At 42.8% G+C, this 281,088-nt stretch overlaps 2 protein-coding genes and 1 non-coding gene across 7 annotated transcripts; all 3 read left to right on the top strand.

Annotated features, from left to right (window-relative positions):
• Window positions 1-17,408: 17,408 nt before the first annotated feature.
• KDSR (3-ketodihydrosphingosine reductase) lies at window positions 17,409-54,845 on the top strand. Its single transcript, NM_001280319.1, is given in 10 exon segments — window positions 17,409-17,602; window positions 21,305-21,394; window positions 24,380-24,436; window positions 28,617-28,682; window positions 28,881-28,976; window positions 34,567-34,758; window positions 41,133-41,216; window positions 46,750-46,833; window positions 50,303-50,404; window positions 53,761-54,845. Coding segments are annotated over 10 exon segments (999 nt in total). The 5' UTR covers window positions 17,409-17,494; the 3' UTR covers window positions 53,881-54,845.
• A 10,751-nt stretch (window positions 54,846-65,596) lies between these two features.
• Window positions 65,597-265,118, top strand: BCL2 (BCL2 apoptosis regulator). 5 transcript variants are annotated; one of them, XM_001145537.6, is made up of 3 exons: window positions 65,597-66,552; window positions 66,774-67,644; window positions 259,723-265,118. In XM_001145537.6, exons 2-3 carry the CDS (start codon window positions 67,060-67,062, stop codon window positions 259,855-259,857), a joined length of 720 nt encoding a protein of 239 aa, XP_001145537.1. In that variant the 5' UTR covers window positions 65,597-66,552; window positions 66,774-67,059; the 3' UTR covers window positions 259,858-265,118. The 5 variants fall into 5 exon arrangements, with proteins under 5 accessions (XP_001145537.1, XP_063651883.1, XP_063651885.1 ...); XM_063795813.1 differs by lacking the exon at window positions 259,723-265,118 and adding an exon at window positions 239,816-240,067; XM_063795815.1 differs by lacking the exon at window positions 259,723-265,118 and adding an exon at window positions 190,889-191,560.
• Window positions 193,815-193,914, top strand: LOC112206316 (small nucleolar RNA U13). The gene has a single exon (XR_002940545.1). It is a non-coding gene; the product is annotated as a small nucleolar RNA U13 (small nucleolar RNA).
• Window positions 265,119-281,088: the final 15,970 nt, after the last annotated feature.

Raw genomic sequence — 281,088 nt, 5'->3', positions numbered from 1 at the left:
CTTTCTAATGTGCTTTTCTTGTCATCTGATTGCACTGGGGCCAGAATGCAATCCACTTGGGTTGCAGAAGCCCAGCAGTGGCACCGGGGCTAGCACAAGCCAAATGGACTTTGGTACCATGTCAGGCTAGTGTGATCATCAGAAAGGTCTTTCCCACAGAGTCTTAAGCAACAATTCATGGGCGATGGGATCCCTGCAACAAAAACAAATGCCTGTTCAGCTAACTAAGGGGCTACTCATTAGCCTAACCAAAACCTCCCAAGTCTGGTGGATACCTGACCAGAACCATCATGATAATAGGCAAAGCATGAAGCACAGCGTTGATTTTGTACCACTTGAAACAAGCGTAGGCTTGGTATTGTTGAGGAAGGATCCTGCAATAATACCACAAGTACCTTCCTTTTGGCCTTCCCCGAAGGGATGGGAGGCTACTTACCAAAGCTGCTAGGAAATAGTGAAACAGAAATATGAAGACTTTAGAGGACTGTGGGACACTGGCTCTGAGCTAATAATCTTAACTGGAGAATCAGAAAGTCACATGGTCCACTGGTCAAGAGGGGACTTATGGGGGTTTAGTGATAAATGAGGTGGAGTTTTAACCAAAGTGTGCATTGGTTAAGCTGAATGAATATCTCCGGGAATGATCAGTCACCAGAGCAGTTCTCTGACATGTGGGGTGAAGGTTAATGTAAAAAGAAGGGTCTAGGAGAACCCCCTGGAACTTTCCCCTCTTACAGAAACAGTAAATAATAAACAATTGTTACAACACTAGAGGAAATCACAGAAATACTGCCACCATCCCGAATATGAAAAGTGTAGGTATGGTCTTATGTACCAGGGCCCCGTTTAACTCTGCAGGATGGACAGTATAGAAAATAAATGAATTTTAGAGAATAACAGTCAATACATACTTTACATGTTCTTCCACTGGCCTGGTATTTCACAATTAAGAAAATAATGAAGATATATCTAAGGTAAGTTGAGAATTGAAATAGATGTAGAAGAAAGAATAGATATTATATAAACTTAATCTTACAAATGGATAGTAATATGAGATTCCAAAAGTTGGTGGAGCAAGAAATGGAAGTTTAAAAACAGTTTCAAAGGTAGGTGATAAAATTCTAAACTATTAAAAAATTGGAAGGGGCAAGTGAGGGGTTAATGCAAGTGAGCTAAAGTCTCATCTCCCAAAGTAGGAAGCAATCATGTATAAGGTCAGTAAATTGAGATGTAGTACAATAAGCAGACAGGGAGGTAACTCAGAAAAATTATCTGTTTGGAATTGCTGCTTTAGAAGTCACCCCCAAACTTCATGGTTTCAATTATTTTCTCTTGGTTCCTGTGGGTCAGGAATTCAGGAAGGGCTTGGCCAGGTGCTTCTGGCTAGGAGAGCTCTGCACAGGTGCAGTCCCACAGCTGCTGGACAGCTGATGCAACTGGGCGCTGGCTGGATAGCCCTCTTCATGGAGACCTGGGGTTGCTCCAAGTGGCTGCTCTGCGTAGGATGTTTGGGCTTCCACACAGCATGGCTGCCACAGGGCAGTCTGACTGCTGACATGGTGACTGATGACTGCAACTTCAGGAGCAAGTATTCCAGGACCAAAACGGAAGCTGTACCACCTTTAGCAATCTAGCCTCTGAAGTCACATAGTGTCTCTCCTGCCATATTCCATGGATCACAATATTCACAGAAGCCAACCCAATTTTGAGGGGAGGGGACATGGATTCCCCCATCCCTGGAAGGAATGTCAAGGTGACATTGTAAGAGGAGCGGTTGAGTTGGCAGATGTTGTTGTGGCCACTTTTGGAAAATAAAATCATCCACAGGAATCAAACCTAAAAAAAGACTGGAAGTCATTGCCCCTGGGGAGTGGAATCAGGGCTGAGGAGGGTTTGAGGGTAGGGAACTGTGAAGTTAGATCTTAGCCCACTGTACTGTTACTTTTTTGTCCACACACAGCTATTCTTTTGATTAAAAAATCAAATGGGCCAGGCACGTGGCTCACGCCTGTAATCCTAACACTTTGGGAGGCCGAGGCGGGCAGATCACGAGGTCAGGAGTTCGAGATCAGCCTGGCCAACATGGTGAAACCCCATCTCTACTAAAGATACAAAAAAATTGGCCAGGTGTGGTGGCAGGCACCTGTAATCCCAGCTACTCAGGAGGCTGAGGCAGGAGAATAGCTAGAACCCAGGAGGCGGAGGCTGCAGTGAGCTGAGATGGTGCCATTGCACTCTAGCCTGGGTGACAGGGTGAGGCTCTGTCTCAAAAAATAAAGATGAAATAAAGTAAAATAAAATAAAAACTAAAGTATCAAGATCACCTCTAAAAAATAATTGCAGGATTTAAAAAATTGTAAGTATTATCTAAGCTATGTAAAATGTATGTCCAAAATAAAACTAAAAGAAGTACGGTAGAAATCTAGTACCATCTATCTAGATGTCAGAACTTTATATATACTGGCCTTGAGCCTATAATGTCCCTGCCCTCAAGAAACTTACAGTCCAGTTAAAAGGACAGTCAAGTGAATCAATGATTATAGTGCAACACTTTGAGATCAAGGACAGATGTGCAAAGCACACCGCAAAGCCATTGAAGAGGAACAGCTAAAGACTAGGGGAAAAAGTGGAGGGGGAGAGCTTCATTTGCCACCACTGGTGGTGAATATCACACAACTTCTTAGTCTGAAAGCTAGGAATTATGGGAGACATTGAACGTTTGCTCTTCCTCTTTAAGAGGAATAGCAGTTGATACCTAGATGAGGGAAAGCTCTCTCTCTCTCTCTTTCTCTCCAGAAGAATGCCAGCTAATAAATGTGAAGGGAACAGCGGAATTTAAAATACCCTTTGCCAAGCCCGATGAAATGATTCAGGCAAAGATCATTGATGGATGTTAAAATTATTGAGTGAGATGATATTTACATGGCCTATGAGTGTATAATAAACCACTAAAAATCTTAACGGCTTAAAATGGCCATTTATTATTTTTCACAAGTCTGCAATTCAGGCAGAACTCCATGGAGAGGGCTTGCCTCTGCTCCACATGGTGTTGGCTGGGGTGAGGAATCCAAGATGGCTCCATCACATGTCTGGTGTCTCAAGTTGGGCTGGCTGGACTGTTCTCTTTGATGTGATCTCTCATCATGCAGTAGTCCAGCCTGAGTTTCTTTCCATGGCAGGTTACTCCCAATCCCGGAAGCCTCAATGCCTCTTAAGGCCCAGACCAAGAAATAAACAAGTTAGAAGACCAGTCAAGATTTACGGCATGAAAAATAAATTCTACTTCTTCATGGGAGGACCAGCATATGCAGATAGGAAAGGGAGGAACTGTTGGTGATGACCCACCCACATTCAGAAGTGTCCTCTCAGATTACTTGCTCACTGCCAAGGAGAACACTGGCTTTACAATGGAGAGCTATGGCTGTCACCACCTTGCCAAGGAAATCAAATTGATTATCACTAACAATGGCAACCAGACATCATGTGCCACCTGGTAGGATGCAACATGAAAACCACTTACAAAGTATTCTTATAAAAAAATGTGTAGTCTGAATCTAATCGAGCCATAGACCTAATGCCAGGTTACAGAAAATTCACTGGAGAGAGAAATAACACCACAAGAAATCAATCAGTCAGAAGAGAATGCAGGGTCTTCTACAAGACAACTGACCCAGTCTCTTCAAAAAAGTTAATGTCATTTTTCTAAAAAGGTTGGAAGATTCTTCTAGTCTTCTAGATTAAAAAAAGTTGGAGATGTATAACTCAATGCAATATGTGAACCTTGCTCGGATCCTAGTTTGGAAAAAAAAAGCTATAAAAGACAATTTGGGCTGGACGCAGTGGCTCACGCCTGCAATCCCAGCATTTTGAGTGGTCAGGGCAGGTGGATCACTTGAGGCTAGGAGTTCAAGACCAGCCTGCCCAACATAGTGAAACCCCATCTAGAAAAAAAAATGGGGGGCAATTGAAGAAATATGAATATGGGCTGGATTGTAGGTAATATTATGGAATTGTTATTGCCTTAGGTGTGATAATGGTATTGTAGGTAATGTTAGTGTGCATTGTACCCTTCACTTTAGAAGACATATGCTTAAGTGTGCTCATACAGGGATGCAGAGGAAGTGCCATGATGTCTATAAATTACTTTGAAATGGTTCAGGGAAAAAAAACCCACACATGCACTTAAACACCTACATGAAGCAAACATGTCTAAATAAATAACACTGAAGGATAAAGAATCGTTTCTGCAGTTTAAAAAATATCTAGCGATAGAATCTATAACTAACTGCCGGGCATGGTGGTTCACGCCTGTAATCCCAGCACTTTGGGAGGCTGAGGCGGGCGGATCACTTGAGGTCAGGAGTTTGAGACCATCCCAGCCAACATGGTGAAATCCCGTCTCTACTAAAAGTATAAAAATTAGCCGAGTGAGGTGGTGGGAGCCTGTAATCCCAGCTACTCGGGAGGCTAAAGCATGAGAATCACTTGAACCCGGGAGGTGGAGGTTGCAGTGAGCGGAGATCGTGCTACTGCACTCCAGCCAGGGCGACACAGTGAGACTCCGTCTCAAAAAAAAAAAAGAAAAAAGAAAAAAAAAAGAATCAATGACTAACTGATCTTCAATGCTTCCCATACATCTTTCACGTTTTTCTCCTTCCTCTCCCAAAATTTGCCCTTTGTATTATTTTTGCATATAATATGTACATACATATTATTCTTTACCCTACATCTCACATTTTGGTGTACTGTTAAATAGATTCAATTTTCAAAAGATTGCTCTTTTACTATGCTTTTCCCAGTCAGCTATTGGCTGGCTGAGTCATCCTGTAGTCTTAATAATTTCCTCAAGAACTGCTTATGGGAAAAAGATTTCCTTGGTTATTAGATGTTCAAAATTATTTGTCTGAAACTTTTATGGGTGAAATATAGATTCGCTGAACGTGAAACCTTGACACAACATTCCTTCCTTGAGGATCTGACAGATGTTGCATCGTTCTCTCATGTTGAATGTCACTCTGGAGAAACCTGAAACTAGCCTGATCTCTTTTTAAAACAACTGACCTGATGATTTTGTCTAACTGACCAAAGTCTTCACTCTTTTAAAATCCAATACTTACTAGAGAATGACTCAATGTTGATTATTTTCAGTCAGTTTTCCCCGGTGTAAAATATCATATCATATCTATCTATCTATCTATCTACCTATCTATCTATCTATCTATCTATCTATTTATGTGTATGTGTGTACACACACATATAAATGCTCAAATGCTTTAGTATTTTAGGAAAGTGTATTTGAAATTTTAAAAAATATTTCTAATGTCTTGTTTTTTTTTCCTTCAGGTATTCCTATTATACATATGTCGACTCAAATCCTTTGTCTGTTTTCTTATCTTTTTTTCTGTCTTTTAAATTCTTTGTTTTCATTTCATTTTGTTTGCTTTACTCATTATTTCCTTTCTATTCCTTACTGTGTTTTTCACTCTATTCTCCTACTGCGTTCACTTTCATTTTCATTTCTGTGATGATTTTTACTTTTACTTCTTTCCTGATTTCTGCCAGTGTAACTTTTATCTCCTCTTGTTGTTTCATCATTCTTCCCTGAGTCCTTGCATCTGTAGTCTTCCTTCATAAAATAACTGCTTCACCAAATGTTTTAAATCATGGTGAAATATTTAAGTATCCAAATAAAAGATTTTTTGTTTTGTTTTGTTTTTTCCCTGAGTGTAGATCTATTGAGGAGTCTTTCTGCTCTTCACTGCTCTTCCCCCTCTTTTTTTTTTTCTCATAATACCTCTGTATCAGGATTGTGCCAGTTCCTTTCAAAAGAAATTATTTACCTTTCAGGTCGAGCACGGTGGCTCACACCTGTAATCCCAGTACTTTAGAAGGCCAAGGCAGGCAGATCACCTGAGGTCAGGAGTTCGAGACCAGCCTGGCCAACATGGTGAAACCTCATCTCTACTAAAAACACAAAAATTACCCAGGCATGGTGGCAGGTGCCTGTAATCCCAGCTATTCAGGAGGCTGAGGCAGGAGAATCACTTGAACCCAGGAGGCAGAGGTTGCAGCGAGCCAAGATTGCACCATTGCACTCCAGACTGGGTGACAAGAGCAAAACTCTGTCTCAAAAAAAAAGAAGAAGAAGAAGAAGAAAGAAACTATGTATCTTTCAGGCCGGGCACAGTGGCTCACGCCTGTAATGCTAGCACTTTGGGAAACTGAGGCAGGCAGATCCCCTGAGGTCAGGAGTTCAAGACCAGCCTGGCCAACATGGTGAAACCCATCTCTACTAAAAATACAAAAATTAGCCAGGCATGGGGGCACATGCTTGTAATCCCAGCTACTCGGGAGGCTGAGGCAGGAGAGTCGCTTGAACCCAGGAGGCGGAGGTTACAGTGAGCTGAGATCATGCCACACCCTAGCCTGGGTGACAGATAGAGACTCCATCTCAAAAAAAATTGTTTTTAATTTAATTTTCTATATTTTGTTCATTTTTAAGAATGTAAGAAGAGTGAGAATGCCAATATTGCTATTCTAAGGTAATCCAAAATATCTTTTTAATGGTTTCAATAAGATACAAAAAATATTTTTAAAAAATTATCAGATAAGATTAGAAATTAGCTTAATGGTTCTTATTATTTCCTGCTTTCAACTTTTTCATGTCAACCAAAAGAGTCAAATTCTAAAACATTTGAAGAGATTTATACTGAGCCAAATATGAGTGAACAATGGCCCATGACACAGCCCCGGGAGATCCTGAGAACATATGCCCATGGTGGTTGGGCTGCAGCTTGGTTTATACATCTTAGGGAGACATGAGACATCAATCAATACGTGTAAGATGTACATTGGTTTGGTCCAGAAAGGTGGAACAACTGGAAGCTGGGAGGTCATAGGCAGATTCCAAGATTTTCTGATAGGCAATTGGTTGAAAGAGTTATTATCTAAAGACCTGGAATGAACAGAAGGAAGGAAGGAAGGAAGGGGGGAAGGAGGGAGGGAGGGAGGGAAGGAGGGAGGGAGGGAGGGAGGGAGGGAGGGAGGGAGGAAGGAAGGAAGGAAGGAAGGAAGGAAGGGAGTTATTTAGATTTCTGCTTTGTCATAACCCATGCATTTATTTAACCCCAAGTTTCCTGAGGACCAAATCATCAGTCAATTTAACAATAAATTATTGGACACCTACTTAGGTGTCCAGAATTCAGCAAGGCACTGTGGAAGAATCTTCTGAGTCAAAGAGTTATAAGTCATGTGATTACTTTATAATACAATGTGATAAATGTTATAATTAAAATGTGGAAAATGTGGATTAGAGAAAAAATACTCTTCTTAGGTTGCTTGGGAAAACCTCACTGAGCCACTGACACATTTGAAATCAATCTTGATAAATAAACCAGCTCACAAGGCAGAAGGTAGAGTGAGGAACTTTTAGAAAAAAAGACATTGCTGATGAACTGCATCAGGTTGACCAATACAGGAAAATTTGGGTATAATGCCATAGAGACCAAAAAAATTCTTTCTGTAAGACACAGTATCACCAGGATGATAAAAATATCAAGAAGAACCTGCATTGTCAGCTGGGTTCTGAGGGGCTGAGAGCCAGTCACCCAATATAGTGCTTCTGAGTTTGTATTTTGCAGGGTTTTCATGGATGGCGAGTAGGTAGTGGCCAGAATTTAGGTTATATGCATTCTGTGTTTTTGGTATGTGTGAATCTGAATAGCCAAGAAGAACTTGTATTAGTTTCGTAATACTGTTGTAACAAATTACCACAAAGTTAGTGGCTTAAACCAATGCAGATGCATTATCTTACAGTTCTGTCAGTAAGAAGTCCAGTACAGGTCTCACTGGGCTAAAATCAGGACGTCAGCCAGACATAGTGTTGCAAGCCTGTAGTCCCAGCTACTCAGGAAACTGAGGTGGGAGGATTGCTTGAGACCAGGAGTTTGAGGCTGCAGTGAGCTGTAATCACACCACTGCATTCCAGCCTGGGTTATGATTGCACCACTGTACTCCAGCCTAGGGAGAATTAGTTTCCTTGGTCATTCAGGTTGTGGGCAGAATTCAATTCCTTGTGGTTGTAGGACTGAGGTCCCCTGTTCTTGCTGGCTGTCAGCTGAGAGGTGTTCCCACTTTCTCGAGGCCACCTACACTCCTTGGCTTGTGGCCCCCTCCTCCACTTTCAAAGCCAGCAATGGTGGGTTGAGTCCTAGTTGTGCTTAAGATCTCTCCTGCCTCTTCTTGCATTGCTGCATCTCACCCACCCACTCTCCTGCTGTCCTCTTTCACTTTAATTTTCTCTGTTTTTATTAAACTTGTTACTTTAAGATAATTGTAGATGCACATGTAGTTGTAAGGAACAAAACAGAGATCCCCTGTACCCACTTTCCCCCAGTGGTAACATCCTGCAAAATTATACCACTATATCACAACCAGGATATTGACATAGATATAGTCAAGATACAGAACATTCTTATTATCACATGCTCCCATTTTTATAGCCACATCTACTTCCCTCCTGTTCCACTTCCTCCTTAACCCCTAGAAATGATGTTAGTTTTTGATTTTTTGTTTTGTTTTGTTTGAGATGGAGTTTCACTCTTGTTGCCCAGGCTGGAGTGCAATGGCACAATCTTGGCTCACTACAACCTCTGCCTCCTGGGTTCAAGCAAGTCTCCTGCCTCAGCCTCCCAAGTAGCTGGGATTACAGGCATGCACCACCACTCCCAGCTAATTTTGTATTTTTAGTAGAGACAGGGTTTCACCATGGTTAGGCTGGTCTCGAACTCCTGACCTCAGGTGATCCATCCACCTCGGCCTCCCAAAGTGCTGGAATTACAGGTGTGAGCCACCGTGCCCAGCCAATGATGTTAGTTTTTTTAAAAAATTTTTTTAATTTTTTGAGATAATCTTGCTCTGTCACCCAGGCTGGAGTGCAGTGGTGCAATCTCAGCTCACTGTAACTTCTACCTCCCATTCCCCTGCCCACCCCCAAGCAATTATCCCACCTCCAGCCTTCCAAGTAGCTAGGACTACAAATGCAGGACACCATGCCTGGCTAAGTTTTTGTACCTTTGGTAGAAGGAGGGTTTCACCACGTTGCCCAGGTTGGTCTTGAACTCCTGAGCTCAAGTGATCTGTTCGCCTCAGCCTCCCAAAGTGTTGGGATTACAGGTGTGAGCCACCACTCCAGCCTGTTATTTATTTATGATATTGCCATTTCAAGAATGTTAAATAAATGGAATCACATAGCATGTACTGTGGGATTGACTTTTTGTCAACTTTTTGGGATTGACTTTTTTCCCTTAGCATAATTCATCCTGGTTGCTGTGTGTATCAATAATCCTTTTTTTTTTTTTTTTGAGACAGGGTTTTGCTCTGTTGCCCAGGCTGGAGTGCGGTGGCACAATCTTGGCTCCCTGCAGCCTCCACCTCCCGGGTTCAAGCTATTCTCATGCCTCAGCCTCCTGAGTAGCTGGGACTACAGGCACATGCCACCACGTCCAGCTAATTTTTGTATTTTTGTAGAGACGGTGTTTTGCCATGTTGCCCAGGTTGGTCTCAAACTCCTGGACTCAAGTGATCTGCCTGACTTGGCCCCCCAAAGTGCTGGGATTACAGGCATGAGCCACTGTACTCTGCCATCCATTCTTTTTTATTGTCAAGTAGCATGGTACTGTTGAGTATTGTTGAGTTCCGCGGTACATATGTACCACAGTTTGTTTAACCATTCACTTGTTGAAGGACGTCTGAATTGCTTCCAGTTTTTTACTATTTTGGATGAAGTTGCTATAAACATTTATATACATGTTTTTGTGTGAACATAAGTCTTCATTTCTCTGGGATAAATGCCCAGGAATGTGATTGCTGGGTCACATAGTAGTTGCAGGCTCAGTTTTTGCTTTTCTTTTTTTCAACAAACTGCCAGACTGTTTTCCAGAAAGGCTGTGCAATTTTTTACATTCCCATCAGCAATGTATGAGTAATCTAGTTTCTCCACATCCTCACCAACATTTGGTGTTGTCACTATTTTTTGTTTTAGCCATTTTTATCAACATATACTGATATATCATTGTGGTTTTATTTTATATATATTTTTTGAGATAAGGTCTCACTCTGTCACCCAGGATGAAGTGCAGTGGCGTGATCTCAGCTCACTGCAACCTCTGCCTCCTGGGTTCAAGTGATTCTTCTGCCTCACCCTTCTGAGTTGCTGGGATTACAAGGGCATGCCACCATGCCCGGCTAATTTTTGTATTTTTAGTAGAGACGGGTTTTCACCATGTTGGCCAGGCTGGTCTCAAACTCTTGATTTCAGGTGATTCACGTGCCTTGGCCTCCCAAAGTGCTGGGATTATAAGCGTGAGGCACTGCACCCAGACCACTGTGGTTTTAGTTTGTATTTCTCTAATGGCAGATGATGTTGGACATATTTCTTCATGTGTTTATTTCCTATCTGTGTATCTTCCTCATGGAAATATCTCATGTAAATTTCCCATGTTATAATTGGTTTTATTATTATTATTATTATTATTGAGATGGAGTTTCACTCTTGTTGCCCAGGCTGGAGTGCAATGGTGTGATTCTCAGCTCACTGCAACCTCTAGATTCTCCTGCCTCAGCCTCCTGAGGAGCTGGCATTACAGGCACCCACCACCATGCCCGGCTAGTTTTTTGTGTATCTCTAGTAGAGATGGGGTTTCACCATGTTGGCCAGGCTGGTCTCGAACTCCTGACTTCATGTGGTCCACCGCCTCTGCCTCTCAAAGTGCTGGGATTACAGGCATGAGCCTTTGCACCTGACAGTTTCAATTTTTTTATTGTTGAGTTTTGAGAATTATTTGCATATCCTGGATACTAGTCCTTTGTCAGATATGTGGTTTGCAAATATTTTCTCCCAATCTGCAGCTTACCTTTTTTTCCTTTTGTCAGGGTATTTTGCAGAGTCAAAATGTTAAATTTTGATGAAGCCCAATTTATCAATGTTTTCTTTTAGGGACTGTGCTTTTGGTGCCAAATCTAGGAAGTCTTTATCTAATCCTAGCTCTCAAAGTGTGTTTTTCCTAACATTTTATAGTTTTAGATTTAAGTCCATGATCCTCTCTGTATTATTTAGGGTACTCCTGAGAAATAGAATGAATAGGATGTATACATAAGCAAAGAGATTTATTATAAGAAATTGGCTTATGCAATTATAGAGGCTGGAAAATCCCAAGATTTGCAGGGCGAGTTGGCAAGCTAGAGACCCAGGAGAGCTAATGTTTCAGTTCAAGCCAAAGGCAGAGGAAAAAGCCAATGTCCTAGTCTAAAGATCATCAGGCAGGAAGAATTCTCTCTTATGAAAGGAAGGATCTGCCTTTTTGTTCTATTCAGGCCTTCAACTGACTGGATGAGGTCCACCCACAGTAGGAGGTACAATCTGCTTTACTCAGTCTTCTAGGTTAAATGATAAATCTCATCCAAAATACCCTCACAGAAACACCCAGAATAATGTTTGACTGAATATCAGGGCACCACATGGCTCAATGAAGTTGACACACAAAATTAGCCATCACCCTTTCTTAAGTTTTGCAGATGGTATAAACTTTTGGTTGAGGTATTTTTTTTCTATTTGTTTGTTTTTCTTTGTCTATGGACATCCAGTTGTGGCAGTCCCATTTCTTTTTTTCTTTTCTTTTCTTTTTTTTTTTTTTGAGACAGAGTTTCGCTCTTTTTGCCCAGGCTGGAGTGTGATGGTGTGATGATGTTGGCTCACTGCAACCTCCACCTCCTGGGTTCAAGTGTTTCTCATGCCTTGGCTTCCCGAGTAGCTGGGATTACAGGCTCTCACAACCATGCCCAGCTAATTTTTGTATTTTTAGTAGATATGGGGTTTCACCATGTTGGCCAGGCTGGTCTCGAACTCCTGACCTCAGGTGATCTACCCACCTTGGCCTCCCAAAGAGCTGGGATTACAGGCATGAACCACCACGCCTAGCCTGGCAGTCCCATTTCTTGAAAAGGGTATCTTTCCTCCATTAAATTGCTTTTGCACTTTTGTCAAAAATCAGTTAGGTGTATTTTTGTGGGTTTATTTTTGGGGCCTGTTGATCTATGTGTCTGCCTTTCTGCCAATACCACACAGTTTTCATTGCTGTAGCTATATAATCAGTCATGAAATCAGGTAGATTGATTACTTCTGCTTTATTCTGCTTTTAAAAAATGTTTTCACTATTTTAATTTTTTTGCCTTTACATATAAATTTTATAGTAATCTTGTCTGTGTTTACAAAAATATTGCTATAGTTTGAATAGGCAGTGCATTAAAATAATATATCAGTTTGGAAAAAAATTGACATCTTTATTACACAGAGTCTTCTAATTCATGAACATAGTATGTCGGTTTATTTAGATCTTTGATTTCTTTCATCAGCATTGCACAGTTTTCAACATGCAAGTCCTGTACATGTTTTGTTAGATTACACCTATTTCATTTCTTTCAGAAATTATAAATGAAATCATATTTTTAATTGTAGTGTCCACAAGTTCATGGCTAGTATATAAAAATGCATTTTATTTTTGTATATTCTTTTATTTTTGTATTATGCAAATTTTCTGGAGATGCTTAAATTCTACTAGGTGTTTTTCTTTTTTCAAGATTCTTAGGGATTTTCTGCATAATCAATCATGCCATCTGCAAGTAGGAGTCATTTTACTTATTACTTTCTGATCTGTATGATGTTTACTTCCTTTTCTAGCCTTATTATTTCTTGCCTTATTGATCTAGAACTTCTAGGACTGTTGAATGAGAATGATGAGAGCAAGTTTCTTAGCTTTGTCCTTGATCTTATGGAGGAAGCGTTCAGTATTTCACCATTAGCTGTAGGTTTTTCTACAGATGTTCTTCATAAAGTTGAGGAAGTTCCTCTATATTCTTATATTTCTGAGAATTTTAATTATGGATGGGTGTCAAATTTTGTCAAATGCCTTTTCTACATTGATTGATATATGATCATGTGATTTTCCTTCTTTCACCTGTTAATATGATAGATTATACTGATTGAATTTGAAATATTGAAACAGTCTTGCATCCTTGAAATAAATCCCAGGTAGTCATAGGGTTTACTTATCTTACTTGAAGTAAATTTACCAATGGAATTTAGATATCATGGGATCTCATTCATAGAGAATTGGCTCACTGGAGGCCAAAATAAATGCAAAGGAACAACAACATCAGAAAGCTGAACATGGAATCTCTTGATTGTTATTATCTGTAATTGCTAAATTATAGGGATAGTGTTGGGGCAGAACCTGATGCTGGGCCAAGCTGGAATTCTAGCCATTGAGCCATAGCTGCTAGTTCAGGGCCACCTCCAAAGGGAAAAGTTATGCTAAAACAACAGAGAGCAGACTTATTCCAAGAGACTAAGGAAAGAGAAAAGGGAGAGAGAATGGATAGAAATTTAAAAATAGTTATTAAGAGATATCATAAATAAAGTGGGCATTGGTGGTGTTGAAACAAAAGTCTTAATGCAGCACTCTCAGAAGTTGGATGGACAAATGGAAACCCTTACTAGTCCCCCAACATTGAAGGGCGCTAAACAAATCCACTTTATTCAACCTAGTTTGGATAAATTTTAAAAGCTGCAAAGCAAAGATGACTGTAAGAAACCTGACTTCCAATCACCTGGGGTGAAGATATGCAAAGTAGTCAAGGTAAGAACTGAAGAAAGGCCGGGCAGGTAGCTTATGCCTGTAATCCCAGCACTTTGGGAGGCCGAGGTGGGTGGATCACCTGAGGTCAGGAGTTTGAGACCAGCCTGGCCAACATGGTGAAACCCCATCTCTACTGAAATACAAAAATTAGCCAGGCATGGTGGTGCATGCTTATAATCCCAGCTTCTCAGGAGGCTGAGGCAGGAGAATTGCCTGAACCCAGGAGGCAGAGGTTGCAGTGAGCCGAGATCATGCCACTGCACTCCAGCCTGGGCAACAGAGCGAGACTCTGTCACACACACACACACAAACAAAACAAAACAAACAAAAACTGAAGAAAGAACCTAGGCCCATTGGCCTAATCTCTGGCTGGGGTCCAAGACCAAATGTACGTGAATGGGTAAATTGTCAGGGGTGGAAAAGAAACATTTCTAAAATTCTTTGACATGGGAGCCCCATGCACTGTTTTTCTGTTAGTGAAATTCTAACCAAGGCAACAGATTGGAAAGATATGAAAATACATTTGATGGGATTAAAATGAAAGTTTGGATAGAAACTGGAATGTCTGAAGAGACTCTATTTGGAGTGGTTGCATCCCCTTTACATGAATGTACTATGGGGATGGATATTGCCTGAGGAAAATTTCCTTTACCTAGTAATGTAAAACACAAGACAGGTGGCTCTGCCCTTCAGACAATATTGATTGGACATGCTAAATGGGAACCAGTAAGATTGCTGAGCCCACACAAGTTGTTAATATTAAAAACTATAGGATACTTGGTGGACAAAACATGTTAAAAAGACAGTCTGGTACCTGAAAGGGTAAAGGCCACTTCTGTTTTTGGAAACTGATAGCATCAGATGGGAACCTTCAAGCCTGAGTGGCATTTCTCTGGGAGACATTTTGGTCATACAATATGATGATGAACTGGACCAGTTGTTGATGGCAGAGTGGAAGTCTTATATCTATCTGCCACTATCTTTTGACTCTAATTTTTCAAATTATGTTTACTACCATATCATAATACAGTGTAACTCTGGGATTGTAAGTGAGGTTTTAATGTTCACACTGATGGCCAATGTATTGAGAAATTGAGTTAAAAGCCTCCTACTCTACACTGGCTCCTCCAAATGTCAGATATATGTTCATTTTACTGTAAGAGAGCTTTGGCCAAAGGCCAGGTGGCAGCCGTGTTGTAAAGGATTCAGTCTTGCCCAAAGAGAAGGTTTGACTTTTGCCCTTGGCTTATGGGAGGTTATCTACATCATACCTGATAGGAGTACCTCTGTTTAGATGGGGACTGGGCAAACTGGATTTTAGGGTGGAGACTGGCCATTCCAGAGAGACCGAGTATGTGAATTAGGGGGCTTTTGTCATGCACTATCAGTCTAGTTGGAGTCTCAGTCCAACCAAGTGGACAATTGATCAAGCCTATGTGCTGGAGTCCCAGTAAAAACTCTGGACACAGAAGCTCAGGCAAGTGTCCCTGGTTGGCAATACTCCAAGCATACTGTCACATACCAATGCTGGGAAGGTAAAACAGCCTGACTCCGTGGGAGATGACAACAGGAGCTTTGCATTTGGAGCCCTCCAGACTCTGCCTTAGGCATTTCTTTCCTTAGCTGACTTTGATCTGTATTCTTTCCCCATAATAAACCATAACTATGAGCATAATGGCTTTCAGTGAGTTCTGTGAGTCCTTCTAGTGAATTATCAAACCTGAGGGTGGTTCAGGAACCTCTAAACTTGCATTGATATCAGAAGTCTTGGACATTGTGCCCTCAAATTTTGCAGTTTGGCTAACTGCTGTAAGTCAAGAAAAAAAGGAAAAGAAAAACTTTTTTTTCTTCTTCGCTCCCTAGTATTTCTAGAAACAACAACAAAAATGAAAAGCAAGTAAGCAAACAAAAATATGTGCCTCTATGCAAATTAAAATCACAATGAGACTTCACACCAACTAAAAAAGCTATAATCAGAAAGACGGATGATAACAAGTGTTAGTGAAGAGGTAGAGAAATTGGAACCCACATACACTGCTGGTGGGAACACAAAATGTTGTACTCACTTTGGAAAACTTCTGGCAATTCCTCAAATAGTTAAACATAGAGTTGCCATAAGATGTAGCAACTCCCCTACTAGGCATGTACCCAAGAGAAATGAAACATAATGCCCACACAAAAACCGGTAAATGAATATTTACACTTAGCATAATTCTAATAGTCAAAAAGTGGAAACAACCTAAATATTCCTCAATTGATGAATGGAAAATTAAAATGTCGTATACTCATACAATGGGATATTATTTGGCAATAAAAATAAATGAAGTATTAACATGTAGTACTTCATATCATGGATGAACCTTGAAAACATTACAGTAAGTGAAAGATAGGATGAAAAAGGCTACATATTATATGATTCCATTTATGTGAAATATCCCGAACAGGCAAGTTTATAGGGACAGAAACATGAGGGATTGCTTAGGCTTGGGCGGGGCTTGGGAGGAAATGGGTCGTGACTGCCAATGAGTATAGGATTTTGGGGGGTTGTGACAAAAATGTTCTAAAATTTATGGTAGTGATGGGTCTACAACTGTGACTATATTAAAAACAATTTATTATAAGCTTTATTTATTTATTTTTGAGACGGAGTCTTGATCTGTCGCCCAGGCTGGAGTGCAGTGGCGCGATCTCACCGCAATCTCTGCCTCCCGGGTTCAAGCGATTCTCCTGCCTCAGCCTCCAGGGTAGCTGGGATTACAAGCATACGCCACCATGCCCAGGTGATTTTTGTATTTTTAGTAGAGACGGGGGTTTCACCATCATGGCCAGGCTGGTCTCGAACTCCAGACCTGAAGAGATCCGCCCGCCTCAGCCTCCCAAAGGTCGGGGATTACAGGCGCGAGCTACCTCGCCCGGCCTATTACGCACGTTAAATCGGGAATTGTATGGTATAGTACGTGAATGAAACCTTAATAAAGCTGAGTTGTTTGCGTTTTTTATTTATTTGTTTTGAACCTGCTTGGTAAAGATGAACTCTGAACTCAATGAAATTGAATTACCTTAGTGATTTCTCAAAACTCCCTGTTAAGGCTTTCTGGTCCTCTGAAAAGCGAAAGTGGGCCGTGACCATCTTCTAAAAACGCCAAAAAATATGGAATGGAGCCCGGGATTTCAGAGCGTAGTCGCCGGGCTCCCAGGCTGAGCCCGCTCCGGGAGCCTCCAGCCGCCCTTTCCGATGCTCCGGGGCCTCCGAGCAACCCGGCGGGCGGTCCCAAGCCGAGGGCTGAACTCCAGGGAGGAGGGCTCGTCACGCCCACACCGGAGGCCGTGGCAGGCCTGGAAACCCGCCCTGCGGGGTCCTAAGAAGCCACTCGAGCTCCCGAAGAGCGAGTCTTCTCAGCCCTTCCCGGCGCGCTCGCATCTGGCGCTGGCCGGAGCCCGCTCGCGACGCACAGGGACGGGAGGCCCGGTTTCCACGGGAGAGGCTGCGGACTGCGGGCCCCGTCCCGAGGCCGGGGGAGTGGGAGACACCCGGCGACCCCCGAGAGGCGATTCTGGCACTGGTGGCGGTGGCGGTGGCGGTGGCGGCCTACTCGCCCCCTGGAAGCACCGCCCCGCCTGGGAGTTGCGCGCGCCGGCTCCTCCTCTTCCCCTCCGCCGCGGCCCGCCCCGGCCCGCAAACCCAAACACTCCAGGCGCCCGCCCGCCGCGCGTGATTCTCGCCTCGCCGCCGCCCAGCCCTGCGCGCCTTGCCCGGCGGCCCCCGCCCGGCCGCTCTGGGCCCCTGGCCCCGCGGAGCGATGCTGCTGCTGGCTGCCGCCTTCCTCGTGGCCTTCGTGCTGCTGCTGTACATGGTGTCTCCGCTCATCAGCCCCAAGCCCCTCGCCCTGCCCGGGGCGCATGTGGTGGTGAGTGGCCTCCTGTTGCTGCCCCCCGACTTACCGGCCCGCGCGGCCTTTCCGCCGCCGAGGCCGCGCAGCCTACGTCCCTTTTTCCAGGCCGCGGTCCCCAGGAAGGCATGGCCAAATGGGGAAGGTCACCTGCCGCCGTCCGCCCCGGCGCTTTTCCCCCGGCCCCGGCACCCGGCCTCGCGGACCCGCCCTCCGCAGCCTCGGGCTCCTCCTAGGGCCGGAGAGCGTGCGACTGGGGACCCCGCCGGCCGCAGGGTTCCCGGGGCCCCAGGGGTTCGGTGGCTGCTCGTGAATCCATGCAATATCCCTGGGATGTGGATGTTTTGTCCTCAGTTTTTCCGATGAGTCAACTGAGGCACAGAGAGGCTGAGAAACTTTGCCAAGGACACAGCGGTCGGTGGTGTGCAGGGTGCGGCGCGCGGTCCCGGGCGGGGGCAGACAGCGGGGAAGTGGGGTCCCAGCCGCCGGGACCCGCCGAGGCAGCTCGGAACTGGAAGATGGCCTGTGCGAGTGACGGGAAGAGCCGCTGCCAGAGGATTCCAGGAAGTGACTCACCTGGGGAAACTGCTCAGAACCCAGCGGGCTGGCGGTGGTGGCTTAGCGGTATTGGGACGCCTGTCCCGTCTACACTGCTTGTCTCTGAGCTCAGCGTGGCATCTGCTGATTGCTGCTCCAATGCAATCCTTTGCTGTTTTCTAGTGGGAAGGATGAGCTAAACGACAAGGCTTGTGTGCGAGGAATGAAGGAGAGGTGGATAGGTGTGATTTATTTCTTGGCGGAAGCTCGCATATTCAGCGATCCCTGTTCTGCAAATGTGGCACCTTTCTTAAACAGAGAGAATGCCTCCTTGCCTGCGCCCAGCACTTTCCCGTTTGCAGTGGCTTTCTCACCAGCATTCTTGTTTGGATCTCCCAAACCCGAGGCACAGTGAGGCGGGGAGTTAGGAGTAAGGAGGGTTGGTTACAAAATTGGCCGCACACCTCTTCCTGTCCTATCTCTGCACCGGAGATCCGAGCCTCCCCGCTGAGCTGGTATAAAATAAGATGGTCATTTTTTCTTAGTATGCTTTAAATCTGTACAAGGGTTTGTGAATGAGAAAATGTATCTGTTTAATTTCTCCTTTGTAAAGCTATTAGCTTTTTCCAACACCTCCTGTTCCTAATGGGGAAATAGTGTGGATTCATTACAAAAAATAAATAAGAGAAAGGCAAAACTTGACACGCTAAATTCTGAAAGTTTTACATCCGCAAGAGAACTGCTGCCTCAAAAGCGTGGCTTTAAACCTTGGATCCTTTCAGAGCTTGAGTTTATAGAGCATAACTTTGCAAAAACTAAAGCTAAACGCAGAATGAAAATTGGAATTCCTTATTTGTAAGACAGTTTCACTGAGCCTTGACTCCAGTCCTTCCAGCCCCATCCCGCGGCAGGTCATAGGTGAGATAATAAATGCTGTGTCTGTTCAGGTGGACCAAGAAGAATTTATTTTTACCATCCCGCTTTAATACGCAGGATTATTATTTCACACTCTAAATAATGTGAGAATGACATGAATAATTCACATGGTGTCACCATCTGTCTTCTTTTTTAATGTCATAAGAAGAGTGAAAAGTGTAATTATTGTTCTTGAGATTTGTTAGGAGTTGACTGTGTGGTATTGTTGGGAGAGGGAGCTGATGGTTAAACTGTCTGCCCGTACATAATTAAGAACAAACTTATAACAATTGTTTCATTTTTAAAACAATTTTATATACTAGTGTTTTCTATCTAGTTACGGTAGTAAAATTGCAGGAAAAAAGCAGAAAATCACCCACCTCAGCCTCCCAAAGTGCTGGGATTACAGGCGTGAGCCATCGCGCCCGGCCAACAACAGCTATATTTTTACAGTAATCTGCTGATAACTGGCTGATTACCCACCAAATAAATCTCTTCAGTGGTGGCAGGTTGAAGCTAAAAAGAAGTAAGGGATGCCTATGAGTCCCATAGAGGTAGGTGCATTTGCGTAGGAGACACTTCCCAATGATGTTAAAATCCTAACATGGAGTCAGAGATCTTCCTCCCAGCATGATTTATGTATAACAGTGAATATTAGGAATAATCTAAATGTCTGGTTAAAGGGAAACGTTGAAGTTTTGATGCAGCTATTTGATGAAGTATTGTGAAACCTTTTCGTTTTTTGACATAAGACATTACAATATAATTTTTTAAAAACAGGAGACAATACTATGCAATATTATGTAATTTGCATAGGGACAGTGACTAGAACGATATGGCCGGGTACGGTGGCTCACTCCTATAATCCCAGCACTTTGGGAGGTCAAGGAGAGTGGATAACTTGAGGTCAGGAGTTCGAGACCAGCCTGGCCAACATGGTGAAACCCCATCTCTACTAAAAATACAAAAATTAGTTGGGCGTGCTGGCGCACGCCTGTAATCCCCACTACTTGGGTGTCTGAGACAAGAGAATCGCTTGAACCTGGGAGGCGGAGGTTGCAGTGAGCTGAGATCGTGCCACTGCACTCCAGCCTGGGTGACTGAGCAAGACTGTCTCAAAAAAAAAAAAAGAAAAATAATGTTGCATTGTTCACTTATTCAGTGAAATATATAATATATATTGAGCCCTCCCCATACTAAGTGCTAGGAATATAGTGGAGAACAGAAAAATAATTGGTATTTTTAATGGAGTTTATGGGTGGGTGATAGGAGAGGTGGTTGTGAATCAGATAATCACACAAATAAATCTAGAGCTGTTTATTATGTGCATGTCATAAAGAAGAAATACAGTGCTGAAAAGTGTGTCAGTGTGGGGGCAGGGGAGACAGTGAAGGCTTTCCTGAGGAAGTGGTATTTGAGCTGAGATTTGATGGGCGAGTAGGTGTCAGATGAAGTGGGGAGAAGAGCATTTGTTGCAAGGGAAGTAGGATGTGCAAAGGTACTGTGGTTGGAGGGTTTTTACAGTAATCTTCTGCTGATAACTGGCTGATTACCCACCAAATAAATCTCTTCAGTGGTGGCAGGTTGAAGCTAAAAAGAAGTAAGGGATGCCTATGAGTCCCATAGAGATAGGTGCATTTGCGTAGGAGACACTTCCCAATGATGTTAAAATCCTAACATGGAGTCAGAGATCTTCCTCCCAGCATGATTTATGTATAACAGTGAATATTAGGAATAATTCCATAATTGAAAGACAGCCAGTATAGCTGAACTGTAGATAGGGGTAGAATAGTGCAAGAAGAGCTTTACTTTTCAGGATTTCCTTGTGATTGTATATTACTTTTATACTAAGCAGTCATTTCAAATAAATATGCAGGTGGCCATTCTTTTCATCTGTTGTAGAGCTAATCTTGCATAAATGTGCATTAAGAAAATAAGATTCATTTGGATTTGGAATCAGAGGCAGACTAATGTATTATTTATGAGCTAGATTTATAGGGCACTTTTCCACCAGTGAACTCAGAAAAATATTATAGGTGTGCAATTTATGGTTCCATAAGAAAACAGTCAAAGCAGCAGGCCTTGCTGATAGTATCTTTCATGCTTACACTTACTCCAGTCATTAAGTTTGGGATGAAGAAGTTAACAACAGCTAACCATTTAGTTCTTGTAGATTCATTTTAAGAGCCTGTCATAGTTGTTTTTTATAAAAACTTCCTACAGAGGGGAGATTTCAAGTGCTAAGAATATTTTATGATTTTGTTTTAGGTTACAGGAGGTTCCAGTGGCATCGGGAAGTGCATTGCTATCGAGTGCTATAAACAAGGAGCTTTTATAACTCTGGTTGCACGAAATGAGGTAAGGCTTCTAGGTTCATTATTACTGACTTGCTTCTTCGACTTGAAATGAGTCAAAGAGGCTGTGCTAAACATCTTAGCATTCACACCTAGAAAGCGCTTCTTCCTTGATGTGAGATGTGTTTCCTGAACTACTGATTCTCTCTTGTATTTAGGCCAAACACTTCTCTGTTGAAATCAGGTCGGCCCCACAAGTATTTATTTAGTACCATTGGCATATTAGGCAACATCATCATAGATACTGCAGATCCTGAGATGGGAGAGGCCAAGGTCTAGTTTAAGGAGCACACCTGGCCATAGGAAGCCAGGGAGGGCCCTTGGCCAGGTCAGAAGTGCTAGAAGCAGTGATTCTGGAGCTGATACCTGAAGGTGTGTAGGTGTTTCTCTATAATTTTTCACTACGATTTGCTTAGGACGTGATATATATCTCTAGTGAAATCTATACACCATAGAGGAACCTCGTCCCTCCTTAGAAGTTTAGCAAAATGTGTTTTTCTGTATCAAGTCAACACAGAATCTGTTTTTATTTTTTGTCAGGGTTTGTTTTTGTCTTGCCAAAGTTGTTTTTAGAGCACAAAGCAGTGACACTGTGCATGTGAACTGTCATGACATCCTCTTGCTCCCCATATGGGGACTGGAGGAAAGTGACCACACAGCTGGCTCGTCCGCTGCTGCAATTCTAGTGCTTGGCACGTAGTACATGCTCAGACATGTTTGTTGAATGAAGAAATGAAGGGAGGAATGATGGAGTGCCTGGGAATGTCAGCATGGCATACTTCCATGGGGATCTTGGATTCACCCATGTGCAAGGAGGGTGATAGTATGGTAACTCCTCAAATGGGTGGAGGGCTGGACAGGACCCATTAGGAATGGCAGGCCAGGAAGGGCCTTGGGGGAAAATTTAAATAATGTGGCAGACTTAGTCTTGGACCTCTATAATTTCTTTTATTTTTTTCTTTTTTCTTGAGACAGCATCTCACTCTGTTGCCCAGGCTGGAGTGCAGTGGCATGATCTCGGCTCACTGCAACCTCTGCCTCCTGGGTTCAAGTGATTCTCCTGCCTCAGCTTCCTGAGTAGCTGGGACTACAGGCGCCCACCACCACGCCTGGCTAATTTTTGTATTTTTAGTAGAGACAGGGTTTCACCATATTGGTCAGGCTGGTCTGGAACTCCTGACCTTGTGATCCGCCCGCCTTGGCCTCCCAAAGTACTGGGATTACAGGCGTGAGCCACCACACCTGGCCTGGACGTCTATAATTTCTTTTGCAAACCAAGAAAGACAAAATTAGCTACCTTTTATTTATAGCTTGACTTTTCTAACAATGAATTTGCTTTGGCATTGAAGCCACCTTACATAAATGAAAACACAAATTTAATGAAATGGCATTTTGTGAGTTTTAAACACCAGTTTTGATGCAAGTAAATAAAAGTGGAGGCAGAGAAGGCCAGCATTTCAGGCCCCCAGGAGCTCACATGGGGCCCTTGCATTGCTAGAAATGAATGAACTGAATGAAGAACCTGTGGTGTTGAGTAATTCATTCTTTTTTTTTTTTTTTTGAGACGGAGTTTTGTTCTGTAACCCAGGCTGGAGTGCAGTGGCGCTGTCTTGGCTCACTGCAACCTCCACCTCCGGAATACCTGGGATTACAGGTGTGTGTGACCACACCTGGCTGATTTGTGTGTGTGTGTGTATATATATTTATATATATATAATATATATTTTTATTATATATAATATATATATTTTATTATATATATTATATATATATATATTTTTTTTTTTTAGTAGAGACAGGGTTTTACTATGTTGGCCAGGCTGGTCTCAAACTCCTGACCTCAAGTGATCCACCCACCTCGGCCTCCCAAAGTGCTGGGCTTACAGGCGTGAGCCACTGCGCCCGGCCTCACTGTGTCACCCAGGCTGGAGTGCTGTGACACAATCTCGGCTCACTGCAACCTCCGCCTCCCAGGCTCAACCAATCCTCTCACTTCAGCCTCTTGAGTATCTGGGACCACAGGTGCTCGCCACCATGCTTGGCTAAGTTTTTGTATTTTTGGTAGAGACGGGGCTTCACCATGTTGCCCAGGCTGGTCTCAAACTCCTGAGCTTGGGTGATCCACTCACCTTGGCCTCCCAAAGTGCTGGGATTACAGGGGTGAGCCACCATGCCTGGCTGAGAAATTCTTTCTTTTCTAATGTAATTTTTAATTCCAGTCTTTGCAAAGTCAAGCTGTATGTATCTTTAGTCATAGGACAATATTATTTCATTATAGACATATTCAGGTTTAGAAACTCTGCATGCCTTTTGGAAGAATTCGCCTCTCCTTTGGTTCCTCTCTATTGCATGATATTATTTAAGTTACTTTTTACAGCAAATTAAGATAATCTGATATCTGTTTTCTTGAGACTAAGTAAAACAAACAAAATTAGGACCTTGGAAGAATTACATAATTACACGGGTAACCTTGCTTAAGAGTATTTTATAGTAGCCAGGCCTAGTTTACCCAGTCTATCCAGAAAGTGATTCTTACTATGTTTGGGTTTATAGTAGAAGAAGAAAATATTGGGCAAAAAGCAGTATTGACAGGGAGTCACACATACCCTCAACTTTGGGGAGCAGTGCATATTAATAGAGTTGTTCTTGTCTTATATCACAACTACATAATAAGACATTTATTAGAACTGTAGAGTCAGCCTCAGCAATTAGTACTGTTAACTGGGATTTTGAGGTTTATCTGTTTTTCTATTATCTTTCTCTAATTAATTTTCAAACTTTTATCACTTATTCATAGCTTAACATACTTCACAACTTCTTTCTTTCATAGGCTGTGGCCCAGTCTGTCTATGCAATGTAGATACTGTTTTGTGTGTTTTCTGGAATTTAATACATACATATAGAAATAATTGCTTTTTTTCTCTCCTTTGCAATAAACGGACATGCATATAGACAATCATCACGACTAATTATTCTGTATTGCTTCCAGGATAAGCTGCTGCAGGCAAAGAAAGAAATTGAAATGCACTCTATTAATGACAAACAGGTAAATCTCTGTCTTCAGAATGCATTTTCTGTATAACTCAGCACAGCTGTATAAAGGAAAAACAGAGTTACTTCACCTGTGAATAGTTAATTGAAAGCATATATGTACTGTTTTTTAAAAGGTGGAATTGTTTGAATGGTCTAGTAACTCAGAATATCACACACACGCAAAATGAATAGACTCCCACACACATTCATATCTACAAATGGTCAAATAACAGAATGTTTTACTGGCAAATAATTTCATTTTAATTATTTATTTAAATGAACTTTATACAAATGCTTAAGAGGAAAGGAATATTTAAAATTTGGTTATGGAATTTTTGATGAATAAAATGCTATTTATATTTCAGTATAAAACATAATAACAAATTAATAATCACACACCCATCACCCAGCCTAAGAAGTAGAAATGATCAGGGTCTCTGAAGCCCCCACAGCAGCCTTGTCCCTCTTTTCTTACTCCTAGAGGGGCAAATGCCAACCCGATTTTTGGTGTTAATCCTTTCTTTGTTTTTCTTTTCTTTTTTCTTTCTTTTTTTTTTTTTTTTGAGGCAGTGTCTCAATCTGTCATCCAGGCTGGAGTGCAGGGGTGCAATCTCAGCTCACTGCAGCCTCGACCTCCTGGGCTCAAGCAATCCTCCCACCTCAGCCTCCCTAGTAGCTGAGATGATAGACACGTGCCATCATGCATGGCTAATTTTTGTATTTTTGGTAGAGATGGGGTTTCGCCATGTTGCCCAGGCTGGTCTTCAACTCCTGGGCTCAAGCAATCCGCCTACCTCTGCCTCCCAAAGTGCTGGTATTATAGGAGTGAGCCACTGTGCCCTGCCTCTTTTTCTTTTTAATTTTACCATATATGCACATAACTCTAAATAATAATATATTGTTTAGTTCTTTTTTTTTTTTTCTTTTTGAGACGGAGTCTCTCTCTGTCACCCAGGCTGGAGTGCAGTGGTGCCATCTTGGCTCACTGTAACCTCCACCTCTCGGGTTCAAGCGATTCTCCTGCCTCAGCCTCCTGAGTAGCTGGGATTACAGGTGTGTGCCACCACACCCGGCTAATTTTTTTTGTATTTTTAGTAGAGACAGGGTTTTACCATGTTTGTCAGGCTAGTCTCAAACTCCTGACCTCAGGTGATCTGCCTGCCTTGGCCTCCCAAAGTCCTGTGATTATGGGCGTGAGCCATCATGCCTGGCCAATATACTTAGTTCTACTTCTTTTATTATATCATTCTTATTTTTTAACAGCTTTATGAGATATAATTTATATACCATACAGTTGACCCATTTAAAATATATAATTCAATGATTTTTAATGTATTCATAGAGTTGTGCAACTGTCATCAGAATCAATTTTAGAATGTTTTCCTCACCCCATGAAGAATCTCCATGTGTATTAGCAGTCACTTGCCATTTCCTCCCAGCCTCTTCTCAGCTAGGCAGTCACTCATCTACTTTCTTTCTCTATAGGTTTGTATAACTTCCTTCTTTATGCTTCTTATGCAACTTGATTTCTTCACTCAATATTATTATTATTTATTTCTTATTTATTTATTTATTTTTGAGATGGAGTCTCGCTCTGTCGCCCAGTCTGGAGTGCAGTGGCACAATCTCAGCTCACTGCAACCTCTGCCTCCTGGGTTCAAGCCTCAGCTTCCTGAGTAGCTGGGATTACAGGCGCGCGTCACTACGCCCAGCTAATTTTTGTATTTTTAGTAGAGACAGGGTTTCACCATGTTGGTAAGGCTGGTGTCGATCTCCCAACCTCGTGATCCGCCCACCTCAGCCTCTGAAAGTGCTGGGATTACAGGTGTGAGCCACCATGCCCAGACCACTCAATATTATTTTTTAGGCCAGGTGTGGTGACTCATGCCTGTAATCCCTACATTTTGAGAGGCTGAGACGGGCAAATCAGTTGAAGTTAGGTGTTTGAGATCAGCCTGGACAAAGTGGTGAAACCCTGTCTCTACTAAAAATATAAAAAGTTAGCTGTGCCTGTAATCCCAGCTACTCAGGAGGGAGGCTGAGGCAGGAGAATCGCTTGGATCTGGGAGGCAAAGCTTGAGGTGAGCAGAGATTGCACCGCTGTACTCCAGCCTGGGTAACAGAGGGAGACTCCATCTCAAAAAAAAAAAAAAAAAAAAAAATATATATATATATATATATATATATATATGTATGTATGTATATATATGTGTATATATATAATTTTAAAAATTCATTTATGTTGCTGCATAAAGTTGGAGTAAATTTTTTTTTTTTTACTGCTGCGTGGTATTCTATTGTATGTATAGACTACATTTTGTTCATCAGTTCAGCAATTGGTGGATATTTAGGTTGTTCCCAGTATTTTTGTTAGTTTGTTTTGTTTTTTACTATTAGAAAAGCTTTCAGTATTCTCTTTGTGCACGTGTGCAAGAATGGTACATACCCAGAAATGGAATTGCAGAGCTGTAGTGTATGCAGTTCTTCAACCTCACCAAAGTGGTTAAGCTCCCACAAGTAGGAATGCGGTTTCTATTGTGCCACATCCCTGCCAATACTTGGTTTTGACAGACTTTTTACTTTTTGCCTTTCTGATGAGTTTTGAATAGTATTTCACTGTGGTATTCATTGACTTTTTCCCTTCTAGAATGTTAGAGATCTTTCCATGTGCATTAAGTAAATTTGCCTTAAATTGCTGCAGCCTAGGATTGAAGTACACCAGAGCTTATTCCATCAGGTCCCTGCTATTGAGCTGTTTCCATTCTTTTTATTTTATTTTGTATTTTTATTTTTGCAATTGCAGTCTGTGCTGCAAGTAAAAATCCTTGTGTACATCTTCTGCACATGTGAGTTTTTCTCTAGGACTGTGGTCTTTACCCCCTTCTCTGAAGCCCACAAGCACTGGAAAAACACCAGCTCTGTAAATTGCCCCGTTTTTTCCCGTATTCCTGTAATATCTGATAGAGGAAGGAGTATGGTGTGAAGTCATGGAGTCAGTGTTCAGGGCCAAGGCCAGTCTTGCCTGCTGCCAACATTGTCTCTGCTCTGGGCTTCCTCATCATGACACCTTCTACCTCTTCATCTACCAAAGGACTTTAGGTCAGGTGGAAAACTTATCTTTCACATCAAGGAAGGGAGATAGGGCTGGGGCAGCGAGAATGAGCTTGATCCTTCTTCTGCCCTGCCAGGCTTCTAGGGACCTTTTGTGTGTGTGTGTGTGACTTGTTAACATTTTTTTTGTTTTGAGATTTCACTTGTCTGTGGCATAGATTTTATTAGTAGTAACTGATCTAATACTGCATAAAAAGGCTTGTTTTAAAATTAATCATATGATTACTACTGCCTTTTTTTTTTTTTTTTTTGAGACGGAGTCTCACTCTGTTGCCCACGCTGGTGTGCAGTGGGCATGATCTCAGCTGACTGCAGCCTCTATCTCCCAGGTTCAAGCAATTCTTCTGCCTCAGTCTCCTGAGTAGCTGGGATTATAAGTGCCCACCACCACGCCAGGCTAATTTTTTGTACTTTTAGTAGAGGCAGGGTTTCACCATGTTGGCCAGGCTGGTCTCAAACTCCTGACCTCAAATGATCTACCTGCCTCGGCCTCCCAAAGTGCTGGGATTATAGGCGTGAGCCACTGCGTCTGGCTGATTACTACTACCTTTAAAACAATGTTTTCTATCTGAGGATGTTGGGATAAAATCCACTCTAGGTATACATTACAACCAAGGGCAACCCCTCTAGACTAGAATGCTGCAGGTTATATTTGCAAAGAGGGCTGTTTCCTTTTCTTAGGAATTTTGATCATTTGGACAGGATTCCTTCTTGAATCAGCACTGAGGCCCTTATATGGAATATTTCCATCACTCCCTAGGGTTGGCCTGTGCCCTTTCACAGTTCCTTCCATCCTCCATGCCTGGCTGTGGGCAACCCCTGATCTGCCTTCTGTCACTATAGATTAGTGGCATTTCAAGAGGAGCATTTACATATTTTTAAAAAGATTCCTCAGAGTTTTAACTCCAAAAGCTGCCAAGAAAATTAGATTCTGCTAATTGCATCATCAGCAAACACTGAAATCTGTTCATTCAATATTGGCTTCCTTTTGTATTCAATGAATTGTCTTTTCTTTAAAAAATATCTTTAAGAAATAGTTTGGTACCTGCAAAACTTTGATCACTTTTTTTCTTTTTTAACAGGTGGTGCTTTGCATATCAGTTGATGTATCTCAAGACTATAACCAAGTAGAGAATGTCATAAAACAAGTAAGAGGTTGGGCTAATTGGAATTCACCAATGTGCTTGACTTTTGATTTGTTCTTGCCATTTTGCTATGTGGCTTGGAATGGACACAACTTCTCTATAGGTTTAATAGTTTTGTAAATTTTATTTATGAGCATGGATTTGCTGCTGAGTGGTTTTTCTTCTCTGTTTCTTAATGCCTGCTCTGCTACATTTTTCTAGGCACAGGAGAAACTGGGTCCAGTGGACATGCTGGTAAATTGTGCAGGAATGGCAGTGTCAGGAAAATTTGAAGATCTTGAAGTTAGTACCTTTGAAGTAAGTAAAAATGTTTGCTCACTGCAGTAGCACGTATACTAAAAGCAGAGCAAGCCACGGGTAAAAGCTTTAAGAATCAATTAGATGAATGCATTCAGATGTCCATGGAAGCTTTAGAAGACTCTAGAGGAAGGCTGAACAAGGTGAAGCTGAACAAGGTTTTCATCCCAGTGTCAGGACCATTGAAGCTTAAGAGTTTAGACATTTTACAGCTGAGAAAACCAGCTAAAATGGGAATGGACCTTCTAATCTGACACAGATTACTGTAGCAGTTCACTGAGGTCATATTTTCAAGAGAACACTTTGTAACCTAAGAGATGCCGGATGTTCCTATCAAACATCAGTATTATTAACAAGGAGAAACCAAAAAAGTTGAAGGACAGACTCACTAGAGTTCTCAAATCAAGATAAAAAGATACTGCATCTTATTGATGTTTCTATTTTTAATCAGGTTTACCAAGGAACTTCTCTTGGTAATTTATTTCAGCACCAAAGAAATGAACACTACATTTGAAATTTTTATTTTTTCTTTTTTTGAGATGGAATCTCACTCTGTCGCCCAGGCTGGAGTGCAGTGGCGTGATCTCAGCTCACTGCAACCTCCACCTCTCAAGTTCAAGTGATTCTCCTGCTTCAGCCTCCCTAGTAGCTGGGATTACAGGCACATGTCACCACACCCAGCTAATTTTTTTAATTTTAGTAGAGATGGGTTTCGCCACGTTGGCCCGGCTGGTCTCAAACTCCTGACCTCAGGTGATTGGCCCACCTCTACCTCCCAAAGTGCTGGGAGTATAGGCATGAGCCACCAGGCCCGGCCTGAAATGTTTTTAAAATGGAAAACGTTTTTTAGTTGCCATCGCATCAACAATCTTTTTCTTCCTTTTTTTTGAGACAGAGTCTTGCTCTGTCGCTGAGGCTGGAGTACAGTGGCACGATCTCGGCTCACTGCAACCTCTGCCTCCCGGGCTCAAGCGATTCTCGTGCCTCGGCCTCCCGAGTAGCTGGGACTACAAGCGCCCACCACTACGCTCAGCTAATTTTTGTATTTTTAGTAGAGACGGGGTTTCACCATGTTAGCCAGGCCGGTCTGGAACTCCTGACCTTGTGATCCATCTGCCTTGGCCTCCCAAAGTGCTGGGATTACAGGTGTGAGCCACCGCGCCCAGCTTAAAATCTGAAACTGAGTACCAACATAATGCTCAAAGGAAATGCCTCTTAGAGCATTTTGGATTTCAGATTTTCAGATTAGGGCTGCTGAACCAGTAAGTACAATACAATATTCCAAAATCCAAAAAAACCCCAAATCCAAAACACTTCTTGTTCCAAGCATTTTGGATAAGGGACACTCAACCTGTACCACAGTTGATGCATTTTCTAATGATAGGAAATGATTTTTATTTAAAATGAATTCTATCTCAGTTATATGTTTGCTTTATTATTTTCAGTTTTTATTGAAGTTGACATGCAAGTAAAATGCCTGTACACAGGCTGGGCGCGGAGGCTCATGCCTATAATCCCAGCACTTTGGGTGGCCAAGGTGGGTGGATCATTTGAGGTCAGGAGTTCAAGACCAGCCTGGCCAGCATGGTGACACCCCGTGTCTACTAAAAATACAAAAATTAGCCGGATGTGGTGGCAGGCACCTGTAGTCCTAGCTACTTGGGAGGCTGAGGCAGGAGAATTTCTTGAACCTGGGAGGCAGAGGTTGCAGTGAGCTGAGATCACGCCCCTGCCCTCCAGCCTGTGCAACAGAGCGAGACTTCATCTCAAAAAAAAAAAAACTAAAATAAAATGAAATGCCTGTACACAGTACTTTGGCATGAGTGAGAATTAAGCACGTCCTGTGTGACTCCACCAGGCAAGGACTGTTGGAACTTGCACCTGGTTTCTTCTGGACTTTTCTCCCTGTGTCTTTTCCCTTTGCTGATTTTGCTTTGCATCCTTTCCCTGTAATAAGTCTTAGTCCTGCGTAGGACCATCTGCTGAGAACTTAGACCTTTTAGTGAATCATCAGCCTGGGCGTGGTCTTGGGGAATCCCAATACTTTTCCTTTAATTTTCCTTTTCAGTGGTTTTCTTTGTGGTTTCTTGGTGCTGTCTCCCTCTTATCTCCCTGTAGATGTTAAGGAGAATTCTTTTTAGGTATTCTTTTGTCCTTCATTGTCTCTGCTTTGTATGTGTGTTTACTTTCTCTTAGAGGCCAGTGGCTCTGTCTTTGGTGTGAGAGACTTCACTAGAAGTCTGGAGGCCCTTGGCTGTGTTTTCACATTTCAGAATCAGGCACTAACAAGGTGATTAGGACTTCTGCGCTTGTTTGTGGACCTATTTGACAATGGATCCTTTGGAAGGGCGATTGTGTGGTCATATCTGTGGGCGTAGTTTCAATGTCATTATCTGTAAATCTTTTCTCTTGGGTTGGTCAGAAGCCCTGAGGAGTGTCCTCCAGCCTCCTGTGAGGATGAAGCTGGGGAGTGTGTTGGTGTCTTCGTGTGTGCCGTCTAGACAGACTTTCCCTTAAACCTCTCTCTTTATCTAGACTTACTGTCCCTAGAAACAGAACCTCCAGTCTCCTGCCAGGCTGGAAGAGGGGTACAGATCTACCCTGTGGAGAGGGGAAAAACATCTAAGATCTAACTGCCTTTTTTTTTTCATTGTCCTACATTATTTTTTTAATTTGAAGTGAAATTCATATAACATAAAATTAACTGTTTTTAAAGTGAGCCATGCAGAGGGATTTAGCCTATTCACAATGAGGTGCAGCCACCCCCTCCGCCTAGTTCTAAAGCATATGCATCACCCGTAGGGCAGCCCTCACCTGGTAAGCAGTTGCTCCCCATCCCTGCTCACCCCCACACCCAATCTCTGACAACCACCAATCTGTATTCTGTCTCTGGTCATTTTGTATGATTGGAATCATGATATGTGCACTTCTGTGTCTGACCTCTTTCTCTTAGCATCAGTTTTTGAGGCTCATCCACATGTAGCATATATGGGTGCCTCATTCCTTTTTATAGGGTGGTGATATTTCTTTGTATGGATCGACCACATTCTGTTTAGCTATTCATCATCGATGGCCATTTGGGCTGTGTCTAGCTGACTGCTTATTAAATAGACTCTTAGTCCCTACTCCTGTCTCAGCCCCATGCCAGCCCACCCTTCCCTCCACCCCAGAGACTCTTACAGCTGGAGCCTTTTGGGGTTCTGTGGTAGAATCTGGCTTTTTAGTTTCTCCACTCCCCGCTTAGCATTTAGTTTTTTGTGGTCTGCTAAGTTAGTTATCCCTCCTCAATCTGTTCTTCAGCTTCCAAAAGGTTATTGCTGTTATTTTTATTCTTATTTTCTTTGTTCTTGTGCGTTCTTGCCTTAAAAAAAATCTCTTTACGGAGATTTTAGTAAGGTTTCTAAAGGGAGCCGAAGTAAACACAGGCGTTCAGTGTGCCGTCTTTTTTCAGATATTCTTTTAGAACTTTCTTTTTTTTTTTGGAGACGGAGTCTCACTCTGTCACCCAGGCTGGAGTGCAGTGGCTCAATCTCGGGTCACTGCAGCCTCCACTTCCCAGGCTCAAGCAATTCTCCTGCCTCAGCCTCCCGAGTAGCTGGGATTACAGGTGCCCAACACTACGCCTGGCTAATTTTTTTTTATTATTATTTTTTTTATTTTTAGTAGAGTCGGGTTTTCACCATGTTGGTCAGGCTGGTCTCGAACTCCTGACCTCAGGTAATCCACCTACCTTGGCCTCCCAAAGTGCTGGGATTACAGGCATGAGCCACCGTGCCCAGCTTAGAACATTTTTATTATCAAAACAATATTATGTTATGAAAACACACTTTTGGAAAAAAAAGAGAATCCCAGCATCCTAACTCAGTCACTTATGATCTTCTGTATTTCCTTGGTCTTCCCTCTGAGCATGTGTACTTTTACTTAACCTTTGAAGTAATTACAGTTACAGCATATATACAGTCTAGCTTCTGCTTTTTAAACTTAAATAGCATAGATATTTTTCCCTGTCACTCCCAGTGTTTCTGGTCATCATTTAAAACAATTATCTAGGCCAGGTACAGTGGCTCACACCTGTAATCCCAACACTTTGGGAGGCCGAGGCAGGCAGATCACTTGAGGTCAGGAGTTCGAGACCAGCCTGCCCAACATGGCGAAACCCTATCTCTACTAAAAATACAAAAAATTAGCTAGGTGTGGTGGCTGGCGCCTGTAATCCCAGCTACTCGGGAGGCTGAGGCAGGAGAATCGCTTGAACCCAGGAGGCAGAGGTTACAGTGAGCCAAGATCACGCCACTGTACTCCAGCCTGGGTGACAACAGCGAAACTCCATTTCAAACAAATACAAACAAACAACAATAAAAAAATCTAATATTCTCTTGAATTAAGATATTATGATTGTATGTTCATGTTCTGTTCATAATATGAAAAAAAATTATGATTGATCTCAAGTTCCACAATTGAGGTATTTAGTTAGTTACATGATGATCTAATACTTTTACAAATATTTGAATATTTGAAACATTTTAATGCAAGTATTATTAAATTTTTGAGTTAAAATTTAAGGTTTTTAAGAGCTCAGGCTAGGCGCAGTGGCTCATGCCTGTAATCCCATCACTTTGGGAGGTCAAGGCAGGAGTATTGCTGGAGCCCAGGAGTTCAAGACCAGCCTAGGCAAAATAAAAGGACCCTGTTACTACAAAAAATACAAAAATTAGCTGGGCGTGGTGGCATGTGCCTGTAGTCCCAGGTCCTCAAGAGGCTGAGGCAGGAGGATTGCTTGAGCCCAGGAGATTGAGACTGCAGTAAGCCAAGGTTGCACCATTGCACTTCAGCCTGGGTGACAGAGTGAGACCCCGTCTCTAAAAAAAATGATAATAGTAAAAAAGCAAAAAATAAATAAATAAAAATTAAAAGCTTCCAAGACAAAGAGAAAATACACTATTAGTACTCTTACCCATCATAAGGGTGGGAGAGCCACTGGTTCTTGAGGTCCAGGGCTGTGCTAGCGCTTAACTTGTGTTTTCTCTTTTAATCTTTGCAACAGCCCTATGTGGTCATACCCATGTTGACCTTGTTTACAGCCAAGAAAATAAGTAGAATGTCTGACTTTCTTATTCATCATCAAATAGGCAATAAATGGGAGACCCAAGGCTTGAAACCAAAACTTTTAATCACCCTCCTACTCTGTGTTTTTTTTATAGCTTAGAACTAATAGGGCTACAAATACTTGGAACCTCTTTCCTAAAACTGTCTTTCAGAAAGTACTACCCGCAAACATGCAGTATACTTTTTATAAGGAGAAAACTAACTTTGACCAGTTTTCAGGAAAAACAGTAACTGCTGTCATGGTCAGAATGCAAGACTAGACTGAAACAGTCTTCACATGGTAGGTCCTGAGTCTTCAAATGCTAGGTCTCAAATCACATTTCATTTATATCATCATGTCATCATTCATTCATTCAGCAAGCCTGTTGAGCTTCCCAGTCACTTGAGCTTGCATTGAAGAACTGAAATCCAGAAAGCAGACTAAATTCTCCATGTGCACAGCCTTGAGGCTTTTGACCTCATGTGGCCTCTTTGTTCCCTGCAGAGGTTAATGAGCATCAATTACCTGGGCAGCGTGTACCCCAGCCGGGCCGTGATCACCACCATGAAGGAGCGCCGGGTGGGCAGGATCGTGTTTGTGTCCTCCCAGGCAGGACAGTTGGGATTATTCGGTTTCACAGCCTACTCTGCATCCAAGTTTGCCATAAGGGGATTGGCAGAAGCTTTGCAGATGGAGGTAAAAGTTATATTCATTTTTGTATTTATTCCTCTCCGCTCGGCAATATACATTCCGCTTTAGTTTTATAGCTTCTTTACATGTGTTGTTGTATTAAATTAGAGATTTTTAGGTTTGACATTGGTGAAAGAGAATTGGCTCAACCCTGAGTTTTGCAGTTAACATTTTTTCATTGCATGAAGACTATAGTTAACGACAGATGCAAAATGGTAATGGGATTTTTGCTTGTTTAACTTAATACACAAAATATTAGTAATATCTTCATAGTGTTATTAGTCTAATACTGTGTGAATGTGAGTAAGGTTAACCAGATATTTTATTTTATAGAGACTTTTCTTTAACAAGAAGTTTGTCCTTATGACTGAATAATACATGAAATTAGGACATGTTTGAGGGAAGAGCTTGAATCAGCTGCTGATTTTTAGCTTTTAGACAAGTCATTTAACTTGCTCTCAGTTTCCTCATCTGTAAAATGGGAGGGTTGGAATAAAGCAATAATTTGACTCTCCCAATATTTATATTTTTATATCTTAAAGAATTGTTGGGAAAATGAATGCTTTTTATTTACATAGTTAATGGAACATTTTGTGGAAGAAGGATGTAGTTAGGATTTGCATCAAAATAGCGTTTGTCATGATGAGCACAACTTTACACCTCAGCTGCTTGAAGCCGACTTCCACATTATTGTCACACAGGAATGCTTAGAGAGCATCACATATGTATCTACCCAAAAATCACATGCTGAAAAAGGCAAGGGAGAGTTCTTTCTATTGCTCTGTACAGTCGTCCCCTCTTATCCGCAAGGGATGTGAGCTAAGACCCCCAGTGGATGCCTAAAATGTTAAGAGCCCAGAAGAGTATTCACTGTGGCCAACCCTCTTATAGTAAGAGTGTGCTTTTGGGAATCCTGGTTGATGATTTAGATCAGGGGTTGACAGAACTTTCACCAAAGGGCAGACAGTATATATGTTAGGTTTTAAAGGCTGAATGGTGCCTAATACAGCTACTTAAGTCGGCTATGATAGCAGGAAAGCAGCCTTACTAGACAATGTGTAAATGAACAATTGTCACTGTGGTCCAATAAAACTTTACTTATAAAAAACAGGCAGAGGGCCAGATCTGGCTCATAGGCCATAATTTGCTGACCCCTGTTTAGATGACGCCCATAAGAGACCTTGATGGTGTGTGATAGAGCACCACATTGGTGAGATATGGGACGAGTGTTGCAGTACAGATGAGCTGCTGGGACAGCGACAGTCCTGATGTGCCGCGTAGGGACTGATAGACCATGCCATTCTCATACCATAGGAACCAGCCACAGATTTTATTGTTATCAACTGGCCTAATACTCTTAATAATATATCGTGATAATATGCTTAGCCAATAGGACACTGATGGCTGTGAAATTTCAAACAAGAATACTGGTGTTTCTTTTGAAGTTTTTAACTTTGAAAAGTCCTTTTGTGAATAACTGTTTTATTTATTTTTATTTTATTATTTTTTTTTACAGACAGCGTCTCTCTTTGTTGCCCAGGCTGGAGCGCAGTGGCACAATCATAGCTCACTGCAGCCCTGAGCTCCTTGGCTCAAGTGATCCTCCTGTCTCAGCCTCCCAAGTAGCTAAGACCACAGGTGCACACCACCATGCCTGGCTAATTTTTAAAATTTTTTGTAGAGAAAGGGTCTCACTGTGTTGCCAAAGCTGGTCTCAAACGCCTAAGCTCAAACAATCTTCTGGCTTTAGCCTCCCAAAGTGCTGGGATTACAGGTGTGAGCCAGCACACCCAGCCACCATTTTATAAAGTTTTGTAAAGTATGTGAGGGAGATGTTGTGATGCCACCTTATGAGAGGAAAACCCAGTTTTCAGTAAATTCAGTGTGTTGCTCAAAGTCACATAGTTACTTAGTGACAGAAATCATAACACGATCCAAGCCTTGACCCCAGGTCTGCTGCCCTTTTGCAGCAGATGATGCGTCCAGCTAGTTGCTTCGCCTGGCTAGTCGCCCCGGCCCTTTACTTTGGTTTTAGAATCCTTGTAGGTGAAGGGGTGGTTGCGGGATGAAGAATCTGCCCATTAGGGCTTTTTGCAGAGCTGTGTCAGCATTCACTAATTTAGAGCGAAGTATATAATCTGGGTGGCCTGGTTTCACTTCAAGTAGAACAGAGATGCTAAAAAAGAGGAAAAAGAAAGTGGATTGCTGGTACAGACAGAGCCCCCCAACCTCTGTGACAAGTGTGATTTGCATACTGCGAGTAGCCGGCCTGCACGCTCAAGTCTGTATGACTTCTGTCCTTATTTGGACTCTATTAAAAATATCCTCACTTAAAAAAAAGAAAATAAAATGAACTTATCCCATGAAAAATAGGTTCTGGGGAAAACGAACGCAGTCATCAAAATGTAGTTTGTTCGTAGTAGAACTTGCATCAAACCAATTATTGTGTCCCTACAGTAATTATAGTAGCATTTTTTTTGAAACCTGGATAATTTGGTCAAGGTAGGTGTGTTTTCTGTCAATGAAATCTTATGTAATTGCTCAAACTCCAAATACTTTTTTTTTTTTTTTTTTTTTTTTTTATTTTCTGAAGACAGAGTCTTGCTTTGTTGCCGAGGCTGGAGTGCAGTGGTTTGATCTTGGCTCACTGTAGCTTCCACTTCCTGGGCCCAAGCAGTCCTCCCACCTCAGCCTCCCAAGTAGCTGGGACTACAAGTGTGTACTACCATGCCTCACTGTTTTTTTGTTTATTTTTTATTTATTTATTTTTTGTAGACATGGGGTCTCGCTCGCTATGTTGCCTGGGCTGGTCTTGACCTCCTGGACTCAGGTGATCCACCTGCCTTGGCCTCCCAAAGTTCTGGGATTACAGGAGGTGTGAGCCACTGTGTCTGGCCTGTAAATATTTTTGACAATTCTTTGGTTTAATTAACTTTGAAGTCTCCCTGTCCACCTCCCTTTGCCCCCAAACTAAGGTAGGACCCTGGCATTGTTAAGGGTACTATGAGTAATTTTAAAAGAATGCTTTGTTGGCATTTTTTAGTCTTTTTTTTTTTTTACTTAGTCTTTTAGGAAGAAAGGTAAAGATTTTAAAAGTTACTCTTCTGGAAAGCAGACTTCTGAGGTGTGTTATAGCTAAAGATGTGGTAGCAGAGACCAAGCCCAAAAAAAACAAACTGATGCTCCCTTTTCTGCTTTTCTTACCCTGATCATGCCCCTCTCCTCCCATCTCTTCCTTCTGTGGTCTGAAAGTAAGCTAAAGCTTGAATTCTGGAGTTTCATGTAAACAGCTGTGATCTTCTTTCCAGCATCCCCTGTCTTTGTTTTGGTGGAATGGGGAACAGCACATCCTATGTGGATTATTTTAATAACAAATCTGTTCTTTTTTTTTTTTTTTTTGAGATGGAGTCTCACTCTGTTGCCCAGGCTGGAGTGCAGTTGTGTGATCTCGGTTCACTGAAACCTCTGCCTCCCTGGTTCAAGCGATTCTCCTGGCTCAGCCTCCCAAGTGGGTGGGATTACAGATGCCCACCACCATGCCCGGCTAATTTTTGTATTTTTAGTAGAGATGGGGTTTCACCATGTTGGCCAGGCTGGTCTTGAACTCAGGTGATCGGCCTGCCTCGGCCTCCCAAAGTGCTGGGATTACATATGTGAGCCACTGCACCCGGCCCACAAATCAGTTCTTGAACAAGTGGTCAGTTGTCTTTCTGTTTGAGGTTGAGGCCAGGGAGAAGGGAAGAAGTAATAGTAGGATGGGTGTGGGGCAGAGTCGGGGGCACAGAGAATGGTCAGGCAACAGGGATGAGGAGAAGCAGTGGCCGGGCAGCAGGGGACTCAGTCAGTGAGGACCTGGCTCATCCATTCTTAGAAAGAGTGGTGATCTCAGGGAGCTAGCATTGTCTTATAAGAACAAGTAAAGCCAGCCTACCCTCATTTTTGTTTATGACAGGGTTATGAGATCGGTAGATTAAAAGAAGATGTAGATGTGGTTTAGTATATTCATATTTTAGCAAATTATTTGACCAAGAGTTTCAGGAAACTAGAATCTTTGTTCTTAGAACGATACTGGCATGTAGAAGTAATTCAGTAAGTGCTCGTTGTTGCATGAATAAGTAAAATAATATGTAAATGATGAGGTGACTAGCCACTGGAGGTATCCAGCCAGAGACTGGGAGAGTCATTTGGTTGGATGGCATAGCGAGAATACCAATCTAGGAAGCGATTGGACTGGTTTCTCCCAACCCCAGCAATCTGTGTTGCTACCTCATGAGGAAGCTGTTCTGAAAAGCTCTGTCTTAACCTTTGGCAATGCAGCCGTAACCTTGAGTTTGAGAAGCACTGCTCTGAAATCCTGTCTTCCATTAGCTTTGGAGCCAGCATCCTTCTTTACCATGAGAGAGAAGGCAGAGGGGCAGCACAGACGTGAGTTTCTGGGCAGTCGGTGTCAGTCTTTATGTGGGCTGCCTAATGACCACTCGTTGGATTTTTTGTGGTGTTTTTCTCTGGTCTATGCACAGCAGAGGGCAAGGCTGGGGGAGACAAGGTTTTTATAAGTCACTATCTCAAAAACAAGTGGAAGCGAGTTTCTGGCTCATCTGCCTTACTACCTGGCCCCGATCCAGAGCTATTTATGAGCATGGCTGGGCCGTGAAGCTGCATGCCCTGGCAATGCCCGGTGGATGGGCTGTCCCACACCCTAATTGTGCTGGAATGGAACCCACAAAGACATCTCACTTTCACGACTGCACTTTCCAGGATGGCTGGCCTGGATCTTCTGCTTGCAGGCCTGTGGGTGCTTCTCCTTCCCCTTGAAGCTCCCCTTAAAGCCCTCAAAACTGTGCTTCACTGAAGGAACCAGGGCGAAAAAGGGCTGCATAAGATGAGACTCTGGGCTACTGTTTTTATTTTTTTGTTTTTATTTTTTTGAGATGGAGTCTCCCTCTTGTCGCCCAGGCTGGAGTACAGTGGCACGATCTCAACTCACTGCAACCTCCGCCTCCCGGGCTCAAGCAATTCTCCTGCCTCAGCCTCCCAAGTAGTTGGGATTACAGGCACCCACCACCACACCCAGCTAATTTTTGCATGTTTTCTAAAGACAGGGTTTCACCATGTTAGCCAGACTGGTCTCGAACTCCTGACCTCAGGTGATCCACCCCCTCCCCTCGGCCTCCCAAAATGTTGGGATTACAGGTGTGAGCCACTGCCCCCGGCCCCTGGGCTACTCTTAAAGGCCGTCACATTAGGCAGTGGTGTTGATTTTTAGCCTAGGGTACCCTTCTGAAGATGTGCAGTGGCTGATCTATCAGCTGCCTCTCCACTTCCAGATCCCTTAGGTGTTTCCTAGGGACAAAAAAGTGAGCCAATACCAAATAAAAATCATGGCAAAGAGATTTTCATGGTAGGAATCATTGCTCTTAGAGTTGCTAATTAGCAGGGCAAGATAAGCATGTGCAGCAGGGCTGTGGCTGAGCAGTCTGTGGGAGGGTGTGTCCTGGCCAACAGCAGAAGAATCTGCTGGAATTGTTGGGGGTGTGTGTATGAGTGGGGTCGTGAAGCGCGAAGTGTGCAGGCATGGTGGTGAGGCACACAAGTGTAACAACCTGCTCCAAGTGTCAGATTTAGAGGAGCCACATGGAGTTTCAGATAAGGCAGAGGGCTTTCCCTATGTGAATGCAGGTTGAGGTTGTCCACAGGGGAGGTACTTGGCTGGTCTGACTTGGAGGTTCTACCCAGTGGTTCTTCCTGTTGGTTCAGTGGAGGAGGAAGTGACTCTTGACCTCCTAATGTGCAGAGGCCGGTTATACAGGGAGCTCTGGAATAAGCAGACTTCTCAGGGACAGTTCTGGACTGGGTTTGGAGTAGGGCACAAGAAAGGGATAGGGCAGCAGATTTTAATGACCCCAATGTATTTTGTGGATGAAATCAACACAAGAGTATCAGAAGCAGTCTGAAGGAAAAACAGATGTACAGTCTGGTGAAGAAAGGAGGGGCAGACTGGTCCCATTGCCTTGATAAAGGGCTTGGATGCTGTGCAGTGCGTGTGGGAACTGGACTGTTTTTAAAACACTGCCCTCATTGGACGGCTCCCAGGGCCTCTGCCTGGGCAGCAGGAGTGGAAGACACCGCAAAGGAGGTGACTTGCCATACTTTAGGGCCAGCTGTTTTCTGGGGTCCGGGTTAGGGTGAGCTTTTTGCCTTCATTCTGGAATCATCATGGAGAGGGGTTTCTCAATGCAATTGGTGTAGTTCCCCGCTTAACAGAATCACCCCATTGTTCTCACCGCTTTTTGGGAATCAGGGCAGCCAGTGCAGGCTGGCAGTGTAGGACCTCAGTGTGTCTTGTTTACTGAAGGTACACGTGTTGTTTTGAAATGCAGGTGAAGCCATATAATGTCTACATCACAGTTGCTTACCCACCAGACACAGACACACCTGGCTTTGCCGAAGAAAACAGAACAAAGGTCAGTATCCTACATGTCCCAATTTGAACCTCTAATGTTTACTGCTTTTCTGATTTTCTTTCTACTCTTCAGCTCACACTCGTTTTCACCAATCAACAGTGTTTGTTGGGTAGAGTGCCTAGCTGGTTTCTGATGACCTTGAGATTCTCCAGGCAAATATTCCTTCTTTCCTTCCTCTTTTCCCTCACTTTCTTTTCTTAAAGTTTAAATTTCTACCAGATTTTTTCTCTATAGAGACAGGGCCTCACTCTGCCATCCAGGCTGGAGTGCAGTGGTACAATCATGGCTAACTGCATCCTCAAACTCTCAGGCTCAAGCAATCCTCCTGCCTCAGCCACCTGAGTAGCTGGGCCTACAGGCATGTGCCACCACACCTAGCTAATTTTTAATTTTTTTGTAGAGATGGAGTCTCACTATGTCGCCGAGGCTGGTGTCAAACTCCTGGCCTCAAGTGATCCTCCCTCCTCAGCCTCCTAGGTGCTGAGATTATAGGCATGAGCCATTGTACCCAGCCATTTCCAGCACATTTTTATCAAAGAAGTATGTCACACAGTTTTAGAGTCCAATATCAATCCTTTGCCTCATCTCTCCCATTCCCAATTCCTACTCCCTAGAGGTAGCCATTTATTTTAACTAACATGTTTATACTGCTTTTTTTTTTTTTTTAAGATTTAGAAATTATTTATTGACTTTCTACCATGGAAGATAAAATTTAAGACCAGGCCAGGCACAGTGTGGCTCATGCCTGTAATCCCAGCACTTTGGGAGGCCTAGGCAAGAAGATCACTTGAGGCCAGGAGTTCAAGACCAGCCTGGGCAACATAACGAAACCCTGTCTCTACAAAAAATTTAAAAATTAGCCAGGCATGGTGGCACATGCTTGTAGTTCCAGCTACTCAGGAGGCTGAGGTGGGAGGATCATTTGAGCCAGGGAGGTTGAGGCTGCAGTGAGCCATGATTGTAGTACTGCATTTTGACCTGGGTGACAGAGCGAGAACCAATATCTAAAAAAAAAATAAAATTAAATTAAAAATAAAAAAATAAAAATTTAAGGCCAGCCATGGTGGCTCACACCTGTAATCCCAGTACTTTGGGAGGCCATGGCAGGAGGATTGATTGAGCCCAGGAGTTCGAGACCAGCCTGGGCAACATAGCAAGACCCTTTCCCTACAAAAAAATAAGCAAAATTAGAATTGTTCCAGCTACTCAGGAGGCTAAGGTGGAAGGATAGTGTATTAGTCTGTTCTTGCATTACTATAATAAATACCTGAGATTGGGTAATTTACACGTAAAAGAGGTTTAATTTGCTCACAGTTCCACAGGCTGTACGGTCTGCTGCTTCTGGGGAGGCCTCAGGAAACTTACAGTCTTAGGTAAAGGGAAAGCAGGTACGTCTTAAGTGGTCGGAGCAGGAGGAAGAGAGAGAGGGGAGGTGCCACACACTTTTAAACAACCAGAGCTCGTGAGAACTCACTCAGTATCACGAGAATAGCAAGAGGGAACTCCACCCCCATGATCCAGTGACCTCCCACCAGGTCCCTCCTCCAACATTGGGGATTGCAGCTGGACCTGAGATTTGCATGGGGACACAGATCCGAACCATATCAGATAGTTTGAGCCTAGGACGTTGAGGCTGCAGTGAGCCAAGATTGCACCACTGCACTCCAGCCTGGGCAACAGAGTAAGACCTTGTTTCAAAACAAAAACATTAAGACTCATATCTGTTCCCCATTCCCTGTGTACTCCTCTCATCTCTTTAGTTAAATCAGGTTTAGTGCTCATATTAATATTATGCACACATGGACCATTCTATAGTGACATTTCCTTTCTTGCCTTTTCATTTGCTTAGCTTTGTAATTATCTATAACTAATTCAGTCCCAAATTCAAACAGAACTGAGATTCTCCTTTTGATCCATGTGAGCACATTGGATATTCTATTAGTTTCATTCTTTTTTCCTCAGACATTTCTCCTGGGGTCGTCCCCGTTCCTGGTCTGTTCTAGTTCTGCCACCCAGCGGTGGTCTCAGGACTTGTCTTCACCTCACACTGCACGTTCCCTTCTCCCCTCCCTTTGACGGAGCCCATGACTCTCACTTTTTTGGTTTATCTACTCATTTTGGCGGAGCTATAATATTTTCCACCAATTTTCTGAGAGAGGGCACATCAGAGGTAATATTGTTTTAGAAACGACATGTCTGAAAATGCCTTTATTTTTATTTTAATCTTTTTTGTTTTGAGATGGAGTCTTGCTCTGTCACCCAGGCTGGAGTGCAATGGTGCAATGTTGGCTCACTGCAACCTCTGCCTCCTGGGTTCAAGAGATTCTCGTGCCTCAGCCTCCTGAGTAGCTGGGATTACAGGTGCGTGCCACCAAGCCCGGCTGATTTTTTGTATTTTTTTTAGTAGAGACGGGGTTTCATCATGTTGGCCAGGCTGGTCTCCAACTCCTGGCCCACTCTGGCCTCCCAAAGTGCTGGGATTACAGGCATGAGCCACCGTGCCTGGCCATTTTTCTTTATTCTTATGTATTGTTTTGTTAAGTACAGATTTCTAGTTTGGAAATAATGTTTCCTCAGATTTCTGTGAGCATTTATTGATTTCCAGCTTCCAGAATTTCTGTGGAATCCAATGCTATTTTGATTCCCAACCTTTTGTATAGAACCTGTTTTTCCATTTATTTTTGGAAACCTTGTGTCCCTTTTTATCCTTATTTAATGGATTTTGGCATGGAATCTTCTCATTTCATATGCTAGACACTCAAATGAGCCCTTTTATTTTATCAACTTTTGTTCTGGGACATTTTATTATATTACTCCTTTTATCACTTCTTTCTTCCCAAAGTATTTCAAGTGTTCATTCTCTCTGGAGCATTTATTATTCAGATTTTTGAACTTTCTGGACTGATCCTCTAATTTCCTTCTATTTTCTCTCTCTCTTTTTTTTTTTTTAATCTCTTGGGCCTTTTGTTCTCCCTTCTGGTTTTTTATTCGCTTTATCCTTAAACCTTTTTGTTGAAATCTTTATTTCTACTGGGTTACATAAAAATTACTTTAGATCTCTTTTCTCTGAATATTTAAAACAGTTTTTAAAAATAGCTTCTTGCCTTATTTCATGGATTTCATATTTTCTCTTATGTCTAAGGATATTCACTCTGGATGTTTAGCCTTGTTTTTTTGTTGCTGTTGTTTTGTTTGAAAATTTCTTGTACATCTTGTATTATTTATTTCCTCCTACTTTCTTTTTCTCTGTTGTTGTTTTTTCCGGCTTCCTGAAATGTCTGTTGATCCTTGATTGTCCATATTTAAGAGTGACGCACTAAAATGCCAATTGTAAATCTGTAGCTTCTCAGCTGTTTACTATAGGATGATCAGGAGGGGATGCAGCCACTTCATTAGAAGATTCTCATATGCCAGCATCTGCTCACTTTTCTCATGGTTTGATCAGTTTCCCTACTGAGGAATCATGTCTTCTTCTGCCTCTGGGAGAGTAAGACTTGCTGTCTGTGTTGTGGGAGCCAAGCAGGGCAGGAGGGCTGGGGAGCTCACCACCTACGTGCCAACTTTTGCTTAATTTTTCTGTTTCTACAAAGTGCCTTATAACTACTCTTAGTGGTGAGAATTAAGAATCTGGTTAGTAAATTGCTAATCTTTTGCCATCGTAGAGGAGATGACTTGGGGTCTGATGATTTGAGTCTCCATTGCACTTATCACAGCTTATAACAGAAGCTTCTCATAGCACTTAAAACAGACATATCTTTTATATAAAATGACTGCCAGTCGTCCTGAGCTGAATATAAGCTTTACACTTTTTCAATGGAATATTCCCTTTGCCTTGACACATAGTAGTTGCTTTTTTGAGCAAATGAATAGGTGAAGCGGGAAGAAAGGAATTAATCAGAACTTACCACCTTGAACTGTGGCCAATTTTAGTTTTATATATTTTTTTCTCTTTTATACCAATACTTTGTAAATGTGAATCTCTGCAGCATAAAAATTGGCACTTAAACTCCCTAGACTGTATATTTGTAGAAAGATGTTTGTGATTTAGGTTTTTTCCCCCTATTCTTTTCTCTTTGGCTCTGCCTTTTTAAAAATTACTGCTATTTCAAAGAAGTAAATTTAAGCCAAATGTCCTGTCTTAGAATAAGCAGAGATCTGCTAAGCAGCTTTGCAACATTTGGTATGCAGTCTTTTAGTTTGAAGCCAAAGCTGACAAAGGGTGGTGATTTCCCTGTTAAGGTTTGATTCTGATGTTGATTAAGTTGGGGTTTTTTCTGTAAAATTTTGGGCAGACTTGTTGGGTGTAAATACAATTCTACATTGATGTGTGGGCCCTTTAGGGGGCGCCATAGTACTTTAGAATCTTATGTGTATTTAGTGTGGTTATGCCAGCCTGGGGGTCTGGAAGAATGAATCGTGGCTCCTTCAAAACAGCCTTTCTCTTAAGAAAGGTTCATAAGAAATACTTGATCTTTATGAAATACTTTACTTTCCTATTTTAAGAAAATATAATCTGGTTTTTATTTTCTTTAATTCCTTCAAGCTTACGTGGTAAAGTTTACAGTCTCATGCAGTTTAAGGCTTTCGTTTGACACTTCTAATTGAAATTATTTGACACTTCTAATTGAAACTAACTGAAATAACTTTTGAGCACACATATGCAAGGCATCGCAAAGAAAAGCCAAAGATAAATAATTTCTTACAAAAAAGGCCCTGCCCACAAGAAACTTAGGAGGTAAAATGCAAATGCACAAGTAGCTATAATGTGTATTAAAGCAGAAATGTTCACAGAAGAAAGAGGGAGGTTACTGCCAGTTAGGTATTTAGGGAAGGCTTTTTGAGTTAGGTAAGAGTTGAGATGGACCTTTTGAGGAAGAAAAGGCTAAGATTTGGGGTCTGCAGCTCCCTGGTAACTAGCATGCAGCCCATCTAGGGACCACTCAGGGTTGTCTCCTAAGTGGCTCCTTCTCTTTCAGTGTCCTGTGCTTTTGCCTCCTCGGCAAGTCCTTTAAGAAGCATCTGCAGTTGTTGAATGGGGGCTGGGTTGCGACTGTCCCTGCCTTGGGCGCCAGGTTCATCCCCAGGGATCAGCCCTCTGCTGACCTGGGAATATGGTCAGAATGGAGTTGCTGGTCTTGGGAGCAGGCTTGCTCTGGACACAGGTCTAGCCTCTACAGAAAAGCACCATCATTCAGGTGTCCGGCCAGCACTGAGGAGTCAAAGAGGGGGTCTTTCTGAACTTGTATCCAGTGATGTGTTCTCACTCTAGCTTTGACGGTCCTCAGTGGAGCCAAGACCCCGTATGTTCTAAGAGAATGGCAAAGGCCTCCTTGTCTTGTGTTAGCTACTGGGTAGAATTTTACGTAGTAACTAGGTAGACACTGATTTAGAATCCAGATGGACCTTATTCTAGAAATAGGAATCTGCCCAAAGGTAGAAAATTGGAATTATTTGTAAATCAGGAGGCTGTAAGAATATTTTTAATGTAATGGGCAATCATGATATTGTTATGTACATGTTTTTCCACTTTTAGCCTTTGGAGACTCGACTTATTTCAGAGACCACATCTGTGTGCAAACCAGAACAGGTGGCCAAACAAATTGTTAAAGATGCCATAGTAAGTAAAATCCTTGTTTTCTGTACTATTTGTGTTTGTAGTACTATATTTCTGAAAAGATATTTGTCCAAGGACTTACTTCAAAACATCAATTATTAGAATTTTTTAGTCTGTCAGATTTGTCATATCTAATATTGGACTCAACTTTTCTTCTTTTAGACGCTTTATTGACTCCATATTAGTGAGTAGGCTCCTGAAAACTGATTGTATACCTTAACCTTAGGAACAGGTTTACTAGAAGGATGTCTGGAAACACCAGTTCTTTAAAAAGAAAATGAGACTTTCCTATGAGTGTAAACGATATATACTATGTCCCATATACACCTGGCTGCTTTCTCTCCCATTCCTGCTTCCCAGTATCATTTTCCCAAAAGTTAGCTAACGAGAAAGTGCCACCGGCCCCGTGGGCCTGTCCTCCCGTCTTCCCTGTTGATATGTTTTTTAATTCAGAATCAAAAATGGTATTTTAAGAAATGATGTGCTGTTTTGTAGAAGAACAACATATGTGCCTCATGCTTTTTGACAACATTTCTGTTAATGCGGAAAAATACACATTTATGAGGGATGTCTGTAAACCACAGACCCACACTGAATTTGGAAAATCTATAGGACCATTGGAATGAGAGGTGTCAGCACATGGTGGACAGCCTTGAAGTGGCCTAAATGCTGTCACATTAGACTGAACTGAGCAGAATGAGAATAGTGAATTCTGTTGAAATATATACACGTGTGAAGAACTTTGTCCTGAGTGCATTAAAAGGCTCAGGAAGATGGCACAAGTGAGACTTTATTTTTCCTGCTTATCTCGGGTCAAAGCAAATGCATTTGGTGTTTTTTGTTGTTGTTGTTGTTTTGTTTGTTTGTTTTGAGACGGAGTTTTGCTCTTGTTGCCCAGGCTGGAGTGCAGTGGCACGATCTCGGCTCACTGCAACCTCTGCCTCCTGGGTTTAAGTGATTCTCCTGCCTCGGCCTTCTGAGTAGCTGGGATTACAGGTGCTCACAACCACACCTGGCTAATTTTTTGTATTTGTAGTAGAAATGGGGCTTCACCATGTTGGCCAGGCTGGTCTCGAACTCCTGATTTCGGGTAATCCGCACGCCTCAGCCTCTTGGCCAAAGTGCTGGGATTACAGGCGTGAGCTCCATGCCCAGCCCATTCAGTGTTTCTAATGATGCTAAATAGCTCTTAGTATTTTGGCAGTATTCATTTAGTTTAGTGGTTTTCAAACTTTTCTTCTCTTGACCACTTTACATTCTTACAAATTGTCAACAACCCCAGAGAACTTTCGTTTATTTACATGGCTATATTTATTGATACTTGCCATATTTGAAATGGAAGCTGTTTGTAATATTTATTGATTCATTAAAAATAACAAAAATGGCTGGGCACAGTGACTCGTGCCTGTAATCCCAGCACTTTGGGAGGCCAAGGCGGGTGGATCACCTGAAGTCAGGAGTTCAAGACCAGCCTGACCAATATGATGAAACCCTGTCTCTACTAAAAATACAAAAATTAGTCGGGTGTGGTGACATGCACCTGTAATCCCAGCTACTTGGGAGGCTGAGACAGGATAATCGCTTGAACCCAGGAGGTGGAGACTGCAGTGAGCTGAGATTGAGCCATTGTGCTCCAGCCTGGGCAACAAGAGCAAAACTCCGTCTCAAAAAAAAAAAAAAAAAAAAAAAGAAAATATATATATATCTCAAGAGCAAAACTCCATATATATATATAAAGTCACATATATATATATATAAAGTCACATATATATAAAGTGACTTTTTTTAAACAAAATTTACTACTTTTCAAAACAAAAGTTCAGTGAGGACAGTGGCATTGGTTCACATTTTCACCAGTTGCTTTAAGGTCTGCATTAACAGCTGGATTCAAATAGCTGCTTCTGCATTCCATCTGTTGTAATAATGCTGTTTTGATGGAAGGATATACAGAAAATCTGGCCTGAGACAGATACGGAGTTGGGAAAGGGAAGACTATTTTACTAGGCTTTTCAGATAATTATGGACATTCTTTTTTGATATCAAACCGAAACTCAACAAATGGTAGTTTCTTAAAGGTTAGTTGCAGTATAGAATTGGAAACTACATCAATGAATGTTTTGTTCTCTGTTACATTAAATTCCATTGGTCCGTCTTGTACTTTGAATGGATCTTTTAACCATTCATGATTTCGTAACATTATGCATTAGTCATTTGGAAAATATGGGTTGACTCAGTGATCAGAAAAATCTCTTTCATCAATATTACTGCTGATCTTATCATAAAAGTATGCAGCTGACAGTCTCGTGATGGTGGATGCTAGTTTTTCCAAATCTTAATTTTTTCTTGAAGGCTCAGATTTCACATTGATGACACGTGGCCAGTTGTTTTTCCTGAAGTGACACGCTTGCTTGCTTCGCTTTCTGCACATCTGCCACATACCTAAGTCTGAATTACTATAGATTTCCTGTCAATGGTCTTTTATATAAAAATTATGCTCTCCAGCCAGGCACGGTGGCTCAAGCCTGTAATCCCAGCACTTTTGGAGGCCGAGGTGGCTGGATCGCTTGAGCTCAGGGGTTTGAGACCAGCCTGGCCAACATGGTGAAACCTCATCTCTACTAAAAATACAAAAATTACCCGGGCGTGGTGGTGCATGCCTGTAATCCCAGCTACTTGGGAGTCTGAGGCAGGAGAATCGCTTGAACCTGGGAGGCAGAGGTTGCAGTGAGCAGAGATCACACCACTGCATTCCAGCCTGGGCCACAGAGTGAGATTCTGTCAAAAATAAATAAATAAACAATACAAATGATGCTCCATGAAAGAAGTGGCAGTTTAGCCCTCGACTTCAGCAGCTGCACAAGGACTTTTGTTCCAGGCAGTTGTCCCGCCCTGGAATGCAGTGCCGCGGAAGCGTGTTGGGCGCATTCTCATTTGTCACACAGAGTATTAAGAAGACATGTCCTCGAGGGTTGCATTGAACAAAATGATGAATTTTCCTGCTTTATCAAGAGGATTTTAAAGCAAAACTGACACTTTTTGATTTTTAAAAGAATTTTAGAACTTGTATTTTCTTTGTGTATTATTTATTACTGCGAGTGCGTGTGGTAGTAGAGGTGACAATGACTCCTAGTACAGTTTGGCAAGAACCCCGTGGTTCTTGCCCATGTCTCTGCAGTTTTGCAGAGGCAAAACTGTATTTTCCATACAACACACTGTGGAAAAGACAATGAATGTCTTAGTGTTATTAGGACAATCATTTGTCCTTGGGGGCCCGCAGGGGTCCGTGGACTCACTTGTTGAGAACTGCCATCTGCCAAGGCTGTGCGTCCATTTCTGAGTGGTGATCAATGCTTTGTGACCATTTTATCTCACTTAAAGTGAACGAGCACACTCCACTGTTTCTGATGTGTCCGACTGATTTCTGTCCACATTACTAGGATTCCCTCTTTCTCTTCTTTTTCTTCTCTTTTAGCAAGGAAATTTCAACAGTTCCCTTGGCTCAGATGGGTACATGCTCTCGGCCCTGACCTGTGGGATGGCTCCAGTAACTTCTATTACTGAGGGGCTCCAGCAGGTAAGCTCTGCCTAGGCTAGCAATCAGACAGGCCGATGGACAAGAGAAAAACTGCCTTTCATCAAACCTTGATGAGAAGAGGTTAAGGGAAAACTAAGTAACTTTATTTGAGAATGTATTTTTATGGAGCTATCAACTTTTCCTCTTCCTCCACCAGGAATGAGTAAATAGGTTAAAGATATAACTTCAGGAATTTAGAATCGCAAGAAGTCTTCAGTGCCGGGCCTTGCAGATAGAGAAATAAAACACCGTCTCTGCTGTTGAGGTGTTAACCTGGATTTTCACCTAAGAACCACTGCTCCAATGTGTTTTGAAAATGGAATACTCCTCTAGAGTAAGGGGTGGCCTTGCTTAAAAAGTACTGGGATATTAGACTAGAAAACCTTTTCTAGGTGAATCAGGTCACACACAGCTAAATTTAGTGAGACACAAATCATGGATTAAACAGTTGCTTTGCTTATAGAATGTATTATTTTGTCCAAGATACACAGTGTTTCATTGGTGTGCTAGGCACTGTACTTGCTCATGGGGAATCAGATGGAACGCGACCTCTCCAGCTTCAGGGGCTTACAGTCAAGTGGAATGCACTGACCAAAAAGGTGATAGTAGTCCGGGCGCGGTGGCTCATGCCTGTAATCCCAGCACTTTGAGAGGCTGAGGTGGGTAGATCACTTGAGATCAGGAGTTCGAGACCAGCCTGGCCAAGATGGTGAAACTCTTTCTACTAAAAACACAAAAATTAGCTGGGCATGGTGGCGGACGCCTGTAATCCCAGCTACTCGGGAGGTTGAGGTAGGAGAATTACTTGAACCCGGGAGGTGGAGGTTGCAGTGAGCCGAGATCAAGCCACTGCACTCCAGCCTAGGCTACAAGGGCAAAACTCTGTCTCAAAAAAAAAAAAAAGATAGTAGTGCAGTGTAATGAAGTAGGGGTTACAATAGAGGGAATGCTCTGGAAAGACAAAGCCATGGGATAGTTGTTAAGAAGTACTAAATTCTGTGCAGTCAACCACATTCAGACTTATATAAATGACTTAGTTGTTGGTTTTCTTCAGGGTCTTTCCCAAGCCCTCTTTTCTTTTCACTCTGTAATGTACCTACTGTCTTGCCATTCTCTTAGAGGTTGACACTGTGTTAGATGTAAGCTCTTTGAGGACCAGGCCCAAGCCTCTTGTTTGCTGTTGTACCCCTAACAGCCAGCGCCTGGCACTTAGTAGGAACTCCAGAATCCCTGAGCTGAACAAATGCATGAATTCTTTTATGTTTTAATTTTTGGGCTGGCATGGTGGCTCACACCTGGCGTGTTGTCCTGGACTCCCCTGCTTCTGTCCCTCACGTCAGAGATCATTGTCATCCTTGTCACTCTGTTCTTCAAATTCTTCCATTCTCTGCAATTCTGGCAGTGCTTCTGGAGCCCAGGCCTGGGTTGCCGCAGCAGGCCCCCTGCTTGAGTTACACACTTTTTGAGCCAGAGGTTGTAAACTATTCCCATGGGCCTGTAAAGCAGTTTTGTTTGGTCCATGTGGTGTGAGTGTGTGTGTTTAAGATTTTAAAATCGTTTTAAAATTAGGTTTTATATAAAAGGTCCAGATTTCAGACTTTTCTTGGAAAATCAGAAGGTTTAGCTGCACAGAGTCTGCATTCTTACCTGGCAGTCATCAGCAAGCACAGGTGGCAGCTGCTCCTGAGGGAGGAGCACAGTCCCTGCAACCACTATGGTCTGCAACCCCCTGCTCAGGCCCCCTGGATGCGTTTGAGTGTACCCTCACATTTTCCACACCAGTTGTTTCTAAACTGCAACTATACATTGCATGAAAACATTCAATGACTCCTTGATACCATCAGGATAAAGCTTTAAAAATTCCATTGCACCTGAGTATGGTGGCTCATGCCTATAATCTCAGCACTTTGGGAGGCCGAGTCGGGAGGATCGCTTGAGCTCAGGAGTTTGAGATCAGCCTGGGCAACATAGTGAGACCCTGTCTCTACAAAAAAATGTAAAAGAAAAGAAAGCCAGGCGTGGTGGTGTGTACCTGTATTCCTAGCAACTGGGAGACTTCTGCTTGAGTCCAGAAGTCTGAAGCTACAGTGAGCTGTGATCATACTCCTGCACTCCAGCCTGGGTGACAGAGCAAGACCCTGTCTCTAAAAAGGATTTAAAAATTTAAAAAATTTCCATCACATGCCATAAACCACCTGATCTCCTACCCAACGTACCTTTCCAGGCTCTTTTTTTTCTTTCTTTCTTTACCCATCTTCTTCTTTTCGGAATCTTCTCTGTGTCCTGCCAACTTCTAATCCTTTAGGTCTCACCTTAAATATTGTTTTTTCCGGAAGATCCAAGGACTGGCTTCAGTGCTCTGAGGGTGTAGGGAAAAAAACAAAGGGATTTTTCTATTCTCTTTTTTTTTTTTTTTTTTTTTTTTTGAGACGGAGTCTTGCACTGTCACCCAGGCTGAAGTGCAGTGGCACGATCTCAGCTCACTGCACGCTCTGCCTCCTGGTTTCACACCATTCTCCTGCCTCAGCCTCCCCAGCAGCTTGGACTACAGGCGCACGCCGCCACACGTGGCTAATTTTTTTGTATTTTTAGTAGAGACGGGGTTTCACCGTGTTAGCCAGGATGGTCTCAATCTCCTGACCTCGTGATCCACCCGCCTCGGCCTCCCAAAGTGCTGGGATTACAGGCGTGAGCCACCGCGCCCGGCCTGATTTTTCCATTCTCTTATGCACAGGGACTCATGCCTATGGTCCCAGCTGCTTGGGAGGATGAGGCAGGAGAATCCTTTGAGTTTGGGAGGTCAAAGCTATAGTGAGCCGCGTTCATGCCACTGCACTCCATCCTGAGCAACAGGATATCAGTAATCACGGGTCTCAACCCTGAGGCAGTAGTTTCAATTTTACTTGTCTTTCCAGCCTGAGAATAAGCTCATTGAGGGCAGGGACTGTGTCTCTCACCACAGTGTTCACAGCACCTAGTATAGGGTCTCGCTTTCATGCTCCGAACATAAATTGCAAACCAAAAAAGCCTTGATTGTAGTTTGGCTATTTGAGATGCTGCAGTGGGTCTTTTTAAAGCTATTATAACCCTAAGACTGCAAGCAATATATATTTTGTTCTGCTTATGGTTTGAATTTATTAATTGGACAAATATTTTGTTATGTATCGGGGCTGTCCAGCGGTGCAGAGCACACACATTCTGTTCTCACAGCTTACTGACATTTACAGAGTTTTCATTATATTCATCCTTAGAGCAGACTAGAAGATTTGTCTTAGAAACTGTTTGTTAGAGACCTAGGTACCTTGAAATAGTCTTGTACCGTTGGATGCACTAAAAGCTCTCTCTTTATCTTGCAGGTGGTCACCATGGGCCTTTTCCGCACTATTGCTTTGTTTTACCTTGGAAGTTTTGACAGCATAGTTCGTCGCTGCATGATGCAGAGAGAAAAATCTGAAAATGCAGACAAAACTGCCTAATCTTCTTACCCCTTGGAAGAAGACTGTTTCCAAATAATTTGAACAGCTTGCTGCTAAATGGGACCCAATTTTTGGCCTATAGACACTTATATATTGTTTTCAAATATGTCAGATTGGACCAGTGCTCTTCAGAAATGTGGCTGCAAGCAAGGGGCTAGAAGTTCACCTCCTGACAATATTATTAATACTATGCAAATATGGAATAGGAGACCATTTGATGTTCTAGGCTTTGTGGTAGAGAGGTGAAGGTATGAGAATTAATAGCATGTGAACAAGGTAAAGAACACGATTCCAGAATGATCATTAAATTTTTTTCTATTTATTCTTTTTTTGCCCCCCTAGAGATTAAGTCCAGAAATGTACTTTCTGGCACATAAAGAAATCTTGAGGACTTTGTTTAAACCTTCCATAAAAAAACAATTTTCGGTTTCTAGGGTTCTCTCTCTCTCTCTCTCTCTCTGTCTCTCTGTCTCTCTGTCTCTCTGTCTCTCTCTCTTTCTTTCTTTCTTTCTTTCTTTGTGTATTTTATTCAAGATGAGTTGGACCCATTGCCAGTGAGTCTGAATGTCACTGACAGCCCTGTGTTGTGCTCAGGACTCACTCTGCTGCTGGTGGAAACTCATGGCTTCTCTCTCTCTTTGATCCCATAAAGCTACGAGGGGGACGGGAGAGGGCAGTGCAATGGGAGGTAAAGAGATATTTTCCAGTAGGAAAAGCAATGCTTTCTTGTCTTTAGACTCAAATGCTTAGGGAACGTTTCATTTCTCATTCATGGGGAAAGGCAGCCTCCTTAAATGTTTTCTGAAGAGCAGTAAAATCTAGAAGCTTAAGAATTTACAGTTCCTTCAATAACCATGATGACCTGAAGTTCACCTATCCCATTTTAGCATCTACTTGTTTTTCCCATCTCTTCCTTTCCAATTTTGCTTATACTGCTGTAATATTTTTGTAAAAAAAAAAAAAAAGGAAAAAAAAGACCAGCTAAAATTTTCGACTTGACTTTTTAACTTAACTCATGAATTAATTAAAGCAAATGAAAAAATTAAAAAGTGTGACTTTTTCTCGGAGCATATATGTAGCTTTTAGGAAAGGCTGATGATGGTATAAAGTTTGCTCATTAAGAAAAAAGACAAGGCTGATTTTGAAGAGAGTTGCTTTAGAAATAAAATGATCACCTGTTCTTTATGTGACTCTCCCACTGAACCTGCAGACATTATTTTTATACCACATGCTAAGGAAGCCCACTCATCTAACTCTGTAGCCCTGGAAACCCTCTTGGCCCCTGAATGTTGTTTCCAGGTTATAGGATCTGTGTTCATTAGTGGATTTTGACAGCAAGTGCCTCTGATGAGTTTTAGCCAACATTCCCCGTTGCATCCTGCTCATTGTTCACACTCCTCTGACTTGAGAGCTGCCTTCACCTTGATCTTGTAACCTGTCTTCCTTGCATATACGGTAGCACATTCCAGATCACTTCGGTGAGAAAAGACCTCTGTTTTTGAAGAGGAAACTTTCTTAAATTGTAAAATAAAACTTAAAAAACATAAAAACTCTATACAAAAATTGAAGACCTAAAAATTATAGCATACCTTTTTTTTGCTCTTGAGTTTTTGAAGCTCTTGACTTTAAATGACTTAACTTTTTAAAAAATAAGATGTTTTATGGCTTTAACCCATGTTTTTATTAAGATCTGAGAATAGCATATTTTAAACACTGATAGATACAGAAGAAATTATTATTTAATATATAAATTGCTTGGAATGATTTCATTGCAGCTTGTAAGGATGGGTTGATGCCAGAATGGTTTCATAAATCTTTCAGTCTTACAGAGCCAAAGTTTGCAGATTATATTGAGTTGCGTTGTGCAGCTGCTAAAATGGAATCATAGCTTTTTATAATTTGCAGAAAACAATTGCATTAATGTCTGGATGTTTCTCAGTTTTATTCTTTTCTCATAAATGTTCCTCGAATGTTGGCACCTTCTACTGCTGATCTATATTAGAATCTAGTCCAAGAAAGTGTCTGATTTAATAACATTAAATAGTTATTTCAATATATTTTTTCAAATTATCCTCATAGAACCTGTTGCCTCCAGTGAGATGGTAATCTACTACCCGAATAAATTTAAGAGCACCTGTTGAGAGCCCCTGTTTTGTGGTAGAAGACAATTGTCCCTATCCCAATTTCCACTGAAATATGAGAGCAGATTTGTAGAGGCCATCATGTCAGAGAAGAAATTTCCTTGTCAGAGATGTTAAAGGGCTACAGTCCCTTAGCAAAGAAACTTTGAAATCTAAGTTGGTTTGTGTTTTTCTAAATTTGATACCGTAATTCATTTGGCAGCAAAATCTGACTTGAACTGATGTGAGAGTATTTTACTTTATATTTATGCTACTTCATTGTGACTTAATTTTCCCTGAAGAAATATCCATGGATTTGATTATAGGTTTTCCCTTAGATGCTGTGGAGGTGTTTTGTAATATTCAAAATATGCCCATATTGCCTTTTTAAAACCGCAAAGATTATGAATTCTGAAACACATCCAGCCCAACGGGTTTTGGATAAGGGGTTGTAGGCATTTAAGCAGCCTCACATAATGGGCTGACTTCATCCAAAACATGAAAATATTACAAGGCAAATTCTATTTTTTATATTTTTTGGTTCAATGCTTGAAAAACTTGTTTTTCTGCTGGGGGAAGAAAAAAAGAACCAACCCTGAGTGTGATTGTTACGGAAACTAATGACTTTGTTTTTAAAGGATCACATTGATTCAACACCTTCTATTGGACCCAGAAGTGCATAAATATTACCTATGGCAGTAAACGTTTAATTATCATTCAGTTTAAATGTTGGCCTTCTGTATGTAGCCAAGAACAGCTCATTTTGTGAATTTGAGTTTTTAAGTGGCTGCTTTTTGATTTGGTTGTATTATTTTATTATAATGTATTTGTAAGTATATTAAAAAATTAACATTGAGCCATAAAAATCCCCAAATATGTTCAAGGACTTCATAATTGAAAAATATATAGAAAACAATCCTTCTTTTTACAAAAACAAAATCATGGGAATTATTCTTTTCTATATATTTAGTTATAAATCTTTCTCTGGGCCGGGCGCGGTGGCTCACGCCAGTAATCCCAGCACTTTGGGAGGCTGAGACGGGCAAATCACGAGGTCAGGAGTTCGAGACCAGCCTGGCCAACATGGTGAAACCCCGTCTCTACTGAAAATACAAAAAATTAGCTGGACACGGTGGCAGGCGCCTGTGTGTGGCAGGCGCCAGCTACTCAGGAGGCTGAGGCAGGAGAATCGCTTGAACCCAGGAGGCAGAGGTTGCAGTGAGCCAAGATTGCGCCACTGCACTCCAGCCTAGGTGACAGTGCGAGACTCTGTCTCAAAAAAAAAAAAAAAAAAAAAAAAAAAAAAAAAAAAAAAAAAAAAAACTTTATCTGGATCTGTTAAACCATATATTGTTGATCATTGCAAGTGAAATTTTGAGAGATTGTTTCTAGTATTTAGGTGATGAAAACATTTGGTAATATTGCTTCGGTTCAAAGAATTTTATGTCTTTATCTTTCTAGAAGAAAGCAATTATATATATTTTTTTTGCTAAATTACATAAACATTTAATTACATCATGTTCTAATTTAAACATGTATTACTCACTTGAGGCCACTTTTAAATATTCATACTCTTTGACATAAGATGCTTTGTATATTTCTCATTTCTTTTAGTTCTTAGTAAGTCAGCTTTAAAAAGTACCTGCCAACCAGAACCTTCCATATTCTGGACTAAATCTTGCTCTTCGGATTATACTTCAGTGCAGTAACTGTGGATTTGCAATTTTGAAGGGGAGATAGTAGCTATTATATTTTACACTTGCTTGATGTGATAACTCTAAAGACTTTTTAATTGATAAAAGCGCACATGGCTATTTTGATACACAAAGTTGTGTTTGCTACTTTAGAAGCTTTTGTGGCAGAATTGTAATCTAATTTTCATACCTTGTATTTCTGAATCACAACAAAAAAATAAATGGGGAACAAGACTTACAGATTTGCAAACTTATTTATCTAGAAATTTGTGTTTTTTAAGAGACCATTTGGGCAAAACATAAATGTTTTCTATAATGTTATCCTGACTTTGCATCCTAAGCATTTCACCAGGCCTGATTTTTATCATTTTTTAGGAAGTAATATTTGTGGAGTAAATACTTGGTATTCTGAGCTCTTGTGTCAAGTAGGTTCTGTTCGTATCACTATGATGTGGGATATACGAGTAAAAGTTTAAGAAATGTGAATTTAGCAAAATTTCTTAAACAAGTACGTTTTCTATACAAATATATTTCTCATACTTTAAACGAAAACCTGATATTCCAACCATGTAATATCTCCCAGATCCTGATGGGCAGCAAATTATACAAGACTGATATGGAAAAGAACATGCCTCGATATTTATCAGTTCGTAAACAGAAAGGTTTTGGAACATTGAGAAGAGATTTCTTGGACATCGTGGTTTGCAAGCTTAATCTTTCTTTACATCTGAGCAATTTATATACATAAATGGCATGTGATATTATATCTGTAATTTTTGTTTGGATATTTAAAGGACAAAATTATGTGTTTTGTTTGTTTGTTTGTGATGGAGTCTTGCCCTGTCGCCAGGCTGGAGCGTAGTGGCATGATCTTGGCTCACTGCAACCTCCGACTCCCTGGTTCAAGCAATTGTCCTGCCTCAGCCTCCTGAGTAGCTGGGATTACAGGCACGCGCCCCCACGCCCAGCTAATTTTTGTGTTTTTAGTAGAGACGGGGTTTCACCACGTTGGCCAGGCTGGTCTTGAACTCCTGACCTGGTGATCTGCCCGCCTTGGCCTCTCAAAGTGCTGGGATTACAGGCGTGAGCCACCACGCCCAACCCCAAATTATGTTTTGATTTCTGTTACACTCCTGATTTTATAACCTCCATTTTGCCTCATCCATCATATATTTGTTGGGTACCAATGATGAGCTTGGTATCAGGTGCTGGGGATACAATTCTATATCAACAACTTGTTCCTTCCTCATGGCAATTACTTTTCTTGTTTCTTCACCTTCTCCCATCCTTCATCCCTCAGATGGCTCTGCTATATCCTTACAAGTCTCTTAGACAAAGAGGAACCATTCCCCATTTTCTTCTTTGGCTTGGAGCCTCTGAATTTTAGGCTTCAAATCTTTGTATGCTAAGCACTGTTCTAAGCTGGAAAGACTCCAAGGAAAAATAGGATCCCTGCCCTCGAATAGTTTATAATCTAGTGAGAAGGATATATGCCAGAGATTACACTGATCTGAGAATAGCGGTGATTAAGATACCATAACCAACACTGAAAACAGGTACCAGTCACTTGTGAGTGCTTTACATGTATTAACTCAATGAAATCACAAGCTAACCCCAAGAATAGTACTACTTATATTTCCATGTTATAAATGAGGGAACAGGCACTGAAAGCTTAAATACTTGGCTCAAGGTCACAGCTACTCAATGGTGAAGCCAGGATGAGAATCTTGATTCTGATTTTTAGGCATCTAGCCCTGTACTAAATGTCTTCTAGCAGCACAGAAGGAATGTTAAGACGGCCCAGAAACAGCAGGGATGGCTTTACAGAGGAGGAAATTCTTCAGCCAAAACTAAAGAAATGAATTTGTCAGGTGAAAAAGCTGGGTACCATTCAGGGAGACCGGCAGATGTGCAAAAGCGAAAGACATGAGAGACCTTGGCATATTCCAGAAACCACAAAAAGTGGATATAGTTGCAAGAAGGGAAAAGGAAGAGATGAGGGGTAGGGAGGGGGGTGGCAAAGGATTGGGCCAGATCACGCCATGTGAAGAGTTAAGATTTTTAGGTTTTCAAGAACTTTGAGTGGAAATATGAAATAGCCAGATTTTAGCTTTAGAGAGGTCGCGGTAGCCCTTGAAACTCAGTTCTAATATTGCTGAGTCTTTAGGCCTTGGGGTCAATGATCCTCATTAGTTTTAAAAATGTCATATTAGATACATATTGTGATGGATTGAATTGTGTCACCCCAAAAGATATTTAAATTCAGTCCCCGGTACCTGTGAATATGACCTTATTTGGAAATAAGGTCTGTACAGATGCGATCAAGTTAAGATGAGGTGACTGTGATGGGCCTGAATCCAGTATTATGACTGGTGACCTCAGAAGAATGGGAGAAAACAGAACCCCACAGGTCATGGCGGAAGCAGAGACTGGAGTGATGAGGCTGCAAGGCAAGGAACATTAAGGATTGCCGGCCACCACCAGAAGCTAGGGAGAGGCAAGAACAGACTGTACCCGAGCTTCAGAGAAAGCGTGGGCCTGCTTTCGCCTTGCTTTTTGACTTCCAGCCCACAGAGCTGTGAGAGAATAAATTTCTGTTGTTTTACGCTACCTAATTTGTGGTATTTTGGCATGGCAGTTCTAGGAAACATATTAACCTTAAAGTTTAGAATTGTGTTCATTATCAATTAATACCTTGGAGACGTGCTGTGTGCTAAATAGCATAAGAGAATAAAAGTTAGTTATTACACGTAAGAATGTAAATTATTCACCTAGCCCTCCCGGTACTACGGTATTATACCTTGTTTGGTTCTATCACTGCAGTTTCAGTCCAACGAGAGCAGTAGGCATCTGAAAAATTGACAAGTTCCTACCCTTAGCTTATTTCACTTTAAACACCAAGTTATTGATTAGAAATGGAAAAAAATCACAAGTTAATTTGCTATGCTTTCCATTGTAAACCAAAAGTAAATATTATTTGCCCACTATTAAACTTGTACAGCAGAATGATTTATTTGTAGCTCATTGCCTAGCTTCAAAGATTATTGCTTAATTATTCCGATTTTTTTTGTCTTGTTTTTAGGTTTAGGTTCCACTTAAGTTAGGTGAGTTAAGTTAGGTGGATTTCTAAGTTAAACCAAGGCTTAACTTAGAAATCAAGAGAGTTTCCTGGTTATGACAAGAATGACTTTCAGGCACAGAGTGGATGACTTGGATGTGATCACTTACGGCAGAAGACAGGCTCTGAAGCAAAAATGATTGCATGACTGGGGCTTATATAATGCTTGCTGGCAATGTATGCAAACCATTTGAAAGAGCATGGCACTACTTACCACACAAATTTATAATGTATAAGATTCTTGAAATTGGAAACTGGCATTTTGGATTGCTAATCTAAGCCTATGAGAAGTTATTATTATTATTATTTTTGTGAGACAGAGTCTTGCTCTGTTTCCAGGCTGGAGTGCAGTGGCGTGATCTTGGCTCCCTGCAACCTCTGACTTCCTGGTTCAAGTGATTCTCCTGCCTAGCCTCTCGAGTAGCTGGGATTACAGGCACTTGCCACCATGCCCAGCTAATTTTTGTAGTTTTAGTAAAGACAGGGTTTCACCATGTTGGCCAGGATGGTCTCGATCTCCTGACCTCGTGATCCATCCACCTCGGCCTCCCAAAGTGCTGGGATTACAGGCATGAGCCACTGCACCCGGCTGAGAAGTTATTTTTTAAGCAGTTTATTTTTCTTTCTTTCTTTCTTTTTTTTTTTTTTTTTTTGAGATGGAGTCTCACTCTCTCACCCATGCTGGAGTGCAGTGGCATGATCTTGGCTCACTGCAATCTCTGCCTCCCGGGTTCAAGCAATTCTCCTGTTTCAGCCTCCTGAGTAGCTGGGACTACAGGTCCCCGCCACCATGCCTGGCTAATTTTTGTATTTTTAGTAGAGACAGGGTTCCACCATATTGGTCAGCCTGGTCTTGAATTCCTGACCTCAGGTGATCTGCCCACCTCTGCCTCCCAAAGTGCTGGGATTACAGCCGTGAGCCACTGCGCTCGGCCTCATTTTTCTTTTATGCAAACTATATGGACTACTTGTTTTTATTCTCTCTAGTCAGCTCATTTTATTTATGGATTAATTTCCATTTCAGGTTGGGGCCATGGTTTACTCTTCCATCTGACCTATTAGTTATCAACATCCTCAGTTAATAGTCTCCTTCTACCCACATTTTCAATAAAAAGTTTACTAGCTGGGAAGATTTGATACACACACATGATTTTTTTTTCTTTTCTTTTCTTTTCTTTTTTTTGAGACAGGGTATCAGTCTGTCACCCAGGCTGCAGTGCAGTGGTGTGATCACAGCTCACTACAGCCTCCACCTCCTGGGCTCAAGTGATCCTCCTATCTCAGCCTTCAGAGTAGATGGGACTACAGGCACACACCACCATGCCCCGCTAATTTTTGTATTTTTTGTGGAGATAGGGTTTTGTCATGTTGTGCGGGCTGGTCTCAAACTCTTAGCCTCAAGCAATCCACCCACCGCAGCCTCCCAAAGTGCTGAGATTACAGGCATGAGCCACCACACCTGGCCGATACATACCTATATTAAACATTAGTATGTTCATGTTAGAATAATGTACCTTTTGAATTTCATAAACTTGGAGAACATTTATATTGATGATGGATGAAAGAACTTTCTTGGATGGATGAAGAGAGTAACGCTGTGAAACAACCAGCAGGTGGCGAAAACTGGCAATCAAAAGCTTTTTGTTTGGTGGCCTGGGGAATGAAGACGGAAAGAAAACACAGGCCATTCAGACTCTTGATATAATCTCCATTCCCTGCATCTTGTTTTTTTTCTCTTCCTGGTGCCACGCTACTTGTAGAATCCAACCAGGCAAAGCTGCCAAAAGGGTCATCCATTGGCTCTTACAAGTAGAAAACATCTTGGAAAGTGAAAAGTCCACTGTGCATATGTTTGTAAGGTTGTTGGAAGGTCTCAGGCATAGATCTAGGATTCAAATCCAGTTACTCCTGCCTCAGGCTAGTGTTCCCTCCCCCACCTCAGCATTGCCCAAAGACGAGTAGTCAATGTCACATACTTCCTGGGAATACTTGCCCTTATGCTTTAAAATGGAATCTAATAAACATGGAATCTGAACGCAGGAATGGTTTCACTCTTTCATTTGAAAGAGTATCTAGAACATTCCCAGGGAAAATATAACCCCTAGCCAAAGACTGCAATACAGACCTGTCTCAAGACTGATTATAGCCAAGATGCCACATAAGGAATCAGTCTGGGAAAATCCATAGAGTGAGGCTCTGTGGGAGCAAAGGAAGACGAAAATCAGTCAGCTTTTCTTTCTCTGGGAGTAGGGGATCCGTTTCCTTCTGGCTGGCCCCTTTGCAGAAGTACAGTTTCTTTTGCAGGTCTGTCCTATCATTTCCTCACTCATATGCTGAGTATTAGGAGCTTGAAGCCTTTCAATTCCTCTTAGGTAATTTTGGGGCTTTAAAATACGCTTTCAAGATTTCTAAACCATACTGTTGTGCAATTGGTATGAATTTATGTGAGAACATTTATTCTAGGTCAATCTATACCCAGTGTCTATCCAGACCAAAACACCTCCCATGCGCATAAAAGGGACTCTGTCCCAACCATCAGAAGGGCAAGAAGGAGGATCTCCTTTCATCCCCTCTTGCCTGGATAAGAAATTTGTACCCAGGCCCCCATTCCTATGTGAGAGAAGTTGGCTTGTTGGGCTGATGGGATACAATAAATGAAGAAATAAAATAAAAACACCCAAGAGAGATGGCAGTGTGTATAGTCCCAGCTATTCATGAGGCTGAGGTGGGAGAATCCTTCGAGCCCAGAAGTTCGAGTCCAGCCTGGGCAATATAGCAAAAGCCATCTCTTAAAAAAAAAAAAAAAGGCCAACTAAGTAAAAATAAAAAAAATCATAATCTGGTGTGCTTTTCTGGCTTTTTAAAGAATGTTTTGATTTTAGAGTAGGAATGAGACAAAATAAAGATGTCAGGCAGGGCACAGTGGCTCATGTCTGTAATCCCAGCACTTTGGGAGGCTGAGGCAGGCGGATAATGAGGTCAGGAGTTCGAGACCAGCCTGGCCAGTATGGCGAAACCCCGTCTCTACTAAAAATACAAAAATTAGCAGAGCGTGGTGGCGTGCACGTGTAATCCCAGCTACTCAGGAGGCTGAGGCAGAATTGCTTGACCCTGGGAGGCAGAGGTTGCAGCAAGCTGAGATCGCACCACTGCACACCAGCCTCCAAGATATAACAGAGCAAGACTCTGTCTCAAAAAAAAAAAAAAGTCATAGCATATCTGTACACATTGTAGTACTCATTTGTCATCTTTCTTGACCCCAATAATCCAGTGTCCCTATATATTTGCACTCGAGCCCTATTAAGTAAGCCGCTGTGCTTCTAGAAGACCTTTTTTTTTTCTTGGTGCTTTATTTGTCAAAGACTCTTGGAGATAAAAATACACACGTGCAACTTGTTTGTCCTCTTGTCCTTTTTTGCTAGGGGCTATTCATGCTGATTAATTTAAAACTGTCTGCTTGCGCGTACACACGTCTGCGAGTGTGAATGTGTATGTGTGTATCTATGCACCTCGTCTGAGAAAGTGCGGCCACCTAGGATTGGCTACGAGGCAAAGGTGGAGACCTTTAGGAGCCCACCCACCCCAGCGTTAGGACGGTGGGCCTGAAAGTTACTATATGGAACTCCTCATCGTGTAGCACTAAACCAGTGTAAAAGGTGTTAGGGACAGAGGGAAAACACTGACTTAAACTGTCGTAAAGCCCTTGATAAACCCCTTCCCTGGAGCGCTGAGTTCTGCATGGCCTGGGCCACGGACTAGGTGTTCAGGTGGACACGGGCGGGGATGCGCGTGCGTGTGTAGTGCGCGGACACCTAGGAAGCTACTTGAAAGTAAACACCACGCTCCGGGCGTCCCTAGACATTGCTTAAAACGTGCAGAGTCGCCTCTCTTCACAGCAGGGCAGCGCTGAGGTCCCACTGCTGGGGGCGGTGGGGGGCGGCATTGGCCTGGGTCTTCCCCCGGCGGCCGAGCGCCGGTAACACAACGTGTGTGTGTGTGTAGGCGCGTGTACACACTCTCATACACGGCTAGAAAGGGTCCAGGCGACACACACTCCCACATACACGGCTAGAAAAGGTCCAGGCGAGACACATCCCACATACACGGCTAGAAAAGGTCCAGGCGAGACACATCCCACATACACGGCTAGAAAAGGTCCAGGCGAGACACACACACACACACACACACACACACACACACACACACACACACACTCACACGGCCAGAAAGGGTCCAGGCGGTTCCCGGCGCTTTTCCAGCCCTTGTTTTCATGGCGCACCCTCCCGCCAGCCGCCCCCCTCCGCGCTCCGTCGCCTGCCCGGCCCGGCCGCGTGCGGTTCCCCGGGAGCCCCCACCCCGTCGCGGACCCCAGCGACCACCAAGTCCGCACTCGGCCTGCCGCAGGCCTGAGCAGAAGGCCCCGCGCACACCCACCGCGCCGCGGCCGCGCGGGAGGCCTGTGCCGCCCGCGCCACCCACTGGCCGGGCCCCGCGGGCGCAGCGGAGCGGGCGGGTGGCCGGCCCGGGCGCGCCCTCCCCGGCCGCGGCCCCGCGCGCCATGTGCCCCCGGCGGGACGCGCCACTCCCGGGCCTGCCGCGGCGCCTTTAACCCGGGCCAGGGAGCGGGGCGGAGGGGGCGGTCGGGTGGCTCAGAGGAGGGCTCTTTCTTTCTTCTTTTTTTGAATGAACCGTGTGACGTTACGCACAGGAAACCGGTCGGGCTGTGCAGAGAATGAAGTAAGAGGACAGGCACCCCCGCCCCGCTCCCGCCCCCTTCCTCCCGCGCCCGCCCCTCCGCGCCGCCTGCCCGCCCGCCCGCCGCGCTCCCGCCCGCCGCTCTCCGTGGCCCCGCCGCGCTGCCGCCGCCGCCGCTGGAGCGAAGGTGCCGGGGCGCCGGGCCCTCCCTGCGGGCGGCCGTCAGCGCTCGGAGCGGGCTGCGCGGCGGGAGCTCCGGGAGGCGGCCGTCGCCAGCGTCGCCGCGCAGGACCAGGAGGAGGAGAAAGGGTGCGCAGCCCGGAGGCGGGGTGCGCCGGTGGGGTGCAGCGGAAGAGGGGGTCCAGGGGGGAGAACTTCGTAGCAGTCATCCTTTTTAGGAAAAGAGGGAAAAAATAAAACCCTCCCCCACCACCTCCTTCTCCCCACCCCTCGCCGCACCACACACAGCGCGGGCTTCTAGCGCTCGGCACCGGCGGGCCAGGCGCGTCCTGCCTTCATTTATCCAGCAGCTTTTCGGAAAATGCATTTGCTGTTCGGAGTTTAATCAGAAGAGGATTCCTGCCTCCGTCCCCGGCTCCTTCATCGTCCCCTCTCCCCTGTCTCTCTCCCGGGGAGGCGTGAAGCGGTCCCGTGGATAGAGATTCATGCCTGTGCCCGCGCGCGTGTGCGCGCGTGTAAATTGCCGAGAAGGGGAAAACATCACAGGACTTCTGCGAATACCGGACTGAAAATTGTAATTCATCTGCCGCCGCCGCTGCCTTTTTTTTTTTTTTCTCGAGCTCTTGAGATCTCCGGTTGGGATTCCTGCGGATTGACATTTCTGTGAAGCAGAAGTCTGGGAATCGATCTGGAAATCCTCCTAATTTTTACTCCCTCTCCCCCCGACTCCTGATTCATTGGGAAGTTTCAAAGCAGCTATAACCGGAGAGTGCTGAAGATTGATGGGATCGTTGCCTTATGCATTTGTTTTGGTTTTACAAAAAGGAAACTTGACAGAGGATCATGCTGTACTTAAAAAATACAAGTAAGTTCTCTGCACAGGAAATTGGTTTAATGTAACTTTCAATGGAAACCTTTGAGATTTTTTACTTAAAGTGCATTCGAGTAAATTTAATTTCCAGGCAGCTTAATACATTCTTTTTAGCCGTGTTACTTGTAGTGTGTATGCCCTGCTTTCACTCAGTGTGTACAGGGAAACGCACCTGATTTTTTACTTATTAGTTTGTTTTTTCTTTAACCTTTCAGCATCACGGAGGAAGTAGACTGATATTAACAATACTTACTAATAATAACGTGCCTCATGAAATAAAGATCCGAAAGGAATTGGAATAAAAATTTCCTGCATCTCATGCCAAGGGGGAAACACCAGAATCAAGTGTTCCGCGTGATTGAAGACACCCCCTCGTCCAAGAATGCAAAGCACATCCAATAAAATAGCTGGATTATAACTCCTCTTCTTTCTCTGGGGGCCGTGGGGTGGGAGCTGGGGCGAGAGGTGCCGTTGGCCCCCGCTGCTTTTCCTCTGGGAAGGATGGCGCACGCTGGGAGAACAGGGTACGATAACCGGGAGATAGTGATGAAGTACATCCATTATAAGCTGTCGCAGAGGGGCTACGAGTGGGATGCGGGAGATGTGGGCGCCGCGCCCCCGGGGGCCGCCCCCGCACCGGGCATCTTCTCCTCCCAGCCCGGGCACACGCCCCATCCAGCCGCATCCCGGGACCCGGTCGCCAGGACCTCGCCGCTGCAGACCCCGGCTGCCCCCGGCGCCGCCGCGGGGCCTGCGCTCAGCCCGGTGCCACCTGTGGTCCACCTGACCCTCCGCCAGGCCGGCGACGACTTCTCCCGCCGCTACCGCCGCGACTTCGCCGAGATGTCCAGCCAGCTGCACCTGACGCCCTTCACCGCGCGGGGACGCTTTGCCACGGTGGTGGAGGAGCTCTTCAGGGACGGGGTGAACTGGGGGAGGATTGTGGCCTTCTTTGAGTTCGGTGGGGTCATGTGTGTGGAGAGCGTCAACCGGGAGATGTCGCCCCTGGTGGACAACATCGCCCTGTGGATGACTGAGTACCTGAACCGGCACCTGCACACCTGGATCCAGGATAACGGAGGCTGGGTAGGTGCACTTGGTGATGTGAGTCTGGGCTGAGGCCACAGGTCCGAGATGCGGGGGTTGGAGTGCGGGTGGGCTCCTGGGGCAATGGGAGGCTGTGGAGCCGGCGAAATAAAATCAGAGTTGTTGCTTCCCGGCGTCCCTACCTCCTCCTCTGGACAAAGCGTTCACTCCCAACCTGACAGATAACGCCTGCCATCTAAAAGTCTTTAACTTGCTTGCTAGTGGTGGAGATCCAAAGATCTAGCGTTTGTAATCCAGTAGGATGTGGTGGTAAATGGTACCCCTTCAGTGTTTCTCAAGCTGAAGGTCCAGGAGTCCCCAGGACCACCGTTTCCCGGCTTGAGCAGCTTGTTGGAACCGGAGGGAGGTTTCAGGGACTGCTTATGAACCAGATACCAGGTTGGGTCTTGACAGTCTGCATCCCAAACAAGCTCCCCTGAAACAAGCCCGTTGTACACTAAAATTGGAGAACAACCCGATTAGAAGAATAGACTCCACAGAAGACCAAGGGCATCATCAATCGGTAAAATTTTCCAAAAGAGGAAAACCAATGTAAGTCTTTTTCCCTGAAAAACTTAGTTGTGTTTGTAAAGAGCTAAACTGACATTCCAAAGTCCTTGGACTGGTATCTCCAGTGTGTGCCATGTTCCCAGTGGGCGTGATGAGGTGTCCTGAGGAGTATTAGGCTATGGCTTTGCTACCTTGTCAGTGACAGAATTTGCATCGGCTGCATTCTTTGTATTCTATAATTTGTGTATGGTTTACCAGTTTGCTAGAATGTTAGAATCTTTTGTTTTTCACCACTCAGAATCGACCTAATTTTGTGGTCGCCTGAAAAAAATTTGCATCTAGGTATCTATGTAAAGTGTAGAAGAATTGATTCTTAGCTGTGGATTCTCTTACCCTTACTTCAGTTGAAGTGATTGATACCTGTGGCTTTGAAGAACATTTGTGAGATAATCTTTTTCTCGTACTGTGCTAGATAGAGCTTTCATCATTATAACATACAATTGTACTTTTCTGAGATTCTTTGTTGGAGGGGGTTTAGTTCCTAAGAGTCAAGGATTGTAATGGAGATCTATATCTCATATCTAAAATGATGAATTTATGAAAAAGTAATTCTTGTGTGAATTTTTTTTTTACACTTTTTGTTTTAATCTGAAGAGTTATCTTTGAAAAACAGGATGCAATTCAGTGCTTCCTTTTATAGCCTCTTGGGAGAATGACTAATGTCATTATTTTATAGGACCTAACAGGAGCAAAAAGCCTAGAAATTACTGCAAGTGGATTAGATGTCAAGAAGCACACCACATGTTTTTATTACATTTTACAAAGTGTGCTCATACTAAGAGGCCAAATAGAGAAAAGGCCAAGAAAAGTAGATGATTGATGTGAACATCTGATCTTATTTGACCATAGTTGACAAAATATTGATGCCACTGTTTGGTGTTTAAAAGTAAGATTAACTAAAATACCCCAATTTAAATTTCTAAAATTTAAATCCTCTTCTCGAATTGTTTGTTTGTTGAGATCTCACATTATCAGATCTTTAGTAATTCTGGAAGAATTTCCTAAAGGGTGAAAAGAATATTTTTGTTAAATATTTGGTTAAGTAGGTGGTTTGATTTTTAATCACTATAGCCAAAGGGGTTGGGACTTCCAGATTCCAAAAGGATCCTTTTAAACCAAAGTAAAACTGATTTAATAGTTTTACTATTTCACATTTTTATGAAAAATTCACACTTACAAATTTTCTTTCTACTTGAAATAAATCCAAGGTGGTAACTGGTATCTGTCTATCAAATAAGTTAATAAAAATGTGGGAAACAGAGACACATGTTTATGACAGAAATTAAGATACAACCTTGATATTTGTTGCTGAATTTCAGTGTGTTACCCTCTCATGTAACTGAAGTTTCTTTTTAAGTAAAGGCTCACTTTTTTCTTTTTGTAAAACAGAGTTTTCATAGTAGACCTATCTTTGTGGTCAACAGGTATCTGAGGTTGATAAATGTAGAGGCTCCATTTTATGATGCCAAACCACAATGACATACCATAGAATATGATAAAAATTTTTTGACAAAACTGCTTCTAGTAAAAATAAATCATGTAGAAGCACAGATGGTTGATGGTAAAATATGTAATAGCTTTCAGAACAATGCATAGATGGTGACTATATAGGAAAACAAAGGAATTTAGAGAAAAAATATATATATATACCAGGAAATGCACTCATAGGACACTTTGGAATAAAAGTGGTAGTGTTTGAGAATGATGAATGATTTGCCTATCATTTCAAATGTGCATTATTAATCTAAAAGTCATTTTAGGCATTTGGCATACAGACAGATTTTCTTCAAATTTACACCAATTGAGGTTACATCTCTAATAATATGTTGTATTTTATAGTGTAAGGTAGTCTTAATGGTAAAGCTTCAGAAGAGAGCTAGCATATTTTCTTGGCATGTGACAATAATCTGCACTGTCCCCAGGGCTCAGTGGATTAGCCCATCTCCTGAATACTACACTGAATACTCCAGGCTTTAGACTGCAAGTCATTTCTTTTTCTTTGCTGCTGCTCCTAGAAAGTTGGAACCTTGTGAGGCTGAGGAAATCTGTTTGACTTTTGTGTTCCATAACATGGAGAAATCAGGTCCTTGGAATGATCAGCCTCTGATAGATTGTCCCAGAAGACTGCAAATTAAATAAAGACTAAAGAAGTAATTGGCTGTAGAGTGGAGTGTGGATTTATTCCTAGGTCTGAATAAGGCACTGTGTGGCATCCAGAGAGAGGCAGGACAGAGGAAGCAGTGAGAGAGAAGCAATTCTAGAAAATGTGGATACCTTGCTGCTCAGTGTGGCTTATAGACAGTAGCACATGCATCCCCCGGAGCTTTGTAGAGATGCTAAAGCTCAGCTCCCACCCCAGAGCTACTGAGTCAGAATATGTGGTTTGTGTGCACATTAAAGTTAGCGATGCTGGCTACCATCCTTGGTTCCTGGTGGCATCTTTTAGGAAGAGTTGCTACCTGGGATGGATTCTGCATTGTCCCCTTCCAGTGGCCTTAAAGATCTATAGTGTTACTTGGAATACCGAGTATTTCCCAGGTGTCCACTATTGTGATCTGACTTTAGGAAGACATAAATTGGGATGAAGGAGAGATAGCAAGCAGGTAGATCAACTATAAGCCCAGTCTTCTCGTGAATATTTTTCGTAGTAGTTATACAGTTTATATTGGCATCACTGGTCCCATTAAAAAGTAAGATAGCTTTTCTTCAATTAAAGGCAAGAGAATTAGCTCTTTTAATAGCTGTTAGTTATTATTTTATCCCCTCATAACACAGTTTAAATTCTGTAAATGACTTTAGTGACCTTGCAGCTTCTTTAAGACAAAGGGACTCTTGCAGGCAAGGGATTGAGTTTTGGGCAGGTGATGGAGAGTGACCCTCTAAACTGGGAACTGTGACGACATTCAGCTTCATGTCTTAGGAGAGAGTGAGATAGGAGCCACTAGAAGAATGAGATGATTCAGACAAGAGATTGTAGGAGATTGGCTTTATTCTGTTGACAAGATGGTAATCCGACTTATTTTTTGGTTTTTTGGTGTTGGTGGTTTAGGAAGACAGGAACTTCTCCACACCCGGTAGAGTTCAGCTGCCTTTTCATTAGTCAGCAAGCAGTTTTTCCTTTCTCAAGGCAGTCCACATCCAGCAAAACATTTGATTAACTGGAAAGCAATACCATTCTCATGCCAGTGTACAAATTACATGAAAGAGCATCATTTTTCTAGTGTCTGAGGATTGGCTGCTTATGGCCAATTTTGGCAGCAAAACGATAGGATTAAAAATAGCTTGAAGATGATCTAGTCTTAAATAATATATTTCATGATGAACTTTCCTTGGGAAAGTGCATCTTTCTGCCTGCAAGAATCACATGACCTCTTTCAATAATTTATTTAGTAGAGAAAAACACACTATTTCTCATAGAGTTTTCAGTCATGTGCTGTGGTGTGATTGTTTCTGGACATTCATAAAATTTTATGGTTAACTGAGTTCTCTTTTCTGTTTTGTTGCTATTTAATGTCCATTGAAAACATGGCTTTCTTTTGCGCATTCTGTTACTTTCAGCTGTACTTTCTAATAAGAATGGATTGCCCTGTTTAGCAATCTTTGATTGAACTGGTACATTTCAGATTACTTAAATGTCATCAGGCCACACAGCATACCAGGTAACAGAAAGCCATAAATTAAAAATTAAAAAAAGGCAAGCAAAATTCTTGTTGTTTTTTCTTATCTCTGTTCCCAGTCCTATTGCGCTATTTGGAGGGATGATACGCCCACTCGTGAGCGAGTGTGTGGGTGCTGCATGTTAACAGTGGTTCTTCCCACCCAACATACCTCCGCACCCTTTTCTAAGGTCACTCATTGTGTCTTAGCGGTAGTTTAGCAGAGCAGTATCTCAGCAGAAGTGCATTTGTGCTAGAAAACAACACTGTCTTTGTAGTGTACAAGTAGAACGTTTTCTTTTTCCCCCAGAGATATATTGTATTTGAGATTCAAAGGTTCTGTTCAACCTTTTTAAGGTAATCTAATATCACCTTATTCAGGTATAACAGTAACTTGTCAATCTGGTCATCCTTTCTGTCAACTACATGTAGGAGACCACTCAGTGAATTTACTCCACTGTGAATTTTCTCTTTCATGCCTCTTGGTTTGGCTTAAGCAACCTTAATGTTTGATGTCTAAGCAGGATTAATGATGAAAATCATCCAAGGACTGACAGTTATTCCACAGATGCGATTGCCAGTCTTACATGAGTCCTGCCTTGGGTTAGGTTGGAGGCATGGGAAGGAGAGCTTTGCTTCTGCCCTGGATAAACTCACAGGCTAGTGTTGCAGGCATCTTAATAAACTCGTAGTTATCGTACAGCCTGATAAGCATGATCCTAGACTCAGAGACTTAGAGGAAAAAAGCAAATAACTATAAGTTATTTTGCATGTACTTCAGTCTTGGTCTAAGAACGTTATTTCTGACCATATGGCTGTTCATGTGTGCATTAGGCCTAATTTAAACAGGGCCAAAATGTAGATACTTTAAAAAATACTGTGTAACATAGACATATGCTTAAGAGAACTGAAAGGCAGGGGGAGTTCCCTTGTTAAATATTAACCCACTAAGCACTATTTATGCATACTAAGAAGACTTAATAAACACCAGTCTACAATTTCTAAAGCATTTCATTAATTCTTTTTAAGTAAGAGACAATCAAGGCTCCGATTAGACTGACTGGAACAGGGTAATTTGAAGAACTATCTTTCTTAAATAACTCTTGTATGCCAAAAAATACAAGTAGGTTTTGAACCAGAGCAGGGGCTCTTCCTTTGAGCAGGGGAAAAAAAAGCTTCTGTTTTGTTTTGGTTTGAGGTTATATTACTGTTCTATTTATCAAGACACTTCTACGATGCTAGTTACAGAAATTCACAGTCCATTGTAACACTGGCATTTGCCTTCGGACTTTTTTGGGCTTGTGGTCTGTTCATTTAAATGGAGACTGTAAAACTTTCAAAATGCCAACAAAGCTGTTTTCACTTAAAAACATATTTTTATAGATTGTCACTTGTTGTTCTTATATATGCCCAATTCTATATATGCTATAGCACTATTTCTCTGCCCTCCATTTGCCAGACAAAAGATACACCCATCTGTCCTTCAGTGTGAATAAGGATTGAATGATTATTCCTCTCTCTTCCAAGCCATGGGACTTTCTCATAGGTGCCACCACCCCTGTGACCATCCCCTACCTGCCTTATCATTCCACCGGTGAGGGACCTCTCAGGTGTAGCTCCTTGTTAACTTCCAATTAGTGACGGGTAGGATTTACCTGAAGAAAACCGTAATGCGCTTAGATACTAGCAAAAGGGAGCAGAAGTGGGGAGTCTAATCAAAGTGAGAGGATAACCCTCACCCCAAACTTGCTGCAGGCAGCTGGGCAGGTCAAAATTCTGTGACCAGACACTATCCTTTTCCTCTAGAGATTATAAACTTTAACCTATGCAGAGAAAAGATAGTATCTGCTGGCAAAATTTGTACTTGCTTTGATTCCTCTAGTGCAAGATTATAGTGGGGTTATACGTGAGACTTCAATAAATGTTTGACTAACTAAACTAAAATAGCTTAGGGTAAGGACTACTTCCCCAAACGCCCTTTTAAACATGTGAGAAAGGGAATCTCCCTGACATACTGATATGGCCATTTGTAGCAATATACTGAGAGTGACTTGGGTGATTTTCTTGGGCGATCAACCACATTCCATGAGCAGGTTAACTGTGGAAGACACCTGCCCTTGAGCATCGCGTTTGGGCCACATGCGTCAATGGGGAAATTTGTGTTTCCATTCTGCTTCTTGTTTTGCCATCACAACTTCAGGGATAGAACCGTATTCCATTTTTAGTTAATAATCAGCTCTCTGGGGCTTCCATGTAATGAGTCAGAAACTTATGACTGACTCCACTCTGCTCTTTATCATGTCTCCCAAAAACAACCCGAGAACCCACTGTATCAAGTGAAGCTTTAATTTTTCAGGGGAGGTTTTTTCCATTGAGACCAATACATCTTTTCTTGTGACAGATCCAGTTACTATATTTCCTTATTTTTAACTGTCGAAAAGACAGTTAAGCTGCAACAGAGTATGGTGAGTTTACCAATTTTAATACTTGAAGCACCAAACAAAGGATCAGTGTTGCAGGCTGTCTTTTCTTGACTTTTTCCAGCTCTCCTTAGCAGATAACCAGGATGATATTTTTTCTGCTTTACAACATGATGAATGCTATATCTCTATATTAACTCTGAAATTGAATTGCAGCTAAATATTCCTCTCAGCTGCATTAGAATTTTCTAAAAGAACATGAGACACATACTTAGTCTTCTTAGTTCAATGCTATATCTCAGATATATTGATATCTGATTTACAATTAAAATAGGAATAAAATTAAGTACAAATTATATCATCAGCTTTAAATATTGATTTATCTTCTTGAAAAAAAAAAGCGAGTCCATAAAGGATGGCAGCATTGGCATTTCTGGATGTAAAATTTCAGGGCTATCTCCTAGCCATATCCTTTATGGATTCCTGCCAGCATCTTTAAAAACACACACACATACACACACTGAAGACACACAGAGAGGTTTTGAGGTATTTTATAACAAAATTATAAGAACAGGGAGACAAAGCCACTTACTAAACATTAAAGTGATAGTATAAGAAGAAAATGATTTGAAGAAGTCCTAATTGAGGGAAATGAGCAATTGTCCACAAAACTTAACCCTGGGTTCCCAGGAACCAGGGTAGGGATGGTCATGGAGAGGGGTTTTAGAATCTGGTTATATAGGAAAACATGCACACTAACTTGTTTCATTGAAAAAACATTTATTGAGGCCCTACACCTTGCAAAGCTCTATGCTAGGTGTTTCAGTTAAGCGAAAAAAAGTCTAAGATAACTTTTGCCTTCAAGGAACTTACCAATCAGTAGGGGACCAAGACAAGGATACAAATCACTGTAATCCTGGACAATGTGTAGTAGACAGAGAGGCCCAGCCCAGCTACAGTGGTATCTGAAGAGTTTCATGCCGGAGATAATGTTGAGACAAGTTTTAGAGAACAGGCAGGCAATACGGGGAGAGGGTCTTTTGGGTAGTGGAAACTGGAGGCGTCAAAGCAGGCATGAATGCGTGAGGTGTGTTTGGGGAATTGTGGAGAGTCTGATTTGACTGGGGCATGGAGAACTCTCCTGAGATAAATCCATAGTTTTGAGAACTTAACCACTGCATACTAAGTTGTGAAACTTGTATAGACAGCCCTCCCTATCTTTGGGTTCCACATCCATGGATTCAACCAACTTTGGATCAAAAATATATGGGGTAGGGCAGGCACAGTGGCTTAGGCCTGTAATCCCAGCACTGTGGGAGCCCAAGGTGGGTGGATCACTTGAAGTCAGGAGTTCAAGTCCAGCCTGGCCAACATGGTGAAACCCTGTCTCCACTAAAAATAGAAAAATTAGCCAGGTGTGGTGGTGGGCGCCTGTAATCCCAGCTACTCGGGAGGCTGAGGCAGGAGAATTGCTTGAACCCAGGAGGCGGAGGTTGCAGTGAGCCGAGATCGTGTCACTGCACTCCAGCCTAGGGGACAGAGCGAGACTCTGTCTCAAAAAAAAAAAAAAAATAAACAAATAAATAAATAAAATAAAGTATATAGGAGGATGTGCATATGCAAGTACTACTCATTTAATATCAGGGACTTGAGCATCTTCAGATTTTGGTATCCACTGGGGGTTCCTAGAGCCAATCCCCTGAGGTTACTGAAGGATGGCTGTGTTTAACTGTACCAGGGATGTTGAAAGGATGTTGCAAAGGTTCTCAGACAAGGCAGGATGTGTGCGTTGGAGGAAGATTGACAGTGACTGAGGCTGGACGGGGGAGACCAGGTATGAGGTGTGAAGCACCTGGAACAGAAAGGACAGGACAGATGTGGGCACACTGCACGTGTAGAATCAAAGGACTGACAGCAGGTCGAATGTGAGGAATGAGGGAGGGAAAGAATCAGGACTCAAGTGCCATCCTGGCTGCCTCAAAAAATGATACTGTCTTCCAGAGGGAAAGGAAAGATAACAACAGTTACTGCTTTGTGGCGTACATGTGATGAATTTCATTTTGGACATTCCAGTAGGATATCCAAGTGGAAATGCCCAGTAAGCCTTAGACATAAGGATCTGGATCTCAAGAGAAAAATTGAGGTTGAACCATAATATGTCTTTCCCCTCGAATCATGTAGGTTTCTCTTTTGCCTTCTTTCATTGCCCTAAGTTGTCCTAACTGCTACTGCTGATGCTGTCTTAGTTTGTGACTGTTGTTTGCACCCCACCTTTTCCCAAAGGTAATCTGTGGACTTGCATGGATTGGGTTAAGGTGGTTAACCTGCAGCTTTGCTGTTCAAAGCTTGGCTTCCCACTACCAGTTTGCCAACTTAATGAGTACTTCAACTTGAGTCAAATTAGTATTGTTCCAAATATCCTAATAGTATCCTCTATGTGTGACTCTAGGTCTTACAAAATCAAGGTGTCCTTTCTCATTGAGACTTCCTTATTAATAAAATATTTCTTCTATTAAATTCAACCTGGCACCAAGCATAGTAGGTAATAGGCACACACAATGACTGTTTATTGAATGAATGAATAAAATGATTATGTTAGGACATTCTGAGCAATTCATCCTAAGCAGCTAATTTTCTCCTACTTCTTTTATTATAGTGTGTGTTTGTGTGTGTGTGTGTGTCTGAAATGTCCCATCATACAGGTTCATTAATATTTAATAGAAATGAAAGAAGAAAAATACCTATTAAGTGTTTTGATTTCATCCTTTTCATTGAATTGAAAAAGTATATCACTTATTCCTGAAGAGAAATCTAGATTTTGCTCTATATTAAACATTTGACATTTATTGGTCCTTAATGCTAATATAGATACCAGCCTGCTGGTTGTCACATTCTATCTGTTTATACGAAGGTTGTAGACACACAGTGTATGTACATACGCCTAGTTGCTCTCATTCCTTTTGTTTCACATCTCAAGCCTAACCCAGACTGAAAAGGTTTTGAAGGCTGAGATTATTCATCACCCCATCATTATAGAAAGCAGGGCTGGCCCAAGGTTCTCACAGTGGGAGCAAGGTGGATTTTAACTCTGATCAGTGTTGTAGCTCAAATATAAAAAGAACTGCAGCACAAAAGTCACAAGGATAAATGATCCCCTCGTTCTTCTCCCATAAAAATAAGCAGCCAATTGAAGGTGGAAGTCAGTACAGTGCAGCATTCCCAGAGGCGACAGAACCTAAGATTCCATTTCTAAAGACACTGCTCAACAAGAAGACCACCTGGGATGTCTTACATAAAACCATTGGCCTGGCAGCTTTTGGCTGAGTTCTCTATTCTGGTTCAAGCCAGCATCACAGCCTATCTGTGGTTTTAACAACTGATGGAATTTGTATTTTGAGAACCCTCATCCGTTAGCATGAAGCAAACTCAAAGCATTGTTGCTCATCAGTTGTCATCTGTTTGAGAAAGATTTTGATTTGTTTACTTGTAGTGAAGCTTGACCATACTTCTCCAGGGGCTTTTTAAAAAGATGAATGTGTCAGCTTGTAGATTTGTCCCCATGAATGAAACCACAAGCAAATTCTCTTCTCTCTTCCAGCCTCCCTTCCTCCCTCTTGTTTCTTCAGTGGCCATCTGTGCATTATGTTCCCATTGCCAGGCCCTCTTCAAGCAGCTTATCTATGAGTGAATTCAGAAACTTCAAATTATAAAGGACACCCAGATAATTGGCCTGTTCTCCAAAGTATCTGTCCCCTGTGCTGCTGCCAGATTCCTTCTTAATGAATACATCCAGTGACAGTGGGATTCTTGAGCTTGTCCGTATCTGTGAGAAAATGAGCTCTCCTGCTTTGTAACAGCTTGTGGCTCAGGGAAAAAAATGACAGCCATTGCACAAGTTTCCTTTGAATGTAGTTTTCTTTCCCATAAATGATACTTTGAGAATACAGTTAAGGGGTTATTAGTTTTCTATTTCATGCTTGGCCTGTGTGTGAGAATAACACAAGCTGTCACTGCAAATCAGTAGCTAAAAATGCTTTGTCTGGTTAATGTGAACATTTAATATTTGGCTCAATTAAAAATTAACCGATGAAAGTACATGTCATTGGAATTTGAAAATACCTTTTGTACGGAATACTTAAAGGGCATCACCCATGACTAAACCAGTGCTTTTAAAATATGGAGAATATGGGGAAATTTAATATGAGTTGGGATACTTGACTCTTTTTTAAAACCTCTCTACCTGTTTGGCACGACAGGATATTGATAAAGAGTGGGCTCATTGTTATGGCAAAGGATTCACTTGCATCTCTGTGTTTTTAAGTGGGTAATTTTTTTTTGCACTCAGTCACATGATTAAAGCAGACAGAACAAGAGATCAGTTATTCATTTATACCATACTTTTAAGAAAATATTGAGCCAGGCCCTGGGGAAGTGGGAAGTGAGAGCAAGAGCAGCGTGGCTGATAGTCTAGGGCAGTGGTATCCAATCTTTTGGCTTCCCTGGGCCACATTGGAAGAAGAATTGTCTTGGGCCACACGTAAAATACACTAACACGAATGACAGCTGATGAGCTAAAAAAAAAAAGCACAAAAAAACCTCATAATATTTTAAGAAAGTTTACAAATGTGTGTTGGGCTGTATTCAAAGCCATCCGCCTGCCATGGGTTGGACAAGCTTGGTCTGGGGGAGTGAAGACCATTCAACATCAGCTGCAGGAGAGCATGTTTAAAGCTATGAGAAGAGATGCAGCAATAGTGGCGGCATTTATTGGAGTCAAGGAAGTCTTCCCAGGAAGGGGACTGAAGCCTGAAGGATGAGCAGGAATCAATGTAGTGAAGTGGGTGGGAGGAACCAAGTGTGGCCCCAGGCAGAACTTCAGGAACAAAGGCCAGAGGCAAGCGGCCACATGGTGGACTGCAGGAGCTGAGGAGTTCAGCCTGGCTGGAGTGGAGAGTGCAAGTGGGTGGGTCAGAAAGATGATGCTAGAGGTGGCCCACCCTGGAAGAGTTTGTTTCAGATAGGTCACCCTGACTCCACTCCAGACCGTTAATGAGACGGGGGAGAAATCAGTGACCAGATAGAAGGCTCTTTCAGCAAACGGGCAAGAGATCAAGTGCCTGACCTAGAGGAATGGTAGTGGGAACGGCAAGAAATTGCTAGCTTTGCACAATGATTAGGACTAGAGTGGAGAGATTTTTTGGAAGAGGTAATGATTGACTGAATGCTTTAGAACATGGCTCAGTTCTTCCTCAGCTTTGCTGGTCTTTCTGTATAAGTTGGAAAGAATGTGGTCATTGTTCTGGTTATATATAAATGATTTTTTCTGTTTTTTGTTTGTTTATTTGTTTGTTTTTGGAGATAAGGTCTTGCTCTGTTGCCCAGGCTGGAGTGCAGTGGCACCATATCGGTTCACTGCTGCCTCGAACTCCAGGGCTCAAGTGATCCTCCCACCTCAGTCTCCTGAGTAGCTGGGACTACAGGTGCATGCCACCACACCTAGATAATGTTTGTCTTATCTTTTTTTGCGACAGGATCTCACTTTGTTGCCCAGGCTGGTCACAAACTCCTGGCTTCAAGCAATCCTCCTGCCTCCGCCTCCCAAAGTACTGGGATTACAGGCATGAGTCACCTCACCTGACCTTATATATTTTTTCTTATTTCACTTTAAAACAATTGTCTGGTTAAAAAGTATTTTTGTTAGAATTCACCGTGTGATAAATCTTTATTAGCTATCAGTTAATAAAAGTATATTTGAGGAAAGAATTCAATTATGAAAGGCAGTTTTCATAGAATTTTTTTCCAGGTGAAAGTGACAGTGGTTTCTTGCCTTTACGTAGGATTTTAAAGTTTCTAAAAAAAAATTCCATATCTGTTGGCCCATTTGATCTTCACAACAACCCTAAGCAAGGCAGGTATTGTATTCCAACTTCTCCCTACTTTCCTCCCCACACACACTGTTAGTTATTTGTTTATGCCCATGTAAAGAAGAAAGTTCGGCCAACAAAGGTGTGTACGAGCCAATAAGCACAGGAAGAGCTGATATTCATTCCCTGGGTTGGGAATCCCGTAGATATTTCTTTATCCTGTGCTGCTTCTCTGGATATGTGTTCATAAAGACACAAGATTGCTTAGTAGAGACTGAAATATATTGCATTTTGAAAACTAGTATACTCTACTGCTTTCTGTGTCAAAAATGTTCAGGGAAATTGGAATGCAGTCTTCTGTTTCTAGTTACTTTCCCTTCTTCGATTCAGCCTTTGCAGCGTTTCTCATGCTTGCAGCAGAGGGGGATCTAGCTGCTTCCATTTGGTGCCTACCATCAGCTCAAGACCCTGTGAGGATGCGCTTGTGAGCCAGGCGGGCTTGGACATGAGCTGAAGGGACAATAGTAGGATTGACGTGCGAGGTCTCTAACACTTGAAGGCCCTGTAAAACAGCCCCTTTCAACAGGGGCCAATTGGAATTAGATGAACATGTGTGATTGTTTTTGCTTGTTGACACCTGACTAGCAACGGTGTTATGTTAGCATGCTGTTTGCTGCCTTTATTTCTTTGAATTCCTCAGAGTCCTTATTTATTATTTTCAAAGGTTGTAATTAGCTTTAATCGGAAGTGCCCGTAAGTGTAGTCCTGTAAATGTTGCTCTTCCATCTTTCTTTTTTCTTTTCCCAAGAAAATGCCGCATTGGACCATCAGGAAAAATAACTAATGGGTACTAGGCTTGATACGTGGGTGGATGAAATAATCTGTATAACAACATCCAACAAGTTTACCTATGTGACAAACCTGTACATGTGCCCCTGAACTTAAAATAAAAGTTTAAAAAATGTAAAAAGGATGTAAAACAAAAAAATTAAAAGAACAAACACTAATAAATATGAAAAAGTCCTTCAGAGTCTTTAAATTTGCTCATAGAGCATTGACTGAGACACTATCTCCTTTAGTAACTAAATAAAATTAAAAAAATAACATTGGGCTCCTCTTTTTAGGTGACCAAAAATATTTGGTACATGTTTTTTGAATGTTGAAAATGGTGGAGCCTTCATCAGTAGGGTTGCCGCAGTAGTAAAGGGCATGTTACTGCAAGTTCATTCAATCAACAAATATTTATAAATATTTGTTTACTGTAAAGAGCCTACTCTGGGCCAATCATTGTTCTAGGGGCTGGAGCTATAACAGAAAACATGACAGGTTAAGAACTCTCCTATCTCTTGTGAATCCCACATTGTGAGGAAGTCAGAAAAGTAAACAACTTAAAAATTAACAATATAACATAAGGGCCACAAAGTAATGAAAACAGGGCAATGCAATGCAAGGGTGCTGATGGGACAATATTAACTTCTTCCTTGGTCTTTGAGATTTTTCTAGCAGTACTACAGTTTACACAGAGGAGATTTAATGGGTTTTTCTTCATTAATAGTTGAAAACAGTGTTGTACCTTAAAAATAATAAATGTATTAGTATAATATAGCCCTTGCGTCAGTTTAAAATGAGTTAGCATGAACAATATAAACGTAAAGAGACTTTTATTATTTTTGGCCAAAATGTTTAGCGCAATCTTTTCCTTACCTACTCATCCTTCTCATTTCCCCATTTCCATTTATGACAACATTGGTCATTGGCCTCAGTCACCGAAAGTCAGGAGGAAGGAAGGAAATGAATATTTATTGAACCCCAATATGTGCCAGACCCTGGATTTAACACTTTTAGGGATAGGAGATTATTTAACCTCAATAACCTCTCCTTGAGGGCAGGAAGTGGATTTATAGATGCGGAAACAGAGGTTCTGCAAAGTCAAGTGACTTTGCCTGGTAAGAGGCAAAACCAGCATCCTTTATTTAGGCAATCCAAGTGATGTTCATGTCCTCTGGAACTTAAATTTTTAAAACAAAAATTTAAACAGAAGCATATTACAAAAGAACAACTTTATGCATGTGACCTTTTGGGTTCTTTAGGAAGCCAGTTAGTCATCTTTATTTTAATAACTAGAAGGTGAAATCTTTCCTACAACATGGAATTTTAAGTTCTCTCATAGTTAAAAAATAAATGAAACAACTTTTTTTTCTGTCTCCCTTTTGACTCCTAGAGTCTGTTTAAATAGCTTTGAAAAATAAGTACTAATCACTGGTTCCTACCAAGACCAGACACCTGATTCAGAAGCTCTTACAGGGGTCAGAGTGTGCGTTGGAAAAACAAACCCACAGTGCCTTCCTGGTTCCAGAGAAATGATCTCACTGTCAAATTGTAACTTGCCTAATACCTTAATAAAAAGGTGGGGAAAGTCTGCGGTTTTACCTCTGGTATGATCCTTTTCCCTTCACTCTTTTTATTTTAGGCATGACCTTAGTGTTTTTTTTCTTCTAGAGTCCAGAGGTGGAATGACATGTCACTCAGGTTTACAAGATGAGGATGTATCTGTTTTTATGTTCAGCTGTAAATTTTATTCTACTTAAAAACAAACCCACCTTCAGCAACCAGGGCGTATCAAGGGAGAGTTATTTCCATCCCCCTCAGTTTAATTTGGATACATTTGGCCCAGAACAGCACAGTGTTTCCATAATAACATTTGAACAGGATGCCCTTGTGTTATTTGCAGGGCTAAGGGAGTTTCAGCATGGGCCAGGAAACTACTTTCTTAAAAGAAACTTAAACGCGAAATTCTGACAAGATAGGAAACTCTTACTGCATCCTTACTAAACCTCTTTTTCCCCCCTACTTTCTCATTTATTTATATATCTCTTGTGTTATGAAACACATATAGGTTGAATATTTAACTCACTCTGAATTCATGTGCAGAATAAGTCACTCTTCAGAAGGACAAAAATAATGTTTTAAGTGGTTTGTTTAATAAAGCACATATTAAAAAATTTCAATTCAACATCTTCCCCAGGCACAACGTGTTATGACTTTTTAGAGTAGAGCTTCATGGTATTTCATAAGGAAGCCAAAAAGGAAGGGAAATTATTATTCGGGCAGAGGGACAATAGTGACCTTTCATTAAGCAAGACAGAGTTCACCACCAGGCTCCCCAAACCCCAGGCTCTGTGTTAGTTGAACTGAACAAGCCACCAACTATTTCCTCTCTCTCTTTCTCTCTCTCTCTCTCTTTTTTTTTTTTTTTTTTTTTAGAAGGAGTTTTGCTCTTGTTGCCCAGGCCGGAGTGCAGTGGTGCAGTCCCGGCTCACTGCAACCTCTGCCTCCCGGGTTCAAGCGATTCTCCTGCCTCAGCCTCCCGAGTAGCTGGGATTACAGGCGCCTGCCACCAAGCCTAGCTAATTTTTTGTATGTTTTTTTAGTAGAGACTGTGTTTCATCATGTTGGCCAGGCTGGTCTCGAACTCCTGACCTCAGATGATCCACCTGCCTCGGCCTCCCTCCCAGAGTGCTGGGATTACAGGCGTGAGCCACCACACCTGGCCTCCTCTCTTTTATAGACCAGACTACTTTAAAAATATTCATCCAATATTACCTAAAATATTTCATTTATAAGACATAACCCAACATTGTAATATTTAAAAGACTGCATTATGTAGTTTTTACATATCCTTAAGATCCTAATGAATTCAGATAATCAGTATTTTTGTTCTTTTAACAGCTTTACATGTGACCTCTTAGTTCTAGAGTTTGATCTCAGGAGAAGGGAAGAGTAGATTTGGATTCTGTGCCGTGGACAGGCGCACTGGTTTCCCGTGTGAAAAGGACAAAGCCCCGCCCCTTCTGGAGCTCAGTTCTCTTTGGGATTATTCATAATGTTCTCCAAGAAGCTCGGAGTGCCTGTTTGTCGCCAGTACTGTAATTTGTGAGTAAAAGATCTTTATGATTGCAAAATACATTAGCACCTTCGGAGATCATTGTTTCTTGATGATGGTGTGAATCACAACTAGGAACTAGGAAGTCATTTCAGCCCCTTCTGTGCAGGGGGATGTCATGAAGTACATATGCTAAAGTTCATACCCATTGCTCATAAGAGCTCAGCCACCCTTCTCAACCAGTTCATGTAAAAATATATCTGTATAAATATGCGTATGTATATATGTATGTGGTGTGTGTGTGAGTTAAGATATACATAAAATTTACCTTTTCCACCAATTTTAAATGTATAGTTCGGTGGCTTTCAGCACATTTACTTTGTTACGTAAACCATTGTTATGTAAGCCGTTACTGACATCTGTTTCCAGAACTTGTTCATCATTCCAAATGGACACTCTACCCATTAAACTATAACTCCCTGTTTCTTTTTCTCCCCAGTCCTGGGTAGCCACTATTCTATTTTCTGTCTCTATAAATTTGACTCTTCGAGGAAGAATTTGATTCTTCCCATAAGTGGAATCAGACAATATTTGTCCTTTTGTGTCTAGCTTGTTTTATCTAACATATTTTCAGAGTTCACCCATGTCATGGCATGCATCAGAATTTCATTCTTTTTAAGGCTGAATAATATTCCATACCATTTGCTTTTTTAAAAGTCCGTTTTCTCACAAAATTGGTTGTCATTTCCGCTCCCCACCCAGCCAATAGAAACAGCAAATATATTAAATTAGAATTGACCTGACAGAGGAGGTAATGGAGGCCTGTAAATTATTCAAAGAATTATTTTAGAGTCTGACAGCAAGGAAGAAGACAAAAATGCTCTTAAAACCAGCTCAGGAGTCTCTGAGGCTCTTCTGCGTGGGGCAGGCAGTCACAAAGATCTCTACGGCTCCTGGAGTTCTCGCTGGATGGTAGCACAGGACAATCTTAGTGATTCCTAATGATGCCACTGAGTCATCAAGACAGAGTTATTTTCTGTAGGAAGAGTCAAAGAGTTCAGGGAAAGTAAGTAGTAAGTTACAGAAATATCTCCATTCCAAATGGTTAAAATTTTTTAAAAGTTTAGGCTTCAGTCATCTGAAAAATTTACTTATGTGAAATGATTCAGTCCAGACTGTAGTGAAAGAGAGGAATCCCAGCAATATCAAAGTAAAATACATACACACACACACACACACACATATAGAGAGAGGGAGAGAGCACAAGATCTCTTTCTTTTTTGTTTTTTTCTTTTTTTTTTTTTTGAACAAACTCTTACATATCCTTACAGCTCAGGCCAAATGGCACCTTCTCTGTGAATATGTGTGTGTGTGTGTGTGTTAAATAGGCAGAGAGACCTTCATGGGTGTTTGCTGACTTCTTTCATTCTTTTTCACCTCCTACCTCCCTTTCTATAGTAGAGAATTAGTAGGAACTTGACTCAAGTGGATAGGGATGTAATTTCTGGGGGGAGTTTTTGCTGTCTTACTGCATCTAAATTATTCTGTCTGTGCATAAATTAAGTTGTACCCATGTTTAGAAGAGCCGCCTCCCCCACTGCAGGATGCATAGAGTGGTTTTTGTGAGGAGCTGCTTTGCAGCCTCAACTCTGCCTCCTGACTTCATTTTGAAACCACTGTACAATAAAACGTGGTCATTTGTTTGTTCCACATTCTTTGTGCCTACTGGGTTTCTGGACATGATCTCTGGCCTTGGGGGGGGACAGTCTCCTGGGGAAACAGACACACAAACAGATCTATTACAGTCCAGTGAGTTTTTTCCTGGGAAAGTTAAGGATGGTTTCACAGAGAAGGTGCCGTTTGGCCTGGGCTTGAAGGATACATAAGAGTTTGTTCAAAAAAAAAAAAAAAAAAAAAAAAGAAGAAAAAGAAAAAAAAAAAAAGCAAGACATCTTGCTCTCTGGAGAATGTGAAAGGGTACCATATACAAATAAGCAGAGTAATTGAAGGGCCTGCCAAGCTTGGAAATGGCAAAAAGGCCAGAGAGACCAGAAGAGAGGCAGTTGGGGATGGAATGGAAGGGGATGAAGCGGGAAGATAGTGGAGGCTCGCTCTCCAAGGCTCTATGTGCCCCACTAAGGAGTTTGATTAGATCTTTCCTGCAGTGGAATGCCAGTAAAGGTTTCTAGCAGGATACTAAGAGACATGGCCGGATTTTTTTGTTGATGAAAATACTGCTGGTAGCAGTGTGTTGGTGGCAGTGAGGGCAGCAAGGAGGCCAGATGGGAAGGTGGGGTCAGGTGCCCAAGTGAAGGTGCTGGGCAGCTGCCCCGAGGCATGGGCAGTAGGAACTCCCAGGATGGGACTACCTGAAAAGGTGTTCTAAGGTAGAATCAACAAGATTGTGCACAGTTGATCATCGCTGAATACTCAGTGCTTAGCGCAAGGCAAGCACATAATAGATGCTCAGTAATATTGATTGAATGAATGAATGCACAGGCAGCTGGGTACACATGACAAGCAGTACTAGCAAGTGTTAAAGTGACACCCCAGCTATACTCACAACAGTGATAAAGCAGAGGTTCACATGGCCTGTACTTTGCCCGACTCTTTCTAAACGTTCTATCACTATTCGTGTATTTCTTTCTTACAACAGTACTGGGAGGTGGTGGTGTTTTTATCCTTGTCTTGCAGATGAGAACACCGAGGCTTGCAGAGGGGGACTCATTACAGCTGTTTGGGTGGCTGGGCTGGAATTTGAACCCAGGCAGTTTTGGAGTACTTGGAGCCCTTAATTCTGATGCTCTGCTGCCGCCCAGCTTTTGAGCCTTCCAGGAAGCTGCTGCTTTCAAGGCCCCAGAAGTGATGACTCGGGGCAAACCTAAGTGGTGGCAGGATGCAGAGAAGCCTGTTTAGGAAACCATTTATCTCACGTAGACATGCCATCTGAGATGACCTTAGTAGAAATAACAATGGCAATGATAACAGCTCCGCAGCCTTTTCCCTGGCATAAGAAACTAGTTTTGTAATGAAAATGGAATTTCTCTGGGGAATAGTCCTAGAAAGAGATAGGTAGTTGAGATAAAAATAACAAAATATAAAATAGCATTGCATTGTTTTCTGTGTATTTTTCCTTCCACCTTTGTCCTTCTCTGTTGTGTAATTTACCTTGTTCCCTTGGCCATGGGTAGGTTGGGCGTCACTGTGATTTGACTTTTGTTCTTTGTCCCAAAGAAAGGGATGAGTGTGTGCGTTTAGGGGTAGCTATTTGCACCTTGCCTGGAGTTTGCCATCAACATAGCTAGCTAAAAGGAGGAGAGGCCCTTGAGGGTAAACCTTGCTTTAGGAGTCGAAGCCCTTGGCTTTCTGGAATGAAGGGTGGTGAGTTTGGTTTCCCAGATGGCCCATGGGCCAGAATCTGAGCTCCTTGGCATTCAGGTGCGTGTGCCGTTCTGGATCATTACAACCACAACTGAGCTGTGTTTTCAAGCCATAGGTCAGAGTCGTGTAAAATAAACTCTTGTCATAACAAAGGATGCGGCAGCCAGATTACAGCTCGGAGTTCCTTCACTCATTTACCCCAGAGGACACGGATTTTCATGTCAGCATAGGGAAGAGATTCCATTTGTCTGCCGATTCTAATTGGGGGTCTGTCTTGCTCGACCACCCTGGTAAGTGGTGATGAATACTGGTGGCCATAGCAGCATGGAGAGAGAGTGCCGGCCTGGAAACCCAGCCAAGCTCTCTTGGCTCCAATTTTATGCAAATTTGCCTAACAGAATGCAAATGATTTCACAGGAATACGGATCCCAGGGACACGTGCTCATCTGTTTTCAGCAGTGTTCCTGGGCTTTTAGAAGCAGCCACTTGAGAGGCCAGGCAAGTCCACAGAGAGGCAGGTTAAAGGTGGCTTGCGAAGGAATGGCTCACCCCATCAGCCGATGCCACGCCTGGAATTTCATTATGAGCAGCGGCTTTCCCTTTGGCAGTCTGTGAGCCAAGACTTCTGTGTTTTGGGAACAGGAAAAGGTCAACACAGACTAATGCTTTTTCAAAAAGTCCTTTATTCTTCCTCTTATTCTACAGATTTTCTGTGATCACAGTATATATCCAAACATTTACTCATCCCACACATCTTGATTGGGCATTTAGTCACTAAAAGGCACTGTGCTAGGCACCGAGAAAAGGCTGCTCTGTGCCACCAAGGTTTGACACCATAACATTGTGTCTAAAATCTACTCCTGCCCTCTCCAGTGCTGTGGCTGTGGCTACCAGGCTCACGTAATGTGGCCAATCTGAATTGAGATGCAATTGGAGTGTAAAATACACACCAGGTTTACTGGATTTCAAAGATGTAGTATGAATAAATGAATGCAAAATATTTTATCAATAATTTTTATAAGAATTTTGTGTTGAAGTGATAATATTTTGGATGTATTAGTTTAATAAAATATACTAAACGTGACCACTAAAAATTTAAAATTACATATGTGGTTCCCATTATATTTCTTTCTTTCTTTTTTTTTGAGACAGAGTTTCGCTGCGTCGCCCAGGCTGGAGTGCAGTGGCGCGATCTTGGCTCACTGCAACCTCCGCCTCCAGGGTTCATGCCATTCTCCTGCCTCAGCCTCCCGAGCAGCTGGGACTACAGGCACCCGCCACCATCCCCAGCTAATTTTTTTTGTATTTTTAGTAGAGACAGGGTTTCACTGTGTTAACCAGGATGGTCTCAATCTCCTGAACTTGTGGTCCGCCCGCCTCGGCCTCCCAAAGTGCTGGGATTACAGGCGTGAGCCACCGTGCGGGGCCGGTTCCGATTATATTTCTATTGGACAGCACTGGTCTAGACTGCTAACCATTTATTGCACAATGTGGTCACCTTTTTATTCCCATAGTTGGATATTACTATATAGGAGGATAGAAAGACCTTTCCTTTTTTCTTCAATGAGCTACAGTTGTGTAGCCCTTTTTAAAGTTCATTCATATTCACGTTCTTGTGGCTCCCATTGTCAGTCTGCTGAGCTGGGCAGGGAAGTCCTCACCATACTTTTACAGGTGAGCACACTGAAGTGTAAGAGGTCACTGTTGCCAGCCTGCCTTAAGAGTTAAGCCAGGAATAAAACTTCAGTAGTTTCTGGGTGGACGTGGTGGCTCATGCCTGTAATCCTCGCACTGTGGGAGGCCGAGGCTGGAGGATCACTTGAGCCCAGGTGTTCAAGACTAGCTTGAGCAACTTGGCAAAACCCTGCCTCTACAAAACACAAAACAATTAAGCCAATCATGGTGGCGTGTGCCTGTAGTTTCAGCTGCTTGGGAGGCTGAGATGGGAGGATCCCTTGAGGCTGAGATGGGAGGTTGAGGCTGCAGTGAGCCATGATTGTGCCACTCCACTCCAGCCTGGATGACAGAGTGAGACCTTGTCTCAAAAAAAAAGGACTTCAGTAGTTTCTAACTCTTGCCAGGCTGGACCATTACAGCTGGGTTGGGAAGGTTGGAAATAGAACTTTCGACTTCTATTCCAGTGTCTATTAAAAATACACTAAAATTTATGCATGGAAATATTTACTTTTATTTCTGTACCAAAGATGATAGAACACAGCCCACTTAGAAGTATTTCTGTGTGCATGTGTATGTAAATACACACAAACATGCCCTGCAGCTGGCTAATAAAACACAGTAATCAAAGCCTATAGTGGATATTCAGTGTAAAGGTAAGACTTGCTGAATTTTGAGGCCCATTGGGGAAGGGCAGGGTCAGGGTGAGACAAGCATGTGGTCACAACCAGAGGGCATTTTCTTCTGTTGGGAGTCAACTACTGTTAGGGAAAATTCCAGGCAGCGTGAAGCAAGGTTTGTGGATCCCACCTGTCAGAAAATCCTGAGACTGGGTTTAGTCCTTGAGGGATGGAAGGACAAGGCAGGTACCCTGGACCAAAGAGGCAAGGGATCCAACCCAGGTAGTCACCCAGCATTGGGGATGGCTTAGGAAAAAGGTTGGGGAGGTGCAGTTCTAAGGAAGAAGAGAGAATTGATCAAGAAGAGGAGGTGGATATGGGTGAGAGCTGTGTAGTTGTTGAGGACATTTAGGGCAACGGGCCTTGGGTTGTATTCTTCTGACCCGCCAGGCACTTGCTGTTTGGGCATGTCATATACTCTTCTGAGCTTTCATTTCTTCATCTGCAAATGGGGAAGTTGAGTTACAGGGTCCCTCACTAACATTTTGTGATTCTATGAGTTTCGAAGGCCAGAGAATCAGCAAGAATCGTATTAATAAGCTATCAATGATGGTATAAAGGTTTTGCTTCTCACTGCTGCTCTTTCTGCTGTCTGATGTGCTGGGGGCACTGAGGTCTATGGCAAATGAGATCATTGGCCTGGACCATTCACTTGGCCCTTGACAGACACAGGTTGGGTCTAGGATTTCTTTGCAACTATAGCCAATACATACATATTGTAGTATAATATCTAAAAACATTTATACCTACTTGTCTTTCTTGGTTCTCTCTGTTCTCCTTGTCCCTACACTTTCTATGAATTATAATAATAATTATTACTATTATTATCTTTTTTTGAGACAGAGTCTCGCTCTGTCTCCCAGGCTGGAATGCAGTGGCACAATCTCGGCTCACTGCAACCTCTGCCTCCCAGGTTCAAGCAGTTCTCTGCCCCAGCCTCCTGAGTAGCTGGGACTATAGGCACTCGCCACCATGCCTGGCTAATTTTTTTTTTTTTTTTTTTTTTGGTATTTTCAGTAGAGATGGGGGTTTCACTGTCTTGGCCAGGCTGGTCTTGACCTCGTGATCCACCCACCTTGGCCTCCCAAAGTTCTGGGATTACAGGTGTAAGCCACCGAACTCAGCCAAATTATAATTATTTCTTATCTCCTATCTTCAGAGTCTAGTGTTACACAGATAGTAATTCTCCAACATTGCTCATATGATTTAGTAAATCACTGCGTGTTCTCGGTTTAGAAGGATTTTCCCTGTCTTATACCTTCTATGAATTAAAAAGCTTTTGGACCATGGATGAATGACATAAGAATTTAACTACTTTTTTTTTTCTTTTCTTTTGAGACGGACTCTCACTCTGTCGCCCAGGCTGGAGTGCAGTGGTGTGATCTTGGCTCACTGCAACCTCAGCCTCCCGGGTTCAAGTGATTCTCCTGCCTCAGCGTCCTGAGTAGCTGGAACTACAGGTGTGTGCCACCACACCCAGCTAATTTTTTGTATTTTTAGTAGAGACAGGGTTTCACCATGTTGGCCAGGCTAGTCTTGAATTCCTGACCTCAAATGATCCACCGGCCTCGGCCTCCCAAAGTGCAGGGATTACAGGGGTGAGCCACCCTGCCCAGCCTACTTTTTCTTTTTAAAGAATTTATTTTAATTGGGTTTCGTAAATGCAGGGGTACAAAAGCTGTTGGATCTTGGGATAGCTTTGTATTTTGTAGAGAATCATCCCAGGAGCACATTCCCTCACTGAGGGTTCCAGCCACCTCTTCCGCCTCATTATACTTTGCTTAGCACTGAGAAGTCTGGCATCGTTTCTGTTGGAATGAAAAGATTGGCAGAGCTGCCCTGGACAACAGCACTGCAAAACACTGTGGCAGAAGGTTTGGTCTACATACCAAGGCAGCCAAAGTATTAATTGCATTCTCTGTGATCACAAAATAAGGCGCTGAATTATTCTCTTCATGTTTTAAGAATGACAGGCTTTTGCTCTGCCAGCTCCAAGCATAGTGCATCACATGGAAAGGAGATGCTAGATTTGAAAAAAAAAAAAAGAGAAAAAAAGCACAGGAGTGAAGATCTCTGGTAGCCAGCTGCTTCCTAAAAAAGATTTAAAGCTGAACTGTTGCATGATAGGTACCTATAAAAGATCAGGAGCCGGGTGAGGAAGTGTTTCCATAAATTTCATACTCTGTTAAAACATGTTCTATTTTGGAATCTTACTTTAGATTTTGAAATGGGACTTTTCACGTTGCTGGCTATACTTTGATCCCATTTTCCTTTGTTTTGGTGTATTTACTGGAGAAAACTGGTTACGATATTTCTATATGTACTTGTCTCCCCCCAGCCCCAGAACAAGCACCATATGTGAGTATTCCAGATATCCAAGGTCCCCTGGACACCCCAGTCTCTTTCACAAAGCTGCCTCCTCAGAGCCTGCTGTCCCGTCTTCTAGGAATGTACCCGTTTGAAAACCCACACTCAACTACCGCAACACATACACTGTTTCTTGCTGGTCATTCCTTTAATCTCAGTGGAAGATATCTCATAGAGAACTGTTGGTGATTGCTTAACTTGGTTGGGAGGAAAATAGATCAAGCAGGTGACAACCTGCATATTGGGGATTTTCCTATGCTGAAAATTGTTATTCTGTTGCAGCACTCCACCCTCCCTTCACAGCCCCAAAAAAGAGAAGTACGAGTGCTGCTGATGTTCAGGGTTTGAATATGTTTTGGTTTAAGATGTTCAGTGGAATTAGAGAGAATTTCATCCTGGGCAGTGCAGTCAGGCTGGAGGAGTATTTTGGTTTCATATTACTAAACCTTGTTTTCCCATCCCAGCTGCTTGTGTGCTATCTTGGGGCCACTGAGAACCTGGCTGGGCTCTGCGGGGTGGGAGTGTTGTCCCGGGGCTGAGTCCAGCCAGGGGTGAGGTCGTCTTGGTGCACATCTTGCACGTTGCATGAAGCTCAGAGCCCAGCTTGGCTCTTGTGAACTTCCCCTGTGGGGACACACCCTCCAACCAAAGTGAGGGTCCAGCGGCCACCAGGTTGTGACATGAGAGCCGTCGCTATTATTACTCATCACCTGCAGCAGCAGGAAGGGTGCCCAGACCACAGAAATCTTCTGTCTCTGGGCCCGTGCCTACTGCAGTTGGCAGAGAGCTCCTGAGCTCCTTCCCTAATGCGTGGTGGGAGAGCGCTTTCTTCAGCACTTTCTTCACAGGGTTTCCTGCAGTGGGAGCCTTCCTGATGCTCTTTACCCCCATACTTATTTCACTCCCAGAATCAAGGAGAACTGTTAAGCCATTCCTCAGTACGATGTGTCATGGCTGAAGAACCATTCATTCAAGACATTGGTGAAGAGGGTTCTTTCATTGCCTTTCTTCAACAACGGTATATTTGCTGTCCATTTGCTGAGCACCTGGGTGGTGCCAACATGAACCGATTTCCTTCTGTGCGCAAGCCCCCCATTTCTATTACCAGAGTGCAAATCCCAGCTAGCATGGTACATGTGAGTGCGCTGTATAAAGTCTGGAACCACAATTAGAAAGGAAAGCCTTTCTAAAGGTATTTTGTGTTGATATTCATTAACCTATTAGATTGCCGTTCTTTCATATCTAGGATGATCATAAAATTGTCTCATCCAAGCTGAGACACTTGTTATTAATCATTATTCTGGGACAATAGGGTAGGCCAGGATGGTCCCAGGCAAGCTGATGCCTAGAGTAATAACCCTGCACATATGAATCTTTTGAAGGATTGGGCATTTTTTTTTTTTGCACTGGGGTTGGCTGGGGCTAGGAGTTTGTGATGAATCCTTCCAGTATTTTTCTGAAAACCAGTGAACTATTTTGTAGGTTTCTGTGTCGTTAGAAACATGCAAACCTATCCACTAAAACCACTCCAGTTGATCTATTAAGTCATTCGTTAGGTCTTACCTGGACTCTCTTCGCTGTCACTCTCATGATCTGTCCACATCACTGGCCCTCTCTCCTATCACCTAGCTCTCCTGTGAGCCCAGCACTGATATAAAGTGGTTTCTAGTCTTCTTGGACTCTTAATTTAACTTGCTTCCCATGGGAATCTTCTAACTGTTTCCCCAAACCACCTTCTAGACATTCATTTCTTTGTTTAGGATTCTAAGAATAGGAAAGAGAGACATAAGCTAGATTCCATTCCTGTTTCAGTAAGATTATCTTTCCAACACAAGAAAGGAATACATCTAAAAAATTCTTTCAGCATTTTTTCCCGCTTTATTGAGAAAAAAAAGAGAAATACTCATGAGTACTTCAGGGCCTCGGTTGATAGTGTGACAAAAATAGTTCCAACTAAACTAAGTAATTCAAGGCTATTTGCTTTATCTTTGTACTCTTTCATGTGTTCCCGAGTCTTTTACAGATTGGGATGGTACACTTTGGTTTAAATTGCAAACTCTTGTATTTAACTTCCTCTGAATGATTCAGGACGGGGCTGTGGACCTGTTGACACTTGATGAGTATTGGTTTCTAGTGCAAATGATGACCTGTTGAAGGGCATCAGGCATATCTGAAGGTAGCTGTCCAACTAGGTCACGTTCCCATCAACACTGTATTGTGAATCTTTGGTAAGAAGAGTGATAACTTTTTGCAAAATGTAGTTTTTAAAAATAACCGTGAACTTCAGTGTCCCCAGTCAAAATAATAATTCATTTGGGGAACAATTTAGAGATTCTTTCGACAAATACAGAGAAATGGAAACCAATCATATGTGCCTCAAGCATTTGATATTGGAAGAAAATCAGCATCTACTAAGTAACTCTTGTGAAAACCTTATCCATTTTTTGCTTTTTTGCACTTTTCAATCTGCAGCATAAATTAGGCCACAGGAAAAGGATGGCGTACCTTCAAAGAGCCAGTTGGGTTGGCTGTGTTCTTTCTATTCGTGGAAAACAGCTGTGGGTGCCGGGTGTCGAAGTCAGGCTTTTGTTCCATGCGAAGGTAGGAAGGTTTGTTCTTGAGACCTATCACTCTTCTGTGGAGGAGGAGTTCACAGATGGTGAGCCGCTTTATCAACATCTCGGAGGCTTTTGAAATATGTTGATAATGACCTGGGAAAGAGGGCCGAGTGGGATGAGGGTGGGAGTAGGAAAGAAACATTCGGCCCACACAGTGTTCATAACTTCTCTTGTTTTTGTATCTGTGGCAACTGCAGATTAAATGAATTAGGTTATTCTTTTCCATTGCCTTCTACCAAATAGAAGTACTTATTTAAGCCTTGCAGATTTTTTTCCTGCTGAGTGAAGCCTGAACTGAGCCCATGAAAGGTGATCTCTTCAAAGCAAGGGCTCCTGTTTCCCTCCTTCCATCCTGCTATCTCATTCAAGTCAAATTCCTGCCATGGCATTTATCCTGAGCTTTGTCACACAGGATTACTGTGATGGTCCTTACTATGAATGAAGTGTTAAGGTGTTTTCTTTAGCTCGAGATAAAAACCAGTTTTAGGAATGAATTCTCTTTTGCTGTGAAAAACATGCTCTAAGGGAACAAACCTCGCCTCATTTCCATTTTTACATTGAGCAAATGGTTGGGAAGTTCCTTTAATACTGTCTGTCTTGACTCATTGTCTCACTTTTTTTTTTCCTGATTCTCTTGCGCGGGACCTTTTTCATCCCCACAGCTTCCGTATCGTCTGTATGCAGCTGATTCTCAAATGGGTATTTCTGCAAATTCCAGTTCTGCTTATATACTATTTCCTGATGACCCTTTCTATGTGGACTTCCTGTTGGCAGTTCAAATTAAACACATAATCAAAATATTTAATCCAAGACTAAACTCATCGTCATCCCTCCAAAACCTTTCTTGGACTCAACAGTTTCTCTTCCTGCTCTCATCACTATTCCGATGACCCAGGCTCAAAACCTAGGGTGCATTCTTCCAGCTTCTGCTCAGGTTTTTGAGCCCAGCATCCTTCACTGCCCTCCATTCCTCCCTCACTGGTCTTGCTGCCACCACCTTCTTAACTCTTCCCTAGGGGAATTCATTCACCTGCTCCAGTTTCTCCGCACTCCAGTTTATCTTATACTTTGTGATGATTTAATTAAAATTCTTCCCTGATTGTTTTTCTTTTTGAGGTGGAGTCTCGCTCTGTCACCCAGCTGGAGTACAGTGGGACCATCTTGGCTCACTGCAACCTCCGCCTCCCAGGCTCAAGTGATTCTCCTGCCTCAGCCTTTCAAGTAGCTAGGATTACAGGCATGCACCACCATGCCTGGCTAATTTTTGTATTTTTAGTAGAGGCGGGGTTTCACCATGTTGGCCAGGCTGGTCTTGAACTCCTGACCTCAAGTGATCCACCTGCCTTGGCCTCCTCGAGGGCTGGGGTTATAGGCATGAGCCACCCTTTTTTTTTTTTTTTTTTAAGGCTCCTCTTCTCCTAGGTAAGTCTTCATTTTCCTTTATCCAGCTGTTCAAATTCCTCTCTCCATCTTTCATTTCAACCTATGTGACATTTTCTTCATCATTCCCTGCTACTCCTTAGCAAGATTGCTATGCTCTGAACCCGCCCTGCCTTCTCTGTTCCGGGGATCTTTTTCCTGCTGTTTTTACATCCCAGAGTATTCTCTTCCCATCAGAATTCTCCATCCCTTAAGGCCCAGATCTGGTCTCACCTTCAGGATGAAAGTATCCCTGTTGGGAGTGACCCCGCTGATTTCTAAATCTTTACCACCTTTTCAGCCTTTTTTTTTTTGTGCCATTTTTCCAGGCCTTGTCACATGCTCTTTGATATTACTTTGATATACAAATGTTTGCTATACTTTTCCTTCTTCCTCTTCCAGGTTATAAACATGCTGAAGCCCGGGGCTGTTTTCTAAGTTGTTACTTTAGGCTTGTGTATATCCACCACCATGCCTTAAAAAAAGGCCTCACATTAGTAAGAGCTCAGTAACATTTGCTGAATGGATGAATGAAGTATGGTGGCTTTGATCTCTTACTTTACTTGTTCACTTCTCTCCTAGCTTCATTCATTCATTCAACAATTACATATTGAGAGCCTATTATGTGCCAGGCACTGTGCTACGCATGTAGGTTTATCAGCAAGCAAAACAAGATCCCTGCCTAAATGTGCCAGCATTCTAGATTCTTCCTTAGACTCACCATCTTTGCATTCACTTTACTCAGCTCTTGAAGAAACAGTAGACAGTTATTTTAAATACTATTAGCTTTATATTTATGTTGTTCTTCTGTGATTAAACTTTGCTGCCAAGAACATTATGCTTTCTTGGTAGCTTGCAACTTGAGGTTCTGATTCTTAAAATTGGTTGCATATCCCAATGGCTGTGATGGTGTTGAAAACTCTACTTCTTTTCTCCCCTTGACTGCTAAACCAAATCATTTTCCAAGTTGCTCTGAAATATGGACAAAAGACTCCTTGATTTCAGCCCTATGTGCAGCATGGAAACTTTCACTAGGCTGTGCCTACTGACTAATAGCAAGTCAATGCCCATCTTCCCTTGGTTGCTTGCTAAATATTCTAAAACGAAAACAAAACAGCAGTGAATTATAGCCTAGCATCAGTAAGAATGGAAAACAACTGCTTTTCAAAGCTTGATTCATATTGTTTTTAATAAGGAAGGAAAAGCTTTGTTATATAAACACATGAAAATATGGTAGTGTTTGTGGCAAGTATGTTAATGGAGAATGTGCCTAAAATCTTTGCTGGGTCAGTGTCATTCCCTCTTTGTGATGCTGAAGGAAAGTCACAAAACAAAAACAACTCAGAAGAAGCTAATGTGTCATCTTCATGTAGGGATCTGTATTCAAAGTTCTTTTTCATTGTAGCTGTAATGAAACAGTATTTGTGGAAAGATATTGCACTCAATGCCAAAACCCAACAATTTTGTTTTCAAATTCCTAAAAACTAAAAAAAGAAATCTTGGTGACATAAATGTTCCAAAATCAAAATGTCCAAAATGAACTCATCAACTTCCTCCTCTAGTCTGCTCATCTATGTCTGTTCTGTCTGCTTAATGATATCACTGTCCACCCAGACAGAGCCCCAAACTCTTAAATCATTTTCAACTTGGTTTTCTCATCTGTGAGATAGAGCTTTCCTGGATCATCTCTTAAGATTCTTTCCAGCCCTGAAAGTCTGCATATCTGAGTTCTTCACTCATACTCCCCACATATCTGAATCCTGCTTCTAAAAATCTCTCTTCCCTAGATCTCTGGTTTTTAGGTTTTTAAAATTATTTTATTATTATTTTTATCCTGCTGCTGCTGCTGCTCTAATTCAACCTCTCATTCCTTCTTGCATATGCTGTAACCTCCTAGCCAGTCTTCCTGTCGTTTCAAAAATTATTCTTAAGTTTACCTACAGTAAAATTCATCATTTTTGTGTAGCTTTGTGGGTTTTGATAAATGAACAGAGAGGTAACGACTACTCTAATCAGGATACAGAACAGGTCAATCACCCCCCAAACATATTTCATGATGAGAGTTTGTACTCAAACTGCCTGCCACCCCCTAACCCTTAGCCCTGGCAACTGCTTTTCTCTTCTATATCCCTAGAGTTTTGTATTTTCCAAAATGTCATAGATTGGTATCCTTCTCTTTCAGCACCTGTTCCCAGCCCATCCATCCTCTTCATCAATGCCATTTATCTTCCTAAAACATCTCTGTTGAGCACCTTGAGAAACACTTAGTTTCTCTGAGCTTCAGTTTCCTTGTTAGAATGTGACCCAGCCAGAGTATAAAATAAGGAGCATACAGAATTCTAATACTTTCTAAGGAGGTTGGTTCCTGAGGAGGACCCTTCATCTTGCTAACTGGGGCAACTGATGGGCAGACCAGAGAAGCAGGAAGTCACTCTGAGTAAGAAATGGTGGCCTAGAGCTCTTGTGAGAAAAGGGATCCAAGAAGGAGGTAGTAGAGAGAGAAGTGAGAGACGGAGAAAAGAGAACAACTGCCACAAGAAGCAAAACGCTGGAGAGGGACAGATGTCTACAGAAGATGTTTTGGGACAGTTTTGCTGTTGAATGAGTGCCAGTATCCTTCCATAGTGGCCTCGGGAGACCTGTAGTTCAGACCCATGTTGTAGGAGGTGTCTTTTGAATGGGTCTTATTTTGAGGAGGGACCCAGGAGACCCAGATCCGCAATGGGGATAATGACATCTGCTCCATGCAGTCGTCATGTGGGGATCATGGGGTAGCAAGATAGGACCCTGCCTGGCAGAGATTGGGCACCAAGGACTCCCTTCCCACCATCCTGTGCCATCTCTGCCTTCTCTCCTTACTTCTTGCCTCTCACCTGGAAACTGCCCCAAACCAAATCCTCCTACCTCCCCTTCAATGACCTTCAGGATGCCAGCCCTGAAGGTTGGCTCAGAGGTCATTGTATACCAAGCTACAGAGTTTGGTGTACAGCTGACCTTCAGGGCTGGCACCAGCCCACTTTCCAGTCTACCTCCCATTAAAGTTCTCTGTCCTCCTTACTTTCTGCTCCCAATCCTAGCCCCTACTCCTGCCCTAATCTTATGTCCCAGCTACATTCAACTTCTTTATTGAACCCTCCTGCCTCCCCTTCAATGAAAATTAACCTATCCTTTGTCTACATTCATTTCATGTTTATTCATTTTGTGTCTACATCCATTTTCTGTGTATATATACAATAGGTTTTGTATCATAATTATTCATGTCTGTTTGGACACCCCTGCCCCCAACTGTGTAAAAGGTGCTCAATTCATATTTGGTTAAATGAAATGAATTCCTAAATAATCACAGCAAGTTTGAACCTAGTGAAGGAAGTGTTAAGGCATTTCTTTTACATTATGCTCTCATTTTAACGTACAAGTAGCATGCCAGCTATGGGGCAGGTTTTACTCTTCCAGATTTCCTGTGGTTGTCAATGCATCAGGCAGCCTGTTTCCAAACAGCTGCCACATGACCAAAGCTCCTCAAGTGACCCTTTTATGTGTATAAGAGCAGGACGTAGTTCAGATATACCCAGGAGAAGTAAGGGCATTGAAAACCTCCCAGGCTGCTGTTGCAGAAAGGACAGGGAGAATGCCACCACCTGGAGGTGGGAAACTGGACGTTGCTATACCTGCCCCTCCATCACCATCACATAGTTTGTGTGCTGTCAAATTTAAGTTGCCAACACAAGCCATGGACCACAAAGACATGCTTGCTAAATCAAGTTGAGTGAGATGCACTTCTAGTACTTTCCAAACCCATGCTGAGATGCAGAGCCCCCAGCCCCATGCAGACACATTTGCCCTGCATGGAAACGGTGCACCCTCTCCCCCTACACACTCAGAGATGAGAGGAGATGAGCCTGTTTGTGAAACCAAACTCAGGATTCTGTTTTTGTGTAAGAGCCGTACCACATGGCTGACATATGTTCAGTCCATGGCTGGCACAAGCCTCCTGAACACATCCCCCATCCAGTACCTCCCCGGCAGTGACCCATCTCATATTTGCATATGTTCCCCTGTCACAAGATTGTGGGGAGGATGCAGTTTGCAGCTGCCTCCTTACCTAGCTACAGCTCCAACTAAGGGCGTGCATTCTTGGGGAGATGTTGGGAGCATCACAAGGGCCCCTTCCGTTCCCAGAACTCAGTTTCAGAGGTCAGCCAGAAAGAGAATTCCAGAGGTCAGCCAGAGAGAGAAGGTGGCAAGGACAGAGCCCCTACTGACATTTTTCTTCCCACCCATCCCATCTCCAGGGCAATGGTCTTCAGCAGGGAACAACGGGCCCTCATTCCCTGCCAGGGGAGCTGAGTACACACAAACTGCTGGATGGGCGAGAAGTTCCCCCAGTGATCTTTATTTTTCCATTTAGAAAGAATCCTTATTCCAGCCCCTTCTCTCCAGCTGCTGCGTGTGAGCCTGTCTCTGTCTCTTGGGTGGTGCAGCTGCAGGTGAGCCAGCTGTGGGCGGCCCTGAAGGACAGCGAGGTAGGGAGCCTGGTTGTGAGGTCTCTGCTCCCTGGGGATGCTCTGCGGCCTTTTGCCAGCAGCAAGTCTGAAACCTTCCATGCCTGACTCCCCCTTTCCATTTTTTTCCTGGCGTCTGCCCTTGCTGGAGTGGAGCATGGTGGGAGCCAGCCCCTGGAGCCTTCCAGGATTCTCACAGTCTGTAGCCAGAGCTGTGTAGGCCTGACCTGGGCCCAGCGGGAGGAGGATTTTGAATAAAAACCAGTGGTTCCTCTCCGTCCAAACCCCCCACCCCTGGAATACATTGCAACCAAATATTTACTCAAGGTTCCCCCTTGCCATTTAAAAATAAGATGCTTCACCTACTAGCCTGGCGGTGTTCTCTGCTCTGAAATTTTATGCTCTTGAGTCATACATTTGAAGGTAGCTTTTTTTGGATTTAAAATTTCAAACTAATGAAGTTGTTTAAAGTACCCTGTCGAGTGCTGGGAGCTGCTTAAGCATTGCCACATAAGCACTGCAGAGGCTGGGTCTGGCGCATACATGCCAGGCAAAGCCTGCCTTGTTTCAAATAACCCCAGGAAGAGTCTCTCTACCTTTGGTGCAATTCAGATCTTAGGAATAGGACTTCTGGGGTCCCCTGTTTGGGGACTGTGCTTAGCACACACACTTGGGTCCTTGCATGAAAGCCTGCAAAAGTATACGTGACTTCCTCTCTTTTCTCCTCAACCACTGCACCCCTATTTTGGGGGATTCTTAGACTTCTTAGTGGGGAGGCAGAGGTGGTTGATGATGCGCTCCCAGTCAGTCCTGTCTACCTTCTTCTACCTCAAAGGGCTTCCATTAACATCATCCAGGCAGTGGTTATAAATCCTGCCACCCAGGCCACATCTCAGACCAATTTAATAAAAATATCTGGGCTGGAGAGGGGAACCCAGGAATTAGTATTTTTTAAAGCTCCTCAGAAGTGCCCCCAGGCCAAGGCTGCCAGCACCATATTCATTCGTCAGCGCGCTCAGGGACACACTGGTACCCTGTGTGCTGACCTGCTGCTGTTAGAGTGACAAAAGCCGGATTTTGATTGTCCAGAAAAGTAAGGGCTCTTTGCTGTCGCTGTGGAGTCTCCAGTCAGATTTTCCATTGGAATAGGAAACAAACGCCAAGTTTATTTTAAAAGTGCTCTTGATCTACCTAATACTAGGAAGCAGGAAGAATCCTCGGGGAGCAGTTGAGTCTCACATTTGAATGTGTCTTTGCTTCCTCTGAACCAAACTTCATGGTTTCATCCATTACCAAAGAGGCCCTGGTGACTTAGGAGGGATAGAATTGAACTGAAAATTCCGGGGTCGCTGGAAAAGTGATTTAACCAGTTTTTCACCACATAGGGAAAGTTATTTGGTGAGATAACAGACCTCGAGGCCCTGCACTCTTCTGCGTGTGGTTCTGGGTTGGGATGCGGTTCTCATGAGCAGAAGATCATTCCTGGCTGATTTTGTTCAGTGATTATTTGTTTAAAACTTTAAAAAGAAGAAGAGCAGATACAGTACATTTGTACTCAGCTAGCCACGCAAGCATCTTTAGGCTAAGAATAATAAACAACTAAATTAGTGGTTTGTTTTATTACCAAACTGGTAGAGTTTCACAGGCAGGAAAAGACGGTACCTCCCAGGCTGGAGAAGGTTAAGTATTTTTGTCAAGGAAGATTAAAAACCCTAAAAGCTTTTGGTTGAATTTTACTGAAATCAGAACGTGAATCCATTTGAGAGCTAGCAACCAAAGACCCGTAGAGGTGACATGGAATGTTTTTAATTCTGAGAGATGGGCGTTTCAGAACTCGGAAAATGACATTTGTTTTGATATTTGGTATTTTTGTTGCTGTACTTACTGCCTTTAGTTCTTAGTGGAAGTAGTTTGCTGCTCCTAATTACCCAAAAGGCAAGAAAAAAATAACTAGAAATTTTTCAAAAGAGGGGAAATATGTCTTGAAAGTTTCATTAATTGCAAAATGAAATTAAATGGAGCATTCAGTAGAAGTACTTCTCAGAACCAATGGAGAATTTCTCAGAAAGAAGCCCATTAAAGCTGGATTCTCTAAAGCAGTGGAAATCCCAGGAACAAAAGCCAAATGCCTGGGAATTGAGTTTCAGAAGAATTTTTGAATTGGTACAAATCAGTAATTTACAAAATGGAATGGAATCACTGAATGTTCTAAAATCTGTTCAGCTAAAATGGGATAATAAATTTAGCTTACATGGACCCTGCACATTCAACTTGTGCTATTATGATATATATATCTATATATATTTACTGCTATTTATTAAGCATTTTCTGTGAACCAGGGCCTGTATTTTGACATACATGATCTTACTTTGTCTAATTACAAAGATTCAGTGCCTTTCACAGAAGTCATTAGTAGATTTTGGGAGGGTCGTGTTGATGACTTTTTGGTGTTTTGAGTAAGTAAAATGTGTAATGGCATTTGAGATATTGAATGCTTGTTAAAGCTGACCTTGAAAATGAGATTTTCATTCCATTGCCATGCTTTACAAATCAAACTGCCATTTAGGAGGGAAAAAAGACAAATAAATGAAGTCAACTTTCTTTATTTCTTAAACCATGGGTTAAACTGGGTATTTGGACAGATCGTTTTCAAGGCCACTATAGGATACTGCAGGCAAGTATTTTGAAACTTGAAAGCATTTCTGATAAACTTCCAGGGAAAATTCTGATCTTTTGGTCCATGAGAGAAATAACTGCTAGTTACAACTCTGGATTGGAATCGCAGTTTAAAGATAATCAGAACTGCAGCTTAAACATCATCAAAGAGTGACCTGTAGCTTAGCTTTCTTAATTACATGTGTCAAGAACTTGTGATAACAGACCTAATTGAAATGACTTATTGAGTCAGGTAACATTTATGCCCTTTTAATTAACTATAATTTTTAATTTACCTGATCAGCATTAAGCTCACTTTAGCCGACAAAAGGCTATGGGCTACAGTCAAATTGCAAATAGAATACTTAGTAAATGTGATAGTATTAGCTCCTACTATGGACTAATATTAGCTTGGTCTTGACCAGCAGAAATCCTTGTGCATATTTATGTTGAAAGATGAAATAACTTAGTGAAATTGTTAATGAAGTATTGGATAAGCTAATTTAAAAATAACAAACCCAGCTACCAGCAACAACACAAATAAACAAACCGTCAGCCTAAGGTGGACATGTTGGCTTCTCTCTGTTCTTAACATGTTAAAATTAAAATTAACTTCTCTGGTGTGTGGAGATGTCTTACAATAACAGTTGCTACTATTTCTTTTCTTTTTCTCCTTCTTTCCTCTCTCTTTTTCTGTCTTTCTTTCTCTTCTTTCTTTCTTTCTTTCTTTTCTTTCTTTCTTTCTGAGACAAGGTCTCAATTTGCCACTCAGAGTGAAGTGAGTGGCATGAACATGGCTCACTGCAGCCTTAACCTTCTGGGCTCAAGGACTCCTCCTGCCTCAGCCCTGCAAGTAGCTGAGACTACAGGCACGTGCCACCATGCCCAACTAATTTTTGTATTTTTTTGTAGAGACAGGGGTCTCACTGTGTTACCCAGGCTGGTCTCAAACTCCTGAGCTCAATTGATCCACCTGTCTCAGCCTCCCAAAGTGCTGGGATTACAGGTGTGAGCCATCACGCTTGGCCTATTATTAGTATTTTTTAATAATTTTTTAAAATTGTGGTAAAATGTATGTAACATAAAATTTATCATTTTAACCGTTTTTCAGTGTACAGCTTAGTGGCATGAAGTTTCTTCACAATGTCATGCATCCATCACCACCATTTATCACCAGATTATTTTTTTCTTCTCAAACAGAAACTCAGGATCTGTTCAACAGTAATGCCTGTTCCCCCACGCCTGCAGCCCTGGCAACCACCATACTACTGTCTGCCTCTATGAACTTGACTACTCTAGGTACCTCGCATAAGTGGACTCACACTTGTGACTGGCTTGTTACACTAAGCATGATGTCTTCAAGGTTCATCCATGTTTTGGCCTGTGTCACAGCTTCCTTCATTTTGAAGGCTGAATGATATTCCATTGAATGGATCTACTACGTATTATTTCTCCATTCATTTATTGATGGATACTTGAGCTGCTTCCCCTTTTGGACTAATGTGAATAATGCTGCTATGAACGGCATATACACATATCTGTTTGAGTGCCTGCTTTCAATTCTTCTGAAATTCCACTTCCAGAAGTGGCATTTCTGGATCCTATTGTAATTCTATTTTTAATTTTTTGAGGAACCATCATACTGTTTTCCATAGAAGCTGCACCATTTTACATTTCTACCAGCAGTGTACAAGGGTTCCAGCTGCTCTAATTCCTGACCAATATTTCTTATTTTCTGGTTTTTCAAGATGGCCCTCTTCATGGGTGTGAAGTGGTTAACTTATTGTGGTTTTGATTTGGATCTTCCTAGTGATTAATGATGTTGAGCATCTTTCTTATGTGCGTATTGGCCATTCATTTATCTTGTTTTTAGAGAAATGTCTGTTCAAGTTCTTTGTTGATTTTTTAAAATCAGGTTGTTTTGTTGTTATTGAGTTGTAGGCATTCTTTACATATTCTGGATGTTAATCCATTATCAGATATACAATTTGCAATGCTACCATTTCTTGAGGCTTACAGTATGCCAGATGTTCTACTAGGTGCTTTATATATAGGATCTTAATTCATTTTATAACCCTGAGAAATAGATATTATCACCTTCATCTAATAGATACGGAAACTGAGGCTTTGAAAGTTTAAATAACTCATTCAAGATCATACAATTAGTCAGTGGCAGGGGTAGGATTGGATCACAGGTATGTCTCACTCCAAAGCCTATGATCTCATGCAGTTTGGTATGGATACTCTTCTTTTTGATTTATGATTTTCCTTCATTTAAAAAATCTTTTATTTAGAAGTATAATAAATACACCAAAATGTAAATAAAATATAAATGTATATCCCACTGGGCTATTTTAAAGTAAACACCTTGTAGCCATCATGCAGGTAAAAGAAACAGGGCATTGCCAGCCCCCATAAGGCCATGTCCCCTGACAATCATAGCCCTGTATCTTCCACCAAAGGTAGAAATTATGTTAAGTTTTATGGTAGCCAATTCCTTACTTTCCTTACACATTTACCACCTAAGTATGTCACCCTAAATGATATAAATTAGTTGTGCTTGTTATTTAACTTCATGTAGATGAAATTGTAGTGTATGTAGTTTGTGTTTTGGGCTTCATTTGCTCATAGTTACGTTTGTGAGATTTCATGGAGCTAAAGTTTGTTCATTTTCCTTGTTGTATTTTATTGTAAAAGTTCACCCACTGTATTTATTCATCCTGTTGTTTTCGTTATCATATATAATGCTGCTGTAAACATTATTGTACCTGTTCTTTGGTGCCTTGTGCATATATTTCTATTGGGAACACACCAAGTAGTGAAATTGTTGTAGATGTAATGCCATGTATGAGAGTTCCTGTTGTTTTGTATACTCTCCAAACTTAGAACTGTCAGTCTCTTTAATTTTAGCCATTCTGGCATGTTCACAGGAGTATCACATTGTGGGTTTAATTTGCATTTCCCTGATTACTTATTACTAATAATCTTTTCATATGCTTATTTTCTTTTAGAACGTGCCTATGCAAGTCTCTTGTCCATTTTTCAACTGTTTTCTATTTCTTATGAATTTGTAGGAGTTCTTTGAAGCTTCTGGCTATGCATCCTTCATTAATTTTGTGTGTTGCAAATATATTCTTCCATTTTATGACTTGTCTTTTTAGTCTCAAAACAGAATCTTTTGATGAAAAGAATTTCTTAATTTTGATGTAACCTCATTTATCACTCTTTTCCTTCATGGTTGGCACTTGTTGTGTCTTGTTTGACAATGTTGCCTATCCCAAAGTCATGAAGATTTTCTCTTATGTTAACTTCTAAAAGTTGTATCGTTTGTCTTTTATATTTATATCTACATAATGCACCTGGAATTGAGTTATATGAATGCTGTGAATTTGGGAGGGGCGTGTTTCCTTTTTTTCCCACATGGATATCCAATCAACTCAGCCACATTTACTGGGGGAAGACATCTTTTTTTCTAATACGCTGTAGTGTTAGGTTTTTCAAAACTTAGGTGTCCTTATATGTGTGGGTCTGTTTATGAATCTGTCTATTCTTTTCCACTGGTCTGTTTTCCTACACTTGTGCCAATGCCACACTGTCTTACTTATAGCTCTATAAGTCTTGGTATTGTTAAGGAAAAATATTTGTAACATTTGTTAAAAATGGCAGAGAAGACTTTATTCAAGGAGGGGAACATTGTGATAGGTAGAGGGACTGCTGCAGCGAGGTCTTGCTGTGGTGAGGAGAGAGATTGGGCTGGAGTCCAACTTCTACAAGGACAAGAGGGGATTTATAGTCAAGCAGCAGGGTGGGGTCAGTGGATGGAAGAGGAAACGTCAGAGACAGGGGTATTCTTGCTAGACCAACTCAACAGAATTCTTGCTGAAGGCAGGCCAGGGTGATAAGATATCAAGAGTTAGGCATGAGGACAGATACCAAGGGTGGAGAATTTTCACTAAAACTAGTAGGATTCTTGCTTAAACTGGATTCTACAAGACAGAAAAGGAAGCCCAAGGTCAGGGTCTAGTGGAAGAGAAGGCTCCGGGGAGCCCGACCTGAGTTTGATCTAGGAGAGTCATTGTCAATATCCTGTAGAATATGACCTTCACCTCATTTTCTTTTCCTCAAGTGTATCTGGACTGTATTTGGCCTTTTGGGCTTCCAGGTGACTTTTAGAGTAAGTTTATCAAGATCTACAAAAATAGCTACTGAGATTTTGATTTGAATAGTATTTCTTCCTGATAATTTCTGAGTAAAATTCATTTTAAGGAAGTAGGAGGGGCAGTGGCCTGATGAAAAGCAAAAATGAAGAAAAGAATAAGGAAAGGCACAGTTTTGCCATCACCAGCCAGTGTTTAGTGATCTTAAAATAGCTGCTTTTGTTTTTGAGCATCATTTGTTGGGTATGGAGTTACAGAAGTTGGGTTGAGGGACAGTGGCTTCTAGAATCAAATATTGGCCTCCATAGAGTGTTTCTGTACAGTGAGTTGGGAGGATGGGCAGGGGCCACTGAGGACTGTGGCGTGTCCCCACATTAGAGTGTATCTTACACAGAGCCTGTCCTGAAAATATAGTTATTTTTAAAAAGTGTTTCCCCCTCCTTTTCATTGGCCATTTTCTCTTTTACTACTCTTTACCTAGCAAAGGGTGGGCATGAGAAACCTGGTCAGTGGAAGAGAAAGCCATTTTGCAACAGTGGTTATAGGGGTGGGAGAGTAAAATTTCCTGGTTCCTGGGGAAGCTAAGCCCATTGGTAGGACCAGACTTTTGTATGTGTGTTTCTTCCTTTAGTCATCTACTAAGGTTAACAAATACCTTAAAAAAAAAAAAAAAGGACATGATCTCCCTCTGTCACCCAGGCAAGTGATCCTCCTGCCTCAGCCTCCCAAGGCACTGGGATTACAGTCATGAGACCCTGCACTGGCTCATTAACAATTTTTTTTTTTTTTATAGAGACAGGGTCTCGCCAGGCTGGTCTCAAATGCCTAACCTTGAGTGATTTTCCTTCCTTGGTCTCCCAAAGCATTGGGATTACAGACATGAGCCGCCACACCCGGCCAAGAAGTGCCTTTTATGTCTCAGGCACTGTTCTTGGTGCTGGGGAACAAGATAGACAAAATCCTCACTCTCATAGAGCTTAATTCTAGTACTAGAGACAGTCGAGAAATGATTAAATAGAAGATGTAATGTTGAGCTCTGATAAATTCTATAGGAAGAAAAAGGAGAGTCAGGGACAGAGGAAGGGAAGTGACGAAGGAGCCCTGTGGATCTCTGAGAGAAGAGTCTCCCAGACAGGGGGCAGGTGGAGGGTCCAGGACAAAGGCTGGGCATGGCGACAGGGGAGAAAGAGGTATTGCAGTGGGAGGGAGGGAAAGTGGCGGGAAATGAGATGGAGGAAAGCAGCCCTGGCCAGACCCAAAACCTCACTTCTTATGATAGATATTTAGTAACACCCTTTTCACTCTTCAATGATGAAATTTGTAGAAAATATAACCTATCTACCCACATCATTACAAACCACCCATACAATGCCTTAACTGTAATAGAAAGGAAGTACAAAAGGGGAGAAATGTATCATGAACTAAGAAGTATTTCATGACTACACTGGAAGACATAATGGTGTGGTCATATGTTTTCCACCCACTTGTAGGATCACTGCAAACGTGGCAGCTATAAATCCAGACGGCTGCAGATGTGTTATATTGGCCACTCAGATGACATAATCGGTGTTGACTTTAGTGATGTGATATTTCTGAAATGGTGAATACGTGTTAGTAAAGTTCTAAACAAAACAAAGTACATCATTCCCTATTGAAATCCAGCATTTATGAAAATCATGGAGGAAACCCTTGTGTTGACAGGTAAAATGGCCTAGGCTTTTCAGCCCTTCCAGGGGAGGCTGGAAAGTCCTGGGGGACATAGAACATTTGTGGCTTGTGCTAGACCATCCCATGTACTGCAGGTTGTCCAGCCTGTCTGGCCCCACCCCTTAAATGCCACTAATGACTCCCAATTGTCCTGTGACTACCAGAACAGCCCCCATGGATTTCCAGAATGCTTTTTCAAGCATTTTGGGTTTTGTTTGCACGTAATGAGAAGCCAGCAGACAGTTTGGATCAGGGAAGTGAAGTGATCCAACCTACATTTTAAAGGGATCTGCCATTCATAAAAATAATGAAGGGGAGGCTGAGGTTTCTGTGTCACTTAGCAAGGACTCGGCCCCCAAGAGTGAGCTGCAGAGGTACCAGGCTGACCTCTGTCTGTCTCAAGCTTAGACTCACCCAGAAGTCTGTCTTTCTACCCCAGAGCCACCTAGACCATCCATCAGAGGCCTCCCTCTAATGAGGAGTAGAGTGGGGGCACCCCATGGTCTCCTTTGTGCCCTAAACCCTTTACAATAACAGGTGTTGGCTGTCACCTCAAGCAGGTTTCAACCATCACTCCCTTCCCACCATACACACACTCCCAGCTCATTTTGATTCCCTTTCCTGCAATAAATAACAGATTCTTGCAAAGTGGTTAGAAGAAGTTAGTAAGTTAAGCCTCACACTAGGGTTATTTTGCCAGGAGACCTTCCTTTCCTAGGTAACCCCCTCCACCACGTGGGCACCCCAGTGGGATCTGCTGCAGTCTGCGCCAGGGTTTGCTTAGCCTGCAAGGGTTGGCCATGGCAGATGCCTTTCCTGTAACTGGAATCCCCCATGCCTGGCCTTCCAGACAGTAGAGAGATAATTGGATAAACCCTAAACTGGAAATTACAAACAATAACTACTCTGTTAGTTTACATATGAAACTACTTAAGCAAGTCCTTTTTATTTTTATTTTTCGACAATATGAAGCTCATTATTCGTGACACTCGGGGCACTCTCAAAATGTGCTCAAGAAAAGGGTCACGGCTGTGTAGTATTTAGCACCAGAATGGAAACACCCATTCCAAGTTCTCTTCCATCCTTTGGCCACTGAGAGGTTTGGTTTAGTGGTCCCGGGGAGGACAGGAAGGGGAGAGCCACTTTAACTTGCTGTTGTTGAGTGAAGGTGGGGCAGGAGTGAAAGGCATTGTTGTTGCTGAGTGTGTTTTCATGAAATCTAACCTTATTTAACATGATCTCCAGTAACTCACTGGTCTTCAAGTCACATAAACCTTGATCGAAAATTATTTCCCTTTTTTTTTTTTTTTTTTTTTTTGAGACAGGGTCTGACTCTGTCACCCAGGCTGGAGTGGTGCAGTGGCATGACTGGCTCCCTGCAGCCTCAAGCGATCCTCCTGCCTCAGCCTCCCAAAGTACAGGGATTACAGACATGAGCCACTGCACCTGGCCTCGATTTTTTTTTATATAAAAGGATATTAGAGCAAAAGAGTGAATATGTATACCATAGTGGTCAAATAAATACTTCTGCAGAGGCCACACACAAAACTGTGAAGGCAGAATCTATTTCTGTCCTTAGATGTGTTGGTCAATAGGTGTTTGGGCCCGTGAATGTAGGACCCAAATGTAATAGCAGCACTATATACTCTACAGTGTGTGCATAGCTGGATTCAGAATTTTTGGTTTTAAAAATTAAGCTTTTATTTATATTTACCCATCAGGTCACCGAATACTTGGACTCAACCAAATGCTTGAAAGCTTCTTCATTTGGGGGAAGGTGGGTTTGGAGGCAGAAATCCCTGCAGACTCCACACCCAGGGTTTTACTAGGTCCTCCACGGCAGGTGGAAGGAAAGCTTGTTGCCCTGCAGTTCCATTTGCTTCAAAAACAAGGGTGGGAAGGGTTCACCGATTGATCTTTGTGCATATCCAGTGTGGGAAAAGTGTTATTTAGAGTATCATTATAAAATCGGCTGCACATGGTGGCTCATGCCTGTAATCCCAGCACTTTGGGAGTCCAAGATGGGCAGATCACTTGAAGTCAGGAGTTTGAGACCAGCCTGGCCAACATGGTGAAACCCTGTCTCTACTAAAAATACAAAAATTACCCGGGCATGGTAGCGGGCACCTGTAATCCCCACTACTCGGGAGGCTGAGGCACAGGAGAATCACTTGAACCCAAGAGGAGGAGGTTGCAGTGAGCCAAGATTGCACCACTACATTCCAGCCTGGGTGACAGAGCAAGACTCCATCTCAAAAAAAAAAAACAAAAAACAAAACAAAACAAAAAAACAGAATATCTTTATAAAAGCTTGACTCCCATGGTAGATGGACCTAATTAAGGTTTACCAGCAAGTCCCAGAAATTAGCATAGCATAGGAAATTACCGTAGAGGCATGTAGGAGTCATCCAGATTTGGCCAACTCAGAGGATAGAGAGAAAAAATATCTTTCCCTCCTTCCTAATCTCAAGGGAGATGGAAAACAAGAAGATTTAGAGCCTCAAGAATGAGGATTGAGGAAGTACAATGTAAAAATGGCTCCCTGGGTCCCTTCTTGGAAAAAAATGTCCAGAGAGTTTCCAAAAGTGGTTTTCCCCTCCTTTTTGGGGAATATGTGTTTTTATTCCTTTGTGAAGAATATCATCTTAGTAGTCTTATTTCATTTGTCTATTTCCCTCTTTAATATTAATTTGATCTGAGATGCTTGTAAAGACCAAGCAACAAAAAGATCTCATGCCACCTTCATTTGCCACCATCACCTGCAAAGTTCAGACAACGCAGTATAGACAGAGCCTTAAGAGGGAGGAGTCAGGCGTGAGGCTTTGTGAGGGGTGGGTGGTCAGGGGTGTAGCCACAGCCTTTGATCATAAACCATGACCGGTTAGAACTGGGAGGAACCTCAAAGTCGCTAGGTTCAACTCTCTCATTTCATAGACACGAAAAATGAGGTCCAAAGAGTTCAAGAGACTGCCAAGGGTTGTACAGCTAATCGGCCGACCTAGCAATCGAAGGACAGATTTGAGTTTTTTTTTTTTAAAGCATAGGCTTTTAAGTTCTTTATCATTGTCAGTTTACTTTGGTTTGCCTTTGACCTTCACCACCCCAGCTGGTAAGTGTAAATTGTCATTGTTAATGTGCTTTTTCCTTGAACTGCTTGTGAAGGACTCTCTTTCAAAGGAGCCGGTAGAAGGGAGGAAAGTTGGTGGCATATTACATATCTCTACGCTGAGATTCAATCCAGAACGGCCTTGGGAGTTCTTCGTCGGCTGACACAAGGCAAAGCCCCAGCTCTGATCTGAAAAGTTTGTATGATGCATTTTCCATGTGTATTGGTTGATTGGTTTTGCTGGAAGACCTAACCAAGAGAAAGCATTCCGACCCTGGCGTTAGCCCCACTCATGAGTCTACTTTATACTTTCTACATTTTGTCTATAAAATTTGCCACTTAAAAACTCTTGTTTCATAGAAAATGGACTTGATTATCTGTATCATTATGAAAATCCTGCTGCATTATCAAATCTTCCTAAAAGGTTAAAAAGCTTTTTTTTTTTTTTTTCAATCTCTGTCTTTGCTGTGATTTTAGACTGGGTTGTAAACAAGCTATAATGTGAATGGACTACCAAGAGATCTACAACAGAAGCAGCCTCAGAAATAGAAATTGAATTTATAGGCAGTGAGATAGGATAATTAGCTTTTATATTTAAAAATATCCTCAGACCAGAGGAGTCTGCTGTCTCAGATAGAGAAGGGAATTGAGTTTGAATCCTAATGCCTCAAGTAATTTAGTAGAAACTGCCTGTTTTATATAAAATATATACGGCAGCCTGCTGTGTGTGTATTTATGATCTGTATCTCTATATTCCTCTCTAAACACATGAGTTAAAGTGTCAGTCTAAGTCTGAACATTCAGATTACACAAATCATTTGTACTTATAATTCTCAGCCTTAAATGTTGTTGATATAGCTAAAGATAACCTGATTGGCCAATTATCTCCCTTTTTTCTTTGAGTGGTTATTTGGAGTTCAAAAATCAAACAAACAAAAACATTTCTGTTTTTTTTATGTGGAAAGCAAGAATTGTCTCGGATGTTTACCCGAAGTTTTTTGTTTTTTATCCAACCATTATGCACTACAGAATGTACAATTTAAAATGCTCTATGTAGGTTAAACAATAAAAGACACGAGAATATTAAGTGTCTGCTATTGTTAAATATGTGTAAATTCAACATACCTCCTGTAATGGCCAGTGTCTTAGCCGCTGATCCCTGTCACTCTGAATTGGCAGAAACCAGATCCTGGCTTGGGATCTTGAACAGATATTTTTTCCAGGGTTGCATCACAACTCTTGGGAGGGCATCCTGTCTGAAATATGCTGTCTCCCCAGCCTGGGTCAGCAGGGACAGAGAGAAATAGCATCTGTCAGCTGGGTTGAAGTCTCCCGCATATGGAGTCAGTCACTGGTTCTTTGCCGAGGGTTCAGCTAATGAGACTTGATTGCTTGTGGCACTCTTGTTTCCACCAAGAAGAGCCTAAAAACAGGATGAACTTGAAAACAAGAGGAAGTGGTGCTATGCTTCCCCATGACTTTAGCTCCAGTTTGCCTTTGAGCAAGGGGGAAGCAGAAGGAGGAACTTCTTACATACCTGCACGGTGGTTCATACCAGGGGTTCATCAACCCTGGGATCTTGCCCCCTTCTCTGCCTCCTGTCATAAATCTCTGTTTCAAAGGAAAGAAAGGGGATGGTTGTTAAAGCATAAACCTCCAGGTCAGCTCTTGTTACATTAGACCCCAAGATGATGTCCAAAACCTTTTGTTGAACTGAAATGCTAGCTTGGTTTGAAATAACTGAGCCATTCATTGCCTAGGGATAGAAAATCTTTCTGTTGTAAAGAGGTGGTTGGTTGGTTGGTGTGTGGCTTTGTTTGCAAATACAGAAAGTGGGATGGGGATTGGAATAGTATTGGCCTTGCGGGGGCTGAATATTGAAAGCAGCAAAACTGGATGTGCCTAAAAACTAAAGTTGAATCGGCGAGTTCATCCATCCTTTTAGAGCTATTTTCATTGAGATATAATTTCTTTCAGTTGCTTGAAGTTTTCAGCATCAGATCAAGTTTTCTTTCTTGCTCTCCAATACCTCTTTTGCTTGTTTGCCATCTGTTCATTTCCACTGCAAACTGCTCTTTACACAATGTTACTCGGTGTTAATTAGAACACGTGTCTCTTTGTCATTCATCTGGAGAAGGGGTTAATGATGATTTATGTCCCTTTAATTGGTTTTCCTCCAAACTGTTAGGTTTAATTTATTATTTTATAAGAATTCCAAGAGACTGGGAAAGAGGAAGAGTGCCTAATTTTTATTCTTCATGGCTTTAACTATATATCTCTTTTGCTTTAAAAAAGAGCAATCTTGGCCTAACTATTTTGGTGTTTTAAAAGTACGGTTCTTTGGCCAGGCGCAGTGGCTCACGCTTGTAATCTCAGCACTTCGGAAGGCCGAGGCGGGTGGATCACTTGAGGCCAGGAGTTCGAGACCATTCTGGCCAACATGGTGAAACCCCATCTCTACTAAAAAACACAAAAATTAGTCAGGTGTGGTGGCCACATGCCTGTAGTTCCAGCTACTCAGGAGGCTGAGGCACAAGAATTGCTTGAACTCTGAGAGGCGGAGGCCAAAATGAGCTGAGATCGCACCACTGTACTCCAGCCTGGGCGACAGAGCCAGACTGTCTCAAAAAAAAAAAAAAAAAATCCTTCAAGTTCTTATTAAATGATAATACATATGAGTATGTATTTACTGCTTATCAGTGAACAATTTATTAGTCAAATTTGTTAGCTTATTTCTGAATAAGTAACATGTTATCATGGTTCAAAATTGAAAAGGTCCCAAAAGGTATGCAGTGATTTCTTTCCTCCTCCTCCTGTTGTCCCCAGACTTCTATTCTGGGAAAAGGGTTTCCTTTTCGCAGAATCTATGTTGTCAGAGTCTTGTGTGTACATATATTTGTATTTATGTATACACATATGTGTATAGATGGATATATGCATAGGTACATATATATGTAAATACTTTCCCTCTTTTTATGCAGAGGGTGGCAAACATATATGCTGTTCTGCATATACCTTTTAAATGCATTTTGGAATGTACTGCCTATCGGTAGGTTAAGAGCTTCTTCTTTCTTTGTTAAGGCTATATTATACTACTGTATGATGACTTATTAACTACTTCCTGACTGATAGACATTTGGGCTGTTTCCAGTTTTTCCCAGGATGAACAGTGATGCAGTGAATAGCTCTGTATCACATTATTTTGTATATCTCTAGGAAAAAGATCCTAGAAATGGAATTGTTGCAGCTGAAAGTAAGTACATTTATCATTTCGATTGATTTTGTCAAATTGCCCTCCATAGACGTTAACAGTTAACAATTCTGCTAGCACTATGAATACTCGTCAGCTTTTTTCATACTTGTGAAAATAGTAGGTGAAATAATGATCCCAGCTTATGGTTTAATTTGCCCTTTCACTTATTTTGAGTGATGTTGAGTATAATGAGCACTTTAAAGGAAAAAAGATAAATTTTTGTAGTTAGATGTATATATACACATTTCAAAGGTGGAAACCTGTTTGTGCATTTTCCTTTCTACCCCCTCAAAACACTAGGAAATTATACCTAGTTTCTAGTAAATTAGATAGCTAATTTCTATATTGGTGTGTTATTAACAGTAAATATGCTGCAAATGTTGGAAGATACCTAACATTCTCCTTCATGTGATTACCAAAAACATATTGCTGAAATCCAATTTCGACTGACATTATTTTTCAAAATAATACATTTCAAACTAATCGAATCAAGTTTTGATTTGTAAGGGCACATTACATGATATCTTTTAAGATACAATATTTTAAGTCAATTAAACTCTGATGTATGTTGCTTTTTACCAAAAGCACACAGATTATGGAGAACTCACCAAGTGACTGACATGATAAAAAAGCAAAGTTCTTTTAGATAAAAATGGCCACTTTCTCCTTGATATTTTTCTATGGGTTGAGATTTAGATGAAAATCCCTTGTGGCAAATTTTAATGACTATTTCTTCAATGTAATAACTGAATTCATCTAGATGATCCCACGTCCCTCAACAGAGAAAGGTGAGAGTCTGTTATTTGTTAGGTTTCCTTCTCCATATTTCTTGGTGGGTCCCACAAAAGTCTCATGAATCTCTACAAGTGGGAAAATAAATTGCCCATTTCTTGGCACACCGAACTTTGTATTTCATACTTTAAAACTGTAAGTCCATACTTTACATAGCTAAAGACCAATGGGCCAAAGCATGGTGGGTCACACCTATAATCTCAGCATTTTGGGAGGCCGATGTGGTAGGATTAATTGAGCCCAGGAGTTTGAGACCAGCCTGGGCACCATAGTGAGACCCCATCTCTGTAGAATTTTTTTAAAAATTACTGATCATGGTGGTGTGTATGCACCTATAGTCCTAGCTACTTGGGAGGCTGACGCAGGAAGATCATTTGAGCCCAGGAATTTGAGGCTGCAGTGAGCTATGATGACACCACTGCACTCCAGCCTGGGCAACAGAGAAAGACTCTGTATTTTTAAAAAAATGGAAAAAAAAAAGACCGAATAATAATAATAATATGTAATATTTAATACTTTCATGGATTGGGTACTGTTTTCCCTCCCCTGTGAGTCCCTGCCTATGTTTCATTCAGGCCATAAAAAGAAAGCTTGTTTGGCAAATATGAAATTTGAAAACTGACCATCTGCTGAATTATAATAGTAGAGATTTACCTTTGGGATAAATATATTTGTCATTGCCACAAAGTTTGTGAATAATATTTCTGTTGCCCAGTCATGAAATCAACAAACCTCCAAAATGAAGTTGCTTTAAGTGTGTAATGGCAATTTTGAATTGTTAAAGTATTCCACACTGTCGTGAAACCAATGTAAACCCTTGCTCAGAACTAGACTCACAAAATTTTAGAGCCAGAAGGAGGTTTGGAGATGGTCCAGCAGTTCGTCTCAATTTTATAAGTGAAAAAAACTGAAGCTGGGGCAAGGTTAGGAACATGTTAGCAAGTGAGTGAATGAGTGAGTTACAAAGCTGGCATCCTTGAATCTTGGCCCCAGACCTCACCTGGCTAAATTGTTCCAGAAATCTTGCCTAAACACACTTTTTTTGTAGTGGAAGAATGTATGCCCTTTTAGAAATCAGTTCTAAGGTCTCTTAGTAAAACCGTGTGGTAGGTCATCCTTAACTGGGGGTTGGTTTTGCTGAAGACAGTGAGCACAAGAGAAAACCACAGAATGCTCTTTCTAAGAAACATCTAGACAGCACCCATGAGGCATACACTTGGTGTTCCCTCCCTCTCTTTTTCATTGGTAGGCTGTAAATTACTCCCCTGTTGGAAAAATAAGGTCTTCAGGCTACTCACGGTGGTGTGCAGACGCACATACACAACAGTGACAGCTTTCTAGTGGCTTCCGCCATGCGTGAAAAGAGATGCAAAAGGAATGCAGGAATGTTAGAGAAAATAAAGGCATCGCCGCTGATTAGCTGGGACTGATCAGAGATGGGTTACTTCACGTGAAGCATGTAAGGAAACCTCTTGTAAAGACTTTTATTATATTTTTAGGAAGGAAGGAAGAAAGACGGAAGAGAAAAACAGAGAAGGAAAGGGAAGGAAGAAGGGAGAGAGGGAGGAAGAGAAAGACAGAGGGAAGGAGGGAGAGAGCAGGGATTTACCTGCAGTACAGGTAGCATACCTTCTCCAAAGTCTCCTTTGTGGACCAGAGGGACCATTGGTGGCAGCTCCCTTAACCACAGTCCAGAACTTTCAGTATTAAAAACTTAGCTGATACCTCTCAAGGATATATATTTACTGCAGGTCCTTCATCTGAAATTCAGACACATGTAGCTAGCTACAGATCACCTATAAGATGTTTCAACCTCAACAAATTTGGGACTTAACCCATCATCTTACTCCCTCCGCCACTTCCTTTGCTTGATCTTCTTATCTCAGTGAGTTGCATCACAGTCCTCCAAACTGATGAGGTCAAAACTCTGGTAATTATCCTCAATTCTTTCCTCTGTCCCACCTCTAGCCACCATCTAGGTCAAACAGCCCAGCTGACTGCACCTCCTTTGTGTCTTCTCCACTCCATCCCCTGCCTGCTGCCACTGCCTTAGTTCACAGCCTCATAATTTCCTCCTTGAGTTGCTGCAACAATCTCCAGCTGGCCTCTCTGCCACCCAGTTTTTGCCTCTCTCCAACCTGTTCTTCTGACTCCTGCCAGAGAAATTTTTCTAGGAAAACCTACCCAAGCATGGAATGCCCCTGTATAAATGCTCCATGGGTTGCTGAGCACCCCCAGAGAAACTGTCGTGACTGATCCACGCTCTCACTTCCTCGGCCTTGCATCGTGCTGTCCCCTGCCCTCCCAGGCTCCGTGCCAGTCACCCAGGCTTCCCTCAGTGCGAGCATCTCCTCACCTCCTGACCTTTGCACAAGCCACTCCTTCTGAGGGGCACTCTCTGTTTCCCCTGCTTCCCTCCTCCTTGCCTAACTCCTACTGAGCTTTCTAATCTGACTTTGAGGGCACTTTTCAGAGATGTCTTCCTTGACCAACCGAGTAGACTTATTTAACAAACACTTGCATAAATTTACTGTGTGCCAGGCACTGACCTAAAGGCTTTACATATATTCCTTCCTTTACTTCTCCAAACTTTAGGAGAAAGGGAGGATTCCAGTCCCCATTTTATGGATGAGGAAGCTGAGACCTTGCTTGAGTGGTGAAGCAGCTTGCCCAAGGTCACACAGCCTTGTGGGCCAGAAGCTACTTCTGCCTTTGTGTGGCTCCTGATTTTGATCTGTATGTAGTATAAATATATATATTTGTGTGTGTGTGTGTGTGTGTGTGTGTGTGAGAGAGAGAGAGAGAGAGAGAGAGAGAGATTTATGTTCCAAATTGGTTCCGGGTTTGTCATCTGTATATTTAATATATAATAAATTATATATACTATTTATTTTTTGAATAGACAATAGAAGCACATATTATAAAATTCAAAAAACACAAAGTGTATACAGTGACAGGAGCCTCCCTCCTCACTTTACCTCCCACTTCTCCCCAAAAGCAGCTCCTGTCACCCATGCCTTGTGTATCTTTCCAGGGATATTTACAAATATATATGTAGACACTATGTGATTTTCTTTTATATTTGTGATAGCCTATTCTGCTTGAGATTTTTAATTTGCTTTGTTTGATTAACAGTATACCTGGGGGCTTGTTCCATATCAATATATTAAGAGCTTCCTCTTCTCTTCTGTGTCTACATAATAGCCCATTGTAGGGATATACCATAGTTTATTAAATCAGTCTCCTTTTTGGATATTTGTTCTCAAACATTTTCTAGTACAATCAATGCCGCAGAGATTAGCTTCCTACAGACATCATCTTGCACACATACGAGTTGATCTGCAGGATAAAATCCTGGAATTGGAGTTTGCGGTCAAAGGGCAGGTGCATTTATAATTTTGATAGATAGTGCCAGATTGTCCCTCATAACGGATGTACTCATTTATTTTCTCATTAGTAGTTTATGAGATTGCCCCTTCCTTCTTAGCCTCACCCTTGCCTATATAATAAAATGTTTTGATGTTCACCCTTCTAGTATTTTTAACCAGCTTTTTTCTTGTTATGAGTCGTTATGCGTCTTTTAATGTGTTTATGAACTATCTTGATTTTCTTTATTAGCCGATTTAGTATTCGTTGGCTCTTTTCATATTGATTTATAGGCATTTCCTATATATTAAAGAAATATATCCTTTGTCTGTGATCTATGTTCCAGATAGGTCCCTGGTTTGTCATTTGTTGATGGTGTTTTTTCCCCATGCAGAAAATTTTTATTTTCATGAAATCAGATTCATCAGTTTTTTTTCTTTTATAGCCTCTGGGGTTTGAGTCATAGTTAAGACTGACCTTCCCCACGCCTAAATTATAAAATCCTCTTCTATGTGCATGCATGGGTGTGTGAGGTTGTTTCAAATAAAGAACTGATAGAGTGTAATCGCTGAGAAAACCAACTGTGGAGTCAGACTGACCTAACTGCCCTGGTTTCATCTCTATTTCTTTAATCTTGGATGAAATGTTTAATGGGTTAGTAATATCTATATCCCAGGGTTACAGGTGACTATGAAGATCACATACCACAATATAGGAAATTGTCCTGTATTAAATTACTGATAGCTGTTTTTATTGTGTTATTTTCTCCAAATTTAATAATAATTGCACAAGAACAAAAGCCCTTTCTTCTCTTTCTTTTGCTTTCCCCTTGCCATTGTGGCCCTTCCCCTTCCCAAACTCTGCTGCCAGCAAGACCTTAGCGTGGTGCTCTGCTGATGGGACTCGAGTGCTCACTTTGATTGCTTCACTGTTTATTTTGATTGGCGACAGAGAGGCCTGGAGTTCTGGCTGGAGCCACCTGGAGTGCCACAGGTGCTTCTCCACTTGCCACGAAGCTGTTCTCCCAGTCCCTTGAGGACCCTGGCGCCTCTCCAGATCTTGGCACTTGGTTTCTTTCCATGGGTCACCAGTGAGAGTCCGTGTTCTTTCCTTTGGGCCCCCTGCAGCCCCTTGCCACAGAGGCCTCTGTGCCGTCTGCCCTGTGGACATCACTGCTCTGGTCGTGTCAAGAGTTGTGTCACCTCCCATCGCTGTATCTCAGAAGGGTGGTGCCTTACCTTGGTCTCTCTCATCCCGAGAGGACTTGAGACAGCGTACTCCCCACATAGGTGCCCTGTAAATATCTTTGACCAAAGAAATTAGGAGAAGTAAGAGGTTTGGGGTGTCATATTGACTGGAAGAGCCACAAATCTCTTGGCTATCTCTTCGTTCCCATTGATTACACAGGAAGGAAATATTCCAAATAATGTATTTCTTTAGTGGATGATCCCCTTAAAATTTTCTACGATGTCAGTTTCTGTTAATATTTACTACAGTTTTTATTGTCATGGATTGTAACTTCTTAAAAATATTTAATATCATGCAAGCTGTTCAAAGACACCAGTAATTTGGAGACAGCGCAGGGAATTGGGCTGTGATTTCCTGGCTTTTATCTGTCTCTGCTGCTCCCTTCTCCTCTCCTTTGCCTGTTTGTGTTTCCTTTGTACACTCACTTTTAACAAAGGCCCCTTGAAATTCCAGGGGTAAGAGACGCAGTGGAGCATTGAGGTAGGTCATCTCATATTTAATTTTGCCACTCTCTGGCCGTTAATTAAAATAATGCTTGAGTGCTAGTGTCCAGTTTTACAGGGGGTGTGTAAAATGTTAATCACAACTGATCTGAAGCATCCAGTCCAGTGCCAGGGAGAGGGTTTAGGGCACAGGCAGGGAGCATGTTATCAGGAAAAAAATAAACTAGAGGAAATAAAACATTTTGTTGTTCTTTAAAAATTTTTAATATGAGGCCCTACTATGAGCAAATATGAAGGAGGATGTGAAGACGGGTAAGGTGCAGTCCGCGGATTCAAAGGCCGGGCCATCTGCATGCTGAGCGTTTTACTACACTATTCCATTTAAGATTCGCAGCAGGCTGGGCGTGGTGGCTCACGCCTGTAATCCCAGCACATTGGGAGGCCAAGGCAGGTGGATCACCTGAGGTCAGACGTTCGTGACCAGCCTGGCCAACATGGTGAAACCCGGTCTCTGCTAAAAATACAAAAATGAGATTCGCTTAAACCCGGGAAGCAGAGGTTGCAGTAAGCTGAGATTGCACTATTGCCCTCCAGCCTGGGTGACGAGAGTGAAACTCCGTCTAAAAAAAAAAATTTGCAGCAGTCCAGAAGGTAGGCCCCATTATTCCGATTGTGTGGGTGAGGATACTGAGTTGAAGAGGAGTAACTTGACATTGATCCCATTGTACAGTGGAGCCAAGATTAGATCCAGGGGACCTGGTTTCCCAGCCCCGTCACCTCAGTCCTATTGCATTACCCTCTGGAAACGCCCAGTCCAGTAAAGGAGAGAGTGATGATGCAGTGATGTGACTGCTTCCAGTGAAGAGTAAAAGTAATGAACTAGAAACGGGAGAAACGGATTGACACCCTTGAGTTGTCTTTCTGGTTAGGGCTTTTGGGTTTTTGTTCTGTAATACAGTCCAATGTGGTGGCCATTCAAGGGAGAAGGGCCACTCATCAGCCCTCCTGCTCCCTCACCCCCGTCTTAATTAAATAAGTCTCCTTAGGATCTCACACACCTGCATGTAACAAAACAGGTTTTAAAAATCTGTAGTCAAGGAGCACTGCTTGTTTCTTTCTGGCAACAATCCCAGTGGAAGTAAAATTACACTGGACTGCCTGAAACTCTGAGCCCAAAGGGCTAATTTTTGAAAAACGTTTGAGGTTCCTGAGTTCCCGTGGTATGCTACTAGAATATTCTGTAGCTTTAACAACTCCCAGCCTTCATTCTGCACTGCACCCCCCGCACACCCAATACCTATTCCACATGTCTGGGGATAGGTCAGCTCACCGTCCACCCTCGCTGCCCCCTAGGCTGAGGTTCCCTGATGAGCGCAGTTTTCTGGGAAGGATTTCAGCCCCTCTGTGAAAGTCTTCAGTTATCTCCTCTCTTGTTTCCAGAAGTAGCTTCTTTACTCCAACTTGAAATCTTGCTGTATTCCTTAGTGTTTTGGAAACAAAATGTGCAGTAGGAGAATTCTGGCTTTGTGGATATTGGATCACTTTGTTCCCTGGCACAACAATCTCTCCTTTGTATTAAACATCTGAGAACAGAAGTCCTAAATAACATTTTTATATTCCTTGTTGATGTAAGTTCTTTATTTGGGGACAGCAGTTTGGTACTTGTTCCTCTGTCAAATTCTGATGTACTTTCCCTTTTTCCTATGATGAGGACACCACTGACCCCTAGCCTGGAATTTTACTTTGGGTAGTGGTGGTATTTGCTTACCCCGTGGGACTTTCCTGTTGAATCCCTCTAGTCTGCAGTGAGTGGCCTGTGTCATAGTGGGATGTCTGACTGGTCGGAGCAAAGGTACCCAATCCTCCAGCCTGACCATGAGCTGGGTGGTGAACTAGCCAGCCACAAACAAGCCAGATGGGCAGACAGACCAAAATAGCCACTTGTCCACCTCCTTCCTGGAAATGCAGAAGGGCTGCTCCGGAGGTCCAAGAAGACCTAATTTGGTCAGCAACCCAGCACTTACTCTGAACAGGAGGTGGAGTTGTGAGCCTGATATAAGTTCCCTACCTCCGATTCTTTACTTTTACCACACACGTTTGCACATTTCAAGGAGATGATCAGCCACACTACCAACTACTGATGGGTAACAAATACTCTTTACGTCAAAGCTCTTCTGATGATTTTCCTGGATTCTGTACTTGTACAATGAATGTACTTGTGCCTTTACTCCAAAGAAAATTAGTATATGTGGCTGGGCACAGTGACTCACGCCTGTAATCCCAGCACTGTGGGAGGCCGAGGCAGGTGGATCACTTGAAGCCAGGAGTTCAAGACCAGCCTGGACAACATGGTGAAACCCCACCTATACTAAAAATATAAAAAAATTGGCTGGGCGCAGTGGCTCATGCCTGTAATCCCAGCACTTTGGGAGGCCGAGGCGGGCAGATCACTTGAGGTCAGGAGCTCGAGACCAGCCTGGCCAACATGGTGAAAACTTGTCTCTACTAAAAATACAAACATTAACTGGGCATGGTGGCAGGAGCCTCTGGTCCCAGCTACTTGGGAAGCTGAGACAAGAGAATTGCTTGAACCTGGGAGGTAGAGGTTGCAGTGACCTGGGATCATGCCACTGCACTCCAGAGCGAGATTCTGTCTCAAAATAAAAAAAAAAAAGAAAAAATAACCACAAAAAAGAAAATTAGTATATGTGCTTTACTCTTTAGGCAAACCCAATATTATACAAATTCAGTTTTTTAAGACAGGATAGGACATTTTATTTTTCAGAAAATGTATCACCACATTCCTTAAATGGCATAGGTAGTATAGTATAAATATGGTTTATCCCCTAAGACCGTTTTTATTTCTATGTGAGTTTCAAAGCTCTCCCTTTTTCCTATTCATTCAACAACTCCACGCTGAGTTGTCTTATGGGAGGAAAGGCTGCCCTGCATGGCTCTCTTGCAGCTAATGAAATGAGCAGTTGGCTTTGGTGTTTTATCACTTTGGGTCAGAGATCTATTTCTTGCTCCTTACTCCTTCAGTGAATATCTAGTTCGTGCTCACTGTGGATCAAGCATCGTGCTGGTCTTCTTCCATCTGCCTTGTTCCCAGTGGGAGCAGTTGGAAGGATGCTGATGGTTTCTTCCTCCAGGAGAGGAAGGGCAGTGTTTCATGTCACTCACAACCAAGCAGCTAGTTGTCGGCTCTTGGAAAACTGGTTCACCAAAGGGAAGCACTGAGCCTGAGGCCCTGGGATGGGTTGGATTCTTTTCTAAGTGGAATAACATTCTACTCCTCCTGCTTAACCTTTCCTTGCAAACTAAAATGGGGAAATCACTCTATGGACAAAGTCAAGCGGAAATAAAAAATACCCTCTCCGAGGCAGCCTGGCAGTACCTGCATGAATCAGCCAGTGTTTGGATAAGAAGCAGCCCCTCGAGAAGGAATGGAGCCCTTCCCTGGACCTTAATTGATTTTTATATTTGTTCTTCTTGTTTTAATTCTTTGTGGAAAAGTGATTTGTACTGCAGAGTGGCTTTAACATATTATGGGTGCTGTTTTATGTAATACTGTTCTTATCTAAAGATCATTTCTGCTTGTTTTGCCCTATTTTTTTTCCTGATCCAGCTCATGTTTGTTTTTCTTTTTCATTTTATTTCTTCTTTTTGAAGGAGTTATTGTTCCTCTTATTTCTCCCACTTCATCTACCCCCGTTATCTGCCAGGAGAATAGGAGAAGACATGGGCCACTTTTTTTTTTTCCATTTTTAAAATCAATTGGCTAGATATCACCTTTCTCTCGTGAGTTTGTTTCATAACGCAGAGCCTCATTAGTAACGAACCTGACCCTTAAGAAGTTGGATTATGTTTATTCCTAGGGATTAAGGCACTGTTCTGGCCTGGTTGGCCCTTTGCTGTCTGTGCTATTGTCCGCCCCTGCTGACCAGGGCGTGCCTGGCTCATGGACAGGGCAGCTTCTTGCAGAGGTACCCTGCTGTCAGAGAAAGTTCTATGGACTAGTAACTGCTAAGATCTTTTTTGATAAAATGAGATCTTGAAGCCTTCAATCATGAGCCTCAAACAATTTACATAATAAATCCAGAACTTGGAGATCCAAAAGATATTGCCATGTTTTTGGTTATGTTGCTAGGGAACTATGCCTCCGTTTTCAAATGATACATTGCTGTGTGTGTGCGTGTACATGTGCATGCATGTGTGTGTATGTATGGAATGAGGAAAATTAGGTGTTTCATGCTTATGCATTGTAGTGAAGGCTACAGTGTTGTTAGGCTTTTCTGATGGATATCATAACTCAAACTACAGAATTTGTTTACAGCAGTGTTCATGTGACCAAGAAAAAAAAAAAGCAGATGAAAAGTAGCCAGACGTGTTCAAAACACAACTAATAGATCAGGTTTCTGGAACATCTGAGTCTAAGGGTTTGGTCTTCCTCACAATATGTTGAGAGGTGATGTTTTAAAAGCAAAAACGGAGAAAAGGCCAGCTGTGGAGAATGGTAACTGAGACAATTAGAAAGCAGATGTGTGCAATTGAATGTAGTCAGCCTTAAATGGATCCACACTCTCTTCTGTATGAGGGTCTGGAAGGGAGAGTTCACAGAATAAAAATGGAGTCATTTTATTCTTTCTCTTCAATATAGATTCCCACATACAGTGAGTATTTGAATTGTGACTTGCTTTCTCATTGGCGTAATTCCCACCTGCCTTTGGAAGTCCATTCCGAGGTGACCTTGCCCCCCTGCAATATGGAATGGGAAAACACCTGGCTGAGTCTAGACATCTGATAACCACGTAGGTGGGTAAGGTAACCACTGGGATGACTGGAAGGTGTTACCCAGGGAAACTGAAGGCCAGGATGAAAATAAAAGCAAACGGTTTCCCCTTGGGCAATGACTGCAATCAGGATTCTGCTGCTGATAAAATGCTGCTCCTTTGTTCTGCTTCCTGCGTGTTCATCCATATGATAGCTGTTAGACATTTCATTCAGCTTTCACCCACCTGGCACTGCTTCAGTGCCAACCAACGGCAAGGTGCTCCCCAGCTGCCAAGGGGAGCCGGGTACAAATAGACCTCAGCGAAGCCCTGCGTGCATGCAAACTGCGTTTGCCTTTTGCGTTCTGCTTTTCTCTCGGGGCCATGCTTGGGACACTTACACGCTGCCCTGCATTCTTTCTGTGATGGGGGCTGGTGCCTTTGCACTAGGCCCCCACAGTCATCAATAGCCCTGTTCATGTGGGAGGTGACAGCAACATTTTGCCACATTACAGGCTGCAGGGCTCAATGTGAACATTCTTCTTAGAGTGAGCAAAGGGCATGGGACTTCTGACGGCCAGGGAAGTCACAGCCTGCACCGCAGAGCGAAGATCCTCCATCTGGGCCATGGGGAGCACTTAGAATTTCTTTTTATGGGTTCAATAAAATGTGATGAACAAATGTTTGTGGTGAAGCTCTATTGTGAGGTTTTCTGATCATATGTAACATAATTACTGAAATCTTTGTCAGGCATTGTTTTGCATTTTTATCTACAAAGGAAGCCAGTGACAAGCTCACCACTGTTCTCTGTTTTCCTTTTAGTCAGTTCTTAATCATCCAAGTCAATAGAGAAAATCACCATCATCGATGACGCAAACCCGTAAAAAGTCCAAAAATAATTTGTGTTTGATTTTGAGATGGAGATGGTAGGCATGTGAACAAAACGTGCTGAGACATTTAGGCTACTTTGAGGTCCAGGCCAATGCCCTCCCAACTCGGCTCTGCTCCCCCTGAAGCCGGAGACCGTGTCTAGGGATCTGGGGGGCCGGAGGGCAACGCCAGAGAACAAGTGGAGGAGGCGGCTATCAATCCTCAGAGTTTGTCATCCACTATGAAGAAAGCTGGCCAGGTTTTGTTCTGATAACATCACATAGATATTTTATACTTTTAAAAAAATGATCAGAGTCACATGTGTGTGGTTAAAAAGCCAAATAACACAGAAGGCTTTTATTAAAAAATAACAGCCCTGCCTGGGTCCTGTCCTTCCTTGGTCCCACTTTCCAGAGGAAACACCTTTGAACCCTCTCAGCTTTGTTGAAAGTTCTTTGGGTGGCTACCTTCATATCTTTAAATAATATATGGTAGTACCATTTGTACTAGTTTTCTAGGGCTGCTATGACAAAATACGGTAAACTGGGTGGCTTAAAACAATAGAAATTTATTATCTCACAGTTCTGAGGGCTGGAAGTCTGTAATCAAGGTGCCAGCATGGCCACACTTGTTCTGAAGGCTCAGGGGGATCCACCCCCCACCTCTTCCAGCTCCTGGAAGTGCCATCGGTCCTTAGCTTGCCCTCTGTGTCCCTGTGTGTCCCTCCTCACATGGCATTTTCCTCTGCCTATAAGGACGCAGTCCTATTGGGTTAGAGCCCACCCTAACGACCTCCTCTTAACTTGATTACATTTACAAAGACCGTGTTTCCAAATTAAGTCACATTTACAGGTACTGGGGACTTGAACATATCTTTTGAGGGGACATAATTCAACCCATAACGCTACTCTTTCTCAGTTTATAAACATTTGACTTCATTGCCTTCCTTTTATAGTCAATGGGGTTTCTCTCCCTGATTCAGCCTCGTCTGTGTCTTCTCTCCGACCTCTTCCCTCTCCATGCTCCGTCCCTCCACTTAAAGGACATTGCTTATTTCTCAAACAAATTCTTGGAAACCTCATTTCCCATTCTGTTGACCATAGAGAGCATCACTTAATTACTCATTTAAAAAATGAAAGCATTCACTCTTTCGGCTCCCATCTTCTACCTCTGAGCCTCTGTCAGCTAGGGCCAAGCTTGATGCCATCCGTGTTCTTTTCAGTTCCCTGAATGGTTAAATCCTCTGTCATTTGTCCTCAGACGAAGAATGGATATTTGTCTACAGCTTCTATTGATAGGATCTGAAAGTTGAAAACCAATAAACAGTGTTTTCATTCCGTGTTATCGTGACTCTGTCTCCTGGATTATTATACCTTTGCATGCCCTCTGGGTTTTAATTAAAATACTTTATACCATTTGAAAAATGACAGCATAATTTCTGTTTGTTTAGTACTTTAGAATCTACATTTATTTGATTTTAGATGGCAGCATACTTTGCTTGCTCTGAATTGGGAAACTGTCTATTCGTTTTTCTTGATGTCCTTTGGCATTACATATTGAAATGAGGCTTTGTGTCTTATAAATGTTCGATCACATGACACAGTAGCCGCATGGGTCTCTCTGTGAGTTTTTAGCAACGGGTAAGCCATTCTCAGGTAGTGCTAGCCAAACTTTGGATTTCAATGCTTTTCATTTCTTTTTTTTAAAGACCAATACAGAGATGCTAACTTTTTATTTTGCCAGAATGGGATATTAATAAATCAGCTATTATTTACTCTCACTGGTAAAATAAGAACATTTAACATGAAAAACAAAATAGTAAGGACATAACCTTGGAATAAGTTACACAATTTAAAAAATTTTGAATGAATTTAACTTTCAAAGAACTCATTACTTTCCCTAATTTTTCCCATTTGGCATAGACTGGTGAAAACATTCTGGATGGAGGTTGTCCTAGATCAACCTTGTTTAGTGGCCATGTATCTGGTTTTAATAGAGTAGAACATACTGTTAATGACTCTGCTTACTCTGTAGATGGCTAGGTTGATTCATTAGGACCTGGTATGGAAGATGTGCAGGAGAAGGGGGCAGGCTTTGTGTGAAGTGGGAGGGTTGGATCGCCCTATTTTGTGACCCTAAACTGTACGTAGACCCCCATACCCCTTGCCACATGCCCCTGGTCTAAGCCATTTGTAAGCTGAGCTAGCTCACAAATTCTTGCCCAACATGTGCTGTGTTGGGCGTGAATTTAAGTAGATACATACAGATCTGTCACCTTTATATATGTAGCCCTTGAGTAAGTCACGCTTTCACTGTCTTAATTTATTACCATAAAGTTGGCCGGGCATGGTGGCTCACGCCTGTAATCCCAGCACTTTGGGAGGTCAAGGCAGGCAGATCACTCGAGGTCAGAAGTTCAAGACCAGCCTGGCCAACATGGTGAAACCCCGTCTGTACTAAAAACACAAAAATTAGCTGGGTGTGGTGGTGCACACCTGTAGTCCCAGTTACTTAGGAAGCTGTGGCAGAAGAATCGCTTGAACCTGGAAGGTGGAGGTTGCAGTGAGCTGAGATCACACCACTGTACTTGAGCCTGGGTGACAGAGCGAGACTCGGTCTCAAATAATAATAATTTTTTTCCATAATGTTATCTGCCCATATATATTTTACCAGCTTGAGGTAATATAACTAGTAAAACTTAAGCATTCAACCAATGCACAATGACACCATTTTTCTAATCTTCTCTGACTAAACTAAGTCTAAAATGGAATATTATTGACTATATGTATCCCATCGACTATATTTGATTAATTAACCATCAGGTAAAATTCTTTCTCTCCTTAAGGAAGAAGAGATTGGGATTAAGATTGGTTATCAGTCATACCCTTGCCACATTGAATTGAATTCAGTTTTCAGAATGTTAATGCTTTAATAGGTAGTTTTGTGAAATCCCTTCAGATAAGAAGAAAATTAATTTCTTACTTTTTTTTTTGGTAAGAAATGTTTGTGTGTGTGTGGGGGGGGGGGGGCTGCAGCCAACCACAGGTGATTTTAATGATGGTAATATATAGCACCTTCCTAGGACCATGTGGTTTAAGACATCGATGAGGTCCTCTTCACAACATCCCTGAGAGGCATTTAGATATTGTCTTCCCATGTTTTTTTGCACAGGGGAAATTCAAGACAGGCTGAGGTTAAGAAGTGAGTAGCCCAAGTTTAGTCAGCAGGTCAATTGCAAAGTGAGAAAAGGAAGTCCAGCTCTTTCAAACCACATCTCTTATCCTGGCTAAAGAACAGCATCTCCCTGAGTCCATACTCTCAACTTTTAAGATTCCACTCTAGGCCACTTTAGTTTTTGAAGATCCGAACATTTGAATGAATCAGATACGGCTTTCCAATTAGAAGTGTAGACAGTCGTGTCCCTCAAGGTTTCATTGTAAGGATAAATGAAGGTGGTGATGCTTTTGAGCCCCTGGGACATAGGCCAGTCCCCAGAGAGGAGGAAGGAGCTCTGAACCAGCAGCATCCCTGAGTTTGATTTGTTTATCAGAAGTAATGGTTTGGATAGAGCTGTCCACACTGTCATCCCATTTTATTGGTGACCAGGAACATATACCACAGAAAAGTTATGAATTATGAAACTGGAGAAGGTGACAAGTGCTGGCTTTATGCTGCTCTAGCTCTGTGTCACTTAACACTTTTGGACCTCAGCCATGCCATCAGTAAAATGGAGTTCATGATGTTAACTCCTTTCCGTTGTCTTTCATCCTTTGATTCTTCTAAATGCCCTTCATCGGAATCAAACTGGCAACCGTACACTTGCCAGGTCTATGCACACAACAGTGAGCTCTGCAATCCAAGGACCAGATCCAAGTACAGATAGGGCCCATGTTTTGCAGCTTTGCATTCTTTCTCCTCCACATTTCATCTCTGCCTGCATTCCCTGTCACCTTTGGAAGACCTCATATGTCACTGTCTTTCTGCCCTCATTGAACGGAGTGCACTGCCCGTGAGCTTCCAGTATGGTGCCTTCTGGCAATCTACTTGAAGATATGATCTTCATTTTGGTTGAAATCTAATACCCCATGTGAAGAACAAGGACAGTACAACTCAAAATTCTGGACCACTGCATATGGTATCTTTTCCATAACCCATATTTTAAATACATGTATTAATTTATAACACAAACATATGGACGTTTCAAATAACATTGGGCTATAAAAAACTGGCATTGATAATTGTGACCCCAATGATGAGAAGCACTCATCAGAAGAAGAAGGAATTCCATTTTTTTTTTTAAGGCAGGGTCTCACTCTGTTGCCCAGGCTTGAGTGCAGTGACACGATTTCAGCTCCTGCAACCTCTGCCTCCCTGGTTCAAGCGATCCTCCCACCTCAGCCTCCCAAGTAGCTGAGATCACAGGAGTGCACCACCACACCCAGCTTTTTTTTTTTTTTTTTTTTTTTTTTTTTAATTTTAGCAAAGACAGGGTTTCCCTATGCCGCCCAGGCTGGTCTTGAACTCCTGACCTCAAGTGATCCACCCGCCTCAGCCTCCTAAAGTGTTGGGATTATAGACGTGAGCCACCTTGCCTGGCCAGGAAGAAGGAACTCTGTCTAAGCACATTTTTGGTTTTGTCCAGTCATGTTGTATACACGGCCATTGTTATAAAGCAGAAAAGCCACCAGGCATCTCTTTGCCTCCTAAGCAAGCATTCTAAATAGTTGAGAGTTTCTGGTACATAAAAAGAAGGCTTCTCTCATGCTAACGTTTTCAAAACAAGTTGTGACTTCTGAAAGTAGAGACCAAAGAAAGAATAACTTGAACAAGATTTCAGTGGGTAGAAAATAAACACTAACTTTATATGTATTTCAAGAACGTAAAAGAAACAGGTGGGAAATGAATCCTCCTCGATAAGAGAGAAATGCTTAGTAGGGTGGAAAAAAAAAAAAGAAAACATTCAGCAGTTTTTGGAACTGTGCGAGTCCAGAGAGTTTCTTTCTTTCTTTCTTTCTTTTTTTTTTTTTTTCTGGTTAGCTCTCATAGCCACAAATATGTATATTATTTCCTTCTTGCCCACAATTTACTGAGAATCATCTTTCTAATATACTGGGGAATCCCAAATAAAAATCTCATTTTTCTAAACACAGACAAGTCTTTTAACTCCTGCAATTAAATGATTCAATTATTCATATGTAGACTGTAAAAGAAATAATCAAATTGTTCTAGTAGAAATCTCCAACGGCCATCTCAAATAGTTTCCTTCCCAAATTTATACTGTAAACAGCTTAGGTTTAGGGAGGGGTTTTGCCCTCGTCACTGATGTTTTGAAATAGGACTCAGAAACCTCTTTCATAAAGTCTCTGTGGTGATTGGGCTACCCCAGCTATGTGATATAGTGGTAGGATTACAGAATATTTTAACCCTTTTCTGAATGTTGCAATATATTCTTATATGGGAAACGATTGATTATTAACTACTTAGAATGTGTTTCTTTTCCAAGCATGTCAGCAGAGTAAGCACAGCAGACTTCATAGGCGATCAGTGTAGTGTCAGGTGTGAGCAGTATGGACTGGAGCTGGTCTGCCTGGATTCAAACCTCTGCTCTGTCCTTTCCTACCCAGGCTTTTCTGGGGCTCCTTCTGCTCATCTGCTAAGTGCCACGTATTACAGCATTTTCCTCGTAGGGCTGCTATGAGCTTTAAATGCGTTTATGAGTTAACTGCTTAGAACAGTGCCAGGTATGTAATAAACACTACGTAAGTGGCAGCTACACCATGCATAAACAAACGCAAACTGTGTGCATCTGAGGAATAATTCTAGTTAACATTAAAGTGTGTTTTTGTGTACAGAGTTGGTGTCTGTTGTCTGTGCATTCACTTTTTAAAAATCGGGAAATAGCAGATGTTAGGAACCTATTTATTTTGCTTGCTCTTCCTTCTACTTTCTGCTTGCTACCTACTCTATTCTAGTTCCAGACTTGATCTGTTTCTCTGTGCAGGGTTGCTCCTATGTACAACCAATGCAGAACTGACCCCATCAAATTTACAAAGTGTATTAGTCTGTTTTCACGCTGCTGATAAAGATATACCTTAGACTGGACAATTTACAAAAGAAAGAGGTTTATTGGACATACAGTTCCACGTGGCTGGGGAGACCTCACAATCACGGTGGATGGTGAAAGGCACATCTCACGTGGCAGACAAGAGGAGAGGAGCAAGTCACATCTTACATGGATGGTGGCAGGCAAAGAGAGCTTGTGCAGGAAACTCCCATTTTTAAAACCATCACATCTTGTGAGACTCATTCATTATCATGAGAACAGTGCAGAAAGACCTACCACCATAATTCAATCGCCTCCCACCGGGTTCCTCCCACAGCATGTGGGAATTGTGGGAGTTACAACTCAAGATGAGATTTGGGTGGGGACACAGCCAAACCGTATCAATAGGTATGGAAGGTAGTAAAATACTATTTTTTGGTAAGAGCTCTCCCACTAAGATATGAGGACATATGCAGAAAGTGAGGAAATAAAACTCAAAGAAAGTGAGGAAATAAAACTCAAAATTGGCTTTCAAAAGCAAATTTTCTGTCAGTAAGATGTGACACAAATGTTAAAGTTTTAACAGGTTTTGTTTCCTTGTAAATATTTACTTCACTATATCTAATAATCTTTGTGAATGAAGATCTCATTGGTGTCTTTTTTAAGATATTAAGAATATTAGGATTACTTATATCTGAGGACTAAAAGATTGGTAGAGACATAAATCTATCCTTGTGGCTTCTTTGCATACTTTAATGCTAAAGTTCAGTACTTAAGATTGAATAAAAATGTCTTGACAATCAGATATAAAATACCTTCTTTGGGCTGGGCGCAGTGGCTCACGCCTGTAATCCCAGCACTTTGGGAGGTCGACATGGGTAGATCACCTGAGGTTAGGAGTTTGAGACCAGCCTGACCAACATGATGAAACCCCATCTCTACTAAAAATACAAAAATTAGCTGGGCATGGTGGCAGGTGCTTGTAATCCCAGCTACTTGGGAGGCTGAGGCAGGAGAATCGCTTGAACCAGGAAGGTGGAGTTTGTAGTGAGATGAGATCACGCCATTGCACTCCAGCCTGGGCAACAAGAGAGAAACTACGTCAAAAAAAAAAAAAAGAAAAAAAACCTTCCTTAGTGTTAGTCACTCTTTTTCTTTTCTTTTCTTTTCTTTTTTGAGACAAAGTCTTGCTCTGTCACCCAGGCTGGAGTGCAGTGGCGCAATCTCAGCTCACTGCAAGCTCCGCCTCCTGGGTTCACGCCATTCTCCTGCCTCCGCCTCCTCAGTAGCTGGGACTACAGGCGCCCGCCACCACGCCCGGCTAATTTTTTTGTATTTTTTAGTAGAGACGGGGTTTCACCGTGTTAGCCAGGATGGTCTCGATCTCCTGACCTGGTGATCCGCCTTCCTCGGACTCCCAAAGTGCTGGGTAGTCACTGTTTTTCTTAAGGTTACACAGTCATGGTTGACTTTGTAGGGGCTCAGGACATGCCACCCCAGACTATCATCTCCTTTTCCAAGGACTGTTCCAATATAATTTCTAGTACCTGAGAGACTTTCCCTGCATAATAAGACACACTTGACCCACCATACAGAGCCTCCCCTCATCAACGCACAGCTTGTGTCCCCACCACCCCCAGAAGCCCCAAGCCCCTATTCCGTTCCATAGCTCAGGATGCTAAATGAGTTTCAACCGTCTGACCCTTCTTCAAGTCTCATATTTTGTGGGACTCCCATGTGCACCTACATTATTAAATATGGGGTTTCTTTCTGTTAATTTGTCTTACGTCAATTCATAGCCCAGCCAAGAAACCCAGAGCGGTGGAGGAAAGCCATTTCTCTCTCCCCTACAACTTTTAAATACTAAAATTAAAAATTTCCCCACCCACCAATATTGGAACTCCGTGGTATCCATAAGCTGGGTTGCATGTTAGTGATTGTAATAAGCAATAAAAATCCTTGCATGTCAACATTTTATTAAATTTGATTATTCATGGATTTGTGACCATTATTATTTGCTGTTTATTGGTTTGTTGTTGTTTTTAAAATATTTTACTTGGATTTATGGACCACATGTTTGTTTCAGAAATTCTTCAAAAGACAGCAAATCCCTAGTAAGTGGGAAGAAAAATCACTTAACAGTATTCCAAGTACCTCAAAAGATGCAAATATGGAAAGATGAATGTGAAAAAGGGTACTCCTAGAGTTTATCAATTGTCTGTCCCTGGAGAAAGTTTCCATTCTCCATTAAGACTCCAGCGGCTTTGAATAGTATATGTTTTTGTGTATACAATGAAAATAAACCATCATCATCGTCATCATATTAACTGGGCTTGTGCCCATTGTAGATTTCATGAAAAATAACCAACCATCAAAAATGACTTGACAGGAGAAGCCAACAAGCCCTAACATTAAATGGTCCTGTAAAAGTTTGCAGGTATATTATTTGTGTATTCGGTAATACTCTCAATTAGTGTTTATGACTTCATTAACTTAATTCATTTTTCATGAATGGTAAAAATTCACTCTTTCCTACATTCACAAATGATAGGCTATTTTGATGGAAAACCAAAGGCTCACTATATGTTCTCCTTTGCAGTAGCGGTAGTAGTTGCAGCCACGAACTTCAGATGTGCAGTTCCTAGTTTACTATGTGATTCAGTGTGCTTTTATTGAGGGCCTCCTTGTCGAGAGAGAGTATAATACACTAGCAAGAGTATATGTTTTGGAGTCAAACTGTTCTTGGCTCAGATCCTGGCACAGCTACTTGCTTACTGTGTGGTCTTGGGCTTCCTGGTCTGTAAAATACCCGCCCTGCAGAGTTGTTGCTGAGTTGAAGTGAGAGGATGTATGTGCAAGTGTGCGGTGTGGCATTCGGTGGGTACTCCACAGCACTGGCTTCCCTTTCCTTCCACACTGGGGGCCTGCTGCTCTAATTCCTGTTCACCGAGTAGACGGGGAGGAAGAGAGTGGTGCCTGAAACTACCATTTTTTTTAGTGAGTCAAACGTGTCGTGTTGTGACATCTTAGGCATGTCCCTTCACCCTGGGGGTCTTGGTTGACTCCTCTGTTAAATTCAGAGCTTGACTTTTTTTTTTTTTTTTTTTTTTTGAGGCGGAGTCTTACTCTGTCACCCAGGCTGGAGTGCAGTGGTGCAATCTCAGCTCACTGCAACTTCCGCCTCCTGGGTTCAAGCGATTCTCCTGCCTCAGCCTCCCGAGTAGCTGGAGCTACAGTTGCGCACCACCATGCCCAGCTAATTTTTTTGGCATTTTTAGTAGAGACTGGGTTTCACCATGTTGGCCAGGCTGGTCTTGAATTCCTGACCTCAAGTGATCCACCCGCCTCGGCCTCCCAGAGTGCTGGGATTACAGGTGTGAGCCACCACACTTGGCCAGTTGACCTTTACTTTATGATTATTTCTAAAGAACTTCCAGATCTATCCTTCTGTGATGCTATGATACTATGAAGCATTAAGTTGAGACTAGGAGATTAACAGTAGAGTGTTAAATGGACAGGACTGATCACAATCTTATATGGTGAAGGAAGAACCAATTGGACTTAGTGACACATTAAATGTGATTAGACATGAATTGGAAACTATTTTGAGGTAATGTTCCCCAGGATGCCCTCTCCAAAACACTAGTTGCTGAGGATGGGAATAGATGTTAATTGAAAAAAGGTTTCTGAAAAGCATTTGGGAAATGCTAACTTCACCAGGTTTCTTTCCTGCAGGACTTCTCTGATTCTTTAATATGCCCATATGCATGATGATTCTGAAATTGGGGAATGTAGTCATAGTAGGAAGCATTTCTAAAGCTTATTTCTTCATGGAATCAGAATTATGTTGCACCCAAGTAGCATCTTACAGGACCAGTATTTCATGGAAAATACTCTGTGAAGTGCTGCTCTATGGTTTTAAACCAAGAATGAGGTACAATATAGGGGCATTGACTCAACCCAGTGAATGTGCTGAGCACTGACCTCGCAAGATCCTGTGGAGGGCAGAAATGGATAAGATCCCACCTCTGCAACAAGGCTGGCAATAAGCCATTAGTGGTGGCATTGTCTACATGGCTAATAGCAGGGATGCCTTGGGGGAGACAATATCCCACCGAATTACTGATGCAGATTCAGTTGAGGCAGTATCCCCAGGGTGCAAAGTCCTGATTTCTCTCTCGGATGTGCTTATTCTCTGTCTCTCTATGAGCTCTTATAATGGTATTAGCATCCAGTTCACCACAGAGAAATTCTGCAGATAAAATGAACGTAGGAGCTAAACCAATGGGAAGTTTCATTCAGGAGAAGATTTTACAAAATGGACTCTTTGGACTTCGTTTTTGAGTACATAGTTATTTGACCACCATTTCTACACTTGGCCTTAAAGTCAAAATATAATCTAAGGCGAGAAGTCTAAAAACTATGTAGTAGACAACTTGCTTTACTGTGAAGGACATGGCATCTCAATGTTGGCAGAACCTGACGACGTAGTTTGTTTTTATTTCTCATTGATGAAAGAAGAGCCAGAGGCCTGATGGCAGATTTTACTGGGAAGGACCTTTTCTCACCGGTCAGATCCGTGGATTATTTCACCACTGGATTTTTCTGCCTGTTAGGCCTTTGGAAACATTTTGGCAGATTGAGCAGTTATTTTGCTCATGTTGTGAGTAGCGTTTCTGTGACCTTTTGTTATTTACTGAAACAATCCAGCCTGTTTTCTTTTAAGAGAAGCGTGAAATGAAGGGGAGTCAGTCAGCACATGCTGACTCTGGTATCAGAAGGCTAACTTTTGGGCTGCTTGGCACCATGTATGCTTTTAAAGTTATGGGGTCATTGGCCTCTTTGTTTCTTATTCCCATGATTTTGAAGGAGTCTTTTGGGGGAATTTTTTTTTTCCTTGCTAAAGCAGATGCATGTAAGGTTAGTAATTAAAAAAAATATATTTCACTATGTCTATAAACATAACCCTCTAAGTTTTCTTACGACATCTTGGGCATGGTAGATTATCTGAAGCCTCTCCTCTTTTAAACATTGATGTGACATGATGGGGAGGCCAGCTTGGCACTGGAATGGTGGCTTGGTGACAGGGCATCCCTCACTCCTGACCTCTCATGACCTTGTGAGTCCAGACAGTGGAGGTGATGACACCATTCAGGACGCTCTCCACCAGCCGCAACAGGGAACTCCTTCTCCCTAGTGCTCTGCCTACCTATGCCCAGAAAACCTATCTCCCTGATGTTTTTCTGGTTCTTCCCCTAGTAGAAGATTTCCATTCTTTGCAGGTTGACTTGCAAGGATAAAGGAAGTACCAAGATCCTATTGTGGCCTAAGTGTGGCGGTGGCTCACACTTGTAATGCCAGCACTTTGGGAGGTCGAGGTGGGCGGATCACCTGAGATCAGGAGTTCAAGACCAGCCTGGCCAACATGGCAAAACCCCATCTCTACTAAAAATACAAAATTAGCTGGGGGTGGTGGCAGGCGCCTATAATCCCAGCTACTCGGGAGGCTTAGGCAGGAGAATTGCTTGAACTCGGGAGGTGGAGGTTGCAGTGAGCCGAGATTGCATCATTGCACTCCAGCCTGGGCAACAGAATAAAACTTCGTCTCAAAAAAAAAAAAAAAAAAAAATCCTGTTGCATCTTCAAAGATGAGAAAATGTGCGTGTGTATGTGTACTTGAGTATATGTTCATTCCTATCTCCCCATCTATCTACTTACCTATTGATCTCTTTCTAGCCCGGTCAGAAAATTCAACAGGAATCATGGCTTTTCATTGGGATTCCCCATAGCACTTGAGCTCAGCTGCTAGTGTTGAAGACATCACTCAAATTTGTCTTGTTTATTCTCGTAGCCAAACATAAAAATGATCATTACCTACATAAACTAACCTAGATGATCATTAATTGAGGCTATTTAATAATGATCTGCATGTTTGACAATCACCATTGTCTAAGAATGGGCCATGGCTTTAGGAATGTTTCATTCATTTCTTCAGTCTTTCAGTCAACAAATAACACACTGTCCTAGGTGCTGGGGACACAGTGTGAGCAAAGGGACACACTTCTCATGGTGCCACATGGGCAATAAGTAAAACTGAAAAATAAGAACGTGGCAGACAACAAAATGGATAACATAGGGTGTAACTGGGGAGGACGGTGATATGGTTTGGCTGTGTCCCCACCCAAATTTCATCTTGGATCGTAGCTCCCACAATTCCCACATGTCATGGGAGGGAGCGGGTAGGATGTAATTGAATCATGGGGGCGGGTCTTTCCTGTGCTGTTGTGATAATGAATAAGTCTCATGAGACCTGGTGGTTTTATAAAGGGGAGTTTGCCTGCACAAGTTCTGTTATTTTCTCTTGTTTGCCGCCATGTCTTTCGCCTTCCACCATGATTGTGATTTATAATTTTCTTTATAAATTACACAGTCTTGGGTATATCTTTACCAGCAGCGTGAACACGGACTAATACAGGGGGAAGGCTAGTTTAAATATGAGTTTCACAGGACCTGTTTCTTTGGCTTGAGGCCTGTGAGATGAGGAGCCAGCCCTGAGAAGTCCTGAGGAAAAACTTGGAGACAAAAGGAAGAACAAACGGACTCCTCTCCCACTGAATGACCTCATGTATATGTTTGCCACTTGGGACTATGACCTGATGCCTCTTTAAACCTCTAGGTCATTGGGAACATCCACAAAACAGCTGAAAGATGCTGTTTTGTTAGGATGCTCGTTGTAATGCAGGATGCTGGTGAACCCAGTGTGAACTTTTCAAAAACCTATTGATCCCACCCCACCCACTCTCTAGAGCTCTCATATTGACAAAGGCTACCTTTCACAGATTAGAAAGTCAGTAGACTCCATTTCTTAGAGGAAAGTTGTGGAAAATACTTAAAAATACTGTGAGTAGAAGAAAGAAGCCGCTTAGAGCTTCAAATTCAATCGGGCTAAGTTGGGCAAGCTACTGCCTTATAGGCAGTAACTTTCTCATAGAACTTTAAAAACTTTTATTTTGCAATAATTATAGACTTGTGGGAAGTTGCAAAAATAGTACAGAGAGGGCCCATGTACTCTTCATCCTGCTTCTTGAATGGTAACATCTTGCATAACAATAGTAAATGGTATCATGTATATAGCATCACATTATCAATACCAGGAAACTGACGTTAGTATTAGGCCTTAAACAGATTTCACCATGGTTTATGTGCACTGATTTGTATGTGTGTGTGTATCTCACCCCATGTCTAGATTCCTGTAACCACCACCGCCATCAGGACACAGGGTTATTCCATCCCTACCAAGAAACTCCGTTGTCTCCCTGTACTTTTATGTATGAGAAATGGCAGCAGATGCTGTCCTGCTTTTAGTCTGAATCATATTCTGGAAAAATCTACAGTGAGAGAAGGTGGATGAGTCTTTGAAATCTATTGGTTGAAATGTATTGGCACTGAGAATCTGCTTAATTGATATAGAAATGGAGTTCCTTGGTCTGACTTATATGAAGACCATCTACAAGCTCAGAACCAAAAAACACAGGTTTGAATAAGTAACCCTGACCACATTATGAGAGTCCATCAGTTGATGCTCAATTGGTTTAAGAAGCTAATACCAGTCATGTGGCCTGAGTAGTTTATTTCTAAGAAGAAAACTCTTTCTGGCACCACACAACTTGGGGGATTAATCATACATATATGGAGCGTTTGGCACATTTCTCGAAGATGACCCAGGAAGCAGACACACCAGTAATGGGTTAACAGGTCACCCGAAGAGTGGGTGCATTCCTTATGGAAAACAGAACACATGATAGAAAAATAGCCCTTTGTGTGTGGAGGCAAGAAACCTTTAGGACGTGCAGTTAGCAGTGAGAACTTAAGGAAGGTGCAGGCTGAAATGGAAATACGCTATAAACAGATTGAGAGAGAGACAACAGCTTTAAGGGAAAACATCTGTCTGGTGGATCTGACATCCAAAAGTTGCATCTGTGGCCTAGGACCAATCTTGTAATGCTTAAAAAAGGAATCCACAGAGGCCCAAAGCGGGCTCTGAAAGTTTCTTTCTTTCCTTGAGATTTTCTGTTTGCTCTGCCCAGAATACTGCCTAGGACGGATGAAATGAACTCATCTGGTCCTGTTTCTCAATGCTGAAGTAGCACGCCAGAGAAGTTAACTTTAGAACAGTTGGTTGCAGCAACATTTTACCTGGATTATTCTAGACATACTGATAAGGGGGGTCCATTTACTCTGCCAAACGAAACTTCTGGAAATCTTTTTTTTTAAAGACAGTCTTGCTCTGTCACCCAGGCTGGAGTGCAGCGGTGCAATCTTGGCTCCGCCTCCTAGATTCAAGTAACCTCCGCCTCCTAGATTCAAGTGATTCTCCTGCCTCAGCCTCCTGAGTAGCAGGAATTACAGGCACCCGTCACCATGCCTGGCTAATTTTTGTATTTGTTGTTGTTGTTGTTGTTTTTGAGACAGAGTCTTGCTCTGTCGCCCAAGCTGGAGTGCAGTGGTGCGATCTCGGCTCACTGCAACCTCTGCCTCCCAGGTTCAAGTGATTCTCCTGCCTCAGCCTCCCGAGTAGCTGGGATTACAGGTGCCTGCCACCACGCCCAGCTAATTTTTGTATTTTTGGTAGAGACAGGGTTTCACCATCTTGGCCAGGCCAGTCTTGAATTCCTGACCTCACAATCTACCCACCTCGGCCTCGCAAAATGCTGGGATTACAAGCATGAGCCACTGTACCGGGCCTAATTTTTGTATTTTTAATAGAGACGAGGTCTCACTATGTTGGACAGGCTGGTCTCGAACTCCTGACCTCAAGTGATCCACCTGCTGTGGTCTCCCAAAGTGCTGGGATTACAGGCGTGAGCCACTGCACCCGGCCGCGAAACTTCTAGAAATCTTGAGAGTGACTCTTCCAATATTTTGTATTTCAAGTAGAAGTTTTCAGTAATAATGAAGTTGAAAGCCAGAAGAGAGGAGCAGATAATGTTCTCATGAAGCCTCAGAAGACATTAGGAGCATCTATCTCGATGTTAGATTGAATTGAAAATTTGTCATATTAGTCCCTTGACTTATTCATATTTTTTCTCTTGAGCCATTGGTTTGTGTTCTGTAAACACAGCCTAAGAGGCTATTTTAAAGGAAATGGAGATCAGGTGTTCTCCATAGATTCCCATGCTCGATTTCCCGGAGTGGGAGCAGGAGAGAATTATGAGCAAAGAGTTTCAGCCCTCACCCTGGGACATTACCCCTCCTCCCTGCACAGACTTCACAGTGGGATGCTGGTGAATTTTTTAATGTTAATTTTTACTTTTAAATTTAACTTTTATTTTAAGTTCAGCGGTACATGTGCAGGTTTGTTACACAGATAAACTTGTGTCATGGGGCTTTGTTGTACAGATTATTTTGTCACCCAGGTATTAAGCCCAGTACCCATTAGTTATTTTTCCTGATCCTCTCCCTCCTCCCACCCTTCATCCTCTGATAGGTCCTAGTGTGTGTTGTTCCCCTGTATATGTCCATGTGTTCTCATCAGTTAGCTCCCACTTATAAGTAAGAACATGCGGTATTTGGTTTTCTGTTCCTGATGTTAGTTTACTTAGGATAATGGCCTCCAGCTCCATCCATGTTCCTGCAAAAGACATGATCTAATTCTTTTTTATGGCTGTATAGTAAGTATTCATTCCATGGTGTATATGTACCAAATTTTCTTTATCCAGTCTATCACTGATGGGCATTGAGGTTGTTTCTGTGTCTTTGCTATTGTGAGTAGTGCAGATGCTGATGAATTTGCACTTCATATTCAGTGATTTTCGCCTTGAAGAACATACCTTACCCAATCCATGTTACTTGAAGACGACCGTAACTGAGGTGTAGGAATTTGTCCTAAATTACTGTAAACAACTTTTTGGGGCATTTCACAATATTCCAGCGCCTCTCCGTTCCCTTTCATTGTCTTCTCCACCTGATCCCTCTTTCAAACTCTTGTCTTTATTTTTATACATCTTACCCCAAACCAAGATTGCAGTAAGATTCCTATGTGCATTGCCACATGCATTTTCAGCAATTTGAAATTTTATCTAATATGAATTAAGCTGGTATAAATCATACCACTTCACATACGTGAAGTTGTTTGCTACAGCCCTGTTCTGGAGAACGTTGAGAATGCCCTCCTTGTTTTGTGGCAGGGGTGAGGGGGGATGTTTTAATGAGGAGGGACTGGTAATAAGGGATTGTGGTGAACTGGCAGGGGAGGAAATTCAATAAACAGAAGAGAGGAACTCAGGATAGTTGGGCGCTGGAGTGTTGCAAATAAAGCAATATGTGATGCTCTCCCCATGGAATGCTCACCTACGCTATACTCAGAATTCCCGACAGCCGTTTTCCACTCTCCAACACTGGCACACAATGGGGTCTCAGGGTTTGTTGAAATAAATTGGGCTCTATATCATGTGTTCCCTGATTTCTCCTCAATAATGTGTGTTTCCCAGACCTGCATTGAAAATTAGGACATCAAGTGACACTGAAGTCAGATAATCTGCCTCATGTCACATGGGTTGAATGTGGTAGATGTGATCTCAGGTCTTTTGACTGCCTCATGGCACCTTCCATTTCCAAGCCTCTGTTTTCTCATATTCTTAAGGCACAGAATTCATCCCATTACTTGGTCTGGTGTTGAGGAGAAGCTTGGCATAATGGAAAGACTCAAATTTCATTTTTTTTTTCCTTCTTAGAAGAAATCTGTAGAACTGTTTCATCACAACCTGTGGATAGCTGACGCAGTTTGAAGATCCACACCTTGGAGTCACCCATCTCACAAAATGTCAGCCGGGGTGCTCATTGGTACATTGTTTGTTGTATATTTCCTCATACCTTGGAAAGGACTAGTTGAATTTGTTCCAAACCAAGCAATTGACCTAGGACTTTGTATCCTATTAGTGTCGGCCACAATTCAAATCCAACTCTTTTTCAAAATTGTATTTTTTACGAAAGGTGACCTGATAGCAAGACAAGAGTAATGACGGGTGAGGCACTCTCAAATCAGGCCAGGGTGGCAGGCCGGGACATCTTGTTTTCATCAGATTCTCGTAGTTACTCTTGACTTTTCTGTGTGTTTGCTGAACTTTTGAGATTCTATTGTGCTCTTTCTAGCTGGATATTTTCCAGAGGGTTATCAAGAAAAAGGAGTATCTTCTGCATTAATAACCTTGGGAAGGATTTTAGCAGTAAAATTAGAGACCAGATGATCTGCTGGACAGCAGGATGGGGGAGCATTTCTTTCCCTTTCCCAGGAGAGTGTCAAGTTCAGCATGACCTAGCACCAGACCCTTCACTCAATAACTCTGAGATCTTATCATATCAAGTTATCTCAGTCATGATGACGTAAATGGCAAAACTACTACCCTTATTTCTTGGGATAAGAATTTTCCTTTTAAAGGAATACAATATACAAAATAGGTGACCATGAAATATGCTTGGTGGGACAGCTAATTTCCATATGTGCTTTGTGATTGGTTTTTAAGTGAATTTATTGCTATAGAGTTCCAAAACAACCCTTTAACATTTATGTTTTCTGCACTTTGTCTCATTATTGAAAATAACAAGTGCTATGTAAAAGCGTAAAGAATATACTGAGGTTTACAGCAAGGATAACCACCAAAGACCAGGAGTTAGAAAGCTATGGCCTGTGGGCCAAATCTTGCTCACCACGTGCTTTTGTAAATAAAGTTTTATTGGAACATAGCTATGCCCATTTGCTATGTATTGTCTATGTCTGCTTTCACACTGCAACATCAGAGTTGAGTAATTATGATAGAGACCATATGGCTTAAGATATTTGCTATCTGGTTTTTCACTGGAAATGTTTTCCAACCCATGCTGTAGATATTTTCATGGTATTTATTTACTGACTCGTTTGTTCATTCTTTCAGTGGACACCAACCCTGTTAATGACGCTGGGGAATGTAAAGATAAGTACATCAGTCTCTAATTTCCAAGAACTTATAATGTAACAGAGACAAGTTATGTACTCAAATAACAGAGACAAGTCATGTATTCATCTTTACCTCTGACCAGGCAGAATGCAGCACGTACTACAGACAAGAAATAGCTAAATTGCTGTGGTAGTTTAGAGATGATGAGAGCCTCCGACAAAGGCAGGGAATTGGGAAATGCACAAAGATATTGCTTCCATAACTGTGGCACACAGTGATTTCCCAATAGGGAACTTCATGAGAAATCAGGCTAATTTCCTTCATGGAATTTTATAAATTGTAGTATCCAAAGAGTGGAAGTGATTTAGAATATTACTTTGTGTCCAGATTCCTTTATCTAGAAGCATACTTCCCCTGTAACTATGGGGATGATCATATTTATAGAAAATTTTTGAACATTTGAAGGAAGCCTTCCTTTTTCAGGGTGGGAAGACAGAAGGAATTCCTTTTCTTTTTTACTGATTGTTCACTTCACAGTGTAATATTAAATGCTATGGGTCTTAAAGAAAGGCTTCTGTGGGGAAACCCTCAAATATCAAGTGGACTATAAAAACAAGATAGGCTGGGTGCAGTGGCTCACAGCGGTAATCCCAGCACTTTGGGAGGCCAAGGTGGATGGATCACTTGAGCCCAGGAGTTCAAGACCAGCCTGGGCAAGGTGGCAAGACCCCGTCTCTACCAAGAAATACAAAAATTAACCAAACGTGGTGGCACGTCTGTAGTCCCAGCTACTTGGGAGTCTGAGGTGGGAGGATTGCTTGAGCCCAGGAGGGAGAGATTGTAGTGAGCCAAGTTTATGCCACTGCACTCCAGCCTGGGAGATACAGCGAGACCCTGTCTTAAAACAAACAAACAAAAAATCAAGATAAAATTATTGAACCCTAACCATGGAATAGCAGGACTCAGTGACAATTACATCTCTCTCTTCTCCACAATGCATGCGAGTGTGAACTGAGATTTTGGTAAGTTCCCATTTCCCTTTGGCCTATTGAACCCCTTTAAGGGTTCAGCCCCCAACCCTGGGAAGATTCCATGCATGAAAACTACCCAAATCCTCCCAGTTGGGATTAATGTGACCTGATAAAGAGTTCTGATTTTTTTTTTTTTTTTTTGAGACGGAGTCTCTCTCTGTCTCCCAGGCTGGAGTGCAATGGCGCGATCTCAGCTCACTGCAACCTCCACCTCTCGGGTTCAAGCAATTCTCCTGCCTTAGCCTCCCAAGTAGCTGGGATTACAGGCATGCACCACCATGCCCGGCTAATTTTTTATTTTTGTAGAGATGGGATTTCACCATGTTGGCCAGGCTGGTCTCGAACTCCTGACCTCAGGTGATCCGCTCATCTTGGCCTCCCAAAGGGCTGTGATTACAGGTGTGAGTCACTGCACCTGGCCTGATTTTTGTGTCACCAGAATTGCCTTGTCCATTATTTGTGTTTTCCAAATATCTATTGAATTAACTCGAATTGGATGCAGACAGACATTGTGCACTCAAAACCTAGGTGATTGATTTGGAAAAAGATTCAAGACTTTTAGGTTAGTCTAAGAGATGCTCAGGGGAGGCCCCTTCCATTTTGCTTCCAGCAGGGTGTCAAAGTTATTGGCTAAATTCCAGCCTCCCTTTCTTTATACTCATAACAATAAAGGTACCAGCATGAATGCAGCAGAGTTTTGTTTTAGAATATAATCCTGTGAAGTTTTACCAGCAGAAAGCATAATATTTGGATGGATAAAATGTGTGTTTGGTGAGAAAGCTACTGAAGGAACATAATATTGGACCCCCAATCAGGTAATTTAAATGTTATAGGAAGCACCAAGCCCACCTATTTCACAGGCCGGAGTAGCAGGGCTCCCGCAGTTAGCCATCCCACAGCTCTCCAGGGGCTCTGCTCTCTCGTTACCAAGAAGCACATGCCAGCCCGTCTCCCAGCGTTTCCTGGTCCTTTCACAATAGACAGATGGGGATGCTCCAGGTAGAGACAAAAGAGAACACACAATCCATACGCTCATCTTGCTGGTACCTTTCCGCTCCCTGAGCCCAAAGAGGAGAACCCAGCCCTCTGCGTAGGAAGAACACATTTCAAGGCATTTACTGACAAGTAGGTATAGTTACTGCATACACATGTGGAGGCTGCATTATATCAAAACTGTAAATAAACATAGACTCTGCACACTCCTTCAGGCCCCACCATGTATTTATGAATGGGATTGCTTCATCATTTTCTTTTAATGTCAGTAGCAGGGAAGTCAGAAAGCATTACCTCTAAAACGGGGACAGAACATTGCAAATACATACATTTCCAGCCAGCTGTGGCAATAACCAGCAAACAAAATTACTTCACCCCATTGTTATGGGCCCCATGCCTATGGGATTTTTCCTGAGTTTCTGATTTATAACAATCACTTTTGAAGGCCTCAAAATGCTTAGGTGAGATTAAATTACTGATTATCCAAAAGTTCTGTTTTCGCTGGAGTCTTTCTGGACGGCTGCTGATTCGGTCCCATTTAAAGCATTCGGTGGCATGAACTCACTCGGTTTCTGCCCACATCACTGCATTCCTGGGATGCCGTTCACAGGCCTTAGCAAGATCATCTGACAGCCGCCTGTGAGGTCAACGAACTTTATACATAATTAAACACTCCCAGTTAGGAGAATTCATTTCTTTCTCCCTGAGAAGCAAAGAAAGAATACATGTTGTGTTGCCCTCCATTACGGAGTAAAAGTTGTGTGGAGTAATCAGGCTAGTTTCACATGATTTAATGTTGAACCGAATAAGAAAGTGATTGCATCCTCTACTGGGCCTCACAGAAAAGTCACCACCCACACTGTTTATTCAGACTGGGATCTTGGCCATTTGGGGTTTAAGCCAGAAGAAAGAGGAAAAAAAAAAAATCCAACCCTGGAATGAACGCTTTTGAAACTCTGTATTCTTGATGAAATGCGGCCAAGGATTCTTTTAAAAAAAAACTATTTAAAATCAATTACCAGGATCATATTTTCATTTACAATGGGTTGTTAGCAACAGCTAATTCTCTGTTTCCATCCAGATTTGGTGTTTAAGCTTCAATATGCTGGAATTGGAATCCTTGCCGTGTTTTGTCTGGGTATCAGATGCTACCACCAAACTATGTGTGGGGAGTTGGGCAACTCTGACCTTTGACCAGCTTTCCATAAAATAACAAGGAAAGGTGTGAGGAGGCTAGGGATTGGGTGAAAACTAGCCTGAGGGATGGCAGTGAGTGAGCTTCATCAGGGGGATGAACATATAAAGGAGGCACTGAGGATATTGCTAAGGGTAAGAGAAAGCAAAAGACAGAATCATATGCCTTGGGAGGAGGGTCAGGCCCGTTAAGGCACCTAGTCCGTCTGTCTCTAGCCAGGACTGCAAGAAATCATCTCAGACATGCGATCTCATATCGCATTTTTAAAGATCTCTAGAGGAGATTCCGGAACCTCCCTTGGTCATCCGCCCTATTATTTAACAATTCCTACAGCCAGGAAATTCTTTCTTATTTCCAGCCTAAAATGTGCATGTGGTGCAGCTTCAGGGGATGTGATTGATCGAGGCCACGCCCACCTCCCCCCCCTCCCCCCGCCTGTTTACTCCTTGGATGGGATGGTGCATATGTCTTGCTTTTTCCTTAAAATGGGCCTCTCTCGGCCTCCATACCACAGTCCCCGGGCTGGGAGAGGGGACGTGGTATAGAGGTGGGGTGGGGGCCGACCAGCGGCGTTTATGGGGACCAGCCGCCACCAGGAACTGTTGCTAGGCATTTTATGTATTTCCCAGAGGCGAGAGAACATAGCTGTGATGTGGCCAGGAGTGCGCCTCAAAACCACGTGCAAATAATAAATGCGGAAGCTCCCGTTTCAGATTTTAAAAGAAAATAAAAGAAAAAATCCTGAAAAACAGAATGAAGAGTCTAGAATTTCACTGGCCTCGAGATGGTAGTCTACTCCTCAATTTTAAACAAGAAGAGCCCAGAGCAGAAAAGGGACCTGTCCCGGACAAGATCTCAGAGCTAATGCCCCTAAACGCAGCGCAGTGCCCCGTTCTTAATTTAGATAGGGTGCTGGAAAGACGAAATGATGCTGGAACCGAGGCCATCGATCTCACTTCCTCCGGCCCCTTCCTCCTCTTAGGCAGATGCGCAGTGAATGGTCAGGCCCTCCGTGAGTGAATTACAGATTCATTGAAGAGCCGTCAGATGACCGGAGCAGTCTGGTTTCTTCCCTTTTTATCGAGTTCTGTCATTGTGTTCCTCAAACTGTGGTTTGTTCCAGAAAGGAAGAGGTTGTCTTCTTCACCCGCCTGCCCTAAGTTGCGTCAAGTTCCAGTTCCCTGTATTAAGTAAATTACTAAATGAGTGGAATGAACATCATAATGTCAAGGGTAGGGCGTTGAGCCCTGGGACAATAGACCACGAGCCCACTCTGTCAGCTTTTTGTCCTGCACCTCTATTATCTGTCAAATGATCATATTAACACTCTCCTACCTACTTTAGGGGGCTCCTAAAAACAAATATTTATTGACAGGTTATGTATTAGTCTGTTTTCATACTGCTATGAAGAAATACCCGAGACTGGGTAATTTGTAAAGAAAAAGTTTTAATGGACTCACAGTTCCACATGGCTGGGGAAGCCTCACAATCTGTGGAAGGTGAAGGAGGAGCAAAGGCACGTCTTACATGAGGGCAGGCAAGAGAGCCATGTGCAGGGGAACTCCCATTTATAAAACCATCAGATCTTGTGAGACTTATTCAATATACGAGAACTTGGGAAAAACCCACCTCCATGATTCAGTTGCCTCCCACCAGGTGCCTCCCATGATACGTGGGGATTATGGGAGCTACAATTCAAGGTGAGATTTGGGTGGAGACACAGCCAAATCATATCATCTTATAAATGTACAAAACACAGTATTTTTTTATTGTGAAAGATCTCGAGCAAACAGAAAATGCAGAGAATAAGATTGTGTATAAATGTGCATTCACCACTATTTTGTCATGTCCTTGTTCTTTTTTGTAAAAAAGAGATAGACTTTCCCCATTTCCACCTGCTTTTTCCTTCCCTGAACGTCACAGTCATCAGTTTAAATGTGATGCTCAATGCTCATTATCACCATGCATGGTTTTATCTTTCACATGTGTGTATCCTTAAACTATATATATATATATTTTAAATGTATTTAAACTTTATATAAAAGATATCATGGAGTTTGTGTTCTACATTGTATTTGTAAGATTTGTCCGTTGCAAAACATGTACCTCTATACATTTTCCATGCTGTGTTGTAGTTATCAGATGAAGGACATGGAAGTTATTTCTAATTTTAAGATGTCCTTTGGAAGAATGCTACAGGTGTGTCTAGCTTTTTGATATGTTCTTTGCACACCATGCCTGGTAGTTTCTCTTGGATATGTAGCCAGTAGCAAAGTGATGAATTAGCACATCGTCTTCCCTGGATGTTGCCAAATTGCTCTCCAAAGTGCAAGCCCCTTCTCAGCAGCAGGGTCTGAGAATTCCTAATGCTCAGTATTCTCTTCAATACTTGTTAGAGTCATATTTTAAAATTTTTTCCTTTGCCAATCTGATAGTTGTTTCAGGTTTCAGTTGCAATTTCCTGATTACCAGTGAGGTTGAGCATATTTTCATTTGCATACCGAGTAGTCAGGATTTCCTCCATGAGTTATCTCTTTCTTTCCTTGGCCCGTTTTTCTATTGGTTCGTTGTTTCTTTATTGGCTTATTGGAGTATGTAATGTATGCTTGACACCACTCCCTTGTCCATTATATGCACAGCAAATATCTTCTCTTGGTTTTGTAATTTTATTTTGTTGATGATGGTCTGCTAAGAGATTTTCATTATTCCTTTTGTTTTGTTCTCATAAGAGATCTGTGAGCTAGATGCTATCTCTGTTTGCATTTTTAGATGAGGATAGTACATCTTAGAGAGTTTAAGTAAATTGACTAAGGTCTCACAGCTGGTAAGTAGCAGAGCTGAGGATCAAGTCCAGATCGAATTCCAGAGCCCATGCGCTTAACCACTGCCTCTAAGACATAACTACTATGAGTATCCCCATTTTACAGATGAGCACACAGATAAGGCCCAGAGAGGTTCACTGATTTGCTCAGAGTCACTCAGCGTGGTAGTGTTGGAACAAGGACTGTTCCTCAGGTCCCAGACTGCCAACACAACTGTATACCTAGATTGAAATGTTGGGGAAATGATCGGTGATAGACTAGATAAAGGAAATGTGATACATATACACCATGGAATACTACACAGCCATAAAAAGGAATGAGATCATGTCCTTTGCAGGGACATGGATGGAACTGGAAGCCATTATCCTCAGCAAACTAACACGGGAACAGAAAACCAAATACTGCATGTTCTCACCTATAAGTGGGAGCTGAACAATGAAAACACATTGATGCAGGGAGGGAGACAACACACACTGGGGCCTATTGGAGGGGGCAGGAGGAGGGAGAGCATCAGAATAAATAGCTAATGCATACGGAGCTTAATACCTAGGTGATGGGTTGATAGGTGCAGCAAACCACCATGGCACACGTTTACCTATGTAACTAACCTGCACATCCTACAAATGTATCCCAGTACTTAAAATAAAGTAAAATTAAATTTTAAAAGAAAAAGAAAATGTTGGGGAAATGTGCAGAAAAAGATCATGTATACCCTTTTAAACAGTAACTTTAAAAATTATGAACTATTTAATATTTAAAATACAAAATTTACAGAGAATAATATAGCAAACAATCAGGTACCCCAACTCAGATTTAATAAATATTGACATTAGCCACATTTTAAAAATATTTTTTAACAGAAAATGTTGTAGTTTAAGCCTCTTTTGTGACCCCAAACTGACAGCATTCTTCCACAGCTTTCCCAGCAATAAACACTCTTTAGAAGTTGCACTGTTACATACCTGTTGCATTTTGCTATGTGATTATGTGTCATAAGCCAGGGGTCCCCAGCCCCCAGGCCATGGACCGGTACAGGTCCGTGGCCTGTTAGGAACCTGGCAGCACCGCAGAAGGTGAGCTGCAGGAGAGCCAGCATGACCACCTGAGCCCCACCTCCTGTCAGATCAGCCACGGCATTAGATTCTCATAGGAGCGCAACCCTATTGTGAACTGTGCACCCGAGGGATCTTGGTTGCTCGCTCCTTATGAGAATCTAATGATAAATGTAATGTGCTTGAGTCATCCTGAAACCATCCCCCACCCCCGTCTATGGAAAAACTGTCTTCTATTAAACCAGTGCCAGAAAGGTTGGGGACCACTGTCATAAACAATAACTAGTATCATTTTGCAAGTTTAAAAAATGAATGGTAATGTTATCAATAATCCATCTTTCTGGAACTTGCTTTATCACTTGAAGTTATGTTTCTGAGATTTATCCTAATTAATGTATGTAGAGCTAATTCCTTTAACTGTTATATTGTTATAAACTGAATGTTTCTTTCCCTGCAAAATTCATATGCTGAAATCCTAATCCCAAATACGATGCTATTAGGAGGCAGGATTTTGGAGGTGATTAGGTCACAAGGGTAGAGACCTCATGAGTGGGTTTAGTGCCCTTCTAAAAGAGACCCCACGGAGCTCTCTTACCCCTTCACTGTATGAGGGCACAATGGGAAGGTCCTCTATGAACCAGGAAGTGGGTCCACACCACCACATCTGCTGGCTCCTTGATCTGGGATTCCATCCTTCAGAACTGAAAGATAAGTGTTACATAAGTCACCCAGTCTATGGTATTTGTGTTATAGCAACCTGAAAAGACTCAGACATAAACCAATTTCTTTCTATAAATATATCATAATATATCCACTCCCTAACTGATGTTTCCAGGTTGTCATTTTATAAACAGTTCTATTGTGACCTTCTCTGGACTTGTTTCCATGTGGATTTGTTGAACTTTTCAAAGATACAGAAGAAGTGGAATTACTGGGTCTTGGGGTACAAACATCATAAAGGTTGGTAGGTGTTGCCAAATTGCTCTCAGTTTGCTTTCAGCAACAATGTGTACAATTCTTATTATTCTGCATCTTCTCCCACTCTTGACATTGTTGGGCTTTTAAAATTTGCTAATCTGATGTATTGAAAACGTATTTAATTGTCTTGATTTGTATTTCTCTGATTACTTATGAGGTTATGTGTTTAGTGTTGGTTTTTCCTACGGTTTTTCATCATTTGGGATTTTTTTCTTTCTCTTTGTATTACCTGACTCTAGACTTTGCTCACTTTTTTGTAGTGGGTTGTTTTTTCCTTATAGAGTACTAAGTGTTCACTAAATATTATGAATACTTACAGAAATTTTCTCTCTCCAAGGCTATTTATTGCCTTTAAACATTGTTTTTTGGCATCCTTCATCACAGAATGTTTAACATCAAATTTCTCAATTTTATCTTCTTTCCTTCTTCTTCTTTTTTACTTTATGGTTTGTATTTTTTTTTTTGTCAGTCCCTCACTTAAGACCATAAAAATAGTGTCTAAAAAACATTTTTTCCTAAATGTTTTAAAGTTAACTGTAATTCTCTTGGAATTCATTTTTGGATATAGTGTGAGTTAGTGATCTATTTTTTTTCTCCATATGGGTAACAGTTGTCCGCGAACCACCTATTAGTTTAGTTTTTTTTTTCCCCCATAATTTGTAATGCTGTCTCTGTCACATACCAAATTCCCACATGTGTGGGGCTCTCTCTATTGCGTTAGTCTAGTTATCTATATTTACACCAATACTATAGTGTCTTAATTTTATGGCATAATTAAGTATATTGTATATGTCTTGATATCTGGTAGGACAAGTCTCCATATTATTCTTTTTCAAAGTTATCTTGGCTGCTTTTGGACCACAATTTTAAAACCAGTTACAAATATCCATGAAGAAAACCTTTCTGGGATTTTTATATGAATTTCATTCAATTTATGTATTAATTTTAGGGGATTTGATGTTGAAATTGTGGAATCTTCTCACTCCTGAGCATGAGATATATCTCTGTTTATTTAGGTCTTATGAGTTTCAATGAAGTTTTATAATTTTTTTTTCCATATAGGCCTTGCACCTCTTTCTTTAGATTTATTCCTAGGTACCTCACAGGTGTAAGATCTCTATTGCTAATGACATCTTATGAAAATTACATTTTCTAATTGGTTGTTACTGATGCCATGGATGTTTGTATATTAATCTTGTCTCCAGCATCCCTGCCAAACCCTCTTATTTCTTGTAATTGTTCATAGTTTCTCATGGATTATCTATGTAGACAATCTTATCATTTGCAAATAATGCCACATATTCCCCCTTCATTTCTAATTCTGATTTTCTTACTCCTTTTTCTTGCTTTATTACATCAGCAAGGTATCTCATACAATAATGAACAGAGTGGTGAGAGAGAAGACATATTTATCTAGTTGCTGATTTTAAAGGAAATGTTCCTAAAGTTTCTTGTAGGTTCTTAGGAGAAACTTCCTTCTGTTTCTGTTGGCTAGGTATTTTATTTTATTTTTAAATTGTGAATGGGGGTTAAATTTGTTAAATGATTTTTCTGCATCTATTGAGATGATTATATGGTTTTTCCTTCCTAATTTGCCAATGTGGGGAATTACATTAAGATTTTCTAATGTTGACTCTTACTTGAGCTTCTGGGATAAAACCTATTGGGTCATCTCACACACATTCCGTATATTTATTGTGTGATAAACATGATATTTTGATAGATATAATCTCAAATATGTATATTAAAGAAATACTATATATTTGTGCACACACTATACTGCTAGAATTTTTGCTAATTTTTTTTTCAGATTTTTTGCATTGATACTTTAACTGAGATTGACCAATACTTGCCTTTTTTTGTATTGTCTTAGTGTTTTTCTACAATGTAGGTTTAGACTGAACTCATAAAAATACATTCAGGATTCTTTGTTCTTTTTCCATATTTTTATGTGTCAACTTTGGTAACATATTTTTCTAAAAGGTTTTCCATTTTATCTGTTTTTAGATTTATTGCTTTAAAATAGAGAAAAGAATTCTCATGCTTTAAAATCTTTACTCTATTTAGTTATGACCTATTTTATGCCTAATAGTGTTTATTTGTGCTCTTTCTTTTTCCTTGCTCAATCTTGTCAAATATTTACCTATTTTATTAGTCTTTTTAAAGAATCAGCCTCTATTTTGTTTCTATTCTCTATTGTTTCTGTTTTGATTCTATTGATTTGTTGTCTTTATTATTGCCTTCCTGCTACTTTAACCATGTGTGGAAAAAGGATTTTCTTCTATTGTTTTTGAGTTTACATTGTTGCCCTTTCTCTAACTTTCTTAAAATTTTTCTTGTTTACTAATATTAAATTCAATGCTAAACATTTTCTTCAACTGAAATTTAGGGCTTCAGTTGTTCAGTCCTAAATATTTTTTACTTTCATTTTGATTTCATATTAATAATTTAGCAGTGTGCTTCTGAAATTTCAAAATGTACTTGGGTTTAGGGACTGTGGTTTTATCTATCTCAATTTTTTTATTGTATTTTGGTTGAAGAATGTGGTCTGTATGATAACAGTTCTTTGAAATTTGTTATTTGTTCTGTGGCCTGGAACCTGTTCAATTTTTATGAACATTTCATGTGCATTCTCTATTTATTGGGTAGAGAATTCTCTTCCCATGTCATTAGCTGAAGCTTGTATAATGCCTTATTTCAATATTAAATCTTTTCCCTTTTTTAAAAAAAAACTTGAGCTGTCAATTTCATAGAGATGTGTACTAAAAATCTCCCACTATGTGCTTCTGGCAGATCATGTGTGTTAAGGAGTCACAAATGTGGTAAATGAAACAGCATATCCAAGGCACCCATCCTTGCAGGAGGATAAAGAAGACCCTCATGGATGTGACATTTTAGCTGAACAGGAGTAGGCCAAGAAATTCTTGCATTGCCATAGAGGAACACCTGAGACTGGGTAATTTATAAACAAAAGAGGTTTAATTGACTTATGGTTCTGCAGGCTGTACAATCATGGTGCCAGAATCTGCTCAGCTTCTGGGAAAGCCACAGGGAGCTTTTACTTGTAGCAGAAGGTGAAGTGGGTGCAGGCATATCACGTAGCCAGAGAAGGAGTAAGAGAGAGGAGACGGGGAAGGTGCCAAACACTTTGAAACAACTAGATGTCATGAGAACTCACTATCACAAAGAAGACACCAAGGGGATAGTGCTAAACCATTCATGAGAAATCCAGACCCATGATCCAGTCACCTCCTCCTTCAGCATTGGGGATTATATTTCAATATGAGATTCGGGGGGACAAATACTCAAATATATCAGTTAATAACAGAGGACTTCATTCTAAATGCAAAGGCACACAATCACACCACCTAAATACCACTTTCCTGTATTCTATTTTCTTGCATATTTTTGACATTTTCATTGAATACCTCAATTTTTAAAATAATAAATTGAATACATGTAAAATGATTTTCTTCTATTTTTAATGTATTAAGTTCAATAGAGACATAAAAAATAAAATATAAATAAATAAATAAAATCTCCCACTATAATTTTGAATTGTTACTTTCTTGTAGTTAATTCAATTTTTGCTGTAAATATTTGACACTGCATCATGAGGCATACAAAAGGATTCTGGTGAATATATCTTCATATTAACAAGTGATCCTCTTTATCCCTCAAAATGCTTTTGGCTGTAGGCCGGGCGCAGTGGCTCATGCCTGTAATCCCAGCACTTTGGGAGGCCGAGGCGGGCAGATCACTCAAGGTCAGGAGTTAGAGACCATCCTCGCCAACATGGCGAAACCTTATCTCCACTAAAAATACAAAAAATCAATTGAGCCTGGTGGCACATGTCTGTAGTCCCAGCTACTCGAGAGGCTGAGGCACAAGAATTACTTGAGCCCGGGAGGCGAAGGTTACAGTAAGCGGAGATCATGCCACTGCACTCCAGCTGGGCGGCAGAACAAGACTCTGTCTCAAAAAAAAAAAAAAAATTGCTTTTGGCTGTAAAGTCTGTTTTATCAGATCCGTTCATTTATTCATTCACTGATTCAATTAAAATAAACATTTATTGAACATTTATTGTTTTTAAGGAATGTCCTAAACACGGGAGATACAGTAGTGAACAAATGAGAAAGTCCCTACTCTCTTGGATCTGACAGATCTTATATTTTATTTGGAGATCACAGACAATAAACAAACAAAATATATAATTTGTCAGGTGGTATAGTGCTATAAAGAAAAATAAGGCAAGGTGAGGTGGATAAAGTTATGCTGGGGGGGTATAAAATTATGCTGTTCTATATCATGTAGTCGTGGGCAGCTCTTGGATTAGTTGACACTTGAGCAGAGGCCTGAAGGAGCCACCTGATGTTTATATTGCTTATATAAACTGAATGTTTGTGTCCCACCAAAATTCATACGCAGAAGCTCCAACCTCTAATGTGATAATATTTGGAGATGAGGCCTTTGGGAAGTAATTAAAGTTACATTCTCTACTGTGTATTCCCTGCTTATTGGGTGGACTGTTCTCTTCCCATGTCATTAGGTCAGAACAGCAGGGCCCTCACAATGGCATTAGTGATCTTTTAAGAAAAAGAAGGAAGAGATTTCTCTTTCTGTATGTACACCCGAGGAAAGACCATGTGAGGACACAGCAAGAAGGCGGCCATCTGTAGGCCAAAAAGAGAGCCCTCACCAGAAATGAAATCAGCCAGCACCTTGATTTTGGACTTACCAGCCTCCAGAACTGTGAGAAGTAAACTTCTGCTGTTTAAGACACCTGGTCTGTGGCATTTTGGTATGACAGCCCAAGCTGATTTGTCTAATGACTATACCAAGTTCTTGTGAGCATTTCCCTATGGTATTGCTTTCTCTTCCTTTATGTTAATCCTTGTGTTTTAGGCTTCTTTCTTGTAAAGAGCTGGAGTTTTAAAAAATCCAATCTGAGGTTTTCTGTCTTTTAACAGGTTAAAGTCATTTATATTTATTATGATTACTCATATATTTGGAATTCACTAGAAGCCTGAATGTTTTCTATATACCATGCTACTTCTTTACTTGTTTTTTCTTCTTATTCTGCCTCACATTAAATTACTTGACTTTTTCTTACACTGTTTTCCATTGATTTGTAATGTATACATTTTGTCCTAGTGTTTTGACAGTTGTTACCCTCAAACATTAAAAATTATATTTGAGAGCTGGGCGTGGTGGCTAACACCTGTAATCCCAGCACTTTGAGAGGCCGAGGCAGGCAGATTGCTTGAGTCCAGGAGTTTTGAGACTAGCCTGGGCAATACGGTGAAACCACGTCTCTACCAAAAATACAAAAAATTAACCAGGCATGGAATGCACCTGTAGTCCCAGTTCAAATTCCTTCTTACTGAAGTACATCCTTGAATAGCTATTTCATTAAGGATTTGGGAATATTAAAGCATCTCAGTCTCTGACTGAAAGTATCTTTAATTCACTCTTGGTCTTGAATAATAATTTTTCTAGGTATAGAATTTTACATAGATATCTTCCCTCAGCATTTGAGCATATTATTTCATTACCTTTTGATTTGTGTAATTGATAAGGTGTAGTCTGCTTCAGGCTGTCATTTATTTAGAGGGTTCTCTCTCTCTCTCTCTCTCTCTCTCTCATATTGCTTTAAAAATTTTTTTTTGTTTTTATCTTTGGTGATCTGCGGTTTCACCACAATCCTGCTTGGGATTCAAGACTAAGAATTCCTGACATTCACCGATTCTGAAAAATTTTGTCCTAGTCTCTGAATATTTTCTCTCCTCAGTCCTCTATTTATCTATCTGAGTCCTCTTTTATATGTATATTGGGCCTTGTTATTCTCTTTTTCATGTCTCTGAATGTGTTTTTCAGATTTCTCATGTCTCTCTTTTTTGTGTTCTATTTTTTTCCTTAACATCTCCCTACCTTTTTTATTCCTGTCCCTCCAAGGTAACCAATGTTAACACTTGGTATGCATTCTTCTACATGTTTCTCCAAGCTCCTATAAACACATGCACATATATATTCATATATATTAAATAAGGGTGTTTTGTTACTGTTGTTTGCAAAAAAAAATCCAATCATACAGCGTGTATTTTTTCACAACTTGTTTTTCTCTCTTGATAGTACATGAAGAATAATCTCCAGATAAATGGATACAAATTTAATTCATTTTTAAAAATAGCTAAGTAAAATTCCATGGTATGGCTATATTATAGTTTATTCAACCTTCTCCCTATTAATGAGCATTCAGATTGTTTTCAGTTTTATGTCACTGATAGGGACAGGAGACAGGGAAATTCTGGGCAGAAGAGGGTGGGTCCCAGTGAGGGCCCCACCCTCAAGCTGAAAAGCCTGATACCATGGTCCAAAGGGAGAATTTACATCCCTGTTTTCCCACTCGAATGTTGCCTTTTCCAAAACCACCCATGGCCTGCCCTGCCTCCCATCCTGAGCCCATAAAAAATCCCTGGCTCCACTGGCAGAGAGAAAAGAAGCAGCTGGATGTTGAAGACTACAGTTGGACGTTGGAGAGAAGTGGCTTGAGTTCAGAGGGAGAGTTTGACGGTGTAGCTTCAGAGAGGAGTTTGGCCAGGGATGGCTGGACTTCAGGGGAAGATTACCTTCCATCCCCGTCCCCTTTTCAGCTCCCCTTCCTACTGAGAGCCACTTTCATTGGCAGTAAAATCCTCTGTATTTACCATCTTCAGTTTGTTTGTGCGACCTCATTTCTCCTGGACGCCGGACAAGAACTTGGGTGCCAAAATGGAGGTGTAAAAGGCTGTCACACTGACCGCCCCCACTGAGCTGTTAGCACTTAAGGCGTCCATGGATGGCAGAGCTAAAAGAATACTGTAACCTGTCCTCTTGGGCTTCAGGGGTTGCAGGCACTGCTCCAGACGCTGCTGTGGGGCTGGTATGGAATTCGCTCCTTCCGGCACCCAAAAAGCACTCACCTGGCTCCTGCATCTACTCACCTGTGTGCTCCACCTCCGTGAGGGGTGAAGCGCAGCATGTCTGCATGAGTGGAGTTCACCCCTGCCAGTGCCAGAGTGGCTGGCAAGTTCCAGCGCCCATGCACTCCAGTTCCCACCCATGAAGGGTTCAGGGAAATAATCCTGCTTCATCACCACAAACATTGTGGCCATAAACATCCTTGTGCATATTTACTTATGTGCTGGTTCCTTAATTTCTGTGGAAGCCAATTCAATGCCACTTTACTTCCCCCAGTCCCTATTCTCAAAGAATATAACTTTGTATATTTTAGCTTTTTCTTCTAGCATATATATATATCTGCATTTCTAAATAATGTATATACTGTTATCTTTTGTTTCATCAATTTTATGTATATCTTAACCTTATATTACAGTAGATAAGAATTTAGCTGTCTGATACGATCATATCCACAGCTTCCTCTCCCCTCTTTCTCCCAGTGTAGTTATATTACAATTTGGGGGTAAATCAGTCCCTAGTGTTTTCACTATTTTGTCAAAATAAATGGCATTAACAGCTAAACCTTTAACAATGAAGTTAATATCTGTCTTTTTTTCATGTCCTTAACTGATCTTTGTACCTGGTACAGATTTTTCCTCTATCTTCCATAGGCTCACAGTACCTTTTTCCACAAAGCTGATCACATTAGTAATCTGTCAGTTCTCCTTCTTTTCTTGGTGATATCTCTGCTGGAGACCTACATTTTCCTTCTAGCTAGACTTCTCTCTAGGCCTGCTAGATAGCTGACATCCTGAGATTTGTCTTCACTGTTATTCTAGAACTTCCCTTTGCCTTTTCTTCTGTGTTGGATTCTCTCTCTTGTTTTACCCCATTGTTTGAGGAAGCACACCCTCCAGCAGCTATCGGAATTAAAACCTGGTGCAGTGGTGACAGCCTTCATATGCCTTGCTCCTGGTCTGCTGGCCCTGTCTGGATGACTGGTCCTGTGGCTGAGCCAGTCATCATCCTGGGGTATCTCACTTCAGTGCCGTCATCCCTCTATTGTGGTCCTGTGTTAGTTCTCATAAAACTCCCTTTACACTCTCTCATTTCTGTGGCTCCCAGCTTACAGTAGCCTATGGAAAATGGATCCCTGAGAGACACATTCACGCTTCACATGTCTGAAATTGTCTTCATTCTGTTGTGTCACATGATGACTTGTCTGTCTTGTACGGGAAAATCTAGGTTAAAAATCAGTTTTCCCCAGAAGTTTGAAGATATTGCTTTATTGCATGCAATCTCCCAATGTTGCTGTCAGAAAGCTGCCACTGTTGTGAGTCTTGATGTTCTGTGCCTTACCTTATTTTTCTTTTCCCCTGGAACCTCTGATTTTTCCTGTCCCCCTATATTCTAAATTTCACGATGACTGTTCTAATTGTGGGTCTGTTTTCACCTGTTGTACTCAGTGATCATTGTGGTCTTTCAATCCGTCAAGACTGTGTTCTCTCTGTAAGCTGCTCTTTCTTTCCAGAATTTCTATTATTTGGGTGTTGAACTTCCTGGACAGTTTTGTGATTTTTTTCATATTTTCTCGCCTGTTTTCCATCTCTTTATCTTTTTTCACTCTTTTTGTACAATTTCTTTAACTTCAATTTCCAACCCATCTATTGGGTTCATTTCTGTTACCGTTTTAAGTTTCCTCTTTTCATCTATAAATAGTTTTTTAAGCATTCTGTTCTGTTTTCAGGATGTGTGTCATTCTCTTAGTTTTCTGCATTTTTTTTTTCTTTTCAGAAATTGTCTTTGCCTCTCATGGTCTCTGTCTCCTCCATGTTGTCTTTTTCAGTCTGTTTATTTTGAACTCTGTCTTTCCTGTAGAGACTTTCCTTGCATGTCGGGCAGTCCTGACTGTCTGACCATAGTTAAGAATGAATAACAGATGTATTGAAAGCTCTGAGGATGCGTGAGGGACTTGTCAACTCTGAGCATCACTGTAGAATAAAATGTTTCTGTCATAGGTTGGAGAACTCCTAATGCTAACAACTCCTAAAGTCTCCTAATGGGAAAACCAGGGAATGGTCAGATTCTCCAGAGAACACTCTTCCAAACTCCTGGCTGCAAGATGCCACCCTGCCTGTCCCAGGCTGGGAGCTGAGATGAGGAATGAGACTGGAGGGTTCAGCCTTCAGCATGCATATTTCCTTTTATTTGATGTGTGGCATCTCCCAATTCCAAAATCCTCTCCCAGAGTTCAAACCTCCAGTATTAGCAGTTGGGATAAAGGCTGCTGCCTAGCAGGGTGGATTCAAGGAAAGGATCCAGGGATCTAACTGATTCTTAAACAGTTTCCCTCACATTCTTCTTCTTTTTTTTTTTTTTTGAAACGGAGTCTCGCTCCGTCGCCCAGGCTGGAGTGCAGTGATGCCATCTTGGCTCACTGCAAGCTCCGCCTCCCGGGTTCACACCATTCTCCTGCCTCAGCCTCCCAAGTAGCTGGGACTACAGGTGCCCGCCACCACGCCCAGCTAGTTTTTTAGTAGAGACGGGGTTTCACCTGTTAGCCAGGATGGTCTCAATCTCCTGACCTCGTGATCCGCCCACGTTGGCCTCCCAAAGTGCTGGGATTACAGGCGTGAGCCACCACGCCCTGCCCTGTTCTTCTTATTTTAGTGACTCATCTCCCTTCCGCACGGTTCCAGAGGTCACCGGTGCTATCTGTTCCTGAGCCTTTTGAGGGTCCACTGGTTGTTCCTAACTTTCCTGCTCCTCACTGAGGATTCAACTTCCTTTGTCTGTTAATTCTATCACTGCTTGTCCATCTGCTTTCCGTCTTCTAAAATCTTATTACTGTTATTTCTAAAATCTTGTTACTTGTTAAACCTGCAACATACTAAACAATCCTGGAATTGGTTGTAAAAGGGTCATGGATTGCCAGAGATCAAAAGGTATTTAAAATCTCCTCTCCTATTGTCCTGGTGGTTTTCTGTCTTTTAAAAGGTCATCTTCCCTCGTAACAGTGACGTTTCAGGTGAAAGCCATATTAGATACAGTGTGTTCAATTCTCCATTTTTGCTTGGAAGTCCTGTGTTACATTTTGGTTTAATTTTCTCAAGGCTGTCTTCCGGTTCACTGATGGCCTGTTTTGTGTTACTCTACTGTCTAACCTTTCCATTGAGTGATTACTAGGAGTTCTACTTTATTTTTTCAAATCTGCTTATTCTCTTTTTTTCATGTAATCCTAATTTTCTCCTTATGGCTTTTAGTCTTTATCACTATAATATTTTTAAACAATCTTATTTTGTACTCCATTTGAGATTGTATCTTTCCAGTTCTTAGGATTTAAAGTTTTTTTTTTCCCTTTATCACTGTCCCTCATGGCAGTTTATTTGTGTGTGTGTTGGGGGGTGATACTGGCAGTTCAACCTCAGATATTTTTTCTTTTCTTTGTTTCTTTTTTCTTTCTTTCTTTCTTTTTTCTTTCTTTCTTTTTTTTTTTTTTTTTTTTTTTTTTGAGGTGGAGTCTCACTTAGTTGCCCAGGCTGGAGTGCAGTGGCGCGATCTCGGCTCACTGAAACCTCTGCCTCCCAAGTTCAGGTATTACTCCTGCCTCAGTCTCCCTAGTAGCTGAGACTACAGGCATATGCCAGTATGCCTGGCTAATTTTTGTATTGAAATGGGATTTAGCCTTGTTGGCCAGGCTAGTTTCGAACTCCTGACCTCAAGTGATCTGCCTGCCTCAGCCTCCAAAAGTGCTGGGATTACAGGCAAGTGCCGCCATGCCTGGCCTCTTTTCTATAGGAATCTTGTGAGTCCTGAGTTGTGAAATCGTTTCTACATAGTGGACATATGTTTGTCTTTTCTGGAGATCTAAGGACTTTCCATGATCCTAGAACTGTGTTTGTATTAATTTATTGTCATGGGATTCCCGTACTCAGATACACAGGTAGTATAAATTCCGATCTTACAACTGGAATTGGTTCATGCTTAAGGTTCTGATTTCCCAAAGGTGTCCTGAGCTAGGGATGCAAGGGAATGTTCTGCTCTTTATCTCTGAGGCAGTGGGCAGAGTGCTTTAGTCCACCTTTTCATGGTTAGGGTGACTTTTTGAGGCTTTGAGATTTAGGAAAGGGGCTCAGTTCTGGCCCCGCTACCTCATGCAAGACCAAGGTCATGTCCCTGCATGGGCATTAGAATCTCACCACTATTCCCAGGGCTTCGGGGGCATTTGCGAGAGTCTGAAACTTCCTTGAGCACTGTGTAGTCAGCCTTACATAAAAGCTCTGGCTTCAATTTTATCTTTATTTCTGGGGCCTCTGTTTCTCTCCCTTCCTCTATCCCCCTTTTCCTTCCTTTTTTCCCTTTTTTTCCCCCAAACTTAACTCTGTGATATTTTCTTGGGAATTTCACATCCTTGTAGTGGGAAGGGACCCATATGATTAACCTGTTGTTTGCCATTTTGCTGAAAATGAACACTCACATCTAATTTTGTGTTAAACCTAGAACATACTAAACAAACCTGGAATTGGTTGTAAAGGGTCATGGGTTGCCAGAGATCAAAAGGCATTTAAAGATCCCTTGTCCAACCCTAGCATTTTACTTAAGGAAACTGAGCCTCAACACTGATAAAACCACTTGCCCACAGACACGTGGCCAGTTAGTGGAAAAGGTGGGACTGACCTCAAAGGGTGGTCACTTTTATCTCTCAGCATCACAAGGAGGAACATCTGACAGTTAGCACTTGCCAGGTTATCAAGACACCAAGATCCAATGCTTGTTGAGCCTTAAGTCACTGAGACATTTTGGAAAAGCCACATATACCATTTGTGTTTGTCTTGACTTGCTGTTGTGTTTTTCTCTTCTTGAATATAGAGTAGTAATGCTTGTCGAATTATTTAAGTGGCTTATTGCTGTGCCAGTTTGTTTGTTTTTCTACCTTTATTTTTTCAAAGAAAAACGCCTTTTTTTTTTCTCTCCTTGAAGACGTCTTTCAGGATCCATCACCTACCGGAAACCTTCCCTGAAGTCTGAAGCTCTTAGAGGGTTTTTCACCTTTTCTAGCACCTTTTGAAATTGTCATTTGAACCATGTCATTAGCACCATATGATGAATTCATCTGATCCTCTTTAATTGTTGAATATGTATGTGCTTCATCTCCCCAAGATTGTAAGTGCTAGCTTGCAGAAACCATGGCTTATATATCTTTACCATTTTCCAAAGTGTTTTCCTGCGGATGAGTTGATGACGAAAAACCTAGAGGAAATATGTTCTTTTAGATAGAGCCTGAGTTTGGTGTCAGGAAGCCTGGATTCTGCCCCATTTCTCTGCTCCCTGGTAGACCTATGCAAACCACCAATGTTGTATGGAGAAACTACTGGTGTCTGACAATAGCATTGATACAGTGGTTGTAAAATTTTTCATTCAAGCTGGGACAGTTTTCAGAGTGAAAGGGGGCAATGGTAATAATTGTGCAGGCACAACAGGTATAAATTGGGACTTTCCCTAACATGCTGGGACAGATGGTCAACTTATGTTCTAGATCACCTTGAGCTCTTCAGAACTATTTGCACAGCTGCTCTTGATACCAGTCTTTCAAACAAAAAATTATCATCCCTTACAAAAGTTTTCATCCACGAGCCCAACTTTACAGGTAATAAAATTATTACTTTTTCCAGACATTCTTGTTTTTTCAGCTACTTCCATGGCTCCAAATGCGCATTATAACTGAAGTTAAACTAGATTGTAGATTTGAAGATTAGTACTGCTGAGTAACAAATGCCTTCATTCTTCTTTATCAACCACTCTGTCTTCTGGAAGGAAATAAAGGCCCCGATTTCTGGAGTTCTGAGCCTACTTTTCTTGGGTGCATTTTGAAACATACGGATTTTACCGCTAGTATATTCAGTGAGGAAGGAAGGCTTCTGAAGGATTGATGATCCCCAAACTGGATTATGTGTTCATGATAATGGTGTATTCGGTGGCCTAGCATAGTGAGGTGAGGTAGGTCTTTAAAATGGCTCATTATAAACATCATTGTTCCTGAGCTCACTTGCCCTTGCATCTCCTGCCAGAGTGCTTTGTACATAGTAGGCCCTCATCAATGCTTGTAGATTTTAAATTCGGAGGCACACTTGGAAGACAATGGTGGCTGGTAAATTAATTATCAGGGTTAGCAACTTCATTTCTGCTTACGCTTAAAAAGTGCTGCGTGAGGAGGCTGAGACAGGAGAATTGCTTGAACCAGGGAGGCAGAGGTTGCAGTGAGCTGAGATTGTGCCACTGTGTTCTACCCTGGGCGACAGAGCGAGAATCCGTCTCAAAAAAAAAAAAAAAAAAAAGTTCTGCTGTGGTTGATACATGGTGTTGGAATGCAAAGAAAAATAGAGAATATCCCTGCCCTCCAGAACTTTGTGACCTAGAGGCAACTTTAGAACCATAAGCCACTAAAATTTAGAAAGTTCAGGAGAAAGGACAATCACTTTTGACTTGGAGGAATGAGGTAGCACTTGAGCTAGGTTTGAAAAATAAGATTTTTCTCTAGGACTGAGGTGAGAGAAGGCTGTGCCACATGGTAGGAACAGCACAAACAAAAACCTGCAAGAGTAAAATTGCAAGCCATATTTGGAGAATCAGAAAAAGCCTGGTATGTTCAGAAGATAAGATTTAATGATGTTGGTTTGGGGAAGGTAGAAGTCCTTTAATGTCAAATGACGGAACTCAGGTTATGTTATATAGAAAATGGAGTCACATAAAGTGTTGGGTGAGTGCAGTGATATCAACCAACTCATGCTTTAGAATGAGAACCTGGTTGCAGGGAGATCAGTTAAGAAGAGGCTTAGGTGTTCAGGAGAGATATAAAGGCAGGAGAAGAAAAAGGAGCCAGAAATGAGATTCAGAATTGGCAGTTGATTGAAGGAAGGGCCAAGGTGGAGAGAACAACCAAACACAATCCCAAGGGACAGAGTGGATGGGGACGAGTGGAGGGGGATGAGTAGATGGGGATGAGTGGAGGATGGGGATGAGTAGAGGGGGATGAGTAGAGGATGGGGATGAGTGGAGGATGGAGATGAGTGGAGGATGGGGATGAGTGGAGGATGGGGATGAGTGGAGGATGATGATGAGTGGATGGAATGAATGGAGGATGGGATGAGTGGAGGATGGGATGAGTGGAGGATGGAGATGAGTGGGGGATGGGGATGAGTGGAGGATGGGGATGAGTGGAGGATGGGGAATGAGTGGAGGATGGGATGAGTGGAGGATGGGATGAGTGGAGGATGGAATGAATGGAGGATGGGGTGAGTGGAGGATGGGGGTGAGTGGAGGATGGGGATGAGTGGATGGGATGAGTGGAGGATGATGATGAGTGGATGGGATGAGTGGAGGATGGGGATGAGTGGAGGATGGGGAATGAGTGGAGGATGGGATGAGTGGAGGATGGGGAATGAGTGGAGGATGGGATGAGTGGAGGATGGAGATGAGTGGAGGATGGAATGAATGGAGGATGGGGTGAGTGGAGGATGGGGATGAGTGGAGGATGGGATGAGTGGAGGATGGGATGAGTGGAGGATGAGGATGAGTGGATGGGATGAGTGGAGGATGGGATGAGTGGAGGATGGGGATGAGTGGAGGATGGGATGAGTGGAGGATGGGATGAGTGGAGGATGGGATGAGTGGAGGATGGGTAATGAGTGGAGGATGGGATGAGTGGAGGATGGAGATGAGTGGAGGATGGAATGAATGGAGGATGGGGATGAGTGGAGGATGGGATGAGTGGAGGATGGGATGAGTGGAGGATGGGATGAGTGGAGGATGGAATGAATGGAGGATGGAGATGAGTGGAGGATGGGATGAGTGGAGGATGAGGATGAGTGGATGGGATGAGTGGAGGATGGGATGAGTGGAGGATGGGGATGAGTGGAGGATGGGATGAGTGGAGGATGGGATGAGTGGAGGATGGGATGAGTGGAGGATGGAGATGAGTGGAGGATGGAATGAATGGAGGATGGGGATGAGTGGAGGATGGGATGAGTGGAGGATGGGATGAGTGGAGGATGGGATGAGTGGAGGATGGAATGAATGGAGGATGGGGATGAGTGGAGGATGGGATGAGTGGAGGATGGGATGAGTGGAGGATGGGATGAGTGGAGGATGGGATGAGTGGAGGGGGATGAGTGGAGGATGGGATGAGTGGAGGATGGGATGAGTGGAGGATGGGATGAGTGGAGGATGGGATGAGTGGAGGATGGGATGAGTGGAGGGGGATGAGTGGAGGATGGGATGAGTGGAGAATGGGATGAGTGGAGGATGGAATGAATGGAGGATGGGGATGAGTGGAGGATGGGATGAGTGGAGGATGGGATGAGTGGAGGATGGGATGAGTGGAGGATGGGGAATGAGTGGAGGATGGGATGAGTGGAGGATGGGATGAGTGGAGGATGGGATGAGTGGAGGATGGGATGAGTGGAGGATGGGGAATGAGTGGAGAATGGGATGAGTGGAGGATGGGATGAGTGGAGGATGGGATGAGTGGAGGATGGGATGAGTGGAGGATGGGATGAGTGGAGGATGGGATGAGTGGAGGATGGGGATGAGTGGAGGATGGGATGAGTGGAGGATGGGATGAGTGGAGGATGGGTAATGAGTGGAGGATGGGATGAGTGGAGGATGGAGATGAGTGGAGGATGGAATGAATGGAGGATGGGGATGAGTGGAGGATGGGATGAGTGGAGGATGGAATGAATGGAGGATGGGGATGAGTGGAGGATGGGATGAGTGGAGGATGGGATGAGTGGAGGGGGATGAGTGGAGGATGGGATGAGTGGAGGATGGGATGAGTGGAGGATGGGATGAGTGGAGGATGGGATGAGTGGAGGGGGATGAGTGGAGGATGGGATGAGTGGAGGATGGGATGAGTGGAGGATGGGATGAGTGGAGGATGGGATGAGTGGAGGGGGATGAGTGGAGGATGGCGATGAGTGGAGGATGGGATGAGTGGAGGATGGGATGAGTGGAGGATGGGGAATGAGTGGAGGATGGGATGAGTGGAGGATGGGATGAGTGGAGGATGGGATGAGTGGAGGATGGGATGAGTGGAGGGGGATGAGTGGAGGATGGGATGAGTGGAGGATGGGATGAGTGGAGGATGGGATGAGTGGAGGATGGGATGAGTGGAGGGGGATGAGTGGAGGATGGAGATGAGTGGAGGATGGGATGAGTGGAGGGGGATGACTGGAGGATGGGGATGAGTGGAGGGGGATGAGTGGAGGGGGATGAGTGGAGGATGGGATGAGTGGAGGATGGGATGAGTGGAGGATGGGATGAGTGGAGGGGGATGAGTGGAGGATGGCGATGAGTGGAGGATGGGATGAGTGGAGGATGGGATGAGTGGAGGATGGGGAATGAGTGGAGGATGGGATGAGTGGAGGATGGGATGAGTGGAGGATGGGATGAGTGGAGGATGGGATGAGTGGAGGATGGGATGAGTGGAGGATGGGATGAGTGGAGGGGGATGAGTGGAGGATGGAGATGAGTGGAGGATGGGATGAGTGGAGGGGGATGAGTGGAGGATGGGGATGAGTGGAGGGGGATGAGTGGAGGGGGATGAGTGGAGGATGGGATGAGTGGAGGATGGGATGAGTGGAGGATGGGATGAGTGGAGGGGGATGAGTGGAGGATGGGGATGAGTGGAGGGGGATGAGTGGAGGGGGATGAGTGGAGGGGGATGAGTGGAGGATGGGATGAGTGGAGGGGGATGAGTGGAGGATGGGATGAGTGGATGGGGATAAGTGGAGGATGGGATGAGTGGAGGATGGGATGAGTGGAGGGGGATGAGTGGAGGATGGGATGAGTGGAGGGGGATGAGTGGAGGATGGTGGAGAGACACAGAGAGGATCAGAATTTGATTGGCCAAGACTCTGGATTTCCAGGGAGGTTGTGGAGAGATAAGATGAAATAGTATGTGAAAGAACTTTGAACAATGCTTTGCATAAAGGAGATATTCAATAAACATTAAATTGAAAGAAAAAGGGAAGGAACGAAAGAAAAAAAGAAAGAGAAGGAGCTTTTCCCTTCTCTCTACCTCTCTGCTGTGCCCCAGTAGGGAGAGACATTGAGGGTTTTAGGAGATCTGGTGGGCATTTTTCCTGGGCTGTTCCTACCAATAGACTTGCTGCTGGTTTCATGTTAGTTAGGTGGCACACCAAGAGGGGACTCAGAAAGAACAGAAGATCAGAACTTGCTGGTGTCAGACAGAAAAGACATGAGCTTGAGCCACATTTGAAGAAAGAAAGAGAATTGGGTTGATGAAAAGGCCATACTGAGAATTATGGGAGTAGAAGTTGTGAAGGCAAGAAGGAAGACGGAAGCAAACACACCACCGATGCAGAGAAAGAGAAGGATGCTGACTGACCTTGGAGGCAGTTTCTGCATGTTCTGGGGCCTATCTTTCTATCCTTCCCTCTATCCCTCCCTTCCTTCCTTTTTTCCATTCTTCTATTTTTCTGAACTCAACTCTGTGACATTTTCTTGGGAATTTCACATCTTTGTAGTACAAGGAACCCATAGGACTAACCTGTTGTTTGCCATTTTGCTTAAAGTGAACACTCAACATCTAATTTTGTGTTAAACCTAGAACGTAGTAAACAAAACCTGGAATTGATTGTAAAGGGTCATGGATTGCCAGAGATCAAAAGGTTTCTAAAGATCACTTTGTCTAACCTTAGCATTTTACTTAAGGAAACTGAGGCTCAACACTGATAAAGCCACTTGCCCACAGACACGTGGCCAGTTAGTGGAAAAGCTGGGACTGAACTCAAAGGATGGTCACTCTTATTTCACAACATCATAAGGAGGAGGCCTGTCATTTGGCGGTCAGCACTTGCCAGGTTGTCAAGACAAGATTTGATGCTTTTGGGAAATGTGGGTGAACTATTGGGGATCATTGGAAGGAGAACGTTGCTTACCTTCTGACCAGCCTGCCCTGAAACTCTGTTAGGAAAACCCTACTACTCTATGAAAACAAACCCAGTTTCTCCTCATTTTTTTCCTGACCATTGGGAATAACAGCAAGACAGTCCTTTTAGTGATTAGAAACCAAGTCACGTTGACTTTTTCTGACAAGCCACTCCAGGATAACTCTCAATAAATTATTTTATTGGAAGTACTGGCTGGTACTTTGCCTTACAGAATGCCTTTCGGTTTCTTTGTCTTGGGCTTTGATTATCTGGTAAACATTTCAGTTTCATGATGACGTGGTGTTTAGATGGCAATGCATGAATTGCATTACTAAAATTGTTTGCCTTCAGTTATATTACATCTGCTTCAGGAATGCTAGAGAACATAAACACAGTTTATTTACTAAACTACCTCAGTTGGAGCATCTGAGAGAGAGAAAGCATAAAATCTGGTGGTTGGCATGGCGTCTCATGTCAAGTCAGAAAATCTTGAAGCTGGGAGGTTCTTTTGGAAGCCTCCTGCTGCCGCCTTCTTCAACGTGATGCCACCATCCTCCCCCTGAATGTGTCTAACAAAAGGCAGTTCTCAGAATGTGCCAACTGTTAGAAGAAGGCAAACCACAATTGAATAGAAACTTTTAAATTAATTTATCCTAACATGGATCGTAGATTTGTTATGTTGACTGCACTGCAAAATGAATCAAGCCAGAATCACATTGGAATCTTTTTTTGGTGTGCAAAATCCCAGTGTTTCTTTGAGGCAGTGCTTTCAGTGGTGCACGTCTCTCCTGTGCAGAGGAAGGCTTTTTACATCATCTTAGCACAGTGTCTTCCACTTCTGTGGTTTCTATCACTTCTATTGTCTTTTCCCTTGGTACTGTACCTTTCCTTGATATGGGTTCCAAGATGTAGCTGTACTTAAAGACTTGATGGTAAAAATAGGCCAGTCTCTAAAGCAATTACAGTTCTCTGTAATTTTTGGATCCTATCAACCAGCTTTGACATTTGGTTGAATGTGTTTTTGCAGACATCAGTGTAAACTTTACAGAGGGCCACTGAGCCTTAGCAGTTCTTCCTAAGCAAAGTTTCACTCATTCTTTTTTTTTTTTTAGAAAACATTTAAGGCCTCCTATGTTCCTTTCAGTGTTCACTGTTTCTTCTTTATCTGGGGTCCTTACTGACTCACCTTGACGTTACTGATTCATAAATGCATTTTCATTTCTTTTGCTGGGGGTCAGCACTTTGATGATTATCTACTTCCACTTCCACTGTGTTATTTTTTACATAATACTTTTGTTCTGGTTACAAAAGCAAGATAGAATTTTTGCAGAAAAATCCAGAAAATAGAGAAAAGCAAACAGAAGAAAAAAATCACTCATAACCCACCACCAAAACCAAACAAACAAACAAAACCACAGCCCTATTGTTAATATGTTGATACGCTCCTGTCTTTGCCTAGCACTTAGAACCCTCCTAGCCAGGTTCTAAATTAACTTTACAACCTCATCTCCCTGCTTGCACCTCCTCTGGGGACATACATTGCCTGGCATAAGACTTTTCATATTTCTCTCTCAATGAATTTTTTCTGATTATGTAAATAATTCATGTGGTTGTACATATTTCCAATAGTACCTATAAGGAAAATAAAGTAAAAATTATTTTTAAAAACATTTCACCTTATTAAAAAAAATCTCACCACCCTGAAATAAAAGCCATTGATATTTTGGGGACCATCTCACCACCATATGTTTATGTCACCTCCACACACATGATCTCCCATAAATGAGATAGGAGCACCCATGCGGTTCTTATCATGGACACTTTCTTTCATTTTTCACTTATTTATTTTTTTCCTCTCATTCCCTTCCCTCCTTCCACTCTAATTCCTCTCTTCTAGATTGCCAGTGGCATCAGCCTTGTCTGTGTCCTTCCATACTTTATGCTTCTACAATCTTACCAAATGTTTTGTAGTCACAAATATATGTTGTGATTGTTTTTTATACAAATCAGATCATATCATATGTCCCTTTATGCATCTTTCTTTTTCTCATTTAACAGTGATAGATTGCTGAAATCCCTCTTTTGTTTTTTCATGACTGTGTACTATTCCTTGATTGACTGTAGCATGAATTATTGAATGTAGCTATGACAAATAATACTGTAATAAACATTTCTGTGCTTACAGGACGTGAGATGACTTGATTAAGAAAAGAATAGATTTTTAGATTGGAATAGACATTTCCAGATTGCTTTCTAAATGGCATGGTGATTCGTATTTCTACCAGCAAGTCTTTCTGTATCCTGCCAAGGGACGATGCCTCTAAATTGCAAGAAAGGGTGGGATGCCTTGTCCATTTGAAATCCAAAACATCAAGACAAATATGGGGCAATAATATGACCATCACAATAATATATATAAAAGAGAATTCATTAAGGGATGATTATCGCTTACTAGAGTTGGGTTCTGGGGAAGTATTATTTATAGAAATGAGCCTTAGGAGGCCAGGCACACTGGCTCACACCTGTAATCCCAGCATTTTGGGAGGCAGAGGCAGGTGGGTCACTTGAGGTCAGGAGTTTGAGACCAGCCTGGCCAACATGGTGAAACCCCATTTACTAAAAATACAAAAATTAGCTGGGCGTGGTGGCACATGCCTGTAGTCCCAGCTACCTGGGGGGCTGAGGTATGAGAATCACTTGAAACCGGGAGGCGGAGGTTGCAGTGAGCCAAGATCGTGCCACTCCACTCCAGCCTGGGTGACAGAGTGAGCCTATGTCTCAAAAATAAATAAATAAATAAATAAATAAGAAAAGAAATGAGCCTTAGGGCCCGAAATGTAATTTTATTTTTAGGATGATTTTTTTTTTTAATTACCCAACAGTTTTTGGTTAGTGTGGCAGCTAGAAATTTCCCTCCTGGTTTAATTTGCTTCTTTACAGTTTTTGTCAAAAGCTCAAATGGTACAACACATCACAGGTGACTTTTCAACATTTGAGTCAACCTTGAAAATACACAGATGGATGGATGTCAAGGTGAGACCTGACTTCAAGTTCCCATGAACGTGGTTTATATTTTAAACACTTTAAAAATAACTGTGTATGTCGTGGTGTCAGGAGTCAGGCAGGTGGAAGGGTTAGGCCTTCCAGGCCATATTCCGAGCTGCACCGGACGTTTGTCTCACCTCCCCTACAGAGATGGCGGCACAGTCCAATCCCTTTTCCCTCCTCACTGGGTGTCCTCCTCCAATTCATGGATTGTCTGACACTTTCTGCACTCGTCCCTGCTGCTGGTGTCTGCTGGCACTTCCTGTCCTTCTTGCTTCCCATCTTCCTTGTCTGTTCTGCCCCTCTCCCTTCCATTTCTCCTGTATTTCTTAGCTTTATCACAAAAAGGCTTGGGCATCACAGCCATGGCCCACTCTTGAGATTGCATTTCTTGGCCAGCAAGCCCACCTGGCCTCATCATTTTGGCTGCAACTTCAAGGTCATCAGCCCGTCTTAGCTCTGTTCATCCCTAAGTTTTCTGTGGATAGGCTTTCTATTTGACAGAGTGCTTCTCCCAGCCCCCTCTTAATTTCTTTATCTGACACTGTTTTTTGGGAACTAGAGGTCCCTGAGGGCCTGGGGCTTCCTTGTGCGTTGAGGTTGGCCCTGTAGATTCTGCCGTCGAGAGAAGTCTGACCAGCCCGCTCTGAGAAAGAATGTCAAGTGGTCAGGGTCTCACCAAGCAAAGGGCCTCTATATGATAATGGTCCACAGAGCTGTCAGGAGAACAAATGGGGTAATCTGGAGTGTGATTTCATCATTCTTCAGTGCATTCTCAGTGCCGGGAAAAGTCATGAGTAGGGTTCTCGTTTTAACTCCTAAATTATGAACTTACTCACATTTGTGGATTAGACAAAGCCTCAACATCATTTTCATAGTGTGTGTGTGTGTGTATGTGTGTGTGTGTGTGTGTATGTGGTTTAATGTGTACAACTCGTCTGAACCCAGTTACTCTGTGGTTTATCTTTTACTGAGAACTGCTTTTTTTCTTCCTTTTCTAAGAAAATACTAGTTCTTAAAGTATGAAGTCTTTCTTGTGAGTTCATCAGCAGTGAGGGGTGTGGTGTGAGGACCTACATTGGTGATAATGAGATCCAACAATCACTGAATTCAGGCGATTTTGACACAAATCATATTGACTAAAATAATATTAAGCACGTGATGCTGGTGACATTTGAATATTTGCCAGGAAGAATACCTGCATGGTAATAATTGGCTGAAAATGGAAGAGATTTGCATGTTTTATTGTTTTTACAGTTTTAACATACATTTTTATTGGGGAATCTGAAACCAACCTATGTAGGGGAGGTTATGGGAGCAAAAGTAACACAGAGAACCAGCAGGAATCGGCCTACCTGCCTGCCTCTGTCCTCCTCTGCTCCTAAGAATTTGGGTCACCTCTGGCTTCAGCACTTAGTCCTAATCATGAACAACACATGAGTTAGGGGAAAGGTGTATTCACAAATTTGAAATTTCTTTATGTTTTTCCTCTCTCACATTCCTTTCCTGCAGTCTCTTTCCTACTTTTTCATCCTTTGTGTAAAGGTAGCAACTTTTTTTTGTTTTTTGAGACAGAGTCTCTCTCTGTTGCCCAGGCTGGAGTGCAGCAGTGTGATCTCGGCTCACTGCAACCTCTGCCTTCTGGGTTCAAGTGATTCTCCTGCCTCAGCCTCCTGAGTAACTGGGACTACAGGCATGTGCCACTGTGACTGGCTAATTTTTTATATTTTTAGTAGAGACAGGATTTCACCATGTTGGCCAGGCTGCTCTCGAACTCCTGACCTCGTGATCCGCCCGCCTGGATCTCCCAAAGTGCTGGGATTACAGTTGTGAGCCACCGCACCCGGCCAAGGTAGCAACTTTTATTTGAGAAAGCTTGGAATCCTGACCTAAGCTCCCTGAGTTCCCACTTGTGGCTTGTGGCCACCTATTGTGATACTCACTCTCTACCCTTGGTTTTCTGATCTCTAAAATGAGACTGTCTACTTCATGTGGCTGTTAAATGCATCATAATTTCCTTCCTTACCTCCCTTCTTTAAAGGAAACTTGGAATTTTCAAAGCTACTACATGGAGTTTTTTTGTGTTTTTTTTTTGTTGTTGTTGTTGTTTGTTTGTTTGAGACGGAGTCTTGCTCTGTTGCCCAGGCTGGAGTGCAGTGGCATGCTCTTGGCTCACTGCAACCTCTGCCTCCTGGGTTCAAGCAATTCTCTCTCGCCTCAGCCTCCCGAGTAGCTGGGACTACAGGCGCCTGCCACCACGCCCAGCTAATTTTTGTATTTTTAGTAGAGACGGGGTTTCACCATGTTGGCCAGGATAGTCTCGAACTCCTGACCTTGTGATCCACCTGCCTCAGCCTCCCAAAGTGCTGGGATTACAGGCGTGAGCCACCACACCTGACCTAAATGGAGTATTTTTAGGGCCACATGGTTAGGGGCAACTAAAAATGTCATATGCTACCATTGCATTCATGAACACCATCCTCCCTCAGAGAAGAAAGGAGTCACATGACTGCATTTCTGGCGAAACCTGATTGCATTTTGGTAAAACCTGTGCCAGGACCAGGACAGTCATCAATGACGTGTTCCCTGATTTTCATGACTGAAGAGCTTCAGGCTGGTGCTGCCGCAGGGGACCTTTGCGTGGCATGGCTCCTCTGCACTGGCTTTAGCTGTGGTGAGACAGAGCTTGCAGCCACAGTAGGACAATGCCAAGTGCAATGGTATTTGCCGTTCAGGAGCAAAAGAACTACACAGCAACAACACATACTATCGTCGAGTACCTATTTATTTCACTGTATGTGTCTGAAGGACTAAATCGAAGCCAGAGCCCCCCGCCCGTGCACCAAAATAAAATGCAGACAGTGTTGAGTTACCAAAATGACAGTGCACCTGCAAAGGGAAGTCAGTGAAGGTTTAAAGGTGAAGACTTAAAAATATATAGATAGCTTAAAACTGCAAATAAAAAAATGTCACATAGAGATTGTCATGAGCTCAGAAAACCAGGAGGAGATTTGAGTCGAGAGAAAACAAGGCCAGCCTCTCTCAAGTGGCAGATTTCTGCAGGCTTTGGAAAGATGGAAATGAATATGGCCAGGCGCGGTGGGTCACACCTGGAATCCCAGCACCTTGGGAGGCTGAGACAGACAGGTCACTTGAGGTCAGGAGTTTGAGACCAGCCTGGCCAACATAGTGAAATCCCGTCTCTACTGAAAATACAAAAATTAGCTGGGTGTGGTGATGCCCACCTGTAGTCCCAGCTACTCGGGAGAATCGCTGGAACCCAGGAGGTGGAGGTTGCAGTGAGTCAAGATCGCACCACTGCACTCCAGCCTGGGTGACAGAGTGAGACTCTGTCTCAAAAAAAAAAAAAAAAAAAAAAAAAAAAAAAAAAGAAATGAAAAGAAAAAGATGCGAAGAAATAAAAGCTGCAAAAGGACAAATGGACAGATTCAGGGCGGAAAGCAAGGACAGAGCAGGATTTGAGCGTGAGATTTGCTATTTGGGCTCAGGTGAAATGAAATAAAGAAAAGGGCTGGAGAAGTCAGAAGTGGGTCACAGAACAATGAGATGGTGAATGGGGTCCAAAGTGTGGGTCGCCAGGACTGCCAGGAGGAGCCACATCTCCAGGGTAGGGCTAAGCTGCAAGCAACCAGCATTATTTAGCAGAGTCCTGCAGAAGTGAATGGAAAGATCTTTAAAAAACCTATGAATGGCAGTGGAAAAAAAAGAACTGAAAGGAAAGCAGAAGGCTTATGGGCTAGATAAACTCATTCTCAGACATATGACTGAACTGAAACTCAGATAAAATATTATCTTTTCATCCAGCGTCTTTCATTCGTTAGAAGTTCAGTTTCTTTATATTTCGTTCATACAAGAGCAATGCAGATTTTTAAATTAATATATGTGCTCATAGACATGTGGATAGAAACTCATTGCTGATTAGAATATTACGAATTAAGGAAATTTTAACAAAATATACTTGGAAAGTATAATATGGGATTGAAATTTGAAGCCAATGATAAGATTATAAAGACTCAGAGCTAATCTTTCATGCACTATTTTGTAAAGAATAAAATATTATTCTTCCTTGGGCCTGAAGTCCACACTAGCCCCCTCACTAAGATGATAACCACAGGGGTGAGCCCTGAGATCTTCCACCCCCAAGGCCTCCACTAATCGCCATCTGGACATTTGCTTTTCGTCCCTTGTACTGCCTGTTCTCCACCTGAACAGTCCAGACCCTTCCAGCATGTTCACTGCCCACAAGTGTACTTAGGACCCCGAAGTCCTAGAAAAAAGTTGCCTTTAGCTTGGCTGCTCCTTTGGTCTGCCACTGTGTCTCCTCCCCATGTCTTTAGCTTCCTCAAGCTGGATGGTTTCTTCCTGACTGCACAGCTTCACTCCCAACTGTCCCTACTGCCACTCTCCACCACGCCAGGGGCTCTTCTTTTCCCAGGTTTTTAAGGAAACACTGTCTTTGAGGGGATCACGCACCAATTTCAGCAGGTGTCTGGAGCCATAACATTTTACTTTTCTGTAGCAGTTGGAAAGATCTCTCTTTAAACACTAGACCCTCTTGATCCTGTTAAACGGCCTGATTCTTCCTTCTGTCTTGGTGACCAGTCGTCTCTGTCCAACATGCCAGCTTCTCTGTCTTCCCCGACTCAGGTAAATTCAGACATTTGCCCCAGCCTAGGTCTTAGCTTCCTCGCTCTGTTTCCTCTGTCTCGGAGATCTCATCTACTCTCTCTAATCCTTCCAATTTTAATGCAGGTTGTTCCAAAACCCATATCTCCAGGCCTGACACGTCTCCCATTTCCATCCTGTATGTCCATGCCACCTTGGAGAATCCCCCAACATTTCAAACCAAGCTCTGCCTCTCCCTCCGCCACTAACAGTGTATTGGGTACAGTGTGTTGGGTTGAGAATTTATACACTTCTCCCTAGCATTGCCAGTTAGGAGACCACCTACCAATGGGAACCACTAGTCCCGGCTCCCCACATCTTAGTCATCTTCAGTTCCATCATCTCACTTTCTTTGTATCCGTACACGGACTAACACTTCATTTCCCCCATTTCCAACCCTGTCCTCATGGCGTTCCAAGAAATGACATAGGCGGACATCTACTAAACCCTTACTTGGTCTGTATAAGTGGAGGAGTTCTAGGTGAACGGAACAAAAGCCCAACTTGCACCCTGAAAACAGAGAGTCACAGCCCCTCAATCAATTCACACACTTGCACCAATTTACCGACCCAGAAGCCCTTGAATGAAGAGGAGGCCGGGTCTCCTTGAGGAAGGACCCTACCACACTGTCAAGAATTAATACTGTTGCTTTTTCTCCCAGCCTTCCCCAAAGGGACCTATAGCCTTTTGCCAGGGTGACTGTGCACTGGGGAAAAGGAAATAATCAGACCTTTTGGGGACTACTGGTGACTGGCTCTGAGCTGACACTAATTCCAGGAGACCCCAAACGTCACTGTGGTCCAGCAGTCAGAGCAGTGGCACGTGGAGGTCAGGTGATCTCTGGAGTTTTCACTCCATGTTTGTGTCCATCCCCATAGCACTTTGTTCAGGACAATGTGGCAGGGCCTACACTGCTGCAGTGGATTCCTGGAGGCTTGTACCTCCCAACCCCCAACCCAGAGCTGCCTACAGCCACAGTATTATTCAGTCCAAAGCACCTCTGTGACAATTATATTCCCTGGCTCTAAACTTCCACTGGTGCCCAGTTGTTAGGAACAATGCAGCTTTCCTTAGCCCGATAGTTAAAACCCTTCACAAAGTCTCCTTCCCCTTTATTTCCAGTTTTGCTGGCTATAAATCCTCAACCCAATACACTGTACCCCACTCCTCCCAGCCCCCAGACACACCATCCCCCAACATGAAACACTTACCCTCTCTCAGCTTTGCCTTTATCCACGCTGTTCCGTCTGCCTGGTATTTCCTTTTGGCTCCTTTCTCTGGATTTGTGTGGTGCCTGTTTTAGCACAAATATACCATGTCCCCTTGTAAAATGTCTTTTCTTCACTTCAGCTGGTAACAGCCAGGGAAATGAGCAAAAAAGTGTGGATAGATTAATTCACCAGCATCGGGGAGCCGGGTGGGCTGGGGTGGGGGGTACAGTGTGGCGCAGGGCATGTCTTTCTGTGGGTAGGTCGTTAACAATTTTCATAAACAAAAGATTGCCTTGTTTATACCTGTTCATCAGAGTCAGCATTTCTTAAATCTGTTTAAGGTGAAAGTGAGTGCTTTGTGTTTTAAAAATCATATGGGAAGCACAGAAATAGGAAATGTTCACTTTGTTTAATGTGGAAGTATATTCCATAACAGGTGGCCTCTCAACTTGCACAAATAAAACAAAATTGGTTGGCTAAAATCTATCAGAGAAGAAGAGGAAGTAATCGCCAGGTGGTAGGACCAGGAGCAGATGGGGACTATTTACTTAGATCCTCAATTCTTCTTGTTAAGTGTCCCTCTAATTAAGTACCTTTCCTTAGATGTTAAATAAACTTTCATATTTTTAAATAGTATTTTTTTTAGAAAAGTGTATTCCCATGCCAGTTTCTCCTTCTTCCAAAGTCAGGGGTAGAATAACCATATAGCATTAATAGAGTCTGTGTAAGCTTAAATAGTCCAACTTTCCTTTCAGGCTTTTTATTTGAAGTATCCAAATTACACAGCTAAAATAAAAACAGCACAGAATTTAAATTGAGACCATTATATATCCCAGGGACTTCCCCCACCCCCATATTAAGTAAGGCAGTGTCAGCCCTGGTGGTCCATGCGGACTCAGTGCACTGGAGGCAGAAGTTCCAGGTGGACTGACTCCTGCCCCCACCCAGCCCTCTGGTGCTCCCAGGCAGTCTGGAACAATCAGACTCTGGTGCTCCCAGGCAGTCTAGAACAATCAGAGTTGCCCTTGGTCTTCCGGAAATACTGTAATTCCCTGTGCAATGTTAGCTCTTGACCATCTTTGAATTCTTTTTCTTAGACTTACAAGGCTCTGTCGCTGGTTTCCCTCTCACTCTTCTGACGACTACATTTCAACTTCCTTCAACAAACACTTATGAAGCATTTATATAGCACTTACTGAGGGCCACAGCCAGGTGCAGTTTTGTGGATCTGTACACAAATGAATTAGATGAGCCGGTGCCCATCGGCCCTGGGGCTCACAGACCAAGGCTCGCTCTGCCGGCATCCTGGGCTCCCTCCTGCCGCCTGCACCTGGAACGCTTGGCGGTCTCCGTGCCTCTTCTCCAGTTCTCTCCTCCGCTGTGCTCCTTTGGAAAGGCTTTTCTGTCATGGCTTCAATGATAAAACTGTATTCCTAGTCCTATTTCCTCATCTGAGGTGAAGCATGAAATCTCCGCTTGTTTACCCCGAATTCAGCCAGCTCACCACGAGCCCTCTCTGCATCTGTCAGCCTCTGTCAGCAGCTGTACAAGCTTCCCTTCTCCCCAGACCCCCACATCTGGAAACCGTCTTTAAGTCATCCTCCCCTTTTTACTGTGTGTCCCGGAATCCACTTTTGGGCTTCCTCTGACCGGCCTCTTCCTTCCTTCTTTTCCTCCTCCCCGCCCCACTGCGTCCACCTACTCTAGTCCCAAGGCTGTGCCCCTGCCCCAACCCTCCCACTGTGCTCTTCCCACCCACACCAGAGTCCCCTTCTTTAAATCCTGTCTGATCAGTGTCACTCTCATTGACAGAGATGATGTCTCCACCTTTTATATCTCCAACAGCATCTAACCCAACACTTGGCACTTACTAGAGGCATCAACGATGCTTGTTGTTCTGTGTGGCGAAGGCACACCTGGATTCTGGATGGTCAGTCTCAGCTCTCCATCTTTGCTGCCTCACAGGGGCTCCAAATGTGGAGCGTCTCCCACTGCCCTTAATTAGGGAAATTCAGCCTCGCAGAAGACAGTGAAACTGATGAAAGCATTGGGAAATGGAACCTAGGAAAGTTAAAGAATTGGCATCATTTGATGTGAGAAAGAGAAGCAAAGATGATGAGAGATCCTAGGGAGAAGGCTACATGCCCTGTCTTTCTTGAGACAAGCGTGTGCACTTCCTTTGCTTCCACTCTTACTTATGTGTATCCTTGGAGGGACCTTTAATTATCTAACGCTTGGGTATTGCCATGGTGCTTATCGTCTGCGTGTGAATCTGGACATGGTCCCCAAGCTGTGTGGTGCTGTTTGTTGGTGCGGTCCAGGATGCACAGGGCTGAGATGGTGCTGCATGCACACTTACCGAGCACATCCCCCTGGGGGAGGTGTGGACACCACCGTGAAGGGGGCCCAGACCTCCTCCTTAAATGCCTGCACTTTCACAGGGATCAGACATGGAGACAAGAACTCTCAGAAGAGGGAGAGGCCTGAGGCACAGCAGGAAGGTACAAGTTCAAAGGAAGTGAAGATTTCCAGTGAGAGCTATCAGACTCTTGAAATGGACTACAGGGAAAGCCTGTGGTCTCCTCTTTCTTAGAAATGCTAAACTCATAACAGAAAACCTCTCCACCGTGGCTTGAGTGTCAAATTCTCTGGAGGCCTGGGGATGGGGCCGGGAGTTTTCTGCCTCTATATCCCCATGGTCGACTTATTCGGGTGGCTTAGTTTGCTTTGCAAGCAGGGGGTGGGAGCGGGGCTGCTTATTCCAACCACAGTAGTCAAATGTGTTACTTATGAGAAATAATAAAAGATCCTTCTTCTTTTCTTTTTCTAGACCCCCTCTAGTCAAATGTTGTTATTTTTTTAAATAGAGGAGGTTGTTTTGCATTTTTCTTTTCGTAGTGTTCGAATTTAGCTTTTGTATATACTCTCCCCAGTAGTTCAGAGTACATTCATGAGCCCAGATCATGAGGAATGCTCACCATTTTCCTGAAAGATGGTGTGTGGAGGATGTGTACAGATAGAAGCTAGGCTGTTGAAGATTTTATTGAACTCATCAGCATTAACAACAGACACTGTTAGTGAGGTCCGAATGTTTTTGTTTATTTTTTTGACTCAACAAACAGTTATTGAGCAAGGCTTTCTTCTGTGCCCGGCAAGATGCTTGCCACTTGCTGAAGAGACAAAGATGCATGAGATATGGTCCCTGCTTTTAAAGCACTTACAATCTAGCAGGGAAGATAACCAGGTGTACAAATAATCATATGTGTTACAAAGAAACGATTATTCCGGTTCAAAGGAAGGCTGTTGTTGATGAAGGATGGTTGCATAGCAGAATTATAATTGTCAGTTTGAAATTCAACTTTTTCAAGCTTTGTCATTTCTATCTTGTATTAGCCTTATTTTTCCCTTTTTCAAAATACTTATTTGCATAGGTATTAGTCACATGGTTCCTATACTGGAACAGTTTAGAAAGGTGTTTATTGGAAAGTCTCGCTAGCACCTCCATCCCCATCCACTCAATTCACTACTCGCTCTTCCATCAGAATAAGGAACCATTGTCTATTAATTTCTTGAGTATATATCCAGTGCCCATCCATGCAAAATAACATATACACATGTTTTAAAATTTTCCCTTTCTTACACAAAAGGCAGCATACTGTTTGCCCTGTTAATTTAACAGTATATCTTGAGATCTTACCGTGTAAGATCTTATCATGGTACATCTTGAGATGTACCATGTCAGTACATAGAATGCATGCTTTTCCTTTCTTCCTAGGTAGTATCATACTTCCTAGTATTGCATCGTTTTGGAGATATCAGAGTGTGCCAGTTATCAATTAGCTGCATAACAGATTACTCCATAACATAGTGGTTTAAAACAACAACCCTTTTATTAGTCATAATTCTATGGGTGAACTATTTGGGCTGAGATCTGCCAAGGGTTTTTTACTGCTGCTTTTGCCTGGATTTGTTCATATGGATGTGATTATTTGGGGCTAGATGGTCTAAGATGGCCTCACTAGCAGGTTGTTGGGAGAGTCTGACCTCAGTTGGAATATGTGCCTTGAGTAAACCAGCCCCAGCTGCTTCATATGGCGACTGGGTCCCACAAAAACAGAGAGGGGTTGGCCCCGCTGTGGAGGTTTTATTAAGCTTCTACTTGTATCCCATTGGTTAATGTTCCATTGGCAAAAGCAGGTCATGGGGCCAAGCCCAGAGTCAATGTGGAAGGAATTTCAGGATGAGAAATTCATTAGATGTCATTATGTAACTATTTACTACCCATGGAGTAATTAACCAGCCCCTGATGATGGACACCTGTTTATTTCCAGTCTTTTGGTATTGCAGATAATGCTCCAATAGATAATCTTGTATATTAGTCAGTTCATATGTGAGCAGGGTAAGTACCAGAAGTAGTACTGACCGTGTGCTGGATAGAGGGCAGATGCCTTCTCAATTATCTATCTATCCTATTTCTGTGGTGCTGTTTCTCTAGATATTTTAAGCTTGTGTTTTTCTGTCACTCGTGCAGGAGCTTTGAAAATGTGAAAAGACTTTAGATAGGAAATGCATATAAACTGAATTAATTAGAAACTCATTCCTAAAATAACAAAAAACATGAAAGCTAGAATAGAAATCAAATAATTTTGAGTAAAGTAATGTGTACATTATTTGAAGAAATACAAGTATGTCTGTTATAACAATACTTTACATTTCTGTTGTGTTTACAGTATAGAAACACTTAGTTTGCTTTTAGTATCTCAATTCTCAGAACATTCTATGAGTTGAAAGTATAATTGGCCCCATTATGTGTGTGTATGTGTGTGTGTGTTTGCGTGTGTGTGCGTGTGCATATGTATGAATGTATTTAAAGGCTTAGAGAAGTTACCTAACTTGCCCCAACTAACAAGTAATAGCCAGAATATATACCCAGCCCTGTGACAATAAACTTGATGTTGTCCCATTAATCGCATCTTACTAGTAGGGACTTGTATCTTGTATCTGGCTTAGCTTCTAAAGATATACATGTGCTCAACTTGCTAATTGCTTTGCTAGTACAATCACAATCATATATGATATCATCTCAGGAGGCTCTTTTTAAAAATATATAAGTAGTTAATTTCTAATTTCTGAATAGGTGGGAAACCTCCCTGAAGTTTTCTCTTGTTTTACACATGTCATCGGCATCCAGGTTGAAAGCTCCATCTCCTGATCATAGCCTCTAGTAAATCTTGACGGAGGAATTCTCTTTAAGCCCAGGGTCTTGCTTTCAGACTTCAGAAAAGAGGAGTTTTTTTAAATAAAACCTTGTCTGGCCCTCCCGCAGTGGACGCAGAAGGTAGACTGTTTTCTTTCTTTTAATTCACACTCAGACGTTTTCGTAAGGGGCTTGGTCCTGGCAAAGTGGGCCTCACATACAAACCACCCACTTTCCTGAAGCGTGATTGATTAGCAAAGCTGTTCTGCTCAAGGGCAGCCTGTTTTCCCCAGCCTGGATGCTGACAGGTCCGACATGCACAGATTTTCAAGCAGGTCGCCAGTCCCCAGGCTGCAGGCTGTGGGCCAGGACGCTTGTTCTTGAGGGAGAAGAGAGGAGAAGGAATCCACTTCGGGGGCAAGAATTAAGCTATATTATAGAATTCTCAAGACGCAGCAGGGCAGGCCAACATAGTCCTTGTTTAGAGAGCCCCTGATGGTGTTGGGTGCCAAGAAAACCATGGCTGCACAAGACACACAGAGTGAAGGTGAATATAAAGATGTTTAGGCAAAGCCTGTGCATATGGTACTGATCCCCATTTGTCTAAGAACCTCTAAACATCAAAGAGAGTTAAAGAAAGATAGAAATTTGATGCCTAATCAAAGTAGCCTATGATGGAAGTTTGGAAATACAGCCAAGCAATAACACTGTAAACAGAACGAGGTACAGATCATGTCTTTGCATGTTTGTCTCTGTGGCATCTAACAGCGTGTCTTTTACAAGTAGAATCTGCATAAATATATAGTCACAAAATGTTAGAGCTGAAAATTATCTTACAAACCGTCTTGTCCAGGCCTCACCATTTTAGGAATGAGTTAACAGAGGTACAGACAGGTTAGGTAAGTGGCCTCAGTTGTTCTGAGTCAGACCAGGTCTTCTAAATCTTAGTGAAGTAGTTGTCATAAAATTCTGCTGCCAGTATTCTAACAAATGTTATGTGAATGTAGGAATATTTTATTTTTTTTGAGACTGAGTCTTGCTCTGTCGCCCAGGCTGGAGTGCAGTGGCCCGATCTCGTCTCACTGCAACCTCCGCCTCCCGAGTTCAAGTGATTCTCCTGCCTCAGGCACCCAAGTACCTGGGATTACAGGCATGCACCACCATGCCTGGCTAATTTTTGTATTTTTAGTAGAGACAGAGTTTCACCATGTTCGCCAGGCTGGTCGCAAACTCCTGACCTCAAGTGATCCGCCTGCTTCGGCCTCTCCAAGTGCTGGGATTACAGGCATGAGCCACTGTGCCCAGCCAAAGGAATACATTTATTTCCTTTTTTTCATTGTAGAATTTATTATTATTATTATACTTTAATTTCTGGGGTACATGTGCAGAACGTGCAGGCTTCTTACATAGGTATACACGTGCCATGGTGGTTTGCTGCACTCATCACCCTGTCACATACATTAGGTATTTCTCCTAATGCTATCCCTCCCCTAGACCCCCACCCCCTAACAGGCCCCAGTGTGTGATGTTCTCCTCCCTATGTTCATGTTGTTCTCATTGTTCAACTCCTACTTACGAGTGAGAGCATGTGGTGTTAGGTTTTCTGTTCTTGTGATAGTTTGCTGAGAATGATGGTTTCCAGTTTCATTCATGTTCCTGCAAAGGACATGAACTCATCCTTTTTTAGAGCTGCATAGTATTCCATGGTGTATACGTGCCACAGTTTCTTTATCCAGTCTATTATTGATGGACATTTGGGTTGGTTCCAAGTCGTTGCTATTGTGAATAGTGCCACAACAAACATACATGTGCATAAATCCTTCTACTATAAAGACACATTTATTTCCTTTTTAAAGAGATCTATTTAAGAGTCACTGATTCCATAAAATCATGGAAAGTCATCTCCTTAATTTACTTATATATTAACCGAAGGAGATTCCCCCAAGGTACCTTCTATTAGGGGTGGTGGAGAAAGGGAGGGTTATAAGGATGAATTGACTAGCGTCTTTTGAAAGACTTTCAGGAATTTGAGTCTTAAGACATTTTGGCCATCTTACAGAAAGTCTTGAATGTCAGAATTGGGTGAAAAAAATTAACTTTTCTCACAATGGTTTGTTATATGCTCAAGGTGCAGATAGCTTGGTAGGGACAATTCAGCCTGCAGTTAAGAGTGGTCTCTATGTGTACGTCAGTAAACTGGCTATCAGCGTAGCAGCAGGAGCAGAAATCATCAAGACCATGGACCCCCCAGCCTGTCACTTGACTTCTGCTCCATAATGCTGCCTGCACATTGCCCATTTGGTGCAGGGTATGCCTGGCTTGTTTCAAACATCCCGTGCCTGCTGGAGCTGAGGATGCAGCGGATTCATTAGCTCCATAGGAATGCACCCGTTCATTCAAAGCTCAATTTGGCCCAGGCGCAGTGGCTCATGCCTGTATCTCAGCACTTTGGAAGGCTGAGGTGGGAGGATCACTTGAGCCCAGGAGTTCAAGACCAGCCTAGGCAACCTAGCGAGACCCCATCTCTATAAAAATATTTAAAAAATTAACTGGGCGTGTCCCAGCTATTTGGGAAACTGAGGTGGGAGAATCACTTTTTCCCAGGAGTTGATGAGTTTTCTCCCACCCGTGTTGAGCTGTGTTGCACCATTGCATTCCAGTCTGAGTGATAGAGCAAGACCCTGGCTCTAAAAGAAAACAAAACAAAAAATAAAGCTTGATTTGTTTTCCCATCCCATGGCCCACTGCCAACTCTATCATTTTTGGCTCTTGACTGTCTTATACGCGGGAGTGTAGGGAGAACCTTTTGCCAGTCCCTTCAAAGATGGCTTTGACAATCTGTTGTCATGAATAAATTTGGACACCTGACAAAAGAGTGTCTAGAATCTTCCTTTCCTTTACAAAGTGTAAGGGGTCAGATGTATTGCCCCTTTTGGGATATAAATCAATTATTGTTCTGCCAGCCACTGGGAACATTTTAGAAGCCCATTTATTACTATCTGCAACGGTACCTCATATTTGGTTTCCTGTGTCATAAAGAAAAACCTGCAAATACCTAAAAGTAAGGATTCCAGTGAAATGTGGGTTCTGCTTCACTCTGTTTGGTGTGGGAGGCTGTGTAAGTCTAACTCTAAGAATACCGGTAGTGGTATCTATCTTCATTCTAAGAACTGAGGGAGGCGAGATTTGTGCAGAATTAAATCACCCTGTCATATCTGTGAGGCTTCCTGCAGAACGAAGGCAAGTAAACCCAAACAAACAAAACAGGAACATGTTGGAAACAGTCAGAGGTATACGTCTGCAGCTAAGGTTACGAGCTGAGCCTTGAAAAGTTCATGAGAGACTGGCTTGCTTGAAAATATCCTTCGTGTGTGTGTGTGTGCGTGTGTGTGTGTGCATGTGTGCGCGTTGTTTTGTTTGTTACGGTTTTGGTCCGTGCTACCGTATTTACCCCATGTGTGGTGGTTGGAAATGTCAGCGTTTCTTGATTGAAAAAGGAAATAAGAGATTATGCCACTCACAGCACAGAAGTGGGATGAGCCCCACTATGGTGTATACGTGTGCTTCTGTGTGTTTATGTCTGTGTCATCTCCATGTGTTTCTGTGCCAGTGTCTGTGTGTCTGTGCATATGTAGTGTGTCTGCGTGTCTGTACCTGTGTGTATGTCTGTGTACATGTGTCTGCGTGTATGTGTGTGTCTCTGTGTATGTGTCTGTGCATGTGTTGTATGTGTGTCTATGTTGTGTCTGTGTGTATCTGTGTGTGTGTTGTGTGGTATCTGTGTGTGTGTCTGGGTCTGTGCATGTGTCTGTGTGTTGTGTGTGTCTCTGTGTCTGTGTGTGCATGTGTCTCTGTGTGTGTTGTCTGTGTGCATTTGTCTGCGTGTGTCTCTGTGTATGTGCCTATGTTGTGTAGTGTTTGTATGTTTATGGCTGTGTGTGTGTGTTGTGTGTGTCTATGCATGTCTGTGTGTGTTGTGTGTGTCTCTGTGTCTGTGTGCCTGTGTGTCTTTGTGTGTGCATGTTGTGTAGTATATGTCTGTGTGTGTCTCTGTGTCTGTGCATGTGTCTGTGTGTGTGGTGTGTGTGCATTTGTCTGTGTGTTTCTGTGTGCATGTGTTGTGTAGTGTGTCTGTGTGTTGTGCGTGTCTGGGTATGTGTCTATGTGATGTGTGTGGTGTGTGTGTCTGCGTCTCTGTGTCTGTGCCTGTGCATGGGTCTGTGTGTGTGTTGTGTGTGTGCATTTGTGTGTCTCTATGTGTGCATGTGTTGTGTAGTGTGTCTTTTGTATGTCTGTGTCTGTATGTCAGTGTGTGTCTGTGTATGTCTGTGTGTGTGTCTCTGTGTCTGTGTGTCAGTGTGTGTCTCTGTGTCAGTGTGTGTCTCTGCGTCTGTGTGTGTCTGTGTATGTCTGTGTGTGTGTCTCTGTGTCTGTGTGTCACTGTGTGTCTGTGTGTGTCTCTGTGTCTGTGTGTCACTGTGTGTCTGTGTGTGTCTCTGTGTCTGTGTGTGTGTGTCTCTGTGTCTGTGTGTCTGTGTATGTCTGTGTGTGTGTCTCTGTGTCTGTGTATGTCTGTGTGTGTGTCTCTGTGTCTGTGTGTCACTGTGTGTCTTTGTGTGTGTCTCTGTGTCTATGTGTGTCTGTGTATGTCTGTGTGTGTGTCTGTCTCTGTGTCAGTGTGTGTCTGTGTCTCTGTGTCAGTGTGTATCTCTGTGTCTGTGTATCTCTGTGTCAGTGTGTGTCTGTGTGTCTCTGTGTCTGTGTGTGTCTGTGTGTGTGTCTCTGTGTGTCAGTGTGTGTCTCTGTGTCTGTTGTGTCTTTGTGTCTGTGTGTGTCTGTGTATGTCTGTGTGTGTGTCTCTGTATCTGTGTGTCAGTGTGTGTCTGTGTGTGTGTCTGTGTCTATGTGTGTCTGTGTGTCAATGTGTGTCTGTGTCTGTGTGTCAATGTGTGTCTGTGTCTATGTGTGTCTGTGTGTCAATGTGTGTCTGTGTGTGTCTCTATGTCAGTGTGTGTCTGTGTGTGTCTCTGTGTCTGTGTGTGTGTCTCTGTGTCTGTGTGTCAGTGTGTGTCTGTGTGTGTCTCTGTGTCTATGTGTGTCTCTGTGTCAGTGTGTGTGTGTGTGTCTCTATGTCAGTGTGTGTCTGTGTGTGTTTGTGTGTGTGTCTCTGTGTGTGTGTGTGTATGTCTGTGTGTGTGTGTCTCTACATCTTTGCGTATACAGGGGCATAGCATAGTCATGCAAAACCGTCTTCCTTCAACTCATAGTTCTCTCCTTCCTCAACCGGAAGCCACTCTGCTTTGTTGTGAAAACAAATAAACTACTTCTTACAAAAGAAAGACCAAATAACCTGAAAAGCTCAAATAAAATCCACCTTATGATACAATATTAAGAAACAGAAATTTTCAATGGAGAAAATCCCACACCAGACTGAGGAAGACCGATCAGTTTAACTGGAGTCTCTGTTTGTTTTATATTTCTTTTCTACTCTCCACTCCCATTTGCCAACAAAACTATGCTCTCTCACAGGGGACGGGTTCACCCCTCAATGTCTGACTAACATGCTTTTCATTTGAATTCAAAATATTTGGTGACGATTGGCAAAGAATGAGGATGGGAAATTGAATATTACATCATCTTATGAAAGCTTCCTCCTCCCTCACTTCCTTCTTCCTTTCTTCCTCCTTTCTCTCCCTTTTTCCCTCCCTCCTTTCCTCTCTCCCTTCCCTTTTCTGTTTCTGTTGTGACCGTTCCCCTGATTGAGCAGATGTGGACATGCGGGAGCCAACTGTAGGAGTGACTGGCGCCTCACAGACACCATCCTCTGAGGTAGCTGTCACCAGAGGATTGTCACTGAAAATGCAAGAAGAGTTTGGCATTTGATTGCATTCTGCACAATTCAAGCAGGACAAACTGCTGCAGAAGATGACACCAGAAATAGCCGCCATGTAGTGGGTTCTCACCACATGACAGACACGGTGCTGCTATAAGCTTGTGACTTGCACTGTCTGAGCCCTGAACACCTGTAGCAGGTACGAGCATTTGCTCTGTTTTCAGACCAGGAGACAGCAGCTCAAAGAAAGTGAACGATTTGTCAATGGTCACACAGCTAGGAAGTGGCAGGGGGCGCTTAGCCGGGTTGGACTCTGAAGGTCATGCAGCATCCTTACACAGACCCAAGCCTTTCAAATCGATTTCCACCCATGTGTGTTTGGCAGCCACATGTCAACAAGCCATAACTTTCTTACCTATTTCAGGAAAACATTATTTTCTCTCACCTGTGTTTATCATCATCCTATTTCTGTTGCAAGAAATCAAAACATGTGAAGAAGATAGATTTGAAGAAGACCTTTTTTTGGCTACTTCTGATGATGAGATGCAGTTAGGAAGATGGAGTTCAGATGCTAACATATTGGAATTTCTGATTGATGCATATTCATGGTTAGAGGGAAAGTAAGTTGCACTGCGGAGTTAAGAAATCTGAGAAATACAGGAAATCCAAGCTGAGAAAAACTCATAACTATGATGTTTCCAGGTGCAGGAAACTTCAGGTCCTTCTGCGCCCAGCCTTCCTGGAAAGCTTTTATTAAAAAAAGTTTTTAAAATTTTTATTTAGTTATTTTTAATTGACAAACAAAAATTGTATATAAAGGCTTTTGTATTTTATCCCGTATGATAAAGGGCCGCACGGTTCTTTCTTGATGCCTGAGTTAAGTGAGCATATTAACAGCATGCAGCGTTCAGCTCTCATTAATTTTCAATAGGCTCATTTGCCTTTGATCCTTTTATTTCAAAGCCAAAAAAAGACCATATATAGAGAGAAACGATTGCATTATAGCTCCTCCTTCAATATGAGTCGCTCAATCTCTAATGCTTTCTTTCCATCGAGAAGGTTTTAGTAACCAAGTGACTAAGTTACCTAGCTAAACTCCCCCCTCCTTCTTTATCAATACTTAATTAGTATTGATGCTTTTCTTGGCTAAATCTCATTTCAGAGCCTGCACAACTGAACTTTTTCCATAAATGAACCTTTTAAAATGTGTATTTGAAATATCTTTAAGCATAAGAAAATAGTTTTTAAACAAGTTATGCATTGATTTGCTCTTACTCTGAAATATTTCTCAAGTGATTTTTCCTGAAAGATTCTTTGTGGTTTATTGAACACAAAAAACAAACCGTGTACCAGGTCTGGTAGAGGTTACAGGGATACAGGTAACTTGGCATTTGTTCCCAAGGAGCTTAGGTCTCCAAGAGGAAATAAGACACTTCGACAAATAGCCACAAGGTAAAATAGAGAATTGTCCAGTGCTGTAATTTAACTGCTGATTCCGCTGTACCTAAAAGCTGGTTAAATTATAGTTTTATTGAATGCTAACAAACTCTTATTCCCCTCCTGCATGGAATTTTAAAAACCTTTTATTTTCTCTGGGCTATAATTATGGTGACCACATTTTCCATAGCAAAAATTAAGACACGTCGTCTGACAAAGGATTCTTGTGCCACTTCTAGGTGTGAGACCACCCATACTTAGATTTTTTTAAAAGCAGGCTTTTTTAGGCAGGCCCTATAAAAATAGAGGTTTGTTAAATAGGTGTGTTTTTAGACTTTTCATTAAAAGCCTACAATACAAACAGTATTTTATTTTGTATCTGAATCAACATGTTATATCCTAAAGCACTATTTTACAGCCTAAGGGTATGTGTTAGTCTATTCATAAAAACATACTGCTGCATAGAGCAATAATACCTGCCATTATCTAGGTGTAATAAAAAGGTCCCAAGTGGTCCTCTCCAGGTCTTTAATTTTCCTTTTGAAGATAAAGCTCCTTCTTTCACTTTCATGGTTCAAGATTTTTGAACCTTGCAAGTGATTGCTATTGAAGTGTGCCAGATGTGAGCAGTTGTGAGCATAGTACTTTAAAAGAAGGTGAAGGAGTGACTTTTTCTTCCTTATTGTCTCCCCTACTACCATCTGTAGTTTCTACACATGTAACTTTTCCAAAACAGCAAGGCATGGGAAGGGATACCAGCCAGGGCCGCCACAGTCCAGGCATGGGACTTCTGAAGTGAGGAGATAGAGATGAAAGCGGCCTGTATTGATAAATGACAGATGATGAAACCAAGGCCTGCTGGACCAAGATTCAATGACTTACCCAAAGCTACACAGCTTGTTGGTGGCAGAGTTAGCTCCCAATCCCCAGCTTTGTGAGCAAGGGAGGTTTCCATCCCCACTATGATGTTTTCTTGGTGTTCTGGGGTCACTCTGGTCGATTTCCATCCACTGTGATGTTGGGTGCGCCCCCTCCATGTGACTACATAATTCTAGAATCATAATTCTAAAATGATATATCACTGCACTATCATGGGAAAATAAGCTGGAAGAGCTGGAGAGGCGATGCCTGCCACCGATGGCTCTTCTATAGAGGTGACCTTGCAGGTTACCAGGACTTCCCCAGGCCTACTCTCAGATCCTGAAGCCGAGTCCAAGGCAAGCCTTATACGCCATGGTTCCTGCTCTCCTGGGTATCACTGACCTACTGCTGATCCAGGAACCCTTGGGATCAGACTTTTCCCATTAATGCTTTGTTTATGGTTAAAATATCACAGAGTTTAGTGGGACCACTGCTGTCTTTATTAGATGGTTTTTATACTTAATTATTTTTTAACATGGCTGCACTTGTAAGTTATCTGCTGATTTTTTTGTAGTTCATAAGCATAATGATTGGGTATTCATAGTCATATGTGAGATGTGCCAACCTCAATCTCTATGCTACAGTATATAAAGTATACTATAATAATCACTATATTATTACAGCCTGGCCAACATGGTGAAATCCTGTCTCTACTAAAAATACAAAAATTAGCTGGGCGTGGTAGCGCACGCCTGTAATCCCAGCTACTAGGGAGACTGAGGCAGGAGAATTGCTTGAATCCAGTGGGGCAGAGGTTGCAGTGAGCCGAGATCGTGCCACTGCACTCCAGCCTGGACAATAGAGTGAGACTCCATCTCAAAAAAAAAAAAAAAGAAAAAAATTTAAAAATGTATCTCTTCCATTAAAAACATATCCAATAATTCTGCTAAGATATTTGACTGACCTTCACATTCAGCCTCATTCCAGTGTAACTTCCCATTCATTCATTTCATTCAATGGCTATTTATTGAGCACCTACCATCTGGCAGACACTTTTCTGCTTCAGCATCAAACAAATAGACAAAAATTCCAGCCTGTTTGTGGTTTATATGGGATTGGATGGTGCTAATAACTGTATCGAAAAATAAAAACTATTAGCTTGCCAAAAATTTGGATTACTGTGGGAGCAGAGAGCTAAAGGAAAAGGGAACTCATATGTATTGAATATCAGTGACTATGTCATATGCTGTGTTGTGTGGTTTATCTCATTTAATCATCACAGCAGCCCTGTGAAAGATGAATGTGATTATTTTTATTTTTTACAGATGAAGAACCAAGATTTAGGAATATAATATATCTTGCTTAAGGTCATACTAGTGAGGAAATAAATCTACATCAGTCTTTTCAATACCATGCTAGATGTGATGATATCATTTTAGAACCATATGTTTGATATATGGACCACCATACTGAAACCTCAGGGCACATTTTTGCCCACTAATAATATATATCAAGGAATGTCATTTCACAGATGAATGGATACGGAAAATGTGGTGTGTGTGTGTGTGTATATATGTGTGTGTGTGTATATATATGTGTGTGTATATATATGTGTGTGTGTGTATATACACACACACACATACATATTACTCCGCCTTAAGAATATTTTCATATGCAACTACATGGATGATTCTTGAGGACATCATGCTCAGAGAAATAAACCAGTCACAGAAGGACAAATACTGCATGATTCCACTTATATGAGTATCTACAGTAGCCAAATTCACAGAAGCCGAGAACGCAGTGGTAGTTGCCAGGGACTAGGGGAAGAGAGAAATGGGGAGTTGCTCTTCAACAGGAATAAAGAATAAGCAAATCTCATGTTAAGAGTTCTTAACACACACACTCACACGCACACACAAATGTCACTTTAATGGACTTATTTAAAACATCATTTGAAATGTAGTTGTTAAGTTCATGTTCTCCTTATCATTTTTGTAGATTTATCCTCATTTCTGAATAGCAGTAATCACTATAGTACACTCTAGTTTCATAACAAGCATCTTCCATGGAATACCTTACCCCAGATTAGCAATTTGATGACCACAGTAACATGTGCTTCTCAGATAACACATGACCTTTCATTTGGCTGAGAACTTAGTGGTTGACTTTGCTAAAAATAGGTCTTTAATGGTTGAGTGTGACATTTCATCACGGGGTGTTATTTGGGAGTTGTTCTCTTCATACATGAAACAAGTATGGCTGTAGAATTGATTACCCTTGTTTCCTTGATGAAACGCATTCAGAATTTCAAAGATATTGAAAATATTTTTGGCCAAAATTAGTTACACAGAAGTATGGAATCTGTCAGTGCTTGGGGACAAAACCCTTCTGTGTATTGAAAACGCAGAAGTAGACAGGGAAGCATTTCTGGGGAGGAGTGAGAAGCTGTATTAAGTCTGGATGCTGGGGCAGGGGTGAAGGAGGAGGTCTTGATGATGTAGGTCTTGACCAGGTTGGAGCTGATGCAATGGCAAGTGCTGCGGCCGTGGTATCCCCTGGTGATGTCATTCCAAGGAGCCAGCTGCCATCAGTGCTTTCAAGAGTCTGGCTCTTTGGGTGAGGGGCACCAAGGGATAGACGTGCACCTCAGGACACCTGCCATCTTGTTGGCCATCTCTCTAGTTTGGGGTCTTTGTGGAAAAGATGTATGGGCCATGCTTTTTAGCTTGTCTTATCACCCCAAATACTTCCCGTCATCCTAGAATAATATCCAGGCTCTCGATCTGATTTCCAAAATCTTACACTGCCTTCGCACTGATTCTCAAGCCTCAGCTCTCACCAACTGCACACTCCCCCATTGCTTGTGGGCCACTCGAACTGACTTCCTGATCCTCCAAACACATCAGGTTGCTCCCTCCTTGGGATCTTCCACTACTTGTGACTTCCGCCTACATTGTACTGCCCCTAACTTTCCCAGGGCTGGCTCCTTCTTGCCTTTCAAATCTCAGCTTAAATGTCACTTCCTTTGAGAGGCTCCCCTGGAACACCCAATCATTCCCTCTCCTATCACCCTACTTTAATTCTCTGAATATTTCTATACAGTCAATGCTGTGCTTGTTTATTCTTTCACATCCATGAAAGCAGGGACCATGCCTGTCATAGTCCCGACAATGCTCCCAGGCCCTAGGTGAGCACCCTGCACATAGTAGTTCAATGAGTAGTTTGTCAAATGAAGGAAGGAGGCACTCAGGCTGTAGATGATTTAAATGTAACAAACGTATTTGTAGGTTATTTTTTAATAATGCAAAAGAAATGAAGACTAGGCCAATTTTCTTCTTTAATTTCATATTTCAGCCTCAATGCTTAGCTATTTCTGATTGGTCAGAGATTAATTAATCACATGCAACAGTCTGTCCTGAGGGGATTCAAATGCACTGCTTTTTCCAATGATTTGCAAATGCACCGGCCTAAAACCTACTCTCTGGCACAGATTTCAGAATCTCCACTTAACACATCAGAAACCTTTAGGGCTTATCCTGAACTCCAAGGCTGGCTTAACTTCTTCAGTAAGCAGCTGCTTATGCATGGATGCCCACAATGAGTGATTTCACCAGAAACCCACCTCAGCTACCTAAAGTGTGATGTATTTCATACACACAAAGTGTTTTTTCATATGAGTAGGTTAGTGACACTACTGAATACAAATTAACTGTTTTTGAATATACTGGAATCTCACAAAGTTTTTTCTGCCTCAGAAGTGGAATTCAGTTGAAGATGGGTCTGTCCTTAGAAGATCAAGTTATTATAGTTGCTAAAATAAAAATAAATAAAATAAAGACTTCAAAAAACAACAGATGCTGGCAAGGCTGTGGAGAAATAAGAATGCTTTTACACTGTTGGTGGGAATGTAAATTAGTTGAACCATTGTGGAAGATAGTATAGCGATTCCTCAAGGATCTAGAACCAGAAATACCATTTGATCCATCAATCCCATTACTGGGTATATACCCAAAGGAATATAAATCATTCTGTTATAAAGATACATGCACATGTATGTTTATTGCAGTACTATTCACAATCACAAAGACATGGAGCCAACCCAAATGCCCCTCAATGACAGACTGGATAAAGAAAATGTGGTACATGTACATCATGGAATACTATGCAGCCATAAAAAGGAATAAGATCATGTCCTTTGCAGGGACATAGATAAAGCTGGAAGCCATCATCCTCAGCAAACTAACACAGGAACAGAAAACCAAACACTGCATGTTCTCACTTATAAGTGGGAGCTGAACAATGAGAACACATGGACACAGGGAGGGGAACAACACACTGGGGCCTGTTGAGGGTGGGCGAGGGGAGGGAGAGCATCAGGACAAATAGCTAATGCATGTGGGGCTTAATACCTAGGTGATGGTTGATAGGTGCAGCAAACCACCATGGCACACGTTTACCTATGTCACAAACCTGTACATTGTGCACATGTATCCCAGAACTTAAAGTAAAATTTTAAAAAATAAATAAATAAAGTAAAATAAGACTTTCACTTACTGAGGCAGGCCCATGGTTTCTAGGGTTGAGAACAATCTCCAGGGGCTTGACCCTCAGGAAGGGAGAATCCCTTCTTCCCTTGCAGGGAGCATGGGCTGGGTGGCAGTTGTGTCCCTGCCGTCTGAAAGTGAAAAGTGGACTTTAAATGTTGACTTATATCTCACAATACTATTGGTGTCCAGCTTCTGATACTTCATGGGACATTCCTTTGTACTTGGGATCTAACCTTATTAATTTAGAGAGAAGATGTAGATTAAGTTTCAAAAACCTGACCTTAGAAAAGATGTTTTAAATAAAGAATGGGCTATCATTTGTATTCGCAAATCACAGAGAATGTCCCGTGGCATGGAATCATTTTGTCAAGCTCTGCATTCCAATCCAATTTTTTATTTGCTCTCATCTCAGGGTGGTAATTGTTAATTTGGAGATTATTATTTAGGGTGGATTCAACAGTCTTACATGGGATTCTTTTTAGGGAGAATGATGGGAAATTACCCTTTTTCACATTTTTTAATCCTGGGAGAGGGGGCCTCTATTCTTTTGCTCAGTGTGACAGTGAGAGTGAAGTGAAGAAAAGATTTATGATGCCAAGATCAGGGCTGAGTAATATGGTAAATCCCAGTTTATCTTAAGTGCAGTAAACCCCCAGGCAGCTAGGAGAGTGACGTATTCTGGTTAGTTCAACATTCTATTTAATCTGGGAATACCCAATAGACCACTTTTCCACGACAGATTTTTATAGAATTCAAATACAACAAAATATACTTGACACCGCAACTATACTGAACACATATTTATCGCTTCTAATGACTTAGAAGACACTTAAATATCTCACCAAGCCTCAGAGTCACACGGAGAACATCAGTTATCTCAGAAACGGCTGTTAATAGGGATTTCTGGCTGATAGTGGGATGGCCTGTTTTTGCTGATTGAAAGCAGCACTTCATTGGATGCGGTGGGTGGGGGGTGGGACACCAGTTCTTGTTTTCCCAGGTATAATTCGGCAATCTGGGGGGCTTCCTCAAAAATACGTAGAACCTAAAATAGATAATGTATGAAAAGCCCCCTAGTGCTGAGCCTAACGCAGAAAAACATTCAGTACATACAAGATGACTTGACTCAGTTTATCTGTGATTGGTTTGGTTTACTTTTGCTTTTTTCTTTTAGGGGTGGGGGAGCTCTTCCTACATAGTTAAGGGACCTTCAACTAGAGGAACTTGATATACCTAACCTAGGACAAGCAGGAACTTTTTGACCTCCAGCGTTGTTTATGGTTTCAGACTAAGCAACAACAGAAGATAACTACAAGGAACTATCATGAATTATGGCTAAATGCTGAATGGTGACCGTTTAAATCAGTTATTAGTATGACTGGATTGTACCTTCTGCCCTGGGACAAGCCTAGACAGAGAGAGTTGGGAGAAGCAAGTGTAAAAAAGCCTAGGTTGTTTTTCTTTTTCTTTTTTTTTTTTTATATGCTGTTAATGGGAGGGTAAATTCTTGTAAAGTTTTTGGAGAGCACTTTGACCCTAATTTTGAAAATGCTAAGTTTACATAGCCTTTGTCTTGGTAAGTTCACTTCTACACGTTTTTTCTACCTATGTGTAAGGATGTCTATTACAGCATTATGTATTTTAATTTTGCAGCAAAAAAAAAAAAAAAACTTGGGGAAAAAAAGAAATGTCTGTGTAGGGTACTGGCTAAATTGGTAAATTGATATGAAATAAAATGCTGCTATTAAGAAAGGTGATGGATATATATGAACTCACATTTTAAAATGTCTGAGATTTATTGTAGAGGGAAAAAGTGGAAGTCTGTATGGATAATATTATTTTGTTGATGAGAAAAAAATCAGATACATATACAAATGCATGTATATTCATAGCATTTTCTGGAAGGATATATAATATACCATTCAGCTAATATATAATTTAAGGATTATGAGTATTATAAATTGAAATAATATTATTACAAATTAATACAAATTAAGATTTGTTGATGTATACATAGTATTATGGTAAAATGAGTATAATTAAATTATTCAAAAGTTTGCTTTCTTACATTTGTTAAATATTTTCCAGTTTATGTTCTAATTTGCTTATTCCAATCTTTATTTCTATCACCTATATAATTAAACTCCAATTCAGTTTAGGGTCATTCATAATTTCCAAACTGATTATTTTACTGTTTCTTCAGTAGTGTTGAAGATAATGATGATGGCACTAGTCATCCCTTATTGAACCCCTATGATGTGCTAAACACTTGTACTTATATTTTCTCTAAACCTCCAAAATTGTGAAAGTTGATGAGGAAGCAGAGGCCCTGCCATCTTAAGGAACTTGCTAAAGCCATGCAGCCAGCAAGTAAGTTTCAGAGCTAGCACTGAAACTCAGGTCTAACGCCAAAGACTGTACTATTTCCATATGTCATTCTGCCTTAGATATAGAGCTGGTGAATTCATTTTTCAGGCAGTGTCTTTGTGGGTAAGACAGATAGCTGCTTAAAAAGAGATAGAAAACATGCTTTGGATTGTTATGGCTTGCTAGCGTTTTCCACTCACCATTGTTATTAATTATTCTGTGTTTCCCATTTGTCTTAACTTTGATCGTATACTTACAAAGTTTATGGAAACTGCCCAAGTGCATTTGATTCTGCTGATATTTCCATGGTCTGAACGCCAGCCCTATGAGCAGGGGCCAAATGGAGCATGCCATCTGAAGACTGCTCCAGCTTTCAGGGCTGGACCTGGTTCAAATGGGAATGCCATACCATTGTTTATTTTAATGAGATAAAGAGCAAAGAAAAATAAAAAAGCAAAATCTGCATTTGAAAACATTCAAGTAACGTAATCTGTATTAGTCGAACTAATTCTAAGCCTGGCCTGGTTTCGATTTTAGAGATTTCCACAGCTCCACGTGTACCCCCAGGGTGGCCATGTAGAGGTAACAACAACAATACTAGGAAGACCCTTCCAAGCCTCTGTCTCCATTTCTTGCTTTTCTGACACCCTTCACCTGTTCTTTATTCAGCTATTTACTGGGGCATGGTCCTTATCTGAAGTTTTTCCTGGTATTTTCAACCCATTAGGATAAGTGGGGTGGGTGTAGGGGGCTGTGCCCACAAAACAGACATCCAACTTGGTTTTAGGAAAGGCTTTTTAGAGGAAATGATAGCTACATGGAGTCCTGAAAGAGAAATCATAGAGGTAGAGGTGCCCACTTATCTAGGTAGAGAGAACGGCATGTGCAGAAGGGAGAGATAAAAGGGCACACAGTACATCTGTACAGCTGTGAGTCCCCAAGCGTCTGACCTCTCTTGAATGAGGATATTGACTACAGGTTACTTAGTTGACCTTGTTAAAGCCTTATCATATCAGGATTACCAGGGTACAAAAACATTCCTAAAATAAATGGCTCTGTTACTAAACACTCCCCTTATAACACCATTGTTGACACTGTGACTTTTAAAAATCTCTCATATCTGGCCATACCTGTCTCACCTTCCTAAAGTCACACTGACAGATGACACACCAGGGCAAGATGAAAACTGTAGGGACTTGTGTAGAATGAAACGATAACTTCCTGTTCTTAAAAGGGACTGTTGATATAATATCCTTTTTGCAAAAACAGGGAAATGCTTAAGGTTGGAGTTTCTGTTTTCAATAATGAAGATGGATATTCACATGAAAAGAAGACAAAAGAAAACAGAATGCCCCAGCTGTGGGCTAAGCAGTTGGCTATTTTTATTTGTCAGGACAAAAACATCAAATGAGAATTCTTTCTTCATTTCTCTTTATGAATCTAGTACTAAAGCATGCTACTAAATCTTAAGTTCTATTAACTCCTGACAATGTATAAACTTGGGTTTACAGTTTATATACACCACAGTTAGGGATTTCCATATATCCTCCAGCTAGTCAAGAAAACCTTTGTTTGGAGTTCTTTACTGACTATTGCATCATCCAAATTTATTTTTTGCCTATGAAAACTGAAAAGGTGAAGACCAAATTTGGAAGTTCACGTGTGCCAATGCAGATATCAACATGAACAAAAGAAAAATACATGTATTGGACTTTGGAAAGTAAAATCACAGACCTATTCTGGTTCAAGGTCAGCCATAAGTGGAATTGTAAAGAAAGGCCAGAAAATAATATATGGTTCATACTCAAGAACAAGAATGGTCATATCATGTACAAAATGAATTGAGCTAAAAGATAAACAGTAACATGCTATGGTTTTTATTGTTAGCAGACTTCCACTAATTATAAATTAAAGGCAGTCAGTAATACCCATAGATTAAAAAGCTAGTTGAAAACTGAGATTCCTGTAGTAAATATTAAGCGTTGTGTGGTACATTAGTCACATGTGTATAATAAAGACAATAAATCCATGTAAGTATAGCAATGATGAAATGTGCATAAAGCAGTTTGAACTCCACAGAAGTAAGCAAAGTATAAATAGATAGCATGCTCAGGCACAGAGAAAAGCAAGTGCTATTTTAGCACTTTAGCTAGTGATAATTTATTGTTCAGGCTCTCCAGTTGAGTCAATGTTTATATGGTGCTATATATTAACTGAAACCAAAATAGTCTGTGCACATCACTGTCTTGGATAGATTACTGAGTGATCAGCAGAAACCGTATCAAACAACCACTCCCCTATGAGTGAGAGATTTATAATATTTAAAATATTCATCCTAAAGCTCCAAGCTGTTTTGACAGTTTTGTCTGTTCATAATTATTCTTCAAAGAGAGGCAGTATGGCATATGTAATGGAAAAAGATAGTAAAGTGGTTAGCATTCCAAACTCAGGACGCAGATTGCCTGGGTTCAAGTCCTGGCTGTGTTACTTACTAGCTGTGTTGACTTTAGGCAAGTTACTTAACCTCTCTGTGCCTCAGTTTCCTCCTTAGTAAGTGGGGTTAAGGATAGTACCTGCCTCATAGGGTTGTGAAGCCGAAATAATTAATACAAATAAAACATTTAGAATAATGCCTGACACAGAGTGAGGGTTACTACCTAGACTCTGCCACAGATCAGCAGAATGACTTTAGATAAGTTACTTAACCTTGACCTTTGGTTTCTTCTTTGTAAGATGCAAAGGATAGTAAACATCTCACAGTGTGACTGTGAGAATCAGTTGAGCTACCATATGGAAAGCAGCTAGCCCTGAAGGAAACACTTCAGATTTTCTTCTTCGTGTCTCTTCTCATCCTTTCCCTTGCAGGGATATTTGTAAGGACACTTTTTTTTAGCATCTCTGTATGTCAAGCACTTTGTTCCTACCCCACTCACCTAGCCTTGACCATATTTTGTGAAATCACAAATAGTCAGACATTAGAACCCAATGAATTGACCTGAAGACCTGTCCTTTTATCATGACACTGCTTTTCCATAGAAATACTTCCTTCAGAAATCCTTTTAAGATTAATGCCACCCAATTCTGGCCTACTCACTTCTTGATCAGTGTGGGCTGTATTTTCATTTGTGACACTGAATATGTTTGACCATTTCATGTATATGTTATGTCTTCCCAACCAAAGCCTGTGTTCTGTGAGAGCAAGCATCTCTCATAACTCCCTCTGGTTAGCCTTTCTTGCCTGGCTTTCAGTCTGATTGGATCAGAATTGGACAGGACCAGAGGATTCAGCAGGTCGGGAGTGATTATCAGCTGTGAAGTTGGCAGTGTCGCTAAGGAGTGGAACCAAGATGCCCACTGCTTCTGGGGCCACATTGATCACATTCAGACATCCAGACCCTGGAAAACTCAGGGTCGTTTCTGAGTCTACAGTCTACATTCAAGAAGAAGGGTAGAAATTCAAGAAGTGGCCAAGAAAGACTTTCAACAACTTACTGGGGTGTCATCAGGGGAAGACTAAGAGTATGGCCCTCAAGGTGCCTTCAAGGATGGCATTACTTGCTGAATTCATCATGGTCGGGGGGCTTCAACAGTTTACAGAAGCCTTCAAATATTTCAGAAAGGCCCTGCTTCCATCCTACTCTCCCCTGATGGGCTACAGTCTGTATTACAGCAGGAATCCTTTTGCAATGAGTTGCACTTATCTTCAGGCAAATGCCCCAGATGGGGATATGAGGTTTTATTTACAGTCTGCAAAATTTCCCTAAAGAGATTGGTGCAAAGCAGAGCTCTATGGACTTCCTCCTGGCATGCTTGAAGATCTGATCTGTTCATCCCTCAAAGGCCAGATCCATCTCTTAGGGGCTGACACCCATTAAAAGCCAACTATATAGGTGTTCAAACAAGAATGCCAGTGTATTCATCTGTAATGAGAATATTTCAGATGAATATTCATGCTTGCCTGGCCAGCCCATGCTCTCTCTGCAGGGAGGTTTTCCTAGGAAGCCAGATATGCTGCAGAGGCAGCTTGGTGAGCACAGAATCTGAATACAGGAAGTTAGAAGAGTGGGTCGGTGTCAAGCTGAGGCCACACGTGCATTCCCAAGGTCTTCTTAGGTAGTTGGTCAAGGCTCCCTATCCATGGCCAAGGCCAGCGTTGGCCTCTCGACCAGCAGCCGATGAGTCCCTGCTCTGATTGGTAGCTCTGTCTCCTGCAGGTACTCGGTTGAGTTGTAATCAAACACTTCAGGATTGGGACCATTCTGTTTCTTTGCGGGGCCTTTTTCTCTTCTGCTCTGTCATGCGTCTGTGCCACTGTGGTCCTGGGGATGGGATGTTTGAGGGCAGGGCCCCATGCAGGCTCCTTCCACAGCATAATGGAGTGCTGCCTTAAGATACACTCAAAGAAGGGTGGTGAGAGAGGAGTGTGGTTATTCTTGCTAACATAAATTGCACTGTTTAATGTACACAAGAGATGGGAAAAAGAGGAGAGCAAAAGAATTCTCTCCAGGCAAATGTTTACTATGGAAACTGTGTGATTACAGACGTCCATATACAATTCTCAGACACATCTGTTCAAGCCCCCCGCCCCCGCCCCATGCAGAAGGCGATGGCGTGAGTTTCCTTTCTTCTGAACTCCTGCCACACATGGAATGATGCCATTGCCAGCCCTTGTCTTCAGTCGCCTTTTTCAGAATTGGTTTACTTCTTGTTGTCTTTGAATTTTCTCTCATCTAGAGGCTGCTTTGGCCCTCTGAGGTACCCACGGGCACAGCTGAGCTGATGGCCAAGCGCGGAGGCCCCATCTGCAGCTGTCTCTCATGAGGAACAGCTGTCCCATGCCCATGGGGAGAGCAAGTCCTGTGTCCCAAACAGCTCTGTGCCCCACCTCACCCTCTTCGCCATAAGAGCTCAACTTCCATGAAGCCTCCTGTGATGTGAGCCACAACACCAACTCCTGGGTGGGGGTGGGGGGCATTTTCCTCTCCTGGGGCGATAGAGGAGCAGACACCTGCCCTCTTCTTTCTCTCCCTCACTGCTAGCCCACAGCCAAGAGGGAGGTGTCCAGAGGGGTCATTTCCTGCCCTCTCTGGTGGCTTGCCCTCCATGAGTTGCTGTTACCCCTTCTGCACGCTCATCTGCCAGCTGATCTTACTTCAGGTGGAAGGTTTTGTGTTTGTTTTCCTTCCCCAGCACTTCCTTGTCCATAGCAAGGGGTGGGTCTGAGCCCCACCATCAGTGTGACATGCATTTGCTCATTTGTGCATTGATAGAGATTCATCAGTGACCTAGGCATGCCCAGCTCGGTGCTGAGTGCTCCAGGCAGTACCGTGCCTTCAACAGTTTGCAGAACCCTTCAAGTATTTCAGGAAGCCTCTGTTTCCATCCTGCTCTCCCCTGATGGGCTACAGTCTGTCTTACAGCAGGAATCCTTTTGCAATGAGTTGCTCTTATCTTCAGGCAAATACCCCAGGTAGGGACATGAGGTTTTATTTACCGTCTGTAAAATTTCCTTAAAGAGATTAGTGCAAAGCAGAACTCTGCAAAATTTTTTTGTCCTACATGTGGTATGCAAGTTTGTGTGTGTAATAAAACTGCAGAGTTGATTTGCAGAATGGGCCAATGAAGCCTGTTTTATGGTCTAATTTATGGCAGGAGAATGGAGTTTGCACAGCCACCCCTTGTTTCAGGCTGTTTAATATGCAGGGTGGCTGTGGTAGCTGCTCTCTCTTCTTCCTGTCACCCACCCCGTGGACATCCCCCGGTCTCAAGGGAGCAGCATGTGTTTTTCCACAGTCCCTTCTCTGCAGAGGCCAGCCAAGGACACATTTTGTCCATCAGGTGTTAGGATCCTCGCTCCATGCGGTCAACTGGTGGTAGCTCTGTGTTTTCTCAGTACAGATGTGGCTGGACTGGCACTGGGACCACCTGGTCCTCCTTCACAGGGCTCTGTTTCAAACCGTGGGCTGGTGGCCAGACCCTCTTCAGCCTGAGCATGTCCAGGTGAATCTCCTGATTGTGCAGGCTGTGGCTGACAGCTCTGGATAGGGAACAGCTTCCAACCTTGGCTGTCCACTAGAATCAGCCTGGAGTATTTAAAAGTTCTGGTGTCCAAGCCACACCTCAAATCAATTCTGCCACACTCCCTAAGGGTAAGACCCAGTGCTCTCCAAGTGATTTCACTGTGTTTGCAAGATTGAGACTAACTACTCTCTGGGAAAAGAGAAAGGAGGAAAGAGGAAGGCAGGGCAAGATAAGGGGAGAAGATTGGAACCAGGGAGAAGGAAGAAATCAAGGGCTGGCCAGAGGTGGTGAAGTAAGGAGGTGCCACCAGCAGGTGCCTGGAGATCCCCAGCAAAAGGACGATGTGCCTGCCCCATCTCTGACCCTGCACTTGGACGTGAGGAACCAAGAGAGGCTCAGAAGAGGAAGCAGGGCTCCTTCTGTGGAACCTGCATGCATCTGCCCTTCCCATCAGACAGACTGCTTCCTAGCCATGGATTTCCAGATCCAGAGTTCACTGGAACATCTCTGAGCTTCTGTTTCTTCATCCACAAAACAGAGACGTCAAATCGTACTTGCAGGTTGTCATGTGGATTTGATAGGATGATGGTGAAGTTGGACACGTCTGACATTCTGCAAGGGAAGCTTAATGATGATAGACCTTAGAAGGAGTCCACAACTCTATTTCAAGTTAACCCTCCCCATAACTTCGTTCTCTCTGCTGTGCTGAAAGGCAGTGGTTCTGAAATGTTGTTTTAGGAGAGCTAAAAAGAAACACAGAGGTCCGGGCTCACTGACAGGCCCAGGCATCTGCATTTTTCCCAAGCGCCCTGGGTGATTCTGATGGCCAGTGCTTGGGATCCTCTCTACAGGTGAAGGGCCAAATCGCAAAGCTGAGAGAGAGAGATTCTGCGTTGCTCACAGAGCTTTACTGCCTTCCAGGGCTTGTTTTGCACCTCCTAGTTGCTCTTTCTAATGATTTCAGTGACTGTCCCACCTCAACATAGGAAAGAGGGGTATGCGAGGCGTGCCAGGGCCAGCAGCCACACAGGGGTAATTTTGGCTAGGTTCCACCTTTCATTTACAAGTCAAACTGAGATGAACTCTAAAACTGGCATCCTCCAAATTAGTAACCTGCAGCCAAAGAAGGAGAAAACGCTTTTTCATTTCTGGTGGCAGAGGTAAAAATGACTGGTCTGTCTTGCATGTTGCACTTGCTTGTCCTGAAAGCTTTACATTTGGGGCCTCCGTCGTGAGCCATGAGAGTGCATAGTGAAACAAAGCATCTTCTCCACATTAATATTTGTTTTTAAAGGCATGAAAAGCCCCTTGGATCACAATGAATCAAAGGGTCTGTACACTGACACGTTTCCACTGGGCATTGTGGGAATGTTGGTCTGTGGGAGCCCACAGGACCCTTGGTGGATTTACTGCTTATTGTTTTTGCTGTAACTATAATAGGAAAAGGGATGTGTCTGCCCATAGAAGCAGCTACCGTAGGAGCCCTGAGAGGCCCGGGAGCTGGAGGGCTAAGGGACCTTGATGATGGAGAGCCCCATCACTAGTAGTTTCAGAGCCCCATCACTAGTAGGGGGTCTAGGAGCATTGGCTGGAGACCCCCTATCCTACAATGCAGCTTCAGTTCCCCCTGCTTCTCCGAGGCAGAGTTCTCACCAAGGGCAGTACTCAGCCGGCTGGCAGCGAAGCATTCACGTTGCCGTGGTCAGCCTGGGAAAGTGGAAAACGCCATGGAGATTAAGCCTGGGGTGGGGTGGGCGGTCTGGGGTGGGGTGGGCGGACAGCCTCTGCCTCCACCTTCTCTCTCCAGGGGAAGCAGTGCTGCTCAGCAGCCCCCATAGAGCCGGGGAATCGGAGCAAGCTGTTTGTTTTCCATTTCACAAAGGAGGAGAAGGGATTCCTGCTGCAGTTTTTGCTGAAGAGCAAGACTTCCTAGCAACACCCAGAGCTTCTGCTTTAGCAAAGGATTTTAATATCTCCCTTCCCTGCTCTTCCCCATTTGGCTAGGGAGCTGGTGTCTGATTCAGAAAAGCAACTTTGCTATAGGACATCAATGTTCCTATGGCTAAAACACATTTTCCATAACCCGTCAGGGGTTAATAAAATATCAGCTAGGCATGTGTAGTGGGTTTGGAAGGGAGAAGAAGGGAGAAAAAGGAAAGGGAAGAAGGAATGATGCCGAAAGGTAAGGGTTTCCTAATCAGGTGAAGCATAGTGCTTAATTGATAGATTGCATAGATGGCCATGTGCTTTTTTAACTAGGGGCTCTGAGGTCTTTCATGAATGAAGGGATAGCTATAAGACATTCATCACAATACCGCAGAAGTCTCATTGAGTGAGAAAAGAGAAAGCTAAATGAATGATCAATCAGAGAATAAGGACACTTACAACAGCAATGAAATCGAGCATCTGTTGAGCTACTGTGTGCTATGCTGCATTCTAAACACTGTAATACCTGGCAACTCATTTCATCTTCATAAGAACTCTCACCGGCGAGTTAGGTACTATTATCATCCCCACCGTAGGAATGAGGATGAGAGGGCTTGATCAGAATCTCTTGACTTAATCAATGTGAGTGTCCATCCAAGGACCGCAGGTAAGATTCAGGCTGGGTAAAGATTCAGTCATTTGCTGAGATATGCTCCCTCCCCTAGGTGGAGTTGGGAACCTTCGCCTCCTTACCTGCCTTCCGCACCGCAACATAGGGCTTTCTGGGAACCAAGCCCATAGGATTAGAACTCCTTTGGTATCATTACCTTTCCTCACCTTTACAAATAGCACCAGGAGAAAACATGGGAAGGGGCTCTTGTGTATTATAGCAGGCACAGACAGTTCCAAATATTTGGGATGAGATGAGAGCCCCAGGGGCCCTAGAGGGACCCAGGATGGCCTCTTCGGGAGCTGGAATGTACGGTGTGTCCGAGAATCTGGCAATGCTGCCAACCGGAGCAGCTTTCTCTCAGCCTGTCTCAAATTCTCTCCTTTTCTGCCCATGTCTAGAGAACTCAGACACCTTTTCTTTTCCCTCCACTCCAGCAGCCTTACTGAGCGCATTCCCACCTCACAGGAAATGTTCAGGGGTGGGTGGACCATTCATTCCCACTCTCCATTGCAGAATCTTTGTGTGTGAAGGGCAGGAAAATAGGTTAAAACAGCCATTGGGCACTCATGCTGTGCTTCAGGAAGTCTGCTCCAAGATTCCCAAGCAGGCTCAAGAATGGAAGCAGAGAGCAAGCCAGAAATATCCTTACTGCTTTATTTTATTATTATTTTTTAAATTGCATGTTGGTGCTTTTCCATTAAGTTTAATTGAGTCAAGTCCCATGACTTTTGTGATCCCCAAATCCTCCATAAACTCACTTCAACTGACTTTTTTTTTTTTGCCTTGAACCCCTTTCCCTTCCCTGCCTGGGAACCTGCCCTTTAAATTGGTCATGGCTGGGATTTTAATCACTCCTCAAAGTCGCAGTGACAATTTCACAACAAAGCAGGGAGGTTGGGGGTGGGAAGGGGAGGGAGTTTTGTTTTCTGCTCCGATTAAGAGAGCAACTGTTCTCTGTTTGTCCCCTGGGGCCCACTCTTGGCACCAGGCTGGGGAGACCTCAAACTTGGTGTTGCAACATCCATCAGACACAAGTGAGTCTGGGGCTCCTCAAAGGTGAACTGCAGCTGTTTGGATAAAATTCTAAAATCTTGTTTGGGAGATTCTCAGCCCTTGTTTTACAATCGTTCTTCCTGGCAAAGAAACCAGGAAGTTTTACTTTCCCAGGATCTCAGGCAGGTAATTGTTTTCCCAAACTGTATTTTAATCTGATGGAAATGGACATTCTTTGCTCTGAGAACCTTCGCCCACATCCATAAACCGTTTGTATCCGCCTTGCGCATGGGAGGCTCGATTACACAGCGCCCCGCCCTCCCCTGAGACGCGCTTCCATCTCTGGTTATAATTTAGGGCCATTTTCATTTCTAAACAACAGTTACGAGCCTTTTAGTCTCTTGGCATCTCGGAGTGCTTTCCTGTTCAGCGGCGGACCACGGCCAGGTGGTGGGTGATCTCCCGAGGTTGGGAATTGGCAAAATCCCTTACGCGGTGTCATTTTTAAGCAAAGCAGCATAAACGGTGACGAGCTGGTAGTTTCTGCCATAACCAATGCTTTCATGGCCCCCAGGCTCCGACTGATTTATCATGAGGCCTCTTGCTCAGGGGACTTGGCTCACGCCTGGAACACCAGAGGCCCCGAGTCTGGGCCCTGAGCTCACACTGGGACTGTGAGCTTAGGGAAGTGGCTGCACCAGTCCTTTTGGAGGTGTGCACGTGCCCTCATGCAGGCTGACCTGGCGGGGCTCTTATGGGGAGGAGGGGGGCTGAGTTAATTCTCCACCCCTGCACTTTCTGGAGATGCGGAGAGTCCACCACAGGGAGGCAGATCCAGCCCTCCTTAGTGAATTAAGTGACTGCAAACAGAGTCAGCTTGGAAGCTTCAGGCAGGGTCCTACCCCCTATCTCCGCCCCTTCTTCTTGGGGGCTGTTTCTTGACCCATCACTAAAAATGTAAAAGCCAAAACATTTCCGGGGAAAAGTCCAATTTGCCAGAATAACTTTGTTACTCATCAACAAATACTGATCTATCACAACTTGTGCTAGGTGCCTCCACGCTGGAGAAGTAGCCAGCCCATTTAAAATGTCAGCAAAGATTCCAGTTGACTAAACTCGCCAGGGACAGGCAAGGAGGTTAAGTGGTGTGAGGAGGATGCTGGGACTCAGCTGAAGTTGGAAAGCTCACAGCCGGTATTCAGAGAACTGCAACAGGGTCCCCTGGGATATTAGCACGCGGGGAACCTGCCCCAGCATCAGAGGCCCTGGGTCAGGCCTGGTTTCTTAGGTGTTCTTTGTGCTACTCCTCATTTTGTGGAGAGGCATCCTTGGTAGAAGTGAATTTTGTAAAATATGCAAAGGTATGGCTGAATAGTGAACTCTTCCCCTGTCCTCAGGAAAAGCACATTTGGTACCTCCTGTCAGAGGGGACTCAGCAATCCACTAAAGACTTTTTTTTTAATTTATTTTTTACTTTTGAAAAATGTTGGCAGGGTGCAGTGACTCACCCCTATGGAAGCGGGTGAATTACTTGAGCCCACGAGTTTGAGACCAGCCTGATCAACATGATGAAAACCCGTCTCTACTAAAAATAGAAAAATTACATGGGCATGGGGGTGTGCACCTGTGGTCCCAGCTACTCGGGAGGCTGAGGTGAGAGAATCACCTGAGCCCAGGAAGTCGAGGCTGCAGAGAGCTGTGATTGTACCACTGCACTCCAGCCCAGATGACGGGAGTGAGACCCTGTCTCAAAAAAAAAAAAAAAAAAGAAGAAAAACATCAAGTTCTTTGGGAAGGGTTGGGAGGTGATAAAGAGAGGCTGATTAATTGGTACAAACATACAGTTAGATGAAGGAATAAGTTATAGTGTTTAATAGCACAGTAAGTTGGCTATAGTTAGCAATTTATTATATATTTCAAAATAGCTGGAAGAGAAGATTTTAAATGTTCCCAACACAAAGAAATGATAAGTGAGGTGATGAGTATCCTAAACACTCTGATTTGTTAGGTATTGTATGCATGTATCAAAATATCACATGTACTCTATAAATATGTATAATTACTATGTATCAATTGTAAAAAAAAGAAAGAAAAGACTATTACTGCCCTTGCCCATTTACCCGCTACTACCACCCACTCACTCTTTTATTCACTGACTTATTCACTGTTTGATTTATTCATCCTTTCTTTCACTCGTTCACTCACTCATTCAATCAACAAGCAGTCCCTGAACAAATGCTGACTCTGTGCCTGACACAGTCTAGGCAGGCAAACACTCTATTGGGAGCCAACAGGAGGAGGGTTTTGGAACCCTGGTCCCCAGGTGCCTGACCACCCACATTGGCCTCCTAGGCTGCCCTCCTCAGGCCCACTGGGTCTCTAGTGTCAGAAAGGACTGGCCAGAGGATGAGAGACAGACCAATTTCTTAGGTTAGGTCTCATCATTATAGAAAATATTGAATAGTCTGCCAGTGATTTTATCTCAAGCATTCTCAAAACACTCATTTCCATCCTGCCATTGCTCCCCATGCTAATAAAGGAAAATTCTTTCAATAGACCATGCCAAGTCCTGACCAGAGCAAACAGAACAGCTCGTCTAGGGAAGCAGGCAACCAAACCACGCTGTGGGAGTTCAAGCTGAGATCATTTTTTAGATTTCCCTTTGCTTGAAAATGCCATCCACAATTTTCACCCACCTTCCCATCATCCCAAGTCACGTATCCTTCCATCATAACAAGTCACATCTCCAGTGTGAGTGCCTCCCATGTCACAGGCAGCAGAGAAGATTACAGTGAAACTATTCAGAGAGGTGTGAGCCCCATAGAAAGCTGGAGATCAGAGGATGCCCGTCTCTCAGGCTCCTGATACTCTTAAGAAGGTGTCTAAATAGATTGTCTCCTGAGTAGTCCCAATAGCTTTGCTGTCTGATGTGGCGTGGAGCTCCAGACAACTTTGTCTCCCTGAGAATATTTTTGGGCACCTGTGTAGTGGGAGGAGGAGAGAGCAAGGGTTGGGAAATCTGACTTTGAATCTCCTCTCTATCATTTACCAGCTGATTGATCCAGGCCACTCCTTCACTTCCTGAAGCCTGAATTTTCACACTTTGGGTTCCTTCTTAAATCCATTGGTAAAACAGGTTTAGCACCAATGGGGACCTTACGTGAACTAACAGGGCTGGAATTCACCTAGGTTGCCCAGCTGTGCTGGCTGCTTACAGCTGGCTGAAGCCTAGTCTGATTGGCCTAGGTGCACACTATGCTGGTTGCTAGATGTTTTGAATATGACTTTTGGAAATAATATATGTGAAAGTCTCTAGGCAGTACAACAGATGGTTAGCTAATTCGACTATAGCATTTGGCTAGTACCACTCCCACGTCTAACTTAAATTATGTTTCATAATTTTTTTAATCAATTGACAAATGGAACAATCTTTAAATTTGCCTGTATCTTTTGAGGGTCAACAAAGAAGTTATTCAGTGTTTAGGGCTGAGCCTTCTTTTCCAGTATTTTTTCATGAATGCTAGTGATTTGGTTGCCCAAAGTTCCAGGGAATGAACTTTATCCAAGCTTTGGAGAGTGACTGAGGAAGTGCTTGTGGGGGGCTTGCGAATGACGATAATATTTGAGGAAGGTGGCTTTTGACAAAATGTGGTAGCCTTCAAACAATGTCAAGACAGATACCCCTCAACCTGGATTTGTGGGTCAGTGTGGCATCTTAGGTGAAAACGGCAGACATGTGTTTTTAGGAGTATGCTATATAGTTCTTAATGGAATTCCACAAAATTTAGTGTTTTGGGGGAGATGACAGAGAGATTGAGGGAAGACCGTAGAACTTCTTAATGCTTTTTTTTTTTTTTTTTTTTTTTGAGACAAAGTCTCACTCTTGTCCCCCAGGCTGGAGTGCAGTGGCATGATCTCGACTCCCTGCAACTTCCGCCTCCTGGGTTCAAGCAATTCTCCTGCCTCAGCCCCCCGAGTAGCTGGGATTACAGGTGCCTGCCACTACGCCCGGCTAGTTTTGGTATTTTTAGTAGAGACGGGGTTTCACCATGTTGGCCAGGCTGGTCTCGAACTCCTGACCTCAGGTGATACACCCGCCTCGGCCTCCCAAAGTGCTGGGATTACAGGCGTGAGCCACCGTGCCCAGCCTCTTTATGCTCTTTATAACAGAAAATGAATGTACCATTTTTTACTTGGATCTCAGAAAAGACAAGTGTGAGTTGGTGTTTAACATTAGACTAGGTTGTAAATTGACAGGAGAGCCATCCACATACATCAGAAAAAGAGGAGCAGAGAAGAAATAAATAAATAAATAAATAAAAGACCTGAGACATCCATTCATCCAGCCGTCCATGCATACTAGAAATTCTGAGTTTCAGTTGTGTTTCTCATTGAGTTTTGGGTTCACAGTCTTGGCTGGGTCCCTTAGCATTAAGTGAAACAACTGCTAACCTAGGAAGTAGGTAATCTTTGTTTATTTATTATCTGTAAAATGAGGAACAAAAGAGTACTCATTTCATAGAGGTTTTAAGAATTAAATGAGTAAATATACATGTGTATGTGTCTATATATAGTCATATATACATATAGTATTATAGATGTGTGTGTGCCTCCTTTGATAATTAAATTACAGCTATGTATCCTCTCTCCAGAAAAATTCACAAACACAAGAAACTTAGCCTAATATTTTCAGAGATTTTCCAAAGCCATGGGCCTCATTCCAATTATCCAAGTGAGGAAACCCTTTCTATACTGAAATTCTTATTATGTTTTTCTCACTTAAAAGGAAACTGCAAGTCAAATTTGATTATAGTCAGTATTCTACAATAAATATTTCTTTGTGGTTTTCATCCCCCTAAGATTTTTAAGCTCAGTCATGTCTAGAATATACCAAATGATAAGAAGTCTGATACAAACAAGAAGTCTTGTCCTATTAGAGTTCATAGTAATATTATTTGATCTATAATAACAGAAAAAATATTGCATGGACATACATTAATCTATTCCTGAGCTTAACTCCAGATGAGGAATCAGTTTTTATATCTCATTTGTACAGGGTGGAGAGAGATGGGCTTTTTTCTTTCAATTTGTTTTTCCACGTCTATTTAGAGCAACCAAAATAGGAAAACTGCTGCACAGGTCTTAAAATTCACTTCCTCCATCCGCTTTCTGAATTCTGCTCCAGGTCTGATGACTATAACTTTTTAAACATGTCATTTATTTTTATTTTTATTTTAGTCTAAATGTCTCTTCAAAAACACCAGGGAAAAACATTTTTAGCTTCACTAAGAAAACAAACATGTTTAAACAACACCCAAAATGTTCAGGTAGAGTCGGTGTTTTTGGCTTGTGTGTATTTTAACAGTGAGCCTAGCAAAATATATGTTGGAAACAGAATTTTTCTTCATCTTACATGTGCCAGCTTCTTTCTGGAATAAAACAAAAAGGAGAATTGATCACAACTTCTATATTGGAGCTAAACTTCTTGTGGTTGTGAAAGTTTATTTCAAGTTAAACAATATGATGTCTTTTTTCAGTTTTTAATTACGATTATGTGCCAGTTTCTTTCTGGAATAAAACAAAAAGGAGAATTGATCACAACTTCTATATTGGAGCTAAACTTTTTGTGGTTTTGAAAGGTTATTTCAAGTTAAACAATATGATGTCTTTTTTCAGTTTTTAATTACTATTTATAGACATCCTGCGTAGAGTCAATCAATGGGAATGCAGGCTATGGTGCAAGTGAAGACAAAGCTGACCTAAAGGAGGAATGAATGCGGAGTTGAGATCCGTTGGTGCACCATGACTTTTCTGCCTTCATGATCTCATTGAATACTTTTAAATTTTCAGGTAGAGTTGGTCATTTAGATGGGAATTCACTGTTTTTGTTTTTTGTTTTTTGTTTTTGAGACACAGTCTTCCTCTGTCGCCCAGGCTGGAGTGCAGTGGCACGATCTCGGCTCACTGCAAGCTCCACCTCCCAGGTTCACACCATTCTCCTGCCTCAGCCTCCCGAGTAGCTGGGACTACAGGCACCCACCACCACACCTGGCTAATTTTTTATATTTTTAGTAGAGACAAGGTTTCACCGTGTTAGCTAGAATGGTCTCGATCTCCTGACCTTGTGATCCACCCGCCTCGGCCTCCCAAAGTGCTGGGATTACAGGCGTGAGCCACCACGCCCGGCCGGGAATTCACTGTTTACCATTTTGATGCCTACTCTCAGGGCATGATCGTTGAGTCCCCAAAGACTCAAGTGGGAAAATAATAATATTCTGATGAAAAAGCCAGATCCATCTCACCAGTTCTTCAGGACCAAGCACCGTCAGGGTGTTTAGTGTCTGCGTTGTTCTTGCTCAATAGACAGATAAGTGAGGAATAATACTCACGAGTGAGGAGATAGTAGCCATGCAGCAAGTGAGTACGTGAATGAAAGGATGTGAAAAGTAATTACCAGGTGAAGTGCTCTGTCCATCTTTAGAAATTGTTCATTAGGATTGTGTTCATTCACTGTGTTTTTAAACTATTAATACATAAGACCATGCTAAGCTCAACATGCTCTGAATCATGGGAGTCAGAATCATCCTGTGCCTTATAGATATTAGCCCAATTACAGGTCAGAGTTGAAATCTAACTCTGATATATAACAAATGTATTTGATATTCTATCTAATTTGTGTATATATTTATGTATGTATCTATTTATTAGAGATGGGGTCTCGCTTTGTCACCCAGGCTGGAGTGCAGTGGTGTGATCATAGCTCACTGCAGCCTCAAACCCCTGGACTCAAGCAATCCTTCTGCCTGGGCCTCATGAGTATGTGGGACTACAGGCCTGTGCCACCACTCCCAGATAATTTTTTTCTTTTAATTTTTTGTAGAGACAAGGTCTTGCTCTGTCACCTAGGCTAGTCTCAAACTTCAAGGCTCAAGGAATCCTCCAGCTTTGGCCTCCCAAGTGCTGGGATCACAGGCATGAGCTATGTGCCTGGCTATATTTATTATTTTTATCTCTTACAGCTTGAAGCATATTTACCATATATGGACTAGCTTTCTTTCAAAGTTTCATTTTACCTGTGGCATCATATAGCTGTTTTGTGAGTGCACTTAACTAGACTCTATTATAACTAGATGTTATCAATCAGTTGGTTATTGTCAGTAACATCCCTTCTCATTTCATGATTATAAGTGCTTTGCCCTTGCAAGCCTTCTGAATGCTCCTGGGCCACCAGTTGCTAAGCATTTTCTTTACATGTTATCTGAGTTTATCAGGATCTCCTAACCTCCCTCACTCCAGCAGTGAATCAGGCTCATTCACACCGTGCTAGTGGAATTGCAGGGTAGACACACTATGAGATATATCAGCAGGCTTTTTAAATCCTTTCATTTCCTAAAAGGTTAAAAGGCCAGATCTTAGAAATTAAGGTGTTGGTTTTTGTTTTTTTTCTTAAATCCATTAACCTGGCACAGGGACTGATACTTGAAAATTACACTAGTAAACTCTGACCATTGTCAAATGATGGACACGTATCACACATGGCTTATGAATACTTAGGCAAAGCATGGTTTTTAGACATTTTAAAAGTTCACTTTGAATTCAGAATAGAGGAAAACATTATAACAGTAAGAAAATCTCATAAAAGCTGAATTTATATATTTTACTAGCATTATTTCAAAAATAAATCATTCCTTTTCTAATCTGCTCAAAAAAGTCTATTTACTAAGAATACCTAAGAAAACATTGGCGTCTACCTGATTCTAAGTTTTTGGAAGAAGACACTCGATTGGTGTAACTCTCTATCAGTGTCCAGCCAACTGTTGACAGTCACCCATGTGCGACCTGTAGCTTGTGAGCCCAGTGACCGTCCGTGACAAGCCTGATTAATTTCATACCTGCTTTGCACATTATCGTTTGTACTTGTGTTTCCTTATGTGCAAAATAGAAGTACGACTGAATGAAAGTTTTAAAGAGTGCAGATGGCCCCATGATTTGAAGTCTTGAGTACATATAAAGGGCAGACACAAGGAAAATTTGCAGAAGGATAATGAAATGGGAGGAGAACTCCGAAGTGGGACCCAATTTACTGGTCATATACCGCATATGACTTGCATCTCACAGTGTTAGCGGAGGGCTTTCTCTGACCTGGGGTTGGGTCTTTTCCGCATAAACACCAAAGATGGAAGAAAGGAAGCAAAATGTAATGTAGCTGAGCTTTGGATGGATGAAGTCAAGGTCATATAACACAGTTCCAAGCAAAAGTGGGGCCCAGGTGTCCATATTACGAGTTGCTAACATTGAACACTGACTATGCACAAGGCACCATTCCAAGCTCATTGCTATATTATTGTAGCCCATTGAAAACCCAAGTTTCTAGATGCTGCCTTGTCTGCTTGGTGTTGCTTAGTTCAATGATTTATTCATTCATTAGTATGAGAGCTCACACTTACCATGTGCCCGTCACTGTTTTAAGCATGTCGTATATAGTAACATATTTTATACTCCCAAGAACCTAATGAGGTATGCACTATCATTAGCCCCATTTTATAGATGAAAAAAACTGAGGCACAGAGGCATTTAGTAGCTTGCCCAAGGTCATTCAGTGGTAAGTGACTGAGCCAGGTTTAAAGCCATGTGTGTGCTGTTAGTCGCCAAGTTAGGCTTCCTTCCACATACTGATCACTGATTACGGTCATAATATGGCTATTGATGACATGAGTTTGCTTGTTACAGTTGCAAGGAAAACACTGAAAAATGTGTAAAAGAACATTAAAGGATCATCTCTATTCTTCTCAAGAGATAAGAATTTTAAATAGCATTAGAATTACTTTGATGACGGCCACCGGCATCTACCCCTTAAAGAAAACGCGCTGGGCACGGTGGCTCACACCTGTAATCCCAGCACTTTGGGAGGCCGAGGTGGGTGGATCATGAGGTCAAGAGATCAAGACCAGCCTGGCCAACATGGTGAAACCCCCTTCCCTACTAAAAATACAAAAATTAGCTGGGCATGGTGTCACACACACTGTAGTCCCAGCTACTCGGGTGACTAGGGCAGGAGAATTGCTTGAACCCAGGAGGTGGAGGTTGCAGTGAGCCAAGATCATGCCACTGCACTCCAGCCTGGGTGACAGAGCGAGACTCCGTTGAAAAGGAAGGAAGAAAAAAAAGAGAAGAGAAGAGAAAAGAAAGAGAGGAGGGAGGGAGGGAGGGAGAGAGAGGGAGAAAGGAAAGAAAGAAAAGAGAGAGAGAGGGAGGGAGAGAGAGAGAGAGAAAGAGAAAGAAAGAAAGAAAGAAAGAAAGAAAGAAAGAAAGAAAGAAAGAAAGAAAGAAAGAAAGAAAGAAAAGGAAAGAAAGGAAGGAAGGAAGGAAAGGAAAGAAGGAAGGAAGGAAGGAAGGAAGGAAAAAAGAGAAAGAAAACACGAAGGGGAAAAACTATTCTGTCTGCATTTAATTTAGAAAACAAGGGCCTGTTGTTTCTGACCACCCAAAAGAAGCCCTCCATGGAATCGATTAGGAAATAAGTGTCACCAGGGATGATCAGGTGCCTGCCTGTGCCTGTAGTGCTGGGAAGCCCATGTTAGATTCTCAGAATCAAGGCTGGAGATACTTCAGGAGAGTCAGCCAGAGGCTGGGAATTTTGCCTGTTTATTCAATGCTGTTAGGCCAATAAGCAGCTTTCATCAAATACAGTTAAGACCCCAAGATAAAGACTGATGACCGCTGAGCATGTTCAATCCTGAGGACTTGGGTTGTTGCTAGTTAGTTGTTAAGAATGGCTCCCCACTTTGGATTCCAATAGGGAAAGTGCAATGTTTCTAGATCCCACCCTCAGGTCACCTTTTCTCTTCCTACAACATGCAGACCACCTAAAAAGCCCTGGCATTCCAGGAGGACTTTATACTTCACAGAAGATGAGGGAATCTTTGGAAATTTAGGCGACAGAGGCCAGACATACTAATAAACGGAGCAGTCCACATTTCCCCCCAGTTGGAAACAGATCAGAAGCTTTAGGCATTGGAAAATGCTAGCCACATAGCATTCTGAGTTTGAGCATCTCGTGGATGTCTGGCTGTGGACGTCAGCTATGGATGACGATAAGCCTCCTGTGACTCTCCATGCAGAGTCATCAGTCCGTGTTAGAACTGCAGCCAGCAAAGAGTGACCTCAGAGACTATGGATGTGCATCCTCCAGGGCCTCAGTCCCCACCTCAACATTTGGCCTGGGCGATCTGTTCCAGTGTTGACAGGTGGCAGCTGCTGGTGGTCCAAGGGGACTTAGGACATTTTTAATTGTTTTGTAGACATGGAGGTCTTGCTATGTTGCCCAGGCTGGTCTCAAGCTCATGGGCTCAAGTGATCCTCCTGCCCATGAGCCATCACACCTTACCCCAGTCCTGTTTTTAAATGTGCCCAGGGAAGGAATTCTAAACCTCCTTTGTCAGACTTCACTTTGGCAAAATGATCCTTGGTACATTGGCAATGGATGGAACAAGGAGGCATGGGCACTCTTGACACACTCTCCAATAGGCCCCTCTGCCTTTAGGCAGAACCACCTGCCCATCCCAGCCAGATGGCAACAATCATGTTGTTGTTGTTGTTTAGAGAAAGGGCCCCACTCTCTTGTCCAGCCTGGAGTGCAGTGGCATGATCGTAGGTCACTGCAGCCACAAACTCCCGGGCTCAAGTGATCCTCTTGCCTCAGTCCTGCTCATTCCTTTATTTATTTATTTTTTTTTTTTTGAGACGGAGTCTCACTCTGTCACCCAGGCTGGAGTGCAGTGGTGTGATCTCTGCTCACTGCAACCTCTGCCTCCCGGGTTCAAATGATTCTCCTGCCTCAGCCTCCTGAGTAGGTGGGACTACAGGCATGCACCATCACACCCAGCTAATTTTTGTATTTTTAGTAGAGACAGGGTTTCACCATGTTGGCCAGGATAGTCTTGATCTCTTGACCTTATGATCCACCCGCCTTGGCCTCCCCATATGCTGGGATTACAGACAGGAGCCACCACGCCCAGCCAACATCCGGCTAATTCTTAATTTTTTTTTTGTAGAGATGGAGGTCTTGCTATGTTGCCCAGGCTGGTTTCAAACTCTTAGGCTCAAGTGATCCTCCTGCCTCGGCCTCCCAAAGCACTAGGATGATAGTCATGAGCCATCACACCTGGCCCCAGTCCTATTTTATTTTTAAATGTGCCCAGAGAAGGAATTCTAAATCTCCTTTGTCAGCCTTCACTTTAGCAAAATGATCCTTGGTAGCTAGGCTTTTCCTATAGCAAGAAGAGAAATCTGACTTAGAGAGAAAAGTTATGTATTTAAAATGTCCTAGAAGGCTAGATGGATGGATGATGGATGTTGGATGGAGAGAAAGAGAAAAAGAAGTAGATAAATGAATAGATGATATTCGTGATAGATGAATAGATAGATGAAAGAGAAAGGGAGGTAGATAGATGAATGAAGGAAGGCGAGAAAGACAGGAAATAGGTGACTGTAAGAGACAGCCAACCCCCTAGCGACGAGACATATTTATTATAGAATTATACACCAAAGGAGGCCTCTTAAAACCCATTCAAAACAGAAGCCATCTTCCTTCGTGCTCCCATCACCTTTCCCACATCCCTCTACTCCAGCATCTTCTCATGTTGCAACATTAGAATTTGTTAGCTGTTGGTCTCCCTGGCTGGAGCATGCGACCATAAAGCAGGGATTACATCTCATTCTGCCGTGTAGTCTCAGCGTCTAGCCCAGTGCCTAGCACCTGGTCAGTGCTCCATGGAAGGAAAGACAAAAGGAAAGAAGGAGGGGAGGGAGGTACATCAGTCAACCAATATGATAAAGAAACCTGTGTAAGACGATAGTGTCCCTTGTCAGGAATGCATCATTTCTAATGCTGCAATCATTAATGTTTTACTAACCAAACTTAACCTATGTGATACCTCATATCCCGTCGGTAAGCTGTCATACTCCAAGTCAATACAGTGATAGCATCTGCCCAGTGTTGGAGGGGTGTGTTAATGCTCACTCCTGTTTAACACTGTTCTAAGGGACACCAGTTCATTATTATACTGTTTGTCTCCTAAATAATTTCCAAAAAATGTATTTCACCAGGGTTCCCTGTTAATATGTATACGTTTTCCATGATCTGATCATGATATCGTATGGGCTTGGCCAGTGAGAGCTGGCGCAGTCAACTGCAGGGTGTCCTCCCAGCCAGTGACAGTGTGGCTTATGCAGGTACCTCGTTCCCCAGTCAGGATATGCGTGCTGTCCAGGGTCCGGGGACGCCGTCCCTGCCCCGTCCAGGGTCCTGGAGCTGGCTTCACTCCTCGCCTTACATCCCCCAGTCCAAATCCTCTCGTCTTCCAAGGCCCATTCCAAGGTTGGCCAACTTTCTCCTCCTCCACAGCGGATCCTTCTCCCCACTCTGGGAGCTGCCTTGTCTTTCTCCTTAGCACTTCCTGGTGTCACTCTTCTTCCTGCCAACCACCTCTCTCTGGGGCATGGGACTGGGCAGTCTATAAAGCCCTGAGTGCCCCCCAAGCCCACAGTCCCCCTCCGAGGAAGCCAGCCAGCAGCTGGTCCTCATACTGAGGGCCAGGCTTTGTGTCCTGTGGGCCTGCAACCCTGGCCGTAACCGGTATTGGATGAAGGACCCTTGTTTAACAAAATGACAGTGGACTTGCTTCAAGGCAGACGGCACAGCTTTAAAGCGATCCGGCAAAAGAACTCTGCCCATTTGGGGCATATGATTTTTGACAATGACTGTCTGGCTCAATTAGACCCAACCTGGGAGTGAACTCTGTTTTCAACATTGTCATATAGCTTGTTTGTTATTCGGACATCCCCTCGGGCTTAGATTCCACCCCCCTTCCCCGCAAGCCTTCTCTAGATCCTAAGGTCCTTGAGGACAGAGTCTTGCTCAATCTCTTTTTGTCTCCCGCCAGTGTCTGGGCCCTTTGCATCCCTTTGTAAATGTTTGCTGCACAGGTGACTGTAAAACACCTAGGCCCGAGGCCTTCACCCCCAAGGAGTCAGTTTCTCCACGGCTCCTTTTCCGGTTGTGTAGCCATTTAGCCTGAGAGAGGTTTGGGATAGAAGAGGTCTCTCCAGGATTCCTGATGAATGTGGATGAGCCTGCTGAGCAGGGTATGGAAGCAGAAGCAGCCATTGGCCAGGGATGTGGTTGGAGGGATAAACACAGAAGATGCCTGCGGCTCCCCAAGCCAGGGAGGTCTGCAGCTAGGGGCCTGGAAGATGGAGACAAGGCTGTCAGAGAACAATGAAGACAGAGCCAGAGCCATGAAAAGTGACAGCAGCAAACCCAGAGAGAGGGACAGAGACCAACAGAGTCACACCCAATGAGGTTCATCCAAACCAAGACACTTCCCTCCATGGTTGTCAGCCCTGAGCTCCTGTTTCCTCTCTTGGGTTGTAAATTCCTCCTGAGCAGTGGTTGTGTTTATTCATCTTGGTATCCTTAGAGCCTTGCAGGGCACCACATGGGGGCTGGCACATGGTAGGCGCCCAATAATAATTTTGAACCTGAATTGAATTAATAAAAATATTCTTCTATTTTTATTTATTTATTTATTATTATTATACTTTAAGTTTTAGGGTACATGTGCACAACGTGCAGGTTAGTTACATATGTATACATGTGCCATGCTGGTGCTCTGCACCCACTAACTCGTCATCTAGCATTCACATTTTCTTAATCCAGTCTATCACTGTTGGACATTTGGGTTGGTTCCAAGTCTTTGCTATTGTGAAAAATATTCTTCTATTAATTGACTTGAGGATTTCACAGTCTCTCTTGAAAATCTATCTACAGGGCTACCAAGGTTTCCATTACCTTGAACGCTGACGTTCACGCCTTAAATCTAACGGTGCTTTCTTGCCATGGCTTAAGTTCATTTCTTCTCCAGTGGTTTCAAATGCATGGAATGATTTTTCAGCCATTCAGGAAGAAGGAATGCTGTGTATAAAGTCTGGATTCAATAAAGCCAGATTTTTGAAAAACAGCTCTTTAGCATCTTCTACTACAGACACTGGTCTGGGCAGGGCTTTTTATTTTATTGAATCCAGCTGAAGAGCTTGACTACATTAATAATGGGCTTCATTTCCAACCACTGCCTCCCAGTCTTTCCCCCTAAAAGCCTCATGGTACTTAAGCAACTGCTAATACAGGAATAATTGTCAGTGGCATCACTTCCTGCCGTGATTTGACCACCAGGATGAGGTTTTCTTCTTGTACCTAATCTGGAGTTCTCAGGCATACCATGTCTGGGGCTGCCAGATCATATTTAAAATTTGTAAGCAAATCTAATGGCAGCTGTGATTTGAGTTGTATTGAGTTTATGTTGAGAAAGTAGGATTTGGGAAGATTCTCTTGGGTATGTAGTAATATTTTTCTGGAGCAAGCCTACCTAAAGATTGCCCAGAGGTTCAAATCTCTTATTTCTACAGAGCATGGAAGGGTGGTACCATATCACAGGGTCCTGAGGGCGGACTGGAAGATTTTACTCCATTCATTTCAAAGAAAACTCTATTTATTCAGCTCCCATACCACCATACTTCTTTCTGAAGCTTCCCTGGAAGATGACATCTCACCATCAGTTTTCTTTACACTGGACTTGACTCATGATGGATTTAGTACACATAACTGTGACATGGTATCCATACAGAAGATAAGCTCCTGTTTGCTTCAATGAAGAAGGCCATATAAAAGCACACACCTATTAACAGGAATATAGCACAGCCACTAAGAGCACAGACTCTGAAGAGTCTGATTGCCAGATTGCCAGAGTTTGAGTCTAGCTTAGCCACTATGTGACTTTGGACAACTTCCCTCCAATACTTTGATCTCCTCATGTGTGAAGTGGGGGATATAATAGTGCCTACTTTTTAAAGTCACTATGAAGTTTAAGATGAATGGATATTTGTTAAGTGCTTAGATCAGTGCTTGTACACAGTGCTATAAAAATGACTGTTGTTGTGTGTTTTTTTCATTTTGCTGAATATCCAATACATTATTCCTCTCCACATAACTTCCTACTAGGATAAAAAGTAAAGTTTCTCTTTCAGGCAACATGCAATCAAATTTAACAGCTGGCCAAAAGTGTAGTAAGACCTTGCTTATTACACCTTTTTGGCAATAATAAAATAATATTTGTTTCAATCTAAAGGTTGCTTCATCTGCTGTTATAGGGCTAGGCACTGTGGGGCCAATAGGAGTGAAATATGTGATACCCCTCCCAAAAGAACTTGCAATCAAACAATATTGGAAAATATAAGAAGTGATATATTAGGTAGCAAAACAAAACTGAAGAGCAGATGTGATGAACTATTGGAGAAGTTTAGGAGATGTAGACATTAGTGACAGCTTGAATGGTCAGGTGAGGAAGGTAAGGAGGTTTTCAGGTGGGATGCGCTGAGCTGGAAGAATGGGCTAAGATTTGGGTGATGAAGGTAAGAGTGCTCCCAGAAGGTAAAGATACAGACAGTGGTAAGGAAGGGTGGCCAGCCATGGTGACTCACACCTGTAATCCCAGCACTTTGGGAGGCCGAGGTGGACCAATGACTTGAACCGAGGAGTTCAAGACCAACCTTGGCAACATAGCCAGACCCCATCTCTACAAAAACTAGCCAGACATAGTGGCACATGCCTATAGTCCCAGCTACTCAGGCGGTTGAGGCAAGAGGATCACTTGAGCCTGGGAATTCAAGGCTGCAGTGAGCTATAATTGCCACTGCACTCCAGCCTGAGTGACAGAGCAAAAGTGTCTCAATTTAAAGGAAGGAAGGAGGGAAGGAAGGAGGGATGGAAAGAAGGAAGGAAGGAGGGAAGGAAAGAAGGAAGGAGGGCAGAGTTTGGGGGTTTGGGAGGGTGAAGGCATGGAAATGAAGGCTCTGGTGTCTTCCTTGGAGGAGCAGTGAGGATGCTGCCCTAGTGGTAGCCAAGGATTAATTGTGCCAAGAGCATAGATGGTGCTAGAAAATCAGGCGACAGTAGCTGGATTATGAAGGTCTTCACAAAGCAGGCAAATGAGTTCAGATTTGGTTTAATAGAAAATAGGAAGTGAGAAAGAGGTAAGAAACACGATCTAGAATGCTGGCCAGCTGTGTCACCCGCGTGCCTGCCTGCACCAGTAGTGTCCCCGAGCTGGGCCTGACACCATTCTTTGGTGATGGTGGAATAAAGGCAAGTTGAAGAAATAAAAACATGTTCATATATGTGAGTTCCCAAGACAAACCACAGCAGATCCCAGGAATGTGTTTCTGATTGAGCAATGAAGACGTGTTGGTGGGGTTTTGGTTGGGGTGGGTGTGGGTGTCATCTCTGCTTCATGAGGTCTAAATTTCTACTGGCTCAGAAAAAGAACTTTGAGCAGTTTTTTGTTTATATGGGTCATCATCGTCTTCAATTTTTGTGGAGTCTTCTCAGAGCTTCTTGATGGTCTGCTAATACTAAAATAAATATATTAGGCCTTTTGCCTGTCTCTTCTTTTCTGTCACTGGGTGATGGCCTTTGTTTCCTCTAATGGACACATTCCAGATTTGAGTGCGGAGCGGGCAGTCCCTGGCTGCTCATGTCTGACATTGTTCCCTCCCTGTGTAGCAAAGGGAAATCAACAGCACGTGGGAGGGGGAATCTGTGTTCTAAGAACTGCTTTGGTTTACACATCTATAGATAACACTCAACCAGCACTGCAGGTCACATGGACCGGCTGGTGAGGCTGAGGATGAGTCACTTTTAAATTACTCATAGAGAAAGAAATATGTTTCTGAAAGCCAGAGTGGTTGGCTTACACATGGAGGTAAGAGAGAAAGCAGGCAGCTTCATAAAGCACTCAGACCTCCTGTGACAGCTGACGTGGTGTGTAGTGCGTCAGGTGGGAAGACGGGGCCCTGCGTCCTCAGCAATGTATTTGGAGGTGAGGCTTTTTGTTGATGGGAACCCCTGTGCTGGGACTTGGGGGTATTTAGGATACATTTCCATCTAGCTAGACTTTCTCTTACAGTCCCACTTTGTAAATGGCCCTAGGACCCTTGATTAACTTTCAGTAACACAGTCTAGTGGTGAACACCAAGCCATCTGAGGCTGAAATATGGAGAAGTACGTCAGTCCAACAGAAGGTCAGATGGGGAGGGGCGAGGGAGCTTTCAGAAAGTCTTGGAGTACAAGGGCCTCAGCTGAGCCTCGAAGGTCTTCATTCATTGCAAAGAAGAAGGAATTCTGTCCCAAGCGAGATGGAAAGATCATCTGAGCAAAAAGAAAGCATCAGTGACAGAGGCTGCAACTTCATTTCACTGGCTGAGTCTAAATTTTTTTCACAGGAAAAAATATACAGAAGACAAGAGAACAATCACCAAGGAAGCCCAAGGCACTGCTTACTAAATTGGTCCAAGGGGGGGATTTCACCAAATGCAAATGAACAAAGAACAATACATGTGACTCAAAATATCCGTTATGCTCTTAATACTTACGAGAGGGTGTGAGGCAGGGAGGTGACCTTTTCAAGGGTTGAAAGCTGTCAACTTTTCAACCACATTGTTTTCATTGCTGGGAGATTGAAGACAGGATCACCTCAGGGTACCATTTTGGAAAAGTGATTTAAAAAAAATTAAAAACTCCTTCCTGCATAATGTTTTGGGACATTTTGAATTGTTTTTGCCGTGAAGACATAGAATTCAGGTGTCCAGGAAATACTGCAACCTTTTATGAGAAATGAATACCCAGAAGTCTAGAGCTGCCTGGCACTCACTCCGGCAGGTCTTCCACCTCTGGTCCCTCTCCAGCAGAAGGGCTAGTGAGCAGTTTAGGACCCCTGGAGCAGGGGTACCCTTACCCCCACCCCAAAGGAAGCGATGTGGCTACGTTTTTCTCGCAGCCCCGCCCCCATCCCTTTGACAGGTCACTAGAACAACAGAGTGCCCAAGTGGAGACAGGGAGGAATGTGATGGTTGGAGGGACCTAAAAACAACCATTTTTCCCTCATCCTGAATGTGCTACCCTGGGCCAGACATTCCCTGAAGGGCTCCTCTGAAATCTGGGAAACAGGAAATGCTAAGAAAATCTCTAATTTGCCTGGTCATGTGAACTCCTCTCGGTGTTGAAACAGAATTTTGGAAGAGGGGACTCTGCACTGTGGTTGAGCCCTCCTAATCAGAGAGCATTTGCCCCTATGAGAATATGGTGGATGTGACTATTCAGCCTCAACTTCCCTCTTTCTAAACATGTAAACTCTGATGCCTAAAGAACAAAACCAGAAAAGAAACCCACTCGGTTTTAGTTGCGCATCTGAGTGCCGACAGGGCGGCTGAGAGGGGCCCACGTGCCTGTCGCTAAAAAGCCCCTTTGGCATTTCATAACAGGACCCAATCCCGCAGACTTGTCTGTGCAGGCTCACGCACCATCTTCAAAACCTTTACTACCTGTGTTTGTAGTAGATGATTAATGATTAGGCTTTCTTCCCACACATTTGGCTTTGATAATCTCCACTCAAAAATATTCAGATGCAAATAATTTAAAAACAAAGTGGCTCCAAGGGCTCTTTCTGGGAGGATGGAAATGCTGCATATCTTGATAGGGGAGTGAGTTAAAGGGATGTATGCCTTTGTCAATATTCATAAAACTGTACACATGATATATTCATTTTGTTGTATGTAAATGATACTGAGAATGAAAACTCTTAAGATAATAAAGTGGGTTGAGTTTGGAAACCAGAAAAAGTGGACACGATGTAAATGACCCCGCTGAAAACGATTCGAGTTGGCCAGCAGAAACTAAGAAATGCGTACGCGTGGGCAGTCCCCACTGTGCGGGGAAATCTTTGCAAGGTGAGCAGATTCAGCTCAGCTCATAGAAACTCCAGCTGATTCTGCACATTCATCTGTGTTTTTGTAGGTGTTTTTGGTGTCTTTGTGTCCATTTCTGTTTGGCTCATTTCCCTACTCAATTGGATTTTGACTTCTATTTCCTGAATACAACACCCCCGCAATACCTAATATCCCAGGCCTGTGAAAAGTGAATGCCTAATAAATGTCCACTCACTCACTGAGATGGACTGCTTCTCCCGTCTCTGTTACATTCTATCAAAATTAGCCAGTGCATTTGGCCCTAAATGCATTTGTAAAAATGGAAAGTAAAAGGAGAAACATTCATACTTGTACTAGTTTTGAGAAAATTCCCAGTTATCTCTGCTTCTAAAAGAAATCCGTTTCAGAACTTTTACTTGGGAAAAATTGCTTTTGCCTAACAGGAAAAATAAAACATGGACCCCAGACGCAGTGATGTTCGTGTGAAATTAAGAAAACAGAGTTAATGTTGCTGTCTTAGTGGAGGCGAAGGTACGCTTCCTTTCTCTCTTTTTCCCCCTTTTCAAGGCAAATCAGAAGACCGGGTGTGGAAATTCCTGCAGGTTTGCTCTGTGTCGGTTTGCACGTTTGTAGATGGAGTTTCATGCTTTTTCTCACTAGTCAGTCTTTTTGTCATCATCTCATCTTGAAACTAGAGAGGAAGGGAATGGAAGGGCAAATTGCTAATATCAGAGACTTCTGGAAATTCCCCTTTTATGGTACATGAGTATTTAAGAACAGTTCTCTTTCAGTTGTGTTTTTGTGATTTTGGTGACACTCAGTGTGCCCAGCCCTGCCTCTAGTCAGACTCCAGTGTCCTTCAGCAGCTCTCTAGGGCATGGGCTGGAGGCAGTGGGATGGGGGGTTAACGTGAATTGCACTGCTTTGGAAAAACAGCCCAAGAGAGATCCTTTTTTTAAAGTAGATAACCTGAGCATAAATCTATACTCACATGATTTTTAAAAATTAACTTATCTAGCATCTTTTATAAACTGATAAATCTCTCATGAATTAATGACTCACCAGTGCCTAAATGGTGGGCAGACGGGCGGCGCTATAAATTTCTCTTGGCATTTTGTGTGTCATTATATATGATAAGTTCCAGTAATGGCCTGGCTTCATTGAAGGTTATTTTAAAGGAAGAAGCTTTTTATCCCACATGGTTTCAGGCAATACCTTATTGAAGATGACTTAGACCTTGGATTCTGGGGTTGGAACAGGCTTGTGTCCACTGCCTAAACAGGGCCAGCACAGCTTCGTGGGGGGCCTCTGGAGGAAGGGGCCCCAGGAAGGAGTCAGGTCTTTCTGCTCACTGGCTGTCAGGCTGCCTGGGGGTCTCGGAGGGTCCAGAGCAACTGATGGCTTGTGTGGAGGAGAGCGTGTGACAGCCAGTCCCAAGGCCAGGCTATGAGAGACTATGCTAATTAGTGAAGTCCCTGGTAGGGCCAGGTCACTCGGCCACCAGGTAAAAAGTACCAGGTTATTTCTGCCTTGGCAGAAGGAGAAGGTGCATGAATATTACTCATTAATACACCTCAAGGAACCACTAGGTTAGACAACAAAATACCTTCTGCATCCACTCCCCTATTACTGCCTCACTCCCCAAACATCCTTTCAGTCTGCTCCTCCAGCTTGAGAAACCAGGAGGGTCTTCCTACCGAGGGGTGCCCCTAAGGAGAGTGGTGCCTCCCGAGCCTCTTGGGGTACAGCTTGTGACCCTCCTCAATCAAATGAATCCCAGGGTTCCAGGCCAGGTGAGTATAGATGGACTTGGAGCTTTTCTTATGAAATGTCTTGAGCTGAGTTTCTTTTTCCTGCTACGCCGAACTCTGTATATGTTTGTTTTTGTTCTAATTTTGGCTTCAGAAAAAAAAAAAAAAGAAGAAAAGAAAAGAAAAAGAATGTTTGGGTACAGTGTAAAAGTTTTCTCAGATCCAGATTGGAAACTCCCTCATCACTCTGAAACCGGACAGGTGCTGAGCGGTATTTGTTTCTCTGTCAATAAACAGCACGTACTTGGCCTAGACATAAACTCCTGTGGGAGCAGTGGTGCACATGGGCCTATTTCAGTGTTTGGGAAGGACTGAAGGGCCCTGAATTAGGAGGAAGGTCTGCTTCTCACCCCTTCTCTTTTGATCTTCTGATAGAGACCACATAGTGTTCTCTTCATGGTATTTTGATGGCATATGGCGTATAAACACAGGTGTGACCTTTACACAGTGCACTGCGTTACAATTATAATAAGTGAGAGGAGATAAAGCCAGCTGGAGTTTAAGGTTAACGCTGAAAACAGCGAACGCTAATTTTCACTGAAAACAATGTCACAGAGCAAGGCGTAGGTGCCCCTTTTCAACTGCCGCGTGCATGGTTCTATGAACAGCCCCAGGTGAAGGGTTTCCATGAAATAAGCCACCTCCTGGGGTACAGAAATACTTAGTGATGCATCCTCTGAGGACCCCCTTTGGGACCACCCTCCTGGGCGGCATATCCCAAATCCTTGTTTGGATGGGAAGGGAGCATTAGGTAACTTCACTTGGAACAACGTACCATGATTATGTCTGGTCCTGTTTTCCGTGCTGACAGGCAGTTCACCTCTCCGGGACTCAGTGTCCTTGATTTTAAAATAAGGGACTTTGACCATATTCCTTCAGTTTCTTGCCTTCTGGTTTTTTAGACAAGAGGCTCAGTCCAGAAGCCTAACCCCAGATGCATACTTAATTCCTCGGGAAAACAAAATATTTGTCAGACCCACAATTAACTTAATTGTTTATTTGTGCAAAGGCTTTCTTGTTTAGCTCCAGGACTTGCTGTTGAAATTTGAAAAAGGGTGGCCCCAGATTCATGTTCACATGAGTAGCTGCGGTAGCTACTCACCAGCTAGCTCCTGGGAGAGAAAATGGAGAAGAAAGCGAGGGAAGAAAACGGAGGGCAAATTCTCCAAGGTTTACTCCTCCACCAGAGAGACGCCTCCTGGGCAAGCGCTTCTACCTGGATCCCTGGCTGCCCAGGAAATTGGGGAATGAGGGCTTTGGGTGTGGAGTCCCCTTGGCCATTATGAAGTCCATGGGGTTGCAGTTACTGAGCAGAGTAAGAGACATTCCTGCACCCCCACCCCCAACCCACAACGTCTGGACTTGGGAGGAGATTCCTTGGCTTCTGAAAGAAGCTTCTGTTTCTGTTTACGTAAACATCAGGTGGACGGGGGAGGTGGACGCCAGCGTGGGACGTTCTTGCAGTGCTCAGATGAGGGCGAGACTGGAGGGGCCAGTACAAGTGTTGGGCATTTGGGTAGCACCTAACAATAATCTAAGGCAGTGGTTCTCCATGGGGATGACTTTGCCTTCCAGGGGACATTTGGCACGGCCTGGAGACATTTCGGGTTTTCACACTAGACAAGGGTTTCCGCTGGCATGTCGTGGGCAGAGGCCAGAGAAGCTGCTAAACATCCTCCAGTGCACAGGGCAGCCCGTCCTCCCCACAACAAAGAATTACCTGACCCAGAATGTCAATTGATCTAAGTTCTAAAGCCTACTAATAGTTTGTAAGTTGAAAGCACTAGATTGACACAAACGGGAAAAGTTATTTGCAGTTTATTTTCCTAAGGGACAATGGGCTGCCACTCCCTTCCATGCTATTGCTGGGCAAGACTCTATGTTTGTTGGCTCTTGCTTTCTTCTCCTCTTTGAACACCCCCCTCCCCTGCCACCCGTCTGATGCCGTCCAAGCCTTTTTTTTTTTTTTTTTTTTTTTTTTGGCTTCTCAGCAAGCCTCATGAATATTAACTGGGACACTCAGGGCTAAAATGATTTCTGGTCTTACTTGAGAAATGCCCTCAAGCAAGAAAAAGAACAAGAGTCCCAAGAACACCAAGTGCCCCTCACCTTGGTCACACCAATGGTCCACACTGGCTGGGGAGGCGGGGAAGGGTCCTGGGAGAGGGAGGATGTGCCTCTAACCTCCAAGGAGAACATGAGTGAGGGCCCCAGGAAGGGAGAGGGTGTGACAAGCACTCTGGAGAAAGAAAGGAGAGGGTTCAAGGTGACCCTGGGCTCGGGGCAAGATCTGCAGGGCCTGCAATTGGCAGAGTGCCTGGCATCTGGCCAAGCAGCCCTCCCTCTCTCTTCCCCGCTCCACCACCTGCTCCTGGTCGCTGCATTGCCGGTTCCTCCCAGCCTCTTCTCACCTGCTCGCTCTAACGTCCATCTCAGCCAACAGCCCTACTCTTCCCTCCCATGCCAACAGGGGGAAGCAGAGAGCAGCAGAACAGCCTAAAGGCAACAACCGCAGTCTCTTTACCGCGCCCACCCTGCACTCCTGGGCCCCTGTGGCCTCCACCCCAGCAGCTGGACCCTCCGAGACCCTCCTTTTCCCACCAAGCTCACCCCCACTAAGGGCCCTCCCCACGCAATGCACAGCACATTCCACGCCCACCCGACATCAATCACGTCCTGTCTCGTGACTCATCCGATACTGTTGACTTGCTGTACAGTTTCTCACCTTTGCAAATGAGATTTGTCGCCTCCTCAAGTTGACTGTCCCTGGAGGCCAGGAGACGTGCTGTGGCCCTGCTGTCCCGAGCCTTTCTCAGAGTCTCATGTTCAGCTCAGTTCTGTTGATTGGGGACAAAGGACACTGCCATTTGCCACCTCTGCCCGCCCTGTGCCGACCTCCACCAGACATTTGGCATCATGAGCCCGTGTCGTTCTCACCCCAGCCTTTGTGGTTGATGTTGTAGCGTCCTCTTATTCTTATAGATGAATAAGTTGAGGCTCAGAGATGTTAGATATCTTGGGTAAGGTGAAGCTGTGAAGACTTGAGAACATAACTGAACGTTCTAGGCTCCTTACCCCACACGGTGTTGCCATTCCAGTCCCAGAAGGTCCTGAGGTTCTTTTGAGATGTGTAATGAATCCATCTTCCTTGAGCATAACACAATCTTTATGGACCTGTTTAAATAGTTTTAATTTCCATGTGTTTACTCATTCATTCTGCAAACATGCACACAGCTTTTACAAGGTGCCAGGCACTATCAGAACCTGGGAAAACCAAGATGAAGAAAATGTAGCCAGTGCCCCCAAGGAGGAGAGAGACAGGTGGCAGTGAGTTCACTGGTGAGCCTTGAGGGGGCAGAATAAGAAAAGGGCATGATGGGGAGGTGGGGGCTTGGTCAAGAAAGGCTTCACAGAGGAGGTGGTATTTGAGCTGAGTGTGGAGAGGTGTGCAAAAGGCAGGGTGGCATCCCAGCCTGAGGATGCATGTGAGCCGGGATCTGTAGAGGAACGAGGCTGCAGCTGATGCTGCCAGTAATCACATGGAGTTCAAGGCAAGCGGTGGGTGTGGGGAGAGGGGAGTCTGGAAGCGTGGGTCAGGGCCAGCTCGCCCTGTGGATAACAGGAGCCACTCAGGGCATTTGGATAAGAGAGAGGGACGCAACTGCTTTGTGGGTCTAGCAGACCCCCTGGGAATACTCCAGAGGGAAGCTGAATGGGGCAAGATGAGGGAAGATCGGTTGGGAGCTTCTTGCCACTGTCTAGGTAAGCCATGCAGTGGGGTGAACAGAAGTGGCTTCCGTAAGACCGGAAAGAGGAGACATCCTAAGAGACTTCTGTAAGGTGGAGATGACAGTGATGGTGTGTCCATAGGAAGAGAAGAGGGAGGAGTTGAGGATCACCCCAGTTTTTCTGCTAGGATGTGGGCTGAGGGCTGTCAAGGGGGCTGATTAGACCCTTAGAGGCAGATTTTGGGAAGGTGTAATCAGTTCCCTTTGTGCTGTGTTGGGTTTGATGTACCTGATGGATATGCAGATCTGTTTGGTCGCAAACTAGGGTTTGAGGTTCAAAAGAGATTCAAGAGTCATCAGCCTAAAGGCTTCACAATAGGGTTATAGCTTAATCCTTTCTGTACTATGAAGACTTCATGAATGTCCCAAAATCCACATTCAGGCCTGCCCTTCCCAGAGTCATCATTGTCTTCTAGAAGCCTAGTTTGTCCCATTTCAGCTGCCCTCCTCTGGACTCACCACTGGCTTTTTGGAGTGGCCAGGTCTGTGTAGAGAATTCTGAATGGACCATTCCAGGTGGGGACCTCATGGCTTACTTAGTACAAGGTCCGATGTTCTTGCTGTTGGGTAGGAAATCCTGCCTTGATGAGTCTCAGGATTTGGCTGGCCGCTCTGCCCTGATGATTTCAAGAAATCACTTCTGCTAACTCCAGAACTCTACTTCCAAGCCCGTAGCTGATAATATACAGGTATTGAGCTTCGTTTGAATTTTTTTCTTTAAGAACTTACCTTGACTAAAGATGTTAGAAAATAAGATCCTAAAATTAAAAATTACGGACTCTGCAAAAAGAGCTTTACTGGCTTCAAAAGTTTCACACAACTCTTTTCATATATGCATTTTCTGTAAGCTACTTGTAAATAAAGAAGGTACCTAGGAAAGGAAAATTGCCATCTCTGATAGTTCAATGCAAAAATGAGAGAGGAATGAGAGGGAGTCATGACTGAATCTTAGCGCCTTTGCTGCCAGGCACTTCACAGAAGTCATTTCATCCTCCTGACCACTCGACAACTACAGCCTTTTATTTTTCTCTGTTTTATGAATTCATAAATTTAGGCTCAGGGAGGTTAAATAACTCATCTAACATGAGTTAGATTTAAGCATTGCAGAGAACGAGAGGAGAACCGATAACTCATTCAACTCATTGACGAATCTAGTAATTTGCAGAGTTGAGGTTCAAGCACAGATCTGTCTGATTCTAATGTTTGTGCTCTTTCCTCTCCAATGCTACTAGCATGGGTGAGCTGTGAGCATTCTGGAGAGGGTGAAAAGTGAGAGGCAGAGGCAAAGGCTGAGTCAAATAGTTTTCTCAGATGAGAGAGAGTGGGCAGGCAGTGGATATTCGTGCAAGCAAGTTGGATGCCGTCAGAAATCTGAGCTGAAGTTATGTGGGTATACTCACGTCTTGTAGTCTCCGCTGAAGGACCCATTATCAAATAGGTGGAAAATACAAAAATTGAAGATATGGTGAAGCATTATCACCTGATCAACCCAGCATCCTGCTCTCATAGGTGGTGTACAATTTCACCCAACCCAAGTCATTATGTCTTCCAGGAGAAAAGGAGGCTCTAGTAGGCACTGAGGACAAGCACATGAAAAGCTATTGTTTTGCCTCCTGGGAATACTTGGTTGGCCCTTTATTTTTTAGTAGCAAGAAGATTTAGGAGTAGCACTCTGTATGTATGTTGATTGTTTGGCTTTGTACACAAATGTTAGAAAATTTAAGAATAGATTTGGTCATTGTCATGTCTGTTTGCCCTCACCAGACTTCACTTAGGTATGGTTCTTTAAAGTCTCAGGCATTTTAGAATAACTTTGGGGAAGGTATTTACGAATTAATTTTTAAAAAACTCTTTCATTTTAGAATTTTCTTAAAAGAGATATGTTTTTAAAATTTCAAATACCTAGAATTGGGCAAACGAGGTGTTGCCAAGTAGAGGCTCTGCTGAGCAAATAATGACCACATCAAAACACCAGCCCCAAGGAAGCAGGCTCCGATTCTGCTCCCAGAGCAGCACATTGGTGTGGTGTCAAATGCATGTTTCTAAAGAACTCAAACATTGTTTTCTCTTAGTTAGATAAACAAACTCCTTGATGTCTATTTATGACTAGTTGTTAGTGAGTCTCTTGGAAGTCATACAAAGCAGTGAGAACAAGAAGATGTTTTGCAGGTTGGCTTTGAGTAAAGACCCTCTGTTTTGATCAGGGTCTTGGATGCCCTACTCAATCCCCTACTCGAAGTTCTGAGGGCATTTCTCTGATTGTCCTCCAAAACTGTCCTGCCAACTGCTATAGATTAAATAGGTAAGGAGCAGCTACTAAGTTTCCTTCTTCCCTCCCGTGAAGGAGCCCGGCCATGAGATTTAGCCAATGAGCCCATTTAACTCTCTGTTTTCTAGCTCATTTATCCAAGGGTTCAGTGCACCACTGGAAACCTTCATATAACAGAAAGCCAGTGTTTGGGGGGCATTTGGTTTCAACTTGCTTGTGTTTGAACATTTATATTTATAATAGTGCTAATCTCTAAGGGACTCACATCGCATTAAGAGCTTTATCTTAGGCTGCCACGGAAACTAGCATGTACCAACATGACTGAGAACTATGAGGAATTGGGCTGGGCCTACAGAAAATTAATAATTTTCCGATTTTCATTTAAATTATCTTTTCCATGAGATTTTGTTTTGAAACCCACAAAGTCGGGCCAAGCCATTAGCATTCCCTATGCACACATTTATCCTCCCCCTGTAGCCTATGCTGTCCCCTCCCCTTGCCCCCAGGCCCTCATCTGTTATCGCCCCCCTTGCCTGAGTGAACTCGCCCTTCTCTGAACCCTCATGGCCACCCCTTCTGCCACCAGAACATTCTTGCTTGTATTGCTTGCTCCTGACCTCATAGAAGGAGAGGAATAGTTGCATTTTTCTCTTGAATCCACCCCAGGGTTTTGATCATGCCAGTCATGTTACAGATGCCCAGTAATTTCTGCTGGGTTAGATGTTAGTCAGTTGCAGGGTAGATTGGTGTTGGGGGAGGTAGCCCGGCCATAGGCAAAAAAGTAGCTTAGGGTCACCGCAGTCAGTGTGGAGAAGGGAATTTTGGGGGGAAATCTGGACAGACGAATTTGACCAATCTATGAGGCTAATTATAGAAAAAAACGCAAGAAGGGGGAAAATTTCTTTCAGTAATTAGAGAGATGAAAGAGAAGCAGGGAATGCCCCTGATTGCATTATAGAAGAGGAGACCAAGATGACTTCAGAAGTCATTTGCTGAAGGTACAAAGAGAGCTCAAGGTGAAAAGAGTCCCATTTTCCTTCTTGGTGGAGGCACGGCTTAGTAACCTTTGAGGAGTGTTGCCTGTCTTGCTAGGAAAAATATGACAGGAGTAGCCCAGTGGAGGTTGGAGACCTAATACCCCTTCTCACCCCCAAACCTGATAACTCATTCTTAAGCATCAAATCTTATGTTATAGTCCAATATTTCTGGACATTTTTCTGCCACAAGGTCTCCAGAATGTGTTAGCTTAGCTTCAGCCTTATAGGAATTCATATTTAAATCGACTTCTCTTTTCCTACCTGGAGACTGCTGGAATATCAGACTAAAACAGCTCACGGGAAGGCTGAGCAGAGTCTAATTCTAGAACTTGTGGCACGTTCGTGGGACACGGAAAATACATAGAAGTGATGGTTTCACAGAGAAAGGGAAAAGTCACTCCAGAGAAAACTGGGGGAGCCAAGAAAATGTGGAGAGAAAGTGGGGAATGGCAACCTCAGACGCAGAGGGAAAGAAAAACAAGAGAAGATGTACGTTAGCAATAAAAGAAGAAAAACCATCACAATGCCCGCTGGGCAGAAAAGTGATTTTTCTGCTTTTCTTTCAGCCCTCCTGGGCCCACAGTATTGAAGATAGGAGCAGAATGCATTCACTGGTGTCCACTCTTCAGCTGGGTGTTGCTGAAGAAGAGAGAAACCTTAGCCATCTTGCCACCAGGTCACTCTCTTTCTTTCGTTTTCAGGCTGACCCAAGCAAAATAGGGGAAAATTGCATCTGGACAAAGGAAACTTCTCTTTCTGTACCTAAAAGCCTCATGTCAGGCTGGGCGCGGTGGCTCACGCCTGTAATCCCAGCACTATGGGAGGCTGAGTCAGGAGGATCACTTGAGGTCAGGAGTTTCAGGCCAGCCTGGGCAACATGGTGAAACCCCAATTCTACAAAAAAAACTACAAAAATTAGCCAGGCATGGTGGTGGGTGCCTGTAATCCCAGCCATTCGGGAAGACTGAGGCAGGAGAATTGCTTGAACCCGGGAGGCAGAGGCTGCAGTGAGCCGAGATCGCACCACTGCACTCCAGCCTGGGTAACTGACAGAGGGAGACGCTGTCTCAAAATAAATAAATAAATAAATAAATAAATAAATAAATAAATAAATGCCTCATGTCAGGAGAACCCTTTCTGTAGAGAGCCATATAATTAAGCACTGTGTTTGGTCCAAACAAAAACTAGAGAAAGGGTTAAAAATCAATATTATTAGTGACGTCTCCTCTCTTCTTCACTGTTAATCCTCTGCCAGTCACTGTCATAACAGTGTTATTTTTCAGGCCTGAAATGAAAATTGGCGATTACATCAAGCAAAGAGTTTGGAAGGAAGGCTGGGTTACTGCATGATTATTTGGACTCTCCCTGTAAATACGTGAATAGTTCCAGCTTCCCCTCACATGGGTTGAGGGTAACAGAATGACATCTCCCTGGGCTAGAAGAGAAACAGAGACAGAACAAGCGAAAGTCGTCTGGCACCAGCCAACAGTTGCAACTTATACATATAGCCCGGGACCGGTATGGGTCTGTGGCCTGTTAGGAACAGGGCCGCACAGCAGGAGGTGAGCAGCTGGCGAGCATCACTGCCTGAGCTCCGGCTCCTGTCAGATCAGTGGCGACATTAGGTTTTCCTAGGAGTGCAAACCCTATTGTGAACTGTGCCCACAAGGGATCTAGGTTGTGTACTCCTTATGGGAACCGAATGCCTGATGATCTGTGTTGGAACAGTTTCATCCTGAAATGATCCCCCACCCCATTCGTGGAAAAATTGTCCTCCACAAAACACGTCCCTGGTGCCAAAAAGGTTGTGGACTGCTGACATAAATGAGCTTGATTCTTTTCTCATAATGTAAACGTTATCAAAGAGACAGAGGTGTCAGCATAAGCACGTTGCTGCTCCATGCACACTTATGACTTCATGGCTCTGGGCAGGCCCGTTTAGCTGGGAGTCGTAGCTACATTTAGGGAGGCCGCGTGATTGAGTGGAAAGGCAGGATATTTTATGTCAGAATTCTGGGTTTGAGTTCTGGTTTCATAATTGATTAACTAGGTGTCCTTGGAAAAGTTACGTATTCTTGGTCATCTCTAAAAGAGGGGTGACAGCAGTAATAACTTATCTGTGGCTTGTTGGGAGGACCACACTAGATGATCTATATGGAAGCACTTTCTCAACAACAGCGTGCCATGTGAATATTTGTTTTTGTTTGTAATAGATACCTCTATAATAAGGAGAATGAGAAGGTTATTATTTCATCCTGTTTGTTCACTGTTTTTATTTAACAACTTTTTTTTTTCCTACTACATTGCAGGCAGCAGGCCAGAGGCCAGGGAAATTCGTTGCCACTTCACAGTATCTCATTGCATCATTGAGAGGTTTACTCCTGATCCAGCACCGAAAGACCATTTTTGGCCTTTAAAAATAAAATTGAAAGTCCAAGAGCCAGAAAGATTAAGGATTAAGCTAATTTTTAAAATAACAAATGTTTTCTTATATTCTTTTCTCATTTATATGGTGCTGGTCCTCTGGGCATTTTATATTAAAAATGATACAGTTCCCTGTCCCTTGTAATTGCATTTCTTTTGATTTTCTTTTATTATGACTCGCATATCACTGACACTTTTTTCCTGGAATGTTAAAAGTATACATCATCTGGCTAAAAGGAAAAAATACTGACTTAATAAAAATGGAAAAGAGAGAGAGAGAGAGAAAATGGATATTCTTCTCTTTTGGTTCCAAACAAGGCAAAGTCCTCATTCCTCGTTCTTCATACATGCCAAGGTTGATGTCACGGATCCAAACCAGTTTTGAGTTATCTGAAATGGGGGGGAGCGGGGAAGCGCAGTTCAACAATCTTCTGAAGCTTGAAAAACAAATTTGTCACAGTCTGATAACCCAAAAATGACTGATGGATTTTCTCTGCATTTTCCAAGCAGGGAGGGGTCGGGCATGGAGAATGAAACATTCTGAGAAAAGACTTAAATGTGGAAACTTTTGGTTCAAGAGGGCATTCTGGGAGATACAAGAAATATCTCCTGGGGGCATCCAAAGGGAATAACACTGTAATCTTGAGTGATGTATGGTTCCATTCCCCGAGGAATAGGGATGAAAACCATAAACTCCTCTGGTTGGGGTATTAACTTATCATCAAAAGTTACCATAAATAATGGATATTGTTTATGGCTGAGAAGTAGGACACATCCAGAGAAGACATCCCTTAATTTTTCATAAAATCATCTCAGTGTTATTGGAATATGGTTTTCATACCATTTGAGCTGTCGGAATATCTCTTGGGTAGATTCTTAAGCAGAAATAGTTGGGACTTTACAAACCCTGCCTGGGATTCTAATGTCTGGTGCCATGAAGATTTTGGCTTGTGTTTCTTTTGATGTCTAGAATATCAAGAACATTCCTAGCTTCTGTATTACGGCAGGTCACGTCCCGGCTTCTTCTAGTAAAATCCCCTCTAGGATTCAAGCCTCTATTTGCACCGGTAATAAATGTGATGGCACATTGCGACTTTGAATGCAAGCCAGCAGGGCTGCAGGCACCTGTTTCTCCCAGTGCCCCAACTGTATCGAACCCTTTTCATCCTCCCTGCTTTTGATGCACAAACATAAAACGGAGTCCCAGAATCTAAAAGTGATGTCACTTGAGTGTCACCAAGTGACCTTTAGAGGACCAGGGGCATCTCTTCCTGTTACAAATGAGGCTCTCAAAGCCTGGAAAGGTGAATCCCTGGACCACAAGTGGAGGAACTGAGAAAGGGCGCGTCGACACTCAGACCCCACAGCTTGCCATTGTGTGGCTTGTGATAGAACCAAGACATCAGAACAGACCAGGTTATCCGGTTATAAATCTAGGATAACGTGATGAGCTTCAGAGCCAGGGGTTGAGCTCTGCTGGGACTCCTCCCCTCCAAAGGATGTGTTCCATTGCCAAACATTAAAAGCTCCGAATTCTTGTTTTCTCGCCAAAAGGTATTGTAGACATGATGGCAGTGAAATTATTTTTTTCGCATTTAAAGTTACCCTTAATAAAGTCACTTTTTTCAGGTGGTGTACCAACTCAGTAAAACATACCTGTTTGAATCTGTATTCCATCAACCATGAACTTATGCCTGGGGATCAAAAATTTCTTAAAACCCACCAGGCGTGTGTGTGGAATGATCCTAATACTTTTTTCACAGTTTCTCAGGGTGTTTCAGTAGGTTAGGATTACCTCCAAAGACATTTAAATGATGTTTCAGGTTCAAACGGAAATGAAAAGCACATAAAATTGTAAGACATAAGAATTCCAAGAATTTGGCAGAGGTGAAAACACACAAAGAAAAGATGAAATTTAGACGTTTTTATTCTGCTCATTTATCCAACACAAATCCCTCTCCAGTTGTCCCATAACCACAATGCCAGCATTTAACTCCTCAAGGGTTAAAGGAGGCTTGTAGAGCAGGCCTCTGGCTGACTCCAGCGTGGATCGCAGGCCTGGCGTCCTGTCAGACTTCCACGGTCAAATGGTAACCACACTGCCTCGAGTTACCTCGCTCCGTTTCTTGGGGGGCTCAGGGACAGCCGCCATTTCCCCATCAGTGTCCACGACCAGCGTCCTTCTGCCAGGAGGCAGGCTGGAAGGTCCCTCGCAGCTATGGCCAAGCCCTGGCTGCGGCTGCAGAAGTCTCACTTGTTTCACTCGGCCAACACTTAATTTCTTTATGTATCTGAGGGAGTGGGGAATTAGTGTCTTCCAGGAAATTCAGGCTCTGAGTTTTCTGTCCTAGACTACAACAGGCAAATGGAGAACGGGTTGTGGGGATCGGAGCTGAGGAATGAACTTCAGCTGATAAATGCAAGACAAGGAGGGAACAGGAAAGCAAAGGACAAAGTGAAGGAGAAAAAAATAAAGGGAATTTTGGCAGGGAAAAGGGATTTGGGAGATAGGACGGGAGTCCTGTCTGGGTTATAGTGAAGGCAGGGAAGCGAGGTTTGGGGGATCTCGGGGACCTGGGCCGTGTCCAGCCATTTTTTGTCTCCCACCAACTCCTCGCTGTTCAGCGACCCCACAGAGCAGGGTCGTGGGCATCCTGTGTGCTGAAGACAGAGCTGAGCTTATAGTCACTGTGCATGAAGGATGCTGTGATTCTGCTTTTTGGTTTGTTCATCTTTAATTTGGTGTATTAGAGATGTTGCACTGAACACATTCCCTCTCAGCATGCAACTGCCAAAATGCTGAAAGAAAGTGTTTGGCTTGTTGGGTCTGACTGCAACAATCACAAACTTGCCTTGCAAACTTCTGGCCTTCCAGTAACACATCGAACATTAAAGGATTAAATGCTTGGTGAGCAGAGCTAGGTTCTTGTAAAACACTTGGCGGGTAGGTTCCTAGGAATTTAAAGGTCTCTGCCTTTGTTAAATTATGAAGATTTTTTAAATGTGAGTAGAGAAAAACTGTTTCCATTCATGAGGAGTCACGAGGGGTGCCTCCAGGAGGAGAGAGACCATGCAAGGAGCAGGTGACGGGGCAGTGGGGCGAGCGGCCCAGGGAAGCCCCCCCACCCCCTGGATCTCTTGGGCAGTGGGGCGAGTGGCCAGGGAAGCCCCCTGTATCCCCCTGGGTCTCTTCTTTGAGGGCTTATGCTCTGTCCGTGGTGTGGGAGCCACTCTTTTTCATGCACGTTGCAGACACAACCACTTTTGGTCCAGCAAGAATAGTTGAGCTGATCACTTGAAAGGATCAAAATCCAGTTGCCACTGTGGAAGCTCTGGGGCCACATATTTTAATATTCTAAATTAGGCCTCAAGTTGGATTTGTTTTTGTGACTCAAGGAAATTTTGTTCTCTTTCACATTCTAGAATTCCCTGTGAAGCAGCCCTGTAAATAGGAGGGCTTATCCTGAATAATATGGAAAGAATTTCTCTTTGGGGATTTGAGTCTATATCATACAACATTTTTAAATACTCTTGAGATGGCACGTGCAGCCCTAGCAACAGGGCCAGACCACAGTCAAGGGCTTCCAGAGTGTGCCGCACACGTTCCCGTGGAATCCAGCCTTGCACAGTGCCCAGGGCGGCGGGGGCGGGGGTGATGGGGAAGGTCCTGTGACTGGTGGTTTCTCCATGGTCACAGGGTCTTCTTTCTGTTGATGTGGCCCCATTCGCTCTGACTCACCCCTGACGGCATACACCGGCTTGCTTTAGGACCCACCAGGGTGGCCCCAAACTCCCATGCCACTTCCTTGCCCTGAAACACCATCCTTGGTTTTCTTGCTTTTATTTGAAGTCCTGAGGCCTCAGCTCCTGTCTCACTTTCTGTCCGCCTTCCAGCCCATCTTAAACACTCTTGGTACATTTCTTGAGCGTTCCCTGTCACTCCTCGGGACTTCCTGTTTAGCCTCTCATATTTATTGCTCTGGGGGAGCCAGAGTTGGATCTTGTATGTCTTTTCTGCTTCCTTTGGGAGAAGCAAAATATAGTTGAAAAGGTACATGCCTGGCAGTCATATAGTCCTGGATTCGAACCCCGGCTTTGCTGCAATGAGCTGAGTGACTTTGAGCAAGTTGTGTGACCTTTCTGATGGCAGTCTCTTCTGTCTAGAGTTGTTTGTAAAAGCCACCTTAATGGGCTTTGGCACCACAGTTAAATATCTCTTGTCATCCCAGATTTAGTGCCTGGCCAGAAGTAGATGCTAAATAAATACTTTTTAAAGTGGTTTGCCTATGGTTGGATTGCTCGATTCAGATATGTCCAAAAGATAGATCAAAGCTAGAGGAAAGAAAGAGCTAAAACGAGCTATCCAAAGTTAGCGCCAATTATACTATGAAAAACATGTTGCCTGTGGATCCAAGATTGGCCAAGGGGTTTCCTCAGTGGAAATAGCAATTTGCTCGACCTAAAATTTCTCTTGAAGCCTTCACCAGCCCAAACTTGAGCTTATTCCTATGACCTTAGGTGTGCATATCTCTGAGTCATCCCATTGGAAGAGCGTTTACTGAGTACCTGATTTGGGTGATGAGCATGATGTCCTGCCTTAAGGAGCTCATTGTCATGGAGTCAAGCTCACTGTCTCCCCTGCAGCACTCTGCACAATGCTGTGTGCAACTCAGGCAGTCAGTAAATGTTTGCATCCCTGAATGCAACCTGAGCCAACTCGCTCCAAGGTTTCTGCAATGGCAGCAAGGTTCTGCCAGTGCTACACATGCATAGGCATGGCCACTGACCACTCAGCTGCCAGTCCCACCTGGAATGTTCTGGCTCTGCCATTTTTGCCTGAGGAATAGTCGGTGTATAAAGGCCCCGTAGCACAGTTCAAATCCCATTTGCAATCCAGCCAGCACATACTTGCATCCCTTCTGCAGGCAGGGTCCCCCAGGCTCGCCGCTGCAAGCTGCAAATGTGTCTGACCGGTCCTGAGCGTTTGACGGGAAGTGACAGTTGCCTTGGAAGTGGATCTCCCAGGGGCACGACTTTTCTCGTGTTAAGTGCCCACTGCTGACAACGCTGACAGGCCTTGTACAGTGGGCACGTGTAGTGTTCTGACCTTGCTCCTGCCCCCAGCAGGCCAGCTTCACTGGCTTCACTGTGAGAGCGTGTCCTTGGGTCAGGTCAGCCAGCTGTCAACTGTGCCCCTGGAGGTTGTGCTGATGGAAGATATTTCAGCCCCTCCACTCACTTAAAACTCATCCATGATTGCTTTCAGCTTCTCTTTTTCTCTTTCTCTTTGTCTTTCTGGGTCTCAAGGTCTCCCATTTCTCTCTCTGAGTTTCTGTTTTTGCTTCTGTCTCTAGTTCTATATACAGCAGTATCCTTCTTGCAACAGAAAGCATACTGTCAGAGGTCCTTCACCGTAAACAGCTATTCAGATGAGAGGCCACGCCAGCGTATCTTGTCCATATGTTAATGAGCCAGGATCCAGAACCACAGGCTGACCTGGCCCACCGTTTACCTGTCCTGGTACTAACAGCTGCTGCCACTGACAGAGCCTGCATTTTCCTTGTGATAGAGAGGTCTGCTGTCTTCCCTGGGCACAGGAAGACTGTCTGATGAGGAAGGAAGAGGATTGTCAAAGAGCCAAGCAGTGTTCCTTGAAATGCATCTGGTTTTATTCATGTTGAGTCTTTCCAGGTGAACTGAACTAAATCATAAACTACAAAATGAAAGCAGATTTTTCTTAGCATGCCCTTATGGAGCTCACTGAGGAGTTCACCACCATCCGTCAGCTCCCCTTGTCCCCCAGAGCAGAGGATGTAATTGTTCTTCTCCTCCTGATCGGTAGATTGATGGTGTGGATAAGAAGCCTCTCCCATGGGCTTCTCAGAGGATCATCGCACTCACTTTGACGGTCACAGAATGACCCATTGAGCTGCAGAACTGGGGAGCTGGGATCTGAGTAAGACTATTATACGTTGGGGTGCTTTTGAGTGGGATGTAAGCAGGCTGTGAAGTTTCAGCCATTTGTGACTTACCTGCCCCAAACCAAGAACAACAGAACCAGCACCATCCGGGGTGCATCTGGTCCTCGACAGATGTCTGGGCCTGCGGTAGGTCATCAGGGCTCCCTGGAGCTAATGCAGTGTGGAGCTTCCAGAAAAGATGTCCAGGCTGATTTCTTAACCAGTCCCAAAAAGCAAGTGCCAGACAAGGCAGGGCGGGAGGCTGGCAGTGCCCAGCTGGCTGAGGATGCCGCCTCCTCCAGCCTAGTCTGCTTTGCTCTTTTTCTTCTACATACCCTCCTCCAGGTCTGAGGCCACTTTCAGCAAGTTCCTATTAGGACATGCAGGTTCTTTGTACTCCCCACACCACCAGCCTCAGTCAACACTTACTGATTTAAACAAGTGAAAACCAAACATTTGGCCCCTAACTCTGGCCCTCCACGTTTAATAAATGAAGGACTCCCTCCCCTCACTGCCCCCAGCAGCGACGTCCTGATGACAGCGATTAGGCCAAGCTGCAGAACTTAACAAGCATCTGCTTTCAGTTCCCATTTTTGGCGTATTTTCATGAATTAACTCTTGCAGTGACAAAAATAGAGGGAGGCAGCCTGGGCCATGCCCCGTGTTCACGAGTCACATGGCAGGCACAGGAGCCACGGCACGCTTGGCCCAAATCATGACCGACAAGTAGAGCATATTTGCCTGTCGCCAATCCCTGTGGAGCACACAGTGATTATGTTCTACTCACATACGGAGACAGGTATGGACAGTGGCCTGGGGTGGGGAGGAGAGCCACATGTGTGGCTCCAGATCCCAAGAAAAAAGAGTTGGTGGATCTATTCCAAACGCCAGTCTGCCTGTGGAATCCCCAGCCCCTATCAGGCAGTGGAGAGTCCTGTTCGGTATTGAGTATAATCAGAGCTTCCCACCTGCTCCCTACTTTAAGCCACACTGATGTCACCAGTTCTAATTAAAACTGGCATGAGAGGCAGAGGGCTTTGTGGGCATATGGGGGTTGGGGTCTGGGACAAATAACCTGGATTATGCTCATAAAAGCAAAGAGATTGGAAGCACAGATGCACATCAGAGGTCACAGCTTCAGTGCTATGCCAAGAAAGGCCTCCTCCTAACTCACAGCAGGAAGGTCTGAGGCCAGGTGGGGAGAAGAGCAGTGGAGAAGTGGCGGATGGAAGAGATGGACCACACAGAGAGGAAGCAGGAGATCCTCTGCAATAGTTACAGTAACACAGCTCTGGCACGCACCAACAGAACCCAAGTCACATCCTCAAGGATGCACGAGAAAGGGTGAAGAATAAGGTCACTAACTAGGTAAGCCCAGATGGTAGAGCGGAGAGAGACTTCTTAGAGGTTCGCTACGGCGGAGTTTTCAGATGAGGAAAATTGAAGGTCCCAGGGGTGAAGTGAGCTGCACACCTTACAAGTAGGAGTGCCCCGATTGCTGCTCATGCATCCGACCCCTAACTTCTCATCCAGAACACAAACCATGCCACCTCCTACTACAGTTCTTCCTTTTTTTCTTTTGGAGAATGACAGTGGTGCACATTTTCTAACCAGCAGCGTCTCATTCCTCATTACACTTGTGAGCCGAGGATCCATGACAAGCCAGTACTTCGGTGGAATTCCATATGGTATAAAAATAGTTTAGTCCCTCTTCATGTCGTGTAAGGAACATAATTAAGCTCTTTTATTGGGATATAGTTCACGTGCCATAAAATTCCATTTAAAGTGATCAGGGCATTGGTTTTTAGTATATTCAAAAGGTTATACAGCCATCACCATTAGCTAATTCCAGAACTTTTCCATCACTCCAAAAAGAAGCCCTGTACCCATTAGCAATGACTCCCTAGTCTCCCCGTCTCCCCATCTCCTGGGAACCTCTAATCCACTTTTTGTCTTGATGGCCTTGCCTATTTTGGACATTGCATGTCAATGGATTCATAGACAGTGGGTGGCCTTTGTGCCTGGATCCTTCACTTGGCCTCATGTTTTTGAGGGTCATCCATGTTGTTGCATGTGTCAATGCTTCGCTCCTTTTTTTGGCTGAGTTGTAAGATTCCATTATGTGGGTAGACCACATTTTGTTTATTTGTTCATCAGTTAGTGGATATTTGGGTCATTTCCACTTTTGGCTATTATGAATAATGCTGATGTGAACATTTGTGTACAAGTTTTCGTGTGAACGTGCAATTTCAATTCCTTTGGGTGTACTAGGAGTTGAATTGCTGGGTCATGTGGTGACTCTGTTTAACTTTTTGAGGAATCAGCAAACTGTTTTCCCACAATGGCTGCACCAGTTTACATTCCCACCAGCCATGTGCAGGGGTTTCAATTTCTCAACATCCTCGCCAACACTTGTTATTATCTATTTTTAAAATTAGAGCCACTCTAGTGGATGTGATCTCTCCTTGTGGTTTCGATTTGCATTTCCCTAATGACTAATGATAGCGAAATATCTCTTCATGCACTTACTGGCCATTTGTGTACCTTCATTGGTAAAATGTCTACCAGAATCCTTTGGCCTTTTTTAAAATTTAGCTACTTACGTTTTTATTGTTGAGTTATAATAATTAAGTTTTTTGCTGGACATATTTTCATGTCCAACACAATATCATAAAAGTGTTAAGTTTGTCACTTTACGCTTGATACTTCCCCCCCAAACAGTGAAATAGCATAAGCCCAAAACAAGAGAGGGCTGAGCACCACAACAGGCAGGGCCCTCGGAAGCTCTAGCCAAAAAAAGGTAATGGAATGAGGAAGGTAGGAAGAAAAATGAAGAAACTTCGTTTTAAAGCCAAAACACTGGAAAGCAGGTGACTGAGGCCTGTGTGTATATAGGCCCTTTCTTTAGGGCCTCTTCAGGTGTGCCTTAAAATGAGGACAGGAGCATGGGCCTGTTCTCTCCTGGCAAGGCCACTGCTGGGCAAATGGGCCTGCAGACAAGACACAAAGTGCTTTGAATTCAGAACTAAGAAAATTCTCAGGGCCATGGAAGCCACTGGGAATATTACCGAGCAGTTACTATAGGGCAGGGCATGTATCTTATTTAGCTTTAAGCTAAATACTCAGCACCTTACAAAAATAGTTTGGTTACTGAATGAATAAGCCCGCTGAAGATGAGATTTCAAGGTCATATAGATACGGCCTTTAGTCTCTCTTGTTATGGTTTATTACACTAACCTGGTGAACCAAATAGCATAACTATTAACATATTTTTAGCACTTTTTGCTATAAATGCATTTCTCCACCCATTTCAGAAGTACGTCTTTTGAATTACTGGACTGATTACACCTTCTTGCAGGAGGGACATGAGCCCACAGGTGCCCTGCAGTATTTGCATAGCTAGTGCGGCAGTAGGGAACTTGGCTCTGTGCTTCCCTCCAGACACCACCTTCTACCCCAGCCCAGAAGGTAATTAGACTAAGGAATCCTCTGAGGTCCATCTCTGGAATAGCCAGCTCCAGCTGAAGTCTCCATTAGCAGGTGGTTGGGGCCAAGCTTCCTCTGCCCTGGCCCATGGCATAAGCCATCTTTGCACATTATTTTCAAACTGTGAAAATAATGCCAGAGAAAGGAAGCACCCATTTGGGCTTCTCATTTTTCAGCCTCCCCAGCTCCTGAGGGCCCCTGCCTGATTTGTATTCTTAGCTAAATTTGCATAACAGAACACACCAGAACTTCCCTGGACCAACTGTGGTAAGCGGGCAAGTTTTGTTTTTGTTTTATTTGGGTTTTTCATCTCCTGCCATATCTCCAGCAGGTTTCTTGTTACATCCAAATGACATGGAGATTAGGTTTCACGAATGTCATTGGCCCATGTTTCAACCAGCCCCTCCCCCTGGACCCAGAGTTCCTCCAAGATCAACCCCCAGGCACTGGAGATGGCTTTGGGGAGCAGCCTTCGCCAGCCTGGAGGAAGGCAAATCTTTGTGCTTCTCACGCTCCCGTGCCTCTTCGCCATCTCCGGCCCAGGCAGCTGTGTGTCCTTCAGTTATATGCTCAAGGGTTATTTTTTTCCCTTTCCTTTTCCCCCAAACCCGGAAACAATATTTTGGGAGTAAAGGGAGGGTGCGGGAGGAAGAGTCACAGGGGACAGAAGCAAGTGTGCAGCTGCCAAAGCCACACTGCTCTGCAGACGGAACCCTCTAGACTCATTCAGCACAATGTGGCTGCGGAGGAAATCCTGCCGAGCCGATGATAAGGGGGGAAATGGAGTCACTTCCTCACCAGCTGCTTTATTCAGGTAGAAAAAAGTCCTCACTTCCTTGCGTGTGCTCTGCCGGCCACCACTCCCAGCCGCCAGTGCGGCTTGCTCCCCCTCTTGCTCTGAGCCAACTCTGGTGTCAGGAGAATCTTGCTTGGCTCCATGGAGCGCTCTCTCTGCAGGACAAGTGTCTGTCTACCCCACTTCCTCCTTCATGTCCTTTCTCTTTCTCCTGGCGTTCTCTCTCACCTGACGGTTGCATGTCATAGACTCTGTGTGGCCGCAGTAGTCACAGATAGTATTGCCAGTGAGTCTCCAGCCCTCTTGGTGGAATCTAGGATCAGGACATACCCAGTGGTCTCTATGTTTGCATAGATGTCTAGAAACAGCCTTTGACCTCTGGTTGTCTCCCCTGCCCTGCACCACAGGCACCAATGCTGCCCCTCTTGCCAATGCCCTGCTATTGTCCTTTCACCCTCTTAGGCAGCACTTGTTAAAGTTTGTCTTCCTAATACTCCAAACACAGCAGCAGTCTCCTTGACAGAGGGGTTAGGGGCCAAATGAGTTTGGAAAATGCTACTCCCTTTCTTGGAGAATCAAGCACCTGTGAGTGGGGGTGATAATATTTACTAACCAATATAGCAGGGACACTGACCAGCACTGACCAGTCAGATCCCTCTGTGTCCTTGGGAACCGGCTAACCATCAGTCCCTGGGAGGAGGACACTAGAGGCTGCTGCTGAAAGAAAAAAAAAGCACTGAATTTTATCTAAGCCAGTCCTTTATTTGGCCTCTGAATACTCCCCTTTTAAAAAAATATTATCTATTAGGATGTTTGAAAAATCTGCCGTATAGTAAAACAAATCAGTTTGTTTCAGCTCCACAAACATTTGCTGAGTTCCTAACGTATGACAGACACATGCTCCAGGGATCCAAAGATAAATAAAACATGGTCCTGCACCTCCAGGTGCTAATAGTTGAACGGGGAAGGCAGACATGTAAACAGATGATCTTCGTATAATACTGTGAACAGGGAACAGCCGAGGATTATTTAGCTCAACCTAGGGATTTGGAGAAAGTTGCTTGCAGAAAATGATTGAGCTGAATCTCTGAATGAACCAAAGTTGACTTAAGAGTGACAAGCTGAGCAGGAGAACTAGGTTGGAGCCAGAGCATTGGGAACCTTAGACTTAAGCATGGAAGCAACAGATTTGATTCTGAATGGATCACTCTGGCTGCAGTACACAGAAGAGATTTACAGGCAAAGCACAAGACTCAGACAGAGGCAGAGAGATCAGATTGGAAATCACAGCAGTGATCCTGGGGAGAGAAGGTAAAGGGAGAGAGAAGTGTTCAGGTGGTAAAATTGGCAGTGCATCTACTGCCCTGTTCTGTCCTGTCCCCTGGCCTTTACCACTTCAGTGCTCACTAACTTCACCTCCAGCTATAAGAGATGTGGCATCTGTATCTATTTCCTTGATTGGTACTTCACCTGTGACATGGCCAGCTAGGAGTGCTGGGGTATTGACATTCCATAGGAGCAACCTTCAACCAATGAATAGCAGGAGTTGGTGTATAAATACCCCAGCTCCCTAGTCCCTCAGTGGGTTAACAAGAGATGCATGGTCTACACCAGCCCTCAGATTTCCCTGGCAGGAGTAAGCTCTGTTTGCCAGTAACAATAACTTGCTCGATGAGGTAACTCATGCATGAGTCTTTTCCTTTTTTTCTCTCCCTTCCCTGCTCCCCTTAGAGTTCCTAGCATCATCTCCCAAATAAACCACTTGCACTCAAATCTTTGTCTTAGGGTCTGCTTCTAAGGGAGTCTAACCTATGGCCATGGGATTTACTGATGAATGAATATGGGGCATGAGGAAGAGAAAAACATCTAGGAGACTCTCAGGCTGTAGGTTTACTTGATGCCATAGCCAGGTTGAAGACAGGAAGAGAGGGAGGCTTGATGGAGGGAGTGATGATAGCTTCAGTTTGGGGCAGGTTGATCGAACTCCCTAGGGGATGTCTTAGAAAGCAATTGGAATAAGTATTTGCCAGTTAGGGGAGAAAGTGAGACTGGATATAAAGATGTTAGGAACATTATCATAGGGGTGGTATATAAGACCAAGAGAGTGAAAGAGATTGGTCAAAGAGAGAAAAGAAAATGTCCAGACAGAAGCCTGATGGACAGCATCGAGAACTTATAAGAATAGGCCAGGGAGGAGGTGCCCCTGAGGGAGACAGAGAGGAAATTCTTCAGGAGGAAGGAGGTAGCCCAAAGGGAGCAGAGTCACGGAAGACCTTCAGTGGTCTTGGTGTCCGGGGCATCAGAGCACCTACTAAGATACAGCCTCACACCCAGTGAATTTAGCCACATGGAGGGTATTGGTGGTCTTTGTGGGGGTGGTTTCAGAGGCACAGTATAGGAAGAAGCCAGACTGAATGGGTTCAAATGTGGGTGGGAAGTGAGCCAATGAGTGTGGCTTGGCAGCTTTTCTAGGAGGGCAGAGAAAGAGAAGATAATGGTTAGGGTGGAGCACACATCAGCACGGACATTTTGAGGATACCTGAGGCCAGAAAGGAAGGATGCGATTGAAATTGTAATTGAGAGCAGGGACAATTGACGGAGGAAGGTTCCTGAAGCAATGGGAGATGGTGGAATCAGGGTGAAGTGTGGAGAGGAGCAGGGAAGGACAGGCAGAAATGGACATTTGTGCATGGGCCAGGGTGGAAAGCTGTGGTAATTCTTGCCCAATGATCCCAGTTTTCTCAGAGAAGTAAAAGGCAGTGTTTGCTGCCAAAAGGTGAGGAAGATGTGTGAGACAAGTGGTGGCTGTTGGGAACAGTCATCAAAAGGAACAGAAAAGATCTGACAAAGAATAAAGAATTGCTAGGTGGTGTCAGAACTCACTGAGTTTAGAGACCATGAATTTCCAGCAGCACCTGCCTGCAAGGTTGGGTAACTTTCTTCAGCACCACTTGGAAGCCCAGATGAGACTTGTTTTGGGCTGGAGTCCAAGCTGGGGCAGAGAGGAAGGTCGGGATGGGAGGAAGCAAGTTGAGGGAGGCAGGGAGGAGGTTCCCTGGGCAGAGAGAAGAACCAGCTGCTTGCCAGCATTCTAACCAGTGACATGCAGGAGGCAGGTGAAACCCAGCCTTCACGCTCCTGTCCACCACGAATTTCCTTATGAATACACACTGTAAGGAATTTGCTTTACCTGTCAAAGTTTCACTCAACTCACCTATTTAAAAAAAGAGCTAATATCTTTATTAGACATTATTAAACCAATTCAGGGAATCTGAACATACTTTGAGCTTCCTTCCAGCCCAAAGTTTTCTGTTACAGTGATTCTCCCTTTCCTTTTTTCTCCCTAACCCTAAAGTTGTCATGAGAGAAGAGATCCCCAGAGGTCCCCATGGAGACAAAATTATAAACTCATGAAAAATAGAAAATATCAAAGTCATTTGATAGCTGTGTTTGATTTCCCATTGGCATGGTCTGATTTTACTTTCTTCTTACTGCCGATGAGACTCTGCAGTCTGCAGGATACAAAATGGCGGCACCCATTGATTTAGTTTAGTTCAAATGTGCACATAGAGGCATTACCTCTCTTTAGCGTGTAAGCTCTTTGGGGACAGGGTGGCTTTTCTCCCTTAGAGTTCCCTCCGATTGTATAACGTCTGCATGCATAGTCAGCTCAAAGACTGTAGAATGTAGCTGAATTTCGAATTTGCTTATAGCCAGCCAAGCCATATTAAATTTCCCCAGTCTATAGAGAGCTGAGAACACACACTGAGCTCGGGGCCTGAACCTCTTATTGCAGGCATTGGTCTGAGGGGCAGAGCTCATGAGAGTTCTTCTGGGCCAGGGTCTAAGGAGGCCCTCACTTAACCGGGGGCCTGTTGCGTGGTTCTAGGTCATGGCTGCTGCCTGGGAGCCCATGTCTCCCCACTACTAGACATCATCTCCCAGCATTTTTGTCTGTCAAATTATGGAGTCTGGATTTTTTTCAGATTAAGTAAGCACTTAGAATGTAACATTATTCTATGTAGTATATATTAAAATATATTTCATAAATAGTAATATACATGTTTGTATTGAATTAGAAAAGACAGCTAAGGAAAAAAAATCAGAATAGCCTCATAAATGCCATGTCCTCATGCCTTCTTCTGCCTTCAAAGATAATCACTGTTAACATCTTGGCGTTTTCCTTTATATTATTTTTTTCTGTTTGTAAACGCGCACATGTATATGTTAGGTTTTTACAGAAGTGGAATCATGTTTTGCTGACCGTTTTGTCCTGCTTTACTCAATATGACGTTAGGAACACAATTTCTTGCCAATAACTATAGGGTATGACTTTTAATGCTGAACAGCACTCCATCATGTGGACGCGCTGTCAGTCATCTATTTTCAGACGTTTGTTTCCAGGTTTATGCTATTATACATAATCTGTGCACTTTATTATTTTTCCAAAATAAATAACTGGAAGTGAAATTACTAACAAAAGCTTTTTAAAAGCCTTTTGATATGCATTACCAAATTCAAAAGGTCTCCATGTTTACCTTTACCTGGGCATAAGGGTTATTTTGGGACCCCCGCCCATATCCCCAACCGCATGCCATTCTTTTCAGCACTTAGAATTAACCTTCTCTTCCATTCTTGACAATCTGACCTTTTTAAAAAAAATTCTCATTTTAGGTTTACGTGAAATTTCTCGAAGTGGACCAGGGGCGGTGGCTCATGCCTGTAATCCCAGCACTTTGGGAGGCCAAGGTGGGATGATCACTTGAGGCCAGGAGTTTGAGTCCAGCCTGGCCAACATGAAACCCTTTCTCTACTAAAAATACAAAAATTAGCCGGGCGTAGTAGAGGGTACCTGTAGTCCCAGTTACACGGGAGGCTGAGGCAGAAGAATTGCTTGAACCTGGGAGCCACTGCACTCCAGCCTGAGTGACAGTGGCTCCATCTCAAAAAAAAAAAAAAAAAAAAAAAAAAAAAAAAAAAAAAAATTCTTGAAGGTTCTGAACGGAAAAGGAAAATGTTGGAGGATGGCTGCCTCCCAGGTGGGAGTGCTCCGTGGCCCGGAGGGGTAAGGACACCTTTGCTGAGTTTAGGAGTCTTGACCCTGGTCTGTTCCCGTCCACACCGACCTGGCCTGGTTCCAAACCTGCAGCAAGGCTGCGGCTGGGAGTTTAGCCATCCTGTCCCCTTGGGCCATCCCTGGGTGGAACTCAGATCCTCTGTGGCCTCTGAATTGGAAATTTATGGGGAAGCCATTGTGGACAGAGCCACCAGAGCTGAGGCCCTGCCCATCTCCTCCTCATAGGAGGAGCCGGTGCCAGCCTTTCCGTGTGAACCTGTGATCCGTGAAGTCGGGTGAGCCCTTGCCAGTTCTGACATGAGCAAGGGACACAGAGCTTCCTAAATATATAGACTGGGATTTTGTCCGAATCACATGACGACCCAGGTTTTCTTTTTCCCTCTTTGTTGCTTTTAATACATAAAATGAGCATGTGTTTATTTAAAACAGCTTTCAAACTTAAACAAATAATGACAGACTGTTCAAACAGACTTCGGAAATCGCCCCAATCAGGATGTTTGAAAAAGCAGGAAGACTTTCTACGAAAGAAGCTTTCAGGTCATTTTAGTCCCGAAGCCACAGGGTCTCCTTTGCTCTTTGGAATTGTAGAAGGGCAAAGTTTAGAGGCCAGTTCCAACCTCCAGGGGGTTAAATGACTTGCCCTCTAGCCCTACACTCTAATAATGTGTAAAGAAGGACAGATAGGTAGGCACTGTATTATCACTTCCCATCTTTGACCAGAACACGGGATGTATACATTTTAATTCATAATTCCTATAGAAATTACGGACTATCCTCAGATCGGAAAGCTAAGAGAGGAAATTGCTTCTGCAAAACGGCAGGCTCAGCAGAACTTCTTGGGGGAAGGGCAGGTTGAGTAGGTGCGGAGCAGGTCTGCAAGAGGACAGACAAGAGCAAGGTGTTTGTTCTGCCACGAGCTCACTTTCTGTATCCAATTTACAAATGGCTTTGAGTGACCTACGTTAATCTTCACAATAATGAATTTTATGGCTATGGATGAAGTAAATGAGGCTCGGGGCTGGGTTATCTGCTCAAGGTTATAAACTAATAAAATATCAAAGCCAGGGTTCACCCACACTCCTCCTCCAAGTCCCATGCCCTTCTCAGCCCCCTGGGATGGCAACAGCATCTCTGTGCTGAGGCTTTGGGCCAAGAGCTGCTAGTTTAGCTCATCTCACTCTAGAAATGACATTGTTCTGTGTAGTGCATATCAGAAATGGCCTGTTAGGTTCATGAGAAGCACTGTTATTTGTGTGGGGGTGAGGGTGGTGAGAGGGAATTCTTCCAGCTCCGAGGAGGTGGGGATATTTGGGACAGCATTTCTTCTGCTCTCCGGCACTGTGTGCCAGGCCAACTGGGAGAAAATGCCAGCTGGAGTATGTCCCTGCATCCTCCGGTTTCCCAGGATGGCTTCAGGTCCAGAGAGGACAAATGATCGGGGGCTTAGTCTGGTTCAGATTTTGCCACACAAAGCTCTGTTGATTACTAAAGGGATTCAGAGCCCGGCCACTGACCTTCTCAATGTCAAGCCAAATTGCAGACAACCTATTGCCAGTGCCCTGACAAATTTGGGGTGTCTTTTGGCTGGGCTGTTGGGGGTTTCAGCCTACCCATCCCTCAGAGAGAGAAGCATGGATGGGAGGACTAGTTGACATTTGCAGCCGTGTCTGTGATGTCTTGGGTTGCTCCCTGGAAGAGGCAGAGTTCCGGCTTGTGGAGAAGTCCTGACTCCTTCCTGCCCCACTGATCCCTGCTTATATGGAGAGGGGTGTGCATCTTGGCAGACAATCATGATTGTGCCTTAGCTCTGTGCTAAGAGCACTAAACACACATTTTATGTACGTCTATTGCCTCGCTTTTCTAACACTGAAATTTAGAAATGTTTAACAATAGATATTTAAAAAGAAGAAGAAAGCCCTTGCGCCCTCTCCTGGTAAAAGTTAACCAAGGACCTCCAAAGATGCAGAAGGCCCACTGGGTTAGCAGTCGCTGGTCTGGGCTAGCTGATTGTGCTGATTTGACCAATGCTGTTGACACACAGGATGGGTCATCTGTTCTTCTATGGTCTGTGATTACAGAGCATCTTATAAACCAGAGTTTCTCAGCCTCAGCCCTGTTAGCATTGGGGGGCTGCCCTGTGCATTGTGGGATGTTGAACAGCGTCCGCGGCCTCTGCCCACTAGATACCAGTAGCACCCTCACCCCAAATCATGACCACTAAAAATGCTTCCAAACATTGCCAAATGTCCCCTGGGGGGCAGGATCACTCTCAGTGTGACCCTCGCCCTAAATTCTTGCCTGCCTTTTGTAAAAGGTGGCATTGGTTGGAGGGCAATCCATGAGAGTGTGAGGATGGCTCAAGGCAAGCCCTTCATGATTTCTGGAAGCAATATTGATGACTGGTCAATTGAGGTCACTTCTAGGAGTTTGTTTCAAAAAAGCAACTGAACAAATAGACAAGAATTTATGTACAAAAATATATCATGATATTGTTTATAATAGCAAAAGTTTTAAACACTATAAACATGAATTTTTTAAAGTATGGCACATTTTATATGTCATGAAAATAATTGTATAAATCTATATTTAATAATGTGGAAAGTTACCCTAACAATGCTTTAAATCCTCATCAAGACTACCTCAGGATTCTCAGAGGTTGTTACATATAGAAGGAGTAATTTCAAACAGATTCATAAGCATTTGGGTAAAGCATTAAGCCAAAGACCAATGATTGTATTCAGAAAGCTTAAGTGAACAAACATTTACTACGCATCTATAGTGCACCAAGACCATGCCCAGCATGAGGGAGACAAAGAGAATCCCTGGTCCCACTGCTACAGCCCTTGCCCCAGAGAAAGGGAACCCCTCTGTGCACTGTGGGAGCCCCTCCCAACAGCGATGTCCAGGGTCATGGTATGTTACTGTTTCCTGTAATAACATTGTGTGCTTTGAGTCAGGGTTGTTGGGAATAATGTGGAACTATTCTCGTTTTCTTCTTCATCCTGAATAAATCAGAAGTAAAAAGAATTCATTTACTGATTTATATATTCAAATATTCATTCAGAAAGTTGTCCAAATACTCATTGGACCCAAATGTGAAACATAATCTCCCCAAAATCTAGGAAATGAGCAATTGGTGATTTGCTCAATCCAAGCCCATCCAGAGGGTGGACTTTGCTACAACACACTACAGACCCGACTTGAGATGGAGAGATAGGAATGGAAGGGAGACACCCTTTTTGTCTCTCAGGGACCTGCACATCCAGTGACACACCCCTGATCTCCTGCCTTGTGAGATCCACAATTTGAGTAAATGCAGAGTTGTGGTCGTCCAGTCTAGCCACCCCCAAGAGAAACCCCCTGACAGCTCCCTTTCCCCAGGAGAACCTTGACCTTAGAGGCTGGCACTGCACCAGTCAAGGCTGCCCTTGGCCCCTCCACTGACTGAGCCCTTGACCGACCAAATGCTCTCACAGAGCTGCCGTTAGCCAGGCCAGGGCATCAGCAGAGAGAAGGCTGCTGGTTTCTATCTGGGTTCAAAGCCTGGCTCTGCCATTTGTTAAAAAGTCTCTTATTCCCTGCGATTCTCAGCTTTTTCATCTTCAGAACAGAAACAAATAAAATAACTTCATAAGATTGGTACAAAGAATTAGCTGGATGAGAAAGCTCATGCCTTTAATCCCAGAACTTTGGGAGGCTGAGGCAGGAGAATCACTTGAGCCCAGGAGTTCAAGACCAGCCTAGAAAGTATAGTAAGACCCTATCTCTACAAAAAATTTAAAAATTAGCCAAGCGTGGTAATCCTAGGTACTCAGGAGGCGGAAGCAGGAGGATCACTCTTGAGTCCAACAGTTCGAGGCTGCAGTGGATCATGATTGCACCACTGCACTGCAGCCTGGGCAACAGAGCAAGACTCTTGTCTCTAAAAAAAAAAAATAAAGAAAGAAAAAGTTTGGTACAAAGACTAAAATAATGCATGTCAGACATTTGATAAGATGTCAGCACTCAATCGAGGAGTGTGACGGTCATCATCATTGCTAGATTTTATTACTTTTATGGATGGGCATGCTAGCTAAAATTGCAAAACCTCTAATATTTTCTAACTGCCTCTGCTGTTTTTCTCCTCGGCCCTTAGCACTCTCTCCTACACCATGTGATAATTTCTATTGATTGCTGTCTATACTGTTCCACTAGATGGAAGCTTCGTGAAGTAGGAACTTTTAGTCTATTTTATGCACTGCTGTATCTCTAAGATGGCTGGCACGTAAATAGGGTCTCAATAAATATGCCTTGAATTAATGAAAACAGTGGTTTCTGAATCATGGCCTCCAAAGAGCATTTGCCTTTTCCCCTCTCACCCTTCTGAAGGTGCCCAGGCTGCCCTGGCAGGATGCCTCTTTCTCTGTGGGGTGGCATTCTCTGCTCTCTCTCTAATACTCTTTCTTTTTCTTCCCTCCTCTCCCCCAACTGCAGGATGCCTTTGTGGAACTGTACGGCCCCAGCATGCGGCCTCTGTTTGATTTCTCCTGGCTGTCTCTGAAGACTCTGCTCAGTTTGGCCCTGGTGGGAGCTTGCATCACCCTGGGTGCCTATCTGGGCCACAAGTGAAGTCAACACGCCTGCCCCAAACAAATATGCAAAAGGTTCACTAAAGCAGTAGAAATAATATGCATTGTCAGTGATGTACCATGAAACAAAGCTGCAGGCTGTTTAAGAAAAAATAACACACATATAAACATAACACACACAGACAGACACACACACACACACAACAATTAACAGTCTTCAGGCAAAACGTCGAATCAGCTATTTACTGCCAAAGGGAAATATCATTTATTTTTTACATTATTAAGAAAAAAAGATTTATTTATTTAAGACAGTCCCATCAAAACTCCTGTCTTTGGAAATCCGACCACTAATTGCCAAGCACCGCTTCGTGTGGCTCCACCTGGATGTTCTGTGCCTGTAAACACAGATTAGCTTTCCATGTTGTTGGCCGGATCACCATCTGAAGAGCAGACGGATGGAAAAAGGACCTGATCATTGGGGAAGCTGGCTTTCTGGCTGCTGGAGGCTGGGGAGAAGGTGTTCATTCACTTGTATTTCTTTGCCCTGGGGGCTGTGATATTAACAGAGGGAGGGTTCCTGTGGGGGGAAGTCCATGCCTCCCTGGCCTGAAGAAGAGACTCTTTGCATATGACTCACATGATGCATACCTGGTGGGAGGAAAAGAGTTGGGAACTTCAGATGGACCTAGTACCCACTGAGATTTCCACGCCGAAGGACAGCGATGGGAAAAATGCCCTTAAGTCATAGGAAAGTATTTTTTTAAGCTACCAATTGTGCCGAGAAAAGCATTTTAGCAATTTATACAATATCATCCAGTACCTTAAGCCCTGATCGTGTATATTCATATATTTTGGATACGCACCCCCAACTCCCAATACTGGTTCTGTCTGAGTAAGAAACAGAATCCTCTGGAACTTGAGGAAGTGAACATTTCGGTGACTTCCGCATCAGGAAGGCTAGAGTTACCCAGAGCATCAGGCCGCCACAAGTGCCTGCTTTTAGGAGACCGAAGTCCGCAGAACCTGCCTGTGTCCCAGCTTGGAGGCCTGGTCCTGGAACTGAGCCTGGGCCCTCACTGGCCTCCTCCAGGGATGATCAACAGGGCAGTGTGGTCTCCGAATGTCTGGAAGCTGATGGAGCTCAGAATTCCACTGTCAAGAAAGAGCAATAGAGGGGTGTGGCTGGGCCTGTCACCCTGGGGCCCTCCAGGTAGGCCCGTTTTCACGTGGAGCATGAGAGCCACGACCCTTCTTAAGACATGTATCACTGTAGAGGGAAGGAACAGAGGCCCTGGGCCCTTCCTATCAGAAGGACATGGTGAAGGCTGGGAACGTGAGGAGAGGCAATGGCCACGGCCCATTTTGGCCGTAGCACATGGCATGTTGGCTGTGTGGCCTTGGCCCACCTGTGAGTTTAAAGCAAGGCTTTAAGTGACTTTGGAGAGGGTCACAAATCCTAAAGGAAGCATTGAAGTGAGGTGTCATGGATTAATTGACCTCTGTCTATGGAATTACATGTAAAACATTATCTTGTCACTGTAGTTTGGTTTTATTTGAAAACCTGACAGAAAAAAAAAGTTCCAGGTGTGGAATATGGGGGTTATCTGTACATCCTGGGGCATTAAAAAAAAATCAATGGTGGGGAACTATAAAGAAGTAGCAAAAGAAGTGACATCTTCAGCAAATAAACTAGGAAATTTTTTTTCTTCCAGTTTAGAATCAGCCTTGAAACATTGATGGAATAACTCTGTGGCATTATTGCATTATATACCATTTATCTGTATTAACTTTGGAATGTACTCTGTTCAATGTTTAATGCTGTGGTTGATATTTCGAAAGCTGCTTTAAAAAAATACATGCATCTCAGCGTTTTTTTGTTTTTAATTGTATTTAGTTATGGCCTATACACTATTTGTGAGCAAAAGTGATCGTTTTCTGTTTGGGATTTTTATCTCTTGATTCTTCAAAAGCATTCTGAGAAGGTGAGATAAGCCCTGAGTCTCAGCTACCTAAGAAAAACCTGGATGTCACTGGCCACTGAGGAGCTTTGTTTCAACCAAGTCATGTGCATTTCCACGTCAACAGAATTGTTTATTGTGACAGTTATATCTGTTGTCCCTTTGACCTTGTTTCTTGAAGGTTTCCTCGTCCCTGGGCAATTCCGCATTTAATTCATGGTATTCAGGATTACATGCATGTTTGGTTAAACCCATGAGATTCATTCAGTTAAAAATCCAGCTGGGGAATGACCAGCAGATTCAAATCTATGGTGGTTTGACCTTTAGAGAGTTGCTTTACGTGGCCTGTTTCAACACAGACCCACCCAGAGCCCTCCTGCCCTCCTTCCGCGGGGGCTTTCTCATGGCTGTCCTTCAGGGTCTTCCTGAAATGCAGTGGTGCTTACGCTCCACCAAGAAAGCAGGAAACCTGTGGTATGAAGCCAGGCCTCCCCGGCGGGCCTCAGGGAACAGAATGATCAGACCTTTGAATGATTCTAATTTTTAAGCAAAATATTATTTTATGAAAGGTTTACATTGTCAAAGTGATGAATATGGAATATCCAATCCTGTGCTGCTATCCTGCCAAAATCATTTTAATGGAGTCAGTTTGCAGTATGCTCCACGTGGTAAGATCCTCCAAGCTGCTTTAGAAGTAACAATGAAGAACGTGGACATTTTTAATATAAAGCCTGTTTTGTCTTTTGTTGTTGTTCAAACGGGATTCACAGAGTATTTGAAAAATGTATATATATTAAGAGGTCACGGGGGCTAATTGCTGGCTGGCTGCCTTTTGCTGTGGGGTTTTGTTACCTGGTTTTAATAACAGTAAATGTGCCCAGCCTCTTGGCCCCAGAACTGTACAGTATTGTGGCTGCACTTGCTCTAAGAGTAGTTGATGTTGCATTTTCCTTATTGTTAAAAACATGTTAGAAGCAATGAATGTATATAAAAGCCTCAACTAGTCATTTTTTTCTCCTCTTCTTTTTTTTCATTATATCTAATTATTTTGCAGTTGGGCAACAGAGAACCATCCCTATTTTGTATTGAAGAGGGATTCACATCTGCATCTTAACTGCTCTTTATGAATGAAAAAACAGTCCTCTGTATGTACTCCTCTTTACACTGGCCAGGGTCAGAGTTAAATAGAGTATACGCACTTTCCAAATTGGGGACAAGGGCTCTAAAAAAAGCCCCAAAAGGAGAAGAACATCTGAGAACCTCCTCGGCCCTCCCAGTCCCTCGCTGCACAAATACTCCGAAAGAGAGGCCAGAATGACAGCTGACAGGGTCTATGGCCACCGGGTCGTCTCCGAAGATTTTGCAGGGGCAGAAAACTCTGGCAGGCTTAAGATGTGGATTAAAGTCACAGAATTAAGGAAGCACCTCAATTTAGTTCAAACATTCTCTCCACAGCTCACTTACCTCTCTGTGTTCAGATGTGGCCTTCCATTTATATGTGATCTTTGTTTTATTAGTAAATGCTTATCATCTAAAGATGTAGCTCTGGCCCAGTGGGAAAAATTAGGAAGTGATTATAAATCGAGAGGAGTTATAATAATCAAGATTAAATGTAAATAATTAGGGCAATCCCAACACATGTCTAGCTTTCACCTCCAGGATCTATTGAGTGAACAGAATTGCAAATAGTCTCTATTTGTAATTAAACTTATCCTAAAACAAATAGTTTATAAATGTGAACTTAAACTCTAATTCCAATTGTACTTTTAAGGCAGTGGCTGTTTTTAGACTTTCTTATCACTTATAGTTAGTAATGTACACCTACTCTATCAGAGAAAAACAGGAAAGGCTCGAAATACAAGCCATTCTAAGGAAATTAGGGAGTCAGTTGAAATTCTATTCTGATCTTATTCTGTGGTGTCTTTTGCAGCCCAGACAAATGTGGTTACACACTTTTTAAGAAATACAATTCTACATTGTCAAGCTTATGAAGGTTCCAATCAGATCTTTATTGTTATTCAATTTGGATCTTTCAGGGATTTTTTTTTTAATTATTATGGGACAAAGGACATTTGTTGGAGGGGTGGGAGGGAGGAAGAATTTTTAAATGTAAAACATTCCCAAGTTTGGATCAGGGAGTTGGAAGTTTTCAGAATAACCAGAACTAAGGGTATGAAGGACCTGTATTGGGGTCGATGTGATGCCTCTGCGAAGAACCTTATGTGACAAATGAGAAACATTTTGAAGTTTGTGGTACGACATTTAGATTCCAGAGACATCAGCATGGCTCAAAGTGCAGCTCCGTTTGGCAGTGCAATGGTATAAATTTCAAGCTGGATATGTCTAATGGGTATTTAAACAATAAATGTGCAGTTTTAACTAACAGGATATTTAATGACAACCTTCTGGTTGGTAGGGACATCTGTTTCTAAATGTTTATTATGTACAATACAGAAAAAAATTTTATAAAATTAAGCAATGTGAAACTGAATTGGAAAGTGATAATACAAGTCCTTTAGTCTTACCCAGTGAATCATTCTGTTCCATGTCTTTGGACAACCATGACCTTGGACAATCATGAAATATGCATCTCACTGGATGCAAAGAAAATCAGATGGAGCATGAATGGTACTGTACCGGTTCATCTGGACTGCCCCAGAAAAATAACTTCAAGCCAACATCCTATCAACAACAAGGTTGTTCTGCATACCAAGCTGAGCACAGAAGATGGGAACACTGGTGGAGGATGGAAAGGCTGGCTCAATCAAGAAAATTCTGAGACTATTAATAAATAAGACTGTAGTGTAGATACTGAGTAAATCCATGCACCTAAACCTTTTGGAAAATCTGCCGTGGGCCCTCCAGATAGCTCATTTCATTAAGTTTTTCCCTCCAAGGTAGAATTTGCAAGAGTGACAGTGGATTGCATTTCTTTTGGGGAAGCTTTCTTTTGGTGGTTTTGTTTATTATACCTTCTTAAGTTTTCAACCAAGGTTTGCTTTTGTTTTGAGTTACTGGGGATATTTTTGTTTTAAATAAAAATAAGTGTACAATAAGTGTTTTTGTATTGAAAGCTTTTGTTATCAAGATTTTCATACTTTTACCTTCCACGGCTCTTTTTAAGATTGATACTTTTAAGGGGTGGCTGATATCCTGCAACACTGTACACATAAAAAATATGGTAAGGATACTTTACATGGTTAAGGTAAAGTAAGTCTCCAGTTGGCCACCATTAGCTATAATGGCACTTTGTTTGTGTTGTTGGAAAAAGTCACATTGCCGTTAAACTTTCCTTGTCTGTCTAGTTAATATTGTGAAGAAAAATAAAGTACAGTGTGAGATACTGGTTGTGCCTGGAATTGTTTATAATGTGTTAACATGATTTTGCCCTGCCATTCATCATCATTACACAAGACTTTGAAAAGCCTTCTTAACAAGCCAGTAAAATCACCAGGACCCTACTCTAATGAAGCCCTCAGGGACCAGGCTAAGGGATTGCCTTACAGGTGAAACCACCTTAGAAGGAGACTCTTGTTTCTTGGTAATAACCCTCCTGGTTAGGTACAAGATAGACCAGTCTTGAGTTCTACTCCCTGGGAGAGCTACTGTTGATGTTGAGTGTGTTCTTCCATATAGACCAGAGATCCCAGCCTCTGCAATTTATAAGATGAAATGTGTATGAAAAAGAGGGAAATAAGCTGAAAGTTCTGTTTTGAAGTCAACATTTTTAGATGGAACCAAAGCAGCTACTTGCTTTGGAGCAGGTGAACCCTAAATGGCAAGGGATCTGATGTTTCCCACTGGGTTCAGGTCCTGATACCCTAATCCTCAACCCTTCAAGTCACATCACTTAGACTCAATTAAAAGGACTCTGATAGTAGCATTCATCTGTTGAACACCTGCTGGATATAACACTGTATGCATGCTACCTTTTGCTCTCAAACCTTGCAAGGTAGGTATTGGCCTCTTGTATTTTGTAGGAGATAACTGAGACTCAAGACGTTGAAACTATATGCCCAAGTTCTCAATAATCATAAATTACATAGGCAGTATTTGAGCCCTGGTGTGGCTGACTCCAAGGTCCATACTCCATCCTTTGAATCGGTAGCCTCCAAATTGCTGCACTTGGAACCATGGTGGCACAGCCTTCCCAAGGAGTACCCAGGCATGGGATGTTTAGAAGAATCAATGTTCTCAACACCCATGGGTACTCCTTCATAAACCGATTTCCGTGAGTACACCCCTGAGTTCAGACAACTCTCCTCACTCTCCCCTTTCACAATCATCTGTCACACTTCTCAGAAGAGGGACACACTCCTCCCTCTGTCTGAATCTAACTGTGATGCCCTGCGGTACTGAGTGTCTCATACTGGCCCGGAGAGCTGACTGTGTGCCTGTCATCCCAAGCGTGTGTCAGTGAGGTCAGGTTAGTGGCTTGAAATTGGCCTTGGTGGCCGGGTGCGGTGGCTCACGCCTGTAATCCCAGCACTTTGGGAGGCCGAGGCCAGCGGATCATGAGGTCAAGAGTTTGAGACCAGCCTGGCCAACGTGGTGAAACGCCATCTCTACTAAAAATACAAAAACTAGCAGGGTGTGGTGGTGGGCACCTGTAATCCCAGCTACTCGGGAGGCTGAGGCAGGAGAATTGCTTGAAACCAGTAGGTGGAGGTTGCAGTGAGCTGAGATCGCACCATTGTACTCCAGCCTGGGTGACAGAGCAAAACATGAACATTAAAAAAAAAAAAAAAAAAAAAGAAAAAGAAAAAAAGAAAAAAAAATTGGTTGTGGTGGAAGCCTTTATACCATGTAAACGAACAAAAGCTATAAAGCAGGGCTTTCTTTTCTTTGCCTTTTTCTTTTTTCCCCAGAGAGTGAATTTACCTACACACCACTGGGCATGGCCCTGGAGTGTTAGAATTCTTGGGTTACTGAAAGGCATGATTTGAAATCCTGGAGCTATATTGGACTGTAATGACTGGGGAGCAAATCTTTTTGGAAACTGGTTTTCCAATTCTTTGCTTTCAACAAAGTTGAAAGAGTTTCTAGTGAAGACAGCCGATAGATTTTTTAATGTGACTTTTGAATATACCAGAAATTCAAAGAGTTGAATAACGTTGCTATAACAAAACTCTTTCCAATCTCATGTAGTTGTTATGTGAACAGCCCTCCTCAGAGCTTATATCCATAAAGATAAAAAACAAGAATAGACTCAGTGGTGAACACTAGTTCCCTCTAGCATTATGTAGTTTTTATTTATGTTTATGTGTCTTTCTGGGGATGGAGGAGAGAGGGAATAAACTAGTCCCATCTCTTTTAAGAGATTTATTTCCAATAAAATTTAAATTTTATACTTAATAATTATTTGTCAAAATTGTAATATATTTGTGCATTTTTATGAGTTGGGTAATAGTAATTGTATACTCAACTCAGGAACACAAAAAACCTTATGGTCACAAAAATTTACAGATTTGCTATAGATGATTCTGAGGTCAATCAATGTTAAGAAATTGTAAGTTGTAAATTTAGTCGTAAGAAATATTATATTAGGATAAAATGAGAGGCAGAATTATGAATTTGAGGAGAAGAAAAAGAAATGTAAAATGTCCAAGTGTCAAAAAGTAACTCCTATATTTTTCATGTAGGGTATTGAGTATCATGCCAGTATGGTATTTCGATTCCAATGGATATCGTTTGAAAATGATGTAACAAATTTATTTTTAAAATGTGAATTCTTAAAATAACTTGTCAGACAAACTTGTTATTAGCCTGTGTCAGAATTCTATTTCAGACTGGCCTCAAGAGAAGAGGCTCCCAGCAAGCCAGCCAATTCAGTGATTCTTTTTTGGAAGAGACACAAACAGAAAAAAGAAATGGCACCACAACAGAAGAACAGCTCGAGACTGGTTGACGTGGTTTAGATAGCTGAGTGGAGACCCTGACTTCTCAGCAGTTCTTAATCCCATTAAAGTTTATCCGGAAATTACCCAAGCATTTTATCAGGAATCATAATTACTTCATGGAAGGGGTTACAAATGACATCATACAAAAAAGTTCTGCCACAGACAGTTTGGGAACAATTTTCTTTCTTATGCTATTAAACAGTGCATTGGAAATTATATCCTTAGCAACTATTGACATTTAAATTTAAAAAATGAACCGTCATACATGGGCAAGCGTCAAACTGCTGACAAGGGGGCCTTCTGTCAAGTTGGGGTGGCACATCGGCTGATTCATCAGAAGACCCCTTCCCAGAAGCCCCTCCAGGCACTCCTCTGGACTTTATTGGAAACTGAAAAGCAGATACTACCCAGCAGAGTATTTTATTTAAATTAATCTTTCTGTCAGCACCAAGGAAACAAGTAATTGGATAAAAATAATAGTTGTAATAATTACTCAGTCTGGGAACAAAGAGTAAAGCCTTAAGGTCACTAAAATGCATTTAAATGCATAAGCTTAATGTTGGCTGTAGAAAAGTATGAAAAGCTAATCAATTTTAAATGTTAACATTAAGAAATCTCATCTGGGATAAAATGGGGGTGAAAATGTGAATTTGAGGAGAGAAAGTGCCAAATTTCCAAGTGTTAAAAAAGAACTTGTTTCTGTATGTTTTATGTAGACGGTTTTCAATTATCAAACCATTGTAGTACTTAGCTTCCATTGTATACATTTTTAAAGTGATATAAAACAAATCTGGTTGCGATTCCTATCAACATAGGCATGAGCCACTGCGCTCAGCCCTGTTTGTTTTTGTGCTGGTTCCTTTGTGAAAGTTCTGCTGTTGAAGTGCTCCAGGACTCTACCCTCAAAACCCTCTACAATCCCACATTTACTGGAAGAGGAGAGAAGGCAATGGATTTAGTCACCCTTTTTTGGTGTCCCACCACACACTGCCACCAAGTGGAGGACGGCATCTCAGGTCCCTGGCAACCTCATACTAAGAACGGAGGATTTGCCAGACAGGACCATTTCTGGGCCAATTTGGCCATTCAGCAATTCTTTTTGGAAGAGATACATACACAAAAAACTATTCAACTGTATGCAAATGTATACAAACTGTAAATGTATACAATGGGAATCGAAGTCCCTCAATGATTTAACACTCAAACACCATCTACATGGAAAACACAGAAACAAGTTTTCTTGTAACAGAAATTTGACATTGTTTCTTTTACTCCTCAAATTTACACTTTTTACCCCTCTCCCCCTATTTAATTTTGGGTGCTATTTTTTAATGTTTAAAGTTGATTAGCTTCTCTACTTTGCTACATATGTCTCTTTGGTTACTAACACCACTCTCAAGGGATCTTCCTTGGCAAAGCATGGGCCATCTGCCCTGGTGAGTTCAAAGATGACTGCTGGGTTTTTTGCCCAAACAACTGAGTGGATAGTGGTGTCATTTATTGAATTAGAAAAGGATTGAGAAAGTGAGGTGAGTGAGGATCAGATCTGGTGGAGGAGAATCAAGAGAAAACGCTTGTCAGTTGACAACTCCATCCTGTATCTCTCCTGAGTGCCAGACTCATGTCTAAGTCTCCTCTTGAATAGATAGTAGGGGTCTCAATCTCGATACAGAACTTCAATCAGTCATCAGCATATGGATAGTATATAGACATGGATTTGTGTGACATTTCCTGTGGAAGGAGACAGTAGGTGAGGGTAGGGTCCTGGAGCACTTCCAACAGCAGAACTTTCACAAAGGAACCAGCACAAAAAGAGGGCTGGGTGTGGTGGCTCATGCCTGTAACCCCAGCACTTTGGGGGGCCAAGGAGGGAGGATCAATTGAGCTCAGGAGTTTGAGACCAGTCTGGGAAACATAGTTAGACCATATCTCTACAAAAATAAATAAATAAATAAAAATTTTAAAAGAGAAGGATGTCTAAGGAAGTAGGAAGCCTTCTATTATGGTTATTGTGTCATCATCTTACTTGAATCTCACAGGAATTTCACGAAGTAGATGTTATTATCCCCATTGTCCAGATGTAGAAAATGAGGCTAAGAGAGGTACATTAGTTAAGGTAGGCTAAATTAGGCTGCAATAACAAATAAACCTCCAAATATAAGTACCTCGACAAAGAGATGTACGCTCATGCCATAATCTAATGTAGGTTGGGAAACTCTTCCTGAGAACCTCTTATCCAGGAAGTGACTGAAGAACCCAACCTCTTTCTATTTTGTGATGCCATCATCTTCAACAGGAGGTTCACAAACACCTGAAGCTGTCAAAACAGCAAATGCAAAGACAGTAAAATATCTCTCAATGGGTTTTGCTCCTTCATGCTGAATGTCCCAGCCATTTACAAGCCTTCATTATCCTAGTTGCCCCCATTTGAATGCACTTAATTTTTCGACATCCCTTTAGAAGATGACACCAAATGAATATCATTCCCTGGTCAGCAGCTGTCCTGTCCCAAGTGCTTTGGGGCTACTCCCTTCCTAGCCTGGAAGCCACATCTTAGTGACAGGGATCAGAGCCACATTCATGTTTTACCCAGTGTTCTGTATTGTTGTCTGTTACATTGAGATTGACATTAACCCCAGCTCTTTTTTTTTTTCATGAACCACTAGGATGCCTGTGAAAATTTACACAATTGATTTCTTTTAGCACAAACTCAAGTCTTGACACCTCTGTAAAATTTCATTTTCTTGGTCTCTGCCCTCCATGCCAAGCCATGTGAACATTCTGAGTCTCAATTCTTACCTGTGTCTCATTATCTAGCCCTCCAAATTTGTGTCGTCTACAGATCTGATAAGACAGTCTTCTACACCTTTGTCTAAGTCTTTGATAAAATTACAAAACAGGTCAAGGCCAAAAATAGAGCCCTGTGCTGTTCTCCAAATAGCTCTCCATCAAACACAGACTATAATTTCTTCTTTTTATCTTTTTGCACTTCATAATTTGCTGAATAAAGGCAAAAGAAAGAGCCAAGTCTTCTTCTTTCTCTATATCATCTGTAAATATCTGTGCCTGTTTGTATTCTTTTTGTTGCAAACATATGCAAAAATTCCTTTTTGTTATTTTGCATTAAAAAATGGTAGCTCATTGCCCACCTTACCATACTTGTCATTAGTTTTTTCTGTCTGTCTGTCTGTATCCTGAATCACAGCTATCTCAGCCCACATCCACAATGAAAGCCATAGCCCCAAAGCAATCAGGCCCTGTTCTTTTCTCTCACTGCCTATAGCAGGTGACTTGACTTTAATTACAGACTCCTTTCAGAGTCTCCTACAGCTCCTCCATGGACCCCACAACAAGAATCTCAGAGGGTGACTGTCAAAAACTCTGAAAGGCCTGAGTTTTTCCCTACTTGCAAGTTATCAAGTCAGTCGGCCACAATTTTATGGATGCTGGTTGAAAACGTAACACTCCTGGGGTCAGATTACTCAGTAATTGCAGTTGCCAGAGTTATCAGCATATTTAAGTGGGGTCCCCAAGCCCCAATTCTCTCAGGAAAATGTGGATAGGACAGACACAATGAGTCATAATATAGGAGAAGTCTGAATTTAGGGAGCTTGAATCTTCTGTATTAGGCAGTAAGCATGTCTGCCTTTTGTTCTGGAAAGAGATATTATCTCTGTGTTCCAAAGCTGTTCGCTATATACGTGTTTTTGAAAAGAGTCCAGAACAGAGCAATCAGCACCTTACTTACAACATAGACAGAAACATGAGAGATCCATGGAGAATTATCCATCAGCAGTGACACAGGACAAGTCTACTCTTGTTGCATGTGAGGTGATCAAATGCAATGACAGCAAAATATATCCTTATAGGCATTGCTCTATGAAGCCAAATGTTCTAGCCACAGTCAGCCCTACACCATCCTAGTTCCTCCATTTGGACATATTTCACATAGCAACATCTCTTTAAAACTCCAAATATGATCATGTTTCCCTAGGCGAGAACTGACTCTATGCTGCTGATCATCAAAGTCAACCTTAAGTCCTCTTTTTTCAGCCACCTGCTGTCCACGGACACTGGATCTTGACTATCATATTATCTAAGGCCATTCATGGGCCAAATCAAATTTACAACCTACTCCCAAGACTAGGTCCTTCCTCAGCTTCCCCTTCCTCCTGCTGGTATCATCATTTCCTCAGGTTTCCAGGTTCAACACCGTGGGCACCTCAGCTCACACAGTGCTCATTTTGTGGGTTGATGAATGGATCCAGCCATTTGACAAATATGTGTTGAGCTTCATGCAGAGGGTGGTGAGGTGGGCTCCAGGCTTTATAAATTATTAAGACACAGGCTGGGTTCCCACAGGTAAACCATAAACATTTCTCTCTCTCTCTCTCTCTCTGCAGCCAAGCCTTGGATCTTTCTGTTTGGAACACCAGCTTGGATGCTAAGGAGCAATGGATTTTTCTCCGTATTCTTTGTTTTTCCACAGTTTTGAGCTTACTCCATCTCAGAGCCCTGCAGGCAGGTTGGGGTAGAAGCCACAAAGATTATTATGAGTAAAACTCAGCAGCAAGCAGCTCAGGGGAGCTTTGATCCTCTCTCCCAAGGGGAACATCATCTCCTATATCCATGTGGAACCTCTCAGCTAGAGAACAAAAAGGGGAAAAAAGAGGAATAAAATATTTATAGAAAAGTTATTTCTCACAAGCAAGCATTTGTTCTAAGAGCTTTTAGAAATGTAATTATTTTTCTCCTTCTTGGGCTTTTCTGTTTTTAATATGAAACACTTTAAAGTCCCCTGGTTCGATTTCCAGGAAGCAATAATCCATTTTGCCTTGGGTGGAGTTTAGGAGAGAAACTAGGTTTCAGAAGTGAATATGCTTCCACTGAAAATGCCACACGGAGCTCTTGCCTCTTCTTTAATGTTCTTGCATAACAAGAACCCCGTTCCCAGAGGAAAGCAGGGTGGACCAGCGGTCTTTCTTTCCACCCTCTACTGCAAGTGTCTCTGTCCTATTTGAGCCACAGCTGGACTCCTGGCCTCACCCTCACCTACAAAGTGACTGTCATATACAAAGGGTAAACCTCGGGAACAGCACTACCCAACAGAAATTAAATGTGAGCCACAGATGTGAGCCACATATGTAATTTTTTTTTTTTTTTCAGACGGAGTCTCTCTGCCACCCAGGCTGGAGTGCAGTGGCACGATCTCAGCTCACTGCAACCTCGGCCTCCTGGGATCAAGCAATTCTCCTGCCTCAGCCTCCCAAGTAGCTGGGACTACAGGCGCATGCCACCATGCTAGGGTAGTTTTTGTACATTTAGTAGAGACAGGGTTTCACCATGTTACCCAGGGTGGTCTTGAACCCCTGAACTCAAGCAATCTGCCTGCCTCAGCTTCCCAAAGTGCTAGGATTACAGGCATGAGCCACTGTACCTGGCCGGCGTATGTAATTTTTAATTTGTTAGTAGCCACATTTAAAAATTTTTTCAATAACCCCATGAAATTAATTGTTAAATATATTTTATTTAACCCAATTTATCATGTTAACATATAATACAAAAATTTTGAGATAGGCATGTAGGGAAAACTCTCAAACTGGTCTTTCCTCTACCATCATACCACAACAATCATCAACACAGAAGACTTCTGTGACCTAATGTATGGGTATTTTTCCCCACACACCAAGCAGGGAACACTAGCTGGCTGTCCTGTAATTCAGTTCCAACACTGTCTACCTGGAGACCTTGTCAGATCCCACAGGTTGAGGACTCAATTCCCAAGACTGCCCCGACCACACCAGTCGGAAGTCCAGGCCTTTGGAACTGCTGACCAACAAGCTTCAAGTTGGGGTCCCCAGAGCCCCCTCTTTGGCTTCAGTGAATTTGCTGGAGCAGCTCACAGAACTCAGGGAAATACTTACTTATGTTTACCGGTTTATCGTAAAAGATATTGCAAAGGATACAGATGAAGAGACACGTGGGGTGAGGAATGGGGGACAGGGTGTGGAGCTTCTACGCCCTCCCTCGGTGCCACCCTCCAGGAACCTCAGCATGTTCAGCTGTCTGGAGGCTCCTTGAACACTGTCCGCTGGGTTTTTATGGAAGCTTCATGATGTCAGCATTCCTTTCCCCAGGGCACAGGGTAGGAACCACTCATAGGAAGGTCTTAAGGACCTCAATCAGCTGCACGGAGTCTCCGTGCAGTGGACCTAGGCTCCAGCTGTGGCTACAACATAGGGTTTTTACACAAGAAAAATAAAGTGAATAAAGCCTGAAAAAAAGAAAAGAACCTCAATCAGAAAAGCAGTAGAGTCCTGCCCTGGGGCAGGTGAAAAGGGGCAGAAGTAGGTCAGAGACTTAACACACCCAACATCATAATAAAAGACGGTAACAAAGGCTATGCAGTCACAAGCCAGGAACCATGGAGGAAAACCAGTCCCTATCATAACACCACAATAGGCTATGTTTTTTTTTTTCATACTAAGTCTTTGAAGTCAATGTGGAATTGACAGTGGCAGCATATCTCAGTGTGAGTGAGCCACATTTCAAGTGCTCAAGAGCCACATGTGGCTGGTGGCCACCATCCTGGACCACAGCACCGGACCAGACCCTGTGTACAGATATTTGACATCTCATGCACAAGTGATGTGTCTGCAAAACGCCTTCCTCTTCAGGCCCCCGCTGCTCCCCACCTCACCCCATACTTGTTAATTAAGTTGTTAAAACAGGAAAACATCTTATCCAACTCCCTCAATTCTCCTTTTTCAAGCTTAATCCAAAAAGGTTCTTACTTTTGAAACAGTTGTTATCAGTTCAAAGGGGAAACTAAATCTGAAATGTGTCCAGTGGAAGGATTGCAAGTCCTCTTGACAGGCAGTAAACTCTTGATATCAGGTCAGGGTTTGAATTCTGGCTTGCTAAGTGCACGACTTTGGGCAAAGCATGTGGCCTCTTTGCATCTTTGATCCTCATCAGTTCAATGGGTTGTGACACTTGTCCCACCATATTCTACCAGCCTCATACGGGGTAGTGGAGTCAGGGAGATCAAAGTGATGAATGTGAAAGAGTTTTCATGCCACATAAAATGGAAAATAATATTATTTATTATGAAAAACCATTAAAACGTTATTTTAATGTTTTAAAGTGTAAAGATTCAAAGTAACAAACTGAACCAAAGAAGCAAATTCCTGTAATTACACGTCAATAATTTTCTCAACTACTACCAAACTTTGACTTGTCATTTTTATTTACAAAGACAGAGAGGGAATAATAAACGTCCCCCAAGATAATAATCAACTGTGGTCCTTGGAGCCAGGTACACAACATGAGAATGCATCTTGATAATGGCTTACAATAAACTTAGTTATGATCTTGACAATGACACTGCAGAGAGCATCACATGTGGACCTTTTTTTCAAAGACCAACAATTTGAGATGTCTGCAGAGACTTCCTGCAATATCTCTGCCCCATAACCACCTGGATATTTCCTTGCAGTGATAGTTTTTAGATTAGTAACATTAGCTTCTAACATTCCCTATGACACCACTTAAAACTTACCTCCTTATTGTTTTATTTAAAATGAGATCTGTGTGCCAGGGAATGGGGAAATAGGTTGTCTTCATTCCTAATTTGTTCTCTCCCAAGTGTTATTTAAAAACAAAATTCCAATTTTGGACTTTTCCCATTTGCCTTTACTAATTACTTCTTTTATGTTCCACCCATTTGTGCCATAACTAATTCAAGTTCAAATAGAACGTAGTCACTATTTCATCACAGTCATCTCCTGCTCCTAGAGAAGTCATTCACACGCCACAAAGACAGGAACCAAGAAGGCCTTGGCGCTTCATGAGGCCACAAGTGTTGTCCCTCTGATCCAATCACGTGAGACCAAATTTGTCTGGGTCCAAGAGTGTAGAACGTGTCCTTACCTCCAAATTCACATGTGCTAGTTGTACGGCATGTGGAAATAAATGCAGACCAACCAAATGAGAAAAGCAAAGGCTATTTATTCAGAGCTTGCTATATATACTAAGGGAGTCGGCCACTCACTATCTTTTGCATTTTGGCAGAGAATCAAAGGCAAACAGATAAGTGGGAAAGCTTTAAAATGGCAAAGAGGGAAGGCTTTGAGCTCACCCTGATGGGAGGTTGTTGGCATAGGGTGGGGGCGCCTACATGGAGGTGGGCTAACTAGAAGCAGGACATCCTACATAAATAATTAGAGGTGCATATTGGCTTTCTCTGGTTGGTCCTAAATTGGAATCAGGGAAGAAAATCAAGGAAGCAGTCCATTATTAATTAACTCCTGGCCATTTGGGGGCAATTATACAGAGGTTATTGTCTGGCTTCATGGGTTGTTTCTACAGACAGTGATCTGACTTCCTGCAAGTCTGATTTATAGCAGACCTGTTTCCTGGGCTGGTAACAGTAGGTCATGAGCTGGTTTCCTGGGCTGGCTGCTGTAGACTGTGGGTCTGAATTCTATTTTTATATCTGGTCTGGCCATTGCCCATTTGTATATTCAGTCTCTCAGCTGCAAAACAAAGCCAGTGAGGATGACAGGAACCTAGAAAGGAATAAACTTGAATGATCAGCAAATTATCAAATGAAGTCACCAGACTTCTGCAACACCCTGGCAGCCACCCAGCAATTTGCTAATGACATCCTCTAAGTCCTCCTCTCCCACTCCATAGCCACACCTTGGTGACATTTTTTTGTCTCCACTGCCACATTATATGAGACAGTGCTTCAAGAGCACATGCAATCCTGCAAAAGCCACCAAGATGTGCAGAACTCAGATGCAGGAATTCAGCCTCATGTCTGGAGGCCTGATGATGCAACAGGTTATCCAAAGGGGATGCTGGGGTCCCAAAAGTTTTCTGAGATAAAGAATTTGGAAGCATCTCCTTGAGTTCCAGCAATCCTAAAATGTTTTACCACGGATTCTTTGGAAGAACTGCATCCACTTCCAACCACTACAAGTTGTTTTAACTATAATGTAGTGGTTGGGCTTTAAGTCAGACGGAATCCAACCCTGGCTCGGATCGTATAATTTCTAAAAACAAAGCATAAAATAATCTACCTTTTACCCAGCACCTAGTGTGTGGCAGACACTATGCTAAGTGCTTCAGATACATTGTCTCCTTTAATCTGTGGCAACAGCCTTATGAGATGAGTACCTTTATTTTGCATTTTATAGGTCTCACTGGGCTAAAATCAAGTTGTAGACAGAGCTGCCTCCCTTCTGGAGGCCCTAGGGGAGAATTGTATCCTTGCCTTTTCCAGCTTCTAGAGGCCCCCAACATTCCGTAGGTGGTGACCCTTCCTCCCATCACTCCAGCCTTTGCTTTCCTCACTCTCACTCTGATCTGCATCTCTCTTACAACAACTCTAGGGTTAGGTTGGGCCCACCCAGACAATCCAAAATTCTCCCCCCATCTCAAGATCCTTAACTAAATCACAACTGCAAAGTCCATTTTACCATGTAAGTTTACATATTCACAAGTTTCAGAACATTTGGATGTGGACATCTTTGGAGGAGTCATTATTCAGCCTACCACCACAGATAAAGAGGCTGAGGTTCAGAGTGGTTAATTTATTTTCACAAAGCCTCATAGCTAGTAGTAGAGGAGCTGAGGTTTGACTTTTCCAACTACGTCAGGCTTCCCTTTCTGAGTTCACCAGTTTGGCCCTTGAAACCAAACTCAGCATGGTACTATGTATGTAAAGTCTAACCTTCACCCTACTCTTCCTCAGTGTATTAGTCTGTCTAAATTAATGCTGCTAATTTATAAAGAAAGAAGATTTAATTGACTCAGAGTTCCACATGGCTGGGGAGGCCTCAGGAAACTTACAATCATGGCAGAAGGCACCTCTTCACAGGGTGGCAGGAGAGAGAATGAGTGCCCACAGGAGTAATGCCAGATGATTATAAAACCATCAGATTTCAAGAGAACTCACTATCACGAGAAAAGCATGGGGGAAACCACTCCCATGATTCAGTTACCTCCCACTGGGTCCCTCCTGTAACATGTGGGGATTATAATTCAAGATGAGATTTGGGTGGGGGCACAGCCAGACCATATCACCCAGGCCTGTGGGTCCCCACCACCACCACCAGCTGGTGCAGGCAGCTCCCAGCCATCCATGCCATCTTGAACCAGAAGCGCCAGCCTTCAGGGAGATGGTCATCTGCAGAAGAGAAGTTCTGGTGCCCAGAAGTGCCTCTCTGCAAGGATTAGCCTCCTCCAATTACACAGCCACAGCTCGCAATTTTCTCCAGTTTCATTTCATCTTGCCCTCACCCCCACTCTGAATCTCTCAAAATTCTTCCCTAGCTCTATTCCCAAAGTATACAGGGATAATACCTGCTGTATAATCGTTCCTGTCCCCATTTCCTCCTCAAAATAGGTCAAGAGTAAGGAAGAATACCTGGTGGGACCAAGAATTATTCCCAAGAAAGGGAAATTTACCAGCCCCTGAATGGTTAGGGTGCTGTGAACCAGCAGCCCCATCAAGGAAGCTGCATGCACATCTCCAGGCTGAGTCCCAAGTGGGAGAAAGGCCCATCCCGATAGGTGGAAGATACTCTTGGAACCACTATGAAGACCCCATCATCTGTCCTTCCTTAATCCTCCCTCTTGACTGTCAGAAAATTCAAGGAGCCCTTGCTTACTCATATGGGGTAGAATTACAAAAGAAAGCAGCATACCAGTGTTGAGTTTGCTAATTTTCTGACCTTCTGGGCTCTGAATTTGACTCACCCAGATGTGTGTCATTTGATTGGTGCTCTCTGACCTGTCTGGACCTAGTGTCTTGTCTTCTGCATCCTTACAAGTTGGTTTCCTATTCTGGCATGCTAGCCTCCTATCATAAAATTTACCCCAAACGCTCACCAGAGCTTCTACTGCTGCCCCAGTTTCCAGGGTCTGTTCAATAAATTCACATCCTTGGGGGACACAAGCATTTCGTGATGTCTTCTCCAACAAGTCAAGGCCCCAAAGTCAGAGAAACACAACCCATTGTGCCAATGGTAGACACTATGCTGCTCTCTTTTATATTTTCTTATCGCATATGGTAGGGTGGGGGCTTAGAAGAACATAGCAGAGGTATTCATAATAAAGAAGAAATTAATAAAGACCACAGCAAGCCCAGATTCTTTATTTTATGTTCTCTCTGTACCATGGTTCAGTTACCTGTTAGAATAATTGCAGATCAATTTCATTTAGTTAGTAACTAAAAACAATTGCCTAGAATTCCCTTTGATCTCTCTCCATAGCGACAAATTGTATACAAAGAAGTCTAGCAAGAAAGGTGATTCTCAGAGGAACTTTTTGGGCCCCTTCTACAGGAGGACCTTTTTTGAGTCCTCAAGTGCTGAATTCCCCCATCTTTAACACTCAATGGCTCTTTGTGTTGATTTCTGCAATGGAGCAAGTCTTCAGCCCTCCCACCCTCTGTGAATTCTGGCCCGCAGTGAGACCTTGCATGAGGCACTGTGTAAATCCTGGACACAGTTGAGTGAGAGAGACATTTATTGTCTGTCTTGGCTGTAAGGGAGGCTAAGTGTTTATGAAGTATGTTAAGGACACACATGTCGTGGTGAGCCTGTATTACTGTCCTCTCACCCTGTGTCTGACCAATGATGCCGACAGACTGTGGACGTTATAATAATGATTCCTATGACTCCAGGGCACAGCTGGCCCTTTGGTTTTCTCATATAACTGATCTCAGGTTTCCAAGAGTCTTCAGGAGCATAATCGTATTAATAGCACACTCCCAGGTAGGGAATAAGTACACCAATGTTTCTTGGTCTCCAAAAACTAATCTAGACTTCTCTCTTGTGAATTTTCACTGGCCACTAAAGATAAGAAAATCATTTAGATAGTATTGAATATATCACGGTGAGCCTCTCCAAAATCTATCCAGTGTTTTCATAGTTCAAGACCATTGTTATATTACATTATCTTACTTGTAAAAATCAAATTATATCTGAAGGGGAATATTTCTTTCAAAAATCAAGACTTAAATAAAGAACATCTTCCTCTGACAAGAATTCCAAAATGGCCAGGAAACATATTATTATACGTTCCTGGATATTCTTGGAAAAGTCATTTAAACTTTATGGGTCTCCGTTTCTTATTCTAGAAAAATCAAGGCATTGGCTGGGTGATCTCTGAAGCAGCACCTTCCAATAGACCTTCCGCAATGACAGCAGTATTCTGCACCTTCACTGTCTGATACAGTAGCCACCTGCCACAGGGCGGCTATTGAGCACTTGAAATGTGACTGAAATGACTGAGAAAAAAATTAATTTAATTTAACTTAATCTAAATTTAAATAGCCACATGTGGCTAGTGGTTATGTATTGGACAGGACAGGTCCAAGGGGTTCCTCGTTGATGTAAATACAATGGAGAGGTAGAGGTGAATACCCCAGGGCTGAGCAGGAAGGCCTTGGGATCCAGGTCTATAGTTATCCTACTGCGGAGAGCTACTCCTCTGCTAAAAGGACCTCTCAGCCACCGGCAGCTGGATGCAGAAGGGAAGGCCGCAGTACCCCGTAAACCACACACCCGCAAGACCACTTAGGCTCCAAAGGAGAAAGGATGAGGAACTGGGTGAGCACTTATCAGGTGCAACTAACTAAGGGCATGACATCAGACGAGAAATAACAGAGCAGCCTCTTCCACCTTCTGTTCGGCCTTTTTGGATGTTCTCAGTCTAACTGCAGACACCGATGACTTGGCCACTACGGAGAAAGCGGGGACTTAGTCCTGTTAGATAAGGGAGCTGGCTGTCTGCCGCCAATCAATCAGAAAGCTTTTAAGATGGGAGTCTATGAAATATGTATTAAATACCAACAAAAAAATGAATGCAATGAAGTTTTTAACTTAGAAGCACTCCTGGGAGCCAGGGGCCAGGTTCTCACAACATAAAACCTGTATTAAGACCTCATTCCAGATAGGACTCATATCCACCTTCCTAGGGAATCAGTGAGGTCCAACAGGGTGTTTCTCCTCTTTGGGGTGGGAGGGAGGTCTGAAATTTGGTACTCTTCTGTGCTCCCCCAGAGCTAATTCCCTTTCTGAAAGAAACGAAAGCAACAGGAACACTCATTTGTGCCATTGTGTTTTGCACAATCACACGCCTTTCAATTGCCACATTAAAAATTCCTCCCAGGGCCCCATGGAGTTAGGTGATTATGTTTAATATAACCTTCTGGGTTTTGGTTTCATGCAGACTAACAAAGAATATGGAAACATGTAATTCCATACTGCCCGAAGTACTTCTACAATTTGAGCCTCAATTAATGTTTGTTTACTTATCTGCTAATCTCACTATTTTTTCTAAATTCGTTCTCAGTAAGTGAGAGTGCAGAATCTGACGTTCAGTCATTTCTGAAATATG

The sequence above is a fragment of the Pan troglodytes genome, chromosome 17, assembly GCF_028858775.2.
Source record: "Pan troglodytes isolate AG18354 chromosome 17, NHGRI_mPanTro3-v2.0_pri, whole genome shotgun sequence".
NCBI classification, from domain to species: domain Eukaryota; kingdom Metazoa; phylum Chordata; class Mammalia; order Primates; family Hominidae; genus Pan; species Pan troglodytes.
This window is presented reverse-complemented; position numbering and strand designations above follow the sequence as displayed.

Coding starts and splice junctions, on each gene's coding strand:
- BCL2 (XM_001145537.6), top strand. CDS start 67,060: ATGGCGCACGCTGGGAGAACAGGGTACGATAACCGGGAGATAGTGATG. Junction 67,645..259,722: donor TCCAGGATAACGGAGGCTGG/GTAGGTGCACTT, acceptor CCCCAACTGCAG/GATGCCTTTGTGGAACTGTA.